At 46.5% G+C, this 243,793-nt stretch overlaps 3 protein-coding genes, 1 non-coding gene and 1 pseudogene across 5 annotated transcripts; all 5 read right to left on the minus strand.

Moving 5' to 3' along the window:
* Window positions 1-13,865: 13,865 nt before the first annotated feature.
* DHX35 (DEAH-box helicase 35) lies at window positions 13,866-83,409 on the minus strand. Its single transcript, XM_055437348.2, has 22 exons — window positions 83,324-83,409; window positions 74,843-74,976; window positions 70,501-70,593; window positions 63,293-63,370; window positions 57,751-57,855; window positions 55,402-55,463; window positions 54,516-54,585; window positions 51,959-52,018; window positions 46,480-46,592; window positions 45,464-45,560; window positions 44,371-44,529; window positions 42,133-42,343; window positions 36,951-37,075; window positions 33,253-33,307; window positions 30,661-30,756; window positions 28,832-28,926; window positions 28,127-28,204; window positions 27,292-27,421; window positions 23,486-23,567; window positions 20,759-20,830; window positions 19,338-19,449; window positions 13,866-14,980 (listed from the first exon to the last, which is right to left on the minus strand). The coding sequence occupies exons 1-22, from the start codon at window positions 83,361-83,363 to the stop codon at window positions 14,936-14,938; spliced, it is 2,112 nt and encodes a 703-aa protein (XP_055293323.1). The 5' UTR covers window positions 83,364-83,409; the 3' UTR covers window positions 13,866-14,935.
* LOC148775341 (cytochrome c pseudogene) lies at window positions 65,522-70,473 on the minus strand (annotated as a pseudogene).
* Window positions 83,410-88,017: 4,608 nt separating the features above from the next.
* On the minus strand, window positions 88,018-88,152 carry LOC129535374 (small nucleolar RNA U109). The gene has a single exon (XR_008681641.2). It is a non-coding gene; the product is annotated as a small nucleolar RNA U109 (small nucleolar RNA).
* Window positions 88,153-90,213: 2,061 nt separating this feature from the next.
* SACK1D (scaffolding CK1 anchoring protein D) lies at window positions 90,214-114,658 on the minus strand. The gene is made up of 4 exons (XM_055437334.2): window positions 114,164-114,658; window positions 99,938-100,105; window positions 95,076-95,200; window positions 90,214-91,635 (listed from the first exon to the last, which is right to left on the minus strand). The coding sequence occupies exons 1-4, from the start codon at window positions 114,638-114,640 to the stop codon at window positions 90,654-90,656; spliced, it is 1,752 nt and encodes a 583-aa protein (XP_055293309.2). The 5' UTR covers window positions 114,641-114,658; the 3' UTR covers window positions 90,214-90,653.
* A 3,137-nt stretch (window positions 114,659-117,795) lies between these two features.
* PPP1R16B (protein phosphatase 1 regulatory subunit 16B) lies at window positions 117,796-227,886 on the minus strand. 2 transcript variants are annotated; one of them, XM_055437311.2, is made up of 11 exons: window positions 227,724-227,886; window positions 197,493-197,843; window positions 141,217-141,287; window positions 136,296-136,441; window positions 133,908-134,011; window positions 131,830-131,954; window positions 128,497-128,622; window positions 127,936-128,011; window positions 127,200-127,329; window positions 126,939-127,107; window positions 117,796-122,710 (listed from the first exon to the last, which is right to left on the minus strand). In XM_055437311.2, exons 2-11 carry the CDS (start codon window positions 197,740-197,742, stop codon window positions 122,201-122,203), a joined length of 1,707 nt encoding a protein of 568 aa, XP_055293286.1. In that variant the 5' UTR covers window positions 197,743-197,843; window positions 227,724-227,886; the 3' UTR covers window positions 117,796-122,200. The 2 variants fall into 2 exon arrangements, with proteins under 2 accessions (XP_055293286.1, XP_055293280.1); XM_055437305.2 differs by lacking the exon at window positions 227,724-227,886 and adding an exon at window positions 227,268-227,385.
* Between the last annotated feature and the right edge of the window lie 15,907 nt (window positions 227,887-243,793).

Below are 243,793 nucleotides of genomic sequence, written 5' to 3' on the forward strand. Positions count from 1 at the left end.
AGGGCACTAGTCCCATTCATGAGGACCCCACTCTCATGACCTAATCACTTCCCAAAGTCCCTACCTCCCAATACCATCACCTTTGGGGGCTAGGATTTCAGCATGACTTTGGTGGGGGGCGGGGGCAGACCATAGCAGGTCACAAGTTCCAGGTAGACATATCATTTGGGGTTCCATTATTTAAATCAATACACTCCCCCAAGCTCTTTATTCTGCTAACAGAACAGCCTCTGTCTTCCTGCTGTTCCTCAAGTTGCAAAATGTCAAGTCCATTCTAATCCCACCAGTACTGGTATGGTCTACCTGCATGCTAAGTCACTTCCGTTGTGGCTGATTCTTTTCAACCCTATGGACCATAGCCCACCAGGCTCCTCTGTCCATGGGATTTTCCAGGCGAGAATACTGGTATGGGTTGCCATTTCCTCCTCCAAGGGATCTTCCTGAACCAGGGATTGAACCCAGGTCTCCTGCATTTCAGGCCGATCCTTTGAGCCACCAGGGACGCCCACCTAATGGCCCCAAATACCAGCACAATTTTTCTCTTTGTTTTTTTCTCTCTGCTCTTCCTTTCTACATCTACACTTTTTCTCTCTACTGTACACCTTGGCCTGTTAGATACAGTTTTCCAGTTTCCACTTCTCTCTCCTCTCCCTCCCATAATAATCATAACTTTTATAACAAAGGTTGCATCTTTGGGGCTAGAGGCAGAGGAAGGTGATATTAGCGGAAAAATGCAGAAGAAACGGTTTAACTCACAGGCACACATGCTCCGCCCTCAAATGCAACCGTGTGTGCTACTGTGGGCACACGTTCATGAAGCAGGTGTAATCACACGCACACATTCATGGCCACACATGTGCACACAAGAGTGTGGTGGCGTGCATACATGTGCATTGTGACGTAGCCATGATACATGCTTTGGACTTGTACATGCATGCACAAACACGCAAGGTATCCGTGAGTGTGTATGGTTGTAACATGTCTGTGCATGCATGCGGTGTGGCTACTATACATTATAGTATTACACACGCATGCACAAACATGCCCAGGCCAATTTGTACCATATGTGCTATAGTGTGTGCATGTCTGTGCACACACATGCCACGTGTCAATGGTGTGTGCCATAGCCAGCACACATGCACACACCCATACACGGGCTCTGGGATTCTGTGGTCCAGGCTCACATCAAGCCAAGAGATGCAAGTCAAACAGCAGCCAAGCCAGGCCTCCCCCAGCTAGTCCTCCCCGCCAACTGGCCTCAAGAAACAAAGACAGTTTAGCAAGAACTCCTCAGCTAAGCGGTTTTTTTAAGACCTTCAGCCAGCAGCCGCCTGGCTGAGCTGAACGTCTCACTTTATTAGTGAGTTTGGCCTTGGGTGTCTGGCTGTTTGATCAATCCTGCCGGGGGTCAGTGATATTTCCTCCAGGCCCCCCGCCCCTGCCCCTGCGTCCCCACGCACCTGATGAACAGCGCTGCCCCTGGACCGCTGATCACCTATTGATTTTCCAGCTGGAGGTTGCATCTGCCGCCAGCTGCCTTCTCCAGCCCTGTCACCAGGAACACTTGGTGACTAACGGATCCCCTGGGCCCCTCCCCAACCACCCCCTCATTCCAGACCCACCTCCCCTCCCTACGGGTCCATCATGCCCAGCTCACTTTGTCTGTGTCCAGGCTCGGCACTGTCTCTCAGGGCTAAGTGCTAGGGCCATGGACACCAAAGTCAAGGTCTTTTCCTAGTGACCTGCCCCCGGCTCCCACCCAAGAGACCTGGCCTTGAATTCCAGCTGCATGACCTGATGCAAGTTGCTTTAATCCTCCTGTGCCTCGGTTTCCTCATCTGTCAAACTGGGGGATATTAGGATGCATATAAGCCAGTAGACCTCTGGGGGACCCCGAGATCCTTCCAGAATGTCCATAATAGTTAAAACTATTGTCATAATAATACTAAGACATTACTTTTATTTTCCAGTCTCAATTAAAGATTTTTTTGACTCTCGGTGTAGTGTTCCAGAGACGACATGACATGTGATATCTCAAAACCTCAAAGGCAGAAGCAGCTACAAGAACCCAGCTGTTTTCTATTAAGCCTGACATGATAGAGATTTGCACAAATGTACAGCAATGCCATGCTCCCTTCTCCCTAAAATGTTTGTGTTGGGAAATATCACTATTCTTCACAAAATATGTATGTGAACATGTAATGTGTTTATGTTATGATGATTTGAAATAAATGAAGAACAAATATGATCACAGTTTCTCAGTTTTAACTCCTCGAGTGGTAAATCATGATAGATATGGCCCACATTAACAAGAGCTCTGAGATCCTTAGTAGTTTTTAAGAGTGTGAAGAGTTGCTGAGGTCGAAAATGTTTGAGAATGGATGATACAAGATGCCAGCACATTGCCTGCCGGCTCACTGCAGTATGATTGAGATATTATCATTAGGGGTAATTATCAAGGGGTGATTTTTCCACCTGAACTGGGGGTTCTCAAGGTTATGGGGAGGGGGTTATTGGAGAGTTTGATTTGGGATATAGCCCCTGCAGCCAAATGGCAGAGGTGGGACCCCTCTTCTGGCCCCAAGAAGCCTCCGTCCTCACTTTGCTCTCACTGTTAGCTTGGGGTGCTCAGCACTCCTGCCACGGGAAGGGAACACCTGGGTGACCTGTGACAAGGTGCCTGGCGCTGCCTGCACCTCGTGCTGCAGCTGTGCCAAGCGGGTGGCAGCTGGTGCAAACAGGGCAGAGGAGTGTAATAATAATAGCTCCTCCTGGCTTAGCATCCAGGTGTGTCGGGAACTGCATTTTAGAAAAGTTAAGTCGTTTCATCCTGGCCACAGTCTTATGTGGTTGTTTTAACATGTACCCAGGATTTGGTGGTAATCAGGTATGGTAGCTTGGCAGACACGGAGACAATGTCTTGAAAGAAGAGTTTACTAATCACAGTTTCCAAGAGGAGGTGGCATGACCCACCACACAGGACCATGGGGGGAAGCACCAGAGTCAGTCAGGAGGCAGGAGAGGGAGGGGAGAGCGAGGACCAGAGCCTTCATTGTGCTTTGCACAGGAAGCGATGGGCGAGGCAAGGTAAGCTGTTGGGGACTGGCTGGTCTGAATAACTTAGTGGGCTCCAGGCTACTGGGGGCTTCCCTACTGTTCGGATGGTAAAGTATCCACCTCCAATGAGATCAATCCAGGTTCGATCCTTGGGTCAGGAAGATCCCCTAAAGGAGGGAATGGCAACCCACTCCAGTATTCTTGCCTGGAAAATCCCATGGACAGAGGGAGCCAGGAAGGCTATAATCCACGGGGTCACAAAGAGTTAGACCCAACTAAGTGACTAAGAACGTGGGCTACAGGACCTGTCACTAGCTGCACCTGTACCTGGCCCTCAGGTGATGCAGGGCAAATATCAGCTTGGTTTGCAAGTTAGAAAAAAGGAGATGGATGGGGTATCGGTTCTGGATGGATGTGTTTGCAGGTGAAAGGTGTGCTCTGGTTAGCTGTTTGCTAGGAGTTTCCTACCCCTGGGAGAGGCAGAGCCTTCCTGGGCTGCAAGATACCAAGATGCCAAAGCGTCATAAAATATACACACAAAAAGGCATGAATTATACAGAGAGATCCTTTTATCACCTTCTTTTGAGAGCAAGGGGCTCAGCCTCCTGCCCAAGACCCACAGCTGGGAGGTGGTGATAGCAGGTCATGAACCTCAGCACTGCAGCTCCAAGTCCAAGTTTTTAACCACCTGCCACACAGCCTCCTGCCACGGCTGCCTCCCCGGCCAGTACTGCTCACTGGCTCGTCTTCAGTCCGGACTGGGTTGGAGCTAGGCCCGTCGAGCCCTTGGCTGTGGCCATGGCCTCGACCTCATGCCCCTGGCACAGACGGGCACCACTCTGTGGTCAGGCTATAGCTCTGAGCATCATGACCCTGGTGAGTGCCACAATGCTCCTGGCCACTAACCAGGCACTCCAGCCACTCTAGGCTACAGAGGAAGTATGGCCACAGGGGCAAAAATTCAGATAAGGGTGCCCGGTGGAGGGGGGGCTACAAATCCCATTGGCCCCTAAGATTTTACTACTGCCCGCCTGGTCCACCTGCTCCCCCTACCAGGTCCTCAGATTTGCAAGGAATCCGACGGTGGGGCAGAGGGTTCTGAGGGCGGCCACCTCCCCAAAGCTGGCTTTTCACCCTCTTCTGTCTGCCTCAGCTCCCCTCTGAAGGATCCTGGCAGACCAGGTCAGTGATTAGAACTCCATAAAGGTTAAGGGGTTATTATTCGATTTCAGCTGTTTGTAGCATCACGAACTGTAAACTGGGGACAGTCATGTCTTCCTCCGGGAGGTGCTCAAGATTCAAGGACCTGGAGGGTCGCGGGCACACAGCGGGGAGCATTTCCCCTGGGCTGGTGGCGGGAGGAGGCGAGGGGGCCCCGGCAGGAACCGTGGGCCCTCGCGATCTCAGGACCCTGAGCCCGGATTGCAGAGTCCCGGCCGCGCAAACGCGGGGCGCCTGCGCCCCCTACCGGCCGCCGCGCGCAGCACCGGCCCGAGCGTCCCGCCGCCGCCTCCGGCGCCGCGGGCGTGCTAGGTACACTCAGCTGCGCAACGCGGGCCAGGACTCGGGGCTGGAACTGGCCTCCCCTGCGCAGATCCCGCGGGTCCGCAGGCTGGCGCACCGTCCGCCGAGGACACAGGCAAGCCCGGGGGGGGACAGGGATACAGCACAACATGCATCCACCGTGGCCATGGCCCCCGGCCCTTGAGCTTCAGTTCCTCCTTGCAAGGAAGAAAGGGGCAATGTCCCCACAGCCTCGTCCTCGACGGTGTCTCTGCCTCCCCTCGGGTCCACTCCCACCCCACGTGCGTGACTATTTAAGACCCTTCAGACAAAATGGTGGTCACATAAAACCTTGCTTTCTTATTCGAATGAAACACGGAGCAAACAGACCCAATTTGGGGGAACAAGGAGCTGACCAGCTCAGGGTCACCAGACCCTTCGCAATCTCAGGGGACAGAGGCACCTGGAGCTCCAGGCTGCTTGGCCAGAAGGGGACCCGGTCTCCCAAAGAAACAGCCTTACCAAGGTGGGTGCCAACTCCAGGAGCCCATTTAGGCCATCATGGCCTGGGTCTAACTGAATGATTATCATAGTGCTCTGGGAGCTGCATAACCATCATCCAAAACTTGGTGGCATGACACTACCACTTTATTATGTGCACAGGTTCTGTGGGTCAGGAATTTGGACAGGGCACAGAAGCGACGTGTTGTCTCTGCTATCTGGGCCTCAGGTGAGGGTGATTCAAAAGGGGCTTGGGGCTGGAGGATCCGCTTCCAAGACGGTGTCTTCACGGTCATTCTGGCTCCGGGCTGCGAGGGCTGAGGCTGGGTTCCCCCTGTGCCTACTGGCCATCGTCTCCGGCATTCTGGCCTCAAGTACTTGGCCTTCTTAGGTGTCAGCTAGATTCCATCCTCATATTTGGGAAATGGGTCCCTCCATTCCTGCTGGAGGGAAGGCTGAGAAGGAATCCCCTGGAGCACCTACACAGCTAGGGGGCATTAGGGGGTGCCGTGGGAAGCCATGCTGGAGATGGCTCAGAAAAACATCATGAGTTGGTTCAACTCTCACTTTTCAAATCCAGGCACTTATAGGGAAGAAAAGAGCATGCAGGAAATGACAAGGAGATTGGGGCACTGGGGCAGGGTTCTTCACACAGCCCTGCCCCTCCATGTTTGCTCTGCCCAGGTGGCAGAAGCAAGGTACCAAAAGCAGGGTTCCTTTTCCACCTCAGCCCCTGGTACAGCTAGAACCTCCCAGCCTGAGCTGGCACTGCCTGCATGTGGCCAGCAGAGGGCAGCACAGCCTCATCCTGTGGCAACAGATGCTGCGTGGATTAACAGGACTGACTCTGTTGGATGGAACTCAGGGCCACATTGAGGACCCTCTGCATCTCTGGCTGAGGATGGGGGTGCAGCCTGAATGTGCAATTATCTTCCAGCACACGAGCTCCAGGGAGCAAGGACTTGGATGTTCTCGTACCGTTATCTCCCACGGCCTCATCTGAAGGAGATGTCAATACACATGAGGGTGTAGGGGTGAGAGGGGTGAGTGTGAGCCCTTCAGGGTGGGTGTGTCCCCGATGCCACCACTCACCTGAGTGTCCGGCAGCCCCACACGTCTCCCGCTCACACTTGTTCCCCTCGAGACGCCCCAGGGTTCTGAGCCCCAGAGTCAGTAGGCCTACTCCAGGCCTCCGTTGATGCCTCCCACACTCATCTCTCCCCTCTGCCCATCTGGGGGATCCTCATCGCTACATCCCTTTCTTTCCTGGGGTGTCTTTGAACCTCTCTTATTTAAATAAAAGGAGTCCTCCCTGAAGAGGGCATGGGGACCTGCCGATCATGGCACCAGGGAGGCTAGGACAGGTGTGCAGGGATGGGGCACGAGGGAGCCTTCTGGGACACAGTCTTGCTGAGAAGAGCAGAGAGCCCTGATCTCTGAGAAGCTCCTGACCTGGAACCTTTCTAGAGCCCCAGCACCAGCACACTTGACTGACTGATGTTCTAAGTTATTATCCTTATTGTACAGAGAAGGAAACTGGGATGAAGATGGAAATCGTATCCTACCAAGGATCATGGAGTTGTCTGATCGTGAGACTGGGGGTCTTCGCCAAACACAAAAGAGTGTATTTGGAATTATTCCATTTAGATGACATTCTACAAAAGGCAAAACTAATTCACAGTGGCAGAAAGCACACTACGATGCTCCTGGCAAGGGGTGGGAGCGGGTTGACCACAAAAGATCTTGAGGGAAGTCTCTGGATAGAAATGTCTATACTGGACTTTGATGGCCATTTGGGATTTGTGTATTTGTCAAAACCCATTGAACTATCCAAATAAAATGAGAGCCTTTATTATATATATAAATAAAGGTTTAACTTTTGAATTTACTTTTTTATTAAAGCTAGTTGATTTACAATGTTGTGCTAATTTCTGCTGTACAGCAAAGTGACTCATTATACAAACACTTACATTCTTTGTATTCTTTTCCACTATGGTTTATCCCAGGATATTGAATATAGCTCCCTGGGCTACACAGTAGGACCCTGTTGTTTATCCATTCTCTCTGTAATTGTTTGCATCTGCTAATCCCAACTCCCAACCCAGCCCTTCTCCTCTCTCCTCCCCCTTGGCCACCACAAGTCTGTTTCTGTTCCGTAGATACGTTCATTTGTGTCATATTTCAGATTTCATGTATAAGTGATATCATATATTTGTTTTTCTCTGACTTACTTCACTTAGTAGGACAATCTCTAAGTCCATCCATGTTGCTGCAAATGGCATTCTTTCACTCTTTTTTATGGCTGAACTGTTTTTGTTTTTAATCCAGGTCTTCTGGCTCAGATTTCAATGCACTTGCCCTCATCACTTAGGAGACATGGCTCGTGCCTGCACAAGTTGTTCTCACACCCAACGGGTGTCAGAATGCCAACTGGGCACAAACCAGGAGAGCATCCAGGAGGGAGCCTGGGTGAAAGCAGGAGCCTTTCATCCTAATTCCGGCTGGAACAGACTAACCAATTGGCCAAGATCAAATGTCAAAATTTTACACCATCGGCACTTCCTCAGAACTTGGCCAGGCTTCGTCATCGTTCAGGAGGGCTGACTTTGGTTTATAAAGCTGGCAACAGGAAACCTGCCCTGTTTCTCTTGGAAGCTGGGATTCCATGACCTCACCCCCTGCTCCTGGACAGGTAAACGGCTCCAGAATCTCAGTAACTGGGACAAGTAATGCTTCCTCCTTCTGAGTCTGCAGCCCAAGTCAGGAACACTCAGGATGAGTGATAATATCCTTTTCTCCAAGCAATGAAAAGTTTAGAGTTAGACTTAAATTTAATAAGTTCCCTGGTGGCCTCTTTGAATTTGCATGTTGCCATGCTAACCTGGCCCAGATTTCTCCCCCTACAAGGCAATTCTTGGAAAATCAGGCATCAATGGTTCTAAATGTCCAGCAAGCCAATAACAAGGGGAATGGGAGCCCCACCTCGGGGCAGCAAACTCAGCTGAAGTTCCTGAGCTCCTTAGGGTGATCAAACATCATCAAAGGATTTTCAAAGCCTTGACATATCCTGTTCCTTGTAGCCTCCAGGCTTACTCTGAGGGCAAGAAGGTTCCAGAAACACAGTGCCAGGAGCTGAAATGGAGGACAACAGTCCCCATGGGCTGAAAGCATAAATTCCATCTTAAGGATGCAGATCATCAGGAAGGACTCATGAAGAAGTAATCTGTCTTAGAAATCAAGCTAAGCTTTGCCCAGATGTGTCTATTCATAAATTTTGGAAGGGTTTTTCTAGTGAATTTTTGCCTCTCCTGCCAGCAACCAAGAGGGGCTGCATGCCTTTCTTTCCTTGGTGGTCATCCAAGGCCCATTGCTGTCGCCGGCTTTCTGATGGCCAATGAAAACTAACTCCACGTTGGGGTATGTAGAGTATTCATTAAAAGGGCATTAGAACAGGGGGGGACTCCCCTGGCAGTCCAGTGGTTGAGAATCTTCCTTCCAATGCAGGGTACGCAGGTTTGATCCCTGGTTGTAGCTGAGATGGTAGCCTGAGATACAGGAGACTTGGGTTCAATCCCTGGGTTGGGAAGATCCCTTGGAGAAGGGAATGGCAACCCACTCCAGTCTCCAGTATTCTTGCCTGGAGAATTCCATGGACAGAGGAGCCTGGAGGGCTCCAGTCCATTGGGTTGCAAAGAGTCTGACACGACTGAGCGACCAACACTTCACTTTCGGAACAAAGATCGCACATTCTGCAAGGCAACGAAGCCCGCATGCTGCAACTAGAGAGAAGCCCGCATACTGCAATGAATGACCCCGAATGCCACAAGGAAGATCCTGTGTGCTGCAACGAAGACCTGATGCTGCTAAATAAATACTTTTTTTTTTAAGGGTATCACAACGAAAATAATGGCCAAGTAGGAAAGCACTGTGATGGAGAATCTGAGCATTACGGCACGTCACGGTGGTCCTCAGAGCATCACGTCCAGGATCAAAGAGGCTCCTCAGGGACCTGACCTGGGAGGCAGCAGCAGCAAGCCCACTGAGGTCAACACTCATAAGTGAGGCCAAGCCTGCACACCTTCTACCCGCCTGGGACCTTGAATAAGAAAGCTACCTGGCCTAACACCAAGGCCTCTTGCAGATGAACACCCGAGCGCCTCTTCCATGCCACCTTGTTTCGTTTTGTCCTTTTATCCCCATTCCTCACTCCCAGCCTCCCCGCTCCACCCGCTACAGGCAACCCTCCTAACGTGCATCTTTTCGTTTTTACCTGTTTTTGCAAACGCTGTGTTGTTTCTGGTGTGAATGTGTCTGTAGCGTCTGTACGTGGTACCGCCCCATCTGTTTCTTATTTTTCTCACTCATCTGTTTTGAAGGTCCGTGTTACATGTTGTCTGTGGCTTGAAGGGTTTTCATATGCTCCATGCTGCCGACCACTGCCTTTTCCCTGCACATTCCCCCAGGGATGGACATTCCTCCACCCCGCCCCCAACCCCTGCCACCTCTCACCACAACCAAAGTGGGTGAGCATCCTTCCAGGTGTCTCCAGTGGACCCAGGGGAGAATTTTGTTGGGAACGTTGACCCAGACGTGGGATGTCCGGATTGGGGACGCGCTTACTTCATTCCGTGAGCTGTGCCAGGAGGCTCTCCACTGGCGCCCATGTGTCTGCCAACACTTGTCATTACCCACCTTTGCTAATCTGATGGGCGCCAACTGATACTGGATTGCTGCTTTAGTTTTGTGTTTCTCTGACAATTCACCCGAACAGCTTTTCACTGCTTTGGTGAACTGGGTCTGTTTCTATCAACTGTTCCTTCACCTTTTGCCCATTTTTTTCTCTTGGGTTATCTACTTACTATTGCATATTCCTTGTATATTCTTGACAGTGAATTGTTTGTTGGTTTTAACCACTGCAAACATCTTTTCCAATGCTCTCACACCTACAGTTAGGCCTTTTGCCAACCATAGACACCAATTAAGCAAATTAAGATATAAAAGAAAGGAGTAACAGAAGTAAAATGAAATGGGAAGTGAATTGTTAAGGTAAGTTTAAAACGAATAGGTTCAAATGAGATGATGAAAATAATGGAAGAAAATATTTACAGAACAAAAATGAAAAATTAATGAGTTTTTTTAACCTAAAAGTATAAAAGCATAACCTAAAAGAAACAAGTATAAAGATGACCAAGAAGTTAAATATGAAGGTAAAATGCTTTTTAAAACAGTATCAACATGAAGCAAATCACATACACCTACATTTTTTCTTAAACTTCATGGTAAAAAGGGAAATAATGCAGAAGCCAGGGAGGTAAAGGTCAAAGGGACAAAGCATACACACACGTGAAGCCAAAAAACAAAGAACTAAGAGCTAAGACAGAGCGGGTACTAAGCAAACCTGATGTTACCTCACAACTGAAAACACAGCAAGTGGGAATGGAGAGGAAGAGGCTCGAAGGAACCAACTGAAGGCAGACTGGAGACTCCTTACCAGCCAAGTCCCGCCCTGGGGGCCCGGGGCTACTCTGGGTCATGTAACAGTTCACCCATCAGTCTAGGGCTAAGGAATAGCCTGGCCAGGGTGCTTGTATTCAGAGCCACTGCCCAGACCTCAGTCAACGGACAGGCCGTGAGCAGCAGCTCATGCTCAGCCTTCGCCTGGCTAGAGATTCTGGGCATGCTCCCCCCAGGTCCTTCAACACCACACCAACTCCCTTGTGCATCTCCCAGCCCCTCTGGCTCAATCTCTGCCTTCAGCAGAGCCCACAAGTGAGGCTGAAGCCACACAGGCCACAGGGCCAGGGAAAATGATGCTCTGGCATCCCTTGTCAGACAAGAAGACAGCCTGTTTGAACAAGTTCAGCACTACCCAAGAATGCAGAGGGCACCATCTCTGGGATTCACCAGAGGTGCCAGAACTTCCTCGTGGTTCACCAGACAGAGCAGTGACCCTGAGGACCCAGAGACAAGTTCCCTCCAGGACACACCGACTAGCTACTCGCCCCAAAGTGGCCAAGTATGAAATGGGTGTATAGCCTGCTTCTAGTTCCAATGGCAGGACAAACAGATGAAACGCACGAAATCCAGGGTTCCATCAGGCATCAAAAATGCATGCGGGTTGTACTTCACACAAACAGGTTGGAAGGCTGAGGAAACATCCAGTGAGTCACTGGAGGGTGGAAAATATCTGATCTTATCAATAGATGAAGTCAGCGACCCGGGGGCTGAGCCCTGCCGCCTGGAATCCTTCCAATTATGTGAAGACAGGAAGTTCCTCTGCGGCTCCAGAAGTGCACTTGCAATTCAGTTGTTTGACAAGGTCTTCCCAGAGATGTGATGCTTGGTGCTGCGCTACCATTTGGCCCACACAGTCCTCTCTAGCCCACAGACTAGCAGTTCCTGGATTTGGGGATATTTCATCAAATATGTTGTTGTTGTTATTTTGGCTACACAAATCTTAGCTATGGCACGTGGGATCTTTTTAGTTGCAGCACGTGGGATCTAGATTCCTGACCAGCATCAAACCCAGGCCCCCTGCATTGGGAGCATAGAGTCTTAGCCACTGGACCATCAGGGAAGCCCCTTGAATTATTTTTAATCGGGAAACTCATATACAACTTTTTTCTTTTTTTTTGGTCATGCCATGCAGCATATCAGATCTTAGTTCCCCAACCAGGGACTGAACCCAGGCCCCCTGCATTGGGAGCACGGAGTCTTAACCACTGGACCACCAGGGCAGTTCTCTGTTTGACTGTTAATATTTTTCCAAGGAAAACATTTTCTTAAAGCTACCATCTAACATCACCATTATTTCCTAAAAGAAAGAACATTTTAGCACCAAAAAAATAAGACAAAAGGATGGGAAGATCTTTTATACAGAATAACTATGAAATGCTCACCATTTGGAGAGAGAAGTCGGGAAAACTCATCGTGGGCCAACACTGGCGCCCACCACCGTGACCTGTCGGGAGTTAAATTCCAACCCCAGTGCTTTGGAGAAGCAGGCCAGTGGGCTCAGAGCGGATCCTGGTACAGGTTAGAATACAACCTGTGTCAAAACTGTCACTCAAGTCTGATGCTCCTCCCGACTGCCCAGCTGGTGGCTCACCTCCCTTCCTCGTGACATCTTGTCTCCTTTACCAGGGGTCCCCAAGCCACCACATCATTAGAATCATCCGGGCGGAAGCTTTTCAAGTTGCAGGCTCCCAGGTCCCACCACCGGAGATCTGGCCCCACGGTTCCAGCATGGGGTCTTGTTCTCATCCAAATTTAGGCACCTCAGACCTGTGACCCCGCCACTCAACCCTATGAAATGACTGACCGGAAGCCGTCAGCACTGGGGCCTGAAAAGTGGAGCTCAGAACAGGGATGGAAGGCAGGGGGGCCCAGAATGGCACCAAGGCCGCCAAGAGCAAGCAGCAGCGGTCACAGGCTGTGCCGGTGCTGAAGCTGGTGCCAGAGAGGGGAGCTGGGGGACTGGGGGACTCTCCACGTTCAGCCAAAGTGAAAGGGTGAGGTGGGAGGGACAGACAGGGCAGCAGAATGTAAGCACGCTCCGTAGGTTCACAAGGAAGGGTCTTGTTACGAGCAAGCTTTTTCTGGATGATGACTGGCTTCTAACCACCGCCGCGGCCCCTGCCATCTCTCACCACTATCATCCTTGTCCCCTGCCTCCCTGCAGGTCCCCTCACCCGGTCACTTGCTGTCGAACATCTCCACACCTCTGTCACACACACAGCCCGGGTGCTCAGCCAGTGTCTGCAGACCAGATGGAGAGACAGGCCGGAGCGCTGACTGGCCCAGGGGCCTCCTGGTGATGGCGCCCTCCAGCCCTCGGGGAGACCGGCTTTGGCACAGAACCCGCGGTGTGAACGAGCACAAAAGGGCCCGCGCCTGGGCCTCAGGATGACACCGGCCCACGCCACCTCCCAGGGCGGACTCCCCTGCGCCGTCCAACACGAGCAGCTGGCTTCAGAAGGAAGACACTGCAAAGTCGTGGAAATGTCACTAACGGTATCTGAGCGCCTGTGTGGGGCTTGAGAGGACTCATTCTTGTGGAACGACTAGAGGACAAAGTCTTGGGAGCTGCCAGGCCATCGGGCCCTGCTGGTCTCTCAGACAGGCTGAGTCAGTGCTCTCTGATGAGGTCACGTGGTCCTGCAGAGACATGTAAAGGGGCGCCGGGCCAAGGCCGGCATTTCGCAGTTACAGGCCTTTCATGGTGATGATCCATCTCCACACATGAGGGGCTGCAATGTGACACAGAGCACAACACTGGGAGGCCTGCCTGCCCTGCTGGGGGCTGCCCAAGAGGTGGAGAGACGGCGACAGATGAGACCCATCGGCAGAGGTAGCCGGTGACACCTTGCTGTCTCCAGCCTGCACCCCGGACTGTTGCTTGATCTCCTGATTTGATCTGGGGTCTCGCCCCCAGGGGATGTGGATTCTGCCCCTTTGCCTCCTCCCATCCCAACAGAAGTTCAACAGGATCAGCCCTGGTCCTAAATTCAGACCTTATGAAAGCATTTCTGACCTTTCTCCACAAGGATCCCAAACAGAAACTGGTGAGAACTGGCACTTCTTTGGGACTTTATATAAATAACATCCCATATCTGCTCTAATGATGTCTGGAGGGCATCTGATCACATGATCTTGCTCTATGGGGCTCCCTGTGCCCACGTGACCCCAAAGTTGCTATGTGCCAAGCCTCTGGTTTCTCAGCTGATGTCAAGCGCTCGCTTGTAAAAATTCATTGGACTGTCTTAAAATATAGACCAGGAAAACCACGGATGGGAGGGACTACATTTACTTTAAGTATAAAGGTTTACTATTATTAACAAGTCACCACTATTATTTACATGTTTATAAAACATAAATAAAAATGACATACACGTTTGGTGCCCAAAGTGGCACATCCAAACCAGGATCAGTACAAAAATAAACTTTCAAGCTATGTGTTTGCAGACATCATCACAGCCAAGCAGCCCCGGGGACGACGACACCAGTGCCTGCTGGAAGGGCCCCCACCTTCTCACAAGAACCCAGGCAAACACACACAAGACAAATGGACAAGTTATGTTCCTGAGCTACAGAAGCTTAGAGCCTCTAAACGGTTGTGAATTTCTGCTACCGAGGATCTGGGATGGGTTTTGAGCTGATGAGCTTTCTCTAGTGGCATCGGGACATGGTACCGTGCGTGGAGGGGAAGCTAAGCTGCTTGTGAAGCCTAGAAGCCCTGTGCACAGGGCTCCTCTCTGCTGACTGCCAATCCGTGCAAATCTCCTGACTGCAGACAAACAGGAACATGGGCAGAGGGAAACAGAAGCTACTTGGCTTGGGAGCCCCCTGTGCCCACCAAACAGGCCCCTGGGTGACTGGCAAAAATCTGCCATATTTCCAGGGTCTCATCATAGATATGTGCCATGTCCACATTTGGCCAAGGACCTCACTGGTCAATAGAGGAGGGGTCCCAGCAGGGAGAGCAAGGCCAGCCCAGCAAAGCCCTGCCCGCCCCACAGGGTGCTTCAGCCTGCAGCAGCCCACCTTCCTCCCTGCTCCCCATGAAGCTGGGCTGGAGTTCATGCCTGGTGACAGGGGCACGCTGGGCCAGGGAGAGTGCTGGGTGAGCCAAGAGCACGGGCTTCCCAACTCCTGCGCAGCAGGACACCCGCCCAGGCACAGACTCCTCCGGACCCCAGCGAGGAATGCAGATGCTGAGGGGAGCGGGCGGGAGGGGGCTGTGAACGGGCTGCAGCCCACTGCAGAGCCGCTGAGGGGTCCACAGGAGCCGACGCCAGCTTGTCCACCCTGGGCTGGGCGTGATAGCGTGGAGGAGGGGACACCGAGCAGCCCCTGCAGTGGCCACCAGCTCCGCTCACTGGTCCTGGACCTTGGCCCTCTTGGCTTTTAGGGACAGGTGCTGCAAGAGAAGAGAAAATAGCATCGCTGGGGTGGGTCAAAGGAAGTAGACTTGAGCACGATTCCCCGAAGTGACCAAATCAAAGCTTCCACCTGGTTCACACCTTCTCAGTGAACGTCCTGCCCCACAGGCAACAGTTTGGAGGGGAAAAGCCCAAGGGACCAACAAAGGCACCAGGGCTTCAGTAAGCCACACAGGCCAAGGTTGGGCCGCCTAGGGCTCTGAGGGCAGCTGTCAGTGAGACATGGCTCACCCTCTGCCCCAGCCCTTCTTCCAGCCCTGCAGCCCAACAGCCAGGTTGCTCAGAGGCCCAGACCAAAGATCACCTCGAGTTTCCTAGAATTTCTTGAGAACAGTCAAGGGAAGATACCCTTCCCTTGGGAACAAAAAGGTCAGCCAACCTAGCCAACTATCCCAAGAGGCTCAAGGTCCTGCTCTCATGACGCCTATGCAAGAGCAGGGAAGACACACAGGAACAGGACACTTCCTGGTGACCCTTTCTTCCTGGTTTCTCTTTCAAATGTCACTCTCTAGCAGTGTAAGCAACGCAGGAAGTCTAACACTATAATCACGGGCATCAGATAATAGGATCGGGGGATACAAACATCCTTTACACTCGAAAGTAAAGCCAAAAGTGCAGGAAATCACAAAATACACATTTGAAGCAGGGAATGTAAACAGAAGCTTTTAATAAAGGTCCTCTGTTCCCCAACGGAGGCAGACCTGATGCCCTCTCGATAATTCCAATCCAACAGCCAAGCAATAACCTGAGCATGCTGCCCTCACACAGCAGGTTCTTCACTGAAGGGATATCGATCCCCCGACTGCTAGCAGAGCAGGCCTGCCAGCCCCTAGCATGCTCAGTGCCCAAACTCCACCTCTTGGCGCACCTATGATGGCCTCGAGACAGCCATCCCCATCACCAAGAGAAAACCTCAGGGCGTGAAAGAATGCAGGTGCAGAAGAAGGCGCAGCCCCCCACCAAGCAGGACAGGATGGGGTGCTGAGGGAGCAGGACACAGGTGTAAGTGAGCTGCAGGAGTCACACTTTCTAACCACTTATGGCCGAGAAAAGAAAGAAGAAAGTGCTAGTCGCTCGGTCATATCCGACTCCTTACAACCCCGTGGACTGCAGCCTGTCAGGCTCTTCCATCCATGGAATTCTCCAGGCAAGGATACTGGAGTGGGTAGCCACTCCCTTCTCCAGGGGATCTTCCCAACCCAGGGATCGAACCCAGGTCTCCCGTACTGCAGGCGGATTCTTTACCGTCTGAGCCACCAGGGAAGCCCCTGCCCAAGAAAGGACCAATATAGATTCCAGCAAAGGCCCTGGTGAAGAGGGTTCTCCCTCAATCCCAAAGATAGTTCAGAATCAGGAGAAAAAGCCTGAGGACTTGAAAGGCAAATCTCTGGACAGGTCCCCCGTCCTTCCTCTCTCCAGCTGTGGGTCTTGCTCAAAGTCTCCTAATTCTCTCCTCCGTGCACTTCACCTGATGTGACCCTGCCCACCTAGAAGACAAACACAGCCTTAGCTTAGGAACGGGGATGAGGTCATCGTGCCTGTGGGGCCATTTTTGGTGCTCATTTCTGAAAAGAATTTTGTGTATAAACAAAGCAGACTCTGGACCATTTCAGGCCTCTTAACAGAGCAAGAGCAACACTCTGAAAACACTGATAATGGAAAGTCCCCAACAGTGCCAGGAATAGAGCCAGGGATGACCTGTGGCTGTGCATGGCCATGGGGCGCTACGCTGCGCTTAGCCAAGGACCCTCCACCATGCACGGGCAGCCACTGGAGAGCGGCTGGGCTCTTGGAGAAATCAATCCATTTAGGACAAGTTAATAGCAGAAGTGCCTTTGGACTGCTTAGTCACGGAAGGACCAAGTTTCTTGGGGTAGGAGAGGGTTAGGGCCCTCGCCTGTACAATGAGGTTGTTGAACTAGGTGATTTCTGAGCCCAGCCTCTCTAAAATTACTCTGATCACAAGCAGTCATGAGAGTGGAGCAGATGAGCTGAAAAACAGGCATTTGGGGAGAAAAAAAAAAGACAAAATTGGCACTGTCATTTTCTTCAAAATTCTGGGGCAGTCTGCTCTTTAACTTAGTGGGTTTGACCTAGAAAAACTGTCATTTTGAGGTGAGAAGGGAAAATGACTCTGCTTCTGGGTTAATTCTGTTCTCCCAGAGTCTAAATGAACATGAGACAACTTCAGTCTCTCTTCTCTAACTGCCTGCCTCTTGTTATGCTAACAAGAGGGCTTAAAACTGCACCGTTCTCCTTAGGCTCGAGTTTGCATCTCTAATTGTTCTTTTGGACTTCTGAAGTCTGCTGCATTCCACCTGAGAGGTTTGGTGGAAGATTTTCCTTCATTTCAGGTTTATTCTTATCAGCCCAACACAGCAGAGAAAACACACTGCATTCTTATCAGTCCCTGCAGCTGATCTCATTTTTAGCTGAAATATCTGGATGGGGATACAGGAAATTGAACTATATAGGCCTGAAATGTTTTTTGTTTGATTGTTTAAGATTTAATATTGAAAGATTTTAAATGACAGCTTCCCTTGACATTGCTGGAGGGGGAGGGATGAAAAGATCCTTCCCTTTATAGCATCACAACTCAAATGTTTCCAGGAGTTGAGCAAGTGAGATAAACAAGGGAGGCGGGACCTGGAGAGAGTCGCTCATAACAGGCGCCATTTCTCAGCCCCTGCTGCAAACTCAGGCTCAGAAACTCAGCAAATTCAACATCTTTCAAGAGAATCTTGAAATCCATATTTCACGTGGACTCTCCCCATTTTAAAAGGCACCAATCAAGTCACATTTTGGTCTGAAAACACTGCAGTCTGGCTACAGCTTTGATGAAGTAACAGGTTTTGGTTTCCCTTTTATGGTAAACAATGGCCAAACTGGACAAAATATCTGAAGCGATAATTTTCAGGTACTGGGCAACAGAGAGCACGGGGCTGTAACCCTTGAGAAAAAGGAAACACTCGAGATGAGTGAACGTTACAGTCATTCCAGGTCTCTGCATGGCTCTCCACATCTTGTCGTGTCCAACTCTTTGAGACCCCATGAACTACAGCCCGCCAGGTTCCTCTGTCCAAGCAATTCTCAGGCAAAACTCCTGAAATGGGTTGAGAAGATTCCCTTCTCCAGGGAATCTTCCCGACCCAGAGAGCGAACCCGGGTCTCCCGCATTGCAGGCAGATCCTTTCACCATCTGAGCCACCAGGGGGCCCCCGTCAGAGGGAAGTGAGTTCTAAAGAGAGAACTGCATAGCTGAGGGGAGGAAACAGAGCAGAGGTCCGAGCTGCTGAGCCTGCTGGGGTTTACAGAGCAGGCTGTCAGAGAAGAGGAACTCCGGAAATCAACCTAGAGCTGCCACCCTTAAGCCTCTGGCTGCACACCAAGCTGCACAGGTGCAGGCCAAGGTTCCACACGGCTGGCAAAGAGCAGGCACTTGGGGAGGTGTGACCTGGTATGGAGGAGGTTCTGAAGGTCTGCACAGTGCTGGAGACGCTGGAGTTTTGAGCAGCCAGAGTGCAAAGGCCTCACTGAACATCCTAGGCATCCAGCTGAGACATCAAAAAGTCCATGTTTTGGGAGCAGGGCTACTAGACCCCTGCCCAAAAAAGACTAAAGTCAGTTCTTGGTAGAATTAAACTGACTGCCAGTATGAACTGTCTACTAGAAAAAACTCAACATTCTTTACCGAAAAGACAACAAATTCAACTCTTCACAACAAACCACCCAAAACGTCCAGCACACAACAAAAAATTACTAGACAAGAGAAGCAGGAAATGTGACCCATAACAAGGTAGAAAAACAGTCTAAAAACAAAACAGATCAGAGACGACAAAGATGCTGAATTAATGCACATGTCTTCCTTAGAAGAAAAGCATATACTACATACACAGCAATGCTCCCACCATGTGTTTAAAACAAAACAGGTTCAAGCTTGCACACGTTTGGTGAGGCAATCCTCATCAGAGTATTTGTGCTGTTTCTTGTGAACATGGTCCAAAGTGTGACAGAATTTCTTTGGAAATGGCTTAAAAGGGTCGAGGGAGAGGGGAAGAGTTAAAGATACATTCTCCTTTTTTTATCACGTAAGCTGAAGGGATTTATTTTTAAATGCACGTGAGCATTTTAAATGTCATGTGAGCAAACAGTATGGTGCTTTTACCCAGAACGATCTGAGACTATGGTAATGGCCTTTCACCTATGTACCACTGGGGGCTGGGGTTAGGGGGCAGGCAAGTTTAGGACATTACATTGAAAAATAAATGTATATTTAAAAATATGAAGAGGCAGGTAAACAGGTGGTTTGGGGGGACAGGCTTGGTTCATTCCTACCGTTCCTTGTTGATAAAAGTGTGGAGCCAGCTCCAACAGCCAAGCAGACTCAATGGCGGTCACATCTCTCATGTAATACTTGGAGGTTTGGATAACTTCATTGTAGATAACCCTGAAACAAGAAGAAATCATGAGCTAATTTCCTATATATCATAATTAGAATCAGAACCACAACAATTAGAGATGGTTCCCTTTACTTTTAAAACGCATCCACCTGTTCTGTGCGCCAGGCACTACACTAGACAAATGTATTCACGTTGCTCACTTAAGCCTCATGACCTGAGTGGTGGGTACCAGTGTGTCCATTTTACAGAGGAGACTCTAAGTCCCACGTGATTTCCAGGACATCTCAGTTGAACCTTCTGGTTCCTTATGCTTTTGTTTACAGAACTCTGAACAGAGTCTAATGACTTCATCAGAAAATGTAGAAATAGAAGCAAAGGCTCACTGATTCTGAAAGGAGCTGGGAATTAACTGTAAAGGGACAGAAGGGAACTTTCTAGAGAGATCAAAGTATTCTATATCTTACTAGGAATATGGGTTACATGCACACAGTTGTAATGACTGCTAACAGTTTTCTTTGGGAGCTAATGAGAAGATTGATTGTGGTGATGGATATACAACCCTGTGAATGCATTTAAAGTCACAGGATTGTACACGTTAAGTGGGTAAACTGTATGTATGTGAATTACATAATACCTCCATAAAGCTGTCAAAATATATAAACACACACACACACACACACACACACACACAACAGGGGCAGCTTGCCTGAGGCTGAGGTAACAGACACCAAAGTGTCAAGCCAAGAAGGTAATTTAAATCCCCAGATTTTAAGAGTGCATATATTAATATAGATATCAGTTTGCAGGGACTTCCCTGACAGTCCAGTGGTTCAAGACTCTGCACTTCCATTGCAGGGACACGGGTTCATTTCCTGGTCGGTGAACTAAGATCGCGCATGCCACACCCTGCAGCTGTATCAGTTTCCAGAGCAAGTACTAATATCTCCTCCCTGAAGAGGAGGAGCCCTCTGACCCGGCCCATGGAAGTGTGAACCTCAGCCACCTATCAAATACATCCCTCTACTGAAGCCTTTCTCCCCAGGTACTGGAGTCCATCTGCTCTCTGTCGGACTGTGGAATGGGACCTGGATTCCCCTCTCTGCACAGCTGTACCAAGAGTGAGGACAGAGTACCTAGTCTGTGGGTGAACACGAATGTTTGCTGAGGGGATCAGCAAGCAGAGGAATAAGACCATTGGCTTAAAGGGATCCTTGGCAGAGTAGAAATTCTTTGCAGAACAGAGTCAGCAAACGTGTACTGGGCACCTAGACTCTAGGCTTTGGGGACCCAGAGATGAACCAGAACAAGGCCTTGGCTTCAACGCACTGATAAAGCAGAGGGGAAGAGGGGGCTTACCAGCGGGGCGGCTTCTCGGCATAGAGGACCGATGCTGGGTGGATGTGCAATTCATGATCATCACGGATGGTCCTTGGGAAGCAAAGCAATTTTGTCTCAAGTACACTTTAAACACTTTAAACACTTTCAGCAAGACCTTCCCACAGATGCATTTAAACTCATCAAAAACGCAGGCTGTACTTCACACAAACAAAACCATCCTCTCCATCTTCTCTTGAGCCCTTCATGACCCGTCCCCACAGACACCCCAGAAATCAAGAATCAAGCTAAAAAAGGGAGAAGGAAAGCAACACATGGACATTAAAAAAAAAAAACTGAGGAATATATTTTTCTGCCTATGTTTATCTTCTACAGGTTCTCTTTCAAAAATTCCCTTGAGGACAGAAATAGTATATACAATTACTTCTATAAACTTTTCTATTAACAAGTTTAAACAGTAAAGACTATGAAAGAGATAATTATAAATGAGGGAAAAAGAAAGCTCAATATTGGACTATCCAATTCTCTGAGATAATATTTCAAATGCCAACTCAGATTTGATACAGTTTAATTCAAAAATATATTTACGGCGCACACAACTATTGGTGAGATCAGCTCATGAGAGAAGATTAACAGATCAGGATACTGCTGCGCAAACCATAATTACAGAGCTCTTCTGCCGGTACCAGGGATGTGTGTCAGGAAAGTGTTTCAAGGCCATGACCCAGCGCATCTCCAGCGCTCAAATAAAGCCACTGCCCGGGGCACTGGCTGTCTTATCAGGTGACCAACACTGAACTTTGTCCCAAACGGACTGACCACCATGAAGCCTGTTGTGTAGCCTGTATTTCTATTGAGGATACTGGTGAAAGACTTTTGTGAATGCTAGCAGGAATTGCTAATGAATACTCTTGAGGAGAGCGGGGTAATCAGAATGACAACGAAATGATGGTTCTCGCTGGAGAAGATCACAGCCTGTCCAGGGCTGCCTCGGTCAGAGCAACTCAGGGCTGGGAGCTGGGAGGGGAGTACTTACAATGGGCAACAGAACCGTGACACTGACAGGCTGGAACACCTGGCCTGGGTAACAAACAGAACATACTAGAAACAAATGTAAAGTGCTATACTGAGGCCCAATCAGCAACCAAATACTAGATGGAGGAGACCTGGCTGCCAAAGAAAACAATGCAATTCTGGCTCATTAACAAAGCCCAGTGGGAGGAGTTTGAGGGAGAATGGGAACCTGTATATGTATGCCTGAGTCCCCTAAGGTGTTCACCGGAAACTAACAAAACATTGTTAATTGGTTATAGCCCAATAGAAAATAAAAACCTAAAAAAAAACCACAAAAAACAGAGCCCAGTGTCTAGAATGGGACATCATGGTGACTTCAGGATCACAGGACTATAATATGTTCTGAGGGGAAAAAGCTAACAATAGTCTAGGGAGGAAACCCAAAGACAAATTAGGGAGAGAGCCTTTTGAGCACTCCCTTATTAAAGAAGGGACTTCCCTTGTGGCTCAGCTGGTAAAGAATCTGCCTGCAATGTGGGAGACCCAGGTTTGATCCCTGGGTTGGGAAGATCCTCTGAAGAAGGGAAAGGCTACCCACTCTAGTACTCTGGCCTGGAGAATTCCATGGACTGTATAGTCCATGGGGTCGCAAACAGCTGGACACGACTGTGCAACTTTCACTTTATTAAAGAAGAGCACCTTCTGATCACTGCTCTAAAAAACTGGCTAAAGTGAAGTTACAAGACTAATACCAGCTCAGAAACAGAAAGACAGACTAAAGTAACAATTCAACAAACTGGAATGATTTGGAGAAAAGAAGGCTAAACCAGATGTTAGCTTTCACCAAATCTGAATATATTAGAGGTTATCAGAGGTCATCAGTGATCAGTGAATTTTTTATATCTGGAAAATGGAACTGGAAGAGACAGGCTGTAGTCTTCAAAAGAGGGAGGGGCCGACCAGCACATGAAGAAACACTCACCAACATTCCAGTGTGGCTACAATGTACCTGGGGAGCTTCAGTTGTGCAGACCTCTAAAAACATCAGGAAGCACGCAACAGCAAAACTAACTTCTCCAGAAGAGAGCACCTGTAATGGTTCCCTCAACTCCTATTACTCTCTGATTACAACAGACATATTACCAGCCTGCAGACTTGTAACAGGCTTTCCTGATAGCTCAGTTAGTAAAGAATCCACCTGCAATGCAGGAAACACTGGTTTGATTCCTGGTTCAGGAAGATCTGCTGGAGAAGGGATAGGCTACCCACTCCAGTATTCTTGGGCTTCCCTCGTGGCTCAGCTGGTAAAGAATCCGCGCACAATGCAGGAGACTTGGGTTCAATTCCTGGGTTTGGATGATCCCCTGGAGAAGGGAAAGGCTACCCACTCCAGTATTCTGGCTTCGAGAATTCCATGGACTGTATAGTCCATGGGGTTGCAAAGAGTCGGACATGACAGAGCAACTTTCACTTTCAGACTTGTAACTATCATCCTCCTACAACATGTGGATGGGCTGAATATTCAAGAATCATTTCCACAAAGTTAAGACATTTTGCTTAAATCTGTATAGCTAACCTCAATGCATCTTTAGGAGGAGGCAAGGTGCAAATAAAGAAAAATGATTTAATTTCTCTGTTTTCTCTGCAGGTTGGCTTGCTGTTGGGTTTGGTTTATTTTTAAGATTTTAATGACTTAAGTGACTTCACAAATGACTTCACAAAGTATCATGTTACCTATAAGCTCCAGTAGAATGAAACCTCGCAGCATTTGCAAAGAATCCGGAAACGATGCACCTCAGAACTGGATCTGGATCACCTGCACAAACAGAGGTTTGCATGAGATGAGGCCTCACCTGCGCTATGCTCTGTGCTGTGAGGCCCACCCCAGGCTGCCTTGAGCCGCCTTGAGACCATCTCCTGAACGGGTTCAGCCCCACGATTCCCAGTGCCAGATGCCTGCCCTGGCACCATCTACAGAGGTCCCCACCCTCCACAATGGCTGCTGATTGAAACATGTCAGACTGTTCCCTTAACCTAGGACCCCCCCCCCAATCCCCCGCACCCCCAGCCACAGACGACCAGACCAAGGCTGGGCACCAGAACCTACAGAGCACTCCACAAGCTGGCCAGTGACCTTGGAACTCCTCTTTAGGAGAGCATTTTGCAGGAATGATGTTCCTTCCCAAAGACACAACCTGGGGCATTAACACTACAACATTATTTCTGTGATTATAGTTAGTCTATAATTCTTCAAAATTTTCAAACATCTCAGTTTAACTGGCGTCTGTGCTGCTGTAGTAAACATCTTACAAGGATAAAGCCTGCTCAACTAGATGATTTCTACATGATATAACCAAATTAATCTGCAAAAACGATAATGCCATCCATATGGCTTATGACATACGATATTTTATCAATTCTAAGATTTACTCTTTTTTATACTCATTGAAATCAGGACAGCATTTTATAATTATAATTGGCAACATTTTTTCTTTCTTAATGACATAAAATAATGGTATGTCTTAATGTTGTCTTAGATCCAACTAAACATAGTATGTTGGTAAATAAGTTACCAAAAAGTGGTATGATTTACAAAGCCATCGACAGGGTATGAGAACGTCAGTTTTACTGCATTCTTACCAGCAATGTTCTGGCACAAAGGTACCCCTTCTTTAACTGTACACTTATTTATTACTATTACTGTATTTCTTTTGTGAATTTTCCATTCCATTCCTTTGGAAATTAGGGTTTCTTTTCTTAATATGTTAAATAAATTCATTCTATAATAAAGCTTTTAATTTTTTATCCCTTATATCTGCTGAAAATATTTTTTCACTGTTTTCTTTAACATTTAGTTTTTTCTTAATTGGAGGATAATTACTTTACAATGCTGTGTTGGTTTCTGATGTCAAGGTCAATGTCAATCAGCCACAAGTATTCCATCTCTTTTGAAGAGAACTTTTTAATTTGCATGTAATTTATTGCATTTCCATAATTTTCTCTATTGTTCTTCAGCACAGAACTGAAAAAAATCTCAAATCTACATTTCCAAACACAATCTGATCCTAGACTCAGTTCCTTCTCTCCACTTGCCCAAAAGAAGTATCTATGTAGAATGTGCATTGTTATCAAAATGAAATCATTTCCAAGGGGTAAAAACTGCCCTCCTTAAGGGGTAGGATAGTGGGAAATCTTAAATATTACAAGGATTGTGGCCCTCCAGAGCTCAACCCTACCTTACAAAATCATCCCTCAGTACTGAATTTCTCTTGGTAAAAAGAATTTAAATTCAATGTAACTTTTCTCCTGGGAGAGGGGTTTGATAGGGTCACAGTGAAGGGACAAAGCAGGTGATAAACAGTTAATCCCACCAGGGAATGGTAAGCAGTGAAAAGTACAGGAGAGTTAAGTTAATGATCATTCAAGAAAGCAGGTTTGATTAACCACAAAATCCAGCAGGCTTGCTTCAAAACAAAACAATGCAACAGAAGCAGGAGACACGCTCAAAAGCGCTAAAACAATGGTGGTGTGAGACCCCACATCCTCAGTGACCTCAGTAAGCTAATGATTCCTAGGACACGCTTCTCTGTCCACACTAAAAACAAAAACACGAGGAAAGGTGGCGTTATCCTGAAACCTGCACTGATTTACCACAATTTAGTCTATGTTACCACCTTTTTGCTCCTTTTCACTCACCATGACAGTCCCAGTTTGACCATGTAGGGACAAGAAAGCTCCCTGGCTTGATGTGGAGGAGGAGCTGAAGAGGGAAGCTTGATGTCCACTCAAGAATGAGGAAAAAGGTGGTCTTTTCCCCCTCCCCCAATTTCCCTTCAATTATAAAGCTGCAGCCCACTAAGTTCTCTGTGTGGCACCTTCTTGCCCGCCCACTTGTAAGCCTCACAAGCATCCTATTCTAATCAATCACTTCTTATCTGTCACTTTGTCTTCCTACATTCTTTCTGCACTGAGGTCTAAAGAATTGGAGCTCTTCCTTTGGAGCCTCCAAGACACATTTCTGCTGTTTCAAGTTGACAGTGAAAAACAGGTTAAGAAACAAAGATGCAGATGTATGGCTGCTCTCTATCCCCTGGGAGACAGGCACTTGATCAGCTTCTCCCCAGTTAGCTGCCTCTGTGAGCTTCCTGTTTGTACTGATGACACTTCATGCAGTCTCCCGAGCTCAATGCTTCCCTCTCTTAGGAGCGTGGTCATCCATCAACACCCTCTGAGCATCTGATGTGCTCCTCTCTGCCAGCACTTATCTCCATAGTCCTCCTTGCCCAGCGAGCCCTTTGCCACGGGTTTCTAATGCAATGAGTCTGCTCAACGGGACTTGCACCACCACTCGAGGCCCGCTGTGAGCCTTCTCAGTGCCCCCCAACCCCAGGATTCCATCTTCCCTGCATTCCTACTACAATGCCCATCACTGTAGACCATGAGCACTCAAACATCTATTCCTGTAGTTTCCAAGACACTGATAATCTCATTTGCAGTACTCTGTGTCTCTGTAGGAATCTCTCTTGTCACTGCACTGTTTCAACACTAAGAACCACATCTTTGTCATCATGTAATTAGTTTCCCTTAGTACAAAAGCAATATAAAGCTCTGGAATGAAACTGCCTGAGCTCTGAGGCCACTGTACACTCACTGTGCGACCTCCGTGTGGCACGTCACTCACTGCCTCTCAGCCCACTTTTCTCATCTGAAGAATGGGGATCACAGCAGCGCATGTTTCACTGGAGCTCTGTGAGCACTAAATGAACTCATGTATGAAGACACAGCCCTGCTGGGCCTGTAAGCTAGGTTAGCAAGACCTAGTGGTGCCGAGAGTGTTGCCAAAGGCCTGGCACACAGGAGGTGTTCAAAAGACAACTGCTGATTGGCTGAGCAGACACACCACCCCCTTGAAGGCGTGCGTTTGAGCCACACAGGCCCATCTTTGCTAGTTATCAGCTGTGTTGTCCCAAACTTAAATTAACTTCTCCCTGGGACATTACAACTCCTCTGTAAAATAAGGATAACATCACCTACACCTTGGAGTAGCACAGTGAGTGAGAGAATATTGAGAAAAACCCCCATGGTGTAACCGTGTGTCCTCAACAAACAGGAGTCACTCTCACTGTCGGGCTAAACACACAGTACGTGCTTAGTAACACCTGTAGCTGAAAATAAAAGGCAGTTTACACAGAATGGTCACAAATGTTATCCATGGAAAAGTCATTTTTCTTGCAAAGCCTACATGGAAAATTAACCACACGGCATACAATGAGGTAAAGAATGTTCATGATTCGTAAGTGTTTTCAGGGCTTGTTAAAATTGTTTTCTAAATAAAAATAGCCCTCGGAAATAAAAACAGACCTCCTTGTGGGGGGGAATATGCTCCCTTCACATGCAGCTTTTCACCCACACAGGCAACTCAAAACGTGAGCCCAGTGTGGATCCAGAGTAGACGGTGTTGCCTCACACTGCCCAGCCTGAGAACGCAACTCCACAGGGCAGAGAGAGGAGCCTCACGAGCGGTGGCGGTTTACTCCTACCTTCACTAGATTTCCTGGGCACTTGAAACTTGACGAGAAGCTTTTTCAACTGCTCCCTCACTGTCGCAGCTCTGACGAGACCCTTGTAATTCAGGAAATGTTCCTGACACCACTGGGAGTTCTTGTTGTGCTGCAGGACAACGCACAGAGAGGGAGGGTGAGATGGCACAGGACAGTTCTCGAGCGCGGCGACGTGGCGGGCGTCACTCAGCTCTTTGCCCCCTTTAGCTTACTGAATGGGACAAGATCCTCAAGTCATTACAGGCCCTTTGGGGCCCCATCTCTCTAAACAGACGCTGATCACCCTGCTCACCATCAGACTGCTGTCCGATCTCACTCTCTTGTGCTAAAGGGCAAGTGAGAACTTAACAATAAGCACAGTCTTAAGTATCTCCACGAGAGCGGCAAACTATCAGACAGAACCCCTTCCCTGCAGCTCTTTGTAAATCAACTTTCCCTCTCTGGCAGCTCACGGTTACCACTTTACTTGACAACAGGCAAGTACAAGAAGGTCTGGTACTGATGCGTAAGCCCAATCCTTTGGCTACCTGAGACAAAGAGCCGATTCACTGGAAAAGACCCTGATGCTGGGGAAGACCAAGGGCAAGAGAAGAAGGGGCAGGCAGCGGATGAGACGGCTGCACAGCACCACCAACTCAACGGACAGGAACCTGAGCTCGCTGCGCTGCAGGAGACAGTGCAGGGCAGGGAAGCCTGGCGTGCTGCAGTCCATGGGGTCTCCAGAAGCTGGACATGAAAGAGCGACTGGACAACAACGGACTATCTCCAGTGGATGGGAGCGTGGAGGGGCCTTTGTAGTGGCGATCGTGCTTACTTTGATAAATGCTTCATACACATTGAGCATGGTAAGATGGTCACCCTCCTCCACAGCAAATTTTCGGTGCACTCGAGTCTGGAAAGAATAAGGCAATGTTGAGAAGCTGACTCCCAGGAGCCTCTTGTCCTGGAGGTAACATTACGCGATGAATAGCTCAGGAGAATTCACTTACAACACTGTCTTAATTTCAAGTGTACATCAATATCGTAACTTTTCCTTCAGTCTTTCCAGCATTCACCCATCTACTCATCACGAATGCCTGGGTTGGGAGGGCCCTGTTAGCTGCTTGGCTGTGCCAGGCCTGCTGTGCCCAGGCACGAACTCCTGGATTCACTAATGAGCCCACCAAGGCTGCCCCTAGAGCAGCCTTGAAAACAACCTCCCTTACTTTTGAAAAGTCAGTAGGACAATGGTTAAGATTTGGACCGTGAAAGGCAACTCCACCAATTCTGCTGAGCAACCGTAAGTTACCGAGCTTTTCTGTGCCTCGATCTCTAAAAATGGTGACAGTAACACCTCCCTCCCAAGTTCACACTGAAGATAAAATGACATAACGCACGTAAAATGTCTGGCACAATGTCAGGCACACAGTAAAATAAACACTCCAAACTGAAGCTGCTCTGTCACCAGAGCAGTTTAACAAAGGAAACCCCAAAGTAAGCAAGACTCACATAAACAGCTTGGGGAAAAAGTCAGACTTACAGCCTGAGACTTCTGGTTTGAGGGGACCACAAAGACATTCTGGATCTGCATCATGGCAGCAATGCTTAGAATTTCCTGAGAACAGCCAAAATTCCCTATAAAACAAAACACATGTTTGATTTCAAACATATTATGTGTCACGAGAAGAAAAAGATGTTCTCTGATGTTTGCCTTGCAGCACATTATAAACCAAGATCATCTATTTCTACACAGCTTCATTTTAAAATCTTGTAACATATAAACACTTCACCCTGCCAAATGAGATGCTCTGTATACATGGTCCAGATGAAAGGAGGCCTGGAAGGACTCCCTTCTGCAGCGGTCACACTGAGGGACTCTGCCATGAGACTCAACTAGGGTAGGTCAGCTCCACACCTGCTCCCTCCTCTCTAGGTGGACACCTGGAATCCTGGCAGAAAGCCTAAGAAGGAGAGGGGGCAGGGAATACATGGGCTGTATCCCTCTGCTCTGGAATCTTTCTGAGGTGGCCTCCCTCTCAACAGGGCTCACTTCACTCGGAAAGGCTGAGGCATACCTAGACCAGGGAAGCATGCAGCGGGCCACAGCTGCTGGCACCTGGGCAGAGTCTGTAGCAACCAGCCCTCCAGGGCACCAGATGGAGTGAACTGCCCTGCACGCTCCCCCACAGCTTCCAGCCTCACAAATGATCTATCCTGCTTCTCAACGCAAGCCTGGTAGCTCCAAGAAACAACTATAGCTAACTTTCACCACGCTTAATCTGAAACACAGCTTTGTTGACTGCCAGTGAATATAAAGTTAGACCAAAGCAAGACAGAACTAGTATTTCCCTTCTCTGGGCTGTTGCGGGTGGCGAGTCTCTATAGTCTCCAGAGGATTTTGACTTCTAAGTATGAGAGGATCTTGAGGCTCAACACTTTGATCCCTTAACTCATATTCTCATAAAAATCTGAGAGCATCAGAGAAGTTGGGACTCTTGCCCATTGGTAGTGCAAATACAGAGTGGAAGACGCTATGGTGATTCCTCAGAAAACTAAACGCAGAATCGCTGATCAAGCAATTCCACCCTAAATATTAGACCTCAAAGAAGTGAAAGCAGGGACGCAAACACATACTTGTACACCTGTGTTCACAGCAGCATTATTCACAACAGCCAAAGGGTGGCAGCTCCCCAGGAATTCGCCAACAGGTGAAAGGTCTATTTGTACAATGGAATATTACTCAGCCTTTAAAAAAACTCTGACACATGATATAACAGGAACCCTGAAGACACTGTACCAACTGAAAAAGTCAGTCACAAAAGGACAAATATTGTATGACTCCACTTATATGAGGTTCCTACAATAGTCAAATTCATAGAGACAGGAAGTAGAACAATGGTTGTCAGGGGTTGGGGGAGGGGAGAATGCGGAGTTAAGTGTTCATTGGGTAGGGTTCCGGTTTGACAAAAATGAAAACATTCTGGAGATGGATGGTGGTGGTGGTTAGACAACAATATGAAAGTACTTAATGCTGCAAACTGTCCATTTTAACATTTTTAATTGTATTTAAAAATGAGTAAAATGGTAAGTTTAATGTTGTGTATTTTTCACCACAAATCTGTACAAAAACTTAGGTGTCAGACCCACAGGAAACAAACAAAAGTGTTTCCTGAATTAATGATTAATGACCTTGAATCACAAGTTAACAACATGCCCCAAAGCAGACAGCTTTTGATAAAAACTCCCTCAGTGCTTAAAGAAAAATTCTGACACATGCTACATTGTGCCCTCTCCCCCGAGGTACACAGAATTTGAGAAACAACTTTCCGGACAAGATAAAATCAATGAGAACTGCTGATCTCCACCTACCTGATTCAAGCAGCATTTTTGCAAACATGGGATTCAAAGGAAACTCTGCTATTCTCATGCCAAGCGGTTCAGTTAGGCGACAGTCTTTGTCCAGACCTGCCATAAGAACAACAAAAGGCAAAAGGCATGTACCATGTTGGAAGATGTACAGTTGTTGGGAGAATAAAAGATGATACATGCTAGCAAAGGTGTATCCAGGAGATGAATCATACACTACCAGCTTCAATCTGATTGCTGTTACAGTAGAAAAAGAAAAGATTTCCTCGGAGCTCTTGAATACTCAATTTTGAAAAATTAATTCTGATGGCCTCTATGGGCTTCCCTGGTGGCTCAGTGGTAAAGAATCCACCTGCCAATGCAGGAGATGCAGGTTCGATCCCTGGGTCAGGAAGATCCCTTGGAGGGAGGACGAAATGGCAACCCACTGCAGTATTCTTGCCTGGGAAATCCCATGACAGAGCCTGGTGGGCTACAGTCAATGGGGTTGCAAAGAGTTGGGACATATCTTAGAGACTAAACAACAATGGCCTCTATGCAAAGACCTAAGTATAAGGAAATGGCCCCAGAGCCGCCTTCTGCTCCCACCCTCTCCTGGTTCTACTTTTCCCCAGAAACTGCCCTCTCCAAGGGCAGTGCCCCAACCCACAACCAGATAGTGCCAAACACAGAGGGCACTTGCCTTAGGGCCCCCAGCAGCCTTTGAGCCTGCTAACTACAGTTCCTTGGAAATACTCTTCCCCAGCTCCACGACCCGCACTGTCTGGCTTCTCTGCCACCTCTCCTGTTGCTCTCTCTGCATCACCTCTGCACTACTGTACTCACTTCCCATGTCAGCAAGGTAACGCTCAAAATCCTCCAAGCTAGGTTCCAGCAGTGTGTGAATCACGAACTTTCAGATGGACAAGTTGGGTTTAGAAAAGGCAGAGGAAGCGGAGATCAAATTGCTAACATTCACTGGGTCACAGAGAAAGCAAGGGAATTCCAGAAATAACATTCATTTCTGCTTCACTGACCATGCAAAAGCCTGTGACTTTGTAGATCACAACTATGGAAAATTCCATTTTTTCCCCCATCACTTGTGGCAAATAGATGGGAAAAAACAGAAACAGTAAAAGATTTATTTTCCTGGGCTCCAAAATCACTGTGGACTGTGACTGCAACCATGAAATTAAAAGGCACTTGCCCCCTGGAAGAAAAGTTATGACAAACCTAGACAGTGTATTAAAAAGTAGACATCACTTTGATGACAAAGGTCTGTATAGTCAAGGCTGTGGTTTTTCCAGTAGTCCGGTATGGATGTGAGAGTTGGACCATAAAGAAGGCTGAGTGCCGAAGAATTGATGCTTTCAAACCACGGTGCTGGTGAAGACTCTTGAGAGGTCCCTTGGACAGTAAGGAGATCAAACCAGTCAAGCCTAAAGGAAATCAAATCTGAATATTCATCAGAAGGACTGATGCTGAAACTGAAGCTCCAAAATTTTGACCACCTGATGCGAAGAGTCAACTCTTGGGAAAGACCCTGATGCTGGGAAAGATTGAGGGCAGGAACAGAAGGGGCTGACAAAGGATGACATGGTTAGATAGCATCACTGACTCAATGGACATGAATTTGAGCAAACTCCAGGAGACAGTGAAGGGCAGAGGAGTTTGGTGTGCCATAGTCCATGCGGCCGCAAAGAGTCTGACCTGACTTAGTGACTGAACAACAACAACATTTGCGGCTAACTTGAATTGCACATTTTAAATGGGTGAATTACAGTATATGAATTATACCTCAATAGCTCTTAAGAACTAAAAAACCAATCGTAAAGAACAGAACCTCCACTGAAATTTAATACCAAACTGGGTATTATTTTCATTGGAGGCAACCTTCACAGAAAAGACAGTTCCAAAAGAGATGAATTTAGGCCACAATTTTCTCTATTTTAAGATAAATACCACATTTTCAAACAACAAGAGAATAGGAGTGCCTCCATAACATGGTGTCTCCTTGTCCCAGCAATAACATAGGACTGTATTCTACCCAATCCTCCACGGGAACTCCAGGAGTGGACGGAAGGGGGTTTAGGGAGAGAACACTGAGCCAGTTTCAGAACGGGGTCAGGGACAAAGAATAAGGCCCCGAGGGGTGACAGCTGAAATACTGGTAAAAGAATCTTCCAGATGTCTCTTAGGAAGCATAGCTGTAGCGATGGTTATTAAAAATTTTGATGTATTGACATACTCCATAAATTTATTGTCGTGACTGGATTTCATGATCCAATCATAAAGTGAAAGCAAAATGTTAGTTGCTCAGTTGTGTCTGACTCTTTGCAACTCCATGGACTGTAGCCTGCCAGCCTCCTCTGTCCATGGGATTCTCCTCCGGGCAAGAATACTGGAGTGAGTTGCCATGCCCTCCTCCAGGGAATCTTCCCGACCCAGGGATCAATCATGGTCCCACCTTATTTCAATAAGCTTGCATGTCACTGAAAGGATCATACATATGGGAAGAACCAAGTCCATCCTTGAAGATACCAAGAGCCCTAGAGTGAATACAACCTAATATCACATATTAATAAATACGTAAGAAACAGTAAGAGACAGACGTACCTCCCAGAGCATAGAGTAACTCCAGTGCCTGAACCATCGACTGCGCTGGCGGTGGCTGTAAGAAACATAAACCCCCTAAGTTAGCTTCATCAGGTAACAGCCAGAAAACGGTGATTGTTTCCTGCTCAAACCCACTCTTCGCTTTAACATGCCCCAGACTTCCCAACCACACTTCTACTCTCAAGATGTCCTTCCTCTCCCTCTCAGCACCCTTCCTACTCCTTGGTCTTCAATCTCAGCTTGATTAAACATTTCCTTTGAAGCCTTCCTTCATGCTCCACTCCCATCAGAAGAGATGAGTCCTTACCTTGAACAACCTTCTTGCTTTCCCTAAACTCTCATCAAACATTTCTAATTTTGACCTCATGTCTCAACCTTCTAAGAAGCCTCATGATACTGCAGTATTGATGGATGATTCACCCAGAGCTCTGCCCCAGGCCCTCCCTACAGGGAGTAAATGACATCAGTTGAATTTGAACTTCTGAAAATAAAGGGAGAATGCTAGACAATCTGAAGTTTAACAAAGCTGATACTGTGACTTTCAGTCTGAGTCTCTGGATCCTCACGGTCTTCTTTCTTTCCACGAACCTTTACTGAACATCTACTACTGTGTGCAAAGCATCACTACTATCTCCTAAACTATTTCATCCATAAGCCACGTAATAAAATTATAGTCCTTTTGAAATTGCATAACTTTTTTTTCTAAATGCATTCACAACAAATGTTATTTTAAATATATACTTTTGCCGGCGAGGAAAGTGTAAAACAAAATGTGAAAGACGTTTGAACAAGATCCTAGAGGCCACTGGCAGCAAAGCCAGAGAGAGAACTTGGGTCTCATTTTTTCCACTCTGCCACACCCACTTGGAGAAGGAAATGGCAACCCACTCCACTACTCTTGCCTGGAAAATTCCATGGACAGAGGAGCCTGGTGAGCTAGAGTCCATGGAATCACAAAGAGTCACACATGACTGAGAAATTTCACTTCACACCCACTGGACTGCCACAGAACAAAGGTGTACTTTTTGAAGCTGTGCTGACTGCAGGCACACACTGACGAGGGCAAGAACTGGACCTGACTCACAACACATCAGGGATTCAACAAACCGCTGCGGACTAAATCATGTAACTGACTCACTAGTCTTTCCTCAGTGCCCACGACATCCTCCTTTACGAAGAGGAAACACACACACAGCACCTGAAAGGGGGCTTGACCACTTTCTTTACGCCGAGATTACATGAGTAACAGGGATAGACCAAGCACTGAATGAGGTTCTGAATAATTACAGAACAAGACGACAGGCCCTCCTGGACTCCTTTTAATCCTTGGCCCTGTTTGCAGTCAATCACCAGGCCTGATGAATGCTGCTCTTGGGATTCATCATCAATCAAAGAGCCCACACCCTCACCCCCTCCTCCCCCAACCACACCCAGAAGATTTCCACCTCAACACACACTTACTAGTATTTCTCTATGGCCTCATCTGGTTGGAGATCACATAAAAACACTGTTTTAATGCAGCTCAAAGGACTGTGCGTGTAGAGTTTTAGTTTGCTTTTCTCACTGCCTGGTGTTCTGTTCCCACTGTTTCTTGTACTCATGGCTGCTTCAGTGATGACCCTGGGACAGCTGCATGCTATTCCAACAAGGTCGTACACTGTGAAATAACCACCTTTCTTGCTACTGGGCAACTGAGTGTTTTTCAGTTCTTTGCTACTGTAATTATCACTGCTAAATATATAAAATTATATGCATCCTGTGATTTCAACCGTTAAAAAAAAACCCCACAATTTCAGGGAAAAATAACCAAAAGGGAATATATGAAGATGTATTTATATGTATTTCCTTCATTTCTCAGCTGTCCAAAAGTTTATGATTTTCATTATTATATTTCTTAATTTAATATAAAATGATACTATAATCATTATCCCACAAATACGTTATTTATTTATTTTGAATTATTTTCAGGAGAAAATTTCCCAAGAAGAAATACCAGACATTGCTACAGCTCATAATGTCAGAAAGTCCTCCACGAGGACTGAAACAGAATACAAAACCATTTCCCCCAAGTTGTGTCAGCTGGACTTTATCATTTTTATTTATGCTTGATCATTCAATTAATGTAGAGTGGAACAGCTATTTCAATTTGCATTTCTTTCTCCTAGAGAAGTCAACCGTATTCTAATGTTGGTTACTATTTGCGCTGTTCATGCAACATCAGGGACTTTATCATCCAGGAATCTAGCCTAGTTACACACATCAACAAGGTTGGGATAGAACAGAGAGTCAAAAAAACACAAGTTTTCAAGTCATAAAAACTCAAGAAGGAAACGTGGGTATTTATTAACTGACTGAAATATGGGGAAGTGCTTCACAAGCACAAGAAAAGAAAGAAAATCATAGAGGCAAAGGTAGAAAGATATTGCTGCAGAAATGTTTACAGTGGCTGCATGTAACTAAATAAACAATAAAATACAAACAACTAGAAGAACTATTTACAAGAAATACTATAGACAAAGGTTAATAGTTTTTACTAGTTAAGTCTTTAATAGTTAAAGGACTCTTAAAAATCACTAATAGTTTAATTCAGAAGAAATATAAAGTGGCTGATAATTTTCTAGTAGTCATGTATGGATGTGAGAGTTGGACTATAAAGAAAGCTGAGCGCAGAAGAATTGATGCTTTTGAACCGTGGTATTGGAGAAGACTCTTGAGAATCCCCTGGACTGCAAGGAGATCCAGCCAGTCCATCCTACAGGAGATCAGTCCTGGGTGTTCATTGGAAGGACTGATGTTGAAGCTGAAACTCCAATACTTTGGCCACCTGATGCGAAGAGCTGACTCATTAGAAAAGACCCTGATGCTGGGAAAGATTGAGGGCAGGAGGAGAAGGGGACGAGAGAGGATGAGATGGTTGGATGGCATCACCAACTCAATGGACATGGGTTTGGGTGGACTCCAGGAGTTGGTGATTGACAGGGAGGCCTGGCGTACTGCAGTTCACGGGGTCGCAGAGTCAGACACAACTGAGCGACTGAACTGATAATTTTTCAACCTTATGAGAAACCAAAAAAGATAAGAGATAATACTTTTCCTTCTTCCTCTCACCAACCAAATTAGAAAAACTCTAAAAGAAGATAATATGGCAGGATGGGTGTCCAGTGAGTCAGGTATGCATGTACTTCTCAACCTTATACCTGTAAAACAATTTGGCCATGTATCGAGGACCTACGAGATGATTATGGTCTTTGACCCAATAAACCCACTCCTGGAAATAATCAGAAACGCAGTCAGCTGTAGGGACTTTCCCTGTAGCTCCACCATAGCCCTCCTGGCTTCCCCAATTGGGACACTTCTTTAACAGGCCGACACACTCCTGGATCACTCCACCCCTCCCAACTCGCTAAAATCCCACTTGGGTTTCAGGTCTCGCCTCAGACATGACTTAACTGGGCTGCCGGCCTTTCCTGTGTCTCTCAGAGCACAGGGCACAGACCCTGTCATTACTCCACTTTCTCTCTCCCAACAGACAAGAACAGAAGCTGTCACCCTTGTCTGGCTGTTCTCCCCTGGACCCTGCACATGATACCCAAGCTAAGTGAAAAACACCAGAAAGGCAGCATGCTCTGTACCGATGTCAGCACTCCCCTGGGAGCACTCCAGTCTCCCGACCGCTGCAGATGGGAGGCAGGACTTACCGACATGAAGTGGAACCTGAGGACGTTGTCGATCCCCAGCGCCTTCAGCTGCAGGATGACAGGGGCCAGGTTGCTCCGCTGCATCTCAGGGACAGTGGACTGAGGCAGCTGGTCAAAGGCTTCCTCTGGGGATAGGAAATCAGAACTGTTTGGGATCAAATGTCACAATCAAATGTGACCATTATGCCGAAGGAACGTTGTCTTTCTCTCACTTTAACGAGGGGCTCTAGGAGTCTAGGCTCGGGCTCCAGGAGTCTAGTCTCAGACTCATAAGATACTGTGACAGAACATTGCTTCCTATTTAGGAAAGACTCTCCCCTTTTTTTTTTCAACTTTAGATAAATATATTTTAACAATATGTCTTATAAAAGTATGCCCTTTCACTTTAGAATGCTTTTTACAATGTGATTCTTGTTAGCAAAACATTAAAACAAAGCAACAAGTATTACTGGGGGTGCCCTGTTTCCATTCCCTCTGCTAGGGATGGAGCCAAGGACAATATGTAAAAGCAAAGAACAATTTCAGGATAAATTACCAAATAAAACAAGAATATAACCAAAATATCTCTAAAATATTAAAAAAAATCACATATACACAATGGAGTATTTCTCAGCCATCAAAAAGAATGCATTTGAATCAGTTTTAATGAGGTGGATGAAATTGGAGCCAATTATACAGAGTGAAGTAAGCCAGAAAGAAGAACATCAATACCGTATATTAACGTATATATATGGAATTTAGAAAAATGGTAACCTGAACCTTGTATAAGAGACTCCAAAAGAGACATAGGCATTTAGAACAGTCTTTGGGACTCTGTGGGAGAGGGTGAAGGTGGAATGATTGGGGAGAATGGAATTGTAGCATGTATATGATCATAAGTGACCAGTCCAGGTTCGACGCATAAATTTTCCTCTGTTCATTTCTTTGCATTTGTGCTTTTTTAATAAAATTCTAAAAATAAATAAATAAATAAATAAAAGGTTATCCCATCCCAAGTAACATTCAAGATAAGTCCAGATGAAAGTTTGCACCTTCAGGAATCCTGCTGAGTAGCCAAAACACAATCTTTGCAAAAGAATTTAGTCCGATACCTATCAGAGGATAACACTGAATTAACAACAGCCAGGATTTGACTAGAGGTGGTATTTTCTGCAAAATATGTAAAGTGATCAACTTACGTGTATCATATGCTTCTTATGTGTATCATAGCACTTCGATTTGAAGTGCCAAAAATAAAACATTGTTTGAAGGGGAAAGAATCAGAGACTGGCAACCAGGGCAAGAAGATGACAAGAGGTTTATTTGTTTGTTTGTTTTTAATTAATTATGAGTCTGCTTGCAAAAAAAAAAAAAAATAAAATAAAATATTTAAAAAAATCTCATAAAGACCACAAATTGTCCAACTTTTTAAATCAAGCCAGGCACATACGTCACTCCCAGAATCCAATGCTGCCCAAACAGATTAATGAATGCTTACACGCACCATCAGGAACAAAAGGTGACCTCGAACAGGAAAAGGCACCACAAGGTTCAGGAGGCCAAGACGGGAGGGGTAGGAGAGCGGGAGGGAAGGAAAGAGACTCTGGGAAGCCTTTATATAAAAGCTAGATAAAAAGGGTGAGGGAAAAAAACAGGCAGGAAGAGATTAAACCCTTTTTGTGTATATTCAGAAAGTTTTTGGATCATTTAGAGAAGGATTACAGACAAACTCCTCCCACAACAGTCACCGTTTTAACTGTGCACACCCTCCTTCACACAAAGGTGGCCTAGCTTCCAACACAGATCTTTAATTAACCAGAGAAAAGTCAGAGCAGAACAAAAGCTGTCATGAAGAAACAGCACTATCACTGAAGGACTTTAAAAGAACTCCAGTCTGACAAGAGACACTAAAGACTCTGTGAGCTGACTGACACAAACCGTCAAATGCAGGGGCCCACCTGGAAGGTTCTGGGCAACAGGCAATGGCAGGAAGTTCCAAACGGGATATTCCCTTCAAGTTTCAAGAGCGTTTGGGGGGTTAGCCTTTTGGTAGGATAACCACATTATCCAAGCACACTGCTATCAGATAAGAGGACAATCCTGATGAAGATGCTCACAGGAAGTAGGTGTTTCTTAAGAGTTCAAGGACACTTCAGTTAAGTTCAAGGACACTTGCGTCTACTGAGGACTCAAGTACACAAGGCATTGGGCCAAGGGCTGCAGGAGCTGTAGGCCAACAGCTTTTGAGACATTTCCGTGATTCAGAGGGGTCTGGGACCAAGATGAGGAACAGGCTAGGTCCCAGTGGAGGGTCCTCCCGAGGAGAAATGGAGGTTGAAGGATGGAGGGAGGACGGCTGAGGAGAGAAGGGATTTAGGGCACTGACACCCGGGAGAGGAGGACAGGGACAGGGGGTCCGCTGGACAGAGGAGATGGCCATGGAAAGGGGCCGAAGGTGTGAGCAGCAGATGTGCGAAAACAGAAGGTAAATTCAAAACAAAGCAGTTCAGCAGGGATGCAGTGCAGGGTCAGTGCTGGTGGACAGCAGGAGAAAACTAGCTGGAAAATTCCGGAAGGATCTGGGAAACTGTTAAGGGTCAGAGGAGGTAGTGCCCTGCTCAGAGCTGTGATCTCTGGAAGCCTAGAGGCTGGATCTGATGTACCCCATTACTGTCAGGTGGTCTCCCCCCAACCTCACCTCCACTAACGCTGCTCACACGAAGGCAGCCAGTGCCCCTTTACCCAAATCCACTTGCCAATCTTCAGTCTACAGTCTGCCGTTTGATTTCACTGGAGCACGAGATGATGCTGGCCGTTTCCCCTTTAGAAGTAACTTTAGCTCCTCAAGTTAAAGAACTACCATGTGACCCTGCAATTCGACTCCGAGGTGTATACCCAAAGGAATTAAAAACACAGATTGAGGTACACGTACCATGCTTATTCACAGCAGCCAAAAGGCAGAAACAACCATCCACTGAAAACAAACTGTGGTACCTTCATACAATTGAATACTATTCGGCCATAAGAAGGAATCAAGTACTGATACACTGTGAATGAATCTGGAATACATTATGTTGAATTAAAGAAACCAGACACAAAATGTCACATTATATGATTTAATTTATGTGAAATATCCAAAACAAATACACTCATCCCTTGTATCCACAGGAGACTGATTCCAGGACACCCCTCTCCCCCACGGCAGATACCATAATCTGAGGATGCTCAAGTCCCTTATAGAAAATGGCACAGTATTTGCATATAACCTACACACATCCTCTGAATACTTGAAATCATCGCTATACTTATAGTACTTAATACAATGGAAACACTATAGGAACTGTTGCTGGTGTGTAGGCAACTTCAAGTACTGGTTTCTGAAACTTTCTGGAATTTTTTTTCCCAAATATTCTCAATCTGCAGTTGGTTGAATCTATGGATACAGAAGGCCACCTGACCATCCAAAACAACAGAACAAAGACTGCTGGTTGTCAGAGGCTGGCAGCAGGGAGAAATGAAGAAGGAAATACTGCTTAACAGGTAAGGACTTCTACTTTAGAGTGATAAAGATGCTTCCTAACTAGATAAAGGTGGTGGCTGCACACTGTAAAGATAATAAATGCCACTGAACTGTTCAAGTTAAAAGGGTTAATTTCACATTGTAAATTTCACCTCAATAAAAAAAAAAAATTTAAGTTTCCTGAAATTTCCTCTTCCCCATATTTCAGTTCGCCTCTAAAACTGGCTTTCCTCTTTCTATTTCCACTGTTCCCTCTTAATACCTTCAGTGGAAGACCCTTACCTCTTAGCTTCAGGTTCTGCATTCTCCCTTCCTTCCATGAGTCCTTCTTACCCTCTTCCTTCCCTCCAAGTACTAGTACATTCCACTTCCTCTGCTTGCTGCGATGAAATCTGAACCCCACTGCTATCCCCTCACTTGGATTAACTACTGAGTTGCCGGTAAGATCAGGCCCAATGATGGACTGTGAAGCCCTTCCCAGCAGGAATAACCCCCTGCTGTCTGCTTCCAAGGCTCGTTCATTTATGGCAACTCTATCACACCCTAATATGCTAATCTGTTCACGAGCCTACCTCCACCACCAGGCCGTCAGCCATGCGGCCTCAGACCGTGTCTCACCTGGCTTTAGATTTCCATGCCTGGCACAGAGCAGGTGCTCTGTAAACATCTGTGAAAAAGAATAAATGATGCCAAGGACTGAACAAGGATGATGGTAATCAGAAAGGAAAGGAGAGATAAGAGGTAAAACCCCTGGATCTGGTTAAGTGACTGCAGAGGGATACTGGACAGAGGAGGGAATTAAAAATTATTTGAAAATTAAGTTTAGATAATTGAGAGAAACCTTGACACCGTCACCCACAAAAGAGATGTACAATGAAGTAAAGAGCAGCTCTGGAGACCTCACTTTCTGCAGATAAGACTGTTGTTCAGTTGGAGAGAAAACTCCTTAAGGGCTTCATTGTAATTTCATGTTGCTCCTTCAAAGTCAAGCATGGAGCAACAGCTGACCAACCGCTATCAACAAGTCTCAGGAGAGACCCTGCTGGTTTGGCTCTGCAAAGGTGCTTTGAACCAGAGGTAAAGATGGAACCCACTGTGGGGTCCCACAGGATTCAAGGATCCCAGAACAACAAAAAAAATGCCACATGATGCTAAGAGAATGTTAAGAAAGACAGAACAAGAGTCCAAGCTACATGTCACATGGCTGCAGACAGGCCAAGGCCCAGACTAGGTCAGAAAAGGGGTAGCAAATAATTGGTAATTCATGGGACTTCAATGGTAGTCCAGTGGCTAAGACTTCTCACTCCCAATGAAGGGGGCCCCGGGGTGCCATCCCTGGTCGGGGAACTAGATCCTACATGTCCCAACTAAGAGTTCACATGCTGCAACTAAAGATCCTGCATGCCACGACTAAGACTCCGTGCTGCCAAATAAATAAATATTTTTTTTAAAACTGGTCTAGCTTTGGCCAGTGAGAACAGTAGCAAAGAAGGGCCATGTCTGGAGTGAGGAAGGTGGAGGGGGTCAGATTACAGAAGGCCTTGTGAGGAAGATCTGGGTCTTAAGTTCTGCTTATTAGGGATAGATACCTGTAATATTCTCTGATGCCCAGGCTGACTAGGAGAAAGGCAAAACCCCTAAAAGAGAGAAAAAGCCACTCTTGAGAAAAAAAGCCACTCTTACCTGTATAAAGGCGGTAACATTTCCCTGAGCGGCTACGGCCACCACGTCCTGCTCGCTGGTTGGCTGATGCCTGGGACACTGGGACCACCACCAAACACTCGATAGCTGTCCTGGGGTTGTAGGCCCGGAGCTTCACAAAGCCACAGTCAATCACATACACGATCCCGCTGATTGTGATGGAGGTTTCTGCTACATTGGTGGCCACGATCACCTAGGTTCCCCCACAGGAAGGAGAGTCAGGATAAAAGTGTTTTGGTTGTCTTCACTCTGAATAAACTAGTCAAAGTCCTAAAAGATGTCAAGATATCTTCAACAGTGTAGAACCTGTGAGAGGCAGTTAGGTATCCTGGCTGGACTAGGATGAATTTTAGGCTCAGGGTGCCTTGGGTTTCAATTCTCCCTAAGCTTGGGACCTTGGACAAGTTCCTTAACCTCCTGAGCATGTTTGTTTGTTTCCGTAATAAAATTTACCCTCTCCTGGGGTTCTTCAGAGGATTAAATGTGAAACATACATGAAATGATTATCAGAGCCTAGTACTTGGTTCAGAGCAAATATTCAACAAATATTGGTTTTTACCTTTTGTACAACTCAAGTGATGCACATCAGCACCTGCACCTGTCATTTACTCGTGTTCTGACTGCTTTCTGAGGATCTGCACTTTGCCAGAGTGCTTCAAGGTGCCAGGAATGGACAATGGACAAGAGTCCACATTCCAGTGTGAGTGAGTGGGAGGAAACAGTGAACATAAACAAGAGAGTGACGAACAGCAGGAGGAAAACACAACAGGGTAATACTCTGGCATTATGTACTGGTCAATGTACACATCATGTTATAATATGTTAATAATGGAGCATGCTTACTTCAGGTTAGACGGCCAGGGAAAGCCTCTCTAAAAGATGATTTTAGGCTGAGACCTGAGTAACAAGCAGCAACCGGCCCTACAGAGGTCCAGGCAGAGGAAGGAGAAACAGCCGATGCAGCCACAGACCAGGATAATTAAACAAAAGATGAGGTTAGGCAGGATGCAGGGACCCGGTCATGCACAGTCTCTGGGCCACAGGAAGGGTTTGCATTTTATTCCAAGGGCACTGAGCGCTGCCCCCTGGAGGGTGTGAAGCAGCAGGAGACATATAAATAGCATTTAGAACTTTTGTCGGGCACTTTTACTTAGATCATTTTACAAAAACTTCCCTACTATTTTTATGTAACAGAGTCAGGATTTTATGCTATAAAACCATCTATCTAAAAGTTACTATTATTCATGTTTTACAGCTGAGAAAACCAGGCCTCAGGGTTGAGTAACTCATCCCAGTGCACAGGGTAACCCAGGTCTCCTGACTGGGTAGCTACAGTTCACATTTGACTGGACAGAGTTAAGCAGCTCCATACCAGTGGCCAGGGTGCCCTCTTAAAAGTGACCTGAAGTTGGGAGTGGATCCTTAGACCAGCCGTCCCTCACCTACTGTGTTCTCTGCCACCGGCTGATAAATAGCTACTCTAAGGCAACTCTGAGCCAGTTCTGTACCTTTCTCACTGGATGAAGGGTAAACAGCGCAGGACCCAGGGAGGTGACAGATAGGAAGCAGAGAGGTTGCCTACTGGCTTCTTTAAGCCAGTGCTTCTCACCATGCCCTTCCCCACACCCCAATTTCAAGGTTAGGTATTTTTAAGCCACACCTTGAATTAACTGACTTAAATCTGGCTCTATAGGCAAACTGATTTTTTCAAACAGATGGCTGAGAAACCATTTTACAGTAGCTAATCTACTGTTTCTGACTGATCACAATTCACCAAGACAATCCTTTAAACCGAGACACTGCCATGAGATAAGGAAAGAAAAGAAGCAAAGAGAAGTCACCTACTCTGATAGTTACTAAACTTTCTGTGAGGCAGGCTGGGAAATCTTTGCAACTCTTTATTGTGTGCTTTTATCCTCGTTTATGTTTTTTGGGGGTTCTGGCTCCGCAACTTGAGGGAAATTAGTTTCCCAACCACGGACTGAACCCAGGCCCTCAGCAATGGAAGAGTAGAGTACTAACCACTGGACTACCTGGGAGTTTCTTTCTGTACGCTTTCAGCTCTGCTGCACAGAAATACAGACCTTAGGTTCTTTAAAATACCTTCCAATTTAGCATGTTCTACTTCAGTATAAAATAAACCTTTCCAGTAGAGAGCAAGGGGGCACCGACATGATTACAGACAATTGCAAACACCCTTGGTCCCTGGGTCAGTCTTACCTTTCTGACACTGCGTGACACCCTTTCGAACACTTTCATTTGCTCAAAGGAGGGCAGTCCTGCATACATGGGGAGAATCCGGAGATGTCTCTTCATCCCAGTCCGACCCAGCGCTCGAGCCTGCTCGATCAGCATTGACACTACAGTTTCCACCTCTTCCTAAAATCATCGAAATGGGGACCAAAGAAACCGAGGTCAGGCTGAAGCATATCATTTTATCCTACTGCAAGAAAATGTAGGATGGGGTCAGGACTATAAATCCAGTCAGATTTGTGACTGTCAGAGTCATCACACTCCACACTGGGGTGGTATTTATTCAAATGCAACTGAACAATGGTGCCAATGGGGTAAAAAGTCGTGACTGTCCTATTGATTACTCAAGTCCACACTACCTGCAGTCAATAGAAGAATTCCTGATGCACCAATATGACTATTTTACTGAGTGTTTTTTTTCTTTAATACACTGCAGCAAACAGTGTGGCATACACATGGACAAGCTGTGGCATACACAATCGCTATAAGCCTGTCCCAGAAAAGATTACTGAACAATGGAAAATGCCTGACAGTGGAAATGATCACAAATAGAGGGTAGTTCTGAACAGAGCTACAACCTTGAGTGAGCCTTCAGACCTGTCTGGTTGTTTTTCCAGTGGTGTGCCAACCTGTTCCCTCCAGGGTGAGCTGCAAAGGTGTCACTGGGAAAAGGTGCAGCAGTGACAGAGGCACAACACGTACCTCACGCAGGGTTCAATCCTGGTATCAAGCCCACTGACTTAGCTCTCTGATTTACTCTGGAATTAGCTGATAAATTTAAAATGCCTGGCAGACAGAACAGGCAAGAGCTAATGATTCTCTGGCAATTGAGTCAACAGATGAATGACATCAAACCGACAATTTTTGTATGCAATCAAGTAACCACAAAGACAATAAAACATGAGATCGATGGCTAGGTAAAGTAATAGGCCTCTGTATATATTTTGGTGCTGCTTTTTTTAAGTTTTTTTTTTTCTTTATTTTTTATTGTAGTGTGGTTGCATTTGGTACTGCCTTAACGTGTCTGTTTGTCAGAGGAAAAAAGGTTCAATGGAATTACCTGACCAGTGAGAAATGCTAATATGTCTCCATCTCCCTCAGTCTGGTGAATTTTCATCACAGTTTCTACGGTTGATTTGATGTAATCTGGAACAGGACTGAAAAAATGTATGAGATAAATTCATCACCAGAATATGCTCATTAATTACAGATCAATTACCTTAGTAATCTGGCAGCAAAGCCTTGTGAAAGTTAGTTTGCGCCTGCCCCCCAGATAATCGGCATATGAATTATTAAAATATTCTTTTTTTAACGCAGCATTCAAATATAATCCATAATTACACGTAAACTACTATTTTTGGCTTTGTTTGCAGCGACAGAAAAGCAATAAAGCCCATGCAAACCCAGGTCTTATCTTTAGCATGCAAAGATTCACTGGCCAGGGTAAGTGGGTCTCTTATCCCAGTGCTGAATTCCACATTCTTTCCATTTCCCCTCCTGACCACCAGCAGCATGTCTGAGGGGAGTAGATGGAGTGCATGGGCGCCTGCCCCTCTAAAATGACTCACAAGTCAGGCCCGGAACTCTCTGGACTTATCTGCCTCTGATCAGGCTCCCGTTCCTCCTCTGTCCAGTGACGAGGAGGAGGAATTAGGATGACCCTTTCCTGTCCAAAGAGGCTCCTCCCGAAAATGTCAGCCAGGCCTTCCTGGTAAGATGTAGAAGGCTGAGAACCAAATGATTCAAATCTCCAATACCACCCGAGCTGACAGCCTTGTAAAGCCCAGTTTGGACCATTCTAGAGCTCTCCTCCCCACAACCTTGTTCCCATTCTGCTCTTTGCAGCTGAGCCAGGGACCAGAGAGTCACAGAAACCTGCACATCTGGAGGGAGACTTGAAATCCTGCAGCGATACTGAGGGAGGGTTCCAGAACATCCCATCAGTAACAAAACATGCCCTTCCTCAGCAGCCTGGCGCACTGCCCTAGAAGCTGCAAGCACACGCAGCTGCTTCTCAGCCACCGAACAGGCCTGGTATTCCAATCGCCCTCACTGAAAATGCAAGGACTGTCAAACCTCTGTAGATAAAAGATGTCCACTGGAAATGTTCGCCCTTCCACTGTAAGGATCACACACGTATCCCTGGTTGGGTCACTGGTGTCATTTTGATTAAAGAAATTCCGAAATTTCTGAAAGAAATTTAAAAAAAATTCTTCATCACTCAAAGTAAAAAATAAAAGGTTCATAGTAACTCACGGAAAGAAAGAAAATATAAAACTGGCAGAGCAGTGGGTGGGGGATAGGGATTGCTATATGTAATACAGACTAAGGATAACAAAACAATTATTCAAAAAATCATATTTTTATTCTTATAATTTTGGGGAGTCACATTTCAATGACAGACTCCATTGAAGATTTGACAGAAATGATCAAGGTTAGATTTCCAAAGTGCATTCAGCTGTGAACCTAAGTCAACACGCAGCAGAGAGATTATTGATCTTACCCCACCTGCCCCCCTCCCCCATACCGCATTTAACCACAGACTAGGTCAGAAGGTGTAACTCAAGTTAAAGGTGGATTACATCAGGCTGATGTGTACTTCTGATCTGGAAAGCACAGCTCTGACCACACACATGATCGCTGTATAAAGGAAACCTATATGTCTGTGAATGGCAGGTATGTTCCTAGCAGTGCAATCACAGATCTCCAGGTCCCGTGTTTGCAGGACAGAGTCCTCTCCCTCTTTATATACCCCTCAGGAGGCAGCACAACACTTTGTATGGGCAGGTTAGCAATTATCCACTTCTCCCATGTCCCCACAGGACCTCGTTGAGAGAAGAGGCTCTTGGCAATTCCACCCAAAGAGGTGGCCACGTCTTCTTCAATGGCACTTGATCCCCATGCCTGTAGTCTCTAGGAGGCCCGGTGGGAGAACTCGTGACCTTCCCAGTCCCCTGAGGCCTAGCCACGAGCTGCTTTCTCCTCTCCTAGGAGGCCCAACCATGGGATCACCAGCCCTGTCTTCTTTCCTTCCCAGGTATCTCCCCTAAGCACATCCACGTCTGCTCCTGGAAACCAGGATCCCAGGGGTGCCCTGAGAACCTGAATTAAGTACAACGTGAAAAGGCTTGGAGGAGCACTTCTAGAAGAGTTGACTAGACTGACCTGCATGCTACATGTCAACCTCCAAGTCATGTCTGAGAAGAGTAAACACAGACATAAAAGAACAAGCCTCGGGCCAAGAGAAGTACTGTGCTGTGCTATGAAGACCCACACAGCTCCACCCTCCTTTCAAGTAAATTCCCTGCAAGTGACTTCAGCCTTCCTGTGTCCTATGGTATGCAAAGCATGGCCAGGCTACAAGTGATGCAAAAACAAGGGAGAAGGCACTGCACCCCTGTCCCCCAAAGAGTGACTAAGCCAGGGAGGAAGGTGTGCAAAACACCAATCATAACATAAACCGAGCCTCAGTGACTGGATGGCCAGAAAAGAGCTGCAATTACAATCAGGGGAGGAAGAAAGGGCCTGCAATGCTGCGGTGTAGGGAGGCGGTCCTGGAGGTGGCAGGATCTCCTGGCTAAGCCTGAAAGGATGAGGAGGGCTATTATTGGTTGGGAAGGAGAAGAGGCACACCCCTTCCAAGGATGACAGCAGAGATGTAAAGACAGAGAGTTACTCTTTTAAGAAATAAAACTCAGCATTAACTGAGAAGGCACAAGATTTTTTTGTCCTGAAGATCTTTATCTTTTATCTGTATTCAAAAGTATTAAACACATATACACAGAAAATTAAAGGCTAGAAAGCAAATAAACACAGTGTCTGCATCTTGAGGCAGAATGAAGGACCAGCAGGAGTGAAATGAGGTCAACCCACCAGCAAAAGAAGAGTGAGAGTCAGCTTAGAAAGCCAGGGATCATGCTGACACACACACACAATGACTACGAGGAAGAGGCTTGTCTGTGACATGGGACACAAACGACGTGGATGTCTGCGGGACTGCCTCCCCTGCTCAGCCGTTTCCTTCTCTACTAGTAGCTCTGATCTGGCCCACAGGAGTGGACCCCCAGCAGCCACGCCAACACGACCTGCCCACCTTTGGCCCATACAGAATGGTTCCAAGTGGGTACCCGACTACAATGGACCCCAAATTCCTTCTCTAAGAATCTGGAAAGATAAAATTATTCTCTCCTCAAGCATCTGGACTGTGACCAAAAAACCGTGGGATGGGTCAGTGATCATGTTTCCTGCCAGGTGAATGAAGCCAACAAAAGAAAAAAAAAAATACCATGTGATACAATGGTCAATAAATACTTCATGATTATATTCAGTCACATTCTAATTAAGTGCTGACTTAATGAGGTTGATATTAAGAAACAGCTAAACCAACGCAGGGACTATTCGATCAGCCCCATCCAACTCCACTGGCCTCTGCCTCCCAGTGGCAGTCACCGGGCGTCTTCAACTGCAGGTTGGGCCACCCTAGGCCCTGAGCGAAACCAAAGCAGGTGGCATCGATCCCTCCAGGTAGTGGAGTTAGGAATGAGTCTGCTGCCCACAGACTCGACAGCCGGGGGACAGGGGAGGCGTTCCAGCATCCCTGGGCTCCCGGTGAAAATAATTCCTGAGTCACACCCCCTCATTCACCACTCTCACACACTCCTCCTCTCTTGTCCATCTCAGCCCATCCCTCCTCCTCTTCGCTCTCCTGCTCTCACCTGGGAACTCACAGTCCATTTCCCACGGGCATCCACACCCACCCAGGCCTCCCCTCATGCACACACACACACCTCACTCCTCCTCACTCGCCAGGCCAGAAAGGGATGAAGAAATCAATGACCCGGGCCCGCTCAAGGCTCCGCTGAAAGTTGCTGACGTCTGGCAACCCTTACATCCTACCACACCCAAGGCTGACACAACTCCTACATTCCACCCTCCCACCTAAAAAAATCATTCCCAGGAAAAGCTTCACTATCAACTACGGCAGACCATCTCCGTGCCACACTAAAGACAATGAAAGGCAACTGTAAGCAATAAATATTACTGAAGATTCAAAGACTTGGACAAGACTTTAACCACAATAAAAATTACTGGAAACAATTTCAAAAAGGGGGTCGTGGTAAAGATAAGAAGTAAAATGGAGATGATGTTCTGGACAACTCAGCCATGGAAGAGATTAACAGGAGATGAGGTTAAAGTAGCATTCCAGCAGGGATCCCAGGTGAAGGGCATAAGAATTCATTAAAGACGGCAACAGAGAGCTTTAACCCCAAAGTTACGGCGGGCAGACCTAAGACAACAGACTCCTACACTGTGAGAAGGTCCAAGAAACCTGGCAGGCAGCATGCAGACCTCTCTCTCAGCCAGGCTGACTTTTTTCTCCCTCCAAGTTGTTCTGCATCCTGGAAGCCACTTGGAGACCAGGAGCGAGGCCCTTTTCATCATAGCTGGATTATGGAACTGGCCTCCTGACTGTGATCGCCACATCTGTTTGTATCTCTTCTATACAGCACCAGCATGATCTTTCTAGAACTCAAATATGGGACTTCCTTGGTGGTCCAGTGGTTAAGAATCCACCTTTCAATACAGGGCATAGGGGTTCAATCCCTCATCTAAGATCCCACTTGCCACAGAGCAACTAAGCCCATGTGCCACAACTACTAAAGTCTGCACGCCTAGAGCCAGTGTTTCACAAGAGAAGCCACTGCAATGAGAAGCCCACATACCTCAACTAAACAGTAGCCACCGCTACTAGAGTAACTAGAGAAAGCCTGCACGCAGCAACAAAGACCCAGCTCGGCCAAAACCCCACAAATGTGATCAAGTCACTGCCAAGCCTCACACATGCTAGGGTTAAGGACCAGGTGGCCTGTGCGGTTCCCCCATCATCTGACCCCTACCAGCCTCTCCCATTTGAATTTCCCATCGCTTTCCATGCAATCAAAATTCATTCAACCCACAGTCCCTACTCTGTGCCAGACACTGTCTCAGACGAAAGGGATAAAATAAAGTAAGACAGTCAAAGTCCCAGTCTTCACAGTGTTTACATTTTCGTGATGGGAGACAGACAATCAACAAACAGCCAGATACGCATATGAGGTTAGCGAAGGAGAAGGGCTAAACAGAAACGAGGAGGAGAGCGAGAGAACGAAGCGCGACAGGGGCTCGGTTGTAGACAGTGGTCTGGGAAGGCTCTCTGGGTGCTCAAACCTGACCAAGACTGGAATGAAACGAGTACAAGGCCATGAGAACATCTGACGCAAAAATGGTCTAAAAAGAGGGCTTCCCCACCAAAAGCAGAAGCACGCTTAGACTCATCTGAGGAGAAGCAAAGTGAGGCTGGAGTGTAATGAGCACTGGAGAAACTGAAAGGAGACAGTCAGAGGGTGACTGCAGGCGGGGGGACAGGTCACCCCCCAGCAGGTGCTGCAAGCGAGATATGCCTCCCACCTGACACTGGACTCACAGCCCTTTGAACACACGTTTCATGTCCCCATGGTTCTTTGCATGCCTAGGACTCCATTCCCCACCCCACAAACCTAGCAGACTTGTGTGCATCTTTCCAACCTAGGTGGGATGTCTCTCCTCCGTGAACGCTTCTGGACACCCTCCAGCTGGCTAGAGAGAAAGCACCCCTTCCCTGGCTGTCTCAGCACCTTGAACAAACTGAACTGCAAACACCTATTTATGTGTCTGCTTCCCTGACCAGTCAGGGAGTGTATGAATCACCTGCAGCCAGCACTGTGCTTCTGTGCTTTGTGTGTATGAGCTGCGTGCGTGTGGTCTGCAAGTGCATATACAGCAAGTGGCCAGAATTCTGTGTTGAGCTGAACTGCTGTTTGAACTAAAATATCAGTCACTAAGAGAGAAAAACAAGGGCAAGGGGGTTGGTGAGGGACAGAGTGGGAGGCTGGGGGCAGCAGATGTTAGCCTTTATATACAGAATGGATAAATGACAAGGTCCCACTGTTTAACACAGAGAACTATATTCACAATTCTGTAATAAACCATATGGAAAGGAATATTTTAAAAAGTGTGATACACACACACACACACACGTGTAACTGAATCACTTTGCTATATAGCAGAAATTAACACAACACTAAATCAACTTATTTCAATAAAAAATTTTTTAAATAGTGAAAACTAATGTACACTTAGACATAAAAAATTGTAATGTGAAAATTACTATATGTACAGGGAAAACTTTAATTGTATCCCCAAAATCTAAATAAAAATGCAAAGGCATAAATTCAAGACGTACAGCCTCCTACTGAAAAGAGTAATAAAAAGGAGCTGCCTGTGTGGGGGGAAATATAGCATGTAGAGAAACAAGACAATAGGTAATTATGAACTCAATTAATTACAGGCTATTTCCACCCACGAGCTGAAAAGGAATTTCCTCCGATGACATGGAATCTAGGACATCAGATGGCCCCATAAGGAAGGCAGGAGATCCTACCGAAGACAAACTCCAGCTGGAGGCAGCTTCCCAAGGACATGACCAACAATCCCCAGGCTGACCGGGGACAGAGAGCGACAGTGGAAATGTTCCTACCTCTGCATCCAAAGTGGCTGAAGCCACAATCAGTCGAAGATCCCCTCGCTTCTTCTGAATCTATAAAAGAAGGCATGCGGAAAAACAATGATAACACTGTGACACAGATGAGATAATCTGATATCTGAAATTTATTACAAAACAATCCAGTGTGTGGAGGGGGGTGGGGGGGTGAGGAGGAGCTTAAAATGAAACAAGGCTGACCACAAATTGGTAACTGTTAAGTAACAGGTGAAAAGGCAGTTCATTATACTATTCTTTCTAATTGGGGGTGGGGGGTGAAAATTTTCCAAAACAAAAAAATTAGAAAAGAAAGTATAAAGGAGCTTTAAGACACAAATTTGAATTTACCAAAAGTAAAACCATTTTTTTACTGACACCTGGGTCTCTGAAGTCAGAATCTGTGTATATACAGTTAAAGTATGAAAAACCAAACAATAAATAGTAACACCAAGATAGAAATATAGATAAAAGATATTAAGTTATTCAAAGAAAGAGATAACCAATGGTCACAGGAGAAATGAGCAATTATAGTAAAAAAATGTAACAATGAGATTATTGTTTCATCCATCACATTGGCAAGGATTTATTTTCAGTGTTGGCAAAGATTCAGTGAAATAGGCTCCCTTGTTATACCATTCCTGAGAAGGTAATAACAGGATAATTCCTCACAAGTATCAAAAAGTTTAAACCTTTGGCCAAGAAATAAATTAATAATGAAAACAACAACAGCAGCAGCAGCTAGCATATACTAGTGAATAGTGAAAGTCGCTCAGTTGTGTCCGACTCTTTGTGACCCCATGGGCTATACAGTCCATGGAATTCTCCAGGCCAGAATACTGGAGTGGGTAGCCTTTCCCTTCTCCAGGGGATCTTCCCAACCCAGGGATTGAACTCAGGTCTCCCACATTGCAGGCAGATTCTTTACCCACTGAGCCACCAGGGATGCCCAGCATATGGTAAGTTATGTGCCATTCCAAGGTCTCTGCATACAGTTGTGTAGCGCGTGCACTGCACAAAGAGGCTGCTGCTGCCAAGTCGCTTCAGTCATGTCTGACTCTGTGTGACCCCACAGACGGCAGCCCACCAGGCTCCCCCGTCCCTGGGATTCTCCAGGCAAGAACACTGGAGTGGGTTGCCATTTCCTTCTCCAACGCATGAAAGTGAAAAGTGAAGTTAAGTCACTCAGTCGTGTCCAACTCTTCGCGACCCTCTGGACTATAGCCTACCAGGCTCCTCCATCCATGGAATTTCCCAGGCAAGAGTACTGGAGTGGGGTGCCATTGCCTTCTCCGCACAAAGAGGCTGCTGCTGCTACTGCTGCTAAGTCACTTCAGTCGTGTCCGACTCTGTGTGACCCCATAGATGGAAGCCCACCAGGCTCCCCCATCCCTGGGATTCTCCAGGCAAGAACACTAAGAGGCAAGGGGCCTCTAAAATGCAGCCCACCCGCACCTCACTCAGCTACAGACATCTGCCCAATGGGAAAGGTACCTCACACTCTACTCATGGCCCTGGGTCAGACACCATCCTAAACATTTTATATTATCTAAGTTTCACAACAAATGATGTTACAGGGCAGCTCTAAGAGAATGCTTAAAGGTTTTGCCCACTGCGGTAGCCACTAGCTGCATGTGGCCAGAAAGTCCTTGAAATACAGCCAGTGGAGTAAATAAAAGAAATGAATTTTTTTATTTTATTCTATTTCAACTAATTTAAATCTAAAGTGGCTAGTGGCTATCAGATAGGAAAGTAAAGCAGCACAGAGAAAGAAAACCTTGGTATCAACCCCATCTGAGTGATGAGCAAATTCAGCAGTCAGAATTGAACCCAGGTAGTCTGACCCAGAGTTCAGGCTTTTAATCACCCTGCTCTAGACTCTGGGGATCAGAAATTTCCCCAAAGAAAACAACCAGAAAAGATAGGAAGGGAGAAGAGGATGGAAGTAAGGTTGAAACAAAACTGGCCATGGGTTCTAACTGTTGAAGCCAGGTTATGGGTACATGGGGGTCATTAAACCCTTCTGTCTACTCTGGGATATGCTTGAAATCTATAATAAAAAGCAAAAGACAGAAAAGAAACAGAAATCCAACAGATTTAACTATAAGGGTGCTTCCTGCAACATTATTTGAAATATTTCCAATCTGGAAGCCGTATAAATGCCTAACTGTAAGGGAGGTGTCAAATACTTTATGGTAGAGACATGTGACTATATAGCAATTAAAAATGTCTTCAGAGAATATTTAATGACAGAGGAAAATGATCCTTATGCAATGCTAAGAGAAGTATGCACGATACAAGTGAGCACAACAACCCAGTCCCCACTGGGCCAAAACAGGTGCATAAGTACGCACATAAACAGACACACAAAGGAGAAAGAAGCAAACATTCCACAATTCTAACAGCAACTGTATCCGCATGAATAGGGTGATCGACAATTTTCATTTCTTTCCTCTGTATTTTGTTGAATTTTCTAAACTGCTACAATGACTTTCCTGATCAAACAACAAACAAAACAAAAACACAAAACCAGAAGTCTGGCAGTAAAGCTATATACCTTTTTCAGCAGACCAATGGCAATGTCGGTGTACAAGGTCCTCTCATGGGCTTCATCCAGCATGATGGCACTAGAATCAGAGGGACAATCTCAGTGGGCATCAAACCAACCACTGCACAAGCCCATCCAGACATTAAAGGGACTGCTGGGGATTTAGCCCCTATCCTATCACCTTGCAGCAAAAAGTAACACCAAGTACCTCCTCTTCAACAAGGCAGTAACTCTAAAGCTAATAAAACTGGCCACGTCAACTTTTCTTGGTAAAGAAAATGCTGTTATTTATTGCTACTTTTAAAGTTTTACCACCAATGCTGGATCCCAACACAATCTAATACATGATTTTAAATTTCAATATAACTTAGAGCCCCACAGAGCACACAAAAACTGAGATAAGGCCCAACCACCCAAAGACTAAAAATCTGCATAAAACAGCACAAAGAGGCATGTGGTCATGACTATGCCACATGTGTAGCAGGGAGTCAGATATGACATCCTTCCCAGGATACACAGAGCCTGAGTGGGACCATTTTATATGATGAGCGATGGACAGAGATCCACCAGGAGATGGAAAATGTGAATAATTATTTGGGCTCTGCACGTTACAGTCAACAAATCACTGCCCAGTTGTGTGCTGTGCCTCTGTAGTCACCCTCCAGCAAGATAAAAACAAGTCAACAGATCGTTCAAATAATGACAGGGATTTTAATGAGCCCAGTTGTGACTCCATATATTCTGAAAAGAACATCAAAGGTCGCAACAGCCAAAGGAAGGAGAGAAGCTTTGGGAAAGCTGAGTGTGTCACGAATCCCAGCTATTAAAACAATTTCTCATCTACTCGTGTATTTTTGAAACTGTAGGAAACTTATCACAGGAAAAATATACTTACCTGTATTTTGTTAATAATGGATCAACCATCATTTCCCTGACCAGCATTCCATCTGTCAGAAACTAAAACACAGAAACACAAAGGTTTAGAAATAATTCATTTACACTGTATATTCATGACTTTCCTTCAAAGAGTTCAAGTCCAACTAAACACGTTCAACCTCATCACCAGTGTGTGTATAAGACAATTCCCACCAAGGACTGTGAGAAAATTGCCCCAAATTTTGGTTATCAAGCAACGGAATGGTTTCCAAACAAGATATTGAACACAGGACCCTCGGTAAGAGTTGGCAACTCTATTAGCAAATTTTATTTGCATTTGCTCTGTGAGTTTTGACTAAGCCCCATTTCCTCTGAGCCTGGACCATGGGTACTGCTATGAACAGACAGTGCAGACAAACTTGGGTCTGCCCAGGGGAATGCCACTGAGCCAGAGATCATGCTTCCTACAACGTCCCAAGGACCATAGACTTGCAGCTCTTGAGGTTATTAACCTCAACTTCAATTGATATTATTTTAGGAAGGCTGACTCAGGTTGTGCTTAGGAACACAAGCTATCACAGCCGGCAGCAGGGTCAGATCTCCACTCTTCCTCTTACTAGCTGTGTAAACCCTGGGCAAGTTACTTACCCTCTCTGAGCCCAACTTCTCATTTGTAAAATGGAGAAAATAAAAGTATCTGTCTCACAGGGTTACTGTGAGAATTAAGTGAGAGAGTACAGTGCACATGTACAGGGCTCAGCAAGGGCCCCAGCACACAGAGAGAGCTCAAGAATGTCAGTTATTAATATTATCGTTAAGGATTAAGGAGTGTTTATGAATATGCTTTAGAAAAACACAGCTGACAACTAGATGCTGTTATTCTCACCCCAAAACAAGTCAGTCTTTGACAAAGCTAAACATTTCCCTCACAGGCTAGATCTTAGTACTTTTCCTTTTGGTTTCATTTTTTAAAGTATATTTTTCTTTATGCTTTAAAGAGCCGCCACACATACACACAGGAGCTGCAAGTGAGAACGTGCCACCAGTGACAGCCAATCAGTCGGTGACTGGGTGCCTGGAAACCACTACCAAATGGAACATGAAACTGTTCATAAAAGACTCTCTAAAAGAGTCATTTGATCATGTAATTCACTAAAAGCTATCTAAAAATTAGCTAGTGTAAATGTATTTGGTGGTACAGAAGAATAAATCCCTTACCTAGCAACATGAATGTCAAAAGTAAGAAAATAGACATTTAGAAAACAAGGTCCACATTTTTACAAACTACTGCATTTAGACCATCTATTTTCAGTTCCTCTGCAGCAAACTGAGAGGTAACTGAGATTCTAATGACCAATATTTACTTCATCAAACCATTTTCTTTTGTTTTAATTTAAACGTAAAGTACAGTTGACGTGCAACATTATATAAGTCACAGGTGTACAATACAGCGATTCACAAGTTTTAAAGGCTATGCTCCATAAAACTGGCCGCAGTCTCCATTTTGCACACTGGATCCTTGCAGCTTAGTTTCTACATTGCAGTTTGTAGCCCCTCATCCCCTAGCCCTGTATTACCCCTCTCTCTTTCCTCTCCCCACTGGTAGCAACGAATTTGTTCCCTGTATCTATGAGTCTGCTTCTTTTTTGCTATAGTCACTAGTTCGTTGTATTTTTTAGATTCTACACTAGGTGATATTATTTAGTATTTGTTTTTCCCCATCAAAGCATTTTCATTCATTGTTTCCAGCACTATCTGAGGAGACTCTGATTCGCACAGTGGTACGTAGCAGACACTGCTGAGCTGACTGTACCCTGATTCTATGATGTTAATTATTTTAATAGTAGCAACAAGATCAAAGAACACACATAAAATCCATCATCATGTGAAAATGGGCCAGCGCTAATTAGCACAAATAACATTTGTGAATTCTACATTTTATTAATTTATACTATTTGTCCCTGTTTTTAAGTCTTTTATAGTAAGTTTCTATATTTAGACAGCTACGTGGATTGGTGGGGAAAAACAATAAAACACACACGGGAAAGGACAGCTCTGAGCTCTGGTTCTACCACCAAAGGGCACATGACATCAGGCAGGTCACTCAACCTCCCAGGTCCTCAACCTCTTCACCTGAAGAACCAACAGTGTAACTCCACTTCCAAAGTCCTTTCTGGGCTAAGATGTGAGGACACAGAAAGAGCTCTGCACCTCCCAACAGGCTGATTTCCCTGAGGGCCAGGATGCTCTCATACACTTCTGTCATGGCATTAGAGGCTTAGTCAGCAGCAATGGCTGCATGTTTTTACCTCCCCCCCCAAATAACCTTCTTCCTTACTTACAGTAGGAAAGCAGCTGTGAACCTCACCTTAATTCTCGTGGCCAGCGGGTCGGTGCAGTCATCAAAGCGGATGCAGTAGCCCACCTCATGGCCCAGCACTGCACCCCTTTCCTCAGCCACTCTCCCTGCAACCTTTGGGAAGAAAGATCATGCTGAAAATAGAGACACAGAAATTACTGCCCAGAGCGCATACTACGGAAAACCTAAAGGTGACTTATTTTTTAAACACTACGCTGAACACAGTGGAAATGAAAAGAGGAGGGGCAGGTTAGCAGAGAACCAGTGTGATCACCTTTACAATGATCAACTTTACGTTGACTCGAGGCAACTTATTAGAACAGTAAGTATGGAATAAAAATAGAATCATGTAAAAAGGTTACAGATCAGCATCAAAGAAATTACAGAAAAAATTCAAAAGGTCAAAGCCAATGAGAAAGTTTTTAAAACACAGATATGCCAAAGTTATTTGAGCCACAAATTCAGCTCTAGATTTCCAGGTGGCTGATGCAAAAAGGGAAAAAGAAGAAATTTCAAGATTCATTCTTTTCCTAAAGCTTTCTTCAGCATTCCAACTAGGGACAAATTTCCACGTCTTCATGCCTTGAAATAAAACAACTTCCACTGGACCAGGAAGGCAAAAGAACAAGAATGACTAAATTCAACACTTGGTCACCTTCACTTTCTCTTTGGAAACAAAAGAATAACATTTTCAGAGCAAAATAATCTAAAATGATTTGTAACAATGTCCCAGCTACCAAAACTACTAAAAGGGGAAATAAAGCCAAGAATGCAGGTTAAAAAATTGTTACATGGAAGATGAGATGAGAAAATTAATAACAGTGCCAAATTAACATAATAAAAAAAATAAATAACATACTATGAAGACCATAAAGTAGAGATACATTTTTTACCTACCAATATATGACAACTGAAAGGTGAGGGTAGGAAAAATAAAACAAAACAAAGGTGAGGGTAGGATGATAAAAAAGAATCCAGCTGTAAGATCTATTACTCCAGAAGGCCATTCATAGGCTATTAACTTAATAACAGAAAATATCTGAGGACTTCCCTGGCAGTCCAGTGGTTAGGACTCCAAGCTTCCAAGGCAAGAGGTGTGGGTTCGATCCCTGGTTGGGGAACTAGGATCCCACATGGCATGTGATGCAACCAAATAAAAAAAAAGAATGAATAAATAAAATAATTGCTGGATACTTAAAAAAAATTAAATTTTAAAAACTATCTGATAAAATGAATAAACATAAAAGCAGAAGAGCAACAACACTTAGAACTTAGTTTACCTTGAAAGAGAATAAAGGATTTAATACTCATTATGTAAACTAACTAAAACAGACCCAAAGGGAAGCAAAATTATAGAGCTTTCCCGGGGACTTGGCCTACCAACCCACCCCCAGGCATCTTGTCTCCTCCTTTCACAGGTCCTGAGTTTGTATCATAAGCTGACACAGGGCGTGTCTGAGGAAGAACTTTCAGCATCAGCCATTGGGCTGCAGCAGCCCCAGGTCCAGGAGTCCAGAGGCTCCCTGCACCCAGTGCTGCAAGCCAAGCACACTGGGTGTTATCTGACCATCAGTGTTTAAGAAACTGAAGAGCAGATGAGGATCACAAAGTGGCTCTGCCCAGTGACTTGAAATTACAGATCTCGGAGGCCAAGACAGAATCTGTCATCAAGCAGCCTGTGTGCACCATGGAATCTTTCAAAACATCTTATGAAACCAGAAATTCATCCTACACTGCTCTACCTCTGGAGGTTATAGCTCCCAATAACCAGTATTTCACCAGGACAGTTTTGTTATTGTTATTGTTTCAATTCCAACCCTACAGATCATTAAACTGTAAATCTTAAAAACTGGCACAGAGAATGTGTGCATACAGATACTGGAGCTTATAGGGAAACCAGCTTGTAAGAGTGAGCATAAAGGAACCAACCTCTCCATAAAAATGTGATCATTTTATAAAGCCAAACATTTATTCACTATTTGCATAAATTTGCTATAAAATGGATTTTATTTTCAAGTTCCTTTTTAGAAATTTTCTGTATGGTCACACCACTAGACATCTGAAAAGCCATATTCTATGGGCTTTTTTAGGGATTTTTTTTTACCTCTATTGTGTAAGTTCTATACCCAATAAGCTCATCAATTAGACGGGATAAATACTGTCTTTTTGATAGAAACAAACAGATACAGGAAAAAGGAGGTCAAAAGAAAACCAGGGACACTTCCCTGGCGATCCAGTGGTTAAGACGTCGCATTCCAACACAGAGAGTGTGGGTTCAATCCCTAGTCTGGGAGCTAAGAGCCCACATGCCTCTCAGCCAAAAAACCAAAACAAAGAACAAAAGCAATACTATAACAAATTAAATGAAGACTTGTAAAAAAGAAAAGAAAGACCAACCACCAATGACCAAGCATCTCTTATGTGAAGGTGCTGTGCTCCAAGCTTTCACAAAATGTATCTTACTAAACATGCACACAGTCCACTGGGTGGGCCAGAGACCCTCTTTTTTTACAAAGCAAGAAACAAAGAAGACAAGCTTAGCACTTGTCCTGAATCATAGGCTCAGGCCGGGGGGGACTGGTCGTGAAGTCAAACCCAGACCAGGAGTCCAGTAAAATGCTCATTAAGGAGCAGCCTCTCACTGAGATCAGGCAGTGGCTTGTGCCATCTGTTCCTCGGCTCTGACATCGTTTTCAGATTTTAGTCTGCACACAAAGTACTTATGGAGATGGAGCATTTCGAACTTGACAGGTCTATTAATACTACTAGGCTAATTTATATACTCTTTGTCCTTTAAGAGAAAGCATGTGGCTTCATGGAAATTACCCATGGCTACAAATTTGGAGGAAAAATGCAAACTGATTAAGAGCTGGGATTCCAAACCACAAACAGAAAAAATTGCTCGAATGTTTTAAGTAAGTGAATCATCTTTCATGACATCAAAGGTTAAATCTAACGCTGCAGTCAAGTTGCCTAACCACTGCTTCCATTTTTACATACACAGAAGAACTTGGAAAATGTTCATCAATGATGTCTAACTAGAAGACAAGTAGAAAGTGAACTTTGGGGGGAAAGAATAATGAAGTAATTAAAACTTAATACAGAGGAAAAATAACTCAAGGAGATAGAATTAATTTCTTGTCCAGTAGAGACGTCAAAATAAAGGCATTCTGGGGACTCCCCTGGTGACACGATGGACAGGAATCCAACTGCCAACGCAGGGTACATGGGATCGATCCCTGGTCTGGGAAAATGCCACGTGCCACAAAGGAAATAAGCCCTGGAGCCACAACTACTGAAGCCCACACCCCCTGATCCCCATGCTCAGCAACAGGAGAGGCAACTTCAATGAGAAGCTCATGCACTGCAACAGAGAGTGGCCCCCACGTGTCACAACCAGAGAAAAGCCCGCACAGCAACCAAGACCCAGGGCAGCCGAAAACAAATATTCAAATTTAAAAGAAAAAATATATTACAAAAGTATTACCCAGAAAGACAGAATTCAGCCAAAGAAATCCAGTTTCAAAGAAATCACAAGCTTAAGCTAAAACAGCTTAAAGAAGAGACAAAATCACAGCAGGTTCAAGAAGAAACTAGGTCTCAAATGGACAGGTCAGAAAAATCAACCTGTGGACATCCTCCAGATCTCACAGCCTGGACCTAAAAGAAACTACAGAGAGGCTTTCCCCAAACGTGAAGACAACCCCCCTAATTTACAAAATGCTACAAATGTCAGTTACAAAGCTAAAAGAGCTTCTCTAGAATCAGTGCAGTACCAACAACACAAAGCAAATCTGAATCACCCACACTGCTGCTGCTAAGTCACTTCAGTCCTGTCCGATTCTGTGTGACCCCATAGACGGCAGCCCACCAGGCTCCCCTGTCCCTGGGATTCTCCAGGCAATAACACTGGAGTGGGTTGCCATCACCCACACTAGAGAGTCACTAAAATACCGCTCTACTCTCACTGGGGGAATAAAGAGGTGCTCGGTGAGGGCAGAGCCAAAAACTGCAGGAAACAGATTTACAGAAATGTGTCAGACTGTTAATTAAGAAAAACACTATGTTATTTTCTGGATTGTTTTTTTTAACGTTGGTGGTATTATCAGGGTTTTTGTTTTTATATTATCAGTTTTTAAAATTTGTAATGTATTGTAATATCACCTCCCATTTTAAATATTCACTTCTCTAGTAGAGAAAAAAAAAATGGATTCAAAGAAGTGACTATGAGACCCAGGTAGAGATGCAAAGAAAACAAAATCAAATAAATCTGACTAAAAACAATCATGAACATTGTGGACAGGCTTGAAGAAATATCACAAAAGAAACTGGAAAGCCAATGATCCCAGAAATAGTGATAAATACTAAAAAGACACAAAGGGAATCTAATATACACTTAATTGGTGCTCTTAGAAAAGAGAAAAAAAATAAATGGAACAGAAAAGTATGCCAAGATATAACGGAAGAAAACCTGCCCTGATATACAGAGATATAACATGAAGATTAAAAGTTCTTCCACATTTAAGAAAAAATGAAAACAATCAGCATCAAGACATATCCCAATGATACAGCAGTACTACCAGCACTCAAGCAGAAAAAGCAAGCCTGGAAGGTGAGCGGGCTCCACTGGACCCCAGACTATTTCTATACAGTGATGCTCTAGGCCAAAAGGCAGTGTCTACAGGGCTTTTACACAGTGCAAATCAAGAATTTCATATCAACAAAGACCACAATCAGACATTCTCGGGCATATACAATTCAGCCAATCAAGAAGTGCAAAAAAAAAAAAAGAAAAGAAAATGAAATGAGCAATTCAAGGTTGGCAAAACCATGGAAAATAATTAGCAATTATTAAACTAGAATTAAATGCCTGTAGGAGTTATGATTACAGAAAAGAACATGTACTTATAATCTTGAAATAAAAATTACAGTTCAGAATTTATCACAAATGGAGGAAAGAAAGGTGGAAAGAATAAGCATGCAATTTACTCTTATAACAGGCAACTACCTATAACACACTTCCAAAAATAACCTTCTAAAGCTTTCTGTAATCCTTTTTCTTCACTTTCAAGCTTTAATAAATTCTCTTGTGCTGAACAAATACTTACCCAAAGTTCAGTACTCCAAAATTCCTATTTCAACGCAGTTTCTTCTTTTGTTAAATTCAGCAAAAGCAAATGTATGGCTACAAGCCCATTTTTACAAAATTATTTCTATCCATCTAGCCAACTATTTAACTAAACAGAAAATGAAGCTTAAAATGACATTCTCAAATATTCACACTGTGTTTGCTATGTGGTGAGATTTGGGTTTTTTTTTTTCCCTAATTACTTTTTCTGTTTGACTTGAGTACTTTATTATTACATAAAAATTCATAATGTACAGGTATCAATTTTACAAAAATAATCAGACCACAGTTCTTTTTAAGCTGAAGAATTAAACTCCTGAGGAGCAGTGTCATATTCATGTGGAGCTTGTAGGAAAGAAGAAAAAAATAAGTCACTGAAATAGAAGACATAGGCAGAGTCTTGCCAGCAAAAAGGAAACTCACGGTAACAGCAGCCACTCTCCGGGGCTGGGTGACTCCCACCACTCTTCCTTCAGCTGTCCAGCCAGCTTCGGCCAGGTACTGCAAATAAAATTGTGTTTCAGCACACACCTGACACCACATCACCAGAAACAATCTACCCCAGCATGACCCTGGATTAAAATTACTGAGAAAGGAAACAGCAGATGGTTCTTGTTTCAGCAGACATTTAAAAAATTATTTTGCAAATGAGGGATCTGCGGTTTGCAAATGTGAGGTCATTTGCTTTAAGTTCATAGCATATGCATAATAAATTCAACATTCTAACTCCCCCGTCTTATAAAATGTCCTCATACTTCAGCTGCCTCAAGGAATAAAAGAACTATCCATGGGTCCCTCAAAACACTGCTAAATCTGTAGAACAAAGAATTTTAAAGTACATACATAGACAGTTCAACGAACATCAATTATACAAAATATTTTAACCAGAGTAAATAAAAACAATTATGATTTTTAAAAAGACCAATAAAACCCATATCATTGCAAAAATTTAGATTTTAAATATATGCAAGTATTCCATTAGATATCAGTATACACTAAATTTGATTATCTAATTTATTTATGTATTTATTTGCCACATACACTTATTTCTTATTTAATTATATGCATTTTTTAAATCCAAAATGGGCTAACAGTAGTTAGCACAGGTACGTGTTTTTGTAATGTCTAAATTGTTTTACAATAAATACATATATTACTTCTATAACAAAAACAAAAAGATTAAAAATACTATTACATGAATCTGCTTATTTGTTCAAAAGACTAATAAAGGAAGGGCAAACTAGAAATTGAAGAGAACGGTTTTCCGAGGAGGACTGGTGGGAAAGGGACGGAAAAGGGAGAAACTGAAATGGAGCAGCAGAGACAAGGAGCGGCGACGCTCCGCGCTGACCTCTGCGTGCAGCTCTGCCTCTCGGAACCACAGTCACGTTGCACGTCCTCCTCAAATACCCAAACAAATACACGAGAAAAGCAACCAGGGTGTCGAGGGAAACCAGAAACAAACGCAGACGGTAACAAATGACCCTACCTGTATTACAAATGAACAACTTACCACCCTGAAGAGGGTGGAGAAGAAAATCAACCTAGGATATCAGGAAAACAGAATCTTGACTCAAAGACAAAAACAACAGTACCTCGATGCTATAATCTAGTTAGTAAATGTTAGGGGTATGGGCTAGCAATTCTGGAGCTATTTTATGTGTTCACTACAGTTTGGCCACCTGATGCAAACAACTGACTCAATGAAAAAACCCTGATGCTGGGAAAGATTGAAAGCAGGAGGAGAAGGGGACGACAGAGGATGAGATGGTTGGATGGCATCACTGACTCGATAGACATGAGTTTGAGCAAGCTCTGGGAGTTGGTGATGGACAGGGAGGCCTAGCTGCTGCAGTCCATGGGGTTGCAAAGAGTCGGACACGACTGAGCTAATGAACTGAACTGAGAGTTTAACAAACAAATAAATACACTGCAGACAATGAGAATGGAGTTTCTCACTATGGAAGAAGAGTTACAGATGAGGAAGGGCTAGAATCAGTCCTATGTCATTGGATTGAAATCAATGAAGTATCAGCATAAATTTGTGGTTTTTAACATATACACAGATTAGCACAGACATATAATAAGTGTTTTTAAGTAGGAATTTAATACGTCCCTGATAGCTCAGTTGGTAAAGAATCCGCCTGCAATGCAGGATCTTCCTGACCCAGATCCACTGGAGAAGGGATAGGCCACCCACTTCAGTATTCTTGGGCTTCCCTTATGGCTCAGCTGGTAAAGAATCCACCTGCAATGCAGGAGACCTTAGTTCGATTCCTGGGTTGGGAAGATCCCCTGGAGAAGGGAAAGGTTACCCACTCCAGTATTCTGGCCTGGAGAATTCCATGGACTGTATAGTCCATGCGGTCGCAAAGAGTAAGACACGACTAAGCGACTTTCACTTCCCCTTAATAAGTATATTATATATATTTAATATATATTATATAAATATATACATAATTAAGGAAGTCCTAAGGCTGTCCACTGAGTCTGCCCACTGAGACTTACAGCAAAGACACCTCCGTAACAGTGAGCACTCTGGCACCAAAATATTGACTTTTAAACAGCATTTCCCAATAAGAGGAACCAGGGCTCCTTGGAGAGGTGGTTGACCCCAAGGTTAGTGCAGGAAAAATAAAAGATGACCGTGAAACAGTTTCTGTTGCTAGAAAGTAAGGAAGTGTTCAAAAATGAATGGAGTCTTTTAGAAAGAACACAGGAGCCAAATTCAAGGAGCTCTTAATGAACAAAGCTGGACCATTCTGACCAACACAATAAATAATTATAGCACTGGGTTTTAACCCATACAACAAAATAAATCACCCTGAGTCCATACTGATATACACAAATAACTGGATAAATAAACGAAGGAGAAAGGATAGTTCTTCCTTACAGGAGATTTCACTTAATAAAGGCAGAAGGGAAAAGGAATAAAGTCATCATTAGGCAAACACCTGAATAACTGCTGCAGACAAGATCCACTGAGGGATGTTAAAACTAGTAGGTGACAGTTTGAAAGGAGCAGAATATTTGCAGTTTAAAAATATCTCCTCCAAGATATTTACAACTACAAAGAGAAAAACTTTATAGATGAAACTTGGGACCTTAACAAAGTGATCAAATTAACCTCACCAGAGATGAGACTTTTTAACATTTCAGCCCTCTGGATACAAGGCACTAATAAGGAGACATCATTTCTATGGGATACTTGCCAAAAATGCAAGCTCATTCTAATCATGAGAAAACATCATACAAACCCAGACTGAGGAACACTTTATAAAATAAATGCCCAGTACTCTTCAAAAATGACACAATCATAAAAGATGAAGAAGACTTAGGAACTCTCACAGACTGCAGGAGACCAGGGAGAAATAACAACTAAATCCAATGCAAGAATCTGGATCTTCTGAGAAAGAACACTAGTGGGAAAACTGATGAGATTTAAGTAAGACCTACAGTCTAGCTACCAGTATTATTAACGTTCTACTTTTGATTACTGTACCATGTATGGGAAGTGATGTAAGGGGTGTAAGGGAATTCTGTATTACTTTTGCAACTTTCCCATTAGTCTAAAATTAGCTAAAAATAATAATTTTAAAATGACTGTAAGCAACAAATTGTTTTAGATAATGTAGGTTTTTTGTCATAAAAACTGTGAAGTTTCTCTCTCTTGCATTGAATACAAACTACTACCAATCACCCCAATCAACACAAATGCAGAAAGACAACTATAAGAATAATGGCTAAACACATTATTAAGAGTCACCAAGCACATCACTAAGTGTCAGGAACTGTCTGGCATGCATCACCCAGCTGAATCCTCACAACAAATCCAATTTGGAAGGTACCAGCATCATCAACCATTTAGAGATGAGGAAACAAAGAGGTCATAGGACTTGTCCAAGGACACAGATAAAAATCTAAGAGCTGGGATTCAAGCTCAACAAACCGAAGCCACATAACCAGGACACAACTCTACCATCCAAAATAAAACACACTCATCTGCAGTCAATCTCTTAGTAGCAGTGTTATGGCAAAGAAAATCTAAGTCTGTGATAATAAACCTGACCATGAAGCCAACCTCTCAACATGCCTGCTTGCTTATGGTCGCCGACAGGTGGAAATGTAGAGGTGCTGCAAATGTAGGTATAGTGCAGACATCCAAAGGCAGTGGATGCCACAGAGGGAGACTGCTGAATGCCATCTCAGTTCTCTCTGCTCTTTTTAAGGGTCATCAAATCTGGTCTTCTTGTTGAACAGTGGGATTAGGAAGAACTCCACTGAAAACTTTAATAAAAATTGTAGCAAAGAACTTGTTTTCACAGTCCACTGTTTTGACAGAGCTCTAGGAAAAAAATATCATCTAGCTTCCACATACAGTTTGCGAAATTTCAAAACTGGTGCAGGGTGCTAGGGCATGCTGTACTTCTCCAAGGAAAGATATTACATAAATCTAGCAAAATAGTTTGTTGACAAAAACTTGCTTCATATTCTTGCCATGACCTTCAGTTCCTCAGTCTTTCCTATGCTGTAACTCATATTTAGCTCCATAAGAAGGTGGAAACTCTGACTGTCTCAGAGAAGTGGAACTGAGTAGTAAGGAAAAAGAGGATAATCCACGGCAAGGAGAGCAGGTATTTGGGCCAATAACATAATCAATCCCAACCCTCTAGTCATTTTCACCAGCAAAACTTAGAAAATTCACTTTTTACCATTTATTCCTTTGTGGTTTTTGCATTTTGTACCATGAATGGATTCCCTATTCAGAAAATACAATGCTTATTTTAAAAATACAACTCCTAGAATTTCTCTGGCAGTACACTAGTTAAGACTCCCATGGAGTGGGTGCAGGTTTGATCCATGGTCAGGAAGCTAAGATCCCACACGACTCATGGCCAAAAAAACCAAAACACAAAACAGAAGCAATACTGCAACAAACTCAATTAAGACTTTAAAAATGGTCCACATTAAAAAACTCCTAAAACAATACAGATCCTTAAAAACAATTAAATTCAAATGCATATGCCCTTTGACCCAGCAACTTATAACTGCTATATTTATTCTGTAAGTATACCCATATGTGTATAAACTGAGATAGGTGCCAACGGACTCACAGCGTCATTGTGAGAACACAAAACTGGAAACAACCTAAATGTCTACCGACTGGGAATTGGAAAAATAAATTATGTAGAATCTATGCAACTAAAAAGAGAATGATACACTAAGTGGGGAGAAAAAAACAAACAAGGTGCATGAAACATGTATAGATACTACCATCTGAATTTTCAGAAGGGGAAGAATATATGTATATATTCCCCTGCAAAAATTATCTTTCTGTGTAAAACTGATTTAAAAAAAAAATCTCTATCCAAGAAACCTGTAGCATCAATTACCTTTGCATAAAAGAAGTATCAGAAGACAGGGCAGGGAGGTGGGAGGGAGGGGACACACGTATACCTACGGCTAACCCATGTAGATACATGGCTGATGCTAAGTCACTTCAGTCGTGTCCGACTCTGTGTGACCCCATAGACGGCAGTCCACCAGGCTCTCCCATCCCTGGGATTCTCCAGGCAAGAACACTGGAGTGGGTTGCCATTTCCTTCTCCAATGCAGGAAAGTGAAAGTGAAAATGAAGTCACTCAGTTGTGTCCGACTCTTCGTCATCCCATGGACTGCAGTCTACCAGGCTCCTCCACCCACGGGATTTTCCAGGCAAGAGTACTGGAGTGGGATGCCACTGCCTTCTCCAGATATAGGGCAGTTAACCTAAAAAGGTTAACATTCCTTATTCACATTCAATCATCGCTTGAGAAGAGGAAAAGAGTGATAATACATGTTGAGCCAGAATTACTATCAAAATTCAAAAAGTTGATTATATTCATTTAGCCATAAACCAATCTTATTGAAATCAGGATTGTCTAACAGAAATATTCCATCAGTCATGCATGACCTGAATTTTAGTGCATGAGATCAGTTTAAATATGGTACACACAAAAACTCATGAGACATTTCTGTTTCGTAATAAATACGACAGTGACCAACGATTACTCATTAGAAGCTTTTTGGAGAAAAGTTAGCAAGTCTTCCCTTTCTTTCTTCTCTTTAATGTCAGCAAAGATCATTTTTGTTCCAGGGATGTATTTCTTGGGATTCTCCCAAGTATTATATCAGCGTCTCCTCTCCCCAGGTGATGCCCTGGTTCCTGCTGGCACTGGTGTAAGAGAATCTAGCTGCCTGACCTGTCTTTCGCTCAAACAGACCATGGAAGTTCGGCCCAGTTTTGTGCTTGCCTCTCTTTTCCACAGTATGGCACTGGGCACACTTCTGAACAAAAACCTCCCACTCCTTCTCGACATCACCCATTTTTGAATCACTCTTTCTTCGTGCACAACTGAGAGGTCCCTGCTCACAAGCTGAATGTCCTGCTCTCTCTGTGCTAGGGTCTTGGTACCATCTACACATATGGTCTTCCTCCAGGGCTCCCATCTCCTCTCCTCTGCTGACCTTTCCCTTCTGTCTACTATTCCCCAGCACACTAGATCATCTGGGGAACTGTTAAGAAATACCTATGTCAGGGCCCCAACCTACACCCAGTATTGTGCTGGTCAAAAGAGGTTTTACTTTTTCCTTGTAAGAGTTCAAAAACAGGCAGAACTAAGCTACAGTGCTAGAAGACAGAATAAAAGTTATGCTTGTGTATGTATGCTTGTGGGAGCAGGAAGAAACAGCAAGAGTCCAGAAGAGGACACAGGGGGCCTCCAGGGTGCCAGTGATGCTCTATTTCTTGATTTGGGTGCTGGCAGTACCGATGTATTCACCTGTGAAGGTTTACCAAGCTACAGTTATGATCTATGATAGCAGAAGTATATGTATTTTACACTTCAAAAAAAATCTATACCTAAAAGGGAAAGAAAAACCTGCAAGGACTCTTATCCCTGACCACTTAAATATCATTCCTCACCCTCCAAGTCGAGGCTCTAAGACACACTTCGACTTCACCCTGTCTTTCCACTCTTGATCCTACCTGACCACTCTGTTGAGCCCCAAACACCTCTGCACTTCAGCATCTCTACCTACAGTATTCACTGCATGAGGACATCCTCCCAGCCAGCTCCCATTGATCGTTCAAAGTCTATCTCTTTGTCTTGTTTCCCCCTTTCTTTCATTTCAAGATCTATTTCAAATGCCATTTCTCTTACAAGACCTTTCCTGATCCTTTCCACTTCTATTCACACCACAAGTGATTTTGCTCTCTAAGAGAGATTTCTTCCACAGCACTGTATAATTCTATAATACACTGTCCATTTTTATTCACAAGTATAGCAGCAGTCATCTTACCCCTCCTCTTCTGCCTGCTAATGCAGGAATCATGGGTTCGATCTGCGGTCTGGGAAGATTCTACATGCTGTGGGGCAGCTAAGCCCATGCACCATAATTACTGAGCCCATGTGCTGTAAAGCCTGTGCTCCATAAAAAGAGAAGCCATCGCGATGAGAAGCCCGTACACCACAGCTAGAGAGGAGCCCCACTTGCTGCACCCAGAGAAAGCCTGTGTGCAGTAATGAAGACCCAGCGCAGCCAAAAAGAGAGAAAGAAAGTGTTGCAAAAATAAATAAATATATACTCACTTGTGGAATCTGTGTGCTTTTCCCACATCCTGTTTCTCCAACGATCACTACTGTCTGATAGTTTTCTATCAAGTATAATATGTGATTCCTAAGCTGAAAAAAAATATAACCAAACATTGTAAATAGACATACATTTTCTCAAAAGACCTAAACAAAGATATTTAAACATTATGAAATGAGCTATTTGCTAAGGACATTTTCAAAAAGAAGTACCAAAACCTATTCCTAATACCTATCAAAATGTATCTCAGGTACTGTTGGTATCAGTATAAGGCGACACAATCGCAACTGAATATAGTAACTTATCAAAATATAAAATGCACATACTCCTTGACTCAAGAATTCTACTTTTAAGAAGCTATCCTAATAGATGTGAACAAAGATGTATACAAACATACTCACTGCAGTGTTGTTTGTAAGTGTCAAAAATCCAAACAGCCTATATGTTTATCAACAGGGGAGTGATTAAACAGTTATGAAAAAACTCTAATAATGGAATAATATGTAGCCATTAAAAAGAACAAATGCCTATTTATACTGATGTGGAATGGTCAATGAGGTCTGCTATGGTTAAGAAAGCAAAATGCAGGACAGTGTGATAATACACTACTATTTATGTTTTTTAAAAAAGGGTAAATACATATATGCTTCTTTACATATAAACTACTTTGGAGAAAAGCAAAACAAGGCACTGGTAACTGTACTGTCTCCAGGGAGGGGAAGAAAGTGGGGGGCAGGGAGCAGGCATATGAGGAACCCCTTTAACTTTGTGCAATATGCATGTTATCACCTTATTTTTCATTTACTAACTGGTGAAAACAAAAAGAAGATGCTTTCGTCTCTACCTCTAGAGCCACGTGCACAACAAAGCACCGACACGTTCCATCTATACTTCACCTGGGCCTTCCTTTACCCGTTCAGTGGGAGCAGAAGTGCTAGTCTGGCCACGGGAAAGTCACAGACATCGCCAAGATCCCATGTACTCAGTTTCAGAGTCTATTTTTGTAGCCACATTTGATTACAGACACACCCAATGATCTGGAAAGTCATGATGATATTCCATAAATTCCTGGTTTGAGGTAAAAATCTGCCAAATTCTCCTACTCTCATTACCATTCAACTCATCTGACTCCACAGAAGACTGAGACACACGATGCTGCCTTATTGGTTAAATAAGGTATTGGGGCTGTTTGGGGGTTCCAATTCAGCATTATTTAGGGTCTAAATATGTAGTTCTCCAGTTTTAGTGGAAAAATCCTTTAGGATATTTTTATTATCTATTTAACAGATATTAAATAGATATTTAACTATATGTTTAAAATGAAGATTCCTAGCTCTACCCTCAGGGTTTCTGATTCAGAAGGGCTAGGGTAAAGTCTAGGGATTTGCCATTTCTGCAAATACCCAAAGGAGATTCTGCCGCAGGCAGTCTCATGACTCATCTCGATGCTTTCCTGCCGATTGCCTGGACTCGGCACTTTCTTTTGGGTTAGTTTTAGGCAGGGAAAGGTTTGGGTTCTTTGCAGCCATTTTGTAAATGATATCTTGTCAGTCCATCTGCTGAATGGATGGGTGGTCAAAGAAAACTTGAAAGACAATTTGAATATAGACAAGGACACACAAGACATTCTAGGAAAGGGAAATAACATAAGAAGATAGAAATAAGCAAACTACATAAACTCTATTCAAGAGGTGCTAGAAAAAGCCCATGAAAGGTTCCAGATTTGATTTGGAAATGAATTAATTATTAACACAGGAGATATAGTGAGGGCCTTGAACAGGGACTTGAACATAGAGTCAGAGTCTGGGCTTTACCTGGGAGGCAGTGTGTGCTATTTTGCAAGAAAACTGGGCAGTGGTGTACCAGAATGATTTAAGCGTGAAGAAACTGAAGGCATTAATTTACTTCATGTGCTAAATATGAAGCACTGCCAATGGATACTTGCACACAAAATGATGTGTGACATTCAAGAGAGAGATGACAAGAAGATTTCCAGTTTAGAGACTGGGAAAATGACGGTACCACAAACAGGTCCAGGCAGGGAAATCGAGGAGAGCTGGTACAGAGGACCAGACTGAGCTTCAACGAGGTTTGAGTTTAACGGAATAAGAATACAACCTTGCACTGCAGTGTCCAGGGCCCAGAGAAAATGACAGCCCATGGGAGGCAGCCAACTGGCATGTCGCCTTGAAACGGCACTGGGGAAAAGGGGGATGAGCCTTAGATTTACTGTTGGTTTAGTTTGAACTTCTATCTTTAAAGCTACTTTCACTTTAAGTTTTAATGGGGATGTGGTGGTGAATGAGTAAATTTTATCGTTTTCGTCTCCTGTGCTGTGGTAGGTCACTTTGGTCATGTCCAACTCTGTGCAACCTCATGAACTATAGCCTGCCAGACTCCTCTGTCCGTGGGATTCTCCAGGCAAGGATACTGGAGTGGGTTGCCATCTCCTCCTCCAGGGGATCCTCCAGAACCAGGGATCAAACCGGGGCCTCTTGCATTGCTGCAGATTCTTTACTGGGTGAGCCACCAGGGAAGCCCTAGATTTATCTTTAACATCTTATGAGATTACAACTGTGCTTAAACTCTGCTTTGATTTTTATCAATAACTTATACCTCTCATCTTACCATTTCTAATTTCATCAATTTACCATCCTTGTTTTTTTTTCAATCTGTTGTTTCATTTATTATATTTTACAAGTACAGCTGGTGGATGAACAAGAGTCCAGAAAAGTAAATACTCAGTAAACAGTAATTATCCTTGTACTTAAATGTGTATGACATGTCAGGTATTTTACTAAACAATGCTCCAGGTGGATTATGGCATCTGGTCCTCATAACAATCCTATGAGGTGGGTCCAATATTACAGATAGGAAACAGCAGCTCAGGAGCTGAAGTAAGGCCACAAACACACAAATGATGGAGCCTGCCTCTGAACTCTCAAGTCCAGCTCAAGTCTAGACACTTCATCACAGCTCCAACTGTGTCCCTCCATGCTGAACCTATAATCTCATCTTCTGAGGGTCAAACTGGTTTACATTCACATATAATGGATGAGGTTAATCATCTATAGAAGAAACCCAGAGACTGTCAGTACAGGAGTGACTAAAATGTCTGGGGTCACAGAAAAGTCTGATGGAGGTGACGTGGCTACATTCAAAAGGCGGCTGCTTCATATCCTTTTGGAGAAAGAACATATTAATAAAAGAGGAATTTTTAGCATAGTCTAGACAAAGAAACTCTCTAAGTGCACGAACCTGACGGCATTCACCCAACACTGTGAAGGAGAAAAGACAGACACCAGTGCTGGTGGCCCCACCTACTTGAGTCATTCCAAGGGCCTCATACAAGGCAGCGGGACTTCATTACCCTACCTCAGGGGCTATAGGAAATACACATCCTTCAACTGTATCTAAACCGCCTTTGGCTCTGAGCCCCACTTTCTGATTACAACTTGACTTTCCATGTGGACTTGGCAACGGGGAAAAAGTGTGCTCACGGACTGTATTCTCTGTACTGGAGAACCATGGCTATCTGTAAATGAATATACTCTGAATTCTAGTTTAACACTTCAGTTTCTTACAAGATAAGTGTAAGTCCATTTCATGAGACTAATAAAATCATGCATCTGGGTGCGCACATGGTATGTAATAACCACACCCAAACGCCATCACTCTCCCCATGGGAGTTAACCTCTTCAACAGAAACAACCTGGTATTTCAAATTAATCTTGTGTCAAAAAATATGCCCTTAAAAAGCAAGCTAAAATTGGCCATATGCCAGTAATCTACTGAAAATGGATGCAGGAAAGCTCACTGTGCTGTTTTCTCTACTTTTCTGTATGTTTGAAAGTGAAGTCGCTCAGTCGTGTCTGACTCTTTGCGACCCCATGGACTGTAGCCTACCAGGCTCCTCCGTCCATGGGATTTTCCAGGCAAGAATCCTGGAGTGGGTTGCCATTTCCTTATCCAGGAGATCTTCCCAACCACAGGGATTGAACCCCGGTCTCCCGCATTGTAGGCAGACGCTTTACCGTCTGAGCCACCAGGGAAGTCACTTGTCCATAATTGAAAGCAAAGAGGGGAAAAGAAGAATGCCACTTCACTTCTTCCAGTTTTTCCAATATGTAAGATCTAATTGAAAAAAACCTTAAGGACTTTCCAGATTTCTAAGATTAATGCACGTGTATTCTGAAGACACCCTTCAGACAGGCCATCTCTGAGCTCACTGCATTCTAAAGGATCATTAACAGTAAGAGGAACATTATTCACTTCAGTGCCAAGTATAAAGCTACCGCAGGCTGCTTCAGGCCGACAACCGAACATGCTTATTCAATGTACCTTGAACACTGGCAGCTTCTGCCTCTGTTGCTCTATAGAAAGGGCAGCATGAGGGTTGTAAACAACAGTTGTTGCCGAGTTTTCAGCTAGACTTTGTCTCTCTTCAGAGATGCTGACACCCGGCCCCTCAGTACCTGCAATAGAAATGTTTTTGGTTTTTTTTTTCAGATTCTCTCATACAAGGAACAGGAAAATCGTGAGAAAATTACAAAAAAAAAAAAAGATGAAGATATACAATGGAAGCCAAGCATTTTTATTTCAAACCACTAAGAGGTATTAAACTGTAATTTCAGGAAAACATTCAGAAAGGTACCTGTGAGACTACAGAAAAACATCACGCTGGTGTCAAGAACAAAGGAGATGGCAGTCCCATTGGGCTCCAAATTGTTTACACACAACTGTACGTGACAGAGGACAAGGTATTGAGTTGTGGTCATCAGGCTGGGATTATTACCAAACTCTTAATAAAAGTGGTGGGAACCCACCAGGAATTAGCTGAAGCAAATGAAGAATCCTAACACCGCAGGATGGCAGCAAGGTTCAGGGTCAAGGGGTACCAGGGACTCAAACACTGCCTGGCCTTTCTCCTTCTTTCTCTGCTCCTCTTAACAAGCTCCTTTTGGTCCCTGGGGCTGGGTTCTCTACAGGAGCTGGAATCAAGGCTGCAGCCAATGCCAGAGCTCAGGCTCACAGTTTCTGCACCAATCATTCACTCACTCACCCACCGAACAAAGATGGCTTTGCCAGAGATACAGCAGTGAACACTACAGATGCAGTCCCCACCTCTGAGCAGCTGATTTGCTTCTCTTATTCTTCCTTCCAAAGGAAGAAGACTTAGAGCATCAAGTGGTGATGGAAAAAGACCCAGGGAGGGGGACCGGGAGTCCCAGGTGTGTGCTATTTGGAAGGTGGGGACGGCTTTCTTTCCCCCAGTTTAAGGCCATTGCCCGGCCCGATCCTGTCAACCATGGCCCTGGAATGGGCTACAATAATTGGCAGCTTCTATTTGAGTCACAGAACTGAAGTGGTTGGGAAGGAAGTGCTGGTCTAACTGTGCTGAGCAGATTAAACACCAGATACCCAAAGTGGCTTCTTCTTTTTTGTTTTTAATCATTTATTTGGCTGTGCTGGGTCTTAGCTGCAGCACGCAGGATCTTCACTGCAGCATGCAGGATATTTTAACTGCAGCGTGTGGGATCTAGTTCCTTGACCAGAGATTGAACCTGGGCTCCCCTGCATTGGGAGCAGAGTCTTGGCCCCTGGACCACCCAGCAAGTCCTACCACAGAGGCTTCTTGGTAAGAACAGTAACAAACTGGGGCTCAGGGAGGAAAAGAATAGGGAAGCTACATCCTGCCTGTTTGAAAAACTGTTCGAGGTCCTATGGATTCTTAGTCTACAAAGGAAAATGCCTTCAGAGCAGCATGGGTCCCATTTTTATGATCAGCCCCTGTAATCTGTCACACCAAATTGTTCGTGCATCCCAAGACAGAACTCAAGGGTTGTAAGTAAATGGTACAGGGTTCAGAATTCAACTCAATATAAGGAAGGTATCTCTAAAAGTGAGACTTGTTCAGCACAAGAGAGTGTCACCTTTGGGAATTAATAAAAACCCTCCCTAGAAGTTCATAGCCCTCTGTGAGGGGTGCTTCAAGAATAATTACCCAATACTATCATCACCCAGGTTTTCTGAATGCATAATCCATGATGCTATGTAAAAGTGCAAAGGTTTTGTGATCAGAATACTTAGCCCAGTGATTTACATTTTTTGAAGGGTCCCAAATCCCCCTGACAATCTAATAGAGGCTATGAACTCCATCTCCTGAAATATACACTGCAGAGTAATTTATGAGAACACAAAAATGCTGGAGGTCCAGAGACCACCCCCAGAGCTAAATTCAGAATCACCACTGTAGTTCTCTGATCCCTTTTCCATTCGTTTCTAGGAACACAGTCGTGTTCCAGAGGTCCAAGACCATCAAAAATCAGGTAAGTGGGGCACTACTATATTGTTTTTGCCAAAATGTTGATCTTCCTTTCAACAAGACAGAACAGGACTTGGAACAAAGCCTGAACTCAAAGAGGCACATTTCCTTTCCTTTCTCCCCTTATTATCGCTGCTGCTGCTGCTGCTGCTAAGTCACTTCAGTCGTGTCCGACTCTGTGTGACCCCATAGACGGAAGCCCACCAGGCTCCCCTGTCCCTGGGATTCTCCAGGCAAGAACACTGGAGTGGGTTGCCATTTCCTTCTCCAATGTGTGAAAGTGAAAAGTGAAAGTGAAGTCGCTCAGTCATGTCCGACCCTTAGCGACCCCACAGACTGCAGCCTACCAGGCTCCTCCATCCATGGGATTTTCTAGGCAAGAGTACTGGAGTGGCTACATCTGATTAATTCCTTGTGATCTTCACTCAAGAAAATTAGAGCAAAGAAACAGCTTATCCTCATCAGCTCTGCTTTTATCCTGAATTCTCTTCAACACATTTTAAACCTTTATAGTGTGCTTAGAATCTTTAAACATTGCTCCTACAACGTCTCACCTTCTCCCACTCCAAGATTTAATCCACCCAGGTGACTTCCTGACTACCCCACCCCTCCTGTCTGTAACCTATAGCCAAGTTCACCTCGGTACATGTGGTTATGAGGTCTTTTACAAGAACAGCTGCTGTCAGTCAATGAGGAGCATGTCTCCTCCATACAAAAGACTCCATTCAGCCAAACTAGGACTGCTTCCTGGCTGTCGATACATCCCATGGTCCATTCTGGCTGCCGAGGGTTTGTTTTTCCCTTGGGAATATTCTCAGTGCTTGAATGAGTAACAAGTGTGTAACTCTTGTAAATTATAAAGGCTTTCACCTTTCCATCTATAAAACAAGGTTGGTAACAGCACACCCCTCCCCCTCTTCAGCGTTCCTTCTAACCCAATTTTTCAGTTTAAGCGGTGATACATCAATGGGGTGTAAAACTCATGCACTTCTTTAATATGCTACGCGACTCAAGTGTTTTCGTGTTTGGACACTGCTGAGGCACCGTCCCACTCGCCCTTCATTCATGCTGCTGCTGCTGCTCAGTCACTTCAGTCGTGTCTGACTCTGTGTGTCCCCACAGATGGCAGCCCACCAGGCTCCCCCGTCCCTGGGATTCTCCAGGCAAGAACACTGGAGTGGGTTGCCATTTCCTTCTCCAATGTGAAAGTGAAGTCACTCAGTCGTGTCTGACTCAAAGTGGCCCCATGAACTGCAGCCCACCAGGCTAAACTAGAAATAAAACAGAAAGTATCAGGGTACATTCCAAGAAGCACTGTTGTTTTTGTGCAACCCTCTTCAACTGTGTGTGTGTGTGTGTGTACACACATATGCGTGCCAGCTGGATCACAGCACATTTCTTGCTATATGTCGGATCAAAAACTCTTCAAAGCTGTTGCTATAAAGTGCCAGACACGTGGTCAAACACTGATTTATCATTGAATATCTGCTGAATGAAGAAAGGAAAATGGCCAGGCCCTTCTGATTCACTTGGACTAACAAATCAAGTCAAATTTTTTTTTTTCTACACAAACCTCAGGCAGCTCATACAAAGATCTTAAGGCAGAGATCACAAAATGGTAGAGATCACAAACTATGAGGTTCCCACACATGCCATTGTTAAAATGTTTGAAATCGTTCATTTCAGTTCAGTTCAGTTCAGTCGCTCAGTCGTGTCCAACTCTCCGCGACCCCATGAATCACAGCACGCCAGGCCTCCCTGTCCATCACCAACTCCCGGAGTTCACTCAAACTCATGTCCACAGAGTCGGTGATGCCATCCAGCCATCTCATTCTCCGTCGTCCCCTTCTCCTCCCGCCCCCAACCTTTCCCAGCATCAGAGTCTTTTCCAGTGAGTCAACTCGTCGCATGAGGTGGCCAAAGTATTGAGTTTCAGCTTTAGCATCAGTCCTTCCAATGAACACCCAGGATCGATCTCCCTCAGAATGGACTGGTTGGATCGCCTTGCGGTACAAGGGACTCTCAAGAGTCTTCTCCAACACCACAGTTCAAATGCATCAATTCTTTGGTGATCAGCTTTCTTCACAGTCCAACTCTCACATCCATACATGACCACGGGAAAAACCATAGCCTTGACTAGACGGACCTTGGTTGGCAAAGTAATGTCTCTGCTTTTTAATATATTATCAAGGTTGGTCATAACTTTCCTTCCAAGGAGTAAGCGTCTTTTAATTTCCTGGCTGCAATCAGCATCTGCAGTGATTTTGGAGCCCCCAAAAATAAAGTCTGACACTGTTTCCACTGTTTCCCCATCTATTTCCCATGAAGTGATGGGACCAGATGCCATGATCTTCGTTTTCTGAATGTTGAGCTTCAAGCCAACCTTTTCACTCTCCTCTTTCACTTTCATCAAGAGGCTTTTGAGTTCCTCTTCACTTTCTGCCATAAGGGTAGTGTCATCAGCATATCTGAGATTATTGATATTTCTCCCAGCAATCTTGATTCCAGCTTGTGCTTCTTCCAGCCCAGCGTTCCTCATGATGTACTCTGCATAGAAGTTAAATAAGCAAGGTGACAATATACAGCCTTGACGTACTCCTTTTCCTATTTGGAACCAGTCTGTTGTTCCATGTACAGTTCTGACTGTTGCTTCCTGACCTGCATACAGGTTTCTCAAGAGGCAGGTCAGGTGGTCTGATATTCCCATCTCTTTCAGAATTTTCCACAGTTTATTGTGATCCACACAGTCAAAGGCTTTGGCATAGTCAATGAAGCAGAAATAGATGTTCTTCTGGAACTCTCTTGCTTTCTCCATGATCCAGCGGATGTTGGCAATTTGATCTCTGGTGCCTCTGCCTTTTCTAAAACCTGCTTGAACATCTGGGAGTTCACGGTTCACATATTGCTGAAGCCTGGCTTGGAGATTTCATCGTTCATTTAAAACATGTAAAAATTTACCATTCTAATCTGGGTGTTGAGGCCATGTGACAACCTTTGGGTGGAACCACACACAGCTTCCTGCTTTAGACAGGATGTTGTACGCTTCAGGCTAATCGACACAGTACACACTTGAGTGTGCCACAGTTCCTACCTCTCCTTACTGCCTCCACCCAGCTGCTTCACTTACATAGATTGTCCAAAAGGCCCTGCAGCTGCCTGAGCTTGTGACCCCCAGCCTGTAGGACACACGTTCCTCTACCCTTGCGCCCAGCCTCAGTCACTCCCCTGACCTTCACTGTGCATTTCTCGCATCCTGTTTTCACACCTTCAACTTCAGTTTCCTCATCTGCAAAACGAGAGTAATACCTCCATCACAAGATATTGTGACCACTTAGTAAGATGACATAAGTAAAAGTGACTAGCACAAAGTGTCCAGAAAGTGTCACCAAATGCATGACCAACTCAGTTCATGAGAAAACAGTTTACCTGGACCAGTTTGGATACCTTCCCAAACTTTAATGCATACTGGAATCACCTGGGGATCTTTAAAAATTACTGATGCCTGGTTCTGAGCCCTTCTTGACTTCTGATTTATCACCATGGAGTAAAACTGAATAGCAGCTTTTAAAAGCTTCCCAAGTGATTCAACTACTCAGCAAAATTTGAGAACCACTTACCTAGATAGTCACCAAACCCAGAAATCTGAGTCACTACTGACTTGACCTTCCTCTATACCTGCCTCTAAAATCTCTCTCTAATTAGGTCCCTCCCTACTGCTCACACACCAGAACTGCGGTTTTCAATATCCCTCCTCGGTTTTAGTAGCACCTTAAGGGCATCCCTGACCCTAATTTCCTCCCCTAAACTCCAATACTTTGGCCACCTCATGCCAAGTTGATTGACTGGAAAAGACTCTGATGCTGGGAGGGATTGGGGGCAAGAGGAGAAGGGGACGACAGAGAATGAGATGGCTGAATGGCATCACCAACTCGATGGACATGAGTTTGAGTGAACTCCGGGAGCTGGTGATGGACAGGGAGGCCTGGCGTGCTGTGATTCATGGGGTCGCAAAGAGTCGGACACAACTGAGCAACTGAACTGAACTGAACTGAAGCATTGTACACACCAATGCCAGTTATCTTCCAAAAATAAAGTAGATCATATAATCTCCGGCTTAAAAACAGTGAATCCGAATTCTTTAACTTGCATGGAGACTGCTCAAAATGAGGCCCTTACTTACCATTCTGGCTTCATGTCCTGTCATGCCCCACGCTGTGTTGTTGTTTAGTTGCTAAGTTGTATCTAACTCTTTTGTGACCCCCATGGACTTCAGTCTGCCAGGCTCATCGGCCCATGGGATTTTCCAGGCAAGAATACTGGAGTGGGTAGTCATCTCCTTCTCCAGGGGATCTTTCCAACCCAGGGATCGAATGAACCTGTGTTTCCTATGTTGGCAGGCAGATTCTTTACCACTGAGCTACCTGGGAAGCCCCGCCCCAAAACATACCCTACCACTAAACATCAGCATGCTACTCAATTATTTTGGTGTTTTGGACACTGCTGAGGCACCACCCCACTCTGCCTTTAGAGTTCCATTCTCCTACCTCTCCATGGCACAAAGCCCTATTTGTGCTTCAAGGTTCACCTCAAAAAATATCACTATCTTGACGAATGATATCTTATCCACACATTCAACTTCTTCCTCTCATCTACTCATGTGTGTGCTTACTCGTTCAGCCAACTGTGACCCCATGGACTGGACCCTGCCAGGCTCCTCTGACGATGGGATTCTCCAGCCAAGAGTACCGGAGTAGCCATTCCCTTCTCCAAAAGATCTTCCCAACCCAGGGACTGAACCTGAGTCTCCTGCATTGCAGGCAGATTCTTTCACCGTCTGAGCCACCAGAGACGCCCTCCTCTCTCCAATACTTCCATGAATTATAATAGTTAAATATGTATCTAGGGCTAACAGCTTGACATGTATTCTCATTTAATCCTCAAAACAATCCTCTGGGTAGGTGCTTTGCCCAATTTACAGATAGAGCGTGATTTTTCCAAATCACCAAGTTAGAAAGCAGCAGTCAGGATAGTCTCGACAGTCTGATCCTAGTAGAGCTCCTCTTCCTTACCACTCCCTTTTTCTGTCTCACTTTAAAATCTCTTAAAGAAGATATCCAACTTCATATTACAATTGAGAGAGAGCAGAGTCTTGATCATCCGTATTTGTCTCCTGACTAGAAGGCTAGGTGTCCATTAAGTATAACTTCATTGAATGAACTAAACAATGGAACAGAACTCTGAGAGTAATCCCATGTTCTTTAACCAAAAGAGTATCCTCGTCTGATTTTCAACAATTTATTCAGGACTTTATTGCACTTAACACGCTGACCTGTTATTAAAGGCTCGAAGAAATAAAACAGAGTATCTTATTACCTAATTGGACCTTAGTTTTGGCTGCAAATAAAACTCAGGATGGATAATTGGCTAAGGACTTGAAATGCTGAATCATAAAATCATAAAACTCGTTAAGAGACAAACTACAGATTTTAAAAAAGAATTAACACATCCCTTGCTTGGGTTTTCTTCGGCATCACTGATATGCATGGACAGAATTTCAGGGACTCACTCTAAAATACCCTTGAAAACTTTCCCCTATATTATCCTTCTCTGTCTTATTTCATTTTTGCTGCAATATGCTTTACACATCTAGACCTACAGAAGTTCAAGTGGTGGAAAAAAGTTGGCAATGATTAATAAACTTTTGTTTTTCACAAGAAACTGATGGAAGAGGAGGGAGGGTCTGGTACGTAAACATTCAACAAAATCTTGATTAATGAGTAAATTCAAACAAAACAAGCAAATCATTTGGCGCCTGAGACTGTGTTAGCCTGCAAGATGGGAAGTGGGTGACAGCCAATACGGAGTGTTCACTTCTGGCAGACACGCGGGGTGGACAAAAATTACCCTAAAACAGACTACGGTACTTTCCCTTTTAAAGAGAACTGAACTCTACATGAAACAACGCGCACACGTACTCCTTATGCTAGCCCACATGACGGGTGTTATTATTCCTCCCATTTCACAGATGAGAAGGCTAAGGCTAAGAAGGAACTTGCTCAAAGGGACTCTCCTACTCTACGGCAGAGCCTAGAATTCTAATCCAGGCAGTCTTGATTTCCTAACCTGAACTCCTAAACCCTGAGCAGCACCACCTGTCCAGTCCCTGCGTAGCCCCAGGGCGGTAACAGGACACGCGTGGGCGCTTCAGCTTTTCCCCATCTCACGGGTTGGGCAAGACAGGCACCAGGAGTGAGGAAAACGAGGCCCCGGGAGGCTGAGACTAACCAGGTCTCAGAGAACTGCCCAGGCTGGAGGCGGACCCCTGAATCCCTCGGGACCACTGTGGACGCCTAAGCTACCGAGCCCACCAGCGCGGAAGTGGCCAACCCGCCGAGGTCAGGGATGCGAGCAGGTCCGCAGGCCCCAGGAGGCTGGCCGTGGGGCCAAGACCGAAGTCAGGCTGCCGCATCTGCCAAGCGTTCCGCCAAGGGCCTTACCGGGTCGCCAGAACTTCACCAGTCCCACGGGCGCAGCCATGCTGGGGTGAAAGGTCACGAGGAAGGCTCCACCCCTCCGCCGCGCACCAGCCCCCAAAGGGGGTGGGGGGCGTGGCCCGCGAGGAGCCTGGATCTAGGAGGTTCCGCGATGCTGCGGCCACGCCCCCGTGATCACCCCCCGCTCAGAGCCACGTGATCTGCGTTTCAGCCCCGCCCCGGGCCCACGTGATCCGCTCCGCCATGTTGGCGAAAAGGGCGCGCGTCTCTGCCTCTTTAGCATAGCAGACCTGGGTTCTAAGAGGCATTTGGCGTGGCCCGGAGGGCGGCAGCACGCTTCAGGGAGGCTGAGTTTAGTAAGAGACCGAGAGTTTGTCGCCGCCTGCGGTACGCGGTGGGCAAGGAAGCAATGCATCCCAAAGTAACAGTACGTTGTAAGCTATCACGGTGTATTATTTCTTTTAGTCTCCACGTTTTCCGTTTGGAGGATAATAGTACCTAGTGGATTTTGTGGTTCAGTAAATGTTGGGCGCCTATGGTGCGCCCAGGCACCGCAGTTTTCGTCTTTTTCATGAGCTTCTGTCCCAGAGGGGAGAGGCGAGGGTGTCCTGGGAGTAAATTTAAATGCACGATAAGCAGTGGTGTTGGGCTCTTCCCTGGTGGTCCAGTGGCTAGGACTTGGCATTCTCAATGCAGGGAGCCTGGGTTGGATCCCTGGTCCGGGAACTAGGTCTTGCATGCCGCAACTAAGACTGGGGGCAGCCAAACTAAAAACCAAAAAAAGTTTATAATTAGCAGTAAATAAAACGATAGAAAACAGCATGGACGTCTCCAGAGACCCTGAGAGGAACGCTGTGAAGGGAGAACAGAGTGAAATTAGAAAATTAGAAATGGGTAGATCTAGGACATTGGCCCAGTGTTTCCTCCAGTTTCATGACCCATGTTTTAAATGCTTGTTAAAAATATAGATTCTAGACCCCCAATCCAATCCCAAATCAGAATATCTAGGGGCGTGTCCTAAAAAACTGCATTGGAAACGTGCTACAGAAAATTCCAGTAACCTACTTGAGAAAGATTCCACTAGCTGATACACTGGAGTAGGGGAAATGCTTAATGGGTAGGCAGCTAATGGGAAGGAAGTGAGAGGGTGCAGAATCTATGTATTTTAGAGCTGTGAAGAAAATTCTCATTCCTTGAAAGGAATGGTAGTCGTGGAAAGATCAAAGGCTTTGGAAACAAGTAGAATTTGGAATCCTCACTTTGCCTTTCCTAGCTCCTCCAGGCAAGAATACTGGAGTGGCTTGCCATTTCCTTCTCCATCCTAGCTCCTAGCTGTCATCTAACCTTAGTTGTAAGATGCAGTTTAAAAAGTTTTTATTAAATGTGAGAAGATGTAAGGTAGCCTACAACAGAACATCCAATCAGTGTTTGCTGTCAATAGCTCATAGAGCAAATTCACCAGGGGAAGAATCAGAACTTACCCATATACACACTCATTTTCCAACTATTCCATTTCCGCAATGAAAACAGGGTTCCATACATGATCATCTCTGCCTAAAATTCTCCACTGATCCTTTAAAATACCTTTATGTCAGCTCTAAGGCTTCTCTAAATTCACAATCCAACTTCAGTATTCTCCTCCTGCAGACTCAGAACCTGTGTGCTTGTTCTGTGATTTAACACTCATTTAGTTAAACTATAATCTGTCTCCACTGTTACACTGGAAGCATCTTGAGAACACGCATCATATTATTACAACTCAAAGCGAAGTGCCCACTGAGTGATTGATGTATATTACGTGAACACCATGCTTTATAGTTTTAATTCTTAATGACATTGACCCTTATTTTTGTCTGATTTTCAGTAAGGGCCCAAATATACAAAACAGGGTTTATATTAATATATAAATACAAGGATAAATGAAATAAATGCCACTTTTTATTATTTCTATATATTTATTTATTTGGGTCACACTGCGCAGCATCTGGGATCTTAATTTCAACCATGGAACAAACCTGTGCCCCCTGTATTGGAGGCTTGGAGTCAACCATTACCAGTGAAGTCCCTGATTTCTATATTTTATAAACTATGATTTATATGATAAATACTTACTGTTTACAAAGAGAGAGTGTAATGGCCGTGTGCAAACTGCCAGGTCATAATCTTAAAGCTGGAGACTTTAATCATCTAAATTGTTTTATAGAAAAAACAAATGAAAACAGCCCATGGAAGTTGAAAGGACTTGGTCAGAATGAATGGGCTAATTTAGTATCAGAATTGAAACTAGACTTTAGGCTAATTCCCAGGTCAGTGCTTTTTCAACCACATGGACCATTTAAAACCATTAGTTTAGCTCTCCTTGATGAGAATTAGTTCCTCTACCTCAGAAAGTTCTCTTAGCCCAACTGTCTCTAATGGGTTGTTTTGCTTTCAAAGACTTCTACTACAGAAAGCATCTAAATACCCTAGATATTGATGAGTGGTTTTATTGCCACAAACTAGGAAATGGTTTCCATGGACTATATTATCTTTCCTAATTAACTATTTCAGAAATAGCCTAAAATAACTACTAATTAAACCATTGTTTCTTGAGATGGCATCCAGTATTTAGCTCATTGCCAGCAATTCCATTAAAGTTTGATCATTTTATTACATTTTGCAACTTCCAAATGACAGATTTTCCACAGATAGTCCTCAAAATGTTCCATAGGTATATTATATTGGTTTTTCTCTGCCTCTGATAGTTAACTGGTACTTTCTGCTTTGAAATATAGCCCATCTGTCTTGGCCATGTTTAGGAGGCATAGGATTTGGAGTTTTCATTATTGTGCCAGTAAAGTCTTTTATGTTACAATAGGAAACCCAATTCATTTTTATTAGGCAAAAATGGCTCATATAATTTAAAAGTCCAGGTAATTCTGATTTGAGACACAGCTGCATTGAGGCACTTATGACATACTCAAGACCTGCTTCTGATCAGAGCATTCTGCCTCCTGCTGACCCGGGTGTCACATGGTAGCAACGTGGTCATCATGTCAACTCATGTCACATCCTCTTAGCATCAAGCATTTTTCCAAAAATTCCTGGCAAAAGCAGCTAGCTGGGCACATATCCATCCCTGAATCAATCACTAGGGCAAGGAAATATGGCATATTGACTGGCTTAAACCTGGTCACACGCTCCCCAAGTCAAGTGTGCTCAGTTTCACCAGAACCACGTGGACTGAGAACTGGAAACAGAATGGCCTTCAGAGGGTCTTCTGAGAATGAGATTATCAGAGGTGGAATGAAGGCAGCAAAAATAATAAGTAGCCTCCCATGTATTCACGTACAATACTAGAATTCCTGGCTTCCTAAGAAAAATCCTAGCTGCCCTTGGGACTCCTTCAGGAAGCCGGATCAGTTATCCCCCAGCGTGAAAAGACAGTTCTTTGCAGAATTGCCTTTCCTGAATTGTATTACAACGGGGATTTTCCAGACTTTAAAAGGTGTAGCCCTCTGGGACTTGTATATATAAACCTGTCTGGTTTGTTCACTTGCTTACAAATGATCAGGTTCATACAGGTGTTAGCATAAACAAAAGTGTTTACTCAGCTCCAGGAATCTGGGTACAGAGGTGTGGAGAATCCACCAGGAGAGACTCAGCTAAATACTAGGAGAGTCTCTGTCATGTAGGCCTGAGGAATTTTGTGCATCTGTGGAACAGAGTGAGTTGGGGAGCGCAAGGTCTGCCAGGTGCTTTCAAGTAAGATGACTGTATGCTTTATCGGAGAGTGAAAGGGCAGGTTCAGGGCATACACTGGACCTCTGCTGGGCAAACTGGGATATATTTCCAGGTGCGTGGCACCAGGAACCTAGAATAACAGTGCCTCTGTGAACATCCTCAACGTAAGGTATGTATTCCATACTCACGGAATATGTATGAATGCATTCAACTGCTTTATAGCTTTAGACAAACACCTTGTGGAGTCTGGTGTTTGGGCACACCCCAGAACATCTGTCGTTGTGTTTATTATCAGAATACTTCACAGTATCATTTTTATAAAAGGATTCTTCTAAGAAATTCTCACCTGATCTTAGTACCAAGAATTGTTTTTCCTGTACCTGGAGTTAATCTGATGGACAATGTGGGTGCTGGATCTGACCAGTTTTCTCTTTCTGCCTTGGCTACTGAGAAGCTTAAAGTGTGTGCTCTGCCCAAAGTATGTCAGTCATGATGGCGTGTATTGATAGTGTCATTCCTAACTCCCTACCCTCTGGTTTCTCTCATGTAACTTCTCACTTATATGATTCTTGTACGTTAGGTTTTCTTGTCAGCTGCTTGGAAGCCTGTAAGAGACAGAACTCCCCAACCCAACTGCCCACAGAAGTGGCGTGGCCAGCTCTTCAGTTGACTCCTTCGGTTTTTCAAGAGTGCCAACCCTGCCATCAGATTGGGTTGACCTTGAAACTGTACAGCTCTCTAGTTCAAACAGCTCATCAGGGAGAAAATAATGAGACAGCAGAGTCTGAACAATATTTGATATTGGGAAATTTTTACAAAACGTTTAGGTGTGATCAAGGTATTGTGGTTATGCTTCTTTTTTAATCTTTCAGATATACAGTAAAATATTTACTGCCAAGTTGTAATGGCTAAGGCTGACATTAAACAGATGAGGAAGTATAACTGTCTCCCAGGGAGGGACATTTTTTTTTTTCTAATGTAGGGGAAATATACTACTACTCAACCTCTACTGTAAGGTTGGCAGCCCTGAGAACTCCTTTTTTAATGTAGCATGTTATGGACGTATTCCTGCTTCCAAAGGAATGAGAAGCAGACATTTCCACATGCAAGGCAATACATATTTTTGAGCCAGACAGGCTGCCATACTCAACCTCCCATCCCCTGGAATTGGGGTCAACAAATCAACATTTTGAACAAGGATCCTAGATGACTGCTGTAAGTGGTCCTTAGATCTCCCCCCTAGAAAGCTCAAGCACCAGGAAAGCTTTGCTTCCTGACAGTCCTGGCCATTTTCTTGGGATTCCATATACCTCTTGTTCTTCTTTCTTTTAAAAAACATTTGGCTGTGTCTGGTCTTAGTTGCAGCACACAGGACCTTTGATCTTTGTTGCAACACATGGGATCTTTAGTTCCGGCATGAAAACTCTTAGTTGTGGCATGTGGGATCTAGTTCCCTGACTAGGGATCTAACCCAGGTCCCTTGCATTGGGAGCAGAGTTGTAGCCACTGGACCACCAGGGAAGTCCCTCTTGTTCTTATTTCTAATCACTGGCATTGCTTTCAGAAAATAATGGGTTTTGCATCCTATTCCACAAAAGGGGGCTCTGAAGTTGTTAGTATGTGATGGACCACACACCTGCTCTCCTCTGAGAAAGCCACGGTGATAAAACCTCATCCCAAAGTCTCAGTAGTCCTGCAACAAAGAATTCTGTTTAAATTTATCTGATCCATTTGCCAAAGTGAACACAGATCCTTTATGAACACCTATTAACAGCTCTGTAGAACACACTGAGTTGAAATTTCAAACATACCTGCATTTGTGAATGAGCTTAAGTTTTAATGTTTTCAATTCACCATGGCATTAACTGCCATTTCTCAAGATACATCTGGGAATTCCCTGGCAGTCCAGTGGTTAGGAATGCCATGCTTTTACTGATAAGGGCATGGGTTCAATCCCTGGTCAGGGAACTAAGATTTTACAAGCTGTGCACTGTGGCCAAAAAAAAATTTTTTTTAATTAACAACAACAAAAAAAGGTACTGCCTCTAATGCCTCTCTACTCCCTGTAGAGAAATAGTCACATTACAAAACACTGAACTCAGAATCTGAAAACCTGTGTTGAAATGCTTATGTCACCAATCATGTGACTTTGAATATGCTCCTTAATCTGAGCTTCAGTTCCTTCACCTGAAAATTGGGACTAAGAGCTGTTCAACCGCTCCTCTGATGAGAGGGTCACAGATAGCACATAGGAAATTATCTAAATCTGGAAATAATTTCAAATAGCAATATGTTTATCTGAGGCTCGGGCCAGAGTTGTTTACAGACAGGAACCAGTTGTCTGGTCTGCTTCCCAGTCCAGATTATGCACTAACCCAGCAAATAACCTGGTAACCAGAGAGGAGTCCTAGTACACATGTGAAAACCCGCAGGCCTGCTCAGATTCGGGTGCATCAGCATGTGGCTTAGTGGCAGACAACACCTTCCCCTACTACAGATCTCTTTTGCTCCAATCAAATCAGGAGGAGGAAGCCATCAACTAACTCTTTCCTTTGCCCATGCACAACAGAGCCTAGACAAAAACAGGATTCCACAGGCATACCAGCGCTGACGAGCAGGGTGTAGAAACTAGTCGCATTGCCTGCCACTGGACTAGGAATCTGGGATAATTGTCACTGCCCTCTTTCGCCCCTACTGCAGGATATCCGATTGCTAAATCATTGCCAATACACCCATCTGATGAAATTAGGCCCATGAAGCCACTACAGTTAATATCAGGGTGAATCCAGGATGCACACGGAGGCCTTCTCTGGCAGAGAAGCCCAGAACTAAAGTCCTTGTCTAAACAGCTAAAGCTTTTTCTTTGAAAAAGACAAGCTAGAGCACATGAAGAGACCTGAGATTGCTGGCAAGTTTTCTCATTCAAACTGTAGAGCTAGTGACATCAATATTTATAGGAAAGGTGTGACCCTGACACTTTTTTGATATTATCTAACTTAAATATTTTCTTTTATAATTTCGGTCATCTACTCTTCCACCCAAGACTATTAAAAAAAAAAAATGCATAAATAGCTATGAGGTGCGTTTACTTAAAACACGTTCCTAAACAGAAAAGTGCCAGAGAAGAAAAAAAAAAGACACGAGCAACCACCAAACAAAATTTGTTTACATCTATTTAATGCTACACAGATATCCTCAAGAAGGGACACACCTAAGAAACAGAGTTTTGAGTTTTTTTCCTGAACAAGATTTTGGTCGTGAAAACTAGCAATTCAACCCTCTAAAACAATAGAGCACATAAATCTAAACATGCAACACATATTTTATCTCTTACCTGAATTACCTGAGAGCCCTGAAACATTCTCTTGAAGAGCGCTATCCACATTAAAATTGTGCAAAGAAACTGTACCCATAGTGTTTAAACCGTAAAACCAAGACTAGGTTTATACATGATAAAATAAAGATAAAGCTCATAAAATACTGTGCAGTTCATAGAAAACCAGAGTGAAGAAAAGGCAGTGAGGACGGGAGACATTCTGGAAAGCGGGACGCTCCAATGACATCTACTGCAAGCCTGTTTGAGGCCAGGAGCTCTGATTGCGTGGAGCCGTCACTGATAGGATGGATAAAGCGTGATTTCTCTAACCGCCAGCAAGTTAGCGGATGATCTGGCAAAACTTCCGGAATTAAAACCAAGGTAGTTTTCGGTAAGGAATGTTTTTCTTGAAAGCATGGCCAGCATGTGGTTGAGCCGGGACCTGATCCCAGCAAAGTGAAACTGTCGTTCTTTATTCAAGTTTCTGAATGAGTCTCTGAAGCACAGATCGAAGTGGGGGGTGCTCCAGTACTTGGGGTGTCCAGGCGTGGCAAAGTCAGTGGATCTGAAGGACGTCTGGGAGCCGATGGAGCTGGCCACGGAGCCTTGGGAGGACAGAGAGGAGGAGGAGGACCTCAAACTGGGGGAGCGCGACACAGACATTTTTGATACTGGTGACCCTTCCTTAGACTGGCTTCCCGGAGAGGCGAGAACACCCGCATCCACGTCAGTCTGGGTGGTGGCTGACGTGGTGGGGACCACGGTTTGGGAGCTCACCACCCTGGTGGCCACTGTGGTCTGGGTGCCGGCGCATGCCGTGGCCGCGCTGGCTTGTGTCCCCACATCACTCGTGCTCACAGCGGGCATCTCCTCTCCTGGCTCCGTCTGAGTAGTGGCATCAGTCGCCCTCCTGCCCTCCAGCCTGTCCCTGTGGCTGCTGAAGTAGTCCTCCTCGCTGATGGTGGAGGCCTTGGAGGCCCCGCACCCAGCCTCTGCCCGGCCCTCCTCGCCACCCAGCTCAGCCTTCCGGGGAGTGCTCGAGAGCCTGGCCAGCCGCAGCCGCAGCAGGTTGCCCAGCGTGAGCTCCTTGGACAGCGGTTTCTGGTCAACGAGATGGTCAAACCTGCCACTGATCCGGAAGCTGGACAGAAGCTTGGAGCTGATGGGCTTTGACTGTGCATAGAGAATTCGGAACTCCAGGTCAAAGTGTTCAACCACTTGGCCAGACAGAATCACTAAGTTGCTGCTGTTTAGTTTGCCATCCGTCCATGTAAAACTGCAGGATTAAAAACAAACAGAAGCTGATAAGGATGATTGAGCTTCATTTACTTACTGTCAACCTGATTATAAAGCCCAGACATCCTGTGACATAACAATCACAATTCAGGTGACAGCACACCTGCCATGCAGTGTGAATTCCAACTACCCTTAACACAGGGTAGAACCCAGGAATATGTTACTATTGAAGTCAAAAAGGGACTTCCCTGGCAGTCCAGCAGTTGAGACTCAACCTCCCATCGCAGGGGGCACATGTTGGATGTTTGGTCAGGGAACTGAGATCCCACGTGCTAGAGGGCTCAGCCAAAAAGATTAAAAAGTAAAAAGACCAGTATTCAACCAACAAGCTAAAACATAAAATCCTCAAAAAAAAACAAACATAAAATCCTCAGCCTCAGAGTTGCTAAAAACTAGAAAGGGCTCCTAAGATGCTGAAGGCAGTGCCCTCCTTTGAGGAGTGAGGAACGTGCCTAGCGATGTCCCGTGGGAAGCTCATGGTAGAGCCTAGACTGGGCCCCAGACCTAAAGAACCACAGGGGCAGTGCTCCTCACCACCTCCCCCACGCTGTTTCCACAGAGGGAGGCAGGCCTGTCATTCTAATGATGACACTGTTGCTCAACCCAAGTGTAGAGCTGATTAGTGGCCGCGCACCCCTGGCGATCCAGGACCCCGCCCACCCCAGCCCAGCCAGCTACCTGGAGGCACCCTCTCCAGGTACAGCAGGGCTGGGCAGGTGACCCAGGCTGGCCAGAGTATCCTACCCCTTAGATGAGGGAATCTATGCAGGGTGGGTGGTAAGCCAGTGAGAGCCAAGCAATTTTGCAAGGCCTGATACCATCAGAGAGAGAGAGGAAGTCTCTCACTTTTATAAATAGCTACTGAAGTTCACAGGAAGGGAGCCTGGACCCCTGTCTGTAGATAGAAAACCTGACTGAGAATAAAGATCCATGAGAGGACTTCCCTGGTGGTCCAGTGATTAAGAATCTGCCTGCCAATGCAGGGGACATGGGTTCAGTCCCTGGTCCAGGAAGATCCCATGTGCTATGGGGCAGGTGAATCCCTTCTCCCCATCAAGAGAAGCCACCGCAGTGAGAAGCCCACGCACTGCAATGAAGAGCTGCCCCCACTCAGCACAGTTAGGGAAAATCCATGCGTGGCATTGAAGTCCCAATGCAGCCGGAAAAAAAAAAAATCAACTAGAGAAAAGCAGAAATAGGAGACAGTGCTCTGACAAATGCATGATCCCTAGGTCAAGATGAGCTGAAAACCAACAGTACCTTTCTATACTTTCAAGTTAGGTGAGACAGTAAATTCCATTTTGCATAAAGTAGTTTGAGCCAGCTTTCTGTACCACCGAAAATCACCCCACTGAGTCAGAAAAATTTGTATCAGCAGTAGGGTGTTTACATAAGAAATCATAAAACATAGTAGCAACTCTGTCTCTTGCAACCAAGAACCCAGGTTAAAGCAAATTCACCATGTGACAACTGCCTTCAGAGCTGGAGAAGATCCTTTTGAAAGCCAGTAAGATCATGACAAGACCCTTATCCAACACCAGGATTAAAACAATGTCCTCAGCAAATGAAACATCCTATTCTCATCCTCAATGGACGCATATTTCATTTTTAGGAGGTAGTTGTAGAAGCCACTGTGTCCTTGTCTTTTGAAGTAAAATGCCAACTCAAGAGTTAATGATTGGGAAATGTGAAGATGTAGAAACAAAGAGCTGTTGGGCTGGGGAACTGGTAACAATTTAGACTATAAATCTGCCACACAGCAGAATCATGGAACTCCTAGTTCCCTGAAAAAGATAAAGGCCTGACACACATCCCAAACTGTTTCCACAGGAAGCAGAAACCCTCCATATGAAAACTGCTGACTACAAGAACATAGATCCCAGACTGGTTGAAACCAGAAGGCTGATAAAGCTTGAAACTTCCCCTTGATGCCAACCAATCCGAAAACTGTCCACAAGCTGATTACACCCTGCTCCTTGAACACAATAAAATCCCTCACCAGCCCCTCCAGGGTGGGTCACAGAATCTTGAGAGCAAGAGCCCGCTGGGGCCCTCTGCCCAGCAAAGCGATGAAAGCTACTCTTCTACTTCACCTACAGCTCTGTCTTTGTGTTTCTAGTTGGCACTGGTGAACAAAAGCCAAGTTTCAGCAACAATTTTTATATTTCAGATTCAGAATACTCAGATATCAATTGGAAAATCTGGTTAATATAGATTAATCCTACTGTGGGTAAAAATCTTAGTTTCCTCCTACTATCGCCAAACTTATAAAAGGAAGTCTTGAGGAGAAGTTCTAATTGTTCTGAGAAATAATGGTACTGTTTGAAAAGAAAGACACCAAGAGTTTCTTGATCTGCCTGCCTCCTCCCACACAAGCCTCTAAACATCCACCTTTACCCAGGGCTGACACCCAGTTATCACTCAGGGCTGCCTGCTTCTTCAAATACAGTTTTTCTTCTTTAAACTATAGAGACACACCTCAGCTCACATATACCATCAGACAGCCTAACAGAGATGGCAAAACACACCACCATCAGAGAGCCACGTCTATAAAAATGGTATATCTTAACCTCTGAAGATTATCATTTACCACTCCTTATCTGCGCCCTCCATTCAAATTCCCTGCTTTCTACCCTAAGATGCCATGCCAACAGGAGACTTCAAAGGTAGAGCCAAAAGCATGGATCTACTTTCTAGACTAAAGCACAAAATCGTAAGGCTTGAATCAAGCTGAAGGATTAAAGCAGGCAGCTTCGACTGTGCTCTCCATCCTGAGCCCAATGCCTACAATCACCCTTCATTCAAGTGGGCAGGGACAAGGTGGGTCGAAGGCCTGGAGAAACAGGATTTGAGACTGACGCAGTCACTCTTGTTGCTGCTGCTGCTGCTGTTGTTTAGTCACTTAGTTGTGTCTGACTCTTTGCGACCCCTTGGACTGTAGCCCACCAGGCTCTTCTCTCCGTGGGATTTTCCCAGGCAAGAACACTGGAGTGGAAGCCATTTCCTTCTCCACGGGACCTTCCTGACCCAGGGATGGAACCCACGTCTCCCGCACTGCAGGCAGATACTTCATGCTGAGCCACCAGGGAAGCCCCCCTATTCTAGTCACTATTAATCCCCAGTTCGTCCACTGCAAGCCTGGCTAAGCCTTGAATCAAGGACTCCCTCACTGTCAGGTCTCCAGATAAGTTTCAACCTCTGCACTTTAGGTTTGTGAACCACAAGGCAGTGGAGGGGACCGCGGCCCAACCCACTCCAAGAAGAGGCTTTGATTAACCTATTCACACCCACAGATGCACACACAGAGCTATGCTTGCCCATAAAGGCTCACATCGAGAGGGAAAAGCAGCTTTCACCTTCATAGAGCACATGTCCTCTTAAAAGTATAGATTAATAACCATGGATGGGTCAGAAACTCACCTGTAGGAGCCTGTAGCCACACGAATGCCATCAATCAGTGTGAACTTTTCATGAACCTTCCCAACAATTTTAGTTCCTGACCTGGCGTAGTAAATATTTCCTGTAATCGTCCGGACAGTCATCAGCTGTTGGTAGGGGAGTGGGAGAAAAAGAATGATCCAGTGAGCATGTGATAGAAGAAGCCTTAGTTTACGATTCTGAACAGATAAACGAACTGGCAGATGAGAGGTTACGCTGCTGGGTGACGATGCCCACAGTACAGGAGCCGGGTGAGTCTCAGGACTTAGGCAGTGCTACTTCACATAAGTTCATCTTCTTGCATGCTTTTTATGCATGCATATTTATTTTTGAGACCTTCAGTTCACGCGGACATGTGCTCTAAAAGAAGATTCACTTTTTGGAGACACTAAACAACAGAATTCAAACAATGACTTTGAAACAAAATGTGGGGGATAAGATCATCAAAGAAAATATGCTAGTAATAAATAACATTTTAACAAAGACTCAAAGAAGCTAAGCTGACAGTTCTCCTCTTGTATAATGGCACTGCTAATAAATAACAGCCCATCCACACTTATCCCCACACCATAATGGGTAAGGAGAATGGGAAGAGAGGACAAGCCTTCTCTAAATACAGGGCTCCTGAGGCAGAAACACTCTTATTATGCGGCATAATCAGCAATGTTACTTCTCCTACAAGTACGCATTTACCAAAAAGGTACTCTGGTGATGCATTGGGGCCATACACTGTATAATTATCCTTGCAGAATGACACACATAAATGTATATACAATGGTATGCAAAATACTAAGCCAATCTGCATTCTTTGGAGCAGAGCAGTAGCTCTGTATCTTTAGAAATCTTACACACTAAAAGTAAACATCTAAGATTTTTGTTTGATTCTCTCATTCACTCCACAAACAATGGAAAGCCCCTACTATGTGCCAAGTCTTGCGACAATAGATATAAGGCGTGCTCCTTACCTTCGAGGACCAGGAGACAGAAAATTAATGATTAAATTACTATAGCAAGACATAGCACCATCTAAAGAAGTGAAAACCTACATCTCCACAAAAACCTGTACACAAATATTCATATCAACTTTATTCATAATTGTAAAAAACTGGAAACTACCCTAATATCCATCAGTGAGTGAATAGTTAAACTGTGGTTTAACCATACTATATGATACTGTTCAGCAATAAAAGGAACAAACTGTTGATACACACAATTTGGACATATCTCAAGGGCATGAAAAAAGCCAATCTCAAAAGATCACAAACAAGAAGGACGGGACATATTACCTGAGGCTGATTCATGTTGATGTATGGCAGACACCAGCACAACACTCAGAAAAGGCAATGGCAAGCCACTCCAGTACTCTTGCCTAGAAAATCGCATGGACAGAGGAGCCTGGTAGGCTGCAGTCCATGGGGTCGCTACAAGTCAGACACGACTGAGCAACTTCACTTCCACTTTTCACTTTCACACATTGGAGAAGGAAATGGCAACCCACTCCAGTGTTCCTGCCTGGAGCCTGATGGGCTGCCGTCTATGGGGTCACACAGAGTCGGACACAACTGAAGTGACTTAGCAGCAGCAGCAGCACAACACTATAAAGCAATTACCCTCCAATTAAAAATAAATGTTTTGTATAAAGGTCACATACTGTGAAATTCATCTACGTAACATTCTCTAAATGACAAAATGACAGGGATGGGGGACAAATCAGTGGTTGCCAGGGATGAAAGATGCAGGGGAGGGAACCAGGGGAGCGTGAATGTGACCCCGAGGATGCAGCGCGAGGGAGAGCTCTGTCCTGACAGCGGTGGTGGCACATGTGTACACATGATAAAATGGCACAGAACAACAGACCCACGTGGTCCCCATGTCAATTTCCAGGTTCTGATGTAAGTTACATAAGGTATAACTTGGGGGAAACTAGGTGAAGGATACATGGAAACCTGTATGTACTAATACAATCTTCCTATCATTATTTCATAATGAAGACAAACTATGGCGTAACACAACATTGTTTCTGTGCTATTCTTACCAAAATGCGAATATGAATTTAACCATGAGGAAACATCAGACAAATTCCATAGAAAACTGGCTAATATTCTTCAAAAGCATCAAGACTAACACGAACAGTTCCAGATGGGAGGAAGCTAGGAGAAACGGCAACTAAATGCCGGATACGGTCCCAGATTGCATCCGAGGTAAGAAAACAGGCATTCATGGAAGCACGCAATTCATGATGTCTGTAAAATAGGTAATAGGACTATATCAAGTTTATTTCGTGATTTTGAAATTTGTTCTGAGGTTTGTCAAGATGTTAACAGAGAATCTGGGCACAGAGTATTCAGGGATGCCTTGTATTGTTTTTCTAACACCTTTGTAAATCAAATTATTTTAAAATAAAAATTAAAAAAAACCCAAAATACTAGAAACTTCCACAGAGGTGCACATGGAGCTGGCGGGGGAGGGATTCCTGGGTAATTCCTGAGCAGAGCTTCAAAGCATCTGTATATAATACAAGCAAGAAGAACATCACTGTGGGCAGACTTCAGGGTGATTTTGTGCAACCTTCCCTTTGGCATTTATCTGAATACTATATAGGCCTCTGTGATTGTATTCAAAGCACTTTTAAAAAATTGTTTATTCCTGGAGAAGGAAACGGTAACCCACTCCAGTATTCTTGCCTGGAGAATCCCATGGACGGAGAAGCCTGGTAGGCTACAGTCCACAGGGTCGCAAAGAGTCGGACACGACTGAGCGACGGAACGGAACGGATGGACAATAGAGAATGAAAATAGGAAAGTGCATATATATTTTAATTGTTCTATTTATTGAATTTTTAATATTCTCTATTCTTTTTATATAACCCAGAAGAGTCTAATGTTTTAAATTTCTCTTAAAAAATAAAAACCCAGTTAAATTGTCTTTTTCGTATTAATCAAAAAAAAAAAATTGTTTATTTATGGCTGTGCTGGGTCTTTGATATTGTGAGGCTTTCTCTGGTTGCAGTGAGTGGGGGTTACTCTTTACTTGCAGCGCGTGGGTTTCTCATTGCGGTGGCTTCTCGTTGCAGAGCGTGGGCTTGAGTCAGACTCAGTAGTTATGGTACACGGCCTTAGCTGCCCCAAGGCATGTGGAATTCCCAGACCAGGGAGCAAACCCATGTCCCCTGCGTTGGCAGGCAGATTCTTAACCACTGGACTACCAGGGAAGCCCAAAGCACTTTTTATTTATTTTTTATTTTTAAAAACTTTTTATTTTATACTGGGGTATAGCTACTTTACAATCAAAGCCCTCTTGAGTGCCTGCACACTAAGGTGTGACCAGGTTCCTGCAGACCAGGCAGAAGAAGTCACCCCCAAGAGGTGAGGGGCAAACTCACCAGCACAGGCTGGCACTGGTGAGTGAAGGCACCAGGGGAAGGTGGTGCTTCCCGAGGAATAAGTTAGGACATGTCCAAAGGGACAGGCCTCCTTATGACCCTTCCTAGAGGATGCAGAGCCCCTCAAAGGCAGCAACCAATAGCAGGCAACTGAGTTGGCAAATACACCTAGAATTTTTGACGAGTGGATGAATCAGAGCCAATCACTCAATCAAAGTCATGGCCAGGCTATTCTGTGATCTTCCTGCTGCTCACACACAGTCTCAATTACAGCATGAGCACTTTGAAATTAAACATCGACACCTTCAATTTCTTCGCCGGGCTCAATGGCAGACTGAGCGTCTGGTTAGATGACGATGCGCTTTCTAGGCCTGACTTGCATTTCCCTTAGGTTCACCTGACGCGTTTTTAAACTGACTGTCGAACACAAGTTAGTGAAGTCATATAACCTTACACTTAAATACTTGGCTCAAATTCTTTCATGCTCAGGACAAAGGATATAAAAAGTCTACTTTCAAAATAACAAGAAATAAGAGGCAGCATGTGACAGGGATTAAGAACACTGGGGCTGAGACTTCCCTGGTGGTCCAGTGGTTAGAAATCTGCCTGCCAATCCAGGGGACACAGGTTCGATCCTTGGTCCAAGAAGATCCCACATGCTGCAGGCAGCTAAGCCTGCATGACACAACGACTGAGCCTGTGCAGTTGAAACTAGAGAAAGCCCACACGCAACAGCAAGGACCCACTGCTGTCAAAAAAAAAACAACACGGCTGGAGGCAAGCAGAGATGGAGAAACTCCACCCCACTGTTTTTTAGCTGTAGACCCTGAGCTGTTGGTGTCACCACTTCCCAATCTGAAAATAGGTATAGCAGCACTCACCTGATGGGGCGGCTGTGAGAAGTGAGTGGCATAACACTGTCAACAGCCTAGAACAGCACCAAAGACAGAGCAGAACTCCGTAAACGGTGATCATCACTATTAAAATTGGAGCCTACCAGTGCTGCGGTCAAAAGCAGCAGCTTCTCCTTCCCGTTAAGAGAAATGCTATTTACTGTGATGGACAGAACGGCACTTTGTGTGAAAGAAACCAGTCTAGTTCTTTCCAGGATTTCCATCTCATTTTACATTTCTGGGAACCTCCTTATTCTGGGGTTTTCCTTTGAAAATACTAGCCATTTTTCTTTATAGATTAAAAAACATCCTCTCTGATCATCGTATAATACATTTTTACACTTAAAAAAAGAGGGGAGCAGCTTCCAAGGCAGCCTCTTGCCAGGAGAGGCCAAGGTCTGAACCTGACTCTGTCCATTCTTTCCAGCGAGACTTCAGGCAGAAGACTTTGCTCACGGCCTCCAGCCCCTCCCTGCTTCCAATGGGGAGACCACCACCAACTACCCTGTAGCTCACTGACAGTCATTACTTGCTGATTGTGGTGAACCTAGAAAAATTGTAACACAAACCTTTTCTTCTTCCGGATGAACTTTCAGATCCATGCACATATCCAAAAACTGAGAGAGCAGAGCCTGGTCCAGTAGGATGTAGACCGCAACTCCCTGTTTCCGAGAGATTTCCTGCAGGTCTCGGAAGATGTCGATGTCCGTGAAAACATCCATCACCACTGCAATCACCTAGGGTGTGGGGCAGGGAGAAGAGTCAGTGGCCAACCCACAAGACCACCACCTTACAGCTGGCTGTTCAGGACTCTGAACCCCATCTCAGAGCTGTCAAAGGATCCCACCCTACCCTATCCCTCCTTCCTCCTCCTTCTGCAGTATCGGCTTTCCCCTTTCCATGAACTCTTGTCCATTTCCAAAGACGCTCAGGCCACTGTATCCTACAAATCTGAACCTGATCCAGCTAACCCTCCCAACTGCCTTCCAGCCCCTCTCCTCTACACACAAATTTCTCAAAACTATAAATTTAACCACCACCTTGACATCCTATGAACCTGTTCCATTCAATTATCTTCCTTTACTAAAACCCTTGTCTTACAGCTCAAACCGGCAAGTTATCCAGGTTCTGCACCTAACACACTGTTATCTTAGACATGTGGCTTTTTGGCTATGTCTATAATACATGGATGTAAAACCTTAAGTCTCTTGGAGGCCCAGGAGTACATCTTGAAGAACACTGGGCTGGAAGAAGCACAAGCTGGAATCAAGATTGCCGGGAGAAATATCAATAATCTCAGATATGCAGATGACACCACCCTTATGGCAGAAAGTGAAGAGGAACTAAAAAGCCTCTTGAGGAAAGTGAAAGAGGAGAGTGAGAAAGTTGGCTTAAAGCTCAACATTCAGAAAACAAAGATCATGGCATCTGGTCCCATCACTTCATGGGAAATAGATGGGGAAACAATGGAAACAGTGTCAGACATTATTTTTTTGGTCTCCAAAATCACTGCGGATGCTGATTGCAGCCAGGAAATTAAAAGACGCTTACTTCTTGGGAGGAAAGTTATGACCAACCTAGACAGCATATTAAAAAGCAGAGACATTACTTTGCCAACAAAGGTCCGTCTAGTCAAGGCTATGGTTTTTCCAGTGGTCACATATGGATGTGAGAGTTGGACTGTGAAGAAAGCTAAGCACTAAAGAATTGATGCTTTTGAACTGTGGTGTTGGAGAAGACTCTTGCGAGTCCCTTGGACTGCAAGGAGATCCAACCAGTCCATTCTAAAGGAGATCAATCCTGGGTGTTCATTGGAAGGACTGATGCTAAAGCTGAAACTCCAATACTTTGGCCACCTCATGCAAAGGGTTGACTCATTGGAAAAGACTCTGATGCTGGGAGGGATTGGGGGCGGGAGGAGAAGGGGATGACAGAGAATGAGATGGCTGGATGGCATCACCGACTCAATGGACATGAGTTTGAGTGAACTCTGGGGAGTTGGTGATGGACAGGGAGGTCTGGCGCGCTGTAATTCATGGGGTCGCAAAGAGTCCGACACGACTGAGCGACTGAACTGAACTGAACTGATAATACATGGATGTAAAACCTTAAGTCTCTTGGAGGCCCCCTTCTGGGTGTACCTGTCTCCAAGCCTGACTTTATTGTCTGATTTTGGATCGTAATATGATTTTCTATTATAATCTAGAAAGGACCACCCCATCTACCACTCACTCAAGGCTTGAAACTGATCAAACCGGGCAGGCTGATCTTCCCACTTTCTGCCTCGGCACATCACATGTTCTTTATGTCTACTCCCTCCACCAGTCAGGATCTAACCAAATGGCTTCCAGAGTGCCAGCCTCTCCTTTGTAAAAGGTGGTCTCTGCAATTCTCTTATATCTGTCCACAGCACAAGCCCACAAGAACACGGAAATATGTCCTAAAGATGCTGCCCTGGAGCTTGGACCAGTCCTTTCCCTCTTTCCAAGCACTGGGCTCCATTTCGCCTCCTAATCAATTTCCCTTTGTGCTGATCAATGTCACTCAGCACAGACTAGTTAGGCACTGCCACGTGGCCTCAGGCAGATTATAGCTGCTTCGAAAAATCTTATTTCTTAGCTGCAAAATCGGTTCCTAGTGAGCATTAAATGACTAGGTTACATAGAGTGCTCTGTAAAAGAGATCCCTCTGGTATCTGCTCGCTGATTTACATGACCAGTCCTGAGTCTGAGCCATCCAAATAGTTCAGGGCAGAGAATTACCTACCAGCTCCCAGATTTCCTGCTCAAGAGAGGCCACTCCAGTGGCAAAGCCTCTCATCCCATCCTCTGCAGGTTCAAAGCGTGGTTGTCAGCTAACTGCTGGCAGGGCCATGGAGGCATCAAAACATTCAGGTCTCGTACAAGCCCCTGCTTCGGGTCAGAGCCAGGGTTGGGGGCCAGGGTGGGGAGGGGCCGTCAGCCTAAGAAACCACTCCCAAAGCCCAAGGTTTGGAGCTCTTTTGCGGGCTGGAAAACCTCACCAGTAAAAACTCAAGACTCTTCCCATCACGTTAACTCCAGATTTACTTACAGGTCTCACCTCTTCTGTGGGGACAGAGACCCTTGACTAGGACTGATTCATCCCTCTGGTCCCAGAGAGCTCAGGACAATACTTAAGGGTCCAATGACACCTTACAGGAAGCTCGAACGAACTTTTTGGCCAACTCAGTATCTGCATGTCAAAGAAATACAGAGACAAAGGGACGATTTCGCTGTCCTTCTCTAACATCGCACAGTCTTGTTTACCAGGAGGAGGGACCTTGAAACACCAGCTCCCGGGAAGTCACTGCTGTGAGGGAATTTGGGAAGGAGTATTTCTCCCTCTGGCTCCCTTTCTCCAATGTTGCCAAAATCCCAGGTGTGAGCTATTTTTGGCAAAGGGTAAGGCTAAAACCCACTGGAGACAGTGACTTAGAAAACAAGCATTCTTTCTAAATTGGTGGCATCTCCAGAAATTTATATTCTCGAATGTGTTTTTATACATCCTATTTGGAGATGTATCTATCCCATGTAATTCAGCAGTTGAAAGGCTGAAAGGCAGAAAGGCCTAGGAGCAGACCCCAGCTCTGTGATTTACCAGCTGTGTGACCCAGGGCAAACTGCTTAATCTCGCTGGGCCTCAGTCAGTCTCCTCCAGCAGACGGGGATAACAGCATCTGGCACCTACGTCAGAGGGCTGTCGCGAGGATCAAAGGAGACAAAGCCTGCAAAGGGCTTAGCTCAAGCGTGAAATCAGTGCTCGAGTATTCTGCCAGCACTTCTTTCATAGTCTACTGTGAGCCGAAGCCTGTGCCAGGTAGGAGAATGGTTATAAAGAATTCGACACACACCTGACTTACCCACAAAGCGAGGACCAGGGATGCAGACAAGGAAAGTGGTACACACACGGTAAGAGGCAATGAAATCAGGGGAACACTTCGCGGAGAGTGAGACAGTAAAGCATCTCCCTTGCAGGAGCAGACCCAACAACAGGCCCCCAGAGGAGAGCCGAGGAGGATTCCTGGAGGAGACGGCATTGGAGCCGAACCACAAGTAAGGACAATTTAGTCAGGGGAGAAGTGAAGGGGTGGGGAGGCACCCAGCAGGAAGCCACTTTATGACAGAGGAAAAGGCAGGAAATGACGGGGTATTGTCCCAGTCCGGCTGGAATGCAGAGTATGCAGGAGAGGGAGCGACAGCACGTGACTGAGAGACAGGAGAGCGTGCAGGAGCATGCAAGGTCTTGGACGCCAAGCACGGCATCAGGGTCACTCAGGTCACGGAGAGGAGGAGGTTTAAAAAGAGTGACGAGGGCAGTGATGGAGCCAACAGGACAGAAGATGCTGATGGCGGTGTAGGCTGAAGATGTGGCCCCCTCCTCCAACCCAACACGTACCTAAGTGCCTACTGTATTGCTTTTTAGGTTCAACAAATGTTTAAGAGGACTAAAGACCAAAATGGGCTTCCCAGGTGGTTCAGTAGTAAAGAATCCACCCCTTGCAGGAGACATGGGTTCAACCCCTGGGTCAGGAAGATCCCCTGGAGAATGAAATGGCAACTCACTCCAGTATTCCTGCCTGGGAAATCCCAGGGACAGAGGAGTCTGGCAGGCTACAGTCCATGCAGTCACAAAGAGTCGGACATGACTGAGCGACTGAGCGCACAGCACCCAAAGACTGGAAGAGGGACTTCCCTGGCCGTCCAGTGGTTAAGACTGCATGCTCCACGAAGTTCGAGCCCTGGCTGGGGAACTAAGATCCTGCATGCTGCATGTGAAAGTCACTCAGTCGTATCCAACTCTTTGCAACCCCGTGGACTATGCAGACCATGGAATTCTCCAGGTCAGAATACTGGAGTGGGTAGCATAGCACAGCCAAAAAAAAGACTAAATGAACAAAAATCAGCAACAGAGTTTTCGATGGGGGGCCAGGTGGGAAACCATGAGGGTCACAGAGGAGTCAGATGTGAACTCAGGTCCACACAGCAGGAAACAGAAGAAGAAACCAACCCGAGAGGGAGGTTTCAAAACTGATCACGAGGTAGCATAAAATCTCAGAAGGGCGTTCTGAATGCACACGTGTGAGAAGAGAGTCGAGCTCATAAAAAGTGAGAGAAAAACAAACCCGGGGTCAGTGCCCGTCCTCAAGAGAGACCGGAGGTGAGCTGGCACCAGCACAGAGCCAAGGAGGCCAGCCCAGCCGACCAGGCTGCAGGGGGCTGGGGGCTGCTGGGCAGGGCCCCAGAAGTGGCCCGCAGTATACTAGGCACCTGCCAAACTGAATTTTCATTCATCACGCTAACAAAACAACTGCACAAACACCACCATTGTTACATGGTGAGTAAGTATCTAATTTGCTATTTGTTTCATTGTTTGGTTTTGAGGCCTCAACCTTTCCTGTGTGTTGAAAATAATTGGATTTGAACTGGCCTCTCACACCCATGGAGTAGTTAGAGGGCGGATGAAAGTGTTTCTCCTTTTGATTCCCCCATTAGCCAACATCCCCTCCTCTTTCTAGAGCAGGGCCCTTAAAAGACTTCTGGAAGCAGTCACAGTAAGGCCTGCCTCCTTCAAGACAGACCCCCACCCTACCCCCACCAATCTCTGCCCTTAGCCCCACGCCACCCCCATGCAACCAAGCCCTGCGTAGTTGAACTAGACCTGGGGCTTCTCAAGTCTAAAAGGACAGCCTCTTCACTGAACTGAGCTATGACCTGGGCTCATTCACTAGCCAGCTGAGTACCTGTTCTCCAGGGCTGGCCACATCTCAGAGGTGCTGATGTTCATGCCCTAGAAGATACACTTGGACTTGAAAGTGGTCATCACTCCCACTTCCTGAGTCATACCACAGGATGGACAAGGAGAGACCCCATGGGCAGGTGGGCATGGCCCTGTAACAGCTCATGCTGCAAAGAGTCTGTCTGTTCTCTAAGGGCTGGAAATCTCTGCAAGCAGTGGTTCGTGAATGTCTTTCAGGCTCAAAGCCCATCTGTGCCTGTCGGTCCTAACATGATCCCTCAAGAGGAAACACCCAGCAGTCGGAGCCTGGATGGCTGGTCTGCTGCCTGGTCCTCATGATGTTCCTGCTTTTCTGCAGCCACAGCTAGAGCAGCCACTCCTGCATCAAGTCCCATGTCATCATCACAGATGACACAACCTCAAGTTACCTCCTTCAGTCACTCCAGCTATCCCCCAATGATTTATACCATGGGACCTGGTGATCCACATGGTTACAGGTAGCAGTCCCTGGAATATCCTGCACAGACCCCCTCATTTATATTACTTTCCACGTACAACTGGAATCTTTTCCGTTTGCCAAAAGCTCTAAAGAAGCATCTTGAGATCTGAAAACCCCATTAATTGTTATCTCCAATTTACTGAAAAGAAAAGTAAAGTACACAGAGGTTCTGTGACTTGTTCAAGGTGATACACTTAGTCAAACGCAGGAGAAGGAATTTCAGCCCCATCTGGGTGCCCCCAGAGCTACCTGTTAAAAAGTGTTAAACATTATCCCAAACAAATGTAATTTCAATCTTCAGATGACTGAGAGCTTGGAATAGATCCTGAAAGGATCAAGTAGAGTATTCCAGAAAGTATATAAGATTGAGTCCACCAGGGAGGATGATCACCAAGGACACAAGACTTGGAATGCCTGACTTCCCTGGTGGCTCAGACGGTAAAGCGTCTGCCTACAATGCGGGAGACCTGGGTTTGATCCCTGGGTCAGGAAGATCTCCTGGAGAAGGAAATGGCAACCCACTCCAGTACTCTTGCCTGGAAAATTCCATGGATGTAGGAGCCTGGTAGGCTACAGTCCATGGGGTCGCAAGGAGTCGGACACGACTGAGTGACTTCAATGTCAATCTCAGGACAGCAGCAGGCACTTCTTTCTGCGGGCGGGTTTGCTAACTCTGAGTGAACTAAATCAGGAAACCTTGGGAGGCACATCTGATGAGGCTGCAGGGTTAGACCTGGACACAGATGCAGGCTCCTCCACTTCCAAGCATCATGTACCCTCTGGCAAGTTAACTTCCGCTGTGTTGGCTTCTACTACATGCAAATAACGCTACCCACCTGTAGTGTTTGCAGTGGGTTTGGTCAAGAGAGAACACCCGACAGTTTCTGGTACGCAGAAAGCCTTCACATGGCAGCTGGTACAGTCTTAGTTCTAATTTTGCCACCATTCCTGGGTAAGTCATTCTACTTAAGCTCAGCATCCTCAAACACAGCCCCTCTGAGCTCTGCTGTCTGATTCATGCACCGACCATGGGCGGGGTGGGGCTCTGAGAGCTTCATGGGGCCACACAGGGTGGGTCATTCCTGTTCTCATTCCAGTTCTTCCTCTGCCTGGAGCAAGAGGTCCATGTCACTCACCGCTTCTCACTGCATCTCAGTTTCTTTCCCTTCCCACCCACAATCATAAAGCAAAGACACGTGTTGGAGATGTTTGGAATTCTATCAGAGGTCTGCACATGTGCAAAGAAGCATCAGCCTGTCTGGTGGTCAACAAGAGCCTGTCTGCTGAATTCCTCACGCTGAGCACACGACACCCAAGTCAACTTCCTTCAAGGTCTCAAGGCTCCTGTCTCTTCTGGAGAACTTGCTAAAATTAAAAAAAAAAAAGTAAAAGACCTGTATTTTCTCCCCAAAAATTACAGATTTTAATAGAACAGAAATGACCTCCTGGAGACTTCTTTTAAAACCTTTAAATAACAATCTTGATACCAGCTTCAGAGTTTGAAGACCAAAAACAACGTCAGTGTCCAGAGCAAAACCTTAATTTGTTTGTGCCTGTTGCTTTCTCTAAGTTTCATGCGCTGCTTCATAAAATTAGCAGTTTAAGTACCAGATTTAAGTACTAGTGGAGCCTCTGTCTGCAGAGAGTGGCCTGGCGCCTCTCTGGGAAGGCTGGGGTGAGAAAACCAGTTTTTCACTGGCCCCATGAGTGAGGGGCCAGGCACATACTTTGGCATTTCCTCTGCACTGTTCCAGCATAAAGTACACAGGTGGACTGGGCTTTTTCTTTTTTCTCTTTAAATTTACTATTATTTTAAATTTTTTGGCCATGCTGTGCAACATGTGGGATCTTAGTTCCCCAATCAGGGATGGAACACATGCTCCCTGCATTGGAAGCATAGAGTCTTAACCACTAGACCACTAGGGAAGTCCCTGGGCTTTTTTAAAGGGAGGGAAAGGCATCAAGAGGTGTTTTGTGGGAGAAGGGTCTTATCATTGTGAGTTAGTTTTATTTTTTAATTATGCAGAACATCTGCCTGGCTCCCAAGTCCAACTGACAAAACACGCTACATCCAGAGACATCTGGCTTCCATTCTTGTCCCTTCCTTTCTGCCCTCCCCACTAACATAATAACTTCAACTAGTTTTTTTTGTATTCTCCCATTTAAAAAAATATAAATAAGCATATATGTGTACACATCCTCACTTATGTTACTAAAGAAGTATGCATGTGTGTATGTGTATACATATATATGTTCTAATCCCCCTGTAGATAAAAGGCAGCATATGATACGCACTGCTCTAGGCCAGTGCATACAACAGAACCTTATGAGATGACACAGACGTTCTGTATCTGCTCGGTCCAACATGGGAGCCACTGGCCACCAGCGGCAATTAAACACTTGAAATATGATTAATAGAGGAACTGAGTTTTCTTTATTGTATTTCCTTTTAAGTCACATAAATGTAAATAGCCACAGGTGGCCAAAGGCTGCTGCATTGGTCAGGTTGGTTCTAGCCACTTCATCACAGGAAATAGCTAGTCCCCATCCCTTTTCAGTTGCCAGGCACTCCACTGTGCAGAAGGGTTCGTTCGCTCACCAATCCACCACTGAAGGATGTTTGAGACCTTCCAGCCTTTTGCTGTTACACTCGGTGCTGGAACAAACAGCTAACTGCACAGGCCTATTCATATTTTTCACCAGTGTATCTTTAAATAACAATCTTGATATCAACTTGAAAGACAAAAAAGATTGTTGTGTCCACAGGGAAACCTGAATTTATGCCTATTGTTTTCTCTAAGTTTCTTGGGCTGTTTATTATTACAAAATTACCTATTTAAGTATCAGATCTGTCTTTGGGACAGATATACAGACATGGAATAGCTAGGTCCATAGGTCAATACAACTGAAATGTTGCTGAATATTGCCAAATTCCCCTCCAGAGGTTCTATCATTTGCATTAGGACTTATAAAAAGCCAATATACCTACTACTTCTCTTCCTGAGAGAACTTATTTTTTATGCATAAAGGAACCAGAGAATAATTCTGCAGCTTCTCTCAACTGCCTGACAGATGCCAGGTAAAAGGAACCAAGAAATGAAATGGCAGACAGAAAATAGCATGGTGGTGGCCAGGGGCTGGGAGGCGGAGGGAACAGGGAGTCACTGTTCAATGGGAGCAGAGGTTCCAGTTGCGGAGATGAAGAAGTTCTGAACCTGGATGGTAGTGATGGCTACAGTGGTGATGGAGAATGTCTGTAATGCCACTGATCAGTACACTTTAAAAAAGTGATTAAGTTTCATTACATGTATTTTACCACAAATGAAAAAGAAGAAAGATGAAATGGTGAAAGAGTTCTGAAATCCTTAGGCTAAAGCATAAAATTAAAAGGAAGGAATAAAATGCAGTCACACTTAAGTCTGGTGGGTTAGGTCTTAAAATGACACATGAGTGAGACTTCCCAGGCCAGTGGTTCTCAACCGGGGACAACTTTGCCCCCCAGAAGACATCTGGCAATGTCTGGAGATTTTTTTAACTGTAGGAAAATAAATAACATACAGATTTGCCATCTTAATAATTTCTAAGTGCATAATTCAGGGGCCTTAATTACATTCACAATATTGTCAACCATCACCACTGTCTGTTTACAAAAATTTTTATCACCTCCTACATAAACTAACCATCAAAGCAGCAACTTGTTCTTCCCCTGACCCCCTCCCTGGGGAAACATTTCTGAATGTAAGGACTGTTTTTCGGTGGGGGCCAGTGCTTCTGGCATCCACTGGGTAGAGGCCAGGGATGCTACTCAGCACCCTATAATGCACAGGACAATCCTTCGGGACAAAGAGCTATCCTGTCCAAAATGTCAATAGTGGCGAGGTTGAGAAAGCCTGCCCTGGTTGAGACAGGCATCGGCACAGGAACTGATTACACTGCACAGGTTCTACTGCAACTCTGGGGAGGGTTGCCTAAGATCAGGAGGGCCTTAATTTAGATACAGCCACGTGCACATGGGGGGCCTCCGACAGATTCCTCAGCTGCTACTCCTCCTAGGAGGCGGGACTCTGTCAACACAATGACAGCTTCTTCTAATGCTCAGGTTATCAAAAGGATGCCCAAGGGTGAGGTCATAGCAGAAATCTCCCTCTGGAACAAAAGCACATAGGAAATGGGTGGCTGGTAAGAACGATGACTCTGGGGAATGCAGGACCACCTAGAAGGGTGAGCTTTGCCTGGGAGCTCCCATCCGAACACTTGGAATATTCCAAGAGCCACAGCAACAGCACATCGCCATGTAAGGGCACACAGCACCTCCAGGCAATGTCTCCACTCCCACCCGATCCATGGGGCCCAGAGCCCAGGCCAGCATTGATTCACATGGTAACAGAGACAAAGAAATGAATGACTCATCAACAAATAGAGCAGTACAGGGGTAAATTCTAGAGTATGTATTTCAGGGGAAATTCTGTGCAGAATTCTTTTAAAAGCAAACATCAGGTCTCAAACAGTTCAAAGCAAAAGAAAAAAAGTACAAAACAGTACTTCCTACAACTGAGCCCTAGGTCAGCTGTACTCAGATGCCACGCTGTACATAAATCGCTGTGTTTTTAAGATGCTGGACCTCACTCAACACAACAGACAAACACTTTGAAAGGTGCACAGAAACTTTTCCCAAGAGCGGGACTGGCAGGTTCACAGCCTCGGACCCAGCTACCCTGGGACAAGTCCGTGCTGAGTGGAAAGTCAGTCAGACTCAATGATCAAGGCTGCAGGTGAGCAGTCTCCACAATATGTGGTGTGCACTATCCGGTGCCAGACATCCTGCAAGCCTAAACAGCTCAAATTGCAGCTTGAGTCCTGGGTGAGGATGAAACCCATTCCAGAACTATCCGGTAAGGCCGCAAAGCCAGGATCAGACACCGCCATTCACCATCTGAGCCTGGCTTCTCCTGCTGGAACCCTGACCGCTCTAGTCTCCCTCCTGCTAAGGGCAGATCTGGAACTGCTGTCGTCATTTTCCTGTTTCTTTGATATGCAATGTGGAAATTAAAAGTCCACATCTTGAGAAACCCTTAAAAATTAGCCCAGACTATTGAAAGCTACCAAAGAACCAACACTCCCTCACGGCAGGGGGGCCCTGTGCGGCGGTGAGTGGTCGAGAGCCCGGGCTTGGGGGCCAGGCTGACTTGGGCTCACGCCCAGCTCTGTCACACATGAGCTTAGAGGGCAAGCCACGCCACCTCTCTGTGCCTGGCCTCGTCTTAGTTGTGGTCTCCTCCTGCAGCTGGGAGGAGGGTTAAATGAGAAAATCCAGAGGAAGGGCTTAGCATAGACACTGACCCACTCAAAGCACTCAGTCACACTGTCAAGTGCTCTCACTGTCTGAACACAGACGCGGAACGGCCTCTCATCTTATCCTGAAACAGCTTGAGACCTGCATCGTCACAGTCCTCGCCAGCACAGATCCTGAACTTCAAAGAATGTGGTCGGAGTGACCCGGCCACTCCTGCGAACACAACACACACTTCTACCCGGAGCAGCACAATGGACCAGCCACCGGATTAGCTCTCTAACTCTTGTTCCCTCCATAAATGGCTCTCCACCTGGGGACAGTGACAGTATCTCTACATGGCACAAGGCAGAGCATGGTGGCTGACGGTGCTTAAGAGATGCTACGCCTTGGTTTGAGTCCTGGCTCTGTCATTCCCTGGCTACATGTCCTCAGGGCAAGGGAACTTCTCTATGCCTCAGTTTCATCACCTGCAAAATGCAGATCATAATCACACCTACCTTGGAGTTACTTGAACAGTGCCTGGCGGAGAAAGCAATGCTTCTCTGTTTTGTTTTGAAGAAAAGAGATGGTCTCTGAGACCTCAAGTTTAGGGTGTCTCTGATCCAACTCATTTCCCCATCCCTACCCTCAGCCTCATTCTCCATATTCTAATTTGGTAGCATCACTGCCCCAAGCTAAAAAAATCTCAACTCTTCCCATACCTTCTCCTTGCCTTTGCCTCCTCTCCTGCCCGCCTCCCTCACCACTCTTCTGGTCCATCAAATGACCAAGTCCTGTCAGTTCTACCCAAAACTCCTCCCCTGCCCAACCCCCAGCAGTACCTTAGCACAGACCCTCTTCTCACATACAGATCCCTACAACCCCTCCTTACAACCAGCTGACACCAGTCTCAGCCCTCTCTAACCCATCCTCCTGCAGGCTCCCACCAGAATCTCAAAGACACCAATCTGATCACGCCCCTCTCCTCCCTTTAAACCTTCCATGGCTCCCCACTGGTCCTTCCAGTAGTGTGCAAAGCCCTCAACATTCTGGTCCCAGTCTCCCCATTTAGCCTTCTCTGCTACCATTAACCTACACATATTCTGTGCTCCAGCTGTGAGGAATGTGGCGGCCTCAAAAAAAATGCCAGGCGTTTTTCACCATTCTGGGCCGGTCCCTATGCTCTGTTCTGACAAGCCCCACTCCTCCACTTGGACCCAGCTCCAAGGTCACCATCCCTCTTAAAGCTTTCTTTCTTCAGCCTGTAGCAACCTCCTCACTGCTTCCTACCAGCTGACTATCAACTCTCAAGTGCAGGCAAGGGTCATGTCCTTCACCTGTGGCCCCAGCCCCTGGGGCACAGTGTCTGATATACACTGAATAAGCAAGCAATCTGGCATATGGAAAAAACATTGAAAACACTTATCAGATTAAAAGATACCGTACCACCTTTCTCAGTTAAACCTGTCCAGGTTCCAAATACAGAATCTTGAAGATACAGGGCAGAGAACAAGGCAGGAGGTTCTACCCAGGAAGGCATTACAGAACGCCTACAAGACAAAGGAGTCTGAGCATCAGGCCTGAGCCCCTTCTAAGGCCAGCACTGAGTTGATGGACTGGTCTTAGCTCTAGTGCCCCTTCAGTACTACTGAAAACGGGATGTAAGCAAGTGAAAAAAGTGAAAGTGAAGCCGCTCGGTCGTGTCCAACTCTTTGCGACCCCACAGACCGTAGCCTACGAGGCTCTTCCGTCCATGGGATTTTCCAGGCAAGAGTACTGGAGTGGGTTGCCATTTCCTTCTCCAGGAGGTCTTCCCAACCCAAGGACTGAACCCAGGTCTCCAACATTGCAGGCGGACGCCTCACCGTCTGAGCTACCAAGGAAGCCCAAATGTAAGCAAGAGGCTAGGGCATATTCCTCTCTCTCATGGAGAACCATTCAGTACTTTTCCCAGTTCCAAGTGCCCAAGTTCTCCCCCTAGAGGTGATCATTGAGAATGCAACCTATTCTAAAAAGGTGCGTTTTTCCATCTTTCCAGTCTTCCCACTGAACTCACAAGTGTCTGTAGCATCAAAACGACCCTCAGCATACTCAATGCACCGCCAGGGCTGATAACAGCCTAGGTGGCGCCCATACATCCTCCCACAATGGCAAGGCACTAGCCTACTGGATCCTCTACCCACTGCATCCCCACCAACAGGGAAAGGGCACTGGGCATCAGGAACACTAGTAAGTCAGGACTTGTCCCCAGACTGTCTACTTCAACCAGTTGGATGTACAGATACCATAATCACAGTCAGACACACTCAGCTATAAGCCCTACCAAGTCTTACCACGACCTGGAGCTTTACCTGCATTTTCTCTGGCACAGGCAAACAGCCAGGAAGCTGGGCACTGCCAGTCAGCAAGCAAGTTGGTAGTTGATCATGGCTCTGGAGGAAGGTGTCTGCTACACCCTACCAGCCCCTGCCACCTCGGGTGCCGCATGCTTTCTCCCTGATCCCTCTGTACCCAGGACCCTGGGTGCAGTCCCATCCAGGCTGGCAGGGAGACAAAATCTGCCCCCGCACCCCAATACCTTATCACACTTAAAAGCCAGACAACGGCACCAAAATCCACCATGGAGAGATGACTTAATGCATGGCTTTCTGCATTTTTTTTTTTCCAGCCAGTGGAAATGCAAACTCCCTGCCCCACCCATTCACTGAAGGTGCAACTTCCCCTCCAGGCTGGCAGGAGGGAAAAGGTCAGGGCTCTTGGCCCCTCTGGTTTGTATCTGCTTTCTACAACAATACACGTGGGGGTGACTAGCAATGACAGACTCGAAACGCCCCGCAGCTGTCTCTGGGGACAATCTTTCAGGAATTCCCCCCTAGGTTATGCGTTTCTTAGGTCGTGCATCTCTTAAGGAACTCCTGAAAGTGGGATCTTGAGTCGGCTGACAGCCAAGCTGACAACCGGTTAACTGAAAGCTGGAACGTACAGGATTTCCGGTCACCCTCCCAGGGAATGTAAATGTTAAGAGTTGGAACTTGAGCACAATTCGCTTTCTTGGGGATGGAGACTCCTCCCACTCTCCCTGGCCACGAGGAGCGGACGGGAAGGGGACAGGGGATCCGAGGGGATACACACAGAGTGGGGAGAGTTGGGGACCCCCCGACCAACTGGCCCGAGCTCCTAGCAGACCTCAGTTTCCCATTTTTTGAAGACGGTGTCCCGTGCGACCGGGAACCAAGGAGACCCGAGGGGCCGGGCCGGGCCGCTCACCTCTCGCGCCGAGCGGAGCTGCTGGCGCAGCGCGTCCTTGCAGCCATAGGGGCCGCCGGCGCCCGCGCCGCGGGGCTGGAAGTGCGCCTCGACGCGCGTGGCCCCGCGGTAGGCGCCCTGATAGAAGGCGGGCCAGCCGAGCTCCAGCAGCGGCGGCTCCAGGTCCGACTGCTCGGGGAAGTAGGTGCCGGACGAGCAGTCGTGCGACGAGCCGAAGGAGTCCTCGGCCCCCGCCGCCGCGCCCCCCTCGCCGGGCCGCTCGGCCGCGCGCAGAATGGCGCGCACCTCGTCTGGGTTCAAGAAGCGGCCGAGGCGCTCGCGTCGCAGGAACGCCGAGAAGGCGTCTGGGCCGCCCGCCAGCAGCTCCTCGAGCGCCAAGCGCCGCTCCTCGCTGTACAGTTCGGCCGGGTTGGGCGGACCACACGGCGACAAGCAGGCGGCGGGCAGTTCGTCCAGGCCATCGTATCTCAGGGCCATGGCGGCGCTCGGACGCTACCCGGCTCGGGCCAGTACCGGCGTGCAGGACGCTTTATAGGCACCTTTGAATCTAACCAGCCCGCGCCATTGGCCGCCCCGCCCCGACCGGGCTCTCCCATTGGCTGCCTTCTTCTAACGGCCCCGTCCGGACGCAGTGCTTGGCTCTATGGCTCCGCCCCCTAACTTGCTATTGGTGCATTGGTGCCCCGCGGCCCGGCCTCTCCCCGAAGCCCCGCCCCTCCTAGGCCATCGTTAGGCTCCAGTGTTGCTTTGTGGAATTTAAATCTTGGCTACTACGTGCCTGCTCCGAGGTGGCGTTCCGGCTCTGGCCCTGCGGGGAGCTGAGTTCATCAAGATAGCCGGTGCCCGGCCTAAGTGACCGTGGTACCCGGGGCGGTGGAACAGGCAGAGTCTGGATTGAAACCCGAGAGCCCGGCCCCCGCGCCAGCCTCGCGCGCCCTCTGCCGCCCCGCCCCACAGCGCGGCCCTTGCAAGGCCCAAGGAAGTCAGGAATGTGCACGCAGAGGAGAGGCTGGAGCCTGCTGGGGCACGCTGACCCACTGACTGAGCCTCCCCAGGGCTCCCAGAGTTTGGGTGAGGCTCAGCCATGTTGCCTTTGTCCCCAGTACTTAAATCATTCATTCGTTCGTTCAAAAATACTGGTCCATCATAATAGCTACTCGTCTGATTGCCCTTCAAGGTAGCTAGCTTTCTCTTCTCTCACCTCACCGTTTTTTGCCTGGCGAACCCCTAACCCTGGCTAAACCCCGCTCTCCACCTACTTTCCACCTGCACCCAGGCAGACATACAATTCTGGAGAAAAGAAAACACAACGATGTCTACCAATTGTGCCTGAAATTCATGGTCTCAAGTGGGTCCTTAAGGTTGCCTGCTAGCCTACGATTCCCTACTTCTACCTCTTTCTCTTTCTTACTCTGAAGAGTTTGCCTCCCCTTTCACTGAGGAAAATAGTAGCAGTCAGAGAATACAGTTCCATATGCTCCCGCCACATCTTCCTTCCTGTCTGCATCTCTGCCCACATACTGGGCCTTGTGTCCAGTTCAGTTGCTCAGCCGAGTCCAATTCTTTGCGACCCCATGGACTGCAGCATGCCAGGCTTCCCCATCCATCATCAACTCCTGGATCTTGCTCTGCATCTCTGCCCACATACTGGGCCTTGTGTTACTATGGATGAACTGCCCCTGAGCTTGTCTCTGATACCCTCCATTTGGACAGTAATCTCCAATCCCTCTACTATTAAACTTTTGTCTCTAGCAGTTCTGTCCTCGTTCCTGGATGATCAGTCTCCCCACTTTACTGTTTCATTCCTGCTGCTGCTATTGCTAAGTCGCTTCAGTCATGTCTGACTCTGTGCGACCCCATAGACAGCAGCCCACCAGGCTCCCCCGTCCCTGGGATTCTCCAGGCAAGAACACTGGAGTGGGTTGCCATTTCCTTCTCCTATCAGCACACAAATATGCTGAAATATTTTTTGTCCTTCAAACAACCCTCTCTTGACCCTACATCCCTCTAGAGCTTCCTCCCCATCTCTCTCTCTCACTTTTATAGCATAAAGCCTCTAACGGGTTGTCTGTACTTGCCATCTCCAGTCTTCCTCCCATTCTGTCTTGAATCCTGTCCAATCAGACTCATTCCTCACTGCTCAACCAAAACCTCTTGTCATGCTCGTCATGAGGGACTTCCCTGGTGGTCCAGTGGTTATGAATCCACCTTCAATCCCTGGTTGGGGAACTAAGTTGCCACATGCCACTACAACTAGAGAATCTGTGTACCACTAAGGAAAGATCCTGCTAGACACAACTTTGACCTAATGCAGCCAAATTAATTAATTAATTAAAAGATCATCATGAGCTCCACAATGCTAAATCTTTTCTTTTGCAGTTTTGCTAATTTTATTTTTCCCTTTTTTTTTATTGGAGGGTAATTACTTTACAATAATATATTGGTTGGTTTTGCCATACATTGACATGAATCCGCCCCGGGTGTACATGTGTTCCCCTTCTTGAACCCCCCTCCCACCTCCCTCCTCCCCATATCCTCCCTCCAGTGCTAAATCTAATAGCTAATTTTCATGCCTCATTCCCTTTGTGTGAGAAGACATATGTACAACTGTAAAGTCTTCATAAATATGAGAGGTTACCACTAGCATTTAAAAATAGACTTTTCAAATCAATGAATGTCCACTGGTACACAAATATCTCTGTTCATCCTCTCTCTTCCCCAACCAGCCTGTTTGTGAAGTTTTTCAAACCCAAGTGTGGGAACTTCTGTGTGTCCCTGTCCTGGCAGCCAGCATCCAGAAGGGTCCAAGAGAGCACGCTTTTTCATCCTTTTCCAAGATACCCACAAAATTCTGTATGTGATGAAAGCAAGGACCACTGTCTGGGGCTGTGTAACCCTAGAGCCTATCACTCTCTCCATTGCCTGAGGTCAGAAGTGAGGATAACCACGGCCTTACATCTTACCTGCTGAGTTGTTGTAAAAATGTGAAGCAGTATCTGACTTCCCCACTGTCAACTATATGAGGAGGACAGGGATGGAGTGGAGAGAAGAGAAGGACGGGTCAAGAGAACAGAAAAGGGTATGTCATCAGACAAAGTGCGGGGAGAGAATGTTATAGGAGCTATCGCAGGGCTCCATGTTAATTTCAAAAGCAGCATTTGATAGGATGAAGGTCCTTTATTTTTGCTGTGTTGGGTCTCTGTTGCGGCGCACAGGCTTTCTCGAGTTGTGGTGCAGGGGCTTCTCTTGTTGCACACGCAGCATGGGCTTAGTTGCCCTGAGGCATGTGGGATCTTAGTTCCCTGACCAGGGATCAAACCCGCATCCCCTGGATTGAAAAGCAGATTCTCAACACTGGACCACCAAGGAAGTCCCTGAAAGTCATTTTCAACCACTCTTATTTTCTTGATTTCATCCTGTTTCACCTTCTTGCAGTCTAGAACGATACCTGCTCCATGGCTGAACCCTCAGGCCTCCCTGTGATTCAGGCGCCAACCAGGACAGGCCTCTGTGGTGGGGGCAGGGACGGGGAAGCCTCCCCTGCCGTCTATCCCAGGCATCACCTCTTTTTGAATTCAAATCCTTACAGTTCAAGCATGCTCATAGCAATGACCACAGCCACACCGAGCAGGTGTTATTAAAAGGAATTTAATTCATCTTAATTAAAAACTCTTTAACAGCGAATTCTGTCACAGGCCTTGGCAACTGGAAGCGACTCCAGGGGCATGCCCCTTTGGGATGCGGTTGAGCCACAGTCTCGAATGGCCCACCACTGCCACGTGTGGCAAGGAGCTTACCTGGAAGTTACTTCAATACAATATCAAAGATCTGTGAGGATTTTTTTTTTAAAAAAGGTTTTAAATATATTAGACTCTCTTGATTGCCATTTTTACACAAAGCTGCTGATACAGTATACAGAGATTTTACTTTTTTTTTCACATAAAATACATTTTTCTTAAGTATTCTCTGTACATCAGTGGCTTCTGGTCTGATGAATTATTGCGGGGAGAGCTGGGGATCTGCAGACTTTTCCTGGGTGCGCAGAGCCAGGCCCCGCACCTTGGCACTCACAGTGCCCATGGGAAGCAGGCCCTCTGACCAACTGACCAATAAGAGACTCTTGAGGAGTGCTTCTAGTGAAGGCAGTCACTAATGCAGTCACCCACTGGCCATATGACCCTTGGCTCTTAGGTACCCTGGGGGAGGGGAGGCTGTCCCTAGATCACAATAGCAAGAGTTAAATAGAGTCCTAGGCATCCTGTAAGAAGCACGCTTCTGGAAAGCATCCCAGTATTCTGCTCTGGAAAAGCAAGTGGGAGAGAGAGCTCCAGATCAAAAGGTATCTGACACCAATAACCAAAATGGGTCTCACATTATGACAAGGCCAGCCAACTGGTGGGTAGGTCAGGGGACACATCCTTGTTAACTTTTCTAAGCCTGCTGAGATTGATCAAACAGTACAGAGCAGTTTCATCAATGCTGCATATTCTGATGGAGAATTACATCCTGAAGTCTTCAGAAGACCTAGGCTTAGGGTTCATTCAACTTCCTAGAGCTACTAGCCAGCAGCTCAGTCTCTGGTAGGAGTCACCAATTTTCAGAGTGGGAGCAAGGGCTGGAGCTCACATGGAACTATGTGGCACATGCTTTAGAAATAGCCTCCTTTAACCTGCCAGGAACTGCCACCAGACCTGGGTCTAACCAGGAGCTGGGCATCTGCTCGATCTTGCCAGCTTTCTCTGTGCTTCTTGCTCCATATCTGCCAGGAACAGAGGCAGACTTATGAGGAAAGGCTTCTATGCTAAAGGAGAAGCTCCTTTTCCTCCCACTATCCATTGGTGGGGCAGGAGGATTAGGTAATAAATGAGCGAGACAATGAGCTGAAGAACCTCAGGTGCATTTGGCAGCAAATTCCAGGCTCCTTGTTCTTCCAGACACTGACTTCAAACTGCTGTTAGACAGTGCCCAAAAGATGCTGGCTGGAAGGCGGCTATCCTTGAAAGTTCCAGATAGACTTCAGATGGCATCTGCCTGGAACCCAAGACCCAGCATCTCCACCATTTAGTGGCAAATGTTATCCAAGGGTGGCCATGTCAGCAACCTCCAAACTAAAGGAATCCACAGTCTAGGGATTCTCAAGAGCAGAAAAGCAAAGGGTTGATGGACCAGGACACAGCTTTTCTGTCTCTGAATCAAATGGGGGTTGCTGGTACTCGTGGTTCTCCAAGGATGAGAACTGTAAAGAGCAGTGTCCTCACTCTACCTTGTTCCTCCTTTATCCCCAGAGCCCAACACAGTGCTAGTGAGCCTCAGCTACTCAATAAACTACAGAGTGAATGACTCAATGACCTTGGCCCCAGCTTGTCCCTCGACACCGAGGAGATCGCAGGGAAAGTTCCCCTGGGACTTGATGGGAATGGTTTATCCCTGACTGAAAACATGAGCTAACGCCCAAGAGCCTGCCGTTGGCTCCTGTCAGGCAATCAGCTGGGATTCCCAGCCTTCTGGGTGGGAGACAGCGGCCCAGGAGCAGGAAGCAAGGGAGGAAGACGAAATAGCCAGAAGGACTTGGAGGAGGCAATAAATGCCTTCAGTCTCTGGCCTCTGAGCAAACAGATCCGAAAACCTGCACAGCTCTCTCCTAGGAGCGTGTGGCTTCCCTCGGGACCTCCTAGCTCACAGCTCAAGAGGAATTCCAGTGTCAGTCTCATCTGAACACTGTTTACAAAGCCTAAAGGTATGTGTGTTTTGGATCATCCCTGCCCCGACCCAGTCATAGGATGAGATGATAAGAGAACCAGCCCCAGACCCTAAGAGATGTGGCAGGCGTCACACACACCTGTCTGCAGTCACCTGACCTGACTTTCCACCCTACACTGGATCCGCCCTGAAACTGGGGTGGTAGTGGTCTGATGCTGTGACTCTCCCTGCATCCAGGAGCCACCAGGGGCGAAGCGACTCCTGAAGCCCCTGCTCTGCGGCCCAGCTGCCCTGCACCTGGTGAAGCATCAGCCAGAGCCCTTGGGATCCAGCTCTGCCTCTGGGCTGCAGGAGCCCTGGGGGCCACAGTGGAGGACTGGGACAAACAGCAGACCCCCTTACTAGCGCTGTGGCATGAGGGGCCCCTACCAGCCCCAACCTCTGGGCCAGATGTCTCGCAGGAAGAATTTCTCATTGGTTCAGGAAGAAAAGGGTTAAAGGGAACCCAGATTTGTCCCCAAAATTTCCGAAACTGGACCTCAGGGGACCCTTCAGAGCTCTAAAGAGGTAGTTTTAGGACAAGTAAAAGGCGCACGGAGCAGGAAACAGACCTGCAGCTAGTTAGTTACACCAGTAGGTTTTGGCCAAGCCCGTGGACAGCGTCCAACTCGTGGGCAACAATTTCAAAGGGCTCATGAGAGGACGCAGTGGAGAGGAGGGAGACATCCTGTTCCTCGTAGTCTTCCCTCCCCAGCATCTGAAAGATTGGGGGCCATGAAAATGTAAAGCTGGCACAAGACCCAACTCCAGCACCACCACTTAAATGCAGTGCACAATGCTGGACCACAGATGGGCACCTCAAGATTTGCAGGCTCGGGCCAGAGCAGGATAGCAGCCCCTGGGCCAGATAGGAGCTCACAAGAGCCAACTGGCAAACCCATGTCACCAGGCATTCCTAAAAAAGCAAAGCTGGGCCGGGAGTCTTGAACATTCACTCTGGGAGCGGCAGGGGCCGCAGCAGCCCCCCACTGCTCACTCTGATGGCTCAGTCTGAGGAGGAGGTGGTGAGACAGGCCTGACGGAAACCATCTGACCAGTCACAAAGCTCAGCGAGGGCGCTAGGCTCTGTCATGATGAACAGAGATGTCTGCAGAAATTAAAAACATGAACTCACCTCTCTCCGTGGAAAAGCCCTTCCAACTGAAGCTTCTCCCTTAGCTTCACCTTTTTTCAATACCAGTCAGTAAAACCTAGTGATCACGATTCTGTCTGTGAAAGAAAGCTAATTCAGCGACCCCCCTCCCCAACCTGGGGTTTTACAGTCTAAAAGAATTATTTTATCCAACACACTTTTGAAAATGCTACCTTTGTTCCCTCTCCTCGCCACACTTTGATGCTTCCATCCAAGAGCAAAACAGATTTGGGTTATTCCAGGAGCAGAATACCTGGTGTTCTACCTTGGCCCCTGGGTGCACACACAGCTGGCTCTGGGCATGGGCACCCATCTCATCCACCCACTGTGAGTGCATCAAAGTGAAAGTGTTGTTCTCTCAGTTGTGTCTGACTTTTTGCGACCCCATGAACTGCAGCCCACCAGGCTCCTCTGTCCAAGGAATTCTCCAGGCAAGAATGCTGGAGTGGGTTGCCATTTCCTTCTCCGGGGGATCTTTTGGACCCAGGCATCAAACCCCCATCTCCTGCACTGCAGGCAGATTCTTTACCATAGCTCCCTCTGAACACAGAGAAGACCTCCTGCTCCCACAAAATGGAGATGACAATACCAAGTCGTCTTAGGACTCCAGGCAAGATGACGGGTCTCAGGTTAGCAGGCCCCCTTCCCTACTAAAGCCACGTTGGCAGTGGTGACAAAACTCTGAATCTTTACCTCAGTCCTCTTAGGAAGAGCTCACAAATTCTCAGTCCCACCTGCTTCCCATGAGCCCAGCTGTGTCATCCCTACACATGTTGACTGAGTGTGAGAGAGTGTGTGTGTGTGTGTTGATATGTGACGTGTGAGTACTGGTCCAGAGAAGCCTTGACCAACAACAGAACTGGAATCCCAGCTCGCCCTCCCAATATCTGACAGCAGGATGAGACAGGAAGCCACGATGGGCCTTGTTTTTTGATGGCAGACAATGCGGCAAGAAGCAGAACCATGGGAAGTGGTGATGCTATGGGCAGCTGGCTGAGAGGTGGGTTCTGAGTTCCTCTGGAATGCAGAGCCCATCTCCCTCTTCCTGCCCCAGCTGCCCCGCCCCCCCCCAGCCAGGGCTGCTGGGCTGACCTGGATTCCAGGGTCCCCCTCCCCACGCATCTCTCTCCTCCATCCCCCAGAGACTAGGAGATGCGGCAGCAGCCATGGACCTTCTCCTCCATCTCCTCTATGGGGGCCTTGAACTTCAAGAGTGGGGGGTCTCCACTGGTGACCGTGTAATACACCGAGGTCCCGTTGCTACTGTACGGAGAAGTTCTGCCTCCGATCAAGGGGGCCTTGCCTTCGCTGCTGCCCTCACCCGTCCTGGACATGCCGCTGCCCAGGTGGGTGCTCAGGAAGGGGTGGCTGAGCAGCTTGGCCGCAGCCCGCTGCCTCTTCAGCTCCAGAAGCGTCTGGGGGCTCTGTTCCTTGTAGCCACTCCAGGACGGGGTGGCATCGGCCACGCCAGGGTTGCCATAGGCCATGCTGTAGTCAGGCACCTCGTGCACTTTCCAGACGTCCCCGTTGGACAGCGCATACTGGTAAGTGCTGACCGGAGCCCGGAGGCCGTTCTCAACAGGCACGTCCATGTCGCTGCGTGGGATCTTGGTGGGAAACTCGGAGAGCAGCACGGGCTTCTCCAGCCTGGGGTTCTGAGGGTGAGAAGGACAACATCATCAACTGGGTTGGGGATCTGAACCCCACCCCTACTTGCGCCTCTACTGAGGGCAGGATTGCTTGAACCTGTCCTCTTCCATTTTCCCTACCTGGGTAATAAGACCTCCGTTTTCCTTTGGGGAATCTCACCAATCATGGGTTTTGATAGACCCGACTGACTCCCATCTTTGCTCCGGGAGATAAACCATGACCCCAAGGCCCTGGCCAATCAATAAACTCACTATTGGAATTGGTTCAGGAATGGGTTCAGAAATTGGTTCTATGAAACTCAACCCTGGGACTTACTGCTAGAAGAATTGGGGAAGAGCAGCTCTGTTTCTGTAGGAACTGCAGGGGTGAGAATCATAAACTGGGGAGACAGCGCGTCAAAAGATCTGCTTGGCAGAGAAGCCAACATTAAGGAAGAGAAAGACAACAGAGACAATGCACCCTTGTGGTCTGTTCTTTTTTTTTGAAGATTTTTTGATGTGGACCATTTTAAAAGTCTCTACTGCATTTATTACAACATTGCTTCTGTTGCTATGTTTTAGATTTTTGGCCTCGAGGCACGTGGGATCTTATCTCCCTGAGCAAGGATTGAACCCGCACCCCCTGCATTGGAAGGTGAAGTCTGAACCTCTGGACTGCCAGGGAAGCCCCCTGATGATATGTTCTGAGCCCCGGATCCAGCTGGCCCAGACTTTCCAGTTACCCAAGCCAGTGCGTTCTTTTTGTGTCTGTAAGTCAATCTTAGTTGGGCTTTTTGGTCACTGAGAATCTTCTCCCTATTCTCCTGGGATATCTCTGCTCTAAATGAGAGAGGTTCTTACTCAGAGATCTTTTACACCCAGCAATCCCTGGGTAACAAGAGCTGTAAAAGGAGCTGCTAGAAACTCTAAGGAAAAGGTGGATACGTTTGACAGTAACAAAAATATAAAGCAGACCAAAAATCACTGTAAACAAGGTCAAAAGACACACAAAAAACTTCTTTTTTTTTTTGGCCACACGACAACATGTGGGATCTTAGTTCCCCAGTCCCTGCCCCCAGCAGTGGAAGCACAGAGTCTAAAACACTGGACCACCAGGGAAGTCCCCCCACTTGTTTTTCTGTAAACCTAAAACTAGTCAAAAAAAATAAAGCCTCTTTGTTACTAAATAAATAAATAAACAAATACAATGCCTGAGTTCGAAGCCTGGAGACTGATTTAATCAACTGAGATTACAGTCCGGACATCAGGTTTTTTAAAAACAAAAACAAAACACCTCCCCAAGGAGATTTTCTTGTACAATTCAGATCGTGAACCACTGGTTGAAGAGGCAGGGTTCTTATCACAGCTGTGCCTGCTATCAGGGAGTCAGCTCTGCCAGAAGTGGGTACCACAGCCAGCCCTGGGGGCTATCAGTGCAGAGTCCTGTCAGAAATCTGACTTGGGAGTCAGGCTGAGAAAACACACCCTTAGATCAGTGGTTCTCAAATTCTTGCGTGCATCTGAATCCTCTGGTGAAAGTGAAGTCGTGTCCAACTCTTTGCAACCCCATGGACTATAGCCTACCAGGCTCCTCTGTCCATGGGACTTTCCAGACGAGAGTGCTGGAGTGGGTTGCCATTTCCAGTTAAAACACAGAGTGCTGGGTCCCAGCCCCAGGGTTTATGATTCAGTCCATCTCGTGTGAGGCCTGAGAACCTGCATTTCTCTTTTAATTGGAGGATAATTGCTTTACCATGTTGCGTTGGTTTCTGCCAAACATCAACATGAATCAGCCAAAAATATGCATATACCCCCGCCCCCTTGAACCTCCCTGCCACCCCCACCCCATCCCTCCCCTCTAGATTATCACAGAGCACCAGGATGGGCTGGGCTTCCCTGGTGACTCAGACAGTAAAGAATCTGCCTGCAATGTGGAGACCTGGGTTCAAAACTTGTGTTGGGAAGATCCCCTGGAGGCGGGCATGGAAAACCCCTCCAGTATGCTTGCCTGAAGAATCCCCAGGGACAGAGGAGCCTGGAGGGCTGTACAGTCCATGGGGTCCCAAAGAGTTGAACACAACTGAAGTGACTAAGCACACAGTCGTATCTTTGGGGTAGAAGGGCTGCCTGGAAAAGGGAACATAGGAGATTTCTGGGATGACAGAAATGCATACACTTTCACCTGAAGGTACACACTGGTAAGAGGTCATTGAAAAATTCGTTTAAGATTTCTGTAGGTTATACAAGTTACACCTCAATCACAAAGAAAAGATAATTAAAGCATATTGGAGAAGCATCTGAAATGTGATTTGATTTCAATTTACAACTCTTTTCTTTCCTAACCCCCAAGCTTAGGTGGGCAGAAGCAGAACACAAGCTCCGAGTGTGCGGGCTCCATCCCAATCAGTGTTTCAGTGGGGATTCTCTCTTTTTAAAAAAACACTTTGAATCAAATCTGTTTTCTTTTTAACATTTATTTGGCTGCGCTGGGTCTGTAGTTGTGGTTTATCCCCTGATCAGGGATCAAACCCAGGTCCCTTCCATTGGGAGCAAAGAGTCTTAGCCCTTGGACCACCAGGGAAGTCCCTCTTTTTGTTTTTAACTTTTTATTTTATATTGGAGTATAGCTTATTAACAATATTGTGTTAGTTTCAGGTGGGAAGCAAAGGAACTCAGCTGTACATATACGTGGATCTATTCTCCCCCAAACTCCTCTCACAATGGAGATTCTTTAGAGCAGATGCCTTCCTCCTGCCAGCAAGACAAGCCCTCACGTGACCTCCTTGTTCACGCAGGGAAGCAGGGTCCCACTGAGACATTTTGCATCCCTCCAAGCACAACTGGCTAGAAATGTTTTCAGCTGCTCTTTGTGTGATGGTAGAACCACAAAGGTACACCACTGCTGGTACGGTCAGCCCCTTCCTTCTTGTGCCCAGGAGTTCTGCTCTGGCCCCAAACTTGCATACTCTGCTCAGCAAGACTGCAGCCAGGCATGGACCTGAATGCATTGGTACTGAGTCAAATAGTGTGTCCCCCCGAAACTCACATCCACCCCACATCTCTGAGTGTGACCCTATTTGGAAGTAGGGTCTTCACTCGTGTAATCAGTTACATTAAGATGAGGTCACACTGGATGAGGGTGAGCCCTATTCTAATGACTGGTGTCTTTCTAAGAGAAAACAGAGACACAGACCCATACACAATGAAGACCACGTGGAGACAGAGGCAGAGATTGGAGGCACGCTAGCAAAAAGCAAAGGAATGCCCGAGATGTCAGAAGCTAGGAGACAGGCATGGAACAGAGTCCCCTTCCGATATGCAGAAGGAACCAAGCCTGTAGACACCTTGATTTTTGCACTTCTGGCTTCCAGAACTGGGAGAAAAGACATTTCTCTCGCTTCAAGCCACCTGCTGCTGCTGTTGCTAAGTCACTTCAGTCGTGTCCGACTCTGTGTGACCCCATAGATGGAAGCCCACCAGGCTTCCCCGTCCCTGGGATTCTCCAAGCAAGAACACTGGAGTGGGTTGCCATTTCCTTCTCCAATGTGTGAAAGTGAAAAGTGAAAGTGAAGTCGCTCAATCGTGTCCGACCCTTAGCGACCCCACGGACTGCAGCCTACCAGGCTGCTCCATCCATGGGATTTTCTAGGCAAGAGTACTGGAGTGGCTTGCCATTGCCTTCTCCGTCAAGCCACCTAGTTTGCAGTAATTCATTACAACGGTTCTCAGAAAACAATACAGCATCTTCTTAGGAAAGCGGTTTAATGCCCAGACCATTATCTACTCCTAGAGCCAGCTTCTTAAGACATTCTGCCAGCCCCTATACTTTTCAAAAATTTTCTTCCAACCCGATATCTCAATACAATTCTCAACATCTTGTTAGGTTTCCCCTAAAAGAGTTTTAACACCCTTCTCTCCCAGAGTGGCGGCCCTACTGAACCTTCTTCTCCAGGAAGCCAGAACAAAATCTCTCTTCTGCTGGAGCTCAAGCAGGCACATGGTGATCACTCACTCCCTGGCAGTTCTGAGGCCCTACTGTGTGCCAATCACCCAGCTCTGACGTGAACACATCCTACACTCGCTTCAATAACCACAGTAGGCACCCCCATCAGACAGGATCCAGCTGGTTAAAAGGCAAGGCCAGCTGACCTCCCTCCGAAGGCTCTGAGATAAAGAAGCAACTCCAGGCTGGGGTTCCATCTGTTCCCCTCCCACGGCAGTGGTCACTGGGGCTGGGTGGGAGGCAAGCTCTCACCGGGTCCTTATTCTCTTGGTCTGTCCTGGTCTCCCTGATGTCCCCGTTGTAGGTGGAGTTCCGCTGATCTTCGGATGCACTCCGCTGCTGCCAGAGTATAGCCTCTCCCTCATACTCCTTCCTGTACAGGTTGGTCCTGTCGGACAGGCTGGCTCGACGTACCACCTTCCTAAGGGGAGAGGGGGTTGCTGGGAGGCTGCTTCCAGGCTCCATGGGCAGGAGCATCCTTGGGCGCCCCTGGCTGTCCCGCCCCCAACTCACCCTCGGCTGCCCGCGCTGGACGTCCTCCTGCTTAAAGATGACTTATGCCTCAGCTGCGACTTCATGATCACGTCGTGCTTGTGTTTCAGCTCCAACAGCAGGACTTTGAACTCCTCCTCTTCACACAGGTCTGAAAGGGTGGAGGAGTCCATGGTGGGGGGCAGAGGAGGGGCTGGTGATCCCCGAGGGCCCCCCAGACCCACTGAAAATTCACATCTTCTGGGGTGTGGGTGGAGGGGAGAAAGCGGTGCCGGACTTATTTCCTGGGCTACAACCCAATCCTTAGAGGAGTGTAAGAAGCGGAAACCCCAGGTCCCATGCACAGTCCCAATTCACAGTATGACTGTAGGATTCATACACCTTTGATCGCTTCCAAGAGGAGTCATCAGTTCTCCACTGATAGAAAATACATCAAGAGAAACCAGAAGGTACCCCATAGAGCCCAAGCAAGACATCATGAAAAGAGCCTGAAACCATATATCCCCACCCACTCAATCCCTCTCATCCTTTAGTTCATCTGTCTACCCACTCACTGAACCAGTCATCCACAGGTACATCCTCTGCCCACCCACCCTCATTCATCCACACAGTCACCCACTTATCCATCCATTAATCTACCACCCATTAATTTATTCACCAAACTATCCATCTACCATCTATCCAACCATATATTCAACCATTTATCCTCCACTCATCAAAAAATCAATGAATGCAGGTGTGGTCCTTCTGGACTTACCAATTGGCATCTCATCCATGGACGTCCTAGCGCTGAGACTGGCCCCGTGGGACACCAACAGCTCTGCCATCTGCATCTGAAACACAGGAAGAAGCCCGGGTTCCCCCCTGCTCATAGCTCAGAAAGCCTAGAGTTGGAGACAGTGAGAGTTCAAAGCTCTGCCCGCTAAAGCCGGGAACTCCGGCAAATGCAATGGGCTTGACACCTCCTCCAGCATGACTCAGCCATACCGAGGGACAGAAGGAGTCAGCTATAACTCCAGAGCTGTCAAGCGTTTAAAAAGGAATGGCGAAAGCTACAGAGATTTCTACCTGGGAAACAAGTGGAAAAACTCAAGACAGAAATGTGGGAAATTTTCTAATTTGGCAAATTGGATTGTCATCTTATTAGGACACAACTTGACAATCCTTTTTGCAAACTCCGTAGGTCTTTTCACATCCTACACGATAGCTGTAGTCAACACCCTAAGTGGGTCTGGTGTTCTTTTGAACCGACTCCTAGCCCAAAGGTCAGCAGGTTGGCCATAAGCTGGCCTCTCACAGCCCTGTGGGTGACAACTACCTGTCCCCAGAAGGCGGCCGCGTGCAGGGGCTCCCAGCCATCCCAGTCCTTCACATCCACGCGTACACCATGGTCCAGGAGGAGCTCAGCTGCCCGCAGGTATCCGTTGGCTCCAGCTATGTGCAGCTGAAGGAGAGGAAATGGGTCAGCACTCCCCATGGGGGCTGGGCCCTCATTTGGAGGCAGGATAGCCCATTCCCCAGCCCAAGGCCCAGATCATACTGGGGGCCAGTAGAACGGAACAGAAGTGGGTGGAAATACCGCCGCAACACAGAGCATTAGTAAGTCTGCGGTACAGAATGGAAGGTGAGGGAGAAGGGGCTTCTCTTCTGTCTTCAAGCCCCTGTCATTAAGGCATCAGCATGTACTGAGTGCTTACTGTTTACTGAGCCCTGTAGACGGGGTCTCAAAGGTTCAACAGAATACAGCCCTGATTGCCAGATGCCGCGTCACCCAGGGGTCAGGTTGCTATAAGTTTCTAGCAAACAGAGGTTTGGGGTTTTTTCCTTTTTTTTTTTAATTTTCAGAAACAAAACAAAACAAAACAGGGTGTAATCTCAAACAGGTACAGATGAAAACTGGTATGACTGATTTATAAATGCTTGATGCTTGCCAACTATTAAGAAGGACACACAGCCGGCCAGACATTAAAAACTGTAGGGCCACATACGTAGCTGGGAATAAAAAGTTATGACTGGGAGAGTGATGTTGGTGGGTTTTTTGATTTTTTTTGTTTTACTAAAGTATAGTTGATTTACAATGTTTCAAGTATATAGCAAAGCAATTCAGTTATTCATCTGCATATATTTTTTTCCAGATTTCCTTTCCCATTACAGGGGGTTACAACTATAATTACGTTGAATATAGTTCTCTGTGCTACACAGTAGGACCCTGTGATTTACTATATAAATAGAAGTGATCATGTTAATAATAATAATGAGTTCAGCACCAGAGTCTACTGAGAGTTTACAGGCTCTGTGCTGAGCACCGACATGCAGAATCTCATTTAGTCCTCCCAACAGCCCCCTGGGGAAGGTACGCCTCCCTGCTTCACTGGGAAGAACTGAGACCTAGTGTGTGCCCAGCCATGTGAGTGAAGCCGCTCTGAGGCCAGCCCGAGAGGACCAGACCCCTGTGTCCGCAGGGCTGAGTCACAGACCCAGAGGAGCCCCATCCAGGGCGGGCAGTGTCCCGGGACAGCCTGGCCACAACTTCGCCCAGTCTTCAGGCAGCGTCCAGTCCAACTACCCGACTCAACTCGTGAGTGCTGGGCTGAGCAGGGACCCCTTTCTTAGAAGAGAGCATGAGGCACAAAAGCCTAAAAAAGAGAACTACGTCCACTGCTGGATACATATCCAAAGCAAATGAAAAACGCTAATTCGAAAAGATACAGGCACCCCAATGTTCACAGCAGCATCATTTACAATTGTCAAGACGTGGAAGCAACCTAAGGGTCTGTCAACAGATGAATGGATAAAGAAGGTGCAGCACAGACAGACGATGGAATACTACCCAGCCACAGAAAAGAATGAAATAATTGCATTTGCAGCAACATACGTGGACCTGGAGGGCATTATGCTTCCTGAGAGAAGTCAAAGCCAAATGCTCGATGCTATCACTTATCCGTGAATTTAAAAAATGAACGAATGTACGTCACAAAACAGAAACAGACTCACTAACAGGGCGAGGGAAGGGGGAGGGGAAAGACGGGGCAGAGGACTGAGAGGCACAGACTGCTGTGCGTAAAACAAGCGACGTGTACAGCACAAGGAGATACAGCCATTATTGTGTAATAGTTTTTACTGGAGTATAATCTATAAAAAATATTGACTGTATTATACACCTGAAACTAGTATGTTGTAAAGCAACTGTACGTCACTGAAATAAATAATCAATTTTGAAAGTTTTCTTAAAAAAAAAAAAAGGGGGGGTGAGGCAAAGGGTGGGACTCAGGAACGGGGTGGGGGAAGTCCCATGATCACATCTGGGCTACCAGATCAGGCCTGAGGGGCAGGGAGGGAACTTGGTACTGCTGAGCCCTACTTGAAAAGCAGAAGATTCTGAGACCCTGAGTGCTCACAAACACAGGGACCCCAAGCCTAGGACAGGATGGGCCCAGCCATTGGCAAGGTTGAGTGGGGCTTCCAAGGCCATGTTCTAGTTCTCAGTTTAGAGGCTGCAGAAGCAGACTTCCCCAATACTGAGCTGTATCATGCTATGAAAGCTTATGAAGAAAGATCAAGAAGGTTTCACTGACACTTGAATTGAAACAGTGAGTGCAGCTAATGAGGCAGATAGAGAGAAGATTCCATCATTCTCTATCTCTAATATCTAGTAAAGTATGTGGCACAGAGGATGTGTATGTTGACGGGATGGATGAGTGAACCAACAGATGGATGAGTGAACCAATGGACGGATGGGTGGACCAATGAACGGACGGGTGGACCATTGAACGGATGGGTGGACCAATGAACAGATGGGGGAACAAATGGATGGATGGGGGACCAATGGATGGATGGGTGGACCAATGGATGGATGGGTGGACCATGGATGGATGGATGGGGGACCAATGGATGGATGGGAGGACCAATGGATGGATGGGTGGACCATGGATGGATGGATGGGTGAACTAATGGATGGGTGGACCAATGGATGGATGGGTGAACTAATGGATGGATGGGGGGACCAATGGATGGATGGGTGGACCATGGATGGATGGATGGGTGAACTAATGGATGGGTGGACCAGTGGATGGATAGGAGGACCCATGGATGGATGCTTGAACCAAAGATGGATGGGTGAACCAGAGGATGGGTGAACCAAAGGTGGATGGGCCCCTGGGGTGTCTGGGCTCTGAAGTCAGGGAACCAGAAGAGAGGCTGTTGCAGCAACATCAGGGACAGACAGTGAAACAAGGCACTGAGGCGGGAGAATGAATGGTGCAAAGCAAGATGGCCTGGATGAGCGGATGAACGTGGCACCCGTCTTGAAGCAGGAGACATCATGGGAGGAGGTGGAAATAATGAACTCAGAATGGACACCTGTAGCGTGAGGTAAAGGAGAAGCTTGGAGACCGAAAAGGTGAACGGCAGAGCCAAGCCTCCCCAACCCACAGTTCCCAACTCCCAGCCCCAGTTTCTAACCAGCTCATTCCTGCTAACTCTCCACATTCCAGGGGCAACCCTGTCCCCAGAACGGGGAGGAAGTCCAAGACTGTGGACAGGCCCCCACTGTGTAGGCGTGACCTCCACCCAGTGCTGCCCCGTTCAGCTCCAGCTGGTCTGGGTTATGGTCCTGACCCCCAGCCCAATCCAGCCTGGGCCCTCTCCTCACCAGTGTGGCCCCCTGGGCATCTATCCAGTCAAGGTCCTGGCCCGCTGCGATCATACAGTGAATGTCCGAAATCATCTGCTGCTCGGGAGCTGCCCGCATCTCGTTGATTTTCTCCTGGGTGATGCCTGCAGTGGGGGAGGGGGGGACTGAGTCAGCATTCCCAGGCAGAGAACCCATGGGGGAGGGGAAGCAGGGCAGAGGGGGGAGGTGTGACTCCTCTTTCCTAGGGCCTGCCAGTCAAGGGGGTAGACAGACGTGCTCAGAGATCATTTCTCCCAGCCCAGTGAAAACGAACACCACGTGCTGGGCCACAAACAAGAGCCTGGAACCCAGTTGGCGCTGTATTAATATCAATAACTGTTACATACACAGTTCTTCTACCTGGCAGTCCCGACCACCCACCTACCCACCTAAAGCTGCTCAAATTCCTGGCTCCATCTCATCCTTTAGGTCCAGCCTGGGTCACCTCCTCAGCTGGCCTCCCCTGCCCACTCTATCTGACCAGGTCTCTGTTCATTTCTTCCACTACATCCACAGCTGTGTTTGCAGCACCAGGCACCAGGCACGCTCAGTGAATCTCTATTACGGCCACGACTGAATTACTGAATATATCACTTCTGAATGGAGAGCTGAATAAATCGAGGTGGAGGGACTCAGAAACACATTTTCAAGCCTGAATCTCTGGCTAAAATTTAAGTGCTACTGGCAGCTACTAAGGAGAGTGATTTGCTCTGAAAAAAAGGCCCATGAGAGCAAGCATTCTTGAATGGAACTCTGGGGAGGTCTGTAAACTTGAAGGGAGAAAAAGAATAATCTATTTTCATTAATTTTTTACTTGTTTAATTTTTATTAATTTGTTTCTTTTTGGCTGTGCTGTGTCTCTGTTGCTGCGTGCAGGCTTTCTCGAGTTGTGGCGAGTGGGAGCTGCTCTCTAGTTTCAGTGCCCAAACTTCTCAATGTGATGACTTCTTCTGTTGGACAGCAGGGGCTCGAGTGCATACGGGCTTAGTTGTTCAGGGGCACGTGGAATCCTCCTGGACCAAGGATCAAATCCATGTCCCCTGCCAGCCAATGCATTCTTGGATTCTTATACACTGGACCACCAGAGAAGCCCTATTTTCACTAAGTTTTCAATGAGATATAGCATTTCCTTCTAGTCCAAATTCACAGTAGAATTGGCAGTGCCCGTGACTTTGTCACCAACAGAAACTATAGGCATTTTCACACCATGTTATCTTATTGTTTCATGAATCAATGAAGTTTCTATATTACACATTTAAAAGTATTTGGTGAGCCTTACTTTAATAGCAGTGGTTTCCTTTACAATCCTATGGTTTTGATAACTCCACTTAAAAGTACAGAAGGGGTGGGTCCATAGATTCACCAGACTGGCACAAAAATTATTAAGTTCTAAAGAAAGTGGACAGGGAAAGCTCCAGGGCCAGGGAATGGGCAGGCCAAAAGGGAGGTTCCTGTAGCCATCTGGGCAGAAACACAAGGGCAGAGATGAAGGGAGGACCTCAGACTGCAGTCCAGGGTCTGGATTTGAGATATATTTCTAAAGACGAGGCCTTTCAGGAGCATGTACTGGGGTGGCGGGGGCGGGCTGGTCTCTGCTGCATTTGTTTCCTCTATGAAGCTCATTTGTGAGCTGAGAACAGCCCACATCTTGTTTATCCAGGGTCCCTGGCAGCCCAAGTGGTGCCTGGCACAGAGCAGGCAGCCGTGAATGTTCTTGACTTTGTATTTTCCCAAATGGGAATATATCTTCATTGTGAATGTTTTGAATTGAACTGTCACAGCTGATGAGGAGACGGGGCCAGCTGAGGCTGCCCATGTGTGTGGGTGACACAGATGACAGCCACGCCCCTCCTGGTGCGCAGCTCGTTTTCCAGGCTTGTTCTGTGTTCGCATCTTGTCCGTCACATGGCTAACAACCACCGTGGGGTCCCGTCCCAGTTCCTGAGCACTAAGCGATGGGCACGTCTCGAGGTAACTTGTTCACCTGCATTGATCTGAGAGATGCTCGCCACAGCCCCACACCCAGCCCACTTCACATGGGGCGGCCCTGCCCTTACCCTGGTACGCCATGCACGTCTCGATGACATCCAGGGTGGGCTCATCCTCACAGAGGTCATAGGGCATGTTCCCATCGGAGTTGACAGCGAGCAAGTCGGCTCCACTGCAGAGAGAGGACCAGGGTGAGGGCCAGGAGCGTGCAGAGGGTTGGTCTGACTGCCTCTACTGTCCAGCCTGTCACCCACATGCCGCTGCGCACCCCAACACCCACAAGCCAACCACGGTACAGCCCAGCAAGGACTGCATCTCCAGGATCTCAGGGGGCCTGGGGGGGAAGGGGCCACAGTCCCAGCAGAGCTGTGCCACTTTCCCCGGCTTCCTCCTCTGTTGAGCCAGCAGGTGGGCACTTGAGGATAGATGTCAAACAAGAAAAGACAAAATTAACGGTGGTAGCACCACTTCCCAAGCATCTGCTAAGAGCCAGGCTTGATCTAAGCCCTTTACACGCATCATCTGATATAATCCTCAGAATAGTCTTCAGTATTGGCTCAGTATTATTGGCCCCATCTCACTTAAGGGAAAACGAGATTCAGACAGGGTCAGTTACCTGTCTGAGGTCACACAGCTAGGATGTGAGAGGTTCAAGACGGAAACCTGGCTCTTTCATGGGCCAGCTCTTTTTACTTCTCCCTGTCCTATTTCAATCTTGGGCCAAGTACAGAAACACCCAAGGCTACCCGCAATTCCTCCTCTACGTCTCTGCCCCAAAGGCAAACCAGGACAGGGCAGGAGAGAGCCTTGGGACCCTGTGGGAGAATTCCCCTTTGGGGCTAGTGGCTCCCAAGTGCATGGTCCTGGGCTGCCCTGTGGCAGAATCACTCAGACACCACTGAAATAAAAGGAAGCTTCCTGGGCTCCACTTTAGACCTCCTGAAACAGAGTCTCTCAAGAGGATGGGGCGGGGTTGAGGATTACACATTTTAAATCCATGATTCCAGTACAGATTGGCGCTGGGGACTGGTACCATGCTGACATCCACTTCCTTTTCGTCTCGCACCACTCTGATTGGATGGTGGCCATCTGATGCCCCTTCAGACTTTGCCACTCCCAGGTGTTCATCAGAGGTGTGGGCACGGATCATCTGCCAGTCCTCTGGCCTAACAGCCCTCCCCTGGGACCTCTCTGAGCTCCTGTGTGCCCTTGGGTAAGCTAATCCACCTCTCTGAGCCAAGGAAGCCTCTCTATCACCTGAGTATCCACCCGATGGGCCCTGGCTGCTCTGCTGAGACCTCTGCCAAAGGTCACTTGCCCTTGGCCACTATACCTGAATCCCTGTGCTCAGATGCTTTCCTGGGACTCCAGCCACCATTGATCTTGTTTTGTCTCGGTTCTGGGACTGAAATCACCTGATTTCCTGCTGAGTTTCTCAGGACTTTTGTGTCCCTGAGTGTTCAATGCCCACAGGGCTTGGCCCAGCTCAAATGCGTCCCTGAGTGTTCAAGCCCACAGGGCTTGGCCCAGCTCAAATGCCCACCAATCATTAGATGAATTCAATGAAATACACTTGAAATTCAAGGTTGCCTCTTCTCTGTGTTTGCAGAGCCTGAGCAGACTGGAAAGAAGTTCAGGGTGGGGGAAGACTGTTCAGAACTCTACAGAGGGAACTGGCCTTATCCCTTGGAAAGACATTGCTATGTGGTGTCCCCCAAAGTAGGTTCTGTCCCCAAGAAAAGCATGTGGATGGGATTTGAGGGGCAGAGCCAAGGAAATATGCCTGCTTTTTTGTAGCAAGAAAAATGGCAACAATACATAAGTATGGAAATGAATACAGACTTGTGGAGACAGACAGAGAAAAAGAGATGCAAAGAAAGAGAATCATACCCTGAAACAAAGCCAAAGACACTGCAAGAAAACTACAGACCAATATCCCTTATGAACAGTGATGCAAAACTCCTCTAGAAAATACTAGCAAACCAAATTCAGCAGCACAGTAGAATGATTATATGCCATGACCAAACGGGATTTATTCCTGGAATGCATAGATGGCAAATTGTGTTGCGTATTTTATGACCATCATATTGGGAGAAAGGAAGAGAACGAAAAGAGAGAGAATGTGAATTAAGAGAAGCACAGGGGAAAAGTCAAAGTGGGATCAAGGAGGAAAGAAGAGACAGAGAGAAAACAGGAGAGAAAGACACAGCGATGGAAAGGGAATGTGGGGAGTAAAGGGACAGGCGCCAAAGAGACAGGGAAAAAGAGAGATGAAAGTCCTCCCCCCACCAGAAACAAGGACCTGGAAAAACACCAAAGGCGCACCCGTGGCTGATTCATGTCAATGTATGGCAAAAACCACTACAGTATTGTAAAGCAATTAGCCTCCAATTAAAATAAATAAATAAACCAAAGGCGGAGGGAAGGCTGCTCCTGGGGGAGAGAGGGGCACGTACTACTGAACGAGGATCTTCACCAGGTTAATGTGGCCGCAGGTGGCCGCGGCATGCAGAGGCGTCCACAGCTCGTTGTCCTTGGCATTCACGTTGGCACCGTGGGAAAGGAGCAACTTGACAATTTCCTCAAAGTTGTCGATGCAGCACTGCAAGGCGGACACAGGCAGGGTCACGACGAGGGCACACCCAGTTCCCGAGAAGGACAACGGAGCCAGGCTGCCTGAGTTTGAATCCAGCTCCATTACGTGCATGCTGCGTGATCACGGGCAAGCCACTTAATCTTTCTGAGCCTGTTTCCTTGTGAGTGAGTTAATAATGTACAAGATAAAAATATAAAAACAGTATAAAGAATAAAGTCAGCTATAAGATGCTTCGCAAATGGTGGAATGGGATAAAATTTCGAACGAGGCTTTAAAAGCTTTGCTTTTTAATTTCGGAAGGCTTTCTTCAAACAAAACTGTAAGGAGAATTCTAAGTTAGATAGCCAATAAAAGGAAGCAGGGCTGCTCAGGCTGAAGCTGGGGTGTGTGGGGGTGGGGGTGTTGAGAAGGTCCCCCTTCCCCATCAGTGGCATCCCTAGATTATAGTTTGAAACCTCTGACTTAGGAATTTCTGACCCAGAAGCTAGTTCTTGGGGAAGTCCCAAGTAACAAAGCCTCACCCCAAAAACCCAGCTCCACCCGAGGGCTCTAGTGGGTCCTGATAAGAGTCCCTGCGAGGAGAGAGCCATGTCTGTCCTCCTGCTTGTCCACACGTGGGTCAGCCCCAATGGGAAGGCAGCTCTCAGAGATACTGGGCTCCAAAAGCCACTGGAGCCCCCAAACTCCAGGGAGGGAAAGTGAAAGATTCCAAGGGGACAGAGGGAGCTCAAGCTGGGGCCATGAGCAGAGAGGCGAGGATAGAGGAGGCAGAAGACGGGGAGCCACTTTACAGGCTGCAGGAAGGATCTCAGATGACCTCCGGAGAAACCAGCAGGGGACAGGGCAGTGGACCTGTGGCTCAGAACTGCCCATCCAGGGACAGCTCTGCCCTCAGCGCACAGGAATGCTGCAGAGTTATACTCAGAGGAGCAGCACAATTCAAACCTGTATTTTAAAAAATCCCTCCTGCAGCTGCATGCAGAGAACAGACTTCGATCACAAGCTTCTGGAGGGAGAGGAGGGACAGTGAGGGACTATGTCAAAATCACCCCCTTTAAGAGATGATGGCGGCCTGACCTACAGAAGTGACCGCGGGCACAGGGAGAAGTGACTGGATGCCAGAAGAAAGAACGGGGGCACCTGTGGGAGCCCAGGGCCTCGGGGAGGGGTGTGGGGATGGGGCAGCACCACGGCCACCACCCCCATTCCCAGCAGAACCAGGGGTCAGAGGGACTCCCTTGGTGGCCCAATGGTTAAGACTCCAAGCACCCAATGCAGGGGGCCTGGGTTCATTCCCTGGTCAGGGAACTAGATCCCGCATGCCACAACTAAAAGATCCCGCATTCCACAAGTAAGACCTGGTGCAGCCAAACACATACTTATATACATACCAAATATATGCATCCATACATACTACACACCAAATATATACATGCATACATACCACATACATGCATACCAAACACACACGTACATACCAAATATATACATACACACCAAATACATGCATACATACATAACAAATACATACATACATACATACATACCAAATACACACATATATATATTTTAAAAAGAAAAAAAGAATCAGGGGTCAGCTCTGGACATATGGGACATACAGGAAATGAGCAGAGATGGTGTAAGGTTCTCTTTATGCACCATCTGACCTGGGGTTGGCTGGGTCTGGGGGCATCTCTTCGGACAGGAGGGTCAAGGGTGACCCAGTGGAGCAGGGCACTGCCTCAGGTGGTCGAGAGAACCATGCAGTGGCATGGCACCGCCAGCAGATGGTGCCAAAGGCACCAGAGTGAGGCAGCCTGGAAAGGCGTGGGTACCCCTGAGACTGTCACTGGCAGAAGAGTTTGGGAGGGCCTGGCCCATAGGAGGAGCCAGAAGCAGCCCAGACTGTGGGGTGAGGCGACAGGAGGGCCAAAGATCCCACCACGAGGGGCTGCAGAAATAAGACAGGCAGGGCAGTGGACAGGTGGAGTGGTTATGCACATAGAATTGCGGTCGTGTGAGAAAGATGCCCAGGGGCTGGGTCAGTCTGCAGCTGGGAGACTCGACCTGAGCATAGGCTGGGTTGGGACCTGGGTGCAGCAGTGCAGTGGGGGCTGGTATGTGGTGGAGGGGGGCAGCGTCCTCGCCTGCATTCCCCAAGGTGGGCCATGGCACCTGGCACCGGATGACTCCTCCCGCCCCCTCACTTCCCAAGTTCAATTCATCACCGGCTGTGGATCACATCTCCTGATTGCTGTCCCCATCCCCATTGCCCTGGCCAAGGCTTCATCATCTCTCTTTCTCCCTGTCACTCCCCTTTCACACACCCTCAGCCAGAGAGAGCTTCCTTGTTAACCCAGCCATGCTGCTCTCAGTTTACAAAACCTCTGAAGGCTCCCTGTTGCCAAGAGCAGAAAATCCTTAGGAAGCTCTAGGCACTGTGCTCTTTCATTGTCCTGAGCAGCAGTGATGAGGGCAATGACAACAATAACAACAGCCCCAGAACAGCAGTAATAATAACAGGTCACATTGCCAGTAATAAGAGCTAATGCTTTTTGAGGAGTTACTAGGGCCATGCACTTTGCTAACTTTTGGTCACGCATTGCCTCAGTGAATCCTCAGAAAAACATTTCCAGGGTTCCATAGCCATGCAGGGCTGGAAGCTACAGTGCTGGACAGTGTCAGTACGCAGAACATGTCATCATCATAAAGATTATATTGGACGGTGCTGCCCTGAACCTCAGTTTCCTGAGCTGTAAATTGGGGATAATAGTATTTCAAAGAGTTCTTGTGATGATCAACCCACGCTTCACATATGTGAAGTGGTTTTGTTAAGAAGTGAACATATGACAGATTTTCGTAAGAATGAATGAAAATCATTCGATCGTGTCTGACTCTTTGTGACCCCATGGACTGCAGCCCACCAGGCTCCTCTGTCCATGGAATTCTCTGGGCAAGAATAATGGAGTGGGCTGCCATTTCCTTCTCCAGGGGATCTTCCCAACCCAGGGATTGAACCTGGGTCTCCCGCATCGTGGGCAGATTCTTTACCATCTGAGCCACCAGGGAAGTCCCTCCATAATAATAATATCTGATACTTATCCAGTGTCAGATGATGCTTATAGGGTTTATGTATATTTATTTAACCTTCACAACAATCTGGTGACATGGGTACTTGTTATGCCTCCTTCACAGATGAGGAAAATGAGGCAACCTGCCCGAGGTCACACACTAGGCTTTGTGGACGCGTGAAGCCCCACGAGACAGGAAGAGAGGCCAAGAGGACACACAGCGAGCTCCCAAGCTGATGCTGAGAGTGGGGACTTGCCCCCGGGCTTATGGGTAGGGCACTGGCTACCTTTCCCACCCTCAGAGGGAGATGGAGAGGGTCTCGCCAGCCCAGGGTTCCAGAGCCTGGCCCAGGCTGCTTTCAAGTCCACCTGCTCTGAAACCTGGGCCAGAGCACAGGGAGGTTCACTCATTAACTGAGCAGGCACATACTGAGCACCTACTGTATGCCAACATGGTGAGGGACAAAGTGGATACACCAATGAGAAAGAGGCATGATGAGCTCTGCCCTCGTGCAGTGCAGAGCCTTGGGTAACCAGAGACCAACACTAAATGGCTGGAAAGCTTCCCTGATAGCTCAATTGGTAAAGAATCTGCCTGCGGTGCAGGAGACCCCGGTTCGACTCCTGGGTCAAGAAGATCCACTGGAGAAGGGATAGGCTACCCACTCCAGTATTCTTGGGCTTCCCTTGTGGCTCAGCTGGTAGAGAATCTGCCCGCAATGCAGAAGACCTGAGTTTGATCCCTGGGTTGGGATTGGGAAGATGCCCTGGAGAAGGGAACGGCTATCTACTCCAGTATTCTGGCCTGGAGAATTAAGAGTCTGACCCTTTCACTTTCACTGGCTGGAATGACAGAGGTGCTCAGAAGAGGGGATGTGGATATAACAGCATGGCTCTCAGACTCTAGCTGTGCACACACCTAAACACCGGGTGACACGCGATGGGGAGCAGACAGTGTGTGCAAGGGACCAAAAAGCCAAGCAGCTGAAGGCCTGGCCACCATGGCCAGCTCGGCAGGGGCACTGGGGTGTTCCTCACCCTTAGTGTTGTGGGAAGACACGGGAGTGCCCTGAGTAACATCAGCAGATGTTGGGTCCGAGCATCCCTGGGGCCACAGCACAGAGGACGGATCAGGGCAGGGATATCTGAATGCTGGGGCCCAGGGAAGGGGCTGCTGCAGCATGAGATGATGACAGACGTCAGCCAGAGCAGCCCCTCCCCAGCCAAGGGGTGGGTCTGGGCCCATCTCACTGCCCTAAAGAGGCTGTGTGTTATGACAGCACACGGTTTCTGGCCAGAGTCCACAGCGGTGTGACCTTAGGCAGGTCCCACAACCTCCCTGTCAATCACTGCTGTCACCAGGGTGGACGGATGATGCCTTGGTGGGTGTGAACAAATGTGCTTCGTACACTGTCAAGCTCCGAACAAACTTGCTTTGTGTGTCAAACCCTTTGCCAGGCAGTGAGGATGCAGCGGACAAAGGCTCCCTGTCCCCGGAGGCAGTGTGTGTGCCACGCACGTGGGCATGGAGCTCTATGGGCGTGTCTGTAACGGACACACTCGTCTCCCCGGCAGACAAGAGCCTTTCAGAAGTGGCAGCTGCGGCTCCCCTCCCCCTCCTCCCTGAGGGTCCTGGGCAGGAAAAAGCAGGGAGATGGGGCACGTGTCCAGGTGGGGAGCAGGCCATCAGGGGCTCCAGCGGGTCCTTACCTGGTGCAGGGCGGTAAGTCCATCTTCGTTGCACAAATCAGGGCTGACCTTATTCTTCAGGAAGTAGCGCACTGCAACAGACGGGAAAGAGGTGACTGTCCTGTCTCACATTCCACGTGCAGGGGTGCGGGGGACCCAGTAAGACCCACTGTCCCCCAGGGCCTGGCACCACAGGCTTATTTACTCCTTACAACCGTCCCTGCTCTATCCTCCCCCACCCGCTCAAACCCTAGGTTGCATCCTGGACCCAAGTGCAAAGGGAAAGACGTGGGGGTCAGCACACACATACGGGTACAACTTCTTTGCATCAACACACTCAAGTCTACACACTCAGAGACTTGGACCACGGCACAGGGAGGCATCAGTGAGCTCATTCATTAAGTCAATACGCACATATTAAGCACCTACTGTATGCCATAATGGGGAAGAGTGGTGAGGTACACCAAGGAGCAAGAGACACGGCCTCTGCCTTTGTGCAGCTCAGTTTGGGAACTGAAAGACCGACATCCAATGAGCAAATCCAGCAGCCCTGCAAGACCCTTCGCAGACCTCCACGCTTTAGGTTACTCATCTCTGGTCAGTCTCCAGCTAGGCCACTCCCACAGGGTGAGGTGGCCCTGAGGCCAGTGGGATGAAGCCCGTGGTTTCCCTTCTGGCCCATCTTACCCTTCCCTGTTCACATGGCTCCAGGGCCAAATGTAGAGCCTGCGCAAGCCTTGTCCCCAGATCCAGCTTCCCAAGGGTGGACCACGCAGCAAGAAAGTGCACCTCTAGGCTGAAGGGGCGACCACAGGATGGCTGTTTGCAGAGCCAATGGAGGAACTTGCCTACACAAGCTGGCTTGTGTGTGTTAGGCCCTCATGATGCTGAGAAAGCCAGGGACAGAGGCCAGGGTCCTGCAAGGGCAGAAGCAGGCCGGCCCTGGCCCCTTGGAGGCCCTCCCACGCCCACCTAGTCTGAAAGTTTGAGTCTCTCAGTTGTGCCCGACTCTTTACAACCCCATGGACAGAGAAGCCTAATGGGCTACGGTCCATGGACCCTATGGACCCTATGAACCCTATGGACCGTAGCCCGCCAGGCTTCTCTGTCCATGGGACTCTCCAGGCAAGAATACTGGAGTGGGTAGCCATTCCCTTCTCCAGGGGGTTCTTCCCGACCCAGGGATCTGGTCTCCCTCACTGCAGGCAGATACTTTTATCATCTGAGACACCACCTAGTCTGGCTCCCTCAAAACACTAGCTGAAGTGAGCATCCCCTAATGCCCACTGGGGGCGGTGTCTCCACGCCACCACCCACATGCTGGGGCAGGGCCACTGTGGTTTCCTAGCCGATTTGCCTCTGCTGTGGGGGGACAAACTCGAGTGAACTGTGAAGGGTAGAGGGCAGGTCATCCATTCTGCACGCTGAATATCCGCTGGGCAACCCCAGAGGGTGCGGGGGAGGGAGATGAGGTTGCTGGAACCTCAATGGGATGGGGGCTGTCTTCATTAGGCTCATATCCAGGAACCACAGGCCCAGAGGCACCCTTGGCCTGAGTGTGACCAGAGGTCCCTGAGAGGGGGTGGCTGAGGTCTCCACCCAACTTCCTGGCAAGAGGTGACATCTCCCACAGACTTGCCCAAGATGCTTTCATCACTGCTGGGGGTCAGGGGGGCAAGGGGCTTATATATGGTTTACACTCAGGTCCCCTGGAGCTGCCCTGTCCACTAGGGAACCACTGGCCACAGCGAGCTCTTGGGGTTTTTCAAATGTTAACTTGTAAAAATTCAAAATTCACTTCCGTCAGTCACTCTGGCCACATTTTAAGGACTCAACAACTACAAAGCAAAAGTGTTAGTTGTTCAGTCGTATCCGACTCTTTCACGACCCCATGGACTGTAGCCTGCCCGGCTCCTCTGTCCGTGGAATTCTCCAGGCAAGACTACTGGAGTAGGTTGCCATTTCCTACTCCAGGGGATCTTCCTGATCCAGGTCTCCCACGTTGCAGGCAGATTCTTTACTGTCTGAACCACCAGGGAAGCCCCCAACAACTACAGGTGGCTGCATATTAGAAAGTGTACAAATAGAACATTTCCTATCTTCACAGAAAGTTTTACTGGACATCGCTGCTCTGGGGCATTACACATGGAAATTAACTGCATCACCAACTGCTCAGACCCTTCTGTGGCTCCGTACTGCTCTGGAAACAAGTGCAAAACCCTGACAATGGTGTAGAAGGTCCACATGATGTATGCCCTGTCTGCAGGCCTCCATCTCGCACAGTTCCATACTGTGGCCTGTGAGAACGGCACCCCCTTAGGGCAGAGGAGTTTGCTCAGCTGTATACAATACTCCCAACCTACCTGCCTCTCCAGTCTCATTTCTTAAACTCCAAACACCTTTCACAGTGGTCTTTTGTCAGCTACAGAGTCACCAAATCTCCTTTGATCCCTGAGCTTTTGCACTGCCTGTTTCCACTACCTGGACAACTCAGTCATCCCTGCATGCATGCATCCATCCTTCTACCCTCACCCATTCGTCCACCCACCCACCATCCATCCACCCACCAGTATCCATTCAGCCATCCACCCACCCATCCACCCACCCATCCACCAGCCATCCACCCACCAGCATCCATGCATCCATCCAGCCATCCACTCACCCATCCACCCACCGGCATCCATTCATCCATCTTCATCCACCCATCCACCAGCCATCCACCCACCTGCATCCATGCATCCATCCACCCACCCATCCACCATCCAGCCATCCACCCACCCACCCACCGGCATCCATCCACTATCTATCCACCCACCCTCATCCATTCATCCATCCAGCCATTCACCCACTCACAGCCATGCATTCCATCTCTAACACACACACACACACCTGTCTTACTCCTCATCCTTTACATCTCAGCTAAAACTTCCCAGATGAAGGCACTCCCCCGTTCTGCACACCCACAGCATCTACGCATCTCGTATACAGCCTGATCACAACCATAATTACATAACTATTTGGGTAATCATGGCGGGCTTTGGGTCTGTCTGCCGTGACCTGGCACTCACTGCTGAGGTCTGGCACACAGTAAATCCTCAACAACCCTTCCAGGACCCTGACTTACTTGGTGGCCTCCTAGCTCAGTCCAAGGACACAGCATATCCATCTCTCAGCACAGCAGACCACCCTGTAGGGCTGACCCGAATGGCTCACGTCTGGAGTATTCAGCGCTGCCCACAGGGACTTCCTACCAGAATGCAAAGTACTGGTCTCAGCCTCAAGGCCATGTTGAGAACACTATGGCAAAGCCACTGATCACTGTGGCCCAGCCTGTCCAAAGGCCACAGGGGTATCCTGGGCCTGACAGCTGGCCTTTGGAAGAGAAGTGAACACAGTGTCCCTGTGCATCACAGAAGGCTCTGGAAGGTTCTGCTCCCATTAGGCCAGGGTTCAAATCCTTTGGGGGTGGCTGGTGAACTAGGCTTCCGGTCCGGGAGACACTCTTTGAGGCAGAAATTAAGCGTCAGCTGCCAAAAGCAGTCTTTGTGTGCAGTAATTATGGGGTGTTCTCTGTGCGATGGGGGAACCTAAGACATATAATTACACCAATGTCGGGCAGTTATTTTCAGCCCAAGAGGTGGGACAAGTCATCTCCGTCTCTAAGGAGCCGTCGATAGTCATGACCCAAGGCCCCCTTCTGTTGGTTCTACTTGTACTTTAGCTGGGAGCCTGGTTCTGGACACAACCCACTGGAGCAAAGACTCCACCATCCAGGACCTAGCAGGCTTTCCTGACTCTGGGGTTCAACAACAAAATGATTCTTCTGGACTGCCCTGGTGGTCCAATGGTTACGAATCTGCCTGCCAATGCAGGGGACGTGGTTTGATTCCCTGGTCCAGGAAAATTCTACACTGCCGCAGGGCAACTAAGCTCATGTGCCACCACTACTGAGTCCATAACTCTAGAGCCCATGCTCTGCAACGAGAAGCCACCACAATGAGAAGCCCGCACACTGCAACTAGAGAGCAGCCCCTGCTCAGCGCAACCAGAGAAAGCCCTCTTGCAGCAGTGAAGACCCAGTGCAGCCAAAAACAAATAAAAATTTTTTAATGTTAAAAAATAATTCCTCTATTCCTCTATCAACTCTGTCTTTTTACTGAGCCCCTCCTATGCACCCGGGTCGATGCAGAACTGCTTTGTTTCATGGGTTCATGTCTAGTCATTCCTCCTATGGAGAAAAGGAGACAGAGGGTCAGGGAAGTACAGCTCACCTCCACACGAGACCAAGTAGAGGAAATCAGACCCAGACTGTTGACCACAAGACTGCTCTTTTCTGCCCCCGGGGCCAGGCATGGCAACCAGCAGTGCTGGAGTATTCAGAGCTGGGCTAAACGCTGGTGTGGGAAGGAAGGGGATGGGAGCATGGACACAGCGACCTCTGCTCTGTAAGCATCAGAGGCCCTTGAATCCCAGGCCAAAGCCTCTTCTTGCAGACAGAGGGGCTCAGAGATCTACAGCCAGGACCACAGAAACACCGCAGCCCCCAAGGGGCATGGAGAGAGACATCTCAAGGGACAAGTTAAACACAAAGTTGCTTCCTCTCACTCCCTATAACTCTCTCCTGGCTCCACATTGCTCTTAGACTAGAGTTCAGGGCTTCCCTGGGGGCTCCGTGGTAAAGAATCTGTCTGCCAATGTAGGACACGCAGTTTCGATTCCTGGTCCAGGAAGATCCCACATGCCATGGAGTGACTAAGCCCATGCACCTCAACTGCTGAGCCTGTGCTCCAGAGCCCAGGAACTGCAACTGCCGAGCCACGCGTTGCAAATACTGAAGCCGGTGTGCCCGAGAGCTCATGCTCCACAACAAGAAAAGCCACAGCGATGAGAAGTCCGCACACCGAAACCAGACAGTAGGCCCTGCTCACCACAACGCAGCAGCAAAGGCCTGGCACAGCCTAAATAAATAAAATCATACATAAAAAGAAGAGAGTTCAGAATTCTTCCTTGGCCTTCACTGGGTCAGCAAACTATGGCCCATAGGCTGTACCTGGCCGGCAGCCTGTTCCGATAAATGAAGATTTCTTGTAACGCATCTGCACTCATTCATTTACATATTGCTTGTGACTGCTTTTACCCTACAACACCAGAGTTGATTCGTTTCAGCAGAGACGTATGGCCTGGACAACCTAAAATATTTACTCTTAATATCTGGCTTTTGACAGAAAAGACTTGCTGACCCTGGTCTTCACGGCCCTGCATGGTACGGTCTCTTGCTATTTTCTTCAGTCTATGGGAATGGCTTGCTCTGAAGCTGTGCAGTGTGCAGCCTACTCAACTGGACCTGCTGCTGCTGCTGCTGCTGTCGCTTCAGTTGTGTCCAACTCTGTGCGACCCCATAGACAGCAGCCCACCAGGCTCCCCTGTCCCTGGGATTCTCCAGGCAAGAACACCGGAGTGGGTTGCCACCTCCTTCTCCAATGTGTGAAAGTGAAAAGTGAAAGTGAATTCGCTCAGTCATGTCCGACTCACAGCCATCCCACGGACTGCAGCCTACCAGGCTCCTCCATCCATGGCATTTTCTAGGCAAGAGTACTGGAGCGGCTTGCCATTGCCTTCTCCGCAACTGGACCTAGCCATCCTATATCCCTAGCTCTCGAGGCTCTTCTCTTGCTCTCTGAGCACCCTGCATAATAGAGGTAGCTGGCCTAGGGGATCTGAGGGGTTGGTGGGGGCTCAGAAAGGACAAAGACAAGAAGGGCATGCGCTCCTCTCTAGCTCGCCCACCACTTCTCCTGGTCACCCAACCCCCGGTCTGCCCCCTGACTCCGCAGACCCCAACAAACACCAGGCTTGCCCATCAGTTTGTCCACATGACCCAAGAGTCCCCATGCATTTGTTCAGTTGTGACTTTGGGCAAGTTATTCCTCTTCTCTGTGCATCAGTGTTCTCATCTGTAAAATGGGGATCACAAGAGCATCTCCTTTGTGGGGATGCCATGAGGCTTAAGTAAGAACCCCTGAGAGCTACTACTATCATTTACATTAAAAACAACAACCACTGAGCTCCTGCTTGGTCCTACTCTGTGCTGGGTGCTGGAAATATAACCGTGAATATCTGGCATTTCTCAAGAGCCCCTGACCTGGTCTTAAAGGACAAGGATCATCTCTCTCCAGGGGGCTCTAAGTATCTGCTCGTTCAAGGACCACAAATAAGGCCACAGCCAATGTGCCCGCCATCCTCCCCCCTCCATACAGGCAAGACCCCACTGAGATGGCAAAGAGGTGGCTCCCGCCCTCCCCTCGTGTATTCCTGCGCTTGGCACCAACCCCATCGCTCCGCCCACACCTCCCTGGCAATCTGGCTGGATATCTGGGCCAAGCAGGGCCATCTGCTCCCCTCTGTCTCCAGCTGTAGCGAGCAAGGCTGAACCGGCCCATCTCGGCAGGAAGCTGGTGGCGGCTGCCTTTGTAGGGAGAAATCACTGCTGACAAGCTTGTGTTTCTTTTGCCACCTGACCCACTCCGCCCCATCGAGCAGACTGCCTGACTTAGGGCTGGTCAGTGACGTGCAACCACAGGTGTGGCTCCTGTCTTGGGTAGTGGGGGACGGCAAGGCAAGAGGTTTCTGCCCACTGGATGGATGGACCTTGGACAATCTACATCTGCCGGGGGTGCCCTGGGGCTGAGCTGCTGCCGCCTGGCCACATGACTTCCACAGTCATGTTCGTGGGACACCCACGCACCAGGCCCTCCTCCCTTTCCATCTCGCTTCCTTTCCTGCCCAGCACCCAGCAACGAAGCCTCATCCTCCCACTGCCTCCGAGGCGCTGCATGATCTAGTTTCTGCCCCTTTCCACCCCCACTTCATCCCACCCGCACCTCCTCCCTGAATCCCTCACCAATTCAGTCACACTGGCTTCTTCCATTTCTTAAAGCAAGACAAAAAAGTGAGCTCCTCAAGGCCTGTACACAGAGTTTTCTGCACCTGGAACCTTCTTTCTTCCCTGACTTGAGCCAGCAAACTCCTCTTCATCCTTCCGATTCCAGCTGAAACGTCACCTCTTCCAAGAGGCCTTCCGAGATCACCCCAATCTCAGTCAAGTTGCCTGAGTTATTCTCTCCCATAGTATCCTGCACGTTTGCATTTCTGCTTTGCAGTAGTACCTACTGCAACCGATACTTGCAGGGTCACTAGTGAGCATACATTAATTATATAGTTATATGTTTAGTTTTAGAATCCCTCCATGAGGGCAGGGATTCCCCACTGACTGGTGTCCCCAGTGTCCAGCATGGAGCCTGGCTCAGAGCAGGGGCCCAAGAAATATCCACTGTAGTGAGAACACCTGAAATCTACTGTCTTAGTAAATTTCTAATACGGAGAACAGCATCGTTATTAGCTATAATCATCATGCTTGCACACTGGAGCTCTAGATGTAGTCATCCTACATAATGGCAACTGTGTACCATCTGGCCAATATCTCCAAAAAAAATGTAACCTATACGAGGAGACTGGAGAAGGAAATGGCCATCCACTCCAGTATTCTTGACAGGAGAATTCCATGGACAGAGAAGCCTGGCTACAGTCCTTGGGGTCACAAGAGTTGGATATGACTTGGCAACTAAAGAGATCGAGGATGGATGTGTTAATTAGCTTAACTATACTAACCATTTTTCTCTATATATATATAAAGATAGATAGATAAATGTCATGTTGTACACAGTAAATATGTACAATTTTTATTAAAATTTTAAACAATCTATCGTGTGAAGGAACAAAGGTAGGAAGGAACGAGAGAAGAGAGGATGGCTCTGGGGGTCCACGGAACTCCTTGTTCCAGCCCCTCATTCCAGGGGCCATGGGACTGTTGGGACACAGTCTCCCACTGGGAACACGCGCACAGTCCCACAGGCACAACACAGAGTGTGACTCGAGGACTGAAAAGCAACAAGCATGGATTTTGCACAGACATGCAACAGCAGATACCCCTCCCTGAGCTCCAGTGGTGGTGCAGCCAGACCTGGCAGCTGACCAGCAGATACCAGACCAGGCCAGGCACCAGCCACCCACTGTGACCCTTCTGCCCCGGATCTCGTCCTCACTCTGTCTACCCTACACATTTGGTGCTCTTTCTAGAATTCAGCCCTGACTGTGCTACAGGCACTATCTTAGGTGCTTTATGTCTATCAGATTCATCAGTCCGCCATTTACATCTGTCAACTCCATAAACCCACTTATACGAGGACCAATGACCTGCTATTATCAATTAACTGCCTGCCATTATCACCCCAGTTTACAGGTGGGAAAACCGAGGCTCAGGCTTGACCTCGTGAAAATGACTTGCCCAAGAGCATGTGTCTAAGAATGGCAGAGTGGGGATTTTAACTCCCGGGTTCTGACTGTCTCCAAAAGCTGCTTAACCATTTTGCTAAAATCATGCCAAACAAGGACCTGGGGAAGGGAAGGTGGGCAGCCAAGAGATATGTAAGATGGATGCAGATATGAGCATGAAGAGAGCCACAGAGCTGACAGAAAGCTAGAGGAAAGGTCAAGATTGTCACCAACAGTTCAGCACTCAGGACATGATAATAAGACGATGATCACTAACGGTCATCCCCGAACCTTCTCTTTAGAGCAGTTTGCAGGTGAGGACTGAGGAGCAAGAGGTTAACACTTAGCCCGAGGTCCCATGGCAGAGGAGTGGGGACTTCGGGGTGGACCCTGAGTGCCACCACTTCCTCGGTTGGTCTTCCTCCTGCATCTCCATTCCTGGCAGACCCTACCCCTCCCTTGATGCGCCCCACCCCAAGCATCCTCAGGGCCTGCCTCCTGCTGCTGCACCCCACCCACTAGGATACACCACCTCCATGGAAAATCATGCCCCCACTGGTCACACTTCTTTTCCTTCCTCATGTCCCAGGTCTGCTTTGCTAAGTCTCATGGGATCCAGCACCCGCAGTCTGGTCAAACCAGACCCTTGGGGCCCCCTTCCCCCTCAGGGTGCTGGCAGGGCTGCAGGGGGCCCAGCGTGCTGCTCTGACCCTGCCTGAAGGGCCAGCACTCTCGGGAATCAGTCTCTTTCCTCTCCTCCCCAGCCAAGGTTGTCCTGGGTCCTCAGCACACTGCGCTTCCCCAGTCGTTCCACTGAGCAACTTCAACCTTTCCGCCCACCACTGCTCCTCCTCAGAGCAGAAAGAGCCAGAAATAGCTGCTTCCAGGGGAGCCCAGGCGCCTTGGGCCGGGGGTGGAGTCAAGTCTAACGGTGGCTTCTGCAGGGGCTGGTGCCTCCCATCCCAGCAGCAGGAAGTTCACCCCAGGGTCCTGGGCCATGACCCAGCCAAGGTGAAGGATGGCCAAGGAAGACCTGGGTTTCCCTCAAAGTCACAGGCCCAGGCCCAGGCCCCAGGATCCAGCCCTTGTTCTTCCCCGGGAAGCCCCGCTCCAGGGCCCCTGTGAGGAGAGGAGGAGGCCGGACGGTAACCAGTGTTGGTGAGGATGTGAGGACATGGAACCCTCGTCCACTGCTGGCGGGAATGTACAACGGGGCAGCTGCTGTGGGAAAACTGGCAGTTTCTCCAAATATAAATATAGGTTTACCATATAACCCAGCGATTCCACTCTTAGCTATAGACCCAAGAGGAATGGACATATATGTCCACATGAAAACTAGTATCTCGATGTTTATTTACATTATTTACAATAGCCCCAAAGTGGAAACAAGCCAAATGTTCATCAGTGGAGAAATGGATCAATAAAATGTGGTACAGTCAAAGCACGGAATATTATGTAGCCACAAAGAGGAACGAAGTGCTGACACAGGCTACACCGTGGGTGTCTCTTGAAAACATCATGCTAAGTGAAAGAGGCCAGTAAAGAAAGATCACATATTGTGTGATTCCATTTATAGGAAGTGTCCAGAATAGGTAAACCCGTAAAGATAGAAAGTAGATTGGTGGTTGTTAGGAGCTAAAGGGAGCAGGGAACGAGGAATGACTGCTTATGAGAACAGGGTGTCCTTTTGATGAAACTTTTCTGGAACTATTAATAGACAGTGGTAATTGTTATACAACCCTGAATGTTATACAACCTTGAATGTGAATGCAATAAAGACCACAAACTGCACACTTCAAAGAGGGAATTTGGAGTATGTGAATGCTACCTCGGTTTGTTTTTTTTTTGGCTGTGCAGGGTCTTCACTGCAACACTTGAGCTTAGTTGCCTTGTGGCATGTGAGATCTTAGTCCTCCCACCAAGAATCAAATCTCCGTGCCCTGCATGGCAAGGCGGATTCTTAAACACTAGCCCACCAGGGAAGTCTCAATATCTCCATTTTAAAAGGAGAGCAAAGGGGTCTATGCTGGCCTGGAGCATCACGCTATAAACTCATTTCCCTACCAGCCTGGGAGTTCTGAGAGGTCAGTACGGCATCTGTCCATTTCATTGCTGTGCCCACGTGCTGAGGACAGTACCAGGTACACAATAGGCATTCAATCCTTACTTAATGGAAAGGGGAGGAAAGGGGAGGCCACTGGCCACTTGGACCCTAAGTGATTTGGTTTTTGCCCACCTTTCTTGGCATCATCCATCCTTACCACCATCGACCCTTTCAGACCACCCAGGCACCACTCTGTCCCTCTCTTGCATCTGTGGGCCTTCTCATGCACTATTTGCTCTATCTTTCTCTGCCTTCACTTTACCTGGTTAATGCTTACATTATTATTATTTATTTATTTGGCTGCATCACATGGGATCTTTGATCTTCATAGCAGTGTGTGGGATCATTAGAGTTGTATGCAATCTTTTAGTTGCAGCATGTGGCAGTGGGGGGCATGGATCCATGACCAGGGATCGAACCTGGGTCCCTTGCATTGGGAGCACAGAGTTGCAGCCACTGGACCACCATAGTTAAACCTTAACCAGGCATCCATGTAAATGTCTTAGCTTACACGTCGCTTCCTCCATGAAGTCAGCCCAGGCTGGGCCAGATACCCTTCTCAGGTTTTTTCTCAGGGCCCCCCACAAGAACACTTAATGCCATAATGTAGTTGTGTATGAATCTGTCTGTGTCTTTACTAGTCTATCAACTCTGGAGGAATGGAGAAGTAGGGACCACAAACTTTCTAGCCACCATGACCTAGGTTCCTGGTCAATATGTGATGGTTACAGGAGTCAGAGGAGCCTGTCTGGCATCTAACCAAGCCTCAGAACTGGCCAGAGCATCTCTTTTGGATTATTTCATGCTTTGTCCTTCAATCAATGCTCCCAGGCTGGCCCAGAGACCTTTCCGTCTCAAAATCTTCATCCCTTGGCCTAAACAAAGAAGCCAGTTTCTCTCTTAGCATCTCTGATATCCGAATGATCATGAGGACAAGAGCACCAAGGATGCACCGACATGAAGCTCTAATTTTCTCCCTTCTAGAACCTCCATGCCCAGGGCACATGGCTGAGCTGGGCAGTTGTTGACCGAGACTCATGTCTACTATCCAGATGCCTCTGGAAATATGTAACTTGTATCTAGCATTAGGAGGGTGCCAGGAAAATTACTTCAGACCCTTCAGACTCTAAGCTCCTTGTGGGAAAATCTTGCCTGACTTTTTATCTGGAATATCCAGCACTTAGAGTAAAAGCTCAATAAATATTCATTGAGAGAATGAACAAATAAAAGTCCTGGCCTTCTTCCAAAGAAAATAAAACTAAAGTAACCGGGGAAATTTAACAAAGTAAGAACAAGATCGACGTGAGGAAAACTACAAAACTCAGATTAAATCAAAAAAAATTCAATAAAAGAGATATTCTATTTTCATGGATAGGGAGACTTCATCCTATCAACAAATCAGTTCTCCCCAGTTTGAGCTATAGAATCAATACAATCCCAATCAAAAACACAGCAAATCACTTTATGAATACTGACAAACTGATTCTAATGTTTATATGGCAAGGCCAAAGACCCAGAATAGTAAACGCAATATCAAGAGGGAAGGGACATATGTATACCTATGGCTGATTCATGTTTATGTATGACAGAAACCAACATAATATTGTAAAGCAATTATCTTCTAATTAAAAATAAATAAATTTTTTAAAACCTTAAAAAAAGATATTTAAGGAGTGAAATAAAGTTGAAGGACTGATACTAACAGACTTCACGACTTAGTATAAAGCTACAGTAATCAAAGAAGTATGATATTGGTGAAATAATAAACAAATAGATCAAAGGGACAGTATATAAAGCTCAGAAACAGACCCTCTTACATATAAACAACTCTTATCCATTGCTGGTGGGAATGCAAAATAATACAGCTACTTTCAGTGCTTTCTTATAAAACTAAACATACTCTTACTGCACAGCCCAACAATCTCACTCCTTGGTATTTACCCAAAGGAGCTGAAAACAATGTCCACACAGAAACCTGCATACAGACACTTACAGAAGCTTTATTCATCATCACCGAAAATGGGAAGTAACCAACATGTCCCTCAGTAGGTAAGTGGTAAACGGTGAGACATGCAGACAATGGAGTATTATGCATTGCTAAAAAGAAATAAGCTATCAAGTTTAAATGCATATTACTAAGTGAAAGGCTACATACTATATGATTCTAACTATATGACATTCTGGGGGGAAAAAAAAACTTCAGTTCAGTTCAGTTCAGTCGCTCAGTCGTGTCCGACTCTCCACGATCCCATGAACCACAGCACGCCAGGCCTCCCTGTCCATCACCAACTCCCAGAGTACACTCAAACTCATGTCCACAGAGTCGGTGATGCCATCCAGCCATCTCATTCTCCGTCGTCCCCTTCTCCTCCCGCCCCCAACCCTTCCCAGCATCAGAGTCTTTTCCAGTGAGTCAACTCGTCGCATGAGGTGGCCAAAGTACTGCAGTTTCAGCTTTAGCACCTTGGAGATAGTAAAATGTTTGGTTGTCAGTTACCAGGAGTTGGGGAGGGGGAAGGCTTGAAGAGGCAGAGCACAGAGGATTGGCGGGGGGCACTGAAAATACTCTGAATGATACCTTAAGGATGGATACGTGTCATTATATACATTTGTCCAAACCCACAGAAGGTGCAACATAAGACAGAACCCTAATGGAAACTATGGTCTTTGGGCGAGTATGACGTTATCAGTGTAAGTTCCTTAATGGTAACACTGTGGTGGGTGTTGTTGATAATAACGTGTGGGGCCGGAGGTGGGGGGAGTGTATGGAAAAATCTCTGTACCTTCCCTCCGTTTTGCTGTGAAACTACAACTGTTCAAAAAGAATAAAGACGACGTGAATAAGCAAACAAATAAAAAGAAACCAGGGAAGCCGATGTACAAAATAAGCTACAGCTAATCCTTTGGAAAAATGCATAGTCTTTCTGAAGTTTGGGGGCGGGAGAGGAATCACTTCATTATGCAGGAGCAGATATTTATGTACTAGAGTTCCTAACTCATCCGATGTGGAGAGGACGTGGATCTGCAAGGTCTCTCCACCAAAGCTGCAGAGACTCTGACTGTGTACGCATTCCTCTCTCTGCCCCCTCGGTCAGCTACCTCTGTTATAGGCATCTTGCCACGCCCCTCCCCACCCACACACCTGCCGTATTTTATCTCAGGAACTCAAGGCAAGGACACTGTTGGTCCAGAAGCACGACTCTGAACATCCTCATTACATTCACGAACACATCAGACTTCAGCTGTACCAGGTCCCCATTCTTCACTAATTTTGCTTCCAGAATTTTCGAAGTACCTCCCCCTGCAGACCCAAGAACCTGATCTCCCTTCTGCCCCGCAGAGCCTGGCCGCCCGGGGAACTCTCCAAGGTATTCGATTTGCTCCCAATTCCCCTCTCTCCCCAGACGCCCTGCAACCCTGCCTCTTCTTGAATCCTTGTTGCTCCCCCAACTCTGTTTCTCTCACCTCACTTCTCTTTCCTCAAGTTTTTTTAAAATGGCCCAATTATTTCATATCTCCAGGCAAGCAATAGATAAAAATATTTCCAGTCCTCCAGGTGGGAGCTGCATACACATAAACACCAAAATGGCTTTGCAGGCATCATAATACAAGCATTTGTTGAATATCTTTCACGTGTGAGACACTATGTAGAGTCATTACATGTCTCATCCCAGTTCATTTCCACGACAACCCAATAACCTAGGTGCTATTATCAGCTGATTCAAAAGAAAACTGATTTGCCTAAGCTTACTTAGCTAATTAAGTGCGTGTGTATGCTAAGTCGCTTCAGTCATGTCAGACTCTTTGCTACCGTATGGACCATAGTCCACCAGGCTCCTCTGTCCACAGGATTTTCCAGGCAAGAATACTGGAGCGGGTTGCCATTTCCTCCTCCAGGGCATCTTCCTGATCCAGGGATAGAACCTGAATTTCCTGTAGGTGCTGCACTGCAGACAGATTCTTTACCACTGAGCCACCAGGGAACTCAATTCTGGTCTGGGCAATTCCAGGTACAACTGGTGGTTCTGGCATAATTAGTGATAAAAGATCCTCAACCAAATATAACCAAAACCAAAATCCACTCCTATCAATATTTAGGTAGAGAAAACAAATTGCCTATGAAGGGGGAAATTCCTCCAGCTCCCACTTGTCCACTTTGAACCTTCCAGATGGTTTCCTCTGCTGTCCATACCACCCGCTACGCCTGTCTGCCCAGCTCCTCCATTTTCTCTTGAAGATGCTGGGCCTTGCTTTCTTCCCTCAACACAGAGTTACACAGGACGGGAACAAATCCCAGTCTGGGCTTCCTTCTGCCTGTCTGGCCAAGGAAATTATACAAGAGTTTTGAACATTTTAAAAGTAACCACCTGAAAAATTAACATCAGGATTTATATATTCCAGATCAGTGGAAAAGACAAGTGCAAAAAAAACACACATGGTATTCATTAAAGTCACAAAATGAAATAACATAAAAACATAAATGCCACAAAGCCTGAAATAAGATGACCAAAATGTAAACATCTTACAACGATAAACAAAATCATTTATTCTCCCTATAAAGCCATGAAGATTTCATTGCCAGAAAGAAACACGTTTGATTATGTGCTGCTAACCAGAGATACAGCTCAACAAAATAAAAGTCTGAAAATAAAAGGATGCTCAAATATAAAACCAGCAAACGCAAACACAAGGAAAGCGGGGGTGGCGACACCACTGCGATGCAGAATAGAATTCAGGGCAAGAAGAGGAGGCCATCAACTTCAGGATGATGTTTTTAAAATACTTCAAAAGGAAATCATAAACAGAAAACAGATCAGTGGTTGTCTGGGGCTAGCAGTGACGGCAGGGGAAAGGGAAGTTGTTATCAGTTAGGAAACCTTTTGAAATCATAATCGGTAAAGCAAAATTCAGTGCAACACGAACTGTCAGTAAAGAAGTCAAAACCACAATTTTTCCTAGGAATCTTCAGCACATACACCCCCTAAAGAAATGATCAGGTAGGGGGTGAAGGGCAAAGACGTATTGACAAAAATGTTCACAACAGCCTTGTTTAAATACCCTGCTTAAAACTGAATAATATTGGAAGCAACCCAAATGTCTAAACAATTTGAGACAGCTTAGATAAAGTACGGAACATCCATATAATGGAATATTCCACAGCTGGTATCTTAGAGGAATTTTTAATGACACAGGAAAATGCTTGATATATAGCACAGAATGGAAAAACAAAAAACCAAGACTATACATTCAATGCAATCTCAACTGGAAAGGAAAAACCGCATTGTATCCACACAGAAACACACATCTCATTGGAAATAAAAATTAAGATATTAACTGTGGCTATCAGTGACTTTTATTTTATGGTTGCCAGAATTTTCCAAACATTTAAAACTATGTATAGATTACCTTTATAATCAGGATTTCCTATTTTCACTATAAAACAAATTCCATACACAGAATGGTAGCCAAATGGTAAAAAATATATTCCTGCTAAGAGTTTCTCGGGCAGAAATGATGTCTCAAGCTGGTTGACCCCATGAAGGAAATGCTGAAGCCAGGATTCTTATTTTGGGTAGGAAGTTAAATAGCAACCAACAATAATAATAACCCCTTTGTTGGTATTGCAAAGTAGGCAAACTACGGTCCAATGGCCAAATCTTGCTACTATGAATTGCTTGTATGTTAAGAATGCTTCCTGTACTTTTTTAACAGTGAGGGAAAAATCAAAGAGGAATATATTTTGTGACATGAAAATTACATGATAGTCAAATATCAATGTCCATAAGTGAAAAGCAATTGAAAGACACACTCTCTATATTAGTATATTATCTATGGCTGCTTTCTCTGTAGTAACAGACTGTACCACCCACAGAACCTACAATATTTCTTATCTGGCCCTTTGCAGAAAAAGTTTGCTGATCTCTGGCGCCGCGCTTTTCCGCTAACAAAGCATGTTGAAAACCACAGTCGTTTAATTCTCACAATAAAAGTCTCAGGTAGAAGAGGAAGAAATCAATGAACGTTCAAGGTGGACCATGGGGTCGTGGTCAGGAGGGGCGTGAGCGGATTAGGCTCAATGTCTTCACTTGCCAAGGAATGAAGGGCGCACCAGCCCCCAAGAGCCAGCTGTTCACTCACCTTGTTCCCCACCATCTCACCACCCCCAGCCCCAAAAGCATTTCCTGTCAAGAGCGTGACCTTCTGAAACCTGCATGGTGGAGGCTGCAGCTGCAAAAAAAGATGGTATTTTTATCCAGACCCTGTTTCCTGTTTGCCGGCTGAGGGGTTTGATTTGCTGGTGTTCGGTTTTGTCTCTTCTGATACAGACTGTCTCCCTTGTCGCATCAGAACAGAGATGCCTGAGTCCTAATAAGGATGCTGCCCGCCATCAGGCCCACCTGCCCCGGGGCTGCCCGGTCCCTAGGACTCTCCCCTCCTGCCGCACCACCTCCTGTGATGTCGAGATCCCCATCTTCTGCCCTCTCAGGAGCAGAAACCAGGGTGGCTGGATGGGCCAGGGGTGGGGGGTGGGGGCAACAGGAGCATTTCTGCTGCAGGAAGTGGAAAAATCCACTCTCTTATTGAGAGGAACTGCCTGGGCCAGGAGGGGAGCGAGTCTGCAGGTTTTCCAGAGCTTCTAGAATCCACTACTTTTAGCAAGGCCTGGCTGGGAAAGGACCAGCACAGCTGCTGGAGGCAGAGTTAACTATAGGACTTGGGAGTCGTTTGCTGGGAATGTGCTCAGGACTTGGGGATCATTTGCTAATGTTCCCAGCAACAGACAAACAGGCACTGGCTTCAACCCTCTGGACCCCAGGACTCAGCCAGATGCAGAGAGAAACTACAAGAAGTTTCTACTAAGTCAGTGATTAACAGGAGTGCATACTCATCGAGCACTTACTGTGTGCCTAGCACTGTGCAGGAGTTAGGTGAGCCCTACCACTGGCCTGGGCAGGAGGGAGACAGCCTCTCTGATAGATGCTATTAATATTGTACAACTGAGGCACAATGAGTTTCATTAACTTGCCCCAAGCCGCTCATCTGGTAAGAAACTCCAGTAGCCCCACGCTTGAGCTCTGGGCTTGCTCCACCATGTTGGTTTCATGTCTCAGAGCTAGATCTGATCCCAGGTCCCAAGAGCTGGGAATTCTGCAGCCCAGAGCATTATTCTTGCTTCCTGTTCTGCCACCACACCCAGAACCAGGCTCTGAGCCAGACGGATAAAAGGGCTGTCCTTTGCTACCTTCACTACCACCCTGGACAGAGGCCATGAAAATGTACCACTGAGGGATAGGAAATCTACCTAAGCATTGCCCCTGCCATGAAAACACAGGTGGAGCAGCTAAGAATCCAGCCCCCATTTCCTAGTGATCTGACCTCAGGGATGTCACCGCCTCTATCTGAGCCTCAGTTTTCCTCATCTGTAAAAGAGTTATAACCTCATGAGACTATCTGAGAGAGAGATTATGGAGTATATGTGTGTGTTAGTTGCTCAGTCATGTCCTAGCTTTGCGACTCCATGGACTAGAGCCCACCAGGCTCCTCTGTCCATGGAATTCTCCAGGCAAGAATATTGCAGTGGGTTGCCATTCCCTTCTCCAGGGGAATCTTCCTGACCCAGGGATCGAACCCAGGTCTCCTTCATTGCAGGCAGATTCTTCCCCGGTGGTCTAAGCCACCAGGAAAGCTCCAGAGTAGATTATTACTGGGACTATAATAATAGGAAGAGGAGTATTTGGCTAGTTGGCTCTGCCCCTTCTCAACAGTCATCCCACGGGAACGCAGAGCCCAGTCTTCAAGCCACCAAATGGCGGCTCCAGGTGGTGGGCACCAGTGGAGATCTCGTGGGCTGACACGAGGTGGAGCCAAAGGGCACTGTGGCTGTGGCATCCAGTCCCCAAGACGCATGGCTTCCTCCTAAAATTCCCACACTTGTGCAGGTGCCTTACACACTAAAGAGGACCGACTGACGTGTGTCATCATAGGAGGGCATGTGCCCTGCGAGGCTGGGCCACAGCAGACATGGCAGGCTCCATCTTGCTCCCTGGGCCACTCACTCTGGAGAAGGAGCTGCCATGCTGTGAGGACACCTTAGTCAGCCTCGGAAAGCCCTCATCATGAGATGCTGAGGCCTCCTGCCAACAGCCACGTTGGAGCCATCGTGGAATCAAGAGTCTTGAGCCCCAGTCAAGGCCTCAGATGATGGGCATCTGGGTGACACGTTGACTGCAACCTCATGAGAGGCCCTGAGCAGGAACCACAGAGCCTCCAGCCCAGGCCTCCAAGGTGCCCTAGAATCTGTGCCCTCTCCCCTCCCCATCAGTCAAATTTCTGTTAACCAGGGAAATTCTTCAGTAAACCCTTCAGCTGACTAAGAGTTTCTATTTCCGCCCAGAGGGCTGAAAACACGTCAGATGTCACCGGGGTCTCTGTCTCACTCTGAGGGCACAACCGCATCTTCCCTGCTGTGTGAGGATGGGAGCAGGTGTTGAGGCACCTTCCTGGGCTGAGGGTACCCAGAACCTGGCTGGAGAGAGGCGGGAGAGGAGACAGCAGCCACACACAAGTTTCCTGAATCACAGACCTGAATGTGCTTCTCTCCCACTCAAAAGAAACCTCTCACGGCTGCCCCTGGCCTCCACACTGTCGGGAGCCAGCCCAGTGATTCTCATTGTGTGGTCCCAGTGGTGGCAGCAGCACCTGAAATTTGCGAGACGTGCAAATCCTGTGGCTGTACCTCAGAAAAACTGAATCAGGAGTTCTGGGGGCAGCCCGGGCGCTCAGTGGCTTCACACTTGCCTCCAGTGATCCTGACACTCCATCTCCTGTCTCCCCATTCCCTCCCATGTCTCCCGTGCTCCGGAAACACCCAGTTTCTCTTCCTCCCAGCTCCACCCCAGCTCCACGAATATTCCCTGGCTACCAACTCCGTGCCAGGTGTGAGCACAGAGCAGTGAACAAGGCAGACATCGGCCCTGCTCTCCTCAAGCCTGCTATCTGCCCTGGCCTCAGTCTGGAATATTCTTCCCTTCCTCCCACCAGCCAGATCCTCACGCAGCCCTCACGCCAGTGCAGGAGAGGCTAAACAATCACAAGGCGAACGTGAAATGAGTCGAAGAACATGTGACTGAAGGCACCACCCTCCTCGAGTCTGAATTAAGTGCCCCCAGGAGGCAGCATGCACCTCCACTCACCTGTCACCCTTCACGAGGGGCCCATGGAGCACTCGAGGTGTGCACAACCCAGAATGAAATATTTGCACTGTGAGTGTAACATGCACACCAGATTGGAAAGATTTAGTACCAAAAAAAAAAAAGATGGGAAAACATATCTCTCAATTTTTTTTTACTGATTATATGTTGAAAGAATAGACTGAGTTAAAGAAAGTATACAAATTAATTTTACCTGTTTCTTTTCTATTTGAAGGTGCTACTAGAACATTTGAAATTAAGTATGTGGCTCACTTTTTTTTTTTTTTTTTTGACCAGCACTGTTCTGGGTTGTAAATATTAGTTTCAGGATTAGACTCTGTGAGGGCATTTCTGTCCATCTGTCCATCCATTCATCCTTCCTTCCTTCCTTGATTTCTCCCTCCCCTCCCCATCTCCTCTGTCCTTCTTTCCACAAACATTTATTGGGCATCTGCTCTTGACTCTCACCATAAGACAGGGCACAAAGTAAGCGCCAACACTGTTTGCTGAGTGAATAAATCAGTGCTCTGAATGCACACTGACCCACAGGTGACTCTAGGGGAGTTCCTCTCCTCTTTAATTCCCATACCTGCTTGTCTGGGTGTAGTTTTCCCATTTCATTTCAAAAGAAGCCAAATTCCAAAGATATCCTTGAACTATACAAAAAAAAAGGTCTTAATGACCCAGATAACCACCATGGTGTGGTCACTCATCTAGAGCCAGACAGACATCCTAGAGTGTGAATTCAAGTGGACCTTAGGAAGCATTACGATGAACAAAGCTAGTGGAGGTAACAGAATTCCTGTGGAGTTATTTAAAATCCTAAAAAAAGATGACGCTGTTAAAGTGCTGCACTCAGCACTTCAGCAAATTTGAAAAACTCAGCAGTGGCCACAGGACTGGAAAAGGTCAGTTTTCATTCCAATCCCAAAGAAGGGCAATGCCAGACAATGTTCAAACTCAGGGCCAGGGTCAGCTTTCCTCCTGCATTCGGGGCTCAGGTGCCCTCACGTCCCCGGGCCAGGACTCTGCATGCAGTACACTTTGTTCTGGATACTCCACGAGAAGCTGGGCTTGGAGCTTGAATGCCAAGTTCTCCAGTGAGTAGAGGGCACCAGGCGGGCAGAGCCATGCACTGCAGCCCACTCACCCTGGCCGGCCACCACGAGCCTGGGAGGATGAGACTGCACCTGGGTCCGGGAGACCCGGGCTTCTGAGCCACTCTGGGCCTGGGCAAGAACCACTGTGGGTGCAACAGGTTCCAGAATCTCAGACTCAGCTGTCTCTGACTGTACCCCTCCCCACTCCCCACCCCTCCAACTGGAGGGGCTGCGAGACACTGGGAGGAGCCACAGTATCTCAGAGGAGCTGCTCCTTGGAGCTGAGAAGGCAGCGAGAAGGCTAGCACAGGGCACGGCCTTTCATGTCCTGGGACCCACTCGCAGCGCACACAAGGTCATGGCTGCTGCAACACGACCCTGCAGCCAGCCTTCCCCAGGCCTTCCCACTGCTTCCACACCCTTCCCAACCTCGCACTGAACCACCAGAGGCTTTCCCTTCCCCTGGGCTCTGGCTTATGCCATTATTTCTTTTTTTAAAGTATTTATTTATTTTTGGTTGCACTGGGTTTTTGTGGCTGCACACAGGCTTTTTCTAGTTGCAGAGAGCAGGGGCTTACTCTTTTTTGCTGAACACAGGCTCTAGGCATGCGGGCTCCATAGTTGGGGTGCATGGGCTCAGCTGCTCTGCAGTATGTGGAATCTGGGCCAGGGCTCAAACTCGTGTCCCCTGCATCGGTGGGCGAATTCTTACTCACTGTACCACCAGCGAAGCCCTTATGCTGTTATTTCTGTCTCAAATGCTCTCTTCTGGCTCAACCTTGATCTTTCCACATGGCTGGCTCCTTCTTATCCTTCAGGTCTCCTAAAGGTCACCTCCTTGGAGAAAATGCCCCTGACTGACTTCACTAAATACGTCACAGTCCTTTTTTCTTTAGCAAAGCACCTATTCCTTCCTAGCGAGGAATTTCACTGTAGGGGAGTGAATTGCCACCTTGGCCTTTAAGAACCTTATCCTCCCCTTTAAGATATTCCATGGATCACCACAGGAAATTTCAGGCACTCAAACCACACATGTCAGGTCTCCTCATGTACAAGCTGAGAGAAAGAAGTCTCATGCCCAAGAGTCTAGTCTGTGATTCCATGCAATGATTCCAACATCCATTTGCATGATGTTCTAGAATAAGCAAAACTAACTTTACACTTCACACCCACCCAGGGCAGCTATAATCAAAAAGCAGACAGTAACAAGTGTTGGTGAGGATATAGCAGAATGAGAACCCTCCAACAGTGCTGGTAAGAACATAAAACTGTGCAGCTGCTGTGGAAAATAAGGGGTATGATGGTCCCCCTCCCACAAAATTAAGCACAGAAACACCAAGTGCTTTGCTTAGTCACTCAGTTGTGTCTAACTCTTTGCGACCCCATGGACTGTAGCCCACCAGGCTCCTCTGTCTGTGGAATTCTCCAGGCAAGAATACCAGAGTGGGTTGCCATGCCCTCCTCCAGGAGATCTTCCCGATCCAGGGATCGAGCCCAGGTCTTCCACATTGCAGGTGTTCTTTACCAGCTGAGCTACCAGGGAAGAAGTCTACTCCCAAATAACTGGAAACAAAAACTCAGACAAATAATATACACACTCATGTTCATAGCAGCACTATTCACAAAAGCAAAAAAAAAAAAAAAGCCAAAATGTAGAAACAACAAAAGAAACGACGTACGGACACAAGGCACACTAAGGGTGAAGTTTGAACACACAAAGCTAAGTGAAAAGAACTCAGACTTGCAAGGTTACATATGGCATGACTCCACTTAAATGAAATTTCCAGAACAGGTGAGCCCATAAGGATGGAACGCAGATTTGTGGCCGTCAGGGGCTAGAATGAGCGGGAAGTGAGTGGTGACTGCTTAATGGGGAAGGGTTTCCTTTGGCGGGGATGAAAAGGGTTTGGAACTACACAGAGGGGTGGTTGTACAACACAGTGAATGTCCCAAATGCCACTGAACTGTTCACCTTAAAACGGTTCATTTTATGTTATGTGGATTTCACTTCAAAAAATCAAAACCAAAATAAAAACTACAAAACCTGTTAAAAAATCAGGGACTTCCCCAGTGGTCCGGTGGTTAAGAATCCACCTTGTAATTCAGGGGGCATGGGTTCAATCCCTGGTCAGAGAACTGGGATCCCACGTGCTACGGAGCAACTAAATAAGTCTACGGGCCACAACTAAGACCCGACACGGTCAAATAACTAAATAAATATTTTTTAAAAAATTAGAACAGGGGCTTCCCTGCTGGCTCAACGATAATGAAGCCACCTGCCAGAGCAGGAGACACGGGTTCAATCCTTGGTCCAGGAAGATTTCACATGCCATAGAGCAACTAAACACATGTGCCACAATTACAGAGTACCCTAGAGCCTGGAAGTCGCAACTATGAGCCCACGCACCGCAACTGCTGAAGCATGCGTGCCCTAGAGCCCGTGCTCCACAACAAAAAAGAAGCCACCACATTGAGAGGCACGAGCACTGCAGCAAAGGCTGGCCCCCACTCGATGCAACTAGAGAAAAGCCCACACAGCAACGGAGACCCAGCACAACCATAAATAAATAAACACTAAAATTAAAAAACCAGAACAGTACTTGCCTCGGATTAGGGAGAGAAATGGCTGGGAAAGGGGGTAAGGGACTTCTGGAGCGATGGTAATGCTCTAGATCACCACCGTCCAGTAGAAATACAATACGGGTCATATATGTCATGCTGAATTTTCTGGTAGCAACATTGAAAAAGAAACAGGTGAAATTTTGGTAATATATTTTCTTTAAACCACTAGCTCCAAAGTATCATCATTTCAACGTGTCCTCAATATTTTCATATTCTGTGTGTATGACCATGTGTGTAGTGGTCACACAAGTATGCATCTGTGATTTTAAAGATTGCAAAGAGCTAAGTACACACATACACATCAGTAAGAGCATGAAAACTGGTAAAATCTCAGTCAGGTTGATGGATTATATCAATGTCAATTTCCTGCTTGTGATATTACACTACAGTTTTGTAAGATTTCGTCACCATTGGGGTAAACTGGGTGAAGGGCAGAAGGGATCTCTTTATTATTTTCATTCTGAGGGTGAGAATCCCAGGGACAGGGGAGCCTGGTGGGCTTCCACCTATGGGGTCACACAGAGTCGGACATGACTGAAGTGACTTAGCAGCAGCAGCAGGATAACAAGGCATGGGGCTTCACCCCTGGGGCGGGGCCTTGGACTCCTAAGGTTGGGGCAGAAGTGCCCTAGGCGTGCAGCTGTTCACAGGCCCTTGTCAGATGTACATACTGGACTGAGTCAAACCACACTCAGCCCTTGCCTTGCTGGGGGTCACAGGGGTGCACTGTAAGCAGAGAACCCCTCAAACAGAAGGAACCATGCCGTGAGGGTCCACGGCAGGGACCCACCCAGTCAGGGGCTCAGCATAGCCACAAGCCTGCAACTTTAGGGCTAAACATCACCGGATATAATCCAAGAATGATGACAGCTGAGAGCTGCCATGTATTAGGAACTTCCTCTGTGCTGGACGTGTGTTAAAGCCAGGCTTCATTTATTCCTCCATACAGCCCTTTCAAGTGGATGTTGTTATTTCCATTTAACTAAAAGAAAAACCGAGGCACGAGAAATCAAGGTCACCCAGAAAGCACAGGAACCACGATGTGAGCCCAGACCGTTTTGCTCCAGAGCCCCGAGTCTGACCCATGAGCTTTGGTGACTCCTGGGCTGGACCACACAGGAAGCTGACTCTCTTTTGCCTGGTGGATCTTTAACCATCCCCACCCCCTGGAACCACCTCCTCTGTCTCTCCCATCAGCACCAGCTTGAAAGTTCGAGTATTAACGTGCTGACAAGGCCTGAGGAGCCGTGACCACACAGTGCCCTTTGACCATCAGCCGTAGGGTGGGTGCAGCTTTTGTGCACGCATGGCTGTGTGCGTGTTCTGGGTCCAGCTCTGCCCTCTCCTCAAGTCCGTTTCAAAAACAGCAGTTTCTCCATCTACTGATAACAGAGAAACAAAACATGGCAAATTCATTCAATGGACTATTATCCAAACATAAAAAGCAATGACATGCTGACACATGCTACAACATATATACTGAACGCAGGAAGCCGACACAAAGCTCACATATTGTATGATCCCATTTACATGAAATGTCCGGATGGGCAAATTCATAGGGACCGGGGCGCTTGCTTCCCTGGTGGCAGTAAAGAATTTGCTTGCAATGTGGGAGACCCAGGTTCAATCCCTGGGTCAGGAAGATCCCTTGGAGAAAGGAATGGCTACCCACTCCAGTATTCTTGCCTGGAGAATCCCATGGACAGAAGAGCCTGGAGGGCTACAGTCCACGGGGTCTCAGAAGAGTCAGACACAATTGAGTGACTAACACTTTCAATTCTTACAGGGACAGAACACAGACTGGTTTTTGCCAGGGGCTGGGGGGAGGGGGAACTGGGGAGCAACTGCTAACGGGTGCTGGGTTGGGGGGCAATACAAATATTCTAGAACTAGGCAGAGGTGATGGTTGTACAACATTGTGACTACACGAAATGCAACTGACTTGCCCACTTTAAAATGGTTAATTTGACGCTATATGAATTTTACTTCAATTAAAAAAAGAGAGAAAGAGAAAGCTCCCCTGGTGGGTCAGTAGTGAAGAATCCACCTGCCAGTGCAGGGGACACAGGTTCAATCCCTTGTCCGAGAAGATCCCACATGCTGCAGGGCAACTAAGCCCACGCACCACAACTGCTCGAGAGCCTGCAACAAGAGAAGCCATCGCAATGAGAAGCCCGAGCACTGAAGCTTGAGAGTAGCCCCTGCGTGCTGCAACTAGAGAAAAGCCCGCACAGCAACAAAGACCCAGTACAGTCATAAACAAATAAATAAATAAATCTTTAAGAGAAAAGAGAAAAACAGTAGCTTCCAGATCATAAGGTGCTATAACTCTACAGATGGTGCCTGGCTTCCTGATGTAACCAGGCAGAGCTGGGCTCTGGGTCGGGGAGGCCCACTTCCATGCCAGGTTGCCCCCTGCATGCCCCACTGTGCCCTCCCTGTGGGGGAAACATGAGTCTCGCCCCATACCCTACACATCCACAGAGTAAGAGGAAAGCAAACAGACCCGTGTGTTGTGTCAGGTCCCCATAAGCTCTCTTTAAGAGCACTGTGAGCCACTGTCCTGTTTGTGGGATACTTACTAAGTGCAAGGCACTGTAAAAATAATTAAAAATAATTTTTAAAAATTTATTTATCATTTTTGGTTGCACTGAGTCTTTTGCTGCACGTGGGCTTGCTTTCTCTAGTTTCGATAAGCAGGGGCTACTCTCTACTTGTGGTGTGTGGGCTTCTCGCTGTGATGGTTTCTCTTGTTTCAGAGCATGGGCTCTAGGGCACAGGGTCAACAGCTGTGGCTCACAGGCTTAGTTGCCCCCAGGCACATGGGATTTTTCTAGACTAGGGATTAAACCCATGTCCACTGCATTGGCAGGCAGATTTTTAACCCCTGGACCACCAAGGAAGGAAGCCCCAATGGGTAAGTCATCTCACTTAATCCTCACCAGAACCTGAGATACGTACTGCGATTCCTCTGCTCTACAGAACAGGGAAAGAGGCTCAGAGGGATCAAGTTCACTCAGCAAGTAAGTGCTAAAACCCATGGACCTGCCTCTTCCCACTGGGCACACACTCGAACAACAGAGGACCACACACCCAGGATTTGAGACTTCCTCTCTCCCCCCAGTGGTCCAGAGCCTGAGTGATCACCCTCCCTCCAAAATCAGGAGCAGGAATCAAGCCTTCATGGGCTTCTGAAAGATGAGGTTGTTGTTCCTGTACAGTTGCCAAGTCGTGTCCGACTCTTCCCCAACCCCATGGAAGCAGCACGCCAGGCTTCCCTGTCGCTCACCATCTCCTGGAGTTTACCCAAGTTCAAGTTCAGGGCTGCCCTCAAAATAGAAGTGGGCTCTATGGGGGGCAGGTTGGGATCACACTAGAAGCCAGAAGCTCTGGAGAGAAGAACACAGGCACTGTCTTCCAGCTGTGTGAATTCTGGGCAAAAGACCCCCTCTCTGAGCCTCCCTCTCCTCACCTGTGAAGTCCAAGGGCTTTGGTACCAGGTGATGCAGCGGTGTGCAGGGCATGGGGGAGGTGTCCATCAGAGGTCAGAGGTTTGCATCCTGGGGTGGGGGGTGGATGCCCAGGGAGACAGGGTGTGCTGGGGTGAAGTTCCTGCTTCTTCTTCTGGTCCTCCCACCCCCAGGCCCCAGGACCGTCTCACATTTGCCAGTTAGCAGAGGTATTTCCCTGGGGTCAGACGAGGGTAGGATTTGTCTCATGCTCCAAATCGGAAAGGCGGGCCATCCTGAATTCCAGCCTGGCTAAGAGGACAGAGCCCAAGGGACAGACAGCCTGCGGGAGGGGGGCTGAGGCCACCGGCATTTCAGGCCAACCCACCCCATTAAACGGTATTTTTTCCCCAGCCAGAAGGAGGCCAGGCTAATTAAGTGGAATGCACCAGTCTGTAAATCGATTTTTGTGCACCAGGAGCTCCCAAATTGGGTCAGAGACTCTTCGTCCCTCAGAGTCACCTGAGAACGCCCACTTCCATCTGCATCTCAGAGCCTGGATCTCTGCAGACACATCTAGCCTCCACACTCTCCCTACCCTGGGTCCTGGCTTCAGGTCACTGACCGCGCTCTGACCCTCCAACTGCCCAGCCCAGCTCAGTGGGTACTAAGCTCCTCTCTGGAGAGGCCAGGCCCCCAGCTACCCAATAAGGCTGGGCTCAGAGGTTCAGGGTGAGTTTAAAGGCATATCTGGTTGGGGGGGGGCAGGACAGGGCATGTCCACGTATCATGGACAGTTCAGGGTCAAGGCCTCTGGGGCTGCGAGCAGAACCTGCTGAGCTCACCAATGAGAAGAGAACAAACCAGCCCAATACAAAGTCCAGAAGTGGCATCTTGGGGGCTAAAAATTACCAGCTGGAAGGACCAGGCTAAGGGGTAGAGCTATACAAGGCCTTCAAAAGAACCCAGCAGCCATGGCCCAGACACAGGCTGGGGTTATTTTCATAATAAAGAAAGATGCTGTTTATCAGGGGCTTGCCACAGGCCAGGAAGTGTGCCCACGTACATGACATACATTTCCTCTTCGAACCTCACAGCTTCCTGTCAGTGACCCCATTTTACTAACAGTGAAACTGAGGCTCAGCAAGATAGACTGACTTGCCAGAGGCCATGGCAGAGTCAGGGCTGGACCCCAGGCCTGGCTGACTCACAAATCCTCCCTCCACGTGTGTCCAGCCTCTTGGCTCATGGGAAAATCTCAGAGCACATCCTTGGTGGCCCACCAGGCTGAGGGGGCTGCACGGAGCCATAGAGTCTGACACAACTGTGAATTGAGTCAGCATGGCGAGCCTCTTGGGTCGGCACTCAACATGGTCATACTGCAGGAGCCTGTGGACATATCCTAAGGCTCAGGGCCCTGACCAGTGGGGATACAATGAGGGTGGACCTCATGGGCTTGTCCAAAAAAGACAGCCTGACAAGGAGTCAGGCTCCAAGGGGTCTTGGAGGACTTCAAAAGCCAGGAAATATTGAAGGTAGGAGGAGAAGGGGGGAGACAGAGGATGAGATGGTTGGACAGCATCACCGACTCAATAGACATGAAGAAAAGTGAAGTCGCTCAGTCGTGTTCAACTCTTTGTGATCCCATGGACTGTAACCTACCAGGCTCCCCTGTCCATGGGATTTTCCAGGCAAGAGTACTGGAGTGGGTTGCTATTTCCTTCTTCAGGGGGATATTCCCGACCCAGGAGTCAAACCCAGGTCTCCTGCATTGCAGGCACCAGGGAAGCCCAATGGACGTGAGTTTGAACAAACTCCGGGAGATGGTGAAGGACAGGGAAGCCTGGCGTGCTGCAGTCCGTGGGGTCCCAGAGAGTCAGACACGACTGAGCGACTGATAACAACAAAAACAAAAGTGAAAGGAGCCCGGCTAAGCTGGAACCCTCAGTGGAGAGCGATCATCTGAGCCGGGGGCCACAGTGGCCGATAGGCCTGGTCGGGGAGGTTGCAAGCGGAGGGTTCAGGCTGGCTCTTCCCGGCCAGCTGGGGAGATTCTGAGAGGCTGCAGGTGCGAGGGGGTAAGCAGGAAAGTGAGAGCTGGCAGAGGGGGTTGCGAGAGCAGGAGGGGGAAATGGAGATGAATCACAGGTGCTGCCTCCCCAGAAAACCAGGTCTACAAGCTGCACATCTTCCCACGAAGAAAGCACAGCAGCCACAATGGAGGGTGACCTGACAGCCCTCTGCTCTGCTCCTGGACACAGCCCACCCAGAAGGTCCCCTGCGAGAGGTATGGGGGAGTGTGGAGGTCTTCCCAAACTGGGGAGGGGTTGTGAACCCCTCTGTCAGGCACCATCTGGATTACTACAAAGTGGGAGGCAGCTTAGTGTGGCGATGAGGGCACAACTCAGAATGCCGGATTCAGTCCCCAGATGTGCCACTAGCTAGCTGTGTGACTTCCAGCAAGTTACTTTACCTCTCTGTGCTTCTGCTTCCACAACCATATAAACAAAGTTTTTTCACCCCAACTTTTCATATTTAAACAGTTTTCTTGAGGTATAATCCATATACCACACAATCCACCTATTTAGAGTATACAATTCAGTGATTTTTTTTTTCCTATATCTAAAGAGTGGTACAGGGTTTCCCAGGTGGCACAGTGGTAAATAACCCACCTGCCATTGCAGGAGATACAAGAGACTCAGGTTTGATACCTGGATTGAGAAGATCTGCAGTAGGAAGTGGCAACCATAGGGTATCTGGCTCTCATTGCTCCTCTGAGCCTTAGAGACTGCTGTGGCTCTGAGTCATGAAGTAGAGAGTTTCTGGACTCTCCTGGCTGAGGACTGGAGCCTCCCAGCCACAGAGACCCCCTGGACAGCACAGCGTCAAAGGGTCTCTCTGGATGCAAGTTGCCTCTTGTCCTTATCAGACACAGCACAGATTACAAAAGGTGTGGAAATAGAGAAGTTCCCTGACTTCTTGGTCCTGAGACAATCCTGGTCCGACCACAGAGAAATGGTGTACCTCTTACTTCCCCTCTGGTCTGTGGAGTGCAACCTTGGCTAGTTTCATTCTGCCTCAGCCCAAAGGTCCCTAATTGGCAGGTTCAACTCCTTGCATGACTGTGGACTCCTGCAAAGCAGACCCTGCTACATTGGGTGAGGGTGTAGGCTTCCCACACTTTCATTTCTGTCTCCCTAAGCCCCTCGACCCCCACCCCCCTGCCAAACCAGCCCTGCTTCTCATCCCATGTTCCCTTTGATCCTGATGATGGGAAGAACCAGATACTTTTCAGATTCATGTTCTGTCTCTTTACAACATTATGATTCTAGGCAAGTTGGGATTTCCTAGGTGGCACTAGTGGTAAAGAACCTGCCTGCCAATGTTGGAGACATAGGAGATGCCAAGTTTGATCCCTGGGTCAGGAAGATCCCCTGGAGGAGGGCACGGCAACCCACTCCAGTATTCTTGCCTCAAAAATCCCATGGACAGAGGAGCCTGGTGGGCTACGGTCCGTGGGGTCACAAAGAGTCACATACGACTGAGTGGCTGAGCACACACACACAGAATTATACAACCGTTGCCACAATCAATCTTAGAACATTTTATCACCCTCAAATGAACCCCCATACCTGTTATAGCCACTCCCCATTCCCCACTGCCACCCCAAGCCCTAGATAACCACTACTCTACTTTCTGTCACCACAGATTTGGCTATTCTGGGCATTTCCTGTAAGTAGAATCATATGTGACCTTTTGTGTATGGTTTCTTTCACTTAGCATGTTTCCAAGGTTCATCCACATGATAGCATGTATCTTTCTTTTCACGGCAGGACATTCCACTGTATGAACAGGCTACATTTTGTTTGTCCACTCATCAGATGATGGGCACTTGGCTTGTTTCCACATTGGGGCTACGATAAACACTGTGGCTACAAACATTCGTGCACAAGTATTGGTGTGGACATATGTTTTCACTTTTATTGGGTAAATACCTCAGAGTGGAATTAACTGGTTCTTTACAGAAGTTTTTGTTGAATAAAACATCCTTATTTCCTCTGGTACCACCCAGCAGAAAAGAAAGGAATTACTCTTTCTTGAACACTTACTGTATGCCAATTACTGTCTGAGGTGCACTTGCGCACATAGCTGGATTTAATTTTCATAATTTCATTGAGAGAATTATTATTATTATAGTCACTATCTACATGCAAAAACTGAGGTGCAGACGGGAAAGGCAACTTGCTCAGTGTGCATGCATGTGTGCGTCCTCAGTTGCTCTGAGTAATTTCAGGGATTTGATGAACAAGCCCATTGCCCTCTCCATGGTTTTATGGACCTGAATTATACCTCCCTCCTCAAATCTCATCACCAAACAGCCACCAGGCCCATTCATTTGCCCAATAGTGTAAGGTTGAAGTCCTTCCCTTTGATCGAAGTTCTCTCCTCAAAATGAAACATCCTGGACTTCCCTGGTGGCCCACTGGATGAGAATCTCCCTGACAATGCAGGGAACCGGGTTTGATCCCTGGTCCGGGAAGATTCCACATGCCGCTGAGCAACGAAGCCCGTGCATCACGACTACTGAAGCCCTCATGCCCTACAGCCTATGCTCTGCAACAAGAGACGCTGCCACAGTGAGAAGCCCATGCACTGCAGCTAAAGAGTAACCTCCGCTCGTCACAACTAGAGAAAGCCCTCTCGCAGTAATGAAGACCCAGCACAGCCAATATAAAAATAAATAAAATAGCTTATTTTAAAAATATACATTTACTTTAAAAAAAAATTATATAATACATCCTGAGTCAGCCAGGATCTAGGGACCCCAAAGCTCATCCAATTAGCAGTGAAATTCCCTCCAGCCTCGAGTGTCTTCTGTGCTCCCCCATGCCCCGGGGAATCCCCACCAGCTTATTCAGCACTGCAGGAAACCCGAGCAGCATCCAAAAAGCCAGGCGTCTGGCCTGAAAACTGAAACGTGCCTACCATGGACTGAACTGTGCCCCTCCTCAAAGTCATCTGATGAAGCCCCAAATCCCAGCATGTTTGAAGGTGGTGCCCTTGGGAGATGATTAGGTTTAAATGAGGTCTTGTGATAATGAGATTAGTGCCTTTCTAGGACTTCCCTCAGAGAAGGCAATGGCAAGCCACTCCAGTACTCTTGCCTAGAAAATCCCATGGACGGAGAAGCCTGGTAGGCTGCAGTCTATGGGGTCGCTAAGGGTCGGACACGACTGAGCGACTTCACTTTCACTTTTCACTTTCACACACTGGAGAAGGAAATGGCAACCCACTCCAATGTTCTTGCCTGGAGAATCCCAGGGACGGGGGAGCCTGGTAGGCTTCCGTCTATGGGGTCACACAGAGTCGGACACGACTGAAGTGACTTAGCAGCAGCAGCAGCAGCAGCAGGACTTCCCTGGTGGCTCAGATGGTAAAGCGTCTGTCTATAATGCAGGAGACCTGGGTTTGATCCCTGGGTCGGGAAGATTCCCTGGAGAAGGAAATGGCAACCCACTCCAGTACTCTTGCCTAGAAAATCCCATGGACGGAGGAACCTGGTGCAGGCTACTGTCCATGGGGTCACAAAGAGTCGGACACAACTGAGAGACTTCACTAAGATTCACGAGAGAGTCTGCTGGCTCCTTCTCCCTGCCATATAAGGACACAGGAAAAAGGTGGCCACTGACAAGCCAGGAGGAGGATTCCCACCAGAGCAGACCAGGCTGGCCCCTCAATCTTGGACTTTAAAACCTCTAGAACTGTGAGACAATAAATTTCTGCTGTTTAAGCCATTTGGTCAGTGTTACAGTGCTATGGCAGCCTGAGCTGACAAGACATGTTCCCCCAGCCATGGCCACCAGGACAGAATGGGTTGAAATGACTTGGGGGGTTTGGGGCCCCCATGAGCTGTGCCCTGGGAGGCACCCGGGTCAATGCCATCATCAGTCACTGAGCTCCATGAGTCAGAAGCTGTTTATTAGCCAGAGCACACCAAGACCAGAATATACTTGCCAAAAATGGAGTTTGAAGAAATCTACAGAGTTGTGTGGGTTTTATGAATATATTTTCAGCTGCAGAGACAAAGATGGTGTATTTGACATGCCCCCAAACCTACCTACCGATCAATCTGTATAAAACCCAACCCCTTCCATTAATTAGAGCTTAACCTTCAACTTTTTTAAGTGAAAACTATTTCACCAAAGAAGAGCTTCCCAGAGTGAGTGGCTTATCTTGGAGACAGCAATAGGACACCACGTCATACATGATATGATATGATTGCATTGTTTTCATGAAATAAGAATAGGCTCTTTAGGACCCAAATGTAAATTGATTTTTTTTTTCTGGAGCCTGGAATTATTGCCACATAATGTTTTCCAGGTGCCTGGTTGAAACATCAGCTAGGTATGACCCTTGACAAGGTGTCTGCTTCAAGATGTGCCGGAAAGGACGGAAGAGAGAGAGACAAACTTCCCAAACCCAGGAGCTTTCTCTATGTCTCATTCTATACAGATGATGGAAATTCACCATGGGCTATAAATGTCTCAGTGCAAATGAGATCTGATTGCCAGTGGTGGATGCGCCCTGTGAAAGACTAGTGCTTAGCTTTCTCTGACAGACCTCATTGGGAATAAGTTTAGAACCTGGCTGCATCCACCTGCAAGTGGGGGTCCTGGGCACTTGTTTTGTTTCTCAGTTTCCTTCCTCAAGCAGGATGCTCTCCCTGAGCCCTCATTCCCGGCCCAGACCTTGCTAAGTTAAATGGTGAACAGGGAGGACTAACCTCCTGAAGAGGCATAAATACTCCACAAGAGGTGTGATCCATGTCTGCGGCACAAGGCTTAGAGTGCAGGTTCTGATGTCAGACAGTCCTGGCTCTGCCTTTTACCTGGGGAAGTCATTAGACCTTTCAAAGCCTCAGTTTATCCATCCATAGAATGGGGCTACCAATAGTAGTTGCTCCCACTCCAGGTCTGGGACACCTTTCTACTGTTCCACCACGGTAACTCCCACTTCGTGCTTCACCATTTAGCTACATTCTCCAGCTACTCCCTCATTGCTCAGCTACTTCCCCTCTCTCCTGCTACTTCCCATTCCCTCAGCTGCTCCTTCATTATCCACTTCTCAGTCAACCACTCAGATGGCCACTCAGGCCCCAGTTACCCTGCCACTCCCCAATTCCCCTTTCACCCTCATATTATCTTGAGTTATATTCTTCTGACTTAACACAAGCTTAGAACAATCAAGGGAATCTTGGCTTTCATCAGGACAAATCTGTCCTAGTCTATATATACTTTTCTCTGCAGGAAACTGTCTCTTCCTGGACCAAGCAGTTGATGTTTAGAGATGGAGTGTTTCCTGCCTATTATCTTTGAGCCCTTTGGTCTGGACTACAGAGAGTGGGAAGGCAGAGTCCACATGGTACAAAGGCTTGGAACGTTGTCAGGCAGAGCCAGGTGTCTCCACCACACAGGAAGACGCTGGCGGGTTGTCTGGTATAGCTTTGGAGCAGCTCTCCTGGTTCCAGGTGGGATGCTGAAGCAAGAGGCTCCTCCCCCTCACCAGGGCCCTGCCCCTGAGCATCCTGCAGTTCAGGATGCTCTCTCCTAAAAGCTGGGAGAGCTTCATTATGGATCTGATTAAATCATAAGAAACCTCATCCCAAGCTTGCCAGAAAACAAGTTATTTTCAGCATCCGTGGGCAGCAAATGGAGAAGAAAGTCATGAGCCGGAAGAAATGACTACGTAGAAACCGAGCCCGTTTAGATGAAGGTTGGCCACCATTTATCCTTGACAAAATGGTAGATGCCAAGGAACTTGGGGGAAGTTTTGTGATATAATCTAAAGGGTTTTTTTTTAATAACAAGGAAACAGCATATTAACTACAAAAGGTTAGAGAAAGAAATGTATAGAAACCAATTCAAGGTCCCTCCAAAGAGTTTTGTAATTATAGATAGGTTTTAAACATTGAAATGGCTCAAGCCAAGCAAAATGAATTACAAGATGACACACAGAAATTAGGAAATTCCAGGCACCTTGAATCCTAAGGTTTCAGTCAATGGCCTGACAGAAGTTCTTCAAGGGGCAAGTCCTTTCATTTTAAGGACTTTGAAAGGGTTCTCTCATGCAAGCAGGTTTTAAGTGTTACATTATGTGGGGTGGTCAAAGTCTTTCACTTGCCACTGGCTTACAATGAAAATCGATGTGAAACATTTTTTTGTCACTCTTTTATACTAAACTGTAAAATGACTACAATCAGAATAGACTCTTGCAAATGACTAATAAAAGGTTCGCAATGAGTAAACAGAAAATGAGAGTAATTAAGGCGGTATGGGCGAGATGGCTGGATGGCATCACCGACTCGATGGACGTGAGTTTGAGTGGACTCCGGGAGTTGGTGATGGACAGGGAGGCCTGGCGTGCTGTGATTCATGGGGTCGCAAAGAGTTGGACACGACTGAATGACTGAACCGAACTGACGGGCGAGCAGAAGAAAGATTAGAAAGAAAAAGCTGAAGCTAATGGTAGATGATACTAATAGTGACACTGACTATGCTCGCTGTCCAGCCTTTATGTCTATGAATCTTTCCAATCCCACTGCCACACTCACTACCACTTTACAGATGGGGAATTTGAGCACAAAGAGATTAAGGTAACTCACCCAAGGTCACAAAAGAGAGATTAAAAGTTAGTTTTGTCTGACTCCAAATTCTTAACCTTTGAAGTCTGCCTCCCTCTCTGTAAAGCTTCTCAACTTTCACACAAAAAACCTCTTTTGATTCAGCTTCCCCTATTCCATCCATATTTTGAAAGATTTTATCTATTGAGCACACTATATTTGTGAACTAATAATTTGTTCCATCTGGCTGATGATTATTTTTCTGTTCCTGTTTCTGTTTCAACATCGATGCAGATTTTAACCTCAATTACTGGGGGTTCAACATAATATTATGAAATCACATAAATCACTGTCATGGCTATGCAGCTAATAAGCAATAAAATTAAATAGGCATAACCACTGTTCCCCAGTACTGAATTCTGACTGCCACACAGTTTGAGTCCATGTCAATCACATACTTGGTATACTAAACCCAGGACCCATGGGTCCCAGATAGAGGACGCTGGTACCAGCGTTTGGTCTACCCAATACATCCGATATTTCCAGGGAAATAAACAGCCAATTACAGTGTTTGATCCTTGCCTAGGGTAATCACACTGGGTTGCTAGAATTCCAGTCTAGAGCAAAGTGATGTCTAGAATGTGGAATAGATTCTAACAATAATGGCCCTCAATGAATCAAGACTTTTAGTACCCACAGGCTATACAGATTCCTCCCACAGTGACCTGAGCTTGGCCATGTGACTTCCTTTAGCCAATGAGACCTCAGCAAACACGATGCCAGAAAAGGTTTGATAAATGCTTTGAGCTCACTTTCTTGGAACCCCAAGACCACCATGCTAGAGGAAGCCCACTTGAAGAGAGAAGCCCAGCCATCACAGCTGAGCCCAAGCACTGGCTTACCAGGCAGCTAACTGCAGTCTCATGAACCCAGGCAAGACTGAGAAGAACTTCTCAATCAATCCCAAGAGTCACAAAGAAATAAGCTATTTTAAGCCACGAGGTGGTTTGTTTCAGGGTAGTTTGTTACACATTAACAGCCAACCAATACAGCACAGTTCTTGATGGTGACTATAGTCCAGAGGACTATCAGTATTATCTTTGTGGTGTCCAAGAATTAAGAGTCCTTAAGCCAAAAAGCCTGCGTACTAGGGTTTCCCTTGAGGGACTGGGAATTCTGACTCCTCCATCAAGATGTGGGTTTCACTTGACTCTTCCTGTGTAAATAACAATGGGACCATTTCCCTTTCCCAGACTCAGTGGGTTTCATATTTATCCTGTCTTAGTGCTCCCCTCTGCTCTAGACACAAATTCCTCCATAAATATGGTAGACAGAGGATGGGGCAGTGGGACCAGCTCTATTTGTTGGCACAATCATGGGACGATGCAATACTCTGAGCAGATTCTGGAACGCTGCTCTGTTTTTCAAACCCCAACCTGCCTCTCCATGTTTGGTAACTTTGGCGTCGGTGACTGTTGAGAGAAGGACTCAGGGTTTGGCATTTAAAGAGCCTCTGAGTCTCGTAGACAGAAATACTGACCATTTTCTCACTCCATTAGAAGAGAAACACTGGTTCCCAAAAGCCAAGCAAGAATAAATCATGCTAGAAATTACTTCATTTATCTCCTCCACAGGGATGCTAGCCGGAAAAATGCCAACGTTAGGAACTGTCTAGACTTCACTGAGCATTTGACAAGCATCTCATATAACTCTTTATCAATGACCAGGAGAAATGCTGGTTGAGTGCCATGGTGTATTGGGTTTAAGAAGGTTCCAGGAGAGAACCAAATTGGATGAATCCCTCAGAATGGCATCACCTTGGTTTATCAGCCTACTACAAGTGGTTTCTTCTTCCAAGAGTAAACTCACACTATCCAAGCATATAAGGCTACTGAATCAAGCCACAATGCCAGTTTCACGTGATAAAGAGAACTGTCTTGCATGCCAGAAATTTATTTAAGCATGATCAACTCACTCTGTGTCTGCAGGCAGACTTGGAAGGCACGCCAAATTATAATCAGAAGGTTGCAAGGAGATACATAATCATCACATTTAATGGCATTATGTCAACATGGGTTGAAATCTCCTTTTCCATAATCACACTGTCCTTAGCAACAAGATGGTAATCTTCAAAGTTGTTGCTGACATTATCCTCTCTTATGGACACTATTTAGATCTCATTGCTCACAAATGATCCCCTAGCCTCCTTTTTTTTCCTAGGCATCTGTTCTTTATTTATCTGCACTGGGTCTCAGTCGCAGCACATGGGATCTTCCATCTTTGGGGCATGCAAGATCTTTAGTTGTGCCATGTGGGATCTGGCTTCCTGACCAGGGATAGAACCCCAGGCCCCCTGCCCTGGGAGTATGAAGTCTTAGCTATTAGATCACCAAGGAAGTCCTTGTTCTTTTTTTTTTTTTTAAGCCCCAGTGTTTATTACTGGATTCACTGGACATGAAATTACACAAATAAATATAATCAAACTGACAAAAAAGGGGAAAAGGAGGAAAGTACAAAACTGTATATTTGCTGAAAGTGCGTATATGCTCAGCCACTTCAGTCCTGTCTGACTATCTGCAATGCTAAGGACTGTAGCCCGTCAGGCTCCTCTGTCCATGGCATTTCCCAGGCAGGAGTACTGGAGTGGGTTGCCATTCCCTTCTCCAAGGGATCTTCCTGACACAGGGATCAAATCCGCCTCTCCTATGTCTCCTGCATTGTGGGCGGATTCTTTATCCAGAGGCACCTGGGAAGCCCCAAAAGTGTGTATATATGCTGATAAAAAAAGATTCACTGTTATACTTAGAATTTGAAAAAGAATGGACAAACATGTATGTATGACTGAAACACTGTTGTACACCTGAAACCAACACAACATTGCTAATCAATGACACCCAATAAACTAAACATGCTTAAAAAGATTCACGGTTACACTTGGAACTTTTGTCACTTAAAATTATAATAAAATGAACAAAATAGTGATTCCCCATATTAACTGTCTATATACACTCTTCAAATAAGTAAACACTATTATATTGGTATTTAAAGCTTTTAATGTAAAAAATGAGCTTGTGGTTATTGTTTATTAACATATCTACCTAAGTTGAATTGACAACAACAGTACTTGCAGGGCATAAATTTTATCTATGATGCTTTCTTTGTTTTATTTTAATGACATTCAGTTTAGTTTAACAGAGGTATATTGAAGAGAATGGGATACAGCTTTCAAACAGGCTTGGGCAAACTAGGAAGGGTGTCAAGATCATAACTTCTTTGATAAGTGTTGTAAAATGAAGGAAATAAATTGTAACAATCTGTAGCAACATCAGCTTTGGCTCCTCATTTTTTTTCCCTGCCACTGAAAAACACTTTGCATTCTCTCTTTGTATGGAAGTATTGATATTATTAAAAATCGGACAGAATATCCCTGGTGGTCCAGTGCCTAAGACTCCATGTTCCCAATGCAAGGGGCCAGGGTTCAACCCCTGGTCAGGGAACGAGATCCCACACGCCACAACTAAAGAATCTGCACGCTGCAATGAAGATCAAAGATCCCACGGGCCGCAACTAAGACATGGAGCAGCCAAACAAACAAATATTTTAAAAGTCAGACAAGTAAGCAAGTCTGTCTGTCAAATTGCCAAAATTACATGGTGAAAAGGTGAAAGGAAACGTTTTGTTTTGCTTTTCTCCGTGTTTTCCCCATCTCACAGTCCCTGGTAATCACCCTTCTAGTCTCTCTGTCTCTGTGAGTTTGGTTGTTTTAGATTCCACATAGAAGTGATATCACACTGTATTTATCTTTCTCTTACTTATTTCACTTAGAATAATCTAGGCATCTGTTCTTGACAAAGCTCTCTTTATAATATCATCTACTGTGAAGCATGTTCATACTGTGCTTTCTTCAAAGTGACTTTGCTAGACTCAGTTCCAACAAGGCCTGGCTGGGTCTCTTATTCACTATCGACCACTAGTGCTGGGCTCAAGGTGTCCAGACCGTGTTCCATGGATGCTTGTGCATGAATCTCTTACTCTGATTCACTATATGTTTTGTTATCATTTAATTCTCAGAGAGACCTCCTCTTCCACGTAAGTGTAGGAAAGGAAGGTAGACTCTATTGTTCCCAGATACCAACTACAAATAACAGTACAGTTAAGTTCATTTTAGTTGAACAAATATCCCCAATGGGTAATGAATGACCGTGAAACCTTACTACAAAAGCAGCCTCTGGGGTTGTGCCCCCAAGCTCTTGTCTTTGGCCATGATCTGTTCAACATTTTTGTCAAGGATTTGAGTAATGGTCAAGGGGTGTAAGCCTCCAGCTTAACCACAGTTGACTACTTAAATTATTTTAAATTAACTAAAACCTAAGCAGTTCCTTAGACACACTAGTCACCTTTTAAGGGCTCATTGGCCATACGTGACTAGCAGTTGCCATACTGGACAAGGCATTTCCATAATAAAAAAAGGTTCTCTTGGACCCCTCTGATCTAGAAGGCAAATGCTCTTTGCACTTATGAACAACACAGAATAGAAATTGTTAATGAATATTTCATTTGAAGTGGACATGTTTTTTAACTATGATCTTGCCAGCATCCGTTTCCCCTCCTTATTGTAACAGCATTCCAATTTTCCTTGGGGTAGGTACAACATACCTACAAGTACCAGTTCATATATTCTGGGAAGAGCTGACACCAGTGGTGATCTGATCACTCAGATCAGACCAATCACAGCTTTATACTCATGCTCTAGCATCAGACGCTCAATTGTGTCCAACTCTTTGTGACCTCTTGGACTGTAAGGCTTCTCTGCAACCACCAGGCTTCTCTGTCCATGAAGTTCTCCAGCAAGAGTGCTAGAGTGGGTAGCCATTCCCTTCTCCAGGGGATCTTCCCAACCCAGGGACTGAAACCAGGTCTCCTGCAGTGCAGGCAGATTCTTTACCATCTGAGCCATAAAGGTAAGTATATAGCCAATCTCAGTCAATGAGATTCAATTCTGAGACTTGTTGAACCTAGGACATGATTGGGAGAAGAAATAACTCCTCTTGGAGTTCCAAAAAAGGGAGGATATATACTTCAAACTGCTGACGGTCATCTACTCAGAGGCAGTTTTTGGCAGTTTCATGTATACACGTGTTAGTTTGAGTTGGATTTCTTGTCTCTGATCTTAATTCATCATTGAAAACATCCAGATTATTTGACTGGGTGGATTATGGGCTCAAAACTCAACAAGCTTGAAACTTCTTTGGCATTCCAGTAGATAGGATTCTGTGCTTACACTGCTGAGAGCCCATGTTCAACCCCTGGTTGGGGAACTAAGAGTCCACAAGTCCCACGGCACAGCCGAAAAATAAAATAAAATAACTCAACAAGATAAATGCAGAGACTTGACTTCAAAGTTGAAAATCACCTGTAGGTCCAGGACGGCTGCTGGGGTGCTGCTGCTGTTTCGCCTCTTGATCTGAGTGAGTGCTGGTAACATAGAGACGCTCAACATATGAAAATGCAACCAGTTTTTCCCCTTGCTGTATGAATAATACACTTCAACAAATAGTTTTTTTTTTTAATCAATTACATAAGGACCAGATGGGGAAGATGTAAGTTCACTAACGAGACACCAACTTGAGAGTTTCAGTTTCTCATAAACTCAATATAAGTCAACAGTGGCTGCAACAAACCAATGGAAACTTAAGTCATACTAACAGACAGACTCAACCTGAATGAGGAAACTGACAACGCCATTCACCCTAGGGTGAGTCAAATCAGACTTCAGGAAAGACACAAAGTAGAATGTGTCTGCAAATCTCAAAGTGATATCTCATAATGGTCAGGGGGAGAAGAGATGGGAGGAGAGGACACAGGCAGGGCAGGCTCAATGAAACCCTGGAATGAACAGTGTTTGGATAAACAGACAACCCTACTATCTATCTGCAAATAATGTTTTCTACACAGGAAACCCCAAAAGAACCTACTGAAAAACTGAGACTAAGATGTTCAGTAAAGTGGCTTGATACAAAGTTAATATACAAAAACTTAAAGCCCTCCTTTCAAGAAATAAACAGAACTTAACATGGAAAAAAAAGCCCTAGAGCTTTTCTAAAGGAATGAAAAGAATACTTTCTCAACAGAGACACACACTACTCATCTACTTGGAAAAACTCATTATGACAAAGATAACCAGTTTAGCCCAAAACAATTTTTTTAATTGTGGTAAAATATACATAACATAAAATTTACCACTTTAACAATTTTTAGTGTTCAGTTCAGTGGTATTATGTACATTCACGTTGTGCAATCATCAGCACCATCATCCATCTCCAGAAGTTTTTTCATCTTCCCAAACTGAACCTCTATACCCAGTAATGTCTCTTTCTCTCCTCCCATCAGTTCCTGGATAAATTTTTTTTTTCAGTTTTTGTTATCATGGTAAAACACGTATAACATAAAATTTACCATTTCAACCATTTTTAAGTGTATAGTTCAGTGGTATTGAATATGTTCACCACCATCCATCTCCAGAACTCCTCTTATTTTGAAAAACTGAAACCCTGTGTCCATTTATAACACTAATTAATTTGGGGAGGAATCTATTTTTGAGCTTTAGGCGGAAAACTAACCCAAAGAACCTTCAGTATTACATGAACACGCAAAAATATCCAAGAACATTTTGAAAAGGGATAGTTATATGAAGAAGGGCTTTTCTATCACACATTAAGCCACAATACAGACCTAAAAGGATCAAAACAGTGTGTAACTGGCACAAAACCAGATGGTTAGAGCAGAATAAACAGTTTGGAAAGTCAACCTTCTTCACCGATAACGGTTTCGAGTATGAGGGGGGCATGGCAAACTCATGGGGAAGGAAAAGATTCTGAACATTTGATAATTCTGTGGAAACAAAATAGAGATAGGCATACTTTTTGGTTATCACTTTATGCTCAAATGAGTTCCAGAAGGATTACATATTTAACTGATTTAAACGAGGCCACAATATCTAGAAAAGCATAGAGGGTAATATACATCTCTGGATGACGAAACACATTATAGCCAGAGTCAGCAAACTTTTTCTGTTAAGGGCCAGAGGGTAAGTACTTTCATCTTTGCAGGCCTTATGGTCTCTGCTGCAACTCCTCAGCTCTGCCACTGTGCTGTGAGAGCAGCCAGAAACAGTATGTCAACAAATGGCTGTGGCTGTGTGCCAATAAAACTTTATTTACAAAAACAGATGGTGGGAAGATTTGGCTTTCCAGCCATAGCTTTCTGACCCCTGTTTTAGTGGGGTAAAAGCAAAGAACAAAATAATTGAGAAACAAGCAAATATCATATAGTTTAGCTACATAAAAATTAAAGACTTCAGGGCATAAAGTATATATACCATAAACAAAATATTAAAGCAAACACACACACAATGCAGGAAATATTTGCACCACACATGACAGAGTCAACATCTCCTCTGTTTTCATTCTTTCCCTTTCCTTGTCCTTCTCATACACAAACATACGCACAATCATCAAAATCAAGAAGAAAAACAAACACATGAGTAGAAAAATGGACAAAAATATAGACAGAGAAAGGAAGAAATGACCAGTAAGCTTATAGACAGGTATGCTGTGTGTGCTAAGTTGCTTCAGTTGTGTCCAATTCTTTATGACTTTATGGACTGTAGCCCACCAGGCTCCTCTGTTCACAGGATTCTCCAGGCAAGAATACTGGAATGGGTAGCTGTGGTCTCCTCCAGGAGATCTTTCCAACCCAGGGATCAAACACACATCTCTTACTTCTACTGCATGGGCAGGCAGGTTCTTTACCACTAGTGCCACCTGGGAAGTCCCTTATATATAGGTATTTAACCTTAAAAATCTCAACATGCATATGAGGACCACAGAACTAATTTTCATATATCAAATACATCATCAAAGTGTCTTTTCAGTGCTATTGACTGGTGTTAATGGGGAATGCAGAGGCAGGCCTGGTACCCACTGCTGATAAGGGTTCAGTTCAGTTCAGTTGCTCAGTTGTGTCTGACTCTTTGCAACCCCATGAATCACAGCACACCAGGCCTCCCTGTCCATCACCAACTCCTGGAGCCCACTCAAACCCATGTCCATTGATTCGGTGATGCCATCCAACCATTTCATCCTCTGTCGTCCCCTTCTCCTCCTGCCCTTAATCTTTCCCAGCATCAGGGTCTTTTCAAATGAGTCAGCTCTTCGTATCAGGTGGCCAAAGTATTGGAGTTTAAGCTTCAACATCAGTCCTTCCAATGAACACCCAGGACTGATCTCCTTTAGGATGGACTGGTTGGATCTCCTTGCAGTCCAAGGGACTCTCAAGAGTCTTCTCCAACACCACACTTCAAAAGCATCAATTCTTTGGCGATCAGCTTTCTTTATATTCCAATTCTCACATCCATACATGACCACTGGAAAAACCATAGCCTTGACTAGACGGACCTTTGTGGACAAAGTAATGTCTCTGCTTTTTAATATGCTGTCTAGGTTGATCATAACTTTCCTTCCAAGGAGTAAGCGTCTTTTAATTTCATGGCTGCAGTCACCATCTGCAGTGATTTTGGAGCCCAGAAAAATAAAGTCAGCCACTGTTTTCACCGTTTCCCCATCTACTTGCCATGAATTGATGGGATGCCATGAAGATAAGGGTATAAACTGACAATAACTATTCTGGTGACCAAAAAAGCAGTTTACACTGAAGTTTCGCAGTGTTTACCTCTTTGAATCTATTGACCCTCTGGGAATCTACCCTATGTAAGTCATCAAAAGCTATGTCCAAATACTCTTATACAATAACCACCATGGCATAATTTATAGTTGCAAAAATTAGAAACGACCTCAAAATCCAATAATAGGAGAGTGGTTACATAAATTATGGTACATTCAGACAAGGATGTATGAGGTTGTCATTTAAAATATCTTTTCCAAAGACTATATAAAGACAGAATAAAATAGTTGACCTCTAAGCAACATTTGACTCAGCCGATAGACTTTTCTTCTAAAGATACTTCCTTCCTTAGTCTTCCGAGATGTCACATCATCTTAGTTTTTTTCTTCCTCACTGCCAGATGGTTCTTGGTCCCCTTTGTTCTCTTCTTAGATGAACAAGTAGCTAGTCAGGTGACCCAGGGCTTTCTCTTAGGGCCTCTTCTTTGCTCTGTGTTGCTTCCTAAATGGTCTCAGACAATCCCTTCACTTTAAAAAGGTTGCATTTCTAAGCTGGTGATCCCCAAATTTTTTAAATCCCGAGATCACCACTTGGATGTTAAAATGGTATGTCAACTGGGGTGACTCTGCAGAACTCTAGACTCTCTCCAAATTCTCACCTCTCTCCTACCCCAGTCTTTCCAGTCTCAAAACATGGCACCATCATCTACTGAGAAGCTCAAGAGAAAAACCAAGGGTCATCTGTGTGTCATTCCCTTTGTCATGTGACACACAAATCCTAGCAGCCCTACCTGTTCGTTTCTCCATCTCCACAGCCAACATGCAGGCTCTCACCTAGGCCCCTGAGATAGCTCGTGATGAGGCCTCCCTGTTCCCACTCACGCTCCCATAGGAACAGACTCCTATAGCCCACTCTCCACTCAGCAGCCAACAAAAGCCCTTCACAATCTTTATCTCATCACATGCTTCCCCCTGTCAAAACCCACCAGCAGCTTTTCATCTCCACCCAAGTAAATGTACACGTCCTTCCACAGTCTACTGGGGCCCACGTCCTCCAGGCTGCCTCTCTGCCTCCCCGCTTCTTTTCATCCTCAAGTCCATTCCCAGCCCGTGCTTTTATCCCTTTCGTCTAGATTTCATGTGACTCCCTCTTTCTCCACGTTCAAAAGTCAGCCCAAATCACCTCCTCTAAGGGGCTCACCCTGATACCATAGCTTATACATGGCCTCCCAGCCCAGCCCTATTCATCTCACTACTTGCTTAGGGTCTTCGGAGCACAGTGGAGGTACCTAATTTTGTTGAGCAGACAAACGTTAGGGTGAAAGTTATTTTGTAAACACACACTTACTCTGTGTTTGTATGTAGATACACAGAGTGAATACAACTGGGTTGAGTATGCCCCATGCGACGCCCCCACCCCCCAGATCCATTCTTCCTCATGCTTGGGGAAGCCAACCCACTTGGACCACATCACAGACTTCCTTGCATTCTGCTTCCTGGTTAGGTTTGGTAATGGGAAGCATGGGCAGAAGACTGGAGGGCAGCTGCAGTGGGTGGAGGAAGCCACTGCTCTTGTTGGGCAGCCCTCCCCACAAAATACCTCCTTAGATGTAAGGAGGGTCTCATCTCTTGGCCTCTTCAAGCCTGGGGGGCTCATCGCCCCCACTTGTACTAGCCCCAGAGTTACGCACCATTCCTTGGTGTCTCTCACAAACCAAGAGTTCTCAAAGTGATCCCCAAGACTCTTTCAGGGTATTCAGGTTAAAACGATTTTCATTATAGCACTAAGATGTTACTTGCCTTTTTCACTGTGTTGACATTTGCACTGATGGTGCAAAAGCATCAGTGGGCAAAGTGCCTTTAATAGAGCGAGTCCAGTAGCGTCAGACAGTTCCAATCATCACAGTAGTCTTCACTGCTTCACAGTGTTGTTTAGTTGCTAAACCACATCCAACTCTTTCACAGCCCCAGGGACTGTAGCCCACCAGGCTCCTCTGTCCATGGGATTTTTCAGGCAAGAATACTGGAGTGGGTTGCCATTTCCTTCTCCAGAGGATCTTCCTGACCCAAGGATTGAACCCATGTCTCCTGCATTGGCAGGCAGATTCTTTACCACTGAACCACCAAGGAAGCCCATAATGATGGATACATTTGTCCAAACACATAAAACGGACACCACCAGGAGTGAAAGATCAACTACCGACTTCAGGTGACTTTGATGTGTCAGTGTACGTTCATCAATTATAGTAAATGTCCTATTCTGGTCGGGGATGGTTGATAATGGGGGAAGCTGTGGACAGTTAGGGGCAGAGCAGGCAGTCTATGGGAAATCGCCGTAACTTACCCTCAATTTTGCCATAAACCTAAAATTGCTCTGAAAAAAAGTCTTAATAAAAACACAAAAACAAAACACACACCATAATAAAAAAAAAATCAGTATGTTTCACTTTTAAATGCCCTTGCTGATGCCATAAATGCACTAATCTTACTATGTTGCAACCCTTGAGTACATGTTTTTTATAAATATTCTGCATGTCAAAATGAGAAGTATGCATGAAGCAGGATCACTGTCTCGATCTGCATTAGTTGAGGATTAAGTTGTGTACTAAGCTAGTCCTTTCTCTCCTGGGTCACCATTTTTATTTAAAGAATGACTTGCAAATAATGGTTATATCAGTCTTTTCCTCTAAAACGGACAAAGAGATTTTTCTCACTGATATTGTTTATTGCCAATGACAGAATTTTAGCCTTCAGGTAAAAATCAGAATTTTGTAAAACTTGTGTCACCACCATGACCATATAGCTTCCCAGTAACTGAAGAATCTTCTGGTGAGACGGGTGTTAAACATATAAATTTTTTAACTGAAGTAGTTTGGGCTTCCCAGGTGGCACTAGTGGTAAAGAATCCATCTGCCATTGCAGGAGACAGGTTCGATCCTTGGGTCGGGAAGATCCCCTGGAGTAGGAAATGACAATCCGCTCTAGCATTCTGCCTGGAAAATCCCACGGACAGAGGAGGCCCATGGCAGGCTACGGGGCCACAAAATCCCATGGCAGGCTACGGGGCCACAAAGAGTTGGGCATGAAAGAGTGATGAGCACTGAGCACCAATATGCGGTAGCTGATTTACAATATTGCATTAGTTTCCAATGTACAGTATGGTGATTTGGGGTTTTATTGCAGGTTATATTTTGTTATAGGTTAGAAAATAAAAATTTTTTACATTGTATAGTGAAATATGTCAGCACTTAGAAGATATGCATAACTCAGTGAACCAATACTTTCTCTTTAACTCCAGCTTTACTGTGATATAACTGACATATAACATTGTGAAAGCTTAAGTGTACAATGTGCTGATTTGATTCACATATTTATTAGAAAATGATTACCACAGTAAGGTTAGCCTACTTCTCCATCACCTCCCAAAATTGTCCTGTTTACACGTATGTGGTGAGAACATTTAAGATCTGCTCTCCTAGCAAATTCCAAATATATAGCATCATTAACTATAGTCACCTTGCTGTATGTGAGGTCCCCAGAGCTTATGCATCTTATAACTGGAAGTTTATACCCTTTGACTCCCACCCTCACCAGCCCCTAGCAAAAACCATTCTACTCCATTACTGAGTTTGGTTTTTTTAGATTCCACATATAGGTGTATCAAATAGCATCTGTCTTTCTTTGACATTTCACTTAGCATAATGCCCTCAAAGTTCATCCATGTTATTGCAAATAGCAGTATTTCCTTCTTTTTTATGATCAAATTATATACATCACATTTTTTAATCCATTCATTCATGAAGAACATTTAGGCTATAGTGAACAATGCTGCAACAAATACTGCTGTGCAGATATCTCTACCAGGTAGTGATCTCTGTCAAATCACTCAAAAGTGAGGTTGCTGGATCATATGGAAGCTCTATTTTTAATTCTTAAAGGAACCTCCATACTGTTTTCCATAGTGGTTTCGCCAATTTATATTCCCACCAGCAGTGCAGAGAGTTCCCTTGTCTACTCATCCTTACCAACAGATAAATTATAATCTCTCATCTATCTGATGAATAGACAACCTAAAAGCTATGCGGTGCTATCCCACCATGGCTTTGATTTGCATCTCCCTGATGATTTGTACTTTGAGTGTATTTTCATGTACCTGTTGTCTACTTCTATATCTTCTTTGGAAAAATGTCTATTCAGGTCCTCTTCCCATTTTTTAAACTGGATTATTTGGCTTTTTGGCTATTGAGTTGTAAAGTTCTTTATATATTTTAGATATTAACTCCTTATCTGATATATGGTTTGCAAATATATCTCCCATTCTGTAGGTTGTCTCTTCATTTAGTGGTTGTTTCTCTTGCTATACAGAAGCTTTTTAGTTTGATATGGTCCTACTTGTTTACTTTTGCTTCTGTTGCTTGTGTTTTTGATGTCATATCTAAAAAAGTGAGCCAATACTTTCTAATAGATCAATATACTATGTTTTTTTTAAAAAAGTATGCATGGATAAAATAGTCATTCCAAATATAAGACAAACCAATGGATTTTAATGTATCAATAAGAGCATAAGAAAAGCTAAAAATTGATAACAGTTTCAGATTCCACATTGCAATTAGCCATCAAGAAACTACTACCTGTTGTATTTGATTGAAGTTTCAAAGAATACCCACATTTATCTGAAAAGGCAATTAAAATATTTCCTCCCTTTTCCAACTCCATATCTGTGTGAGGTAAGACTTTCTTCATTAACATCCACCAAAATAACATACCACAACAGATTGAATTCAGAAGCAGATGAAAGGATCCAGCTGTCTTCTATTAAGCCAGACCTTTAAAAGATTTGCAAAAGCATAAAACTAGGCTACTCTCCTCACTACTTTTTTTGTTTTGAAAAATATCATTTTTCATAAAAAGATTTATGTTAACGTGTGTGGTGGTTTTTAAACATGTTCACAGATGCTCCTCCCTTCAAGAGGTGGAGTTTAATCCCCTTCGCCTTGAGTGTAGGCTGGACTTGGTGAATCATTTCTAATGAATAGAATGTGACAGAAGGAATGGTATGTGGCTTACAAGGCAGGTCGTAAGAGGCGCTGTGATTCCCTCCTTACTCTAGCTCTTGGATCACAAACTCCGCAGGAAGCCAGCTGCCATGTTGAGAGGATACTCAAGCAGTCCAAGGGAGAGGCTCACATGGCAAGAAACTGAGGCCTCCCACCAAGAGCCTTGTGGGTAAGCCATCATGGAAGTGGATTCTTCAGCCCCAGTTAAACCCTGAAGTGATCGCAAACTTATGAGAGATCCTGAGCTGGTATCACGTAAGCTAAGCTGCTCCTGGATTCTTGACTCACAGAAACTGTGTAAGACAGTAAATATTTATCTTTTTTAATTCTTATACTTTTTTTAATTAATTTATTTATTTGGCTCTTCTGGGTCTTAGTTGTGGCATGAGGGATCTAGTTCCCTGACCAGGCATCACACCCAGGCTGCCTGCATTGGGAGAGCGAAGTCAGCCACTGGACCACCAGGTAAATCCCAATATTTATTGCTTTAAGTTTCTAAATTTTGAGCTTATCTGCAATGCAACAATAAATAACTAGTACAACAGTTAATAAGTTTATGTTTTAGTCAGTGAATACACATTTATTTTAACTCCTCAGTTTTAATTTCCTATATGGAAGACAAAGATCATGGCATCTGGTCCCATCACTTCATGGGAAATAGATGGGGGAAAAGTGGAAACAGTGTCAAACTTTGTTTTTTTGGGCTCCAAAATCACTGCGGATGCTGATTGCAGCCATGAAATTAAAAGACATTTACTCCTTGGAAGGAAAGTTATGACCAACCTAGATAGTATATTAAAAAGCAGAGACATTACTTTGCCAACCAAGGTCCGTCTAGTCAAGGCTATGGTTTTTCCAGTGGTCATGTATGGATGTGAGAGTTGGACTGTGAAGAAAGCTGATCACCGAAGAATTGATGCTTTTGAACTGTGGCGCTGGAAAAGACTCTTGAGAGTCCCTTGGACTGCAAGGAGACCGAACCAGTCCATTCTAAAGGAGATCAATCCTGGGTGTTCATTGGAAGGACTGATGCTAAAGCTGAAACTCCAATACTTTGGCCACCTCATGCGAAGAGCTGACTCATTGGAAAAGACTCTGATGCTGGGAGGGGTTGGGGGCGGGAGGAGAAGGGGACGACAGAGAATGAGATGGCTGGATGGCATCACCAACTCGATGGACATGAGTTTGGGTGAACTCCGGGAGTAGGTGATGGACAGGGAGGCCTGGCGTGCTGTGATTCATGGGGTCACAAAGAGTCAGACACGACTGAGTGACTGAACTGAACTAAATGGTAAATATTGATATAAAACTCATTTAAATAAGATTTCTTAAGAGTTCTCAGTTGTTAATAACATAAACGTGCCTTGAGACCAAAATGTTTGAAGATTATTGCCCTAAACTCTTTGCAAATTGCTTCTTTATTAAACTTTACTCAAAATACTCAATGTGAGAGCATCTTTTGTTTTCCAGTTAGGACTCTGATGGATAGAACAATAATAAAAAAATTTTTTTTGATATTTCAATGACTGTTGCTCTTCAGTGAAAGGATGAGTGATTTTATTTTCTTAATTTTTTTATGTACCTTTAAACTTTTCTACAAACAAGGATGCATTATTTTTGTAATTAAGTGAAAAGAAACTTCCCTTTGCAAAATCATTCAAAAGTGAAAGTTCAAACTGCGTTTTCTTTAGATGAGTCAATGGTTGAAGCTTGGTGTGCGGAGCCCAGATGTCCGCCAACGCACCTGGGTGTTGGGGAGAGGTTTCTGGGAGCAGTGAGGGGGAGGCAAGGGGAAGAGGAGCCAGCACGCCCCACCTCCTCAGGCAGAATAGTCCTTTCATGTGTTTTACATATTGGGGTACTGCACAATAGTTCATTTAAAGAGAAGTCTCCACTCTTTAAAAAAAGAAGCTTGAAAACCTTTACCATGAGAATAATAGCTGATGAGTTAAAATCAGGCTGCAGAAGAATCACTCAACTTTTTCTTCAATGTTTTTTTTTTTCAGGATTTTCGTAAAGAAAGCCCTACACATTCTGAGGGGAGAACAGAAGCCCTGACAATTTCACGAGTGTTTGGTCATTTCAAGAGAGGCTGGATCATGTGGCCATGGAAAGAAGTTACAGGTAGTGATGAAGAGGTCATCCAGGGACCCCCCCAAACAGTAAGGGCCCAAGAGGACAGCAGAAACACGAGGGGCCTTAAGGCCCACAGAGACACAGATCAGAACCACGAGTGAATCATTCTCATATTTTCTAGAAAAAACAAAAGCAAGAGATTCCAGGACCACCCAGTGGTTAAAACCATGGGCTTCAGGGACCACAGATCTGGGTTCAGGTCTCAGATCTAAAACTTCAAACCTATGTGATCTTGGCAAGTGACACAGCCTCTCAGAGCTTCAATGGAAACATACAATGTACAATTTCACCTATAAAATGAGGTCTGAGAATGTAAAACGGTGAAGCCATTTTGCCAAACAGTTTGGCAGTTTCTTAAAAGTTAAGAAACTTAACTTTGGGATAGATTTACCATCTGACCCAGTAATTCCATTCTTAGGTAACTACCCAAGAGAAATAAAAACAAACGTCCCCAAAAGGACTTGCATGCAAATGTTTTTAGCAGCATTATTCATCAAAACCCCAAATGGAAACCATCTAAATGCTCAGCATCTGGTGAATGGATTACCAGTGGCACATCAATACTGCAGAATGGATCTCCCTGGTGGTCCAGTGGTTAAGAACGCACCTGCCAATGCAGGGAACATGGGTTCAATCCCTGGTCTGGGAAGATCCCACATGCCATGGAGCAACTAAGCCCGTGTGCCATGACTTCTGAGTCCAAGCACCTAGAGCCCATGCAGCAGCGCAACAAAGAGCAGCCCCCACTCACCATAACGAGAGAGGGCCCGTGTGCAGCAGTGAAGCCAAAAATAAATAAATAAGTGAAAGTCGCTCAGCTGTGTCCAACTCTCTGCAACTCCATGGACTGCAGCCTGCCAGGCTCCTCTGTCCATGAATTCTCCAGACAAGAATACTGGAGTGAGTAGCCATTCCCTCCTCCAGGGGATCTTCCCAAAACAGGGATCAAACCCAGGTCTCCTGCACTACAGGTCGATCCTTTACCAGTTGAGCTACCAGGGAAGCCCAAGTAAATACAGAAAGAGAAGAATGTGTGAGCGTAGAACAGTGGATAATGCAGGGTAGCAGTTTACATCATATGCACTTCTCATTTAAATTTCAAAAACTGAAGAATAGTTGATTCACACTGTTGTGTTACTTTTATCCAGCAAAGTGATTCAGTTATACATATACATTTTTTCATATTCTTTTCCACTACAGTTTACTATGTTATACAGTAGGACCTTGTTGTTTATCTATTTTATATATAGTATCTTGTAATCCGCTAATTCCAAACTCCTAATTTATCTCTCCCCCTCCTGTTTCCCCCCTGGTAATCATGTTTGTTTTCTATGTCTGTGAATCTGTTTTTGTTCTGTAAATTAGTTCATTTGTGTCATATTTTAGACTCCACATATAAGTGATATAAATTATATATCCACTTCTTACCATACCACTCCCACATATGTCAACCCAATGTAATCCTACAGGGTTAGCAGGCATATTATATCATCCTCATTTTTACAGATGGGGAATTGAGGCACCAAGAAGTTAGTGAACTTTCCCAGGTTGCTTAGCTAGTAGGTAGCAGAGCTGAAAGGAGGAATCCTGGATAAGTAACTTCAAAGACTATGCTTCTCACCTCTCAGTAAATATCAGCTGGGTATGGAGTTACTGCTCTACCAAGTGATGGGGGAAAAGGCCCAGAAAAGGGATCAGAGATGGCTCCCCAAGAAGGTCACACAGGAACCCAAACCTGAAGGGTGTAGGAGTTAGTTAGGGGAAGAATGTTCTAGACAGAAGGAAGCACATATGCCAAGGTGGAAAGGTAAGAGAATGCAGGGCGTGGGGCGGAAGCCAGAAGAGCTGGAGGTGGCTGGAGTGTGAACCGATACCCAGCAGTGGGAAGCTGAGAATAGAGCTCAGGAAGCCAGAGTGTCCCTGGTATCTGGACATTAACCTGCAGGCGATGCAGGGCCAGAGAAAGTCAGTGAGTTCCTCAGCGCTGCCTTACTCCAGGAATGACTCACATCACCCTGGCAGGTGGAGGAGGTTGACTCAGCCCCTGCTGCGAGCTCAGGGGAGCGGGGGAGCTGCCACCCCACACTCCCATCCCACTGGGAGCTAACGCCCCAGCAGCCGCCCCACCGAAAGCCCCACCAGCACACAGAAGCTATCCCAGTCAGCTGGGAGCATCGGGCTCAGTTGTGCTGCCAGAAAGCTGAGCATAGTCTGGTGAGAACGCCTGCTAGCAGCTTCCACACCCCGCTTAAAACCCAGACACCTGTGGTCCCCAGGGGCACCTCTCAATGCATCCCAAAAGTGAGGCCACAGGGCACAGTGCTCTGGCCCTCCACTCTCACTTGGCTCTGCCCTGAGCCAGGGCACCAGCCCGCAATGGGGGCGGAGGGGGTAGGATCTAGCACTCTTCTCATTCAAATTTAATATCCAGATAAACATTTGCATGTGTGCACAAAATATTCACTGCGGCAGAAGTAAAACTACTGAAAAAAACTTGTGTTCCAACAAAAAGAAACTAGCTAAAAATACTGGCGAATCCATACTGCGGAATACTATGAAGCAGTTAAAAAGAATGCAGATATATTATTCCATTGTACTGGCATGAAAACGCCTCCAAGATATATTACTGAGTGAAAAAAAAAAACCTACAGAATAATGTATCTAATATGTACCAGTTACATAAGAAACAAAGCAAACAAAAGTCGGAAACTAGCTCTATAGTTCATCAAGTCTACAAACACATAGGTAAATGAGAAAAATGCCTGGAAGGAAATACATCAATCATGGAAGGAAGGAAAGGAGGGAGGGAGGAAGGAAAGGACTTTTATATCTCTATGTTGTTTGATTTTTATAAGAAGCATGTATTTGCATTCTTAAAAACACTAAAGTCTATTTAACACACACACACACGGTGGGGAAAATGTGTTAAAATGATCACCCTACTGGTGCAGGGTTCAGGGTCCCTTTTCAAAGAGTTGTGACATCTGGGATCTTGTCTAATTCTTGCCACATTGCCTTGAGGGCAAGTATTCAAAACCCCTTTTACAGATTAAGAAACTGAACCCAGGGAGGTGAAACAAGCTCTTCAAGGTCACAAACAGGACCAAAGGACCGAGGGGCCTCTGAACCTTGGATCCAAGCCCAACACTCCTTCTAACCTGTAGGGGTGGGAGTGCACCAGGGCAGGGTGGTGGACGGTGCTTGGACACTCTACAGCAGCCCATTGTCAGCTCAGAGAACCTCTGAAAAGCCTCTTCCGCAAAGGGAAACGGGGCTCGGGGAGAAGGGAATGGAAGATGAGTGGGAAAGGAGGGCTGATGCACCGCCGCCCACGACAAAATCACACATCATGACGTACCGCCCACTGAGTGGGAGGGACCTGCCGAGTCACCCGGTAAATGACACGTAGGAAGGAGCCCCACAGGGCGGCGTCCCCCAAGCCTGAGACTTCAGGCCTCTCTCACGGGGGCTGCTCACCCCGGGTTCTGGCTGCGTTGTTTGCAGCTGAGGGGTTCTGGGGGCGCCTCTCTGCTCAGTCCCAGGGTGCTCTGTAACCAGGCCAGAAAGGGACCTGTGCTTCTCAGAGGGTTCTAGAATCTAAGGGGCAACAAACATAAGCCCTAATACCCACCAGTGTGGTAAGTGCCTCCACCTCTCCGTTCTTTCATCGGCTGCTTTAGCACCAACTGTCTGGAGGATGTGGGAAGGCAGGAGACCAGAAGGACCCAAGAAACACGGCTGGGTCCCTCCAAGGACAGGCAGAAGGGATTCATATTCAGGGAGGCACCAGCGCCTATCAAAGGCAACACAGGATGCGTGGACACATCTCAGCTGCACAGAGAGCAGGCGTGAGCCCTCAGAGCATGCCCAAGGGAGATCCTCCGTTCACTCTTACAACTTACAGCGGCCACAAGGCTGTGAAGCCACAGGGACAAGAGCCTGGATCCTGGGAGTTCTGATCCCAGCTCTCCTCCCTTGCTCAAGTTTCTGAACCTCAATGGTCTCGGTTTTCCCATCTGTAAAATGGGTATTATTATACCTGCCTCTTGGGTATTATGATATCTGGATAATAGGACATATAATAATAATAACATAATTAAATAAAACATAACAAGTACAGGGTATCCATAAAATCTGGAAACAGATTATATGAACGTATGTATGTGTTCATATTTATTTATTCATCTGCTTTACAGACTGGAAATGTCCCAGACAACATTGTGTACATCTGTCTGTTTCTAGACTTTCTGGACGCTCTTTATATAAATATACTTTTATATAATCATAATTTTATATAAATGTATATAATAAAACATAGTAATAATATAAAATAAAACAAACTAATCACTCACACAGTATGAGGGACCATGTCAAGAACTTACAGGTATTCTCTACTTTAATGCTCAGAGCAAGCCCTGGAGGTGGATGCTATTATTAGCCCCATTTTACAGAGGCAGACACTAAGATATAGGGAGCTGAAGAGACTTGCCTACTTGCCAGGGTCACCCAGGGAATAACTGACAAAACCAGTTTGAGACCCAAGTCATCTAACCTCAGAGTCTACTTATGCTGTTTTCCACCTGTCTAACCCATCTACCTCCGCGGTGAAGACCCAATAAAAGGGACCAGTTCCGGGGTACCGAGGAAGGGCTTAGGAAATGCAGGGTCCTCTGAGTACTGAGCTCCTGGGAGAGAGAAACCAGATCCAACTGGTTCACCACTGTATCTGGAATTGTAATATACAAGATGTAGGTTGGCAGTCAATATTAGTGTGAGGGAAGGAAAATAAGGATGTATTAGCCAAAGGCTGGCATTCTTGTCTAAAAAAGAAAAAAGTCTCCGATTCCAGCGCCTTTCCTAGGAACATCTACCTCCTAAGATGCCTGGAGCTGCCGAAAGGTGGGCGAGGAGGCCCAGACCCGCCCCGCTCTCCCCTCCAGGGCACAAAACCAAGAATCCAAAAGGCCCAGGCGGTCACCCACCAACCAGGCCCAGGAGTGGCCTACCTTCTTCAGCGTCGTTCCTAAGTGAGGCCTCCAGGAGGGCCACGCTGGCCTCGAAGGACACCTTCTTTCGCCGGCCGCCCGTGCTGCGCTTCCGCTCGTGCTTGCGCTTGCGATGCTGCAGGTCCTGCTCGTACTGCGCCCACTTCTTCAGCTGCTGGGCCCGGCGCTTCTGGGCGGCGCGCAGCCGCTCCAACGTGGGCACCTTCTCCAGCAGCTGCAGTTCGGTCAGCAGGTCCACGTGGCTGGCCATGGCCTCCGCGCCTCCCTGCGCCCTGGCTGGGGGCTAGCGCGGCGCACCGGGGGCCGCGGCAGCATGCGGGCTCCTGCGGGGCTGGGGCGGCATGCTGGGGCCTGTGGCGGGGAGCGGGAGAGACACAGATCGACATGCGTCACACTCAAAACTCCGATCTGATGACGTCACCCAGTCCCACCTTCCAAACGCTTTCCCCCCCTATTTTATTGTCTTCCTTCCTTATTTTTTAATTGAGATATAATTGACCTATAACATTGTGTAAGTTTCAACTGTACAACCGTGTTGATTTGACATACTTATATATTGCAATATGATTACAACTGTTAGTTAACACTTCCATCACAGTCATACAATAATCCTTACTTTTGATGGTCATATTATAATTTCATGTAAGGTTGTTCTGTTGTTATAACACATACGGGAGTTTATTGTTATAACATGGAAGGGGTTTATTGTTATTTTTAAAGGAGCGAGTACTGTATTTTAAATGTCTCTGTATTAATTTATAACTTGGTAAATATTGACAGATATAACCTACAGAAACATAAGCTCTTTGGGAACCTTATTCCAAAGAGTCCAGTGGTTAAGAATCCACCTTCCAGTGCAGGGGATGCAGGTTTGATCCCTGGTTGGGGGACTAAGATCCCGCATGCCACAGGCCAACTAAGCCCCCATGAGGCAACTGAAGAGAAGCTCGAGTGTGGCAATGAAGATCACCCATGCTGTGACTGAGACCTGATGCTCCCCAGTAGTGCTGGGCCAAAGCAGGAGACCTAAGAGATGCAGGTTCAATCCCTGGGTCGGGAAGATCCCCTGGAGGAGGGCACGGCAACCCACTCCAGTATTCTTGCCTGGAGAATCCCGTGGACAGAAGAGCCTGGCGGGCTACAGCTCATCAGGCCACAAAGAGTTGGATATGACTGAACAGCAACAACAACCCCCCCCTTTACGGATGTGCCCCACTTTGCTTATTCATTCACTCACTGAAGAACGTCTACGTTGTCTCCGGCCTGGGGCTAATACATTCACGCACAGGTTTTTGTGGGAACATGAATTTTCATTCCTCTGGAGTAAATGCCCAAGAGTACAACTGCTGGGTTGTACAGTAATTACATGTTTAGTTCTATAAGAAGCTGTCAAACTGTTTTCCAGAGTAGCTGTACCATGTTTCATTCCCTCCAGTCATCTATGAGTGATCCAGTTTCTCTGCCAGAACTTGGCATGCTCAGTGTTTTAGCCACTTAGATAGATACTCCTTTTTAAAAGTAAGGAGCTCAGAGGAGTTCAACTCACAACCACGCTGTATCATCACGACGGCAGGACCTCACTAGGAGCTAAGGGACCACCTATTTATTTTTTCCCACTTCCTCCAGGAATCAAACAGTGAAACCTGCCCTGTGATGAGTCCTGGTTCAGAGATGGATCAAGAATCAGCTCTGTCTTCTAGGAAACACCACGTCTATTGATCTGTCATGGTGTCATCTACCTGTAAATTAACCTGATCCTTCTGATGACCTAATGAGACCAGGTACTATTCTGATCCCCATTTCAGATAAGGAAATTGAGGCACAGAGAGACTAATTAACCTGCCAAATACCACACAGCTAGAAAATGGATGAGCTATTCTGGCTGGGGTTATCAGGAAAGGCTCTCCAAAGTAGGAGACAATTGATTTGCATCTCCAAGGATGAGTAGGAGTTCACTCGCTCAGGAGGGCAGACACGAGCTGAGAAGGAGCTTCCCAATGTTCAAAGGCATGGAGAGGGGCTGAACACCATGAAGGGAATTCTAGGAGCCAACACACACAAACCTGGCTTGAGGGACTTCCCTGGTGGTCCAGTGGTTAACAATCCACCTTGCAATGCAGGGGATGTGGGTTCAATCCCTGGTCTAGGAACTAAGACCCTACATTCTGTGGAGCGACTAAGCCTGTTTGCTCCAACTACTGAAACCTGAGCACTCTGGATCCCATGTGCCACAACTAGAGAACGCATGCACAGCAGCAAAAGATCCCCCATGACACGACGAAGATCCGGTGTGCCACAACTAGGATACAACGCAGCCAAACAAATAAATATTAAAAAATAAAATAAAAACATGGCCAGAAATGGATGGGGCCCAGCCCAAGGGAACAGAAGTCTTGGAGGAAGCAGTGAGTAACTTGTGGTTCAAGGCCAGACAGCCAGAAAGTCCCTCATGGTCCACATCGTGTTTGTTTATTCGCTTGGTTGGTTTGGGGTCCACACTGTATTTTACGGTATTGTCATTCACTGCTAATATTTAAAACTTGGAGATCTGATATCCAAAATCAGATTTTCAGCCTTTCTTAGAACATCTCAGCAGCTGGCCACACCAAGCTCACATGGCAACAATCAGCTGGTACTGAGTAGGACTGACCAATTTAGATGGGGCACATCTCATTTTCCATGGTGCCCACCACCTCCCATTACTCCCATCTGACCTCCATCACTAACTGGCATCACTTGCTAGCTCCTATAGGGCTTACCTGGTGGCCCGGTGGTAAAGAATCTGCCCACTAATGCAGGAGACACAAGAGACACAGTTTCGATCCCTAGGTCAGGAAGATCTCCTGGAATAGGAAATTGCAACCCATTCCAATATTCTTGACTGGGAAATCCCATGGACAGCAGACTACAGTCCATGGGGTCACAAGAGTTAGATATGACTTAGTGACTAAACCACCACCACCACCATTAGCTCCTATGATTTCAGTTTGCAAGCCCTGCCTTAGGCGAAATATCCACAGGTCCAATATGCACAAGAAAGAGAAGGCAGTCTGTGAGTCTCCTCAATAAAGACCAGAATCAACGTATAGGGGAGTAGTGGTGTGCACCAAAAAACAGGCACCTGGCCTCCAGAGCTGTCCAACAAGCAACTGAACAAGGGCTTGTGGTCCAGTGGCTGTCTCTGGAGGTGGCAAATTCTCCATCACTCACTGGAGAATAAAATTTCCACTGATGTCAGATCAGCCTAAGTGTTCTGTACATCTTCTGTCAGCCATTAAGAGTCTGTACACAGATGGTTACCCATTTCTTCATTATTGAATATTCACTGATCACCTACTAATTGGGAAGTGTCAAAACATGCAATAAACTGTGGAAAATTCTGAAAGAGAGGGGAATACAGATCACCTGACCTGCCTCTTGAGAAACCTGTATGCAGGTCAGGAAGCAACAGTTAGAACTGGACATGAAACAACAGACTGGTTCCAAATAGAAAAAGGAGTACGTCAAGGCTGTATTATTGTCACCCTGCTTATTTAACTTATATGCAGAGTACATCATGAGAAACGCTGGGCTGGAGAAAGCACAAGCTGGAATCAAGACTGCTGGGAGAAATATCAATAACCTCAGATATGCAGATGACACCACCCTTATGGCAGAAAGTGAAGAGGAACTCAAAAGCCTCTTGATGAAAGTGAAAGAGGAGAGTGAAAAAGTTGGCTTGACGCTCAACATTCAGAAAACTAAGATCATGGCATCCGGTCCCATCACTTCATGGCAAATAGATAGGGAAACAGTGGAAACCGTGGCTGACTTTATTTTTCTGGGCTCCAAAATCACTGCAGATGCTGACTGCAGCCATGAAATTAAAAGACGCTTACTCCTTGGAAGGAAAGTTGTGACCAACCCATTAAAAAGCAGAGACATTACTTTGTCAACCAAGGTCCGTCTAGTCAAGGCTATGGTTTTTCCAGTGGTATTGTATGGATGTGAGAGTTGGACTATAAAGAAAGCTGAGCAGAGAAGAATTGATGCTTTTGAACTGTGTTGTTGGAGAAGACTTTTGAGAGTCCCCTGGACTGCAAGGAGATCCAACCAGTCCGTCCTAAAGGAGATCAGTCCTGGGTGTTCATTGGAAGAACTGATGTTGAAGTTGAAACTCCAATACTTTGGCCACTTGATGCAAAGAGCTAACTCATTTGAAAAGACCCTGATACTGGGAAAGATTTAGGGTAAGAGGAGACAGGGACGACAGAGGATGAGATGATCGGATGTCATCACCGACTCAGTGGACATGGGTCTGGGTGGATTCCAGGAGTTGGTGATGGACAGGGAGGCCCGGCATGCTGCGGTTCATGGGGTCGCAGAGAGTCGGACACGACTGAGCAACTGAACTGAACTGAATCCTTTTCTAAGAACCTCCCCAGCCATTGTCCCAGCCAGGGGTTTCCCAAAGTGTAGAAAGAGAACCCATTCCAAGTGAATTTACAAACGTTCAGGACAAGACTTAATAAAACATGGATTCAAAGACAGCAAGTTACCTCCTTTTCACTTAGAAAAAAATCTATCATTTTTTTTTTCAGAAGAAAGTTATCAGTTGGGTGCTAATAAATCTTTAACATTTTTATAACTATGTCAATTTCCCTTATAAACAAAGAGAAAGTCAGTCTCGGCTTACAGCCTTGGGCAAGCGAGAGTATTTACAACAGAATGTAATAACAGTGACTTTTTCCCCTGTTGATCTGGTTTCACAGTTACTGTTTATTTATGGTGGTGATATAAAATTTCCTTTTTAAATAAATCTTCTTTATTTCCCTTGGAAATCCTGCAAGGGAGTAGCAAAGAAAAATTAAAGAACGATGACATTTAATGCTGGCAAAAATTGTGATTGACGTTTGGGAATCCCTCACCTGGCCACTGATCCTCAATAACAACAATCTGACAAAAGAAGCCCTCTTAAAGAGCTCATTATTTCAGCTGACAAATATTCACTGAACATCTGTCACATGCCAGACAGCTAGGGATACAGCAAGGTAAAGACAGGGACGGTCCCTGCCCATTGGATGAATGACAAAACAGAGGTACAAGGGACTAGACAACACATTCATAGGATACAAAGACTGAACAGTAACTTGAATCCCAGTATAGTGCTCCCTCCTTGAGCCCCAGGGTGGTGCGCCCCATGCAGACAGGAGACACTGCTGTGGCTTCCCTGGCTTGGACAGTCTGCTTGAGTAAAGGAATTAAGGGCAGTTGCCCAGCCCCCTGGAGAAAGCTGAGGACAGTGTCTCCCAAGGGCCAAGAAAGGGGGCCAGAGCACATTTCTCTGACTTTGCTGTCAGCCCCCAACTGGCTCTCCCCTCTGGGTTCCCTGGAGCTGGGGCTCCAGGACAGCTCCCTCTTGACTGCTGGTTTTCAGGTGACCTAGTTTCCCCCAATAGACCCACACACCTCCTCCCACCCCCGTCCAAGAAAACCCTGCTTGGTCTAATTAAAGAATTGCCATCAGTGCTGCTAACACAGCAGCCAGGCAGCCCCCAAGGCAGGGCACTGGCCTGGGTGCTGGGGCAGCCCGCAGAAGTACTGTCTCCTATGAGCTGTGGACTGGCCCTCTTGTGAGACCCAGAGTATCTGCCCCTATTTCCAGAGATAGCCCTGGTTGGTGATGGGGACACAGCCCAAACTACCAGGATGCGGGAGAAGTAATGGCCTCAACTCTTTCTCTAAAAGTAGGGGAGTTTTTAACTTTTGGCTGCAATTTCCAGCATGCAGGATTTTAGTTCTCCCACCAGGGATCGAACCTGGGTCCCCAGCAGTGGAAGCATGGAGCCCTAACCACTGGACCGCCAGGGAATTCCAGCAATCCTCAACTCTTAAAGGGGATCCTCAAAAAGGAGCTCATTTGAAGGAAAACCAGCTCCATGGAGACATATTGACCCCAGAGTGTTGCAGGAGCACCCAGATGGACCATCTTGCAGAGAACTGGGCACATGGGGAGGCAAGGCAACCAAATGTCTGCACTGGAGAGGCGGGTAGGGGAAGGGATCCGCAGAGGCCAGGTCGGGTGAGTTATACAGGGAGTGTGTGCGCTTTGAGAAGAGAAATCAGAAGCAAGGGGGAAATAGGGTAGGGTACTTAATTATTCCAACCAACAGCTGTGAGAGGTCTGGGTGGATGAGCCAAAACAGCCCTGGTGTGGGCAGCCCCAGGTCTGAGGGCAAGGCCGTTCACTCTCAGTGAGGCCAGAACAGACAACTAGAATGAGCCTGGATTCAGCCTCCGGTTGCTGCCTGACAAAGCTGAACTTGATACCTGTTGGTAAACAGCAATGTAGAGAAGCAAGGGCTGCGCTCCAGAGAGCTGAGCCTTGAGGGCAAATGCGAGGAAGCCTGTGGGGGGATTGGGGGCCAGGTGGTGGTGCACGACAGAACCCTCCCCTCCTCCGAAGTGAAAAGAAGGCTATTACAGGAATAAGAAGAGGAAGAAAGGCATGAGCCCATCGAAAGGCTCGGTTTGTAGTAGTCTCTGTGGTTCCCGCAGTACCACTCCGTGCTGGGCCCTGATTGGCCACAGTCACGGTTTAAGCCCAGCCAGAGTGATTGGCCAGCGGTAGGCACATGACCTAAGCTGGACCAATCATAACCTCCCTATTCTCACTGCCCATGAACCGGAGGCGTGAACCCCCGTTGCGGCTGTAAGTCATCTTGTCCCCAGACGTGCAGGAAGCCAGCCTTTGGATAAAGCAATACTTAGGAGTCAGAGGAGAGAAAGACCTCTGGACTTTAATCCCTGTTATTATTTAAGCCAGTTGAATTGAATTTTGATACTTGTAGCCAAAAGTACCCTAACAGATAGTAATGCTACTTTTAGGTATACACGAATGGGGAGCCCCAGGAGGCGATGTTGCCTGAAGCAGGACGAGTGGTCTCTTGCTGGGCTGTATCACCAGACACCTCCACTTCCCCTAAAAAGGCCGTTTATGGTCTTCTGACCCAAGTTGAGGACTGTCCTTGAAGAAGGGCTGGAGAAGGTCAACACCAGGTTCCCACCCCCTGAGGTGGGACCCAGGCCTTGCGACGCCTCCAGCCGAGGGTAGCGGCTGCTTGACACAAATTTGGACTCGAGCCTAGAGCCTTGAGAAAAACAACACAAAGGTGAATTCAAATTGAAGAGCCTTTAAAACATGAGTCAGACGGTGTCTCAAAGTTCACGCTATTAGAAGAAAACGTTAAGATTTTTTTTTTCTTGTTCTTCAGCTATTCTTCTCCACACAATATTGGCAGCACCCTGGAGGAAGGCCGTGAGTGCTTGCGCCTCGTGCTTCCTGTAGCAGTGAGCACGAGGGAAAAAGGAAAACAAAACACTGCACCGGCTGTCCCTCCTCCAAGCTCACTTGGGACCCACTTTCGCTCCTAAAGGATACACACCCCCGCCCTCCCACAACACACTGCTTTGAATAATAGCATAATTTCCTCTTTCCTGCCCACCCCACCCCCACCCCCACCTCCCCACCCCCTCAGTATAAAGATACTTTACGCATGAGCAAAGAGACTTCTGGGCCCCTTGGTGCTCCAAATAGCTAAATTAGAAATTGTTAGCCTTGTCCTCCCCACCAACCCCAGTCTCATGGAATTTTGTTGACTCTGTTCTACTCCTGCTGTCATGAACCTTCTAGATTGCGGGCACAGTCTCCTAGACAGACATTCCAATTTAAAAGTCTGTTGTAGGACTCGCGTCTCCAAGGGTCTGTTCCTTAACTCTGCCTCTCCCAGCTGTGCTCCTTTCAGACCTGAGTGGTGGTACTGGGCTTGGCCATCATTTGTCACTGTACTCTGAAGCCTATTTACTACAACCCGATTTGGCAAGACCTTGGAGGAAGAGTGACTGGATGGCATCACCAACTCAATGGACATGAGTTTGAGTAAACTCCAGGAGTTGGTGATGGACAGGGAGGCCTGGCGTGCTGCAGTCCATGGGGTAGCAAAGAGTCAGACATGACTGAGCGACTGAACTGAACTGGAGGAGAAGGGTGGAGGAGAGGGCAAGATGGCAGGACTCAAAAACCACAAGTTCAACAAGAATAGATTGCTGAATCAACTAAAGCACCCTGAGCTTTCAGGAAGAGAATCATGTCCAGCATTGAGATAATAGCCCAGAAGACCTCTATCTGAACTGGCTGGACCACACTGGGAATATAGAACCAGGCCTTAATAAAAGCCATGAATGAAAGGATTAGCATTGTTCTCTAGAGGGCAGAGTTGTGATCATAGGCAAAGTGAAGAAGGATCGCCCTGGAACTTGCATAAAAGTCTAGTGGTTAAGACTCCATGCTTCTACTGCAGGAGGTACAGGTCCAGTCCCTGGTTGGGGAACTAGAGATCCCATATGGGGAGTGACACAGAAAAAAAAAAAAAAGAAGAAGAAGTAGGATCATCCTGGAATAAGGAAATACTGTCTCAACACCAGCAATTCAACAAAGTCCAGCCATGGTGTGATGCTGGGGTCCCTGCCACTGAGAACTCCAGTGGCCACTCATGAGGCTTCTGAGAGCAAGTCCATATTGGGTTGGAGGAGGGGCTGGTCCAGTGAACCCCACTCCCAGCCTGACAGAGAGGTCATCTCTATTAGGAGGAAGACTCTATCATGTATATTTGCTGCCCAGCATTTGGTACCCACGAGCCTAGCCTGGAAGAACCACTCCAAATAGATATTGATCAGTGATATTTTAGATTCTTTCTACCTATGAAGGTGAGACAGCTGTCTCAGACTCAGCTCCAAGAAAACGTCAAAGGAAGCCACAGCTCAAATGGGAGAAGGAAAACCTGTGAACACACCCATCTTCCATGCCGAGCTTCTCCCCATGAATCTTAACCCACAGAGAGGCCCACATACGTATGGGTAAGAATGCCAGTGTGGGGGAGGCTGCAGGGGACAGAACAAAGGTGCCAAAGATGGGGCACATGCAAAGCTGACATGATGTCTACGAACACATTAGTCAGTCACAGTCACGGTGCTAAACCAGCCAGTCTTCTAAAGAAGCTTATGTAATAGCTAAGCACGGGGAAATGGGAGTCAAATTACACATACTGCTCCTCCAGGCTTGGGGGAGTGTGGTCCACCCCCTCCCTTGCAGAGAGATAAAAACTCCCTTTGCAGCTAAAAGGATCATTTTCCAAAGGAGGCCACCTGTGGCCACAGAATGCCCTCCTGGGTTACACGTTTATTGAACAGGGGAGGGCTGTTCACCCTGATTAAGCCTTGAGGGGCCTCTGCCACCTCTGCCTCCCTCTCTCAGCATGACATCTTTGGCCAAGCTTTCCTCTGTTGTGCCAACTCTTAGGTTAGTAGTGGCTTCTTGGAGCACTTTGAGGGCAGAGGGTATGAGGCCACGTGTGATGACAGGAGGAATGAATGTGGTGATCGATTAGTAATGTCTGCCACAGATAAAGGCGTGGCTGCATGGGTACTAAGCAGGCAGCTCTGTTTTACATTACACTTGCCTACTTGGATTTCAACACTTGCCTTCACCCCATTGTTCAAAATCCTCTAGTCTTAAACACAAACATCTAGAGAGTTATCAGATTAAGCAGAAGGGCTCCTCAATATCACTACATCATTCAACCGAGAACAAAAAATCACGATGGCCTCAAAGGTAAGTAAGAGTCAAGAATAGCTTAGGTTCTAATAAGAATTTCTCCAATACCTTGTGCTAGGGGGTAAAATGAAGACCTGTCCTCTATGACTCCATCCCTTAAATTGAACAGATCCTACTTCTAGGAAGCAGTACGCTGAGCCAACTCAAGCTAAGGATGGTAGCCCCTTTGGAACTGCTACCTCCCTCAATCCTATCCCAAAGATGAGCATCCCATCCTGTAACTGGATGGGGTCCACTCTTGAAGAGGGAGGGGCAGGGAGCACCATCAGCCAGGGATAACTCTCTCCTCCATCTTAAGCATCTTGGGTTTTACACCATTACCACCATAAAGAAGGAAGAAAGTTGAGATCTGCTTCCTAACAAGGTCCCTTATTCCTCTTCAGAAACCTCAAAGATATCCTGAGCAAGCTGTCGCCTTCCCTTTAGTCAATTAGAAAACAGCTGGGATGGGAATTTTTTTTAATTTTTCATATTGTTTACTAATGGAGGTTTGGAAAATAATTCCAAGGAAACAAGGACAATAAAAAACAGAGAGTTGGATTCAAAGGAGAAAGTCCTACCCTGGAGGAAGAAACAATGAGAAGGAAAAGGACTAGACCCATGCACAACTGCACAGTAAGTGGGGGAACTGGGATCCAAACCCAGGCCTGTCTGATTCTACTGTCTACGTACATAAAAGAACAAGGAAGGACTTCCCCTGTGGCCCAGTGGTTAAGAATATGCCTTCCAGCACAGGGGATGTGGGTTTGATCCCTGGTCAGGGAACTAAAATCCCACATGCCACAGGGCAACTAAGCCTGCAGGCCACAGCCAGTGAAGCCCACGCGCTCTAGAGCCCTTGAGCCACAACTGGAGAAAGTCTATGTGCCACAACAAAGACCCAGCACAGCCAAAAAGAATCACAACTGCTTTTAAACAACTTCCTCGTGAAATGTAAGAAGATTCCAGGAAATCCAGGGTGTTGATGATTAAGGAGCTAAGAGGACATTTCAACGAATAAACCAGATAGATCAGTTGGTAGTAAAACAAATACTTGCTGAAATCAGTATAGAGGAAAAAAACATATGCTTAATGTAACTAAACATAAGCATCACAGAATGTATAAAATATGTAGATGAAATGAACCCAGAGATAAAGAATGCAGGGTTATAATGGCAGCTTCTGTGCACAACATATTTTCCCATGGGTCCAATTCGTTATATGTAACATCTCTTGGAATCACTGCACCAACTCTGTAATGTAGGTCTTGTTCCCATTTCAAAAAACTGAGACTCAAGGAACCTGTAAGGAGCACTATTTCAGTTGTTTATGGCTGGTATCTCTTCTGATTGATCAATCATATGCTATGATGGTTAAGTATTTTTTTTTTATCATCTCTCCTGCTTGAAAATAAAAGAGAAAATGTCAGACAGGAAAGATGGCCCACAAAAGCACGACTAAGAGCAAGAAAAGGAGTCCTTGCAGGAAAATAAATGAAATCTACGCAGAGTGAGGATAACTGATTACAGTCATAACTTCCCTTACTGTTGGAGCTGTCATCACCTTTGGAGGCTTAGGCAGGAAATATATGTATCTCATCCTGAATTTCATAAAATCTGCCTTCCAAACCCTGTGAGCTCAGCCCCCTATGACTAGTGTTCCCTTTCTTGGTGAGTACTTTCTCATCTTCACTTCACCCAATAGCTCCCAAACCAGATTCGTAACAGCAACTGTCCTCTCTCCTCTGCTCTCTGGGAGATGAAACTGTCAGTAGAATAAATCAGGAAGTTTCCAGACACTCTGCATTTTGGTAAATGAAGTTTCTGTCCAGTATACAGGCTTTGAAGTTTCTCCATATGGGATCTGTGACCTTCCAGGTCACCATGCAGAGAGAAGCAATGTAGTCGACTGCCTTTACATTACTTTCACTCCTCCCCTCTTTGATCTCCAGCCAAAGTCCCTTCACTTTGATTCCCTCCTCTTGGCTCCTCTTGGGTGTGCAGAACTCCAAACATATCTCTGCTCCCCCCTCTGACCAGCTTTATTTCCCTTTAAAATTCTCCATAAGCCATAGATTCAATCCCATGAAAGTGATATTACTCCCACAATTGACTGTATCTCCTCGTGTTGAAATCTCAGGTTCACTTTGTTAGCAACTGTGGTCTACTCTACACTCACAGCCCTAATATTATTTCAACCCTCTCATCATGTTCTCCAGCAAATTACCAAACTCTCTCTATTTTATGCTTAACTGTCATCAACAAGTAGCCAATCTCAAGATTTTCTTCTAGTAATTTTCTCCTCTAATTCAATTCCACTTTTAATTTGAAGCTGCTTTCATTTAGCCAGTCAACAAACATTTATTGCCATCAACTATGTGCTAGTTAGAAAAGCTGCTGCTGCTGCTGCTGCTAAGTCACTTCAGGCGTGTCCGACTCTGTGTGACCCCATAGATGGAAGCCCACCAGGCTCCCCCATCCCTGGGATTCTCCAGGCAAGAACACTGGAGTGGGTTGCCAGTTCCTTCTCCAATGTGTGAGAGTGAAAAATGAAAGTGAAGTCGCTCAGTCGTGTCCGACCCTTAGCGACCCCACGGACTGCAGCCTACCAGGCTGCTCCATCCATGGGATTTTCTAGGCAAGAGTACTGGAGTGGCTTGCCATTGCCTTCTCCGAGTTAGAAAAGCAAGGGGTCCTAATGGTCCCTTAGTAAATAAAATTATTGCTCAGAAAAGTTCTGCTCTAGTAACAGCAGAGTAACTCTCATAGGACACATCCCCTCACATTTAACTATTGTGAACTCTACGCACTACACACACACTACCTATTGGAAGGCACTACATAGTCCATGGGGTTGCAAAGAAGTCAAATACGACTTAGCAACTGAACAACTGCAAGATTTATTCAGCCACAAGCAGATAGAAACTGAAGGGCAGTCAACACTTGATAGAAATTTGCACTAGGCAAATTCTGTGTTTTTGTAGCTTTTTACACGAGGGCAGACCCCACTCAGCGTTGTACATGGTGGCTACAACGTGGATGAAAACCTTTGCTCTTATCGTTTGAGGAATTAAAGGGCAGAGTTCAGGTGACTACAGTTGGAAAGTGAGGAGAAAGCATCCCAGAAAAGAGTCACAGATGGTAGCCCCAAATGCTGAGTATAAATTCTGTCCAAATCTCTCTGAATGATGCATGTGCAGGGCAGGTTCCAAGCCGCCCAACTAGGGCTCTAAGAACTGAAGAAAGATTTCAGCTGCTGCCTACCCAGGGGAAATTGAATTTAAAATTTGTTTGGTCAAGTCAACTGACTGATTTTTTAAAAAGTCATCACAGGACTTCCTTGATGGTCCCATGGGTAAGATTCTTCGCTCCCATAGCAGGGGGCTCAGGTTCCATCCCTGGTCAGGGAACTAGATCCCACATGCATGCCACAACAAAGATCCTGAAAACTGCAACTAAGACCCAGTTCAGCCAAAACAATAAAATAAATGAATAGTCATTACTGTTCTGAGAAATACAATGGAACCTAAGTTCTCTTAAGTCTGACTCATAATATTCAAGATGTAACCTAAAATTACTAGAAAAAAATTTTTTTCAGAAAACAGGAAATGGACTTCCCTGGTGGTCCAGGGTTAAGGCTCTGTGCTTCCACTGTAGGGAGTGCAGGTTTGATCCCTGGTCAGGGAACTAAGATCCCACATGCCTTTGTGCAGTCAGATTAAAAAAAAAGCAAACAGGAAAATATGACTCAAACTCAAGAGGAAAGGCAATCAATAGAGATCTACCTCAAGATGATCCTTTATTTCCTTTAAGGGTATAAAGGAAAATATGCTAGTAATAAATGAGCAAATATGAAATAGCAACTGCAAAACAGCACAAAGAAGAGATGCAAAGCTATTAATCAGATCAGCTAAATCCACACCAACACCTTCCTCTGCACCCATGTGGGCCAGTTACATAGTTCTAATATCAACTTCAATGACTTTTTTTTTCTGGAGCACCTTCCAAGAGCCAGGTCTTGGGCAAGCTTTGGAGAGCAAAAATATAACACAAAATCTTAAACCCTTAAAACAAAAACAAAAACCTTAAGCCCTGATCCTGAAGAGCAGATATTTTCATCTGCCAACATTTGTATAGACTACGCATCACTTCTCACGTCCTCCCTTCTCTTTCAGGCCTTAAATTGGAAGAAGAGATTGAAGTCCCGTCATGGGCTCTTTCCAGCTTCCAGATCACTCCATCAGGAACCATTTGCCCACATAAAGCACACAGGAATGAGGCACAGGCTGTTAGGTTTAATACACCTCTACATTCTCCTTCCATCACAAAAGCATCCTCCCCTGCTGATTAGACAGATCAGGTCTATAAAAAACTCTGGGAATAGACGTCAAAGAGGGGCCATGGGGAGGCACTTGCCATTATCACATCTCTTTATACAGTTCCATTAATTCGTGTTTTGCTTTTTCAAAACCTGTTAGGAAAGAGGTTCTCAAACTTGGCTACATGTTGGAATCACCTGGAAATGTTGGAAAATTATATTAAGATCCAGAGCAAGACTACAATATATCCACCAGAATGGCCTTTTTTTTTTTTAAGACAGAAAATACCAGTCATTGGCAAGAATTCTTATAAACTGAGAGGAAATATAAATTGGTACAGCCACTTAAAAAACTGCTCAAGCAGTATCTTCTACAGCTGAACATATGATAGCCTATACTCCAGCAATTTCATTCGTAGGAATATACTCAACAGAAATTTCTGTATACATTCACCAAAACACATTTACAAGAATGTTAACAGCACTATTTGTATAATAATCTCAAAGTACAAACTATTCAAAATGTCCACCAACTTGAGTCTGGAAAAAAACTTATGGTGTACGCACAGTGGAACACAGTCCAGAAGCCCGGATGAGTAATACACAATTACACACCACGATCTGGATCTCTCACACTGTTAACCAAAGTAAGCCAAACACAAAAATGCATACTACATGATTCCATTTATGTAAAGTTCAACAACAGGCAAAAAGAATCTATGTTATGATCAATCAAAGTCACAGTTTTGGGGTGGAAGTGACTGGGAAGGCACGTAAGAAAGGCTTTTAGAGCACTGATAATATTGGGGTTTGTTTGTTTTGGCCGCACCATGCAGCATGTGGGTTCTTAGTTCCCCAACCAGGGATCAAACCCATGCCCCCTGCAATGGAACCTCAGGGTTTTAACCACTGAACCGGCAGGGAAGTACTAATATAGGGAAGGCCCACACTGAATGGGTTACCTAGGCATGTTCAATCTGTGAAAATTCATTCACTTAGAATATGTGTGTGAGTGAAGTTAAAGTCACTCAGTCATGTCCAACTCTTTGCGACCCCATGGACTATACAGTCCATGGAATTCTCCAGGCCAGAATACTGAGTGGGTAGCCATGCCCTTCTCCAGGGGATCTTCCCAACAAAGGGATTGAACCCAGGTCTCCCACATTGCAGGCGGATTCTTTACCAGCTGAGCCACAAGGGAAGCCCTAGGATATGTGCACTTTCCTGTATTTGCTTTACCTTAACAAAACATTACAATTTAAAAAATACAGGGTCCCATCTCAAGAGATTCTAATTTACTTGCAGCCAGGCCTTGAAAAAATTTTTTCTCCAAACTTTAAACTTTTTATTTTGCATTGGGGTAGAGCAGATGAACAATGCTGTGGTAGCTTCCAGTGAAGAGCGAAAGGACTCAGCCATACACACACATCAGGCCTTGAAAATTTTAAAATGCTCCCCAGGTGTGTCTAATGTGCATCCAAGAACCACTGTATTAGAACTTGGCAACCCTCTTCACTGTTTATTTCTTGGAGCAGAAAGTACATTAGGTTCTCCAGAAAGTTTAAAGCAGGGTGGTTTCTGTAGAAGACTAGTAGCTCCAGAGGAGGTTAATAGATATTACATGGAAAAAGTTCTGTGGTGAAATAAACAATTTTAAAAATTTTAATGACTAACTTTCATTGAACACTTAACTACATTCCTAGAGCTAGGCTAAGTGCTTTACGTACATTATCTCATTTAAGACCACAAGTCTGTGAGAAAGGTACTACTAATCCTCATTTTAAAGAAGAGTTAAACTAAAGTTCAGTGTGGTTAATTAATTGCCCAAGGTCACACAGTCAGCAGAACTGATGCTTTTGAACTGTGGTGCTGGAGAGGACTCTTGAGAGTCCCTTGGACTGCAAGGAGATCCAATCAGTCCATCCTAAAGGAGATCAGTCCTGGGTGTTCACTGGAAGGACTGATGTTGAAGCTGAAACTCCAATACTTTGGCCACCTGATGTGAAGAGCTGACTCATTTGAAAAGACCCCAATGCTGGGAAAGATTGAGGGCAGGAGGAGAAGGGGATGACAGAGGATGAGATGGTTGGATGGTATCACCGACTCAGTGGACATGAGTTTGGGTAGACTCTGGGAGTTGGTGATGGACAGGGAGGCCTGGCGTGCTGCAGTTCATGGGGTCACAAAGAGTCGGACACGACTGAGTGACTGAACTGAACTGGACCCAGCCAGTACGAGGCAGCTGTGTGCCTGCATGCATGCTTTGTCGCTTCAGTTGTGCCCAACTCTTTGTGACCCCATAGACTGTAGCCCGCCAGGCATCTCTGTCCATGGGATTCTCCAGACAAGAATACTGGAGTGGGTTGCCATTTCTTCCTCCAGGGGATCTTCCCGACCCAGGGATTGAACTCGAATCTCTTATGTCTGCTGCACTGACAGGCGGGTTCTTTACCTCTAGTGTCATCTGGGAAGCCCATACAAGGCAGGATTAGGATTTAAATTCACATTGGCCTTGACACTGAAGCCCATGCACTGAATCACTGCCCTGATTTGCCTCTCCAGGCAGCACTTGTCTGCAGTACTTAATGGAGCTTTCACTCGGCTAATGTGAGCTGTGGGTTGCCAAGACAGGAATGTCGGAGGCAGCATTTCCCCAAATGATCTCCTTGCCTCCATCTCTTACCTTCGAACCCATAAGCTACACCACTGGTAAAGTTTTCATTCTGCACTGAAGTCTGATCCTGTATTTCCCTCGTAGGGAAGCGCTTTTTTTTTTTTTTTTTGCCACATCGCATGGCATGCAGGTTCTTCCCTAACCAGGGATCAAATCCACACCCCTTGCAGTGGAAGCAGGGAGTCTTAACCACTGGACTGCCAGGCAATTCCTGTAAGGAAGCATTTAATGTTTCTGCACTGCCTAAAGAGTCAAGTCTAAACTTCTTAGCCTCATAGTCCAGACCATCCGGTATCTGGCCTTGACATGCTTAGTTTTATCTCTGGCCATCCTAACCTCCCTCCCCACCCTCACTAAACACTCAATTTTCTGGCTATACTTAATAGGTTTGATGGATACACACCCCTGCAATGGTACCCACCATTGGTTGAAACTCCACCATGTGTCAGATACTCCTCATAAATTAACTTTAACTCCCACAGGGAGCCTTTAAAAACAGGTCTCAAGACCTCCCTGGTGGTCCAGTGGCTAAGACTCTCTGCGCTCCTAATGCGGAGGCCCGGGTTCAATCCCTGGTCAGGGAACTAGGTCCCACATGCTGCAACTAGGAGTTTGAGTGCCACAACTAAAGATCCTGTGTGCTGAAATGAAGGCCAAAGACCCCACGTGCTGCAACTAAGACCTGGCAGAGCCAAATAAATATTTTTTTAATCAAAACATAAAGATAAAAACAGGTCTCATTATCCCCAGTAGATAGATTAGGAAAAGGGAGGTTCATCTTGACACGCCCAGAGTCATATCTAGTGAGTAGCAGAACTAAGATCTGAACACAGATTTAGATTTCTCTTCTATGAAGCTATGGAGTTTTCACTCTTTCACACTCACCACCTGTCCTTCATTCATACGGTTCCGTGGGGTGGTGATAGCCTTCTTTCTCTCCACCTGGCAAGCTCATCCTGTTCTTTAAGAGCCAGCCCAAGTGCTGTAATGATAGTACCTGTCATCTCTTAAATGCTCTTCAGGAGCCATGCTCAGCACTTGACTTGCCTTGTCTCATTTACACAATATTGTCTCCATGCTCCTTTTATTCCCTCTGAATTGCTCTTTATATGCCTTGTGCCGAATGGGTTTCTCCCTCCTCCAGTTGCAAGGAGTCTGACCACGTCTCTACTGTGGCTCTCAACTGGGTGTGCGTGCTAAGTCGCTTCAGTCATGTCCAACTCTTTGAGGCCCCATGGACCACTGGCTCTCAATTCAGTTCAGTTCAGTCGCTCAGTCGTGTCCGACTCTCCGCGACCCCATGAATCACAGCACGCCAGGCCTCCCTGTCCATCACCAACTCCCGGAGTTCACTCAAACTCATGTCCACGATGGCTCTCAATTAGTAGTTGTTAATTTCATATCTGCCTCTTCCACTGGACTAGATGCTCTCAAAGGCAAGAAATATGTTATTCACCTTTCCATCCCACCCTAGGGCAGGGGTCCCCAACCCCCAGGCCCATGGACCAATAGCAGTCTGTGGCCTGTTAGGAACCAGGTCACATAGCAGGAGGTAAGCGGCGGGTGAAAGAGGGGAGCTTCTTCATCTGTATTTGTGGCCACTCCCCATCATTTGCATTATAGTCTGGATCTCAGGAAAACAAGCTCAGGGCTCCTACTGATTCTGCATTATGTTGAGATGTAAAATTATTTCATTGTATATCACATTATATAATCACAATCATAGAAATAAAGTGCACAATAATGTAATATGCCAAAACCATCCCCCCGCCAACCCTTCAGCCCATGGAAAAACTGTCTTCCACAAAACTCGTCCCTGGTGCCAAAAAGGTCAGGGACTGCACCCTAGAGTCACCCAGCATGTAGCAGACATTCAATAAATGGGAGGGTGGGAGATGAAGGGACTAAAATTCACTGACATTATTCCATCAGTGGTATCATAGGGAGTGGTCCTCTGGCTTGGAACTACAGCTCTAGCATCAAACCAGACAAAATAATCCTGGCTCCTGGGGAAAGATAGGGGCCAGACCCAAGATGTACCTTACCTGGCCCCTGCTTTGCCATCCACAAAAGGATGACTTAGGACTGCCTTTGCTCCACAGTCTCTTTTCAACTCTACATGCTTTACAGTTGCTTTATAGATTCCAGCTTAGAAGTTTTGCTGTAAAATGATGGTGAGCTCCATTCCACAGCAGTGTTTCAGATATTCTCAACTGCTCCTTACCGTGGCGTGTGTTGGTCTTAAGATCTCCTAGTGGATGAAGAGCTATCCGTGACAGGTGGCCCAAAGAAAATGTATAGCTAAGGCGTGGCTCCCCACAGGTGGGAAGATCAGGTGGTCACTGCCCTTTCTAAATGGATCTATTCTTTTTGAGTAGGAGGCCCTTTTATAGGACAGAGACATATTTGATGCTCACTCATTCATTCAACACCCATTCTGTGCATGCAGTCTACAATGGGTGCATTCAAAGCACACCTCCTTGTAACCCCTGGGGGAACCGCCAACTCATGCCACCCACATCCAACCCCAATGGGCTCCAAGGCTGTGGATTTTTAAAGCCAGCCTCTGTACCTTTGTTCTCACTCTTTCTGGACTAACACACACACTTGCCCAGGTGACAGTGAGCAGCAATCAGTACCAGCTTCAAACTCAGCTGGGTTTCTGCACCGCCTCCCTCAAACATGAGTAAACATGGAAACCATCAAAGAGTCAATTTCAAATTACTTTATCCCTTCCTAGCTGCCCACCTCCGCTGCTGCCACCACTAGGGCTAAACTACATGGTTTTTCTGCTTCTACCAAGTCTTTTTCTTTTGAGGATGTCAAGTATCGCCCCTCCCACTGGGGCACAGGGTATGCTGTATTTTCATATTCATTTGTAATAGTCATGAAGGCTGTCAAAGAGAACTTCACTTATGCATTTCTCTAGCACAGCTGGAACCACACCTCTTCGTTCTCATTTGTCCATGTGTCTGCGTCCTTCAGGAGTTGGGGGCCAACCTAAAGGCAGGAACTGGTGTAAGTTCATTTTTTATCTCTAATTTCAAGCGTCAGACCAGGTAAAATGCAGTTCTTGAATATTTAACAGTATGTAGCCACAGTCTAAATGATCATAAAATCTGAAGTACTGTGGAACTTGACTCAGAAACACTCTTTCTATTTTATTCCTATCTGACTGGAAAAAGATTAAATGTACTCAATACTCAATGTTAGAGAAAGGGCTGGGGAAAGAAGCATTCACACACACTGTTTGCAGGACTTCCCTACCGTCCTACTGTGGGGCGGGGGCGGGGGGAGGGGGGGTGTCGTTCAATCCCTGATCGGGGAACAAAGATCCCGCATGCCCTGTGGCTCGTCCAAAAGAAAAAGAAACTGGTTTGGCCTCTTGGGAGGACAATTTGACAATGCCATAGTTCAAACTGCAGGGAATTTTCCTTACAGATAAAATCACCCAAGTGTACAAAGATACACACTGTATAAGCAAGGATGTCATAGCATCATAATGTGTAGCAGGGAAAAAAAACAAAACGGAAATAATCTTCACCACCAGCAAGGGACTAGAAAACAAATTATGGTTAATTTTTATTATGGGACTACCATGTAGCTTTTAGGACTGAGGTATACCTATATGTGTCGACATGTGCTAAGATAAATTAGCTGAAAAGGGAAGTTTCGGGAAAGGGTTGTATAGATGTGTTAAAAAAAAAAAGAGGATAGGATATACATAAATGCATGTGGATTTGTACATGTCTAAGAAATTTATGGAAAGACATAACACATTCAGCGATTTCTTCCAGGAAAAAAAGAAATGAGTGGATGATCATTGGGAAATTTTCCCTTTCCATTTTTCACATTTCTGTACTGCTTGAATTTTAATAATGAGTTTCTCTTTATTTTTATAATTAAAAAGCATAAAGTACAGCAATAAGAAAACAAAAGCTTGATTTCCTATGTTAAAAAAAAAGAAGAAAATAAATGAAATTCTGGATAAACTCTTGCCTGTTTCTTTATTTTAATTGGGGTGCATCAGGTCTTAGCTACGAATGCAGGATCTTTATTTTCAGCATTTGGGATCTAGTTCCCTGACCAGGGATTGAACCCGGGCCCCCTGCATCGGGTGGAGAAGGAAATGGCAACCCAGCATTCTTGCCCGGGAAATGCCATGGACAGAAGAGCCTGGCAGGCTACAAGAGTCGGACATGACTAAGCAACTAAACCACCACCCTGCACTGGGAGCACGGAGTCTTAGCCACTGGACCACCAAGGAAGTCCCCTTCTCTGTTTCTTTATAAGGCAATAGGCAATGACTCTAAAGAGTTTGCTCTCTGCCCAGTTCATGGGGGAGCAGATGATGGCTACAGAGTTCCAGAAAGGAAGCTGGGGACAGAGAAAGTCACCAAGAAGAGCCAAGAGCCCTGAAGAAAGTAAGTGTGAGAATATGTGTCTTTTACTTGCTCTTGGATGACAGGAAATAAAGCCTGTTCTGATTGAGACTCTAAAATGTTCTGGGAGCTAAGAAATTCTGAGAACTCACCAGGTTGGCATGCACACGGGGGCCTGCAACCAGCGCCAAGAAGCAAAGGCTAGGAATGCCTTGGTAAGTAACAGACATAAGTAACCAGGGTGAACAAAACAACGGACTGAGCACCAGGGATGCAAGTGACACAGGGCTCCGCTCGCCTATCCGAAGCTATGACTCCCAGAGGCTGACTGCACGGATACTAAGGTAATAATTATTGTTGGTATATATCCAGTACACCCTATGTGCAAACACAGGTTAAATAATCGTATCATCTCACACTATTATTATTCCTATTTGACATATGGGGAAACTGAGGCTCAGAGAAGTTAGCAAATAACTTCTCAAGGACACATTAAGTGGGAGAGGGAAGGATCCAACCCAGGTCTGACTCCAGAGCTAGCCAAAGTCACTGCCAGCCTTTCCTCCATCTGAGGAAGAACTGGAGAAAGTCACTCCCTTAGGGCAGGGACAGCTTATGAAGTGCAACCGCATTTTTGCCCAGAGTCAGACAGCATCATGATTCAGTGCAAGGACTTTTAGAAGCAAGACAGCCTGGATTCAAACCCTAACTCCACCACTGGCCGGCTGTGTGACCCGGGGCAAATCATGGAACCTCTCTGCACCTCACTTTCCTCAGCAGTAACATCAGGGTCATAGTAAGGCCATCTCTTAAGAGTTGCTAGGAGGATTAAAAGTTAAACAGTGCTTGGCTCATAAGATAAGAACTAGATGTTAACCATTATTATTAAGAAAAAGGGACTTTCCGGGTGATATAGCGGATAAGAATTCGCCTGACAATTGAGGGGACACAGGTTCATTCCCTGGTCCAGGAAGAGTCCACACACTGTGCGGCAACTAAGCCTGTGCACCAGAACTGCTGGAGCCCACGCTCTGGAGCCCATGATCCACAAGAAAAGCCACTGCAGTGAGAAGCCCGCCCGTGCACTGCAATGAAGAGTAGCCTCCACTCGCCACAATTAGGGAAAGCCCAAGAGCAGGGACGAAGACCCAGTGCAACCAAAAAAGAAAGAAATAAGGGAAAAAGGAAAAAAGGTGCCCTTCCTCCCAGTCAGATGCAACCCCGCAGGGTTACAAAGCTTGGCAAGTGGAGCAGGCTAGCTTTTGGCCCCTCCATCAGTCAGATGCCATCAGGCAGTCCACAACTCTACAACCCTACACTCGGCCTCCTGAGCAGTGAACTTCCATATGCTGCCAGCTCTTCCTCTTGGCTTCCTTCCCCTCTGCCAACCTGGCTGTGAATCTAGCTGGCACACTTTTAAAAAATACAGACTCCCAGGGCCCCACCATGGTGGGTTCTAACGCAGGTAGGCTGGTCTAGGGCCCAGGGATCTGTGTGTTTAACAAGCCCCAGGTGACCAGGGGACCCAAGACACTGTGTCCCCCCAACACACGTTTCTGGAAGCACCAGAAGCCCCTCGCACCTATTCTGGGTGTTTCCACGGCTCCTTGGGAGCAAGCAGCCTTTTCTTCATGCTTGGTCCCAGGTCTGAGCACAGAGAAGGGACACGTTAAGTCTGTTCTCCTGCAAGCCAACCCACAGAGCAGATGGCTGTGCGAACAGGCATGACAGGCTGAATTTGCTTGAGTGGGTGACACCGGGGACCCCTCAGCTTGGGGTTCCCCAAGACACTTGCTCCCCAAAGTGCAGTTCACAGACCAGCAGCACATGACTCCCTCTGAGAGGCTATTCTAAATGCAGATGTCCAGGCCCCAGACCTAAGGAATCAGATTCTGCCTCTTACAGAAACTTGCAAGATTTTGAGCAAATTTGAGGCATATGCTTGAAACCCCTTCCCCCATCAGAATAAATTCTAATCCATGTGCAGCTCTAACCTGTCCAAAAACCCTTTGGGGCCAATCTTTTCCTTCAGACTCCCAGGGAGGCCCAGAAAAACAGCGTGGTCCTTTCAATGGCCCCAATGTAGCAGCCAGCCTAGGGCTCACGGTGAACCTTCGTTTTGATTAATTATTTATTTCAAAATCCATGTGAAAATAAACCTTCCCAATAAATTGAAAAAAAAAAAGACAACAGTTCTGGCCTCTGTAATTCTGGGGCGTAAAACATTCCCATCTTTTGTACAGAGTTGTGACCCCTACTTCCCTAGCCAAAGCCATCCAAAGACATCAAATGCCCAAAGAAAACAAGCCGTGTCTTCCTGTTGGCCAAGCGTCAAGTTATCAGGCAGATTTCACACTGGAGCTTGACCTCATTAATCCAAGGCCTATCACATTGCTGTAAATGTCAGTGGAAAAACAGCCATTCAGTGGTTTCCTTCATTCCACCAGAAAGGGAAAAAAACAGGAAGCTGACAGCAGCTGCACCCCAGCTTGGCAAATCCCAGGGGCCCAGCTGAGAGGGTGTTCCTTGTGAGCACCTAACTTCCCCCGCCCCAGCCTGCTTATCCAGATAAAGGGTGGACCTGTGTCTATGTGAGCAAAGTGCAGCCATGATCATAGAACAATTCAGATAATTCGGGCCCCCAAGTGCCTCCTTGGAGGGCGGGCGGGAAGGAGAATAGCTTTGGTCTGAATTTCTTTGGCCTGAATGACCAACGTTCATCGTTCATCTGCGTCTCTCTCCTGTTCATTCCAAATGTCCTACAAGCCAAACCTCCTGGACTCCAAGAGACATGAGGCCTTCCAAGTCCTCATTCATCCCTTTAATGCTTATTGTCTCCTGTGTGCCCGCCACCATGCTGGGCAACTGGGGACACAGGGCTGCTTGAATCAGACACAGTCACTGACCTTAGGGGCCTCATGGCCTGTATAAGCCTTCTCAAATCTGGCACTATTGACATTTGGAGTTGGACAACTCCTTGGTGAGGGGGGCTGCCCTGGCAACTGCAGTGTATCTTGCTACATTCCTGGCCTTAGCCCGCCAGATGCCAGTAGCTCCCTGCCCCCTCTGCACTTTCCCACTTGTGACAACCAAAAAACGCCTCCAGACATTGCCAAGTGTCCCCTGGAGAGCCAAGCTGCCCCCCAGCGGAGAACCACTGACCTCTTGGGAGAGACAGAGTAAAAGAATAATGACCACAAACAGCCATACAATCACAGTTATGTTAAGCACCATGGAGGAAAATTTTATGGATGTTACATCAATATATCTATGATGTGAAAGTCGATTATATTGGATTACAAATCTTTATTTATCGCAACCCTGAATTATACACACACACATATATACATGCATGTATGATTGTATTTCTGGATGGAGAAACTGAAGTGCAAGGAAGTGAAAAAATTGGCCGAGGCCCAAACAACAGTGAAAGGCAAAACCAGGATTTGAACCCTGGCCTTGAACTTTGCCTCCTGTGGAAAAGGAAATTCGAGCCTTTGTTTTGATGTCTTCTGTAAACAGGTAGGGTGTGTGGTCACGTGATGCTCTAACCCACCATCCTAAAAGACTCATTCCTTCCTGGGGTCACCATGGAGCTCAGTCACCACCTGCTGCATCAATCAAGCTGCAAACCGCCTGCATCAAGGCACGTTTGTGGGACGCTAGCGAGCCGAGGAAGGTCGCCATGAATTCTGAGACATCCAAGAATAGCTCCCCATCGCCAAGCGTCTGCACTCAGGAACTTCCCAAAACTCAAGGCCAGGAGAGACTCGAGTAATCGCCAGATACCCGGAGCACACCCCACTGTGACCCATCGCCAAGGTGCCTGCAGCCTAGCATCCAGAGGTGCATGGTGAAAGAAGCCAGACATTCTGTAGGCAGCATTACCAACAGCATGCATGAGGGGGTACACATAAGCACAGAGCAACTTCAGAGACCTCTAGACATGCGTTCTCACCATTTATAAGCCCTTTAGCAAATCACCTCACCCTCTATGCCTCAATTTTCCCTTCTGTACAGTGGGGATAAATGCAGACTTCAGTAAGTCTGTATGAGGATTCGATGGCAATACAAGCAAAGACCCTGGACAGTGACCAACATCCAGAAAAGCACTTAGTACCCTCTTATGGTCAATAAGGGAGCAAGATGGTGGTGCTTCCTCCACCCACCCCCGGTTCCTCCAAATGAGAAACGTCCCAGGGTGAGAGACACGGGTGCACAAGTAGCAAAATAATCTCAGGAAGAAGAAGGGAACTTCTGTGCTTTCCGGGTAGAAGGAAGAGGAAAGGACAGTTAATGTATCCACGAACGTGCACAGGCCAGCCATTCGTCCCTTGCAGAAGTAAATCCTAGACTGGATTCAGATGGCTCCATAGGTTGCAGGAGGCCTGTTTTGGGTGAACAAGCATTTAATCATTCGGGACCTCTTAGCAGAAAGGCCTCTTGCTCCCTGACCTCGCCTCCGTCGTGCCCTGCAGTGATGACTCTCCAGCTGTTAACTCTGCCCACTGCTCTCTGACACCAAACACTTTTTAAGCCTCTATGTCTTTGCACAAGCTGTTTTCTCAGCTCAGGCTGCCCACTCCCCTCCACCCCACCTTATTAGCTGCCACCTGGAAAACTGTGTCTGAAGGCCTCAAATGTGCCCCGACAGCAAAATTTGCCCACCTGCTATTGATCACTGCAGACTAATAATAACAGCAGCCAGGGTTTCCCTGGTGGCTCAGTAGTAAAGGGTCTGCCCGCCAATGCAGGGGACACAGGTTAAATCCCCGGTCCAGAAAGATCCCACATGCCACAGGGCAACAAAGTCCATATATCACAACTACTGAGTCTGCGCTCTAAAACCCAGGAGGCACAAATGCTGAGCCCAAGTGCTGCAACTACTGAAGCCCTTGTGCCCTGGAACCCATGCTCTACAAGAAGAGGAACGACTCAAATGAGAGGTTCGTGCACTGCAACTAGAGTAGCCCCCAGAGGAAAAAAGTCCACAAGGCAACGAGGACCCAGCACAGCCAAATAAGTAAATAAAAAAAAAAAATAGCAGCCAACATGTGCAAGCAGTGATTAATATCTAGAAGGCTCTGAACTGAGGTTTTTACCCACATGGTTCCCTTTTCTCCTCACATCACCACTCAGAGGTAACACATCTGTCCATCACCAGCTGGCTGTGAGGTGGCAGATTCAGGAACGAAGCCTGGGTTCATTAGCTGAAGCCACCTGTTCACCCCTCCCTCTACTCTTCTCTTCTTGCCAGGGAAGCTGTGTTCTCACTATCACTTTTTTGCCCATAGACTGAGAAGCCTGAGAGCTGCTTTATTCATCTTGAAATCCCTCACTAAGCACAATGGCTAAAAGGGAGTAAACATCTGTTGAATGAATCAACAGACCCTGCAAAATGGCAGCCAGAGGAGAAAGGCGAAATGACAGACTTCCTAAAGACAGGCTGATGCTGGACTTGGATTCCCAGAAATCAACCCCCTCCCACCCCCAGGCTTGAGGGGCTTTCCCTGTCCTGTTAGCTAGAGGCAGAGAGTTCTGACTTCCCCTGGACTGGGAGGGGGTGGTGAGGGGACCCATGAGAAGTCAGTGCAAAGGAGGAAATGGTGGTGGTGGTGATGATAATCATTTCCTGCATTCCTGCCCATACCAGGGGCTGTACTAAGCACTTTCTATGCATCAAGGACTCAAAGAATCCTCACAACCCCACAGAGGAGGCATTACTATCACTCCCACTTTACAGATGAGAAAACCAGGAGTCAGAGAGAGTAAATAATTTACCCAGATCACAGAGCTTCTAGGTAGAGAGCTATAATTTGAACTAGACCTATCTGGCTCCCTTGCTCTTCCAACTTTGTGGCCTTCTGTAGGAGATAGGCTTGTCCTGGACCTCCTGAAATTCCAGTGTCCTGGGACTTACCTGGTGGTCTAATGGTTAAGAATCTGCCTGCCAATGCAGGGGACACGGGTTCGATGCCTGGCATCTGGGACAATTCCACATCCTGCGGGGCAGCGAAGCCTATGTGCCACAACTACTGAAGCCCCCACGCCTAGAGCCTGTGCTCTGCAACAAGAGAAGCCACCACAATGAGAAGCCCATGCAACACAATGAAGAAAGAGTATCTCCCACTCGCCACAACTAGAGAAAGCCTGCACACAGCAATGAACACCCAGCACAGCCAAAAGAATAAAATCTCAATGCCTAGGATGAACTCAGGATAAAAAAAGACCATCCCAGCCTCTGCTGGAAGAATACCATTTGGGACGCACCCTACACCGAGCACTTCATGTCCCTGGTGCAGGTGGCATGGGGGTAGGGGCGATTAGATTGGCAGAGGGGTCAAAGTTGGCTGAGGTTCCTGAAAGTCCAAACACAGGAATCCAGGTACTGCCTTCCGTGACCCACAAAAAAACCAGGTTGGCCGCAAACTCCATTGATTAGAGAATGCTGACTCTGGGTATGGAGAGGGATTTGAGAAGAACCTGGGGCCCCAGTTTCCAAAGAGAACAAAGATGCTCTGGCAGAAGGTTACTGTCTTGGGGGAAAACCCACTTTCCTGCGTCAGCATCCTCTTAGCCCTATGGCTCTGGCTCCCGAATTTAACAGCTGGATTAGAATTTAACCTCGCTCCTGTGTCAGTTACCAAAGAGAACAAAGTCTGCGCGTGCACTGGACCTTGCCTGACATGTCCCTCCAAGGCAGGGACGATTCAGAGAGCTCAGGGATTCGGGGAGCCCCAACCTAGAGCCTGGCAGATGAGTGACACAGTGGGAGGAGATCAAAAGATGGGGGAGGAAGGATCAAGCTGTCTTCCTGAAGAAGACATTTCAGAGGCTGGGATGAGCTGGGACCAAGAGAGGGGTCGGGAAGGTTCCAGGGAGACGGACACCACTGGACAAACTCCAGTTCACAGGAAAGCACGAAGTTGAAGGTCCAAAGTGGCCTGGTTGACATTTTGCCTCCGACATCCTGGTGACAGGTGGGAGATGAGGGGCTGGGGAGGGGAGTTGTGTGGGAAGGCCCGGGAGCAGGCTGGGAGCTCAAAGGACTCACCAGCGCCCACGAGCCGCCTGCAAGCTGCCTCTTGATGACAAAGCTGAGGGAGGAAGATGTGGAAACTCCCCCAGCGCCTGCAGAACCACCCACCAGGGCTCCACTTCTGCTCCTGCCTAAAAGGAGACACGCCCATTCCAAAGCTTTCTGAAAGGCCCGGGTATTAACCTCGGAGCATCCGGCTGCCAGGACCTCACACGGTACTGCCCCCATCCTCCCACGGCCTGATTAGCCATCTCCTAGAGGCAACTGAGGCTCTCCGAGGCCAAGTGCCTTGCCCTCGGGAAGAAAGCGAGTCACTAGCTAAGCTAAGATGCTTGTGACCAGCCTCGGAGGAGGCCTCCCACACAGAGGGTTTTCCTCCGGTGCTTCGCCAGCCACAGGAAACGGCAGGGCCCTCAGGGAAGTACCCGCGCCAGCCCAGGAGGCTAACGGCAGGCGCCTTCCCGGGAGAGCCCGGCGGGCAAGGGCGCCTGGTACCCCGGGGACTGGGGTCCTCCACAGAGGGCGATTCAGAGGTGGCACCTGGTGCCCAGGGCCGCCGAGAGCGGGTGGGCGCCTCTGACAGCGAGAACAGCGGCCCATTATGTGGAATTCAATCACATGCGCGCGCAAGGAGCTCGCCTTTCGGTTCTGAGAAGCTCTTAGGGAGCCGCGTCTCTCTCTCCTTGGGTTTCTGAGATGCCCGGGAGCTCCGAGTCTCGGGCTTTCCGCGCGGCCCTCCTGGGAGGGCCAGATTCAAAGCTCCAATTATCCGCGCGAGGCTGGGAACTGCATCATCAGCATCTCTCGCTAAGCCGGTCCGAACTGGAGGAGCTGGGGGCGGGGTGGAATCGGCCAGCCTCAGGGAAGGCGAATACTCCGCATCTCTAGCTGTCCACGCGGGACGGTCTGGGCAGCTCGGGTGACCTTGGGGAGACCCCTCTGCGCGACCTCTCGGAGGAAGGCTGCACAGACTCAGTCCATCCTAGGCGTTCGGGGGCGCTCCTCCGGCCGGAGTCGATGCGCGGGACTCAGGAGGAGAGGCGCGCTCCAGGCGCGGGGGACCCAGCCGCGGGCGCATGGCGGCCCTCCGGGGAGGTAGGGAACAACCACGCGCGGGGTCTCCCCCGGGGCCGCGGGTTGCTGTCAGCCGGATCCCGCGGGGGGCGGGTCTGCACGCGGGGGCGCCTGCCCTTGGGACCTTTCCCGCCCAGGCAGGGAGCGCTCCCGGGGCCCTGCCACCGCCTGCGGGGACCGAGCGCCGCCACGCGAGGGGGCGGCGCCCCCGTGCCAGCCCCGAGGCTGGGAACCCGGACTGCCGGCTGGGGCTCCTTCTGCCCGGCATTGCGCCCCTTCGGCAGAAGGCGGCCCAAGAGCCCAGAATCCGCCAAGATGCCCCCTGCCCGCCCCAAGATCCGGCTACGGGGACCCCAGCCAGCAACCTGCCAGTGTGCCCCGTTCCCTGGCCTCGTCTCTGGCGCGCAAGACCCGGGAGAATGCCCCCATCCCAGCCCAACTCCCCAGCCCTGCTCGCCTGGTACCCGCCTTTCCAGTCTCCCTCCAGCCCCCACCCCACCCCCCAGTTATCTCCTGCCGCCGGCCCTTCGCCAAAGCTCCACACACACTCCCAGCCAGACCCTCCGAGGCTGGGTCCACATCCCCGCCGCGATCCTCATCCCCCGCCCGGTCAAGCCGCAGAGCGCAGGGCAGCCGGCGGCGCCGCCGGGGAACTCACCCGCTCTCCCGAGCCCTGCCCCGGGCGGCTCCCGGCCCTGGCTCGGTGCTGCCGTCCCCGAGCCGCAGCTGCCGGTGCGGCGACAGAAGCCAGCTCTGCACGGCCGCGGGCCTCCGCGCCGCCCCTCGGCTCCTCCCCCGAGGCGGGGCCTGAGCTCGCGGGAAGGGGGTGGGCACGCTCTCGGCTCGACCTGGACGGCACCGGAGCTCCCGGTCCCCTATCCCCCTCCACCAGCACCTTTGAGCAGCTAGAAATTGAAGGCAGGGTTCGGAAAAGAGTTTTCCTTACGGTCTTCCTCCCACCCTTCAACATCACCGCTTTGGAAAGGGGGAAGCCCGGGGCGGTATTCTTGCTCCCGTTTGATGGAAGGGCATCACGAAGCCCAGAGAGCTGCAGTAAACCACCCAAGGTCACACAGCATTCAAACCAGTGCCAGCAGTTCCTGTCTCCTCCTACCTTGAAGCCTGAATCAGAAGGCTTCCTAGGACGTCAAGGAGCCCAGCCAGGCTTTGCCCTGGGGACAGGTCTGTGGGAGCCGGTCCCCCAACTGAGGGATAGGAGACGAGAGCCAGACCAGTGGGAGCATCGGGGGCCGTGGCCTGCGACGTAGAATCGCATCGTTTCCTCTTTCTGGGAGGGACCGAGGTGAAGCGGAGGAAGGAAGTGGTTGTACCTCCACTGACGTCTGCCCCTGTTTGGGAGGTGCAGGATCTAGAAAGGGGCTGCCTTCCTGAGATCTAACGCTTAAAATAGAAAGCAAAATACAACCCGTGGCCCCTGTCATCTAACCCAATCCTTTTTTCCTGGGCTGAAGGCCCCTGCACTCAGCACCATCTTTTCTCTACGGGACAATGGATTGAGAAGACCCTTCTCTCCACCCCACCCCTCAGGAAGAGAAGAGAAAGTTAACAAACAAAGGGGAAACAAATCCATCCCCAAACATTCTCTGGAATCCACACTCGCTGAACACTGGCTTTAGAACAATAGAGTTCTCTTCTGCACAAAGGGCCTTGTTTCCTGAGCTTTCCAGCCTCCAGATTAGAGCCCGAGGCACCCCAGGGCCAGCCAGAGGGGCGCAGAGAAGGCTTAGGTTTGAGGAGTTCGGGGATGATAGTTCAGTTCCTAGCAGTCTTGTTCAAAGAACTCCTTTACTCGGTACTATATAGCAACCCTCTTTGGAGGCTGACATTATAACCTGAGTTTAGTCATTTCCTGTTTGCTAAGAAAAACCCCATAACCTTTGTTGGGGAAGCGAAAACCCCTGGATTGGGTTTATTCTCTGCCCCCAACCTCCCCAGTTTCTCTGAAAGCCAGCTCCCCAATTTGCCCCCTGGCTTCCTCTCAGTTCATTAATAATCCAGTTTTGAATGACACTGTTTCAAAGTAGAGCAATTAGAGAGCAGAACAGGTGGGGAAGACTTAAAGAGATGTTTAAAGTAACCCTCGGGGATCATTGTTCTCTGCAGAAAGTTTCCATTGATTTATCCTGAAGAGCTGTAGTCTGAGAGGGCGGGAGTCCAGGCATGCATAGAACTTGGAGCCTGCCTTCCTAAAATGATGCCTTGAATATGGGCCTAGATCCCCGTGCTGTGCTGTTCATTTACACTATTCACAACATTTTGATGTTGAAGATAAGTATACTCAGAATCGGGTGGAAGACTCATCCTTCCTGATTTCAAAACTTACCACAAGGCTACAATAATCAAGGCCTTAGTACGGTATAAGAATAGATGGGGATCGATGGCATAAAATAGATTCCAGCTAAAAACCCTTACTTTTAGTACCAATTGCTTTTCAACGAGTGACAAGACAATTTAAAGGATCATCTTTCCAACTAATGGTGCTGGACAACTGGATTTCCATACGCAAAAAAAAAAAAAATGAGGTTGACCCTTACGTCACACCATATACAGAAATTAACTCAAAACAGATAAGGCTGAATTGTAAGAGCTAAAACTGTAAAACTCTCAGAGGAAAACATAGACGTAAGTCATGACCTTGGATTAAGTAATGTTTCTTAGCTATGGCACCTAAAGCATAGGCAACAAAGGAGAAAACAGACAAGTTGGACTTGACTAAAATTAAAATGCTTTAGAGGACACCATCAAGAAAGTGAAAAGATCACTGTAATGGGCTGAACTGTATTCCCCCCAAATTCACATGCTGAAGTCCTAATCTCTAGTATCTCAGACTGTAACTGTGTTTAGAGATAAGGTCTTTAAAGAGATGATTGTCAGAGAAGGAAATGGCAACCCACTCCAATGTTCTTGCCTGGAGAATCCCACGGACAGCGGAGCCTGGTGGGCTGCCATCTATGAGGTCGCACAGAGTCGTCGGACACGACTGAAGCGACGCAGCAGCAGCAGCAGCAGTACCTTCTCCATGCACAGCACAAATCATTTCTTTGTATTTCAGTTGTGTTTTTACCTTTCTTGAAATAATAAAAGGTAAATGAAATAATATAGCATAATATACTGAAAATGTTGCTCTTTCTTCCATCTTCAAGATTAAAATAGCTACATAAAAATTCACCAATTTTGATAAGATTTTTTTAAATTCATGACCATATGACAGCTGTCACAATACAATCTAACCAAATGCTACTAGAGACATCTTATGGGAATAAACAAACAAATGTTTGGGCCAGCCCAATAGAATGCTACCCATCCAATCTGAACAATGCAGATTGTTTTCAAACACACATACTATTAGTTTCTTATTACTGTGTCACAAACTTACTGGCTTAAAATAACATAAATTTATCATCTTGTAGTCATGGATATTCAATGTCTAAAATGAATCTTAAGGGCTAAAGTCAAGACTCCATCAGGTTTGATTCTTTCTGGAGACTCTAAGGAGAAAATATGTAAACTCAAATGTAAAACCAGATACTTTAAAACTCCTAGAGGAAAACATAAGCATAACACTCTTTGACATAAACTGCAGCAATATTTTTCTTTGAGTCTGTCCCCTAGAGTAACAGAAATAAACACAAATATAAACAAATAGGACCTAATTAAACTTAAAAGCTTTTGCACAACAAAGGAAACCATAAACAAAACCAAAATACAATTTACAAACTGGGATAAAATATTAGCAAACAATGCTATCAACAAGGATGAATTTTCAAAATATACAAACAACTCATAGAGCTTAAAATAAAAAAACAAAGTCAAAAAATGGGCAGAGGACCTAAATAGAAATTTCTCCAAAGAAGACATACAGGTGGCCAACAGGCACATGAAAAGACACTCAAATTGCTAATTATTAGAGAAATGCAAATCAAAACTATAAGGAGGTATCACCTCACACTAATCAGAATGGTCATCGTTAAAAAGTCTACAAATAATAAATGCTGGAGAAGGCATGGAGAGAAAGGAACTCTCCTACAATATTGGCAGGAATGTAAATTGATGCAGCCACTATGGAGAACAGTATGGCGGTTCCTTAAAAAACTAAAAATAGAGCTACCATATGATGCTGCAACCCCACTCCTGGGCATATATCCAAAGAAAACTCTAATTTGAAAAGACACATGCACTCCAATATTCATAGCAGCATTATTTATAATAGTCAAGACAGTATCAACCTAAATGTTCATTGACAGATAAATGGGTAAAGAATATGTGGTGTATATATACACAGTGGAATATTATTCAGTCATAAAAAAGAATGAAATAATACCCTTTGCAGTAACATGCATGGACCTGGAGATTATAATACTGAGTGAAGTAAGTCAGATAAAGGCAATCATCATACAATATCACTTACATGTGAGATCTAAAAAATGATATAAATGAACTTACAATACAGAAATAGACTCTTAGAACTGGAAAACAAACTTATGGTTACCAAAGAGGATACTGAGGGTGAGAGGTAGATAAACTAGGACTATGGGATTAACATATACACACTGCTATAAATAAAATAGATAAACAACCCTAACCCTAACCCTAACCTTACTAGCATGTGAAATGAGCACAATTGTATGGTAGTTTAAACATTCTTTGGCATTGCCCTTTTTGGAGATTGGAATAAAAATTGACCTCTTCCAGTCCCATGAAAAAAATAAAATAAAGAGATGATTGTCAAGCTAAGGCCCTTAGGGTGGAGCCCTGATCCAATATAGCCAGTGTCCCTGGAAGAAGAGGAAGAGACACCAAGGATACTTGCACAGAGGAAAGGCCATGTGAGGGCCCAGGGAGAAGACAGTCATCTTTGAGTCCAAGAGAGAGGCCTCCGGAGAAACCAGATCTTCAGACACCTTGATCTTGGACTTCTAGCCTCCAGAACTGTGAGAAAGAAATTTCTGTTGTTTAAGCCACCCAGTTTGTGACATTTTGATATGGCAGCCTTAGCAAACAAATACAATAACCCACAGAACCCAAAGAATGAGGAAATATTTGCTAAGCATATATCTGATAAGGGGCTTGTATCTAGAATATATAAGGAACTCTTACAACTCAGTAATAGAAAGGCAAATAACAAAAAATGAACAAGGAGTGAGAATAGACATTTCTCCAAAGAAGATGTACAAGTGGCCAATAAGCACATGAGAAAATGCTCAATATCATTAGCCAATCAAGGAAATGCAATGCAAAACCCCAATGAGGGGACTTCCCTGGTAGTCCAGTGGATAAGATTCTGCACTCCCAATGCAGGGGCCGTGGGTTTGAGTCCTGATCAGGAAACTAGATCCTGCATGAGACAATTCAAGATCCCACTCAAGATTCCACAGGTTGCAACTAAAAACACAGGCACAGCCAAAAAAAAAAAAAAAAACAACACACCACAATGAGAGAATTCCCTGGCAGTCTAGTGGTTAGGACTTGGTGCTTCTACTGCTGGGACCAGGTTCAATCACTGTTCCGGGAACTAAGATACCACAAGCTATGAGGCCGAAAACACCACAATGAGATACACTTTCAAACTTACTAGGATGGTTATAATCAAAAAGACAGGTAATAACGAATGTTGACAAAGATGTGGAGAAATTGGAAATTTTATGCATTGCTGGTAGGAGTGTAAAATGGTATAGTCCCTTTGAAAAACAGGCTGGCAGTTCCCTAAAATGTTAAACATAGAATTGCCGGATGACCCAGCAATCCCACTCCTAGATGTATACCCAAGAGAAGTAAAAACAAATGTCCACACAAACTTGTACATAAGTGTTCATGGCAGCATTATTCATAATAGCCAAGAAGAGGAGACAACCCAAATCTCTATCAAATTGATGAATGTATCTGGACAACATAGTGTATCCATACAATGCAGTGTGATTTTACTGCATTGTCGAAAGGTATGCAGTATGAATACATGCCACAACATGAACCTTGAAAATGTTATGCCAGGTGAAGGAAGCCAGTCACAAGACCACGTACTGTATGATTCAATTCCTATCAAATGTCTAGAATAGGCAAATCTATAAAGACAGAAAGTTAATTCATAGTGGTCTAGAGTTGGGAAGGGTATTTGGGGCAAATGGAGAGTAACCAATAATGGGCACTTGTTTTCTTCCTTTTTTTTAATGAAATATGATTGATGTAATAACCAGTTTCTTTTTGGTGTGTTGAAAAATAAACTAAAATTGATTGGGGCAATAGTTACGTGACTATTACTATACTAAAGCCATTAAATTGTATACTTTAGATCAGGGGGTCCCCAACCTGCGAGATCTAATACCTGATGATCTAAAGTGGAGCTGATATAATAATAATAGAAATAAAGTGCACAATAAGTGCAGTGTGCTTGAATCATCCCAAAACCATCCTCTACAACCTCAGTCGATGGAAAAATTGTCTTCCATGAAACTGATACCTGGTGCCAAAAAGGCTGGGGACCACAGCTTTAAATGGAAGAGTTATATGATATGTGAATTACATCTCAATAAAGTATCCCCCCCACCCCTCCAAAGTCAAACTGTACTCTGGTCCTTGAAAGCAGCACTGACCGTGTCTAAACCTCTCTCTTCTGCCCCAGGCAAGAAAGTCACTCCTTTTAAATTTTTTTGGCTATGCTGCACAGTTTGTGGGATCTTAGTTCCCCAAAAGGGATTGAACCCACACCCTCAGCAATGAAATTGCAGAGTTCAGGAACCACTGAACCAGGGTACTCCCGGGAAAGTCCTCCTTTTATTTTGAGGCCATCTATGGTCCATCCATTAGACATTAGAGCATAGTCTAATGCCAATGAACATTCTAATAGACTGTGGAAAATGTTTGAGGGCCTGGAAATAAATGGGTTGGCTCCAACATATAAAATCTGAAATATTGGTGTTTAAAAATATAGAATTAAATATCTACACCACTTTGGGTGAACCAGTCAACTGCAACTCAAGCCCAAACCATACATATAAATTATACAGAAGGTAGAATTGGGGTGAATTATGCGATTGCTGTGATGTAGGGCAACACTTCAGAAGAAGAAAGGCCTAGGGACTTCTGAGTCTACTAAAAAATGAGCTCATCCAGCCTCAAAGAGATTCACTTCAGAAGTTATTCGATCCACTGGTTCTTAACACCAGCCAGTGAGCAGGTGCTTGGCTGGCTGTATTCATTCACTCAACAGATGCTTAGTCCAGGGGAAAAGAGTATAGAGTTCCCTTAAAACACTAAAATAGAGTTACCGTATGATCCAACAATCCCATTCCTGGGCATGTATCTGGAAAAGATAAAAACTCTAATTCGAAAAGATACATGTTCATAGCAGCACTATTTATAATGGCTGAGACATGGAGGAAACCTAAATGTCCATCAACAGATGGATAAAGAAGATGCAGTAATATTACAGAATGAAATGGAATATTATTCAGTCATAAAAATGCATGGAATCACACCATCGGCAGTAACGTGGATGAGCCTAGAGATTATCATATTACGCGAAGTCAGACAAAGACAAATGTCCTATGATATCACTTTTATGTGGAATCTGAAAAATGGCACAATGAACTTATTTACAAAACAGAAACTGACTGACAGATACAGAAAATAAATGTATGGTCACCAAAGGGGAAAGGGGCAGGAGGAATTAATTAGGGGGTTGGGATTAAAAGATGCACACCACTCTATATAAAAGAGGTAAACAAGAAGGACCTGCTGTATAGCACAGGGAACTATATTCAAAATCTCATAATAACCCATAATGGAAAGAATCTTAAAATGAATATATATATACATGTATGTATGTTTGTATCTGTAAATATAACTGAATCACTTTGCTTTATACCTGAAACTAACAGAGACTATAAAGCAAGCTGAGTGCCGAAGAATTGATGCTTTTGAACTGTGGCATTGGAGAAGACCCTTGAGAGTCCCTTGGACTGCAAGGAGATCCAACCAGTCCATCCTAAAGGAGATCAGTCCTGGGTGTTCGTTAGAAGGAGTGATGTTGAAGCTGAAACTCCAATACTTTGACCACCTGATGCGAAGAGCTGACTCATTTGAAAAGACCCTGATGCTGGGAAAGATTGAGGGCAGGAGGAGAAGGGGACAACAGAGGATGAGATGGCTGGATGGCATCACCGACTCAATGGACATGGGTTTGGGTGGACTCTGGGAGTTGGTGATTGATAGGGAGGCCTGGCGTGCTGCAGTTCATGGGGTCGCAAAGAGTCGGACACAACTGAGTGACTGAACTGAACTGAACGCAATACCATAAATCGACTATACTTCAAGAAAACAAATACTTAGGGCTTCCCTGGTAGCCCAGTGATAAAGAATCCACCTGCCAATACAGGAGACATGGGTTTGATCCCTGACCACGGAAGATCCCACATGCCAAGAGCCAACTAAGCCCATGTGCCACAACCAGTGAGCCTGTGTTCTGGAGCCCGGGAACCACAACGACTGAAGCTTTTGAGCCCATGTTCCACAAGAAGAGAAGCTGCCACAATGAGAAGCCCATGCACCACAATTAGAGTAACCTCTGCTCGCCACAACTCGAGAAAGCCCACGGAGCAACAGTGACTCAGTGCAGCCAAAAATAAATAAACAAATAAAAATAACAAATACTTATTCCAGTGCCTGGTCCAGAATAATCCTGGATAAGTGGCTGATTCTGCTGGTGAAGATGCTGGCTCCTGGCCAGACCCACCCTAGACAGGGGCAAGTGAAGATGACGGTAGGCTCAAGAGAAGACCAGCGAGTGGGGGAAAGACCTTTCCACTTAGCAGTCCTAGCTCTGCTGAACTCGCTGGGCAGTCATTTCCTCTTCCAGAGCATCGGTTTCCTGGTCTGCGAAACTCTGATTGTACAATACTTGCTTGTCTGTGTCTTTTTTCCCATGTCCTTGTGCTTTTGAGGGAAGTGACCTTTCTCCGACCTGTTTTGCAAGCGCCCCATAGCGCACATAAGTGGTGTGAAGAACCACCAGATGTTTTCAGCTCGCAGGTGAACGCAGTCCCCTGTTGCTGAGCATTGAGAGGGAAGGAAGAGCAGGGGAAGCAGGTTTTCATTTTTACATTCCGTTTAGAGAGAACTCTCTTAGCCCAGCGTCTCTCAACCTTGGCAGTATGTTAGCATCACTAAGGAAGCTTTTTGTTGTTGTTAATTTGGATGTGAGAGTTGGACTATAAAGAAAGCTGAGCGCGAAGAATTGATGCTTTTGAACTGTGGTGTTGGAGAAGACTCTTAAGAGTCCCTTGGACTGCAAGGAGATCCAACCAGTCCATCCTAAAGGAGATCAGTCCTGAATATTCATTGGAAGGACTGATGCTGAAGCTGAAACTCCAGTTCTTTGGCCACCTGATGTGAAGAACTGACTCATTGGAAAAGACCCTGATGCTGGGAAAGATTGAGGGCGGGAGGGGAAGAGGACGACAGAGGAAGAGATGGTTGGATGGCATCACCAACTCAATGGACATGAGTTTGAGTAAACTCCAGGAGCTGGTGATGGACAGGGAGGCCTGGTGTGCTGCAGTCCATGGGGTCGCAAAGAGTCAGATACGACTGAGCGACTGAACTGAACTGAACTGAACTGAAAGTTAAGTTAGCAATCCACATGGAATCAATTTCTTTTTATATCATAGTGAGAAATTATTTTTTCCCTAATGGTCAAGAATTATGTTTATTCTTTTTTTAATTTAATTTTTATCTTATGTTGGAGTTTTTGAAGCTTCCCAAGTGGTGCCACTGGTAAAGAAGCCTCCTGCCAATGCAGGAGTCGAAGAGACGCAGTTTTGATTCCTGGGTCAGGAAGATCCCCTGGAGGAGGGCATGGCAACCCAACCCAGTATTCTTGCCTGGAGAATCCCATGGACAGAGGAGCCTGGCGGGCTGCAGTCCATAGGGTCACACAGAGTCAGACACAACTCAAGTGACTTAGCAGGCATAGCTGATTTACAAAGTTGTGTGAGTTTCAGGTGTACAGCAAAGTGATTTAGTTATACACATATAATGAAGCTTTTTATTTTCTACATTAATTTTTATTGGGGTATAGTTGTGTTACAATGTTGTGAAGTTTCTACTGTACAGCAAAGTGATTTAGCTAAGGAGATCCAACCAGTCCATTCTAAAGGAGATCAATCCTGGGTGTTCATTGGAAGGACTGATGCTAAAGCTGAAACTGCAACACTTTGGCCACCTCACGCGACGAGTTGACTCACTGGAAAAGACTCTGATGCTGGGAGGGATTGGGGGCGGGAGGAGAAGGGGACAACCGAGAATGAGATGGCTGGATGGCATCACCGACTCTGTGGACATGAGTTTGAGTGAACTCCGGGAGTTGGTGATGGACAGGGAGGCCTGGCGTGCTGTGATTCATGGGGTCGCGGAGAGTCGGACAGGATTGAGCGACTGAACTGAACTGATACACATTTTTCCTCTTGTGAATTTCCTTCCCATTTAGGTCACCACAGAGCCTTCAGTAGAGTTCCCTGTTCTCATTAGTTATCTATTTTATACATAGTATCAATGGAAGCTTTTTAAAAATGGAGATGCCAGGTTCTCCCTCAGGACTTTTGGATCAGATTCTGGAGGTGGGGCTCTTACTTTTAAAGATACACAGACACACAGATCTCAAAAACTCCCCAGGGTTGTTGAAAATGCAATGTGCAGTCAGCCTAAGGATCACCCTTTAAGCCTGTGTTTCTCAAACTGCAAGGAGCACAGAATCACTCTGGAAAAGAGAGAAAGAGAAGGTTAAAATGCTGCTTCCTAGGCCTGTCCTTTGCACCCCTCTCTCTCTCTTGGGTGTAGGATGGGGCCTAGGAATAGGCATTGGACTAATCCTCATGAATGATTTGAATGCCTCCAGCTGCCTTGATAGCAGCACTCCATTTCCTGTATCCCTTATCTAGACTTAACCAGGGTTTCCCCAGTTCCCTGAGTGGAATAGTCACCTGGGGCACTTATTAAAAATACAGATACCATTTTGCAACTACTGTATAATCATTGATTGAGGAGGCAAGTCATCCCAGGTGCTAGAGCCACTGGGTGGAAAGTTGGATAACAGAATATTCACATGATTCCAAAAAATCAGACCATTTATTGATTAAAAAGGGGGAAACGCACCTTCACAATAGAGACCCAGCAGTCTCCCCCTTAACCATGGATCAGACCCAGCATCTCAGAGAGAGGAGATGACCTGACGTTCCCTGACCCCTCGTGATGCAATAAGATGTACTCGCATCTTCTATGTCATATTCTTGCCAAAAATACTTAACCTGATTTTAATCATGAGGGAAATTTAGACAAATCTAGAATGTGGGGCATTCCACAAGCCTGGACTCTCTTTTAAAAAGCTGATATTTTTTAAGGTGGGGAGTTCTAGATTAAAAGAGATGAGACAGACATAACCAAAAATAGATATACAGCGTGTGGACCTTGATTGAATCCTGGATTGAACAAGTAAATAGCTATAAAAGGAATTATTCTGTAGACCATTGAGAACGGAACGATAGTTTGCAGATTCGATGGCATTACTGAATTAATGTTATTATTCTGAGAAGCAATAATGGTACTGTGGTGACAGAGGAAGGGGTCCTTATCTTATTTTTAGGGGATGCCGGTTGAGGAGAGGACGAAGAACAGAGAAAGAAAAGCCTAAATGGGTCAAGATGTTAACAATCGCTGAATCTAGGTGAAGGGTATTCAAAGGGCACTTCTCTTTCAATTTCTTTGCAAGTTGTGTATCTTTCAAAATAAAAAAAATTCAGAGAGTGGGAAGGAATACAGAGTCCTGAGAACCTACCCCCTGGAGATTCTGATTTAGTAGATCATTGAAGCCTGGGATCTGCTTTTTTTTTTAATTAGAAAAATTTTTTTTTAATTTTTTTGGCCGTGGGGTATATGGCCACCAGCACCCCCTGCATTAAAAGGGCGGAATCTTAACCGCTGGACCGGCAGGGAAGTCCATGGGATCTGTAATTTTTAAAGAGGGCCCCAGGGTGGAGTCGCGGTTTGGGGAGACGGGGAGTGATTTTATCTGGCCCACGGCTTCACCATCCCGAGAGGTCACCGCAGCAACCTCTGCCTCTAACTGCCCTTCGGTTCCTCCAAAGCCCTACCGGGTGCTACCATCTCTCAGCACACCCCGTTCCCTCTGCCTGGTCTGCTGTCGCCTCTTTCTCTGTTTAACCTTCATTGTTTTTTTAGATCTCAGCCCAGATACCATTTTCTCAGAGGAGGCTTCCCAGACACCCCTCAGTCAAACCCCCTGGTTTTGGCTCTCATGGCCTCAGGAACCACAGTTTAGTTCATTGCTCATGTGGTTGTGACTATTGGATCCATGTCTGCGTCTCCCATCTGACAGTGTCATGGGCTGACCTGTGTCCCCACCTCACCCCTAAATCCACATGATGCGGCACCTCAGAATGTGACCGTATTTGGAGATGGGGCCTTTAAAGAGGTGATGATGGGGAAAGGAGGTCCTCGAACTGGGCTCTCGTCCACTATGATTGGTGTCCTTATGAGAAGAGGAGGGACTTGCCTCGTGGTCCAGTAGCTAACACTATGTCCTCCCAACTCGGGGGGCCCAGACTGGATCCCTGGCCAGGGAAGTAGATCCCTCACGCTGCAACTAAGACCCACCGTAGCCGAGTAAATAAATATATTTTTTTTTTAAAGAAGAGGAAGAGTGAGTGATTCAGGAGTTCCCTGGTGGCCTAGTAGTTAGAACTCCAGGCTTTCACTGCCAGGGCCCAGGGTCAGACCCTGGTCAGGGAACTGTCATCCCACAGGCCAGGTGGGACAGCCAAAAAAAAGAGAGCGAGATTAGACCCAGAGACCAGACCACGTGAAGACAGGGGGAGAAGGCAGTCATTTTCAAGCCAAGAAAAAAGGCCTTAGAAGAAGCCAATTCTGCTGATACCTTGAGCTCAGAACTTCTAACCTGCAGAATTATGAGAAGATAAGTTTCTGTTGTTCAAGCCCCCAGTGTGTGGTCTTCCGTTAGGGTGGCCCTAACAAGCTAACATATAGATGGTGAGCACCTCTGGTCAGATGAAAGTATCAGTCGCTCCGGCGTGTCCGGCTCTTTATGACCCCGTGGGCCAGACACCTCTGGTCAGGAACCGTGTCTGTTTTGTTTACGGCCGAACTTCCAGAACCTAACAAAGCTGGGCACGTGGGCAGGGACACAGAGAGGACTTGTCGCGTGAGTGATGTCACCTTTTACAAGACTTTTGAGGGAAAACACAATACAGGTCCTGGCCTACGCTAGGGCTTCAGTAAACAGCGCTTGAAAATGCAGCAAGATAATCTTTGGGGGGTTATAAACTGAAGCTTAGATTGTCTTCCTTCAATTGTTGTTTTGTAACTCTTTGCCTCTGGGAAAGGACAGACACCACCCAGGGGGAAGAAAGTGGCTCCTCCGCCCTGGACTGCAAACAGAGTCTAACAGTCACAACCCAGGCAGTCACTGGAGAACCAAAGCGCTTTTCACATGTCGCTGCCTCAGACAAGAGAGGAAAGCTCTTTTGGAATTCTAGAAGTCTAGGCTTGGAAGATGAAGAGACAAAGCCTGAGGAAGAAGGCAAGATGTTTCTCCCCAGATGACAGATGGGTTGAAGAGATGCTCACCTTCAGAATGATTAGGGAAGTATAAAGAAAACATCCAGGAAAGAAAAGCCGACGGCCATCAGAAATAGCCACAAAAAGGTCTTTCCATCCTGAGGCAGCCTAGGATGATAAAACGTAAATCCTAAGGAAAATCAACTCTAAATATTCATTGGAAGGACTGCTGCTGAAGCTGAAGCTCCAATACTTTAGCCACCTGATGCGAAGCGCTGACTCATTGGAAAAGACCCTGATGCTGGGAAAGATGGAAAGCTAAAGGAGTGGCAGAGGCTGAAATGGTTAGATAGTAATCAATGACTCAGTGGACATGAATTCGAGCAAACCTTGGGAGATAGTGAAAGACGGGAGCCTGGTGTGTTACAGGCCATGGAGTCTCAAAGAATCAGACACGACTTAGTGACTGAACAGGAGCAAGGACTGTGAAATAGGAACTTCTTGGGGTTAGGCGACCAAACTCTAGGACCAACTCTTTGGAGAGGAATCTAGCATCATTTGAGAAAGATGGCCCAGGAACTCCACTTCTAGGAGTACTTGGCCTGGAGAAAGCCTCACACCTGTGTAGGAACAGGCATTTCTTTGTGGCTTTGAAATCGCAAAAGATTGGCAGCACTCTAAATGCCGGCTCATAGGGGAGTGGACATAATGAATTAAGGGGTATTTTAAGATGATGAAATTCTAAACAACAGAAAAAAATGAACTGAAATAAAGCCACCTATATCAACATAGAGAAATGTGGGAAACAAAATGCAATTTGGCGGAGGGGGGGGTAAGCAAGTTGCAAATGGATACTCTTAGTGTGATACTTTTATATATTCAAAAGGAAATAGCGTCCAATATGAAATATACACAGGTGGTAGAACGGCCGCTAGAGATTCCTTCTCCATCATTCACTCAGCTCTGCCTCACCGGAGATTAAACTGTAGGGATTCCCATGTCTTCTGGCTCCTTCTAGGTTTTGGCCAAAGGGAGGCACCAGCAGATCAGTGGGCTGAAGAAATGAGCCCATCTGAGTTGTCTGTGTCCGTCAACTGAAGGCCGTGGCTTGTGGTGGTAGCCCACTCTAAGTTTGATAATTGCTCACTCCCCTTGCCTCAGTTTTCCCGTTCACAAAATGGGCATGATGGGACTTCCTTGATAGTCCAGTGGTTAAGACTTCGCCTTTCAATGCAGGTGTGGGTTTGATCCCTACTCAGGGAGCTAAGATCCTATAGGCCTTACGGCCAAAAATCCAAAACCTCAAACAGAAACAATATTGTAACAAATTCAATAAAGTTGTTAAAAATGGTCCACATCAAAAAAAAAAAATCTTTAAGGCAGGCGTGATAAAAACACCTGCTTCCTAGTGTCACGGTGTGGACGTGGTTGAGGGCAGGCTCCTGGCACAATGCCCGGGAGGTTATAAACACTCAGCAAAAGTTAGCTTGGATTATTATTAACCGCACCCTTTGTCCAATCCTTCAAGGAAGCTCTTCCTCTCGTTCTTCCCCCCGCTTTTTTTAAACATAGAAATCTCATGACTTCCTTTAATATGACTTGAGATTTCAAAATACAGGTCTACAAGAAATCTGTCATTTGAAACCAAGGGAGCCAAATGTGCTTTAGAATTCAGAACTTTGGGGTTTTATAAATGTCATGTGGGGCTTTCCTGGTGGCTCAGTCGTAAAGAACTCGCCTGCCAATGCAGGAGATGTAGGTTCAATCCCTGGGTCAGGAAGATTCCCTGGAGAAGGAAATGGCAACCCACTCCAGTATTCTTGCCTGGGAAAACCCGTGCACAGAGGAGCCTGGTGGGGCTACAGTCCATGGGATCAAAAAGAGTCAGAAACAACTTAATGACTAAGCAACAACAAAGAGTAACATGGTACATAAACTTTATATCAGCGATTCACATACTTGAACGTGACTCAGAATCAACAGGAGGATGTGGGTAAAGCACCGAAGTCTGGGACCCATCCCAGAGGTTTTGCTTCAGTAGATCCAGGGTGGGGCCTGAGAATTCCCATGTTTCACAGGTTTCCAAGTGATGCTGCTGCTGCTGGCCTGGGGACCACACTCGGAGAACTAATGCAGTCTATTATATAGCATCCTTAGGGATGCTGCTGAGTCACTTCAGTTGTGTCCGACTCTGTATGACCGCATAGACGGCAGCCCACCAGGCTCCCCCATCCCTGGGATTCTCCAGGCAAGAACACTGGAGTGGGTTGCCATTTCCTTCTCCAATGCATGAAAGTGAAAAGTGAAAGCGAAGCCACTCAGTCGTGTCTGACTTGCAGCGACACCGGGGACTGCAGCCTATGGGGCTCCTCTGTCCATGGGATTTTCCAGGAAAGAAGTGGGGTGCCATTGGGGCAGCACCCCATAAATTAATATTTCTGCTGTGAAATGTTAATGAAAGATATAACTGCCTTATGTCAGTTCAGATTAGGTTAAGCTCCACAGTGAGCTTTATTAATCTGATGAAAAACCTTTCAGTTTTCAGAGAATTCTGGATTTGGGAAGAGAAATGTAAGAGATTGTGGAGTTTGAAATCTCACGACCAAAGGTGAAAGCATACAAAAGACAGTAACGTTAGATAACACTTTTTTTTTTCAAACTACACTTGACCTCTCAGGGTCTTGACCATCAGGGACTGTGAGATGTTTGTGGGATGAATGAACGAATGAGTGAAAATTTCTTTAAAAGGGAAAACAGTGCGTTTTTTCTATTGTCCACCAGGTGGCAGCAATAGCTCTCTATCAAAGTTGGGGGTGGGGGTGCATGGGATGGAGAATGCTGCTGTTTGCTTTTATATGAGAAAGCAGGTCTGGTGGTCGCTGTTCTGGAAGAGTCTTTGGGAATTGCTATTGCTGTGTAACAAACTAACTCCAAATTTAGTGGAGTGACAACCATTTTATCATGCGCATGAATTCTGTGCCAAACTCCAAATTAGGATATGGCATGGCAGGGACAGCCTACCTTCCATATGTCTGGGTCATCAGCTGAAAAGACTCAACAACTGGGAACTGGAATCATATGGAGGAGTCTCCACTTACATGTCCGATGATTGGTGCTGGCTGTCAGCTAGGACCTCACTCAGCTAGATAGTCAGCAGGAGTTACTACACAGGATCTCTTGATGTGGTCCCTCCATGTGGGCCAGCTTGGGCTTCCTCACAGTATGGCAGCTGGGTTTGAGTGTGAATGTCTGCACCCAGCTTCAAGGGGACAGGACAGAGACCTCACGGATGGGAGGAACGTCAGGGTCGCTGTATTAGTTTGCTAAGGCTGCTGTAACAAAACACTGCAGACCTAGTTGCTTAAATGATGCAAATTGATTTCTCACAGTTCAGGAAGCTAAAAGTCCAAGAAAAGGTGGCGGCCAGTTTGTTTTCCCCTGAGGCTTCTCTCCAGCAAGACTTGCTGCCCTCTTGCCGGGTCCTCACATGGTCTTTCCCGTGTGCCCATACACCCTGTATCTCTGTGTGTCCAAATTTCTTCTTCTTGGGCCTTCCTGGTGTTCCAGTGGCCGAGACTC

The sequence above is a fragment of the Moschus berezovskii genome, chromosome 15 (genome assembly GCF_049115385.1).
Source record: "Moschus berezovskii isolate FMDL1 chromosome 15, NW_MosBer_1.0, whole genome shotgun sequence".
NCBI classification, from domain to species: Eukaryota; Metazoa; Chordata; class Mammalia; order Artiodactyla; family Moschidae; genus Moschus; species Moschus berezovskii.

Bases quoted from the DNA above. Each gene is read 5' to 3' on its own strand.
- SACK1D (XM_055437334.2), bottom strand. From the start codon at position 114,640: ATGGCCCTGAGATACGATGGCCTGGACGAACTGCCCGCCGCCTGCTTG. The intron at 100,106-114,163 runs GTGAGCGGCCCG...CCCACACCCTAG, and splicing joins AGCTCCGCTCGGCGCGAGAG to GTGATTGCAGTGGTGATGGA. The intron at 91,636-95,075 runs GTGAGTTTCTGA...TTAATCCTGCAG, and splicing joins GTGGCTACAGGCTCCTACAG to TTTTACATGGACGGATGGCA.
- PPP1R16B (XM_055437311.2), bottom strand. From the start codon at position 197,742: ATGGCCAGCCACGTGGACCTGCTGACCGAACTGCAGCTGCTGGAGAAG. The intron at 141,288-197,492 runs GTAGGCCACTCC...CGTCTGTTGCAG, and splicing joins TAGGAACGACGCTGAAGAAG to TGCGCTACTTCCTGAAGAAT. The intron at 131,955-133,907 runs GTAAGGGCAGGG...CCCCCACTGCAG, and splicing joins GACGTGCATGGCGTACCAGG to GCATCACCCAGGAGAAAATC.
- DHX35 (XM_055437348.2), bottom strand. From the start codon at position 83,363: ATGGCTGCGCCCGTGGGACTGGTGAAGTTCTGGCGACCCG. The intron at 52,019-54,515 runs GTATATAGCTTT...CTTCTTTTATAG, and splicing joins CCATTGGTCTGCTGAAAAAG to ATTCAGAAGAAGCGAGGGGA. The intron at 46,593-51,958 runs GTAGGAACATTT...AATTTCTTTCAG, and splicing joins CAGCCACTTTGGATGCAGAG to AAATTTCGGAATTTCTTTAA.